At 49.8% G+C, this 283,623-nt stretch overlaps 4 protein-coding genes and 1 long non-coding RNA gene across 15 annotated transcripts in view; 3 read left to right on the forward strand and 2 right to left on the reverse strand.

Moving 5' to 3' along the window:
* The first annotated feature begins 42,853 nt into the window (after positions 1-42,853).
* On the forward strand, positions 42,854-74,127 carry Ubac1 (UBA domain containing 1). The gene is made up of 10 exons (XM_004654087.2): positions 42,854-43,028; positions 49,834-49,954; positions 51,369-51,442; positions 57,640-57,747; positions 59,264-59,366; positions 59,662-59,770; positions 60,338-60,557; positions 61,456-61,542; positions 63,342-63,480; positions 73,588-74,127. The coding sequence occupies exons 1-10, from the start codon at positions 42,891-42,893 to the stop codon at positions 73,701-73,703; spliced, it is 1,215 nt and encodes a 404-aa protein (XP_004654144.2). The 5' UTR covers positions 42,854-42,890; the 3' UTR covers positions 73,704-74,127.
* On the reverse strand, positions 66,841-88,543 carry LOC123457764. The gene is made up of 3 exons (XR_006635142.1): positions 88,332-88,543; positions 71,817-71,967; positions 66,841-67,173 (listed from the first exon to the last, which is right to left on the reverse strand). It is a non-coding gene; the product is annotated as an uncharacterized LOC123457764 (long non-coding RNA).
* A 586-nt stretch (positions 88,544-89,129) lies between these two features.
* On the forward strand, positions 89,130-180,712 carry Camsap1 (calmodulin regulated spectrin associated protein 1). Of its 4 annotated transcripts, XM_045150195.1 has the most exons (18): positions 89,130-89,286; positions 120,599-120,861; positions 121,641-121,802; positions 156,533-156,613; positions 157,403-157,435; positions 159,889-160,030; positions 166,554-166,693; positions 166,968-167,064; positions 167,674-167,851; positions 168,531-168,622; positions 169,084-169,168; positions 170,340-172,701; positions 173,269-173,405; positions 174,012-174,220; positions 174,714-174,816; positions 176,550-176,665; positions 177,194-177,312; positions 179,600-180,712. In XM_045150195.1, exons 1-18 carry the CDS (start codon positions 89,130-89,132, stop codon positions 179,900-179,902), a joined length of 4,779 nt encoding a protein of 1,592 aa, XP_045006130.1. In that variant the 3' UTR covers positions 179,903-180,712. The 4 variants fall into 4 exon arrangements, with proteins under 4 accessions (XP_045006130.1, XP_004654146.2, XP_045006141.1 ...); XM_004654089.2 differs by lacking the exon at positions 157,403-157,435; XM_045150206.1 differs by lacking the exons at positions 156,533-156,613; positions 157,403-157,435 and having other exon boundaries at positions 89,155-89,286.
* Positions 180,713-199,178: 18,466 nt separating this feature from the next.
* Kcnt1 (potassium sodium-activated channel subfamily T member 1) lies at positions 199,179-266,443 on the reverse strand. 8 transcript variants are annotated; one of them, XM_012947844.2, is made up of 32 exons: positions 266,319-266,416; positions 241,829-241,870; positions 235,133-235,212; positions 234,456-234,555; positions 231,952-232,008; positions 231,530-231,578; positions 230,687-230,746; positions 230,317-230,391; positions 230,169-230,252; positions 229,554-229,648; positions 228,581-228,761; positions 221,500-221,664; positions 221,066-221,202; positions 219,293-219,356; positions 219,095-219,203; positions 218,592-218,700; positions 218,247-218,396; positions 217,590-217,828; positions 217,090-217,345; positions 215,401-215,506; positions 213,580-213,752; positions 213,095-213,166; positions 212,778-212,912; positions 212,198-212,309; positions 208,006-208,107; positions 207,570-207,653; positions 207,344-207,469; positions 206,995-207,015; positions 205,827-206,157; positions 204,437-204,499; positions 201,253-201,340; positions 199,179-201,152 (listed from the first exon to the last, which is right to left on the reverse strand). In XM_012947844.2, exons 1-32 carry the CDS (start codon positions 266,414-266,416, stop codon positions 201,032-201,034), a joined length of 3,684 nt encoding a protein of 1,227 aa, XP_012803298.2. In that variant the 3' UTR covers positions 199,179-201,031. The 8 variants fall into 8 exon arrangements, with proteins under 8 accessions (XP_012803298.2, XP_044994785.1, XP_044994811.1 ...); XM_045138850.1 differs by lacking the exon at positions 266,319-266,416 and adding an exon at positions 247,476-247,630; XM_045138876.1 differs by lacking the exon at positions 241,829-241,870 and having other exon boundaries at positions 266,319-266,443.
* A 12,594-nt stretch (positions 266,444-279,037) lies between these two features.
* Sohlh1 (spermatogenesis and oogenesis specific basic helix-loop-helix 1) overlaps positions 279,038-283,623 on the forward strand; it is an 8,079-nt gene continuing 3,493 nt past the window's right edge. Inside the window, exons 1-3 of the mRNA XM_045134093.1 lie at positions 279,038-279,066; positions 282,805-282,957; positions 283,408-283,570. Of these exons, the coding sequence (XP_044990028.1) occupies positions 279,038-279,066; positions 282,805-282,957; positions 283,408-283,570 (345 nt within the window). The remainder of the gene's footprint in view (positions 279,067-282,804; positions 282,958-283,407; positions 283,571-283,623) is intronic.

The raw sequence follows: 283,623 nt of genomic DNA on the forward strand, positions 1-283,623 counted from the left end.
AAGAATAAATAGCACTGCATTATGGATGTATCCTAGAACCCTGGCAAGACCCATTGTGATCACTTTTTTGTTTTATTATTTTTTTTCAAGGCAAGGTCTCACTGTAGCCCAGTCTGACCTGAAGCTCTATGGCAACAGACTGGCCTTAAATACATGGTGATCCTCCTACCTCAGCCTCCCAAGTGCTGGGATTAAATATATATGCCACTGGCCATGGCCACTTTCTTTTTAAAGGGTGCCTGGCCATGGTTCCTACAAGGGACCTCTGTACTAAAGTGAGATAGTGGGTTTCGGTCACCCCAAGCCATTTCCTCCTGCTGGAGCCACATCACTACACTGACCCCATCAAAATGCCTAAGGATCCAGGAGGCAGGCAAAAGTGGGGAACAACACCCACATTCTACTGTCAAGCACAGATTCAGGTGGGCCCTGCGTGAGTGCTTCCATATCCACCTTCTGCAAGGGGATGCGTTCCTGTCTCACACCATGGTCCCCGCCTGCTAGCAGGCTCCAAGAGACCACCTGCTGCGGCAAGTGCCCCTGCTGCCACATCCACTCGGGACAGTAGATTCCCGATGCCCAGCTGTCAGGGGGCTCAACTGGGACATTTGGAGGGCGTCCATACAAGTAAGTCCTAAGCCCCCGATGGCCAAGATAGCTGAGGGCCTCTGTGAGATAGGTCTTAGCAAGGAGCCTGGTAATCAATCAGTCACCCAGCCCTTCTCGGGTGCCAGCGTCATCCCTGGCTTTCTGAGGATAGGGCAATCGCAGTTGCTACCATGGCTCAGCCCCTGCCCTGACCCTGTGCCCTTGAGGCCTCTGAATCTGCTTGAGCAGAGCCTTTGCAGCAGTCCAGTCCGACCCAGCCCCCTCTGCCCCTTTGTCCTGTGGCAGGGAGGTGGCTGCTGCATCAGCAGGACCCCGGGCCTTTGTCCCCGCCTTTGTGCTTCAGCAGGGAACTAGCTGTCTGCTGGCCAGGGAGGCCTGGGGAGGGTGTGTAATGCTCAACCGTAAGGAACTTGCCTGCATCACATAGGGGTTACATGGCACAAGGAGGGAGAGCCCACTCCCAGGAGGAGGCAGCTGGAGAGGAGCTGCCCTGCCCTGAGGAATTCAGCTTCCAAGACCAAAGGGAGGCCTGGGCAGGAGGCAGTGTGGGAAGGTATATTAGGAACCCACAGCTGATGTCTGAGGGAGGCCTGATGAGGCTGTATCCCTGCCATTGCATCGTCCCACTCACTGCCCTTGGACTTCACACCACCTGGGGCATCTGTGACCATCCTTGGGGACAGAGATGGTGAGTTCTGAAGAGACCAGGCGGCTTCTGTCGAAACAAAGCTGCCTAGGTAAAAATGGCATGGGCCTACAGGTCCTTTCCAGGGCTATGAGGCGTGGGGCTCCTGAAGGCCCTCCTGTACCCCAGACCTCTTGTCAGGTGGGAGGGGCTCAGTGGCAGGGTGATCTTGGGTCTTTTTCTTGGGGGGGGGGTGGTTCCCAGTGCAGAGCCAGCAGAGGCACTGGTGTCCCAGCCAGATCTCCCTCTCCTCCTTGGACTCAGACTTCTTTGAGCAGAGAAGCTGGTCCTAGCCTCCTGGGACCCATAATTGACTAATAGTTCCAGACAGATAGATGGGAGATAGACGGAGTTCCAGGAAAGCAGCTTGATTTCCCAGGGTGGCTGTCAGGGCGCAGAGCCGGGTGAGGAGTTGAGAGGCAGGACTTCTGTGTGGGGCTGGCTCTCAGATGGGACGGGGATGGGCTGCTGCTCCAGCCCACACCCCAGGGCCGTGAGCCTTATGGCCTGGGAGGCCCCTGTCACTTTCCCTTCCTATACTTCTCTGTTACAACTATCATCCTTAAAGAGAACTGTCCCCTCCCTCCACCCAGTGGGAAGTCTCTGCTGCCCATTTTCTCCCCCAAGTAACCCCAGTGCAGTAAAGTCATATCTACTGAACACCAGAACAACTGTCTGACCTACGCTGGTCAACCTGCAGGTCCGTGGGCCACTTGACCCTCCATCTCTGAAAAGTCCAGTGTCCTCTGCCTGTTTTCTGGTGGGATATTTGTCCCCATCTTTTTTCTTTTCTTCTTTCTTTCTTTTTTTTCGAGGTAGGGTCTCACTCTAGCCCAGGCTGACCTGGAATTCACTCTGTATTCTCAGGGTGACCTCGAACTCGTGGCGATCCTCCTACCTCCGCCCTCCCAAGTGCTGGGATTAAAGGCGTGCGCCACCATGCCCAGCTGTCCCCACTTTTATAGATCCATAGAACCCTTTGTTTTGAGGCCCCGGGGACTCATCCTCCAGATTGCTGTCTTTATGGCTCTTATTTTGCTATGGGGTTGGGCACTGACCAAATAAAAGTTAGACATTGGGGCTGGAGAGATGGCTTAGCAGTTAAATCATTTGCCTGCAAAGCCAAAGGACCTCAGTTTGAGTCCCCAGGGCCCACATTAACCAGATGCCCAAGGTGGTGCATGCGTCTGGAGTTCATTTGCAGAGGATGGAGACCCCAGCACACCCATTTTCTTCCTTTCTCCCCCCTCCCTCCCTCTGCATTTTTCTCTCAAATAAATAAATATAAATAAAGTATTGATGTTACCATTTGGAAAAAAAAAGTTCAAGATTTTTTTTTTTTCATTTGTTGAGGTAGGGTCTCACTTTAGCTCAGGCCAACCTGGAATTCAGTACGTAGTCTCAGGGTGGCATTGAACTCACGGCAATCCTCCTACCTCTGCCTCCCAAGTGCTGGGATTAAAGGCATGCGCCACCACGCCTGGCTTTCGAGATTTTTTTTTTTCTCTGCTCCAAAGGCAGAAACATGGGCCACATTTCTCTCATGCCTCAGCTGTAGGACTTACCCTACCTAGGGATGGGTCTGGAGGTTGAGCTAGCCTATCGATCCCTGCTGCCTGGCTGTAGCTATGAAGCAGCATTTGTTGCTGTGTTTGAATGGGGGGAAAGGTAGAGAAAAGAGGCCAGACCCATCTTAGTGCTGTAGAGGCCGAGTCACCAGTATAGGGGCATAGGCCATCTGTTCTCCCAGGACAGGCTGATCATGACCTAGGGTACCACCTGCTTCCAGCCTCAGTTTCAGGTTCTTGTGGCCATTGCCAGGCCATAGAGCCAGCGGAGACCACCTGGGATGGGGGCTGGCCTGTGAGCTGTGACCCTGAACCAGCTGACCCTAGGTACACTAACATAGAGGCAGGAGGCCCCAGCCGAAGCTTGTCTCCTCCATTGCATCCCACGGACTGGCGACTGCTCTACCTCGGTCTCCAAGTACAGGACTTGAGCTGCGGGGAAGCTGCATTTAGGACGAGCAGCCCGACAGTAGAGTCGGGACTTTGGGCTCCATGAGCTCCCTCCTCCTCTGTATTCTCTGAGTGCTGACTGCCCACTCTCGGGGAACTCCCAATCCACCAGGCACCCTCATTCGACCTCTTACGAGGAAGCCATCTCCCATTGTCACACTCCCACCATAGCGATACCACAGTTGAGGGCTGGGGAGGTTGGTGGCCCCTACAGCACCTAGCTGGTCAGTTCCAGGTGCAGGAAGGAAGCCTTTCCCGGCTCCAGCCCAGGACTCCTGGCTCTTCTGTCTGGAAGTGCCGCAGGACCAGACAGGGTCTGAGGAGGGGGTGGCAGGGTAGCCCTAGGGCCTTTTGATTGGCTGTCTTTCTCGCCTCCATCTGAGGAGGGAATGAAACGTGATGAGCATTGGCCCCAGTAGGGGATGAAGGGCCGAGAAGGATGTAGGATCCCTACTCTGAAGTCTCTTGGGGTGGCTTAGACACGCTTGGCTTGGCCCTGACTGAAGAGGCCCTGGGTCTTTCAGAGGGCACCAAACACAGGGTGTTAGGGACCTGACATCCATGCTCCATCCTCAGCACTGTGAAGTCACCTCTGGACCAGTGGGTCAAGGAGACCCGAAGCACCATGGGTTGACACAGAACCTCAGGCTTGCCCATACGAGGACTTCAGGAGAGTCCCCGGCCTAGCGGCACACATAGATCCATGCAGGGCTACTGCCGAGGGTAGTCTGGACTGTGGGTGTGGAAGGGGACTGGGTGGCTTCCCAGGGTGGGAGAGGGAAGAGACTAGGCTGGGAAGGAAGTGAGACGCACAGCCCCCTGCAGATAGCACAAAACCCTCTCTTCACTCTGATGGCTGATTGGCCGGCACATGACCCTTCCTGAGTGGGAAACAAATTATTAGGCCTAAAAGCTCCGGCCATTTAGCTTTCACTGGATTGGCAGAGGCCCACGGTGCCCTCTGCTACTTGCTCTTGGGTTATACATCTGTACCAAGCACCGACGGCTCAAAATACCATTCCTGGAACGGAGGCTGGTGGCAGGACTCTCTGGAATGAAAATCAATTTGATTAGAGAGCAGTCAATTACTGGGGAGACCATGGCTGTGATCCGGGCAGAGAACCAGCTCTGAAAAAAAAAATGTGTAAAACTTTCAGAGGAATTGCTTGCCTGGGGGAGGGGTGCCAGGCCCTCAGCTATCAGAGATCAGTTTCAGCCCTAACTCAGAGTCCTGGCGTCAGGCTGAGAGGCACAGGGGGCTCCTAATTGCTCACCCCTTCCTTAGGTGGCACCTCTGATCTGGCTTCTCCGGTCACTTGAGGTCACCCTGATACCCACTGCACGAGAGGCTTAAGTGACAATTTTTAAAAATATATTTTACTTTTTTATTTTACTTTTTTTCTTTTCAAATTCTTTTTTTATTAACAACTTCCATGATTATAAAAAATATTCCATGGTAATGCCCTCCCTCCCCCCACTTTCCCCTTTGAAACTCCACTTTCCATAATATCCCCTCCTCCTCTCAATCAGTCTCTCTTTTATTTTGATGTCATCATCTTTATCTCCTATTATGATGATCTTGTGTAGGTAGTGTCAGGCACTGTGAGGTCATGGATATCCAGGCCATTTTGTGTCTGGGGGGAGCACATTGTAAGGAGTCCTACCCTTCCTTTTTTATTTTTTTATTTTTATTTTTATTTTTTTATTTTTTATTTTTTTTTAAATTTTTTATTTATTTATTTTTTTATTATTTGAGAGCATCAGACACAGAGAGAAAGACAGATAGAGGGAGAGAGAGAGAATGGGCGCGCCAGGGCTTCCAGCCTCTGCAAACGAACTCCAGACGCGTGCGCCCCCTTGTGCATCTGGCTAATGTGGGACCTGGGGAACCGAGCCTCGAACCAGGGTCCTTAGGCTTCATAGGCAAGCGCTTAACCGCTAAGCCATCTCTCCAGCCCTTATTTTTATTTTTATTCATTTTTATTTATTTATTTGAGAGTGACAGAGAAAGAGGCAGATATATACAGAGAGAGAGAAAAAAAAAATGGACGTGACAGGGCCTCCAAACGAACTCCAGATGCATGTGCCCCCTTGTGCATCTGGCTAACGTGGGTCCTGGGAAGTCAAGCCTCGATCCAGGGTCCTTGTGCTTCACAGGCAAGTGTTTAACCACTAAGCCATCTCCCCAGCCCCCCTTTTTTTGAGGTAGGGTCTTGCTGTAGCCCAGGCTGACCTGGAATTCACTATATAGTCTCAGGCTGGCCTCAAACTCACAGTGATCCTCTCCCTCTGCCTCCCGAGTGCTGAGATTAAAGGTATATGGCACCACGCCCAGCAAGGTCAACTTTTGAGAAAAGCCTATCAACACTTGGAGAATGGTATGCACCTGATGAATGCCTGGTTGGGGATTCCGAGCCAGAGGTCAGCTGCTAATCAAGGCCCACTAGGGCCTGAAGAATCTCAGCACGCCTTCGATCCCAGCACTCAGGAGACAGAGGGAGGAAGATCACCGGGAGCTCGAGGCCTGCCTGAGACTACAGAGTGAATTCCAGGTCAGCCTGGGCCAGAGCGAGACTGTACCTTGAAAAATGAAAAATGAAAGAAAGGGAGGGGGAGAAGGAAGAAGGAAGGAAGGGGGGAGAGGGAGGTACTGCCACCTTGACTCTCAGTCTTGCCCTCCCCAAAGAGAGCAAAACATTGAAGAGTGGGAGGCCAAGGACGGAGTGACACTATGAAGGACTAGGGTCTCCGAGGCCTCTGCTGTTCCCCCTTTGCTGACAGGTGGACTAGACCAGATCAGGACCTTCGCCCCTTACTCCCGCAGCGGCTGGCACCACTGTATGCAGCCTTCTCCCTCCCAGGCTCCGGCCTTCAACTTTGTCCTCCAGGAAGGACAGCAATGCCCATGTGACTCTGTGGGCAGTGGACACTAGTGTGGCACCACACGCTCATGACAGTGTATGGGGGAAGAGGTCAGTTCCCTGTGGCCACCCCAAGGGAGGGTCCACCTGAAGCATCAGATGGGTTCAGGCCCTGCGGGAATGATTGGGACTGAAGTCCCACTGAGGTCAGTGCAGCTCTCTGGAGCAGTGACCACACCCCTCCTTCAGAAACTCCCATGATCTGAAGGCAGCTCAGCCAGCCCCCTGGTGCTGCCAACACTGCCCTTTATAACCCAGGTCCCAAGGACACTGGGTTATTATAACAGGTGGGGCATGTGTTCCACCCACCAGCCCAGTGGTTCCCACAGTCACACAGGGCTCCCTTTGCGTGGTGGACTCCGTCCCCCACTTCTTGGCTCTTCCTCCCATGCCAGGGAGCCATCTGCAGGATGAGATCATTCCCACTCATCAGACAGGAAAGTCGAGGATCCAAGATGCCTGCTCCATGCATGTGTCAGGGCCAGTGAGCATGTGCGATGGTGGGTCTGACAGCCCCTCAAACGGTGACGCAGGGTCACCATGTACTCTGGTAGCTGTACTGTAAGTACAGACACGGGAGATCCACAGGCAGTCCGTGAGTAGTGATACAGTTCACAAGAGCCAAGCACTTTTGACAAGACGGACACACGGGCTAGCCTGACCAGTGTGACCAGGTAGCCTGACCGGAGTCCTTACAGGAAGCGTAACCACGCTGACGAGCCTTGGGAATGCAAGGCTGAGTGAAGGAAGCTGATCTCCCGCACACGTAATGCAATTCCATTTTCTGGAAAAGTCTACAACAAGCAAAGCCATAGCAAGACAGCAGAGGAGTGGTGCAGGGCGCTGGAGGAAGGCAGGAGGAACGGGAGTGGGGCAGCGTAGCGTGAGAGACCCACACTAACGCCACCGAACTCTGCAGCAGACATGGGTGAGATGGTTTGGTGTATTTTACCACACACGCGCATGCATACACACACACACGCACATGCATACACACACAACAACCACCTCATAGCTAGTGGGCCATGCAGTGTGATGGAAAACTTGAGTCTGGCCTGTCCTTACTCTCCACCCTGCACTGGTGAGAGTTGCTGTGGTTTAAATGGGAAATGTGCCCAATAGACTCATTTCTGAACACTTGGTCCCTGACTGGTGACGCTCTCTGGGAAGGTTGTGAAACCTTTAGGAGGTAGAGCCTTGCTGGAGGAAGTGGGTCACTGAGGGTGTGGCCCAGCCCCACTTCCTATTCTTTCTCTGATTTTTGGCTCATTGAAGAAGTGAGTGGTTCTGCTCCTGCTCCCACCACCATGTCTTCCCCACCGTGAAGCTTCCCCCCCCAAAAACTGTAAGCCAAGCTAGGCTTGGTGGCACAAGCTTTTAATCTCAGCACTTGGGAGGCAGAGGTAGGAGGATTGCCGTGAGTTTGAGGCCAGCCTGAGACTACATAGTGAGTTCCAGATAGCCTGGGATAAAGCAAGACCCTACCTCAAAAAAAAAAAAAAAAAAAAGAAAAGAAAAGAAAAAAATATATACATAAGCCAAATAAAGCACTTTTCCTTCCTTAAGTTGCTTCTGCTTCTGGTTGGGTATTTGTTCACAGCAATTAGAAAATAATTGTAACGAGCCGGGTGTGGTGGCGCACACCTTTAATCCCAGCACTTGGGAGGCAGAGGTAGAAGGATCACTGTGAGTTCAAGGCCACCCTGAGACTACATAGTGAATTCCAGGTCAGCCTGGGCTAGAGTGAGACCCTATCTTGAAAAACGAACAAAAAAATAACTGTAATATATACATATTTAACTGATACAGTGGAGCCTAGTGCTTGTAAACCGGTGCACCCCGCTCTTCTGGCTTGTGCAAGGAAGGGTAATCTGCTGGCCTGCTGGGCATTGTGGGTAGGAAGGTGTGAGTCCCTGGATGCCTTCCAAACTCATCCCTATGCAGGGGTGTGATGCAGCTTTGTTGGCTGGGGTCTCCATGCAGGAAAGAATAGCTGGATGGAATGCCAGCAGTTCATCAGGGTGGTGGTGAAGAAGGTGGCATGGAGTGTGTGCCCAGGGGAGCCCCAGGGGGCCAGGACTCCTCTGGTCCTAGCCAGACCACTTGCTCCCACTCTGCAAGGACAAGGATTATGCCAGCTAGGGCAATTTCTAGAAAGCCTAGGGGGCAGGGAGTAGGTCATAGAATATAATGGGCCATTGGCCAGCCAATCAAGGGCCCCACCCAATCGATCTTGCCCCTTCCAAGCTGGAAACGCTGAGTCCCCTGCATATCCTTCCCAGCCTTTCTCCCACCCAAGGGTCTTGTCCCCTTCATATGGATAATGTGAGCTACTTCAAGTCACGTGGATGCCCAGAAAAGCTACATTCTGGGGTGGAGAGATGGCTTAGCAGTTAAGGCACTTGCCTGTAAAGCCTCGGGACCCAGGTTCAATTCCCCACATAAGCCAGATACACAAGGTGGCACATGCATTTAGAGTCCATTTGCAGTGGCTGAAGGTCCTGGCATGCCCATTTGCTCTTTCTCTGTCTGCCTCTCTTGTCTCTCTTTCTTGCTCATAAATAAATAAATAAGATATATTTTTAAAAAAAAAGAAAAGAAAAAGAAAGAAGAAAAGCATACTCTAACCTAGGGCTCACAGCTCTGAGTTGAGTTTGACTAACACTGGCCATGGCAGCCAGGCCTTCAGGTAGCCAGAATGGACTTCCAAAGAAGGGATACCTGAAGTCACCTGGCATGCATCTAAGGAGGAAGATAGCCTAGGGTCACAGCCAGAGAAGGCCTGACACTGCCCACGCAGGTCCTGAGGGTGGTATGAGCAGGCAGAGATGAAGCCGGAGGACAAAGGACGGAGCTCCAGTGTGGTCTGGTGGTCTCAGCCCCGGATGAGTCTGGGCAGAGCAGACAGCTCCAGCTGCCTTGAGTGCCAGGCCCAAGGCAGCCTCTTTTCTGCTAGGCCTCACAAGGGCGATATCTACAGAGCCAGCCTGAACCTAGAGAAGCTGGGGTGGGCGCTGACCCAGGCACTGTGGTTGACTGAGCTGTTGTGAGTGACATGCTTGCTGCATTTGTATTTAGAGCAGACCAGCTGAGCAGATGGCTGTGTGGGGACACTAAATTCAGGATTCCACATGCACATTAAATTTAGATTTAATGAGACGGTTATTGTATGGGAACTAAAGACTCATCGATTATTTTTGAATATTGACGTCCAGCAGGCAGTGGAAAGGCCGATGCCTGTTGCGGCAACAGAATCCACAGGAGAGGGTTGGAGAGATGTCTCAGCAGTTAAAGGCTCTTGCCTGTGAAGCCTGATGGTCTGGGTTCGATTCCCCAGTATCCACATAAAGCCAGATGCACAAAGTGGCACATGTATCTGGAGTTCCTTCACAGTGGCAAGAGGCTCTTGTAGGCTCATTCTCTCTCTCCATCCCTCCCTCCTTCCCTCTCTTTCTGTCTCTCCCTCTGCTTGCAAATACATAAAATTATATTTTAAAAAATTAAAAGAAAGGGCTGGAGAAATGGCTTAATGGTTAAGGCGTTTGCCTGTGAAGCCAAAGGACTCAGGTTCAATTCCCCAAGACCCATGTAAGCCAGGTGCACAAGGAGCATGTGTGTCTGGAATTTGTTTGCAGTGGCTGGAGGCCCTAGTGTGCCCTTTTTCTCTCCCTGTTTGTCTCTCTTCTCTTCTCTCTCTCTCCTTACAAGTAAATAAATAAAAAATAAATAAATAAAAGAAAGCCAGGTGTGGTGGCACACACCTTTAATCCCAGCACTTGGGAGGCAGCAGTAGGAGGATCGCCGTGAGTTTGAGGCCACTCTGAGACTACATAGTGAATTCCAGGTCCCCAGCTCATAGAGGGGCTCCTTGGGTCCTTCCCTGGAGCAAAGCTTTGCTGAGGGGTGCAGGAGGAGGGACTTTCCCATTTCTTTCCACCCCCTGTGCTGGCTTCTGTGTGTCCCCTCTCCCCACAGACCTGCTTACCCCATGGGGGAAGGTATGATTCCTGGAGCCCTACAGACCAACCCACCCCAGCCTCCCCTCCACTTCCCCTCAGAGCCAGCCCAGAGGCTGCTAAGTGCTTACTGATCTTGTGCCCACAATACATTTGATCATCTTGTCCCTCCAGGAAAAGGAGAGGGGGCCATAGGCAGCCTCCAGGCTAGAAGAAACATCATCTCTCCTCATAGGGTGCACTGCTCAGGCTTCCCGTAAGTAGCACATGCACTGTTAATAATAGATCTGATTGGTGGACACTTATCACCTGTTTTGGGGGAATCCAGTGGCCTCTGTGCGGGGTGGTCAGGTGGCAGTGCTGGATGGCCCGAGGGCCGACTAGCTCTCTGCTCATGCCAGCAAGACAGCCATATCTTGGGCCTGGTTGGAAGCCTGGCCGGGAGCGGAGTAAAGGCTCGATTTCCTGTGGGTAATGAGCGGCTCTGAGTGGGGCCAGGCTTAGCACTTTCCTACTTCGCTGGGACCCAGGAGCCCAGAACCAGGAGAGAGGGGCCGCAGCAGTGCGATGTGCACAGGAGTCTATCCTGTGACTAGGTGAGTGTTCTCAAACCAGTCACCCCAGGAAGGGGAGCAAGCTATCACAAATTAAGATGCAGAACGTAGGACCAGGGGATATCCCAGTGGGTAGAGCACCTGCCTGGCATGCATGAAGCCCTAGGTTGGATCACAGCACTAAGAAGGTGGAGGCAGAAGGATCAACAGCCCAAGGCTGGGGGCTGGAGAGATGGTCTGGTGGAAAAGGCACTTGCCTGTGAAGCCTAAGATTCAGATTCGATTCCCCAGTACTCACATAAGCCAAATGCACAAGGTGGTGCCTGCATCTGGAGTTCTCTGCCGTGGCCTGAGGCCCTGGCATGTCCCTTCTCTCCCTGCTCTCCTCTCCTTCTCTCTGCCATTTTCTCTATCCAATAAACAAATAAATATTATATTTTTTAAAGCTCAAGGAAGCCAGGTATGATAGTGCATGCCTTTAATCCCAGCACTCGGGAGGCAGAGGTAGAAGGATCACTGTGAGTTCAAGGACAGCCTGAGACCACATAGGGAGTTCTAGGTCAGCCTGGGCTACAACAAGACCGTACATCAAAAAACAAAAAAAAAAAACAAAAAAGAAAAAGAAAGAAAAATCAAAGAAAAATAGAAAAGAAAAGCTCAAGGGCTAGAAAGATTAGTTAGTAGTTAAGGCAATTGCCTACAAAGCCAAAGGATCCAAGTTCGATTTCCCAGGACTCACATAAGCCAGATGCACAAGGTGATGCATACATATGGAGTTTGTTTGCAGTCTGAAGGCCTTGGTATGTCCTCTCTCTCTATCTGCTTCTTTCTCTCTTTCTCTTAAATGAATAAAAAATAAAACAAAAAATCCTGGGCCAACCTTGAGCTACATGAGACTCCATCCCAAAACAAAACAACCAGAACATAATATAAATTTGCATATCATACAAATAAAATTTTAGTTCAAGTATGGACCACACAATTTTAGAATATGCTTGTATTAATTCTTTTATTAGCTGGGCACAGGGTACACCTCTGTAGTCCCAGCTACTCAACAGGCTGGGGCAGGAAGAACACTGGGAACCCCGGAATCCGAAGCCAGCCTAGTGAGACCATGTCTCAAAAAAACAAACACAGGGGCTGGAAAGATGGCTTAGCGGTTAAGGCACTTGTCTGCGAAGCCTAAGGACCCAGGTTTGATTCCCAAGTACCCACATGAGCCAGATGCACAAGGGGGCACATGTGTTGGGAGTCTGTGTGCAGTGGCTGGAGGCCCTGGCACACCCATTCTCTCTCTATCTGACTCTTCCTCTCTCTCTCTCTCTCTCACACACACATACTCTCTCAAATAAATAAAATACATTTAAAAAATTAAAGAAGGGCTGGAGAGATGGCTTAGCGGTTAAGCGCTTGCCTGTGAAGCCTAAGGACCCCGGTTCGAGGCTCGGTTCCCCAGGTCCCACGTTAGCCAGATGCACAGGGGTCACACGCGTCTGGAGTTCATTTTCAGGGGCTGGAAGCCCTGGCGCGCCCATTCTCTCTCTCTCCCTCTATCTGTCTTTCTCTCTGTGTCTGTCGCTCTCAAATAAATAGGTAAATAAAATTTAAAAATAAATTAAAGAAACCACAAAACAAACACAGGAGTAGAGACATGGTTTAGCAGTTAAAGGCACTTGCTTGCCAAGCCTGAAGGCCTAGGTTTGATTCCCTGGTGCCCACGTAAAACCAGAGCACAAAGTAGCACACGTGCCTGGAATTCATTTGCAGTGGCACTAGGCCCTGGCGTGCCCATTTTTCGTCTCTCTCTCTCCTTGCAAATAAATAAATAAACAAACAAACACATAACTTGTTATTTAAAATTCACACGTGGGCTGGAGAGATGGCTTAGCGGTTAAGGCGGTTAAGGCGCTTGCCTGCAAAGCCAAAGGACCTCAATTCGGTTCCCCAGGACCCACAAAAGCCAGATGCACAAGGAAACACATGCACCTGGAGTTCGTTTGCAGTGGCTGGAAACCCTGTCACACCCATTCTTTCTCTCTCTCTGCCTCTTTCCCTCTCTCAAATAAATAAAAATTTTAAAATTTAAAATTCACACCTAACTGGGTATTTTATGTTTTCTCTGCCAATCCTCCTGTAGCAGTTAGCTTCTGGTTGCTGGGACAAATACCCCATCAGAAGCAGCTGGTAGAAGGAAACAATTTATGTCCAGCTTACAGTTTGCAGGGGAACTTTAACGAAGGTAGGTATGGCAGCAGCTGACAGCCAGGCACCGCATCTTTTTCTTCAGCAGGGAGGAAGAAGTAAACGTGCCGAGCAAGTGAGGATGGTCGTAACAACCCAAGACCTCCGCAGCCACACACCTCTCGCAGGGACCCACCTCCCAAAGGCTCACACCAGCTGTGGATCGAGTATGAGGCTTAATCACAATCACACAAGTCTATGGGGGACATTGCACGTTCCAACCACCACACCTCCCTTTCCTCCATGCTGGTGCTGGCGTCACACCCTCACCCAGCTCTGTCCCCTCTCCAGTCCCTCTGCTCCTCTTCGCTGGTCTCCTTCTCTTTGTCCTTGCCACAGGGCCTTTGTTCCTGCTAGTCCCTCTGCCAGCCAGGACCACCTTCCTTCTTGCTCTGGCTGCTCTACCACAGTCTGAAATGCAGGTTTAACATCTCACGTGGGGGTGTCTCCTTGATCCGGGCCACAACCTAGCGTGATGACAGACTTGAATATGTTCCTTCTTCTCAGCTCTCACTGTGGTTTTATAGGCACCTGTATTTTTTTTTTCAAATGCTATATTGTTACTTTTCACAACAATTTGTATATTTAGGTCAGTCTTTCCGGGACTGGAGAGATGGATCAGCAGATAAGGGCACTTGCCTGCAAAGCCTCACGACCCAGGTTTGATTCCCCAGTACTCACATAAAGCCAGATGCAAAAGTGGTGGGGTTCATTTGCAGTGGCAAGAGGTCCTGGTATGCCCATTCATTCTCCCTCTGTGTCACTGTCTGTCTGTCTGTCTGTCTGTCTCTCTCTCTCTCTCTCTCTCTCTCTCTCTCCTTGCAGATAAATAAATATCTTTTTAAAAATATGTCAGAAGGGTTGGGCATGTTGGAACATTGCTTTAATCCCAGCACTCCGGAGGGAGAGGTAGGAGGATCACTGTATGTTCAAGGTCACCCTGAAACTACATAGTGAATTCCAGGTCAGCCTAGACTAGAGTGAAACCTTAGCTCAAAAAACCAATATATATCTACATATATGTGTGTGTGTGTGTGTGTGTGTGTATTAAATCAAAGCTGGATGTGGTGGCACATGCCTTTAATCCCCAGCACTCAGGAGGCAGAGGCAGGAAGATCTCCAAGACTTCAAGACCGGTCTGAGACTATAGAGGGAGTGAGACCCTGCCTCAAAGAAAACAAAAAGATTAGTATTCCCACAAAGTTGGGGCTTGGTGAGCTCAAGGCCTTGCTTGCCCTGTTGTCCCCTGGGTTAGGCAAAATGATGTTCTTGGGGGCACTTACCCATTATGATTCAAGGGCTGGACACCATTGGCCTTCCCGAGCCTCATTGTACTCCTTTGTAAAGGGGACGCTGGTGCCGGGGACAGCGGCAGAAACCACTTCAGTCTGCTTTTCTCAGAGACGGAGCCAAGCCCACAGGGGAACAGGCCCAGGAGAGTCCAGAGGGAGGGACATGCCCAGCCCCAGCAAAGACCTGCATCGTGCCCCTCACTGGCCACCACACTCAACCCCCACGTGGAAATTCATGCCAAGTGTGTTGGGACCAGGCTGACCCTCAGGTGTGCATTCTGATGTGGGGACCTTGGGAAAGCTGATAGGGCCTCAGCCTCCAGCCGCATATGCATAGCAGAGATACCCCACCATCCAGGGCACACCAAAACTGACATAAGGAACAAGGCAGGGGTCAGCATGAGCTGTCTCTGGGACTGGGATGAGATGGGATGGCCTGACCTGAAGGCTGGGGAGGGTCCCAAGGAGGGCCCGCAGTGGTCAGAGCTCACCTACACACGGTACTGGTACTGTCCTTGACATCTTGCTCGAGATTGTCACATTGAACATAGGAGTATGGGACTAAGGAGACGCTCAGCGGTTAAGAGCACTTACGGAGCAAGCATGAAAGCGTCTTGGTTAGAGACTGCCAAGTTCAACTCCGCAGAACTCATGTGAAATGTTGGGCATAAAAAAAATAAAGTTGGTGTAGCTGGTGTGGTGGAAAATGCCTTTAATCCCAGTACTTGGGAGGCGGAGGTAGGAGGATCTTCGTGAGTTCGAGGCCACCCTAAGACTACATAGTGAGTTCCAAGTCAGCCTGGGTTAGTGTGAAACCCTACCTTGAGAAACCAAACCAAAACAAACAAACAAAAAAAAAAAAAATTGGGCGTGGCCCCGTGTGGCCAAGCTTGTCTGTAACCACAGTTCATGGGAACAAAGAAACCTTGGGACTTGCTAACAGGAGCTCCAGGTTGAGGCAGAGGCCCTCTCTCAAGGAAATACACAAATGAGGGACAAGAGAAAGACACCTAATGTTCTCCTCTGGCTTCTGCACATATACCCATGGGGTGGAAGCATCTGCACACAGGTGTGCATACACCATGAATCACACACACCATACCACACATAGACACACACACACATACACACTATAGACAGGTGAAGATGGAGATAGATACAGCTCAGTGGCAGAACCCTTGCCTAGCACACATGAAGCCCTGGGTTTGATCCCCAGCACTGTAGGAAAACCATACAAACAACAATGAATTCTGGTGATCTCTGCCATTACAGTAACCTGCCCCACCTGTGTGCACCCAGTCCACCTTGCAGAAGTTCTGCCAGTTGGCCTGAGGTGTTTGCAGCAGCCTCTGGGGGTATGTCGGGCCCTAGAGGTTGGGATGCAGACTGGGGAGGAGAACCCCAACCTATGGGCACCTCCAGGCAGCCTGTGCAGGAGTTGGGACTTTGGGTCACAGACAGGGGAGAGTCTATTCAGAAGGACAGCTTGTAGAACAGGACCCTGAGAGCCAGACAAGAAGCCCAGGGCACTCTCATCTTCTCCTAGCTTTCTTTTCTTTTTTAATGTATTTATTTATTTATTTGAGAGAGAAAGAAAGAGGAGGAGGAAAGAGAGGGAGAGAATGCTCCAGGGCCTCCAGCCACTTCAAACAAACTCCAGAAATACATGCCGCTTTGTGCATCTGGCTTACGTGGGTCCTGGGGACTCAAACCTGGGTCCTTCAGCTTTGCAGGCCAGCGCCTTAACCACTGAGCAATCTCTCTAACCCGCCTCCTGCCTTTCGTGTCGCCCACATCAGGACTCCCCATTTCCGCTTGCTGTAGAGTTCCACAGATGGGAAGCTGGGAGCCAGCCTTGAAGCCAGAGCCCAAGTTGAGCCTAGGCAGGGAGTCGGGGTGTGGGGGGGGGAGTGGCAGCAAATGCTTGGGAGGTTCCAGACTCCCCAGAACAGCTCTCTTTGCCTCTAGCTCCCCACAAGTGCCTGTGGGCACGGCGTACTCCTGTGTTTACCCAGGGCAGTTTCAGCTGCGAAGCTGTCGGCGGCAGTCTGCAAACACCCCCGCCGCCGCCTGCCAAGCGCCGCCAGCCGCCAGCTTGCTTCGCAGGCAGTTCACACAAGCTGCCCGGCCTGGCACCAGGCTGCTTGCCGGCCTCCCTCCAGAGCTGACTGCACCCTCAGGGTGCCATCCCTCCGTGTCTCCATCTATAAAGAGCTATAGCCCTCCTGCCACTTCTGTAGTCCCTGAGTCCCCTTAGACTGTAAGAACTGAGGGGACCCCAGGGCTCAATGACACCTTAGGAGCTATGAAGGAACTCTGGGGAGCTGGTAACTTTGAAACCACGCAGGACACTGGCCGTGGGAGGAGACATGAAACATCACTGAGTCCTGAGGACTCAGGTACCTGTGTAGGCCTGTAAGCGGAAGCTGGTGTCCCTCTGAGTCTACTCCATGGATCTGGCCGGGGTCTTACTGCCCTTAGGGTCCTCTACACTGGACCCTGGAAGCTGCTTTGGTCACAAGTACCTCCAGCTCCTCTGCGATGTCCCTTTCCACACCTGGCTAATGCTGCCCGTCAACACCTGCTCTGGCTGGACGAGTGGCTACAGACATGGACCCTCCTCAGCCCAAGCTCCTTGGCCCTGAGCACACACAGGGCAGTGGACCCCCATTCTTGGGAGTGGTATTGGCAGTTGTGTGAGCTCTGATTGGCCCCAGTCCTCAGCCAGAGTTGACCCTTATGGACATAGAGGTTGCTAGGGTCACACCTCAGTAACATGCCACCTCTGGGGATCCAAGAGCTTTGGCCTTCTAGTTCCCTGTGAGCCCAGACCCATCTTCCTGGGCCTCCCATTGAAGAAGAGAGATGTTGGAGCCCCCAGTAGCTCCTAGGTCCTGGGACTCTTGGAAGTCCCCCAGCCTCAGTGTGCTATGCCCCTCCCCCACCCATCTTTGAGCTTGGCCAGTTCAGTTTTTTTTTTTTTTTTCCTTCCTGGTTCGCTGGAGCTGACACGGCAGTTCCTGGGCCCCATGAGCCTGGGATATTCCAAACACGGTCTCAGGACGGGGCTGTGCCTTTTAAGATTAATAATTGTGCTGTCTCCTGGCCTTGTAATTAAGTGCTTGTTCATCCCCATTATGGTAGGAAAGTGATTTGCTGTTCTCTGGGCAATAAAAGTCCACCTGCTGAGGGAGGGGCCTGCAGGCAGCTCTGGTAGAACTTCTGAGGGTTGCTGTTACCCTCACGGGGAAGGCTGGGAAGGAAAGAGCCTGGCTCCGCCTCTCAGACTGGGCTCCTGGACCTCAGGTTTCTTTCCAAAGGCCCTGGAGCTTGGAAGAGGCCCTGGGACATTTTATTTTTTTCCCAGAGTTAGGGTCTCACTCTAGCCCAGGCTGACCTAGAACTCATTCTGTAGCCCAAGCTGACCTGGAACTCACAATAATTCTCCTACCTCAGCATTCCAAGTGCTGGGATTAAAGGCCATTAGCACCATGCTTGGAATGGCCCTGGGATTTTTTTTTTCTCAATTTTTATTAACATTTTCCATGATTGTAAAAAATGTCCCATGGTAGTACTCCCCTCCCCCCACTTTCCCCTTTAAAACTCCACTCCCCATCATATCCCCTCCCCCTCTCAATCAGTCTCTCTTTTATTTTGATGTCATGATCTTTTCTTCCTCTTATAATGGTCTTGTGTAGGTAGTGTCAGGCACTATGAGGTCATGGATATCCAGGTCAGTTTATGTCTGGAGGGAGCACATTGTAAGGAGTCCTACCCTTCCTTTGGCTCTTACATTCTTTCTGCCACCTCTTCCGCATTAGACCCTGAGCCTTGGAAGGTGTGACTGAGATGTACTCAGTATTCCAGTCACTTCTTTCCAGCACTATAATACCTTCTGAGTCGTCCCAAGGTCACTGCCATCTGAAAAGAGAAGATTCTCTACCCAAAGTGAGAGTAGCATTAATATAAGGGTATGAATATTAAGAGAAGTGCTTACTGGGCAGTTTGTTAAGCATAGTATATACATTTATCCAGACATCAGCAGATGTTACATGCCTAGGGCTCATGACTACCCCTGTTTTAAGCTTTCAGTATCAGGGATGTATTCCTTCCCATGGAGCGGGCCTCCAGTCCAATTGGAGGGCACTTGGTTTCCACCATGATAGATGTGCCACTATTGCACCCGTTGGCTCATTTTTCCTGGCTGGCCAAATATAAGGCTTACACTGTCCACTGTTGAGTATCATTACTGGTGGTATCTCTCTCCCATTGAACTGCATGTAGAATGGCTTCTTTCAGCTTTCTGTCAGCTGGTCTACATGGAGGAGGTTATCAGCTCGGTTCCAGCAGGGTTTCTCAGTGGCCTTGCAGCCCAAGTATGTGGAGTCCTCAGCAATAGGGTCTTACAATCTATTCCTGGTGGGAAACCAAGGGCCTTAGCAATGGCCTATAATGTTTTGGAGGCATCAGGAACCTCCCTGACCAACAACTCACTGGATGGTATGGGATTTTTTTTAATGAATTTATTTATTAGCAGGAAGAAATAGAGCCCTGGCACGCCAGTTGTCTCTCTTCTCCCTTCTCCCCTCCCCCGCATCAAAAAAAAAGGCAGTCTGTTGGGCTTGCCTCAAAAAAAAAAAAAAAAAAAAAAAAGAAGAAGAAATAGAGAGGGGGAAGGGGAAGGGGGAAGAATGGGTGTGCCAGGGCCCCTAGCCACTGCAAACAACCTCCAGATGCAAGCACCACTTTGTGCATCGGGCTTTACATGTGCGCTGAGGAATAGAATCCGGGTGGTTAGGCTTTACAGGCAAGCTCCTGAACCCCTACACCACTTCTCCAGACCTGCCCTGGGATTTTCTTACTGCACTTGGGCTGCCAGCTGTGCTGGGGCTACAGACAACTTGACCTTGAGCTTACCATACAGCAGGCCCTGCTGGATGGTCTTAGGAACCAGATACCCCGTGAGGGAATATGGACAGCTCTGGGGGCCCGTGACATTGCTGTGCCCTGCACATGCACGCGCGTGTGCGTGCGCGCACACACACACACACAGGAGCTATCTCTTTCCAGGGCTAGGTTTCTTTCCTGGTTTAGTCTTAGCACTTCCCTCGTGTGCCTCAGTTTCTACACACAGAAAAGAAAACCGATCCCATGTTTTCCTCCACCTCTGAGGAGTGAGGCTCTACTCAGAGGTGGTGGAGTTGGTAGTGGCCTATCTCCAGGAACTCCCAGTCCAGTGGACCCTGCAGCACTCCGGGCCAGGGCCCCCTCCCCAACCAGGCCCTTGCTCCATCACTGAGAGCAGGTGGTGGCCTTGTGTCCAGGGAACCTGATCTGTGAACCAGGTCCCTGGGAGTAGTCCCAGAGGCTCAGGGACTTCAGGACCAGGGTCCCCACCTGGTCCAAGGCCCTGTGGTCCACCCAGCCATAGAGACTAGAGGGATGATGGCAGGAGGTATAACGGCTGTTTTGGTCCATGAGCTGGGTAGGGCTGCTGGACACAGAAGTCACCCCTGCTGCTGGACACAGCAGTCATACCTCTCCATCCCTCATAGCCCCCAGGGAGATCTGCTCTGGCTGACTGATCCCAACACTGGAAGAGAGGTGCCCACCTTCCACACCCCTGAGCTCTCCCTGTGACTCAGAAGAGGGCTGTCCACCTGATCCCTATAGTGGCCTGTGCTGATGGGTGTTCACAGTCCTCTGGGGTCTAGAAATACCTACATCCCACAGTGGCCCAAGTCATCTCCTCAACCATGCACGCATCTGCAAACATCATTAATTATGGATGCACGAAAGGACTGATTTATCTTCCTTTGGGCATGTTTCAAATTAGGGCTAAAACATACACTGAGAATTTTTTTCCCCCGAGGGAAGAAATAAAAAATGTGAAATCATGAACTAACAGAAGAAATTTGGTCAAATATAACCTCTTAACAAGAGATGACATTAAAATTATGGTTATTAGCCATATTTCCTTTCAGGAGCAGTTAAAGACGCTTTGGAAGGTGAGACAATTAATTTTTAAGTTTATATTACACATTATAACACAGCAGGCCATTAGTGAGCCAGTGACATTAACCTTAATGTACTTGGCAAAGGCAGCTGTGGACACTGCTGGACAGGCTCACAGGTTGCATGGACACAGGACCCTCAACAGGTCGGGTCTTGGACTGCACCTCAGTGTCCCTAGGCAGGGAACAGACAGGTACCCTAGTGACAGGGGCTGATGATGAAGATGGTGCCCACCCTAGGGAGAGGGCAGAGCTGAGCTGGCCACTGGTAGTAATGGACTACTTAGACCCTCCCATGTGGCCAGACTCTTGATGGACACTGGTGAGGGTCCAGTGGGTTATGAAGGATAAATGTGGGTTGGGGTCAGAAGTCAGAGCTCGGGGTTGGAGAGATGGCTTAGCGGTTAAGGGCTTGCCTGTGAAGCCTGAGGACCCCGGTGCAAGGCTCGATTCCTCAGGACCCATGTTAGCCAGATGCACAAGGGGGTGCACACATCTGGAGTTTGTTTTCAGTGGCTGGAGGGCCTGGCGCACCCATTCTCTCCCTCCCTCTCTCTCTCTCTCTCTCTCTCTCTCTCTCTCTCTCTCTCTGCCTCTTTCTCTGAGGCTCTCAAATAAATAAATAAAAATAAACAAAAAAATTTTTTAAATAAGTCAGAGCTCAAGTGAGAGATAGTCAGAGATGAGGCTGGGGCCTCTGTCACGGGGCTGTGTTAAGTATGGACTTAAAATAGAGCTCTGGAGAACTCCTGGCTTCTCCAGTGACTGGATGCTATTGGCTTCCCCCCTGCCTCCACCCCTACACACACCACTGTGATCAGTCCAGGCCCGCTGGCTTCCTGGTCATCTACTACAAGCCCTCAGCTGACCTGGGTGCTTTCTCTCAGAAGTCCTTCAGAGTGGGTGCTGTGGACACCCCAGTATCAGGCAAAGATGCAACAGTCCAGAGGGAATCTGTTTTGCTCAAGGTCACACAGGCAGAGCTGGCATTTCAATCTTGTCTGACTCCAGAACTTGAACTCCTACCTGCCTCTATCTCTAGCTGCCTTCAGTCCTCCCTTCCTGCCCCTCCCTAGTCCTCCCCACCCGCCCACCCCCAGCTCTCTCTTGCCCTCCCTTGCCTTCCCCTGTGGCTGGGGCCTGCTGCTGCAGCCAACTCTGAGGTCTGGGGCTAGAGGCAGAATAGCTCTCGTTTCCCGGCATTCCCTCCGCAGACTGTGCACCAGCAGACAGACCCTCCTTGAAGAGTCTGGGTGACTGAGGAGAAGGGCACCAGCGAGTGAGCTCTGGCCAGCTTTGAACAAAGTGTCCCAGGGAGCCGAGGTAGACCATTTGTCTAGCATACGCACTTGGTAAGCCATGAGTTCATCTCAGCACAAGTGAGGGGGATGGGAAGAGAAGGTGAAGAGGTGGGAGGGGGGAAGATAAGGGAAAGGAGAAGGTGCGGGGGGAATCAGTGGCCAAGTCACCAGTGCCTGAGCAGAGAGACTGTATCTCGGTTCATACCAGCCTGAGGAGCACAGGATGAGGACAGCTGGGGGTTTGGCTGGACAAGGGACACACCTGCTGCTGCTCTATCCAGACCTCACGGGCTCTCAGTTGCCTCTCTGGACCAGCAGGGGGAATGCATGGTGTCTGCAATGACTGGTGTGGGGTGTGAACTGTGGTTGGCTCTGGAGTAACTGGGAGAGTCTGGGCAGGTGCCAAAGTTCAGGAGCTGGTGTAGGACGGGCTTACCTTGGGGGGACAAGCTAGAAAAAATGGGCTCAACGTGGGTCCTGCCCTGCCTGTCCTCCACTGTGGTCTCCCCCCACCCCCCGCCCCAGGTCTCAATTCAAATGTCCACCAGACTTTTTGAGAAGGGGGAGGAGCTTAGAGCACGGAGCCTGTTGCAGTCAGCTCCAAGCTGCTGGGACGGACATCCAAACCAGACATAGGTTATGGGAGGAAGGGATTTATTTCAAGCTTACAGATCCAGGGGAAGTCCCATCCATGGAGGGTTCCCGTTCGCAGATCCCAGCAGAGAGACACCGCCACCAAAGAGCAGCAGACAGGAACTCTGCCAGGGCTCACACTATTACCTTTGGGCTGGAATCAGACCCTCCCCCAAAACACACCTATGGGAAATACCCCAGCATCCACTCCTCTTCCAGCCAAGTGGCTGAAGACCCAAGTTACCAGCTTAATAAAACACCGGAGTCAGATGGGCATGGTGGTACACACAGGGGACAGAGGTAGGAGGATCGCTGTGAGTTCAAGGCCACCCTGAGACTACAGGGTGAATTCCAGGGTAGAGCAAGACCCGACCTCAAAACAAAACAAAACAAAAAAAAACAAAACAAAACCCCACCTGAGTCTATGGAGCCCACCACAGAGATTAACCACACCTATGCCCCATAGGTGCGGGGAAGTGACAGCTTTGGAAGAAATGGGGACCCAAGGCCTTGGAGGTGCGCAGAACAGAGAGGCTGGCCAGGTTGGGCCAGAGAGGGGCCAATGACTGGGGCAGCTGGTGGAAGGGCTGGTTGCCACCTCTAGGAGGCTCTCCTAGCCTGGCCACTCCCAGGGCCTGCCTGACTCTTTGTGGCTTTAGAGACAGAAAAGCAGGAGGTACCATGGGTTTGGAGGCCACACGGATAGCCTTGCCCTGGAATTCCTCTAGGGAGCCTGTGGGCTACCTTACCTCTAGAGAAAGCAGTAGGGGCCACAACCCGCCAGGGAACTACCTACAGACTCTGACTTCCAGAGCCAGTTCCCAGCTGGGCTAAGCCTTGCCCTTGACTCTGTTGCCTGACCCAGGTGGGATAGGTGTCCATATACCTTGTGGGTTATGACGCAGTGGGAGGGGGCTTTCTAGAGGAGGTGAGAGGAAGGGTGGAAAAGAACAGATTCATTCATTCACTCATTCACTAACTCACGCACCCACCCATTCACTGAACACTGATGTTTTTCAGGCTCTGGCCAGGCCTGGCCAACAGCATAGGTTGTCAGTGTTGGCTGGAATGAGGCTCCCATGAGCTTCCTTGGCTCTATGCCAAACCTCAATGCTGAGAGCCCCCTCACACTTTAGTATATGTACTGTCGAAGCGAGCACCCCCTCACAGCTTAGAGGCCAGCTGTCCTGAGTTCCTGTGTGGGCAGAAGGTGCCAGGCGAGGTTCTTCCTTTTGAGGCTTCTAGTGGTCTGGGGAGCCCTGCAGTCTTGGGCTCTGGTCTATGTCTCTGCAGTCCTGCCATGGTTTCCCTGTCCCTGCATGGTGGTCTCCTTCTAAGGACACTGGATTTGAGACCACTCTACTCAATGTGGCCTAGCCCTAAGTAGTTGCATGTAAAAACAACCCCACACTAGAACATGGCAGACTGTTAAGACCTGGGGGTTAAGACGTGCACCTTTCTTCTGGGGTTCCCATCACTTGGGTCTCACCCAACACTGTGAGGCTGGAGACAGGCAGGCCATATTGTGGGGTGGGGTTTCAGCATATTTCCTCAAACTTGACCCCTTTGAACACTAATCTTTTGAACTATTCTTGTTGGAAACTCTTCTAAAACTCACCTACCAAATGCTCTGTACCTTTTCAGAGAGAACACCAGACCAGGATAGAAGCCACCAAGACCACCGGGGTGAGACTGAGGAAACCTGGGGGTGCCCATCTTATGCTCTGAACCTTCACTGTGCTGTTCTGACAATGTTCCACACTGGCAATTCACACCCACCACTGCTTTGGCGCTGTCCTGGGGAAGTGAGCCTCCTCTCCATCCCGTAGGGTCAGCTAGCACCAATGTCCAGTGCTGAGGGTCTGAGGTGCCCATATCCCTCCCTAGCCTCCTTCAGAGGGCAGAACAGGAGCTGAGGAGGCTGGGGGACCTGGACAGTAGCCCCACCACTCACCAGGGGCCTCTGCCGACAAGACTCAGATGGATCTCAGACGAGCCTGCACAGTCTCACACCTATAACTTTAAATTTAAAAAGCCACGTGCCGCTTTCTGGGCACCTCTCAGCAGCTCAGTGCGACAACCCCATAAAGATCATGTTATAGTACAAGCCATTAGGCGCCGAGTTTACTGTACACACATTTCTAAATGGTTCGGCAAACAGCAGCCTGCTCACGGGCAGGGAAGGAGAACGGCCTCATTTGGAGTAACAAATGATCCTTGATTTGATTTTAAATGCAATGACAGCCAAATTTATTTCTTATTTAATCACTTCCCGCACCGTGGAGAGTGGGGCGATATTAACTCCACAGTGCTGAGCAAGTCTCCATCTCCGGGATCCATGGAAAGAGGGAGGCGATAGATTATGTTTACAGGGCAGCGAGACTGCGGGGCGAAGCACGCCACCAGAATGGGGATTTTTGTCATTTACATGGTCGCTTATATCATTATTTCTTCCTGCTTCCAATTTTCCAGTAATAAAAATACAGGCAGTGTGATTCTCTTTGCATTACAGATAAACCATCTTGATTCTTTATTAAATATTTTTATTAATCTGAAGTACTGCAAAGTGTCAAAGCAGATAAATCAGGCTGGGAGCCGTCGTTTCCCTCTGCCGGCTCCATAAAGCGGCTTCGGGTGGCCGCGCCGTGCCACGCGGGGGCAGGTCTCCTCTGTCCTGTAAGCACAGTCGTGGGGACTCACAGAAGTGACGCTAACAGGATGTTTGTTCTTCGAGATCCAACTGGTCTGGGAAATCACTGCATAATCCCCTGGTTCTCACTCTATCTAATTAGGACTCACTCTTGGTTTCAACTCCCTAAAACAGTGGGGAAATGTGGCCCCTCTGGACCAGGCTGGGCAGAGAGAGTTTACCCTCCGCCACCCAGAGCCCGGAGAGAGGCAGCCATCGGACAGGGCCCAGGTATATTTAGGGGACCATGCCCAGGGGCAGCCTGCAGCAGGGTCCCTGGTCTTGGCAGGGAGGGGGACAGGAGTGATGACAGCGTCCCAGTTCTGACAGGTTCCTTGTCCCCAGGTGACAGGTGGCCTTCAGCAAGCCTGCTTAGCTTCCTCCCTGTGGTGGGGCATGCAGTGAGGGAGAGACAGGTCAGAGGGTACTGTCTGCCTTGCTGAAACATGCCCTTTGAAAACTTGCTATAGAACATCTCAGAGCCAGTCACGGCCACTTCCCCAGCCACCGCCAGGAGCTACAAGCATGGTGGTTTCTTTCTCTACCCAGTTGTGCCCCAATCCTCCCTTCTTCTCCCCTAACTTTCTTGCTCCCTGGGAAGTGAGGGAGTGCTGCTTAGCTCTGAGTTGGCAGCACTGTAGCAAGGATTCCTCTGAGGTTCCTTCTTCTGGGGTGTTGGGATTGTCCCTGCCTAAGGACCTTGGGCTGTCTGCTCTTGGGTGTGATACACCAGCTCTGAAGAGGTCCGAGGGGCTCCTTGGCCTCCATTGGGGATGGCATGCTTGTCTTGCTGCTGAGACCTCATGACACTCTGGAGAAGCCAGCCTCCCATTATTCATGGGGCCCCGTGGCCTTGATACCCATCCTATCCCAGCCTGCTCCCCTGAATAACAAGATCCCACAGATTGCCCACTTTGGGGTGTTCTCTTCCTGCTCTTTGAATCTTCCCCATAGAGGGCAGGGCTACAACCCCACAATGCACTCCTATCAAGACTTGACTCAGCTCCTGACTGCCATCCGGTGCCTGGTGACCCAGAAATCTCTGACCTGCCACCAACAGTTTCCCAGTTAAGAGAGGGTGGTCCGTTTCTACCATGCTGGTTTTGGCCTCCCCCCCCCCTCCCCCCGGCTCTCCTCCTGAGCCTGAAGGACTCCCTGGATGTCCTTTCCCCAGACAATGTTGGAGGCTGGACCTGGCACTCTGAAGTGTCCATTAAAAGGACACAAGAGCCAGGGCCCAGCGGGGATGGGCTAGGCCGGGGGTGGGTGGGTGGGGTGGGGGTTGCAAGGCTGACAGGAGAACACGGTGGAGAAAGGTGAAGAAAGCCTGGGAGAAATGGCAGAACTGCCCAGGGTCCTCAGAAGGAGGGCACATGCCTGCAGCTGCACGGGCCCTGTGTTGGAGGTGGTGGCCGGGGGAGGGGGGCACTCCCAGGGAAGCCTTGGGCACAGATCACATCTGTTTTCAGTGCCAGGCATTCAAATGTGGAGTGTCCCTATGACAACCTGCGGGGGTGGGGAGTGTGCATGTCCTGATTCGCCACTGCTGGGGCCACAGTATACCGGTGGCCTAGCTCCCCTTCGTGGGGTCCTGGAGCTCTCGCATAGGAAGGTGGGCTTCCCATCCTTTTGCATCGTCTCCCTCCCCAGACGGAGTTATCCATGGGGCCTCAGCTGTGTGCTATGTGTGTCTGGGGGTGGGGGTAGGCAGGGCCTGAAATTCAGCCGAAAGTGCTGCTGGAAGTGCCTGAGTGGAGGAGGGATGGGGACGCCGTCTGGCTGGGCACCAGGAGAACTCTGTGTTCCCTCCACTTCCTCAGCAGGGACCAGATCTGAATGCAACTCACGTGCCCAGGCTGCCCAAGGAGCGAAGGCCAGTGATGTTTTCCAGGCTCAGTGGCCAGTGAAGATGGGAGTGTCAACTGGGCAGAGCCAGCTGACTAAAAGTTCTGGTCTTTCATTTTTACTTTTTATATCTTTTTATTTATTCATTTATTATATATATATATATATATATATATATATATATATATATATATATATATATATGCTAGCCATTGCAAATACACTCCAGACACATGCGTCCCCGTGTACACCTGGCTTACATGGGTTCTGGGGAATAGAACCTGGATCCTTAGGCTTCACAGACAAGTGTCCCTTAACTGCTAAGTCACCTCTCCAGCCCAGTTCTGGTTCTTCTGAAAGGATGAAGTGGCTAGGGGTGAGATGGCTAGGGGTAAAGGGAAGGAATGAATTTTGGGGAACTAGTCAAGCAATCAATCCATCCCCCTCTCTGCCTCAGTTTCCTATCTCACTAGTGGGAGTGTGATCATACAGGGCAACCATACTTCTGCTGCCCAAGCCGGAGATGACTGCAAAGGGACCAGGCCTATTGCAGCCACTGTGGGAAGCAAGGCCCTGGGCACTTGCTGGCACCCCTCCTGCCTGGTTCAGCTGCCCCTCAAGCTAAGGGCACCCAGGGTATAGAATGCCCATGTGGTACCTGAGAGGTGGAAACCCCACCCCCAACACCTGCATGAACCATCCATACGCACCTTACTGTGGGAGACCGTGAGGAAGGTAGAGATGGTAATATCTCATCCCCAGTAGGGCTTTGGGTCCAGGATGGAGAGGTTCAGGCACCTGAAGGGCATTGGTTCCTCTAGTGCCCAGTGAGAGACCTGACCTCTGGCCTAGCAGAAGCATTCCCTGAGACCCAGCTTCTGGGTGTCCCAGGAGGACACACGTGTTCATGAAGTCTGTAGGTTGGGACACACCACTGGCACTTGTAGCTGGGCACAGATCCCTGCCACCCTCCATGGTCCAGGCCCTCCCAGACCCACCAACAAGAGGCTTTAGCTGCTGCTGGCTGTTGACGCTAAATTTAAGCCCAGAGATGGGGCTGGGGGGACGGGTCAGTGGATGAAGCATTTGCCACACAAGTACGGGTGCTTGGGTTTGGCTCCGCATATCCCATGTGTGGCCAGACACTGTAGTGCTGTTGTCTGTTATCCCAGTGTGCCTAGGCAAGAGGGCAGGTGGAAACAGGAGCGTTCCCCTCAAGCTAACAGGCCAGCTAGCTTGGCGTAATGAATATATTAAACAAGGCGGAAGATGGTACCAACACCCAAAGTTGTCCTCCTCTGATCTCCACGCACGACCCATGGCATGCACATGCCTGCACTCATCTACGTGAACACACATGCCCTCCTTGTAATATGTACACAAACACAGTTAAAACATAGAAGTCAAAAACAATATATTCAGGAAATGATCTTTAAAAATATACTTGGAGGGGGGCTGGAGATATGGCTTAGCCCGTTAAAGGTGCTTGCTTACAAAACCTGACGGCCTGTGCTGGAGGAATGGCTTAGTGGTTAAGGCACTTGCCTGCAAAGCCAAAGGACCTAGATTGGAGTCCCCAGGACCCATGTAAACCAGATGCACAACGTAACACGTGTGTCTGAAGTTCATTTGCAGTGGCTGGAGGCCCTGGTGCACCCATTCTCTCTTTCTCAAGTAAATTCATAAAAATAGAATATTAAAGAAATAAAGAAACCTGATGGCCCAGGTTTGATTTCCCAGGACTCACATAAAGCCAGATACACAAGGTGGCACATGTGTCTGAAATTCATTTGCAGCAGCAGGAGGCTCTGGTGTGCCCATTTTCTCTCTGACTCTCAAATAAGTAAATAGATATTGTAAAAATAAGCAATCTATTTAGGAAATGATCAGGGGGAAGAGAAGTACAGCTATTTCAAAGGGGGCACTGGCTGCCCAGCAGGCAAAGCGGGAGGCATCTGAGCAACGCTGATGAAGAACTGGGTTATAACCAGAGTCCCTCAGTACTCATGGGGGTCCACACGGAAAGAGATCAATGAGTGAACGAAAAAGTGAGCCAGAGACCGAAGGCAGACATCTCACCCTGAAGAGCAATTCCAAGTAACTTAGCAGGTTGAGTTCTTACTCTGCTTACATGAGGATGTGTGATAACTTCCTCCCTGCAGGGATGAGAGGGGCAGGGGCTGGCCTACATTACCAGGTTGTCAAGGCCAATGCCAACAGTGACAGACTATCACCAGGGTCCCCTGACACAGCGGGATGAGGGCAGTGTCTTCTCTGGAGCTCTTCCCAGGCCCTCTACAAGCCCGGCACAAGAGTCATAGCAGACTGCAAAACACCTGCCCAGCTTGTCTCTGATATGGAATATCTAAGATGCTGCCACGGTCAAGGAGAGCCCAAAGGGGACACAGAATGAAGTGCAATGTGCATCCCCGGACAGAGGCAGGACATCAGGTGAATCATGGGAGCCTGGCTGAAGCATGGGCTTGTGATTTAAAAGACCACATTCCCAGGGAAGTGGAAGGAACCTGGCAGTTCTGGGATGAAGTGTGACCTTGGATAAATCACACCCCCGCCCCCATAGGCTGTGATACATGGGTCATTGCTTATCTGGATCCTCCATCCCAGGCCACTTTACAAGCCCACCCAAGGCAGCTCCCTGGCCCTGGCCATCCATGTCACAGCTAACCCACATCCTGTGTCGGAGCCCCAGCTGTGTGCAGGCTCCCGTTGTACAACCAAGTAAGCGGCACCATCTCTGGGAGGGGAGCCTCAGGGAAGAGCCCCAGCAGAGGGGCAAGGGGCACTGCTGTTCTCCCGGGGAGAGATTTCAGAGCAAGAGTGACCGGAATAACCACATTTAACCCATCATCATGTAGAGAGTTTTGTTATGAAAAAATACCAGAAAGCCATTAATGTAAATCATGAAATATTCATCAAGGAAGTCACTTAAACGTCTTGTGTTCCCAGAAGTAGTGCTGGGAGCTTCCTGCACCCGGGCGCCAAATACCAGCTCCCGAGCGTCATTGGAGGCATTAGTTCTAAACTGGAAGCCTTAGCTCATGCTGCGGGTGTCAGCTTCTTTGCTGCCTAAACAGGGGAAAGAGGCTCTGTGGGGGCCATGACCACTGCCTCCTCTCATGTGTCACCAAGAGGTTACAGTCGGGCTGCAGAGATGGCTTAGTGGTTAAGGCGCTTGCCTGGGAAGCCTAAGGACCCAGGTTCTACTCTCCAGATCCCACGTAAATCAGACACACAAAGGTGAGGCAAGTGCAAGGTTGCACATGCCCACTAGGTGGCGCAGGCATCTGGAGTTCCATTGCAGTGACTGAGGCCCTGGTGCAAAAATTCTCTGTCTCTCTCTCTGTGTGTGAGAGAGAGATTACAGTCACCTCCCCAGCAAATCCCTGCATCATTCTTTTTTTTTTTTAATTTTTATTTATTTATTTATTTGAGAGCGACCATCACAGAGAGAGAGATAGAGGGAGAGAGAGAGAGAGAATGGGCACGCCAGGGCTTCCAGCCTCTGCAAATGAGCTCCAGACGCGTGCGCCCCCTTGTGCATCTGGCTAACGTGGGACCTGGGGAACCGAGTCTTGAACCGGGGTCCTTAGGCTTCACAGGCAAGCACTTAACCACTAAGCCATCTCTCCAGCCCCCTGCATCATTCTTGACACAGCCCTGCCTGAAATCCCAGTAAGGGAAACAACTGCCATGGTTTCACAACTCACAGGCATTCCTGACCACTGCTGGGTTATGTGGTTTGTGAGCCACGAGGCTAGGATTTGGGTCCACATTATGCTGTAAGCCACCCATCTTTAACTAACTGCTACTGCAGAAGCCCTGAAGGAAGCAAAACCGAAAACACCCATCAGAGGAGAACAGAACAACACACCACCCAGGACGGCTGCCACCAGAGGAGAGAAGTGAGGAGGCAGAGGGACTGGCTCCCTGGAGTGCTTACGGGGGAGGGGCAAAGCAGTACAGCTGCAAGAGGGGCGGCCCAGCGGCTCCCGAGGACACTCAAGACAGAACGTCCAGGAGACCCAGCGATCCCTCTTCTTGGTCTGCACTTGAAAGAAGTGTAAGCAGGGCCTTGAAGAGCACTTGTGCACCCCTCATTCAGAGCAGCTCCAGTCAATAGCCAAGAGGTTAAAAAAAAAAAAAAAAGTAAGTGAGCCGGGCATGGTGGTGCACGCCTTTAATGTCAGCACTCGGGAGGCAGAGGTAGGAGTATGGCTGTGAGTTCAAGACCAGCCTGAGACTACATAGTGAATTCCAGGTCAGCCTGGGCTAGAGCGAGACTCTACCTCAAAAAAAGAAAAAAGAAACAGTGGAGTGTCCAGCTCCAGGTGACAGGGTCAGCCTGTCCATGCAGTGGACTACCACTCAGAAAGAAAGTCTGCACCTGCTACACCAGGGATGGACCTCAAGAATGTCACATGGAGCCGTATGTGTTGGTACATGCCCTTAATTCCAGCGCTCAGGAGGCAGAAGTAGGAGGATGGCTGTGAGTTCGAGGCCACCCTGAGACTACATAGTGAATTCCAGGTCAGCCTGGGGCTAGAGTGAAACTCTACCCCAAAAGAAATACATAAAACAGGGCTGGAGAGATTGCTTAGTGGTTAAGGCGTTTGCCTGCAAAAGCCAAAGGATCCCGGTTCAATTTTCCGGGACCAATGTAAGCCAGATGCACAAGGGGCGCAGGCATCTGGAGTTCGTTTGCAGTTACTGGAGGCCCTCATGTGCCCATTCTCTCTCTTTCTCTCTCTCAAATAAATAAATAATATATTTTTTAAAACTACATAAAATAGTGCTGAAGGGATGACTTAGTGGCTAAGCTGCTTGCTTGAAAAGCCAAAGGACCAAAGGACCCAGGTTCAATTCCCCAGGATCCACGTAAACCAGATGCACAAGATGGGACATGCATCTGGAGTTCGTTTGCAGCTGCTGGAGGCCCTGGTATGCCCATTCTCTCTGTCTCTATTTCTGTCACTCTCAAATAAATAAATTAAAAATTAAAAATATGTAAAATAGTCAGGTATGGTGTTGCATGCCCTTAATCCCAACCCTCAGGAGGTAGGAGGATCATCATGAGTTTGAGGTCACTCTGAGACAACGTAGTGAATTCAAGGTCAGCCAGGGCTAGAGCGAGACCCTTCCTCGAGCCCACCCCCCAATACCTAAAATAGAAACTTTAAAAGATACTATGTGTAATTACTACAGTTAAAAGATGGAGATGGTGCCGGGCGTGGTGGCGCATGCCTTTAATCCCAGCACTCGGGAGGCAGAGGTAGGAGGATTGCCATGAGTTCGAGGCCACCCTGAGACTACAGAGTGAATTCCAGGTCAGCCTGGACCAGAGTGAGACCCTACCTCAAAAAACAAAACAAAACAAACAACAACAAAAAAAAGATGGAGATGGTGATGAGTGTTGGCGAAGAGTCTATATATGCCCAGGGAGCATTGGTGCCAAAATAGTACAAGGCAGAAATAGGAGGGCAACTCCACTGGGGCCCTTTCAGCACCCTGCAGAGAGGCATGGTGCCCCTAGCACTGGCACTGGGCCTGAAGAGGGAGAAGGGGGAAGCAGGAAAGATGCTTCATGCAACTTTTCAGGTCTTCGCCCCACCAGCCAGGCACTCCCAGGACTGCTCTGGTGAGGAGGAGGATCCTCCCAGGACCGTGCACAGCGAGAACCCTGGTCTACCAGAGAAAAGGGGCCCGCTGGGCGGTCTGGCATCGCCGTGTGGGGCGGGTAGTGCCTGGTGAAGCCCCAGGAGGCATGGATGCCACCCTCCTCTGTACCTCCATTCCCTCAAGAATGCTACCACCCTTCTGCTGGGCCTCTTGACTTCCTCTGGGGTCTTGAGGACTTCCTGGGATCCGGGGCTTCCTAGCCTGGCTAGGGAAGGAAGGGCCAGACAAGGCTGGTGCCAGAGTGGAAGAAATCTGGCTCCTGTTTTTGTATGCACCTGGCCCCAGGCCTCCCTCCTGGGGTGGTAGGACCCATAGCAGAGCTTGTCATCCTTCTTGTCACAGGGAGCTCAGGAATGTACCCAGGAGCCTGTCTGCTGGACAGCTCCACCTCCTAAGGATCCTTCACCCGTAATGCCACTGTTACAGATTGCTACAAGTCCCACAAACATCCTTTTAGGAATAGCATATAGCTTTCCAGAAACCAAGCCTCAGGAGGCCCTGGCCACTTAGTGTCTCTGTGACATAATTCCTGGGGGTGCTTAAAGACACTAGTTACAGTAAAACCCTGGTCTCACTTCAATAGCTTCCACAGAAGCGGGTGGAGGGCCGCTACTAATGGCTGCACAAGAGATGTCTGCTGTTGGGTTGACTCGCTGCCTGGAGCCCCAGGTTGGCTGGACCAAACTGATTGCCAGCAGGGGGCGATGTGAATCTAGGGAGAGATAAAAATCAATCATTTTCTTTTCTTTTCCTTTCGTTTCTTTTTTCTTTTTCTTTTCTTTTTTTTTTTCTTTTTTGAGGTACAGTCTCACTCTAGCTCAGGCTGACCTGGAATTCACTATGTAGTCTCAGGGTGGCCTCGAACTCACAGCGATCTTCCTACCTCTGCCTCCCAAGTGCTAGGATTAAAGGCGTGTGCCACCACGCCCGGCTCCTTTCGTTTCTCTTTGAGACAGGGTCTGGCTATGAAGCCCTGACTAGCCTGAAATTCATTATGTGGACCAGGTTGATATACTGCAGCGATCCTCCTGCCTCTGCCTCCCAAGGGCTGGGAGTATAGTTGTGCATCACTATGCCTGGGTCAATTCATCCTTCTTTACATATCCTCTGTGCCAGCATTCTGACATACTCCACAGGGAGCCATTCTTTTTTTTTTTTTAATTAATTAATTTATTTATTGGAGAGCGACAGACACAGAGAGAAAGACAGATAGAGGGAGAGGGAGAGAATGGGCGCGCCAGGGCTTCCAGCCTCTGCAAACGAACTCCAGACGCGTGCGCCCCCTTGTGCATCTGGCTAACGTGGGACCTGGGGAACCGAGCCTCGAACCGGGGTCCTTAGGCTTCACAGGCAAGTGCTTAACCGCTAAGCCATCTCTCCAGCCCGCCATTCTTTTTTTTGTTGTTGTTCATTTTTATTTATTTATTTGAGAGCGGCAGACAGAGAAAGAGACAGATAGAGAATGGGCGCGCCAGGGCTTCCAGCCACTGCAAACGAACTCCAGACTCGTGCGCCCCCTTGTGCATCTGGCTTACGTGGGTCCTGGGGAATGGAGCCTCGAACCGGGTCCTTAGGCTTCCCAGGAAAGCACTTAACCGCTTAACCAGCCTGGGAGCCATTCTTTTTGACCCCTCATCCTCAGGCTTGGCCCGTGTCTCGACCTCCATTAGGATTCATCCATCCTTCCTAAACAGCCAAAAGCAAATGTGGTGGCTGCCTGCTGATACAGGCACGCTGTTGGTGGGGAAAGCGACAGTCGTGGGTGGGGCCGGACACAGATCCCAGAGGACCAGAGTCTGGAGAGGTGGAGAGGAGCCTACCTTGAGCCTACCTACAGACACTTCCTGGGTAAGTCACAGGCTGAGGCAAGGGAGAAATGTTGGGGTGTAGAGGAGGGAGCCCAGTGTGTCATCTGACCTCCCAGGAGGCTGACCCTTAAAGAGGGAGCCTCTGGATGGGCTGGGGCGAGGCAGCAGCCTAGGAGATGGTACCAGATTCTAAGAGGAGGAGGGGCAGGGTCTGGGCGGCCCTCCAACTGCCCATCACCCTCTCTGAAAGCAGGTGTCTTGGAAAAAGCTCCTTCCCATAAGAACAATCATGGGAGGGCATCATGAAATCTGATTTTCCACTTACAGTTAATTTAATGACTTGCTACGGTTTATTGGGCACTTGGACTGGCCTGTAATTGCCTTAAACAGCAGAAATGGCCCCAGGAAGCAGTTCTGGGGAGGCTGCAAGAGGCTTAGTTCCGCATTCAGTTCTAGAGTGCCATCATTTCTGCCACAGCAAAACAGAAGATCCAAAACCATGATGGACACCCCTGTCCCGCAGTTCTTTCTTTCCCCCTAGATCAGAATCATAAAGGGGGCACAGGAAGACCATCTCGGAGTCCAATCCTGGTTCCCCCATGTCACAGAAAAGGACACGGAGGCCCAGAGAGGTTAAAAGCACACTGCACCAGCCCGCACCAATATCAGGAATTGAAACTCAATGTCTGACTCTGAGGTCATGATTCCCATCCCGTTACCCCAATCACAGGTGGCAACACACAGCATGGCTGCCAAGACTTGGGGACCAAAAGGCTATCAGCTTCTCCTCTGTCATGTGCAAAGGGAGGGGTGGGCAGAGTGTTTTTGGCTCAGGTGGCCACTCTTCCTCTAAGCTGAGGACAAGACAGCAGGATGACCTCGCATCCTCCTGACCCCACATAAAAGGGACTGGCCCCGCTTCACAGTCAAGGGCTGAACTCCCCTGCTGACCGGAACAGTGCCTGCCACCTCATTATTTTGGGAGCTGGAAAATTATTATTCATGACAGTAAACTTAAAAATGAAATAATAAGTCTGTCCTTTTAAAAAGCAAATTGCCATGTCGGAATATTCATGAGCTGTGACTTCATGGGAGATGGCAGCCGCCGCTGGGAGATTATCATTTGGTTAAGTCAGCAGCGGAGGAACTTAGGGAAATGTGCTTGTCAGTCTGAGGAGACGGTGATTAATACTTCCTGTTTGCAGCCCCTCAATGGGTGCATTTTAATGTAATAATTAATTAACCTTGGAGATCACTCACATTTCATGGCTCCTGGTGCCATGGCTCCTGGAGAGGGGTGGGCATGTCCTCTGTCTGTCCTGTACCCTGCCCATCCTGAATATGTCCATCCTGGGCACCGACCCTTTGGGAATGACCTTGGCAGAGCCCAAATCTCATTGTGTGTGTGTGGGGGGGGTTGTATGAGGAGGATGGGGTGGCACAGGTAGGGCAGCAGGATACACAGACATAACCCTGCGTGGGCACATGCTCATGACCTCTTGGTTAGTTCAGTCAGTTTACGAGCCCCCCCCCACCCAAACTCACATCTACCTGGAACCCGAGGATGTGGCTTTGTAGGAGAGTGTCTTCTCGCATGCTTTGGTCTCGGATCTCAGATCAACTTGTAACAGGAGTGTTGGGGTTCCGTACCAATACACCAAGATGCCAACACAGCAATAAGTTCAGGGTATCCCCAGATCCTTGGCTTATGAATTTAAAGAAATAAATCTACAGACCAGAGGGCAAGACTTAGAGAGACTGTATTTGATTAAGAGAAAGAAAGAAAACAAAGTGCAGAGAGCTCCTGCCATGTGGAAGGCAGGAGGGAGTAAAAGAGAGCCCCGGTAGGAGTAGGGGTTCCCCCAAATATCATCCTAGCCAGGCTGAGATGAGGAGAGCTTACCAGAGCAGAGACCTAGAGGTTCAGACAAGACGAACAGCCAAAAATAGGCTAGGCCCACCTGGTAAGATCTTTTTTAAAGTGTTTTTTTGTTCATTTTTATTTACTTATTTGAGAGTGACAGAGAGAGAGAAAGAGGCAGATAGAGAGAGAGAATGGGCACGCCAGGGCTTCCAGCCTCTGCAAACGAACTCCAGACGCGTGCGCCCCCTTGTGCATCTGGCTAACATGGGTCCTGGGGAATCGAGCCTTGAACCAGGGTCCTTAGGCTTCACAGGCAAGTGCTTAACTGCTAAGCCATCTCTCCAGCCCAGGGTCTATTTTTAATATTATTGTGGTGGGCCTTACCCTCAGATCAAGGTGAGCCTGAGAGAGAGCTGACTGGTCTGGACTCAGGGGGCTGACTCAAGAAGAGGTCAGCATACCTGAATATGGACAGAGAGAGAGAGAGAGAGAGAGAGAGAGAGAGAGAGAGAGAGAGAGGGAGGGGTATGGAGAGAGAGAAAGGGAGGAAGTTGATTGGATAGGCTGGATCAGATGCTGAACTCCAGTTCTGCTGAAGCAGCCAGGTGTTGCATGACATCACTTTTTTTTCCCTTGAGGCAAGCCCAACAGACTGTCCTTTTTTTTTTTCTTTTTTTTTTCTGTTTTCAAGGTAGTGTTTCACTGTAGTCCAGGCTGACCTGGATGGAATTCACTACGTAGTCTCAGGATGGCCTTGAACGCACAATGACCCTCCTACCTCTGCCTCCCAAATGCTGGGATTAAAGGTGTACACCACCATGCCTGGCTTTTTTTTTTTTTTAAATAAAGATATTTTATTTATTTGAGAGAGAGGCAGACAGAGACAGGAAAAGAATGGGCAAGTCAGGACCTTCAGCCACTGCAAACTCCAGACACATGCACCCCCTGTTCAGCTGGCTACGTGGGTCCTGGGGAATCGAACCGGGATCCTTTGGCTTTGCAGGCAAATGCCTTAACTGCTAAGCCATCCTTCCAGTCCTGGTGTTTTTTTTTTTTTTTATTTTTTATGCAAGAGAGTGAGAGAGAGTATGTATGAGAGAGAAAGGGAATTAGCATGTCAGGGCTTTCAGGCACTGCAATTGAACTCCAGATGCCTGCACCCCGTTGTGAGACCTTGTGCGCTTATGTCACAGTGTGTCTGGCTTATGTGGGAGCCGAAGATTGGAACATGGGTCCTTAGGCTTCGCAGGCAAGTGCCTTAACCACTTAGCAATTTCTCCATCTCATAACATTACTTTTTGGTTCTCTCTTTGGGCCATCTAACTGACTACCTGAAACTAAAGCTACCTGACTAGTTCTCCCTCCAGCTTGTCCTGAAGTTTGGGTGGCACTAGATCCAATGACAGGATTTTATAAGAAGAGAGGACAGCAGGACGTGGTGGTGCCCACCTTTAATCCCAGCACTTGGTTGGGAGGCAGAGGTAGGAGGATCGCAGTGAGTTTGAGGCCACCCTGAGACTACATAGTGAATTCCAGGTTGGTTTCAGCTACAGTGAGACCCTACCTTGAAAAACCAGAAAAAGAAAGAAAGGACAGAAAGAGGCAGAGAGAAGAGGTCAGTAGTAGAGAAGCAGAGCCTGCAGGGATGCCACCAAGGCCAAGGGCACCCCCAGGACTGAGAGAGCCATGGGAAGCTGGGAAGGGCCAAGGCATGCTTTGCCCTTCTGGGACCTTTGTGTTGACTGCTGGTCTCCAGAAAAAGATATTTCTGATCTTTTGAGAAACAGACCTCCTCTTTGAACTGTGGCACGAGACGATGGCCATCCCACGGCATTGATAGGGGGTGACCACAGAGGGAGGTACTGGAGCCAGTTGAAGGTATGGCATTGGGGTTAGATGGGGAACTCTCCTATACCCAAAGCATGGGCCTGGTGCCGGCTTTTGCAGTGGGCAAGACAAGTGACCAGAAGCCAGACTGCTGGACCTCAGGTCTCCCACTGCATCTTTGACCAGAAATATGCTGATAGAACTGGATTCCCCAATGCTCTCTTAGGGAGCACTGAAACCATGAAGTCTGTCCTTCCCAAATCCATGTTGACACACTTGTCCACAGACACAAACATACACTCACAAATATACTCATACACATGTACACACACGTATGTGTGCACATACATACTTCCACAGGTGCACATACATCCACAATCCCCACCACAGTCAACACACAAACATCCTTTCCATGCCTAGTGTGGTGGCGCACGTCTTTAATCCCAGCACTTGGGAGGCAGAGGTAGGAGAATCGCTGCGAGTTCGAGGCCACCCTGAGCCCACAGAGTGAATTCTAGGCCAGCCTGAACTAGAGTGATACTCTTACTTTGAAAAACCAAAAAAAAAAAAAAAAAAAAAAAAAAAAAATCCTCTCTGGGTCACACAGCAGCTTGTCTTCGCCCTCTAGTGGCGTGCTCAAAGCACTACAGAATCTCTTGGCCAAGGAACTCTTCAGGATATGCCCAGCCTGGTTGATGCCCACCCATCTTGTACACTGGTACCACAAAGGTCTCAGAGGGTCTTGGGCTGGGAAGCTGGTCAGGGCAGGGGAAAGAGAGGGAAAGGGAAGGATAGCCATGTCCCTGGCAGCCTCCACCCCAGGCCTCTTGGCTTCTATAGGGAGCTCTAGGTGTCGGGGCTGCACTGGGGCAGACAGCTCACCCCAAGCCTCTGGGTAGGGCTCGCTCTTTCCTGCTCACAGCCCTCACTAGCTCCCCACTAGGCCTGGGCCTGCCACATTCACAGCATCTGAGCTGGGGAGCCGAAAGGCCAGGGAGCACTCACCTGTCCCGTTCCTGAAAACCTCAGAAAAGGAAGGTGTGCCTGAGGGATGGGGGCAGGGCTAGGAGCCGCAGGCTTCCCGCCTCTACCCATCAAGCTTAATGGCCTAAGGGCTTGGGGTAGCAGTTCCACTGTGGAGGTGGCAGTAGGCTCTCCTGCGGAAATCCTAGTAGCGTGACATTGGAACTCCACCCTGGTTCTTATGGACAAGGGAGGTCCTGGGAGTGCCCCCAGAAGACCCTCTGTGAATTCCTTCTCTGACTGAAGTGGCCAAAGTTGGTTTCAGTTGCTGCACTTAAGAGCTGCTTAAAGGGCTGGAGAGGTGGCTTAGCGGTTAAGCGCTTGCCTGTGAAGCCTAAGGACCCCGGTTCAAGGCTCGGTTCCCCAGGTCCCATGTTAGCCAGATGCACAAGGGGGCGCATTCGTTTGCAGAGGCTGGAAGTCCTGGCACACCCATTCTCTCTCTCCCTCTATCTGTCTTTCTCTCTGTGTCTGTCGCTCTCAAATAAATAAATAAAATATTTTTAAAAACCACACACAAAAATTTTTAAAAAAAAGAGCTGCTTAAAGCTTTGCCACACAGGCTCTCTGTCCACCAGCTGGGGCGGGAGCTGTGCATGCCCTTTCCCCCTGCTGCACCCTGGGCCTAGATAGTAGGTGCTCAACAAACACACGCTGGGCCCATGGGCCAAAGTAGCCAGCGTGTTTTCTGAAACAAATGCCAAAATTGGGATCAGGGGTGTGGTGGGCATTGGGGACCTGCACCTGTGGGAGGAGAGCACCAGGTAGGGGAGAGACTGGGTCTTCACTCAGGCCCCACAAGGCCCTAGCCAGGTGGGCAGATACTCACTTGAATACCCCACGAGGTGTTGGTATCAGATCTCTTATGTTGCTAGTCAGGACCGGGGGCGGGCCCTTCCTCAGAAGGCTCTGGGTGGTATCTCTGTGTCCACATAAAGACCTCGCCCTGTTGTCTCTCTCTGGGAAGGGACAGAGCATGGCCACCACGAGGACCGCCGGGCAACACGATCCCCTCGCCTTCTGTCCCTCTTCACAGGGATAGCATGGGAAGACCCTTGTGCCAGCCCCCTCTGGGCATTTCTTGCTCTCTGATATTCCCAGGGTAATGGCCCTCATAGGGAGAGTGCTCATTTTGACTTGTAGGCGCTTCAGGAATACTCTGCCAACACTCTCAGTGTGTGAACTGGTGGTGGCCCAGGGAGGCAGCTGGGGATGACTCCCTGGAGGAAGAGGAGGCCCCAAGCACTGGAGAACAGGCTGAGTTTGCACAGGCATCAGGCAGGGAGTTGGCTGGAGAGAAAGGTCTGCACAGTGTGTGGTGGCAGCATCCTGGGCTGGGGGAGGAAAGAGGAGTTTATTGCTGACTAGGGGATGACGTCAGAGCACTAGAGGTCCATGTCTGACAGGAGGCGGGGTGAGGTATGGCTGAAGAGCCCTTCCAGGCTGCCCTATCTATCATCTGAGGGTTGGTAGGAAGGCTTGGAGTGGCCTCCATGTCAACCTTAAGGACATTCAAATCCCAACTCTGTAGTGTACACGGGAAAGGATTTTGGAGCTATCATGAAGGGCCAGGAGATAAGATCATTTTAGGATAGCGGGCCTAAATCCAATGACAGCTGTCTCTTAAAGAAGATATAGGAGGGCTGGAGAGATAGCTTAGCGGTTAAGGCACATGTCTGCAAAACCTGAGGACCCTGGTTCGATTCTCCAGGTCCCACGTAAGCCAGATGTATATGGTGGTGCATGCGTCTGGAGTTCGTTTGCAGTGGCTAGAGGCCCTGGCGTGCCCATTCTCACTCTCTCTCTCTCTCCCTCTCTTTGTCTCTAATAAATAAATAAAAATAAAATCTTTAAAAAAAGATATAGGAAAGAGAGTGCAAAGGAGAGAAGCCCGGTGGAGGCGAGGTGAATGCTGGACTGACCCAGGAGTACCTGGGCTCCGCTGGAGGGACAGAGAGAGCCTCCTGGAGCTATGGGAGGAAGCCAGCCTGCCCACCTGCGCTTTCGGTCTGCTGATTTCTAGGATGGGAGGTGAGTATTTTATATGCTACTTCCAGCCACCCTGAGTTTGTGATGCTTTGCTGCAAGAAAAGTGTACAGATACCACAGGACATGGCAGGTGGTGAGAACCGACCCATGGCTGCCTCCCTGGGGGACAAGAAAGGTCGGTAGGAAGGGCCTCAGAACCACTCCTTACACCCATTGCTCAATTCTAGGATGGTCTGCCAAGACTCATATCTATGGCAGAAGCCTTTGCCTGTGTGGCCTTGTGTACATGACGGTCCCGGGGCGGGAGGGGAGGGAGGGGCCCCTCTATGCTGAGCTGAACATGGCTAGAAGTAGGAAGACTGTGGGCTTTGGTGGCAAGATGGGGATCCAGGTGCCTCCTGCCACACAATAGGGTGCTCTTGAGGCCCAGTCCTGGCTCCTCTCCAGCTGTACCTTCTGCTTGTATCCCTCCTGGGACTTGCTTGTGTTCATTGCAGCAAGGTGCTCAGTATCTCCTTGCAATAAACCATGAGGCCCTCTCCATGGGGTGCCCTCACTGTCTCTTTGGTGGCCAACTTCTCATGAAGAGTCAAGAAGTGGCTCTGAGCTACACAGAGAGGGTGCGTTTACAGCCTTGCTATGTTTTTTTTTTTTTCTGTGCCCTTTTCCTGTCACTTAGATATTGGACTCCAGCGCACGATGCTTTGGTTGAGAGGAGGTCCATAGAGAGTGGACCCTAGGGACTCCTGTTTCGGGTATGCATCACTATGCTTTGTTTGTTTGAGACAGGGTGGTTGTTTGTTTTGCTTGGGGTTTTGGAGGTAGGATTTCGCTCTAGCCCAGGCTGACCTGGAATTCACTATGTAGTTTCAGGGTGGCCTTGAACTCAAGGTGATCCTCCTACCTCTACCTCCTGAGTGCTGGGATTGAAGGCATGCTTTAAAACACACACACACACACACACACTCTGGATTTTAATTTTTAAAATGTTATTCCTTTTTATGAGCGAGAGAAAGAAGCAGAGAGAGAGAGAAATCACAGGGCTGTGCCACCAGGCCAGCTTTATGTGGTGCTGGGTATTGAACCCAGGGCTTTGTGTATGCTAGGCAAGCACTCTTGTCAAATGAGCTACATCCCAAGCCCCATGATATTATAGAGATATTTCATATCCCTCCCTTGCTCTTCTCCCTCTTTTTCACATCCTTTTTTTTTTAATTATCTTATTTATTTGAGAGATAGAGAGAGCACACGCCAGGGCCTCCTGCCACTGCAAAGGAACTCCAGATGCATGTACCGTCTTGCGCAGCTGACTTATGTGGGTATTGGGGAATTGAACCTGGGTCCTTAAGCTTCACAGGGAAGTGCTGTCTCTTCTGATTACTCTTTGAAGTTGCTGTATATTTGACTCCGTGCCCCTCCCCAGCTCCGGAGCTTCCACGTCCCATACGGCTAGAGGTGTGGGAAGCAACGCAAGGCCGAAGAACTACAACTCCACGCGAGCAGGTAGCGTGCCCACGGGCACTTCCGGCACAGCGGCCCGGAGTCCACGAGGGAACTACAACTCCCGGCGTACCGCTGGGCTCTCCGTCACGTACTTCCTGCGCGGCCACGGAAGCGGAGCTCCTACCAGAGAACCACATTTCCCGGCATGCCCCTTGGGCGCCCGTTACGCACTTCCTGAGCGGCGACGACAGCGCGCCCCCGGCGGCGGTGGCGGCAGCTAGGTTGGGGGAGGGCGGGGGAGAACCGCTCAAGCCGCGGGCGAGTGACGGGCGGTCGGGTCGACCGGAGCCGGGGCGGGGCGGCGGCGGCGGCCCAGCGAAGGAGCGCGCGGCGACCCAGCCCCGCCCCGCCCCGCCCGCCGCGGTGACCTTCACGGGTTCGGGCGGCGGGCGCAGGCCCGGGCGGCGGCGGCGGCGGCGCGATGTTCGTGCAGGAGGAGAAGATCTTCGCGGGCAAGGTGCTTCGGCTACACATCTGCGCGGCCGATGGCACCGAGTGGCTGGAGGAGACGACCGAGGACACCTCGGTGGAGAAGCTCAAGGAGCGCTGCCTCAAGCACGTAAGGCCGTGGGGCCCCTTCCCTCCCACCACCGAGAGCCCCCGCTTAGGACCCCGGCTTCCATTCCGGACCTCTGCCTGGGATCCACCGTCCCAATCTCCGTCCCAGTCCTCGACTCCCGTCGTGATCCACACCCCTGCCTGACCCCTTCGTGTCTTCGCCCTGGGAAGCCCGGTGCCCGCCGTGCTGCCCGCAGCCCCCTTCCCCCAAGGGCCTCTCTCTGCCCAGAGGCAGCGCCTCAGACCCCTTTATTATTACTTTTTTTTTTTTTTTTTTTACAATACCCCCTCCGACCCGCAAACTTACGCAGCCTTCTGTGAGCCCAGCTTGCCAGCCGCCCTCATTTAATTTCTACAGCTACCTTGGGAGATGGGAACATGGGGAAACGGAGGCTGGGAGAGGCGAAGGTAAAGGCTCATAGTGTTCCAGCATTTGAGATTGTTTGCTGTTGGCATGAAGTTTTTTTGTTTTTCAGTCGTTTGCCCCAAGAGCTGAGAAGTAAATTACAGGTCCCTTGGTTAAGAGGCGTCTTTGCCCCTTTTCTGCAGAAGGGCTTGGCTCTTAGCTGGAGTCACTTAAAATAGTGCCACGGTGAGACAACTCCTCGGGCCTCTCTGCTTTTCTGATGGGACAACAGTTGATTGAGTGGGAAGGACGAGGGTCTCCTCCCTGAGAGAGTGAAACTTGTTGAAGTTTATTAGCATGAAATGCACCTTGTATAATTAGTTCTGGGCCAGTATTTCTTGAAGCCAGTTCTTGACGCCCTCTACTCAGGTCAGGTGGGAAAGATATATCTGTCAGACTGGGTGGCTTAGGGAAGCACTGAACTTGACATGATGTCATGTTTTCCTGTCAGAATTTGGGTTACAGATAGCCACAGCTTTATGGTGGGGACTGCTTGTGAAAACTTAAGGTATCTATAGGGTTCAGACTGTTAAGATGAGACATGTTGCCTCTAAAGACACACATCTAGTTATTGTTGCAACTGTTTGTAGAGGGTACTTTTCCTTTCCCCCAAGGGTTGCTTCTGTGGAGTCACTCTGTAACTGGCAGACAGGCGTGGGAGACGGTGCAAGCCCCTTTCTGCAACACGCTGGACACGCGTAATTGAGGCTTTGGCCTCTGGTTCTTCTCAAGGATACTCAAGGACGGGTGTGTTTTTGACCATGTTTTCTCTTCTGAACCAGTCCATGGGATCTTGCTATATGTGGAAAAGCACTGGGCAGCACACACTGAAAGGCTGGGGTCTCTGTGGGCATTCAGACTGTTAGAGTCAGGCATTGGCGTTTGTTTGATCACGGACTGTGTCCCTAACTCCTGAGCTGGGCTCCTCTGGCTCAGAGTGGTTCCCAAAATCAGCCTGAGGATTAAGGGAATAAATGAAAATGTGTTGTCAGCCCCAAAACCGCATTGACACAGGATGTCCCCTGCATCTGTGTGGCATTCTGTTTGACTCGGTAATATATTGATTTACATAATCATCTTGGTATTTATGGTGGGAGCAGGAAATAATCCACAGATGCTTACTAATAAATTTCAGAAGCAGTGAGGTTAATTAGGCAGGCAACTGTGATATGATGCTAATTACTTTTTCCAGTCAGTATTGCGGTTGTATCATATGGGATATATACATGGTTTTTGTCATTATCCTTCTTTAAGTTGAGATTTTATTCCACTCTGCAGTCTCTTTAGGTGTGGAGGATCTAATCAGCAGGGCAATTTCACGGTATAAGAACTGACATAAATTATGGAATGGAGGGCTGAGAGATGCCTCTGCAGTTAAGGCGCTTGCCTGCAAAGCCAAAGGACCCAGGTCTCCAGTACCCATGTAAAGCCAGATGCGCTAGGCGGTACATGCATCTGGAGTTTGTTGCAGTGGCTAGAGGCCCTGGTGCACCAGTTTTCTCCCCCCATCCCTCCCCCTCTTTCTCTCAAATGAATAAATAAATAAATAATTTTAAAAAGTATGGGATGGAGAACTGAGCCATCAGAAAAGGTCCTCACTTTCATGACCGTTGGTCTCTCAGGCAGTTAGAATGCATTAGTTAGAAAAAAGCATTTTCAAGCTGTACCTGACCGTCTCCCTGGAAACCCGTCCCCTTATACTGCATTGCTGTGTGCCTTGGCTTGAGTCCTCCTTCCCCATTACTCCCATGCACACTTGAGCTGGGGTTATTTATTTATTTTTCTTTCTCTTTCCCCTCTACCTTGAGAGGAGTGGATGATGTGGGCATTTTTTTTTCCCTGGGAGCATACTACTATGTTAAGAAGGAGTTGACTGTTACAATTCTTAAGGAAATGGGTTTCTGTTTTTGCTTTTCCCTTTATTGTTTTATCCAAGGAGGGCTCACCATGGCGCTCTCCAGTCTCCATTGCCCGGCCAGGACTGAGAAGGGGACACAGTAAACTCTCGAAATGGTATTAGTGGTGATGAGCAAATTAGACCCGTGCTATGGTAGCATTTTTCTGTAGTGTAAAGTGCCAGGATGGAACACAGGACTTGCTGATGTGGCTGCTAAAATGTTCCAGGTCCTGTCGTCTTCACCTGACAGATGGTGTCAGGCATGAGCAGAAGTTGAGGTCTTGCTCTTCTCGGGTGTGCATGAGGTGCAGCTTGTGTGGACACAGCCGTTGTGATGCATGGTATGAGGGCTTGTGTTGCAGGTACAGGTTTTTTGAGGATTTTTTTTTTTAAATTGTGTTTCATAAACTATACTCTGAGCTTGACAAATCTTCTAGGATTAGTTGAATATCTTAGACTTACATAGCAGCCCACTCAACATTTTTGGAAGCTGAATTTTGGGAACTATGGCTAAATACCAGACAAAAGCAACTTAAGGGAAGAAAGCTTGGTTTTGGTTCATGGTTTGACAGGACACAGTCCATTATGGCTGGAAAGGCATGGTAGCAGGTGGCTCCAGTTTGAGGCTGCATGCTCACATCTCATTGGATCAGGAGGGTTAATGCTGGTTCTCAGCTCACTTTCTCCTTTGTACTCAGTCTGAATTCCCTGCTCATGGGATGGTGCCACCAACATTCAGGGTGGGTCTTCTTTTCTGAATTAATTTTCCCTGGAAAAGCCCTCACAGATACACCCAAAGATGTGTCTTATTAATGCCCTAGGTCTTTATTTCTTTTTTTAAAAAGAATTTATTGGGGAGCCAGGCATGGTGATGCATGCCTTTAATCCCAGCACACAGGGAGGTAGAGGTAGGAGGATCCCCTTGTGTTTGAGGCCACTGTGAGACTATATAGTGAATTCCAAGTCAGCTTGGGCAACAGAGAGACCTTAACATTGAAAAACAAAAACAAAAACAAAAATTGTTAGGGCTTGGGCTAGAGAGATGGCTTAGCGGTTAAGCGCTCACCTGTGAAGCCTAAGGACCCCAGTTCGAGGCTTGATTCCCCAGGACCCACGTTAGCCAGATGCACAAGGGGGCACATGTGTCTGGAGTTCGTCTGCAGTGGCTGGAGGCCCTGGTGCGCCCATTCTCTCTCTCTCTGCCTCTTTCTCTCTGTCTGTTGCTCTCAAATTGATAAAATATAAATTAAAAATTAAAAAAAATTGTTAGGGCTGGAGAGTTGGCTCATCAACTAAAGGCTCTTATTTGCAATGCCTCGTGGACCGGGTTTGATTCTCCAGTTCCATCTAAAGCCAGATGCACAAATTGACACACACATATATAGTTTGTTTGTAGTGGCAAGAAGCCCTGGCATGCCCATTCTCTTTCTCTTTATCTTTGCTTGCATGTGTGTGTGTTTATGTATGTATGAATGAATGGCCTAGGGTCTTTTGCCCCTGCAAATGAATGTCCATCTGGCTTTGCATGGGTGGCTAACATAGGGAATTAAACCTAGATCAGTAGGCTTGGCAGGCTTTAAAAGCAAATGCCTTTAACCACACTGAGCTTTCATCCCAGCTTCCCTGGGTCTTTTTTTTTAAAAAAAATTTATTTGCAAGGAGAGAGAAAGAATATGAATGTGAATATGAATAGGCACCTCAGGGCCTCTTATTGCTCCAAATGAACTCCAGATGCATGTACCACTTTGTACATCTGGATTTACATGGGTATTAGGGAATTTAACCAAGGTTGTTAGGCTTTGCAAATACGCACCTTTAGCAGTTGAACCATCTCTCCAGCCTCCACGTCCTGGGTCTTTCTTAATCCAAATAAATTGACATTTAAGGGACTAGGGAGGTGCCTCAGCATTTAAAGACACTTGCTTGCAAAGCCTATCTAGGTTGGCCAAGGTTTGATTTACTACTATCCATGTAAAACCAGATGCCCAAAGTGGTGCATGTGGCTGGAGTTTGTTTGCAGTGGCAAGAGGCCCTGGCATGCTCATTCTGTTTCTCTAGTCATAAGTAAATAAAAATATTTTAAAAATAATTTTATTTTTATTTATTTATTTGAGAGAAAGAGGCGGGGGGGGGGGTTAGATAGAAAGAATGGACATGCCAGGGCCTCCAGTCACTGCAGACAAACTCTGTATGCATGTGTCACCTTATGCATCTGGCTTATGTGCATCCTGGGAAATTGAACCTGGGTCCTTTGGCTTTGCAGGCAAGTACCTTAACTGCTAAGCCATCTCTCCAGCCCCAATAAGAATATTTTTTAAAATAAATTGACATTTGATATTAACAGTCACATAGACCTGTTGCCAGCTTCAAGGAAAGTTTTGGTTCTCTGCTCGGTCACAGTAATGAGAGTAGCTTGTTATGAGCTGGAGTCCACCTTACATGCCCCTTGGCCTTGACAGTTTTATCTGAATGTATGTTGACTTCTGAAGTCTTCATGGTCTCTTTTTAAAAAGCTGTTTGCAATCTGAGACAGATGGAAAATTCTAGTTGCTCTTAAATGCCAGTGTCCAGAGGGAAGCACATGCTACAGTTTCTTCTTCTTGGCTGGTCATCAGCTATTGTTTCAGAGCCTTGGTGAGAAAGTTTGCCTTCCAACATACCCAGGAAGGCCTGGAGGACCCTGGGCCCCGAGTGTCCATCCTGTGCCCTAAGCATCCTGGAATGGAGACACAGCCTTCCAAGCCAGCTGTGTCCCAGCCCCTATCAGGTTCTAGAACATACCAGGGAGCTGTCTCACCTGGTTTCTGGGCTTCTTCCTTTTCTGATCTGTAGATAATTCTGCCATCTAACTCCAGGGAACTTGTAGGAATAAGAAAATAGTTGTGGGCTGGGGAGATGGATCAGTGGTTAAGGATGGTTGTTTGCACAGCCTGATGGCTTGGGTTTGATTTCCTAGTATCCATGTAGAGCCATATAGAGCCAAATGCACAAAATTTAGAGTTCGTTTACAGTGGCAGGAGGCCCTGGCATGCCCATTCATGCATTCTTTCTCTCTCATGAGTAAATAAATATAAAAGGAAAAAAAAATAATTGTACTGTCTGACCCTGTTCTGAGTGGGGGGGGGGGGTTCTGACCCTGTTTGTCTTTTCTGAAGTGAACACCTTCCACCCACTCTTCCTACCCAAAGTTCTGGCTGTGGGGAGAGGCCATAACTCACTAGGTGACCCTTGTGTGATGGTGGCTTGTGGGACTGTGTGGTGCTGGAGGACAGACTCAGGTGAGCATGTGTGACGCACAAACACAGGCACAAGTTTCTGTCCTCACTGTGTGGCACCGTCAGCACTGTCTTGCTGTCTGTCTATTTGGCAGTCAGGTGATAGGTGCGGTCCAGAGGCAAGCAGGACTTCTGTCATCTGGAGATGTGTGTGTGTGTGCTCTGGATGTCTGTGTGCTGTTTGCAGCGTGAGGAGCCTGGCTGAGATAATAAGTGATGCCTGCTGGGCCCCTGCCCACAGCCTGTGGTGGGTGGGGTCTCTAGGTGATAAGTACAAGATTGGAGGGACCGTCCACTTATGGTTCCTCTTGCTGTGTGAAGCCCATAGCCATCCCAGTGGCTTGGCTGGCCACCTAGTGCCTGTTGCTGGGGTTGCGCTCAGTGCCTCGGGTGGGCTGCCTTCCAGTCCCCTCCTCCCTGCCCTGATACTGGGTTTCCAGGGCCCTGTGGACTTGGACACTGCTGTGTGTCCCTGGATCTCCTGTAAGCTATACCTGGAGTGTGGTTGTCTCTTGGGCTGGGGTAGAGGTAAGCTGAGGCTATCTGTGTTCAGTGCTCTTCTGGGGACTCTGGTTGCCCAGTGAACTCCTCAGCACCAGGAATTGGTCCTCTTTCTTTGCTGCCTCTGCTTCCTTCTGTGTGTGTGTGGAAGGAGGAAAATCGTATGCACAAAACACCTGGGTCTCCGTGTGATCAAGAGACCAGGGACCTGTTTTTTTTTTTTTTTTTTTTTTTTTGGTTTTTCGAGGTAGGGTCTCACTCTAGCCCAGGCTGACCTGGAGACCTGGAATTAACTATGTAGTCTCAGGGTGGTCTCGAACTCACGGCAATCCTCCTACCTCTGCCTCCCAAGTGCTGGGATTAAAGGCGTGCACCACCACGCCCGGCATCAGGGACCTGTTTTTATCCGAAGTCACTCTCCCTCTTTCTAAGCGTAAGCAGCTTGAGTTGCAGCTGCTGTATCGGCAGGTCCCGTGCGCTCCAGCTCTGAGCCACTTCAGCAATCCACAGTGGGCAAGTGATAAGCTCGATGGCTTGGGGGATCAGGCTTGGTGACATTGCACTGGGCTTCTGTCACTTGAGGGGATTTTTTGGTGTTGCCTGTGCTTTAACACCTTGGCTACTGAGAAAGCCCAGTGAGTCCAGACATGTCTTGGAATATTGGGTTCTGTGTTACCACCACAGCTTTCTTTCTACCTAGAGATTTATGGCTTGATTCTTCCCCTAGTGTGCCCATGGGAACTTAGAAGACCCCAAGAGTGTGACCCACCATAAGTTAATACATGCTGCTTCAGAGAGGGTGCTGACTGACACCAAAACCATCTTGGATGAGAACATTCAGGACCAAGGTAAGGTGAGCTTTGGGGGCAGTGTCCACAGGGACATTGGACCCCGGTACCACTGGTATGGTGCCTGTCGACTAGACATGTGTAGGAGAGCCAGGTTGACTGTTCTGTTTTTCCTGTATTAAGTGTGTATCGCACAGTCCTGTGAACAATAGTAGAAACACAAACTGAGCAGGCAGCAGACATCTGAGAAGCCAAATGTATACTTTATTTTTTAAAATTTTTTATTTGAGATGGGGGGTTGGGGGCGAGAGAATGAATGGGTGTGCCAGGGCCTCTAGTCTCTGAATTCTAGACACATGCACCACCTTGTGCATTTGGCTTATGTGGGACCTAGAGAATTGAACCTGGGTCCTTAGGCTTTGCAGGCGAGCAGCTATCTCTCCAGCCCACGGGTGTGTGTGTGTGTGTGTGTGTGTGTGTGTGTGTGTGTGTGTATAATTTATTTATTAGACACAGAGAAAGAGAGAGAATGGGCATGCCAGGGCCTCCAGCCACTGCAAATGAACTCCAGATGCATGCACCCCTTGTGCATCTGGCTTACATGGGACCTGGAAAATCGAACCGAGGTCCTTGGCTTTGCAGGCAAGTACCTGAACTGCTAAGAGGTCCTAGACTTTATTTTTAATCCTGTTTCAAAGCAAAACTAGATCCTGGAGCTTGAGTGGGTTTTAGGTGGGATTGGAAGTGATCATTGGAGGTACTTTTTCAGGCACTGAGCGAGATGTTTTTGTTAGTTCACATCCACTTTTATCGCTTATAGTTTTATGTCTGGAGGCACTGGTTGGACCTCAGTTGTTTTTTTTCTGAGGTAGGGTCTCACTCTAGTCCAGGCTGCCCTGGAATTCACTCTGTAGTCTCAGGGTGGCCTTGAACTCACAGCGATCCTCCTACCTCTGCCTCCCAAGTGCTGGGATTAAAGGCATGCATCACCACACCCTGCTCAGGGCCTCAGTTTTTCATATGTCATTTAAATGATGACTTCAAGTTGGACTCCTTACATTGAGAATAAGGAAGTATTGCTCACAGACTTCCACTGAGTATGATCAAAGTCCAAAACTGGGTGGGAGGTGATCCCCCAGCTTGAATTGTGGATGGGCCATGCCTCGGGTTGCTGTCTCTGAGGCTCTGCTGACCAAGCTCTCCAGCTTCACAGGTGGTTAGAACTGAGCCTTGAAAACAGAATTTACAAGATGTTCACCAGTGCTCTTGTGTGGCTTTCAGGGCTGAGCTGTGCCAGCCTCTGGTCACTGGTTACCCATGGCAACCCACAGCTACCCCAAAGCTGAGGAGAGTGGGTCTGGTTTGGTGGGGCCCAAATGGAACCTATGCTTTTCTGTCTTGAGTATTAAGCATTTATGTCATTAATGGCTATGAATTTGTCACTGGCTTCCTAGATACAACTTATTTTTTCTAGATGTCCTTTTGTTGATAAAAAAGCGTGCTCCGTCTCCACTGCCTAAGATGGCTGAGGTCTCAGCAGAAGAAAAGGTAAGTTTCAGTTTGTAGTCAGGACTCTTAACCAGTAGAGTCTCCTATACTTGGAATTGAAGAAGTGCTCTGTATTAGTCTTTCCCCAGCCCAACCCTATCCCGCCACAGTATACATGCTGGAAGGAACTTTCATCATGGCTGAGTCTGTTTGGCCACTCTTGAAGGTAGGGTTTTGCTCTAGCCTAAACTGACCTGGAATCGCTATGTAGTCTCAGGGTGGCCTCGAACTCATGGCGATCCTCCTACCTCTTTCTCTCAGGTGCTGGGATTAAAGGCGTCTGCCACCACACCTGGCCTTATTCTTTATTTATATATTTTTTAATTTATTTATAAACAGGGGGGAGAGAACAGGTGCAAATGAACACCAGATGCATGTACCACTTTGTGCATCTGGCTTACATGAGTACTGGGGAATTGAACCTGGGTCCTTAGGCTTTGCAGGCAAGTGCCTTAACCGCTAAGCCATCTCTGTAGCCCTCAGTCTATTCTTTTTATTTTATTTTATTTTTATATATTTATTTGACAGAGGAAGAGGGAGGAAAACAGGGAGGGAGAATGGTGCTCCAGGGCTTCAGCCACTGCAAACAAACTCCAGATGTGTGTGCCCCATGTGCATCTGGCTTATGTGGGTCCTGGGGAATTGAACTTGGGTCCTTTGGCTTTGCAGACCAATGCCTTAACTGCTAAGCCATCCCTTCAGCCCTCAGTCTACTCTTGATTGGTTATCAGCCCTGGAACAGCTGCCATTGGTGATGATTGAGAAGCAGAGGAGCACAAGGGCTCAGTCTTCAGTGAGAACATCTCCCTGTGCGATGTCCAGCCTGACTTCTGTGCTGTCCTGTCCTTTCTCTTCTCTTGACAGAGCAGTGTAGGAAAGTTTCCATATGACCTCCTCAGAAACTCAGGAGAAGGCATACAGAATGTTTGGCAAGCTCAGCCATGTGCCGCTCTGCTTGGGCTGGGTTTTACCTGTTTCTTGTAAAGCGGGGATGGACATCTTGGAATCTATGTTAGGGGTTGGTTTGTGACCTGAATCTTCTCTGTCTTTGGGGCCTTAGGAAAACTGCACAGTTTGTTCTTTGTCTGGTGCCCCTGGAACTCATCTTTTGAGAAGTTCTCACACATTTCAAGTGGTGCTCTGCAGTGACCTTTCTCTGCTCTTACACCAGAGTGCCTGTTCCTCCTCTAGGGAAGCACTGTTTTAAAGGGCGGACACCTTTGTTTCACTGCTTCTCCTGTGTCAAGGGACTGGAGTTTCTTGCCTGTCCCTTGAAATGTCAGGAATTGTGTTTATCTCAAGGAAAGAGCAGGCCGACTCTTGGGCTGGACTCATGGCCTAATAGCAGATGAGCTATTTTAGGGTCTCCTCTGGGACTGAGTATCTTGCTCAGGCTTTGCACCCTCTTTATCTTCAGCCACCTGGCCATGGTATGGGTGTGGGCATGGGTGCAAGCAGGCAAGTACATGGGCAGGGTGCCTCACCCATTTCCAGCAGACAGATCTGGGCCTACCTCCACTGTCCTGAGTCAGGCTGATCAGAGCTCAGATTACAGTTCTAACTGTGGGCAATCAGACTTAAAGGCCCTGTAACTAGTACAGACACTAGGTCTGACCACAACCCTGCAGCTGGTCAGGTAGCTGGCAGGAAGCTTGACTTTTCTTTACCATATGATCACAAAGCCGAACATTGTAAGGTGTTACTTCATGGTCTCATGAATTATATTTGAAGTCAAAATAACATATCTATTAAGAGTTAAAGCCAGCTGTGGTGGTGCATGCCTTTAATCCCAGCACTCAGGAGGCAGAGGTAGTTGGATTGCTGTTAGTTAGAGGACACCCTGAGACTACATAGTGAATTCCAGGTCAGCCTGGGCTAGAGTGAGACCCTACCTTGAAAAACAAACAAACAAACAAACAAAGCCAGTAATGATGGTACATTCCTTTAATCCCAACACTTGGGAGGATGAGTGTGAGTTCAAGGCCAGCCTGGAATTGCAGTGTGAGTTCCAGGTCAGCCTGGACTACAGTGAGACTCTACACTAAAACAAAAAGTTAGAGAATTCCACAATTTTTAATTTTTTTTTTTTTCTATTTGAGAGAGAGGTGGGCAGAGAGATAGAAGAGAGAGAGGGAGGGAGAGAGCAAATGGGCATGCTAAGACCTTCAGCCACTGCAAATGAACTCCAGACACATGAACCTCCTGTGCAGCTGGCTTACGTGGGTCTTGGGGAATTGAACCTGAGTCCTTTGGCTTTGCAGGCAAGTGCCTGAACCACTAAGCTATCTCTCCAACCCAAGAATTCTACACTCTTACTAAAAATGATTGGCTTCTGGCCTGGAGGACTCTGCCACTGAGCCATACCCAGCCTGTTCATAACTCTCTTAGCTGCCATCATTAGCAGTTCTCTTTCTGCTTTCCAAATACCCTGCACACATTGCTGTTTCATGAATCACCAACTTGAGATTGTGGCTTCTTAGTGATAAGGATATGTCTGCCCCTCCCAGCCTTCTTTCCTCAATGATAAATACAAATGGTGGGTGAATTTCAGTGGTTCCATTACTGTTATTACTAAGTGTTGTTTTCTGCCATGAGCAAAGCATATTAAAATTACTATGTCAGGACTGGCTGCTGAGCTCAGCGGTAGAACACATGTCTTGTATATCCAAGGCCTTGGGCTTGATTCCCAACACTAAAAAAAAAATTATCTTTTCATCCATGCTTATTTCTCCTGAGGTTAATAATCACCTTGTAATTTTATTTATTTATTTATTTTTTGTATGGGTTTATCAGTAGCTTTTCCCTTTCTTCAACAAAATTAGCCCTGTGACAATGGTCACATGTATTAAATTGCCTATAGTGTCCATTCTGGGCAGTTTTCTTCCCTATTCTTCTGGCCTCCCCATCTGTCTGTATTGTCACCTCCTGTGAAGACAGGCTTCCCTACCTCTCTCTCTGGGTTGAAGTTCTGTGTTAGGTCCCAGTTGCCTCCGAACAATCCTGCAGGCTACCTCCCAGACATAGCACTTGTCCCTTACTCAAGTTTGTTTGTTTGTGAGCTCAGGTGCAGCTGGCTCTGTGCCCAGGCTCCTAAGTATTCCTTTTTGGAGGCTCTGGGAACAATTTGTTACTGCATTCTTTTAGACAGTTGACAGGATACAATCATGTGGCGGCGGGACTGATCCCCTGCAGTAATGCTTTTAGCCCTGGGCCAGCCTCAGCTCCTAGAGTTCCATCTTTACCTCAGCAACAGAATTTTGTAGGGGTTGATCCCCATTTACTGGAAGGAATCCTATCTTTTGTAAGGATGTGTTCCTCTGTGTGTGTGTGTTTGTTTGTTTTTTATTTTTTAAAATTATTTATTTATTTTTAATTTATTTGAGAGCGACAGACACAGAGAGAAAGACAGATAGAGGGAGAGAGAGAGAATGGGCGCGCCAGGGCTTCCAGCCTCTGCAAACGAACCCCAGACGCGTGCACCCCCTTGTGCATCTGGCTAACGTGGGACCTGGGGAACCGAGCCTCGAACCAGGGTCCTTAGGCTTCACAGGCAAGCACTTAACCGCTAAGCCATCTCTCCAGCCCTGTGTGTTTGTTTTTATTGTTTATTTATTTGAGAGAGAGAAATAGGCACAGAGAGAGAAAGAGAATGGGCACGCTAGGGCCTCCAGCCACTGCAAATGAACTCCAGATGCGTGTGCCCCCTTGTGCATCTGGTTTACGTGGGTCCTGGAGAATTGAACCTGGGTCCTTTGGCTTTTCAGGCAAGTGCCTTAACTGCTAAGCCATCTCTCCAGCCCTGGTTTATTTTTTTATTTTATTTTATTTTATTTTATTATTTTATTATTTTTTTAATAAATTTTATTTATTTATTTATTTGAGAGCGACAGACACAGAGAGAAAGACAGATAGAGGGAGAGAGAGAGAGAGAATGGGCGCGCCAGGGCTTCCAGCCTCTGCAAACGAACTCCAGACGTGTGCGCCCCCTTGTGCATCTGGCTAACGTGGGACCTGGGGAACCAAGCCTCGAACCGGGGTCCTTAGGCTTCACAGGCAAGCGCTTAACCGCTAAGCCATCTCTCCAGCCCTTATTTTATTTTTTTAAGTAGAGTGTCATCTATCCCAGACTGGCCTCAAATTCATAGTGTCCCTCCTACCTCTGCCTCCCAAGTGCTGGTATTAAAGGCGTGCACCACCATGAGTTCAAGGCCACCCTGAGACTACATAGTGAATTCCAGGTCAGCCTGGGCTAGAGCCGAGACCCTACCTCGAAAAACCAAAAAAAAGTGAAAAAAAAAAGCATATACCACCATATCCACCTTTTTCTTTTCCCCTTCCTTCCTTCCTTCCTTCCTTCCTTCCTTCCTTCCTTCCTTCCTTCCTTCCTTCCCTCCCTCCCTCCCTCCCTCCCTCCCTCCCTCCCTCCCTCCCTCCTTCCTTCCTTCCTTCCTTCCTTCCTTCCTTCCTCTTTCTTAGAGGTAGGGTCTTACTCTAGCCTAGGCTGACGTGGAATTCACTATATAATCTCAGGGTGGCCTTGAACTCATGGTGATCCTCCTACTTCTGCCTCTCAAGTGCTGGGATTAAAGGCATATGTCACCATGCCCAGTTTTTTTAATGCTTTTATTTATTTATTTGAGAGAGAGAGAATGAGAATGAATGGGCATGCCAGGACCTCCTTCTACTACAAAGGAACTTCAGATGAATGTGCCACTTTGTGAATCTGGCTTTACATGGGTAGTGGGGAATTAAACCTGGGCTGGCAGACTTTGCAAGCAAGCAAGCACCTTTAACTTTTAACTGCTGAGCCATCTCCCTGGCTCCACTTTTTATTTATTTTTAAAATATTTTATTTATTTATTTGTTTATTTGCAAGGAGGGAGAGAGAGAATGCGAGTGAGTGAGCATGGGGGAGAATGGGCATGCCAGGGCCTCTAGTCACCACAAACAAAACTTTAAATACATATACCACCTTACGTATCTACCTCCCCATGTGGTTACTAGAGAATTGGATGTGGGTTGTTTGCAGGCAAGTGTCTTAACTGCTGAGCCCTATCTGCAGCCCCCCAGTTTTTTTGCAGCTCTGGCTGGTAGGCCTGCCCCTTCAGTTTCCTTGACCATCTTTCTAGCCAGTTTGCAGCCCTTTTACTTGGCTGCTTTAGCTCAAGCCCATATCACTATGGCTCATTTCTGCTGGGTATAGCTCCTGGCTGCTTCTGCTGGGGTATTCTCTTATTGGCTTTGTCTTCATCCTGCTTTTGTGTTTTTCTCTTCTTTTGTTTTTTTGTCATTTATTGTGAAAACTTTTCTTACACCCTCAGCTGTCCTTAACTCTCAGTGGCCTTTAGCTTTCTGGCGCACTGTGCTTGGATGGCCAGCAGCTAGGCTTACTGTGGGGCCGAGGCACGTCTGTCTTGTCTCTTTCCCACCCTGCAGCCCCATCTGTCCTGCCAGTGTGCTGATGTGAAGAGCTGGAGCTGGGTCTCCTGACCCTCTTCCCTCCTTCCTTTGCTGGCCTGTAGTTCCCCACTCTGGACCCTCAGGTTCCATTTCTCTGGGCAGCTGCTAGCCAAGGCCAGTGCAGGAGGAGTGTCTCTCTGTCTCCCAGAGTTTGTGCCTGCCTTCTGTGGTACTGGTGTCCTCTGTCTCTATGAGGGTTGGTGTGACCTTTGTCCTGGTGGGTTCTGCAGGTACTTGACATTAACCTGTCACTGTCCCTCCCTGTGTCTTCTGTGCTTTCTGTTGTCCTGGAGTCTGCTCTGGCCTCTGCCTATTTGTTTTTTTCTCTCCTGTCCCCGTACTCAGTCTCTGCTGTTCTTGTCCTTCACTTGTGCTCATGAAGCCCCAGAAGGTGCGCAGGCAGCATGCATTGGCCCTCTAGGCCCCATGGCAGGTGCTTCCTCTGGAAGTCTCTCTCCCAGCCCACTGGAGCCCCGCAGGACTGTTGCTCTGTGCCACGGTTCCCTCAGAAGGTCCTCATTACATGATTTATAGCAGGCAGGATCATGCCCTGAGTGTCTTGTTGGGCTTTTGCTTCTGAGGCTGTGCACAGAGTTTTTCCAGAATCCTCCCTGTCCAGGGGAACACGGTTACAGTTGGAAGGCTACTGCTTTTTCCCCAGCCAAGGCGTGTTCAGTTTTGTAGTCTTGCCCCTTGTGTTCCTGTGTTCCTTGCTGACTTAGTCACTTTCTTTGCAGAAGAAACAGGAGCAAAAGGCTCCAGACAAAGATGCCATCCTCCGGGCAACAGCCAACCTGCCTGCCTGCAGCACAGATAGAGCCGCCGTCCAGACTACTATGCGAGATGTGAGTTCCTGCCCGGCATAGGGTTGGGGCATGCTGAATACTTGGAGGATGGCAGAGAGGCTTTGTGAATGCACTTGGGGCTGTGTGATGACTGGTACATGCCTGTGGTCCTAGCAGCGTGGGAACCTGAAGCAGGAGGATGGCTTGAGCCAGGGGTTTGAGGCCATCTTGGGTACCGTATTAAGATCTTGTCTCCAAACAAAACAGGATCAGGAGTGGAATATTCAGGGCTTCTCTGCTCCTTTTGCACATGTTCACAAATGGACAAATTTTTGAAAGTATGAAATTTAAAAAACGTTTGAGCACAGAACTGGGCTAGTAAGTAGATGGCTGTGGGCAAGTGAGGGCATGGTGAATTCAGGTTTGATGGAAGAGTCTCATCTACATGTTATTTTGGACAGGAAAGTGCTAAGTTAGAAGACAAATGGGCACCATGCTCTCATGGGCAGGCTCAGGATAAATTATGCTTGGATGTAAAGGAATAGGTGAGAGGCCAGCTTTAGACTTCATGATTTTGGCTCTGCTAGGAGCCAGATTTCTCTTGAGGTCGCTTTGGAGAGTTTCATGTTGATCAGGGCATCTTATTTCTGTGCATTGGCTGACACATCTCTCCCTGATCGCTATGTGTCTCGCCCTGTACGGGTTCTCAGGAAGGCTTAGGCTTGTGGCGGGAGAGGTGCTTGTCCCCCAACTCCGGGCCCTGTACCTGGCAGGGAGCTGGTGCGGGGAAGGTGTCTGATCACATTGTGCTTTCTTGTTGGCACTGCCACCAATTTGTGATCAGGGCCCTCCTGGCAGTACACTGGCTTTTTCTTTGAAGGCCAGAGAGGGGCTTGAGTTTCCATAGCCCCAGCTGGCCAGACGCCCTCCTCATTGGCCATAGGCTGAGCACCATTCTTGGCTCGGGGATCACCTGAGGTAGCTCTGACCACGTGCTGGCTGCAAAGCCCCTTCTCTAGCCCATCTACACGGAGCCCGCCCTTCCTGCTCTAGTGCTGCTGAGGAGCCTGCTATTCCTAGCTGGTCTCGACTCTGTTGAAGGAAGGCAGTGCCCTCACAGTTTTAGAGGGCTAGGTCAGGGGTGGGGTACAGATCCAACAATGTTTGCTGTCTATTCAGAGAAAAAAAAAAAAACTTCCTTTTCTTCTTCTGCTTAAAAATATTTTTTATTATTTGCAAGGAGAGAGAAAAAGAATGAATATGAATGAGTGTACCAGGGCCTAGTACCATTGCAAATGAACTTGTGCCACTCTGTTCATCTGCCTTTATGTAGGTGCTGGGGCACCAAATCCAGGTTGTTAGGCTTTGTACACAAAGAAAGTGCCTTTAGCCTCCGAGCCATCTTTCCAGTCCCTGCTTTTTTTTTTTTTTTTTTTTTTTTTAGATAAGAGTTTCACTGTATAACCCAGGCTGGTCTCAAGCTTCCAGTGATCCTCCTGCCTCTACCTCCCAAGGGTTGGGATTACAGGTGTGTGCCACCATGCCTGACATTATCACTTTCACTGTTCCACTGCAGTTCCAGACAGAACTCCGGAAAATCTTGGTGTCTCTCATTGAGGTGGCCCAGAAGCTGTTAGCCCTGAACCCTGACGCAGTTGAATTGTTTAAGAAGGCAAATGGTATGAGCTGAGCCCAGACTGCTTTCCCACCAGCTCTTTGCCCATGCCTTGTGGGGCGTGTCCCCAGACCTCACATCAAAACTAGGAGTTCACAGTACTCTGTTCTGCTTTCAGCAGACATGGGGCTTATGGCCTGCTGTGCCATCATTCCTTTTGTATGTGGGAGAGCTGGGGTTAGGGCTCAGGTTTTCTGAGGCTTCAGTAATTCTAGAAACGTTGAGTACACAGATGAGACTGTGGTCCTCAGAGAAGCTTGGGCTCAGGAAGCTCCCTTATAGCAAATCTCTCTCCTCAGCTATGCTGGATGAAGATGAGGATGAGCGGGTGGACGAGGCTGCCCTGCGGCAGCTCACAGAGATGGGCTTTCCCGAAAGCAGAGCTTCAAAGGCCCTTCGGCTCAACCAGTATGTGGTGCTGGCTTCCCTCCTCTCCCCCTCCTTTCCCTCTGCTTAGCAGGACGAGTGGCTCAGTCTGCAGATATGTGTGCTGTGCTGTTCATTAGGAGAGCTGGGAGTCACACACTGCTCCTCCAGGGAGCTGTGTGTATGTGTGTGTGATGCCATGCCTGCATCATTTTATATCCAGCTTTACATGGGTGTTGGGGAATCAAATTTGGGCCGAAAGACTTTGCAGGCAAGCACCTTTAACCACCGAGCCATCTCCCCTGCCCTGGGTACTCTGGTATACTTCTTGAGCTCACGTTTTCATTTACTTGCTCAGGTCCCTCATGAAGACCAGACCAGGGGTGGTTAGGGGATGTGCCCTTTGTGCTGTGTGCCCTGTGCCCCTTGTGGTTTTGGTGCATCTGTGCTTGTCCTGGGTCTTGAGGCAAAGGCTTTTTGGAGGTTCCAATTCAAAAGGGTCACCTGCTGCTGCTGGCACATCTTCCAAAAGGGCAGATCTCTTTTCAGGGTGGGAAAGGCCCTATCACCTGCTTGGGAGAGCTGAGAAGAGTCCTTTGTACCTTTCAGCATGTCGGTGCCTCAGGCCATGGAGTGGTTAATTGAGCATGCAGAAGACCCAACCATTGACACACCTCTTCCAGGCCAGGTCCCACCCAGGGCAGGTGCTGCAACTGATGCCCCTGAGGCTGCTGTGGGGACTAGTGCTGGTGAGGAGGAGGCCCGCGATGAACTGACGGAGATCTTCAAGAAAATCCGCAGGAAAAGGGAATTCCGCGCTGATGCAAGGGTACGCTGGGCCTCAAGGGATAGAGTTGGCTTCTTGGCTTATAGTTATGTTGGACAAGGAGGCTAGGTACTTGGAATTGGGATGGTAGGTTCTAGGCAGACCTAGTTCCCAAGCTCATAGAAGTTGTCCTTGCTTGAGTCCAGGTTGCTTCTTTCTGTTCAACTAATAGATACATGCCATCCCCTGAAAAGCTCAGTGTGAAGTTTCCATCTGAACTGCCAGTGTGGGCTAACTGTACCTGTGAATGCAGTCATTGGGCTGGGTGGGACATTATGTCGGGTGGTGGGTTAGTGTGGGAGTGGGCCAGGCTGACCGGTCACTGGGTATGCACATAGGACAATGGGATAAGTGACTATCTCCTCCAGCTGCCACAGTACATTTTCCAGTCTCTCGTCTGCACCTCCTGTTGATATGGTGATACTCCTTTTTCTTTCTTCACTCTCCTGTTTTTGCTGGGGTTTGCTCAGGTTACAGAGTATGGGTTTAGGGCTCTCATGCTGCCTGCCCTGCAGATTCTCTCCTATGATCTAAATTGTTTTCTCAGGGCCTCACCTGTGCTGTGTGTGTACTGTGGGAATACCATGTGGTCAGGTTGCAGGTGTCCACTCACTGATCAGTAGTGTTTGCTTCTGCAGGGCTGTGCAAAACTGTCAGCCAAGGCGCTGTGTGCTCCTGCAGTACCAACTACACTGTGAGGTTCTGGCCTGTCTGCATGGGCCACAGAGACCAGGGCATTGCGTGTCTTGTCCTGGCTTGAAGCAAGGGTCCCAGCGTCCTTTCCTGCCTCACCTGGGCCGAGGGCCCCTCACTGTTCACACTGACGCCTGTCATGATGCCGCAACTGAGGGGAGCTGGGCGCTCGCAGCAGTGGCTCTGACTGGCTGTGGTTCTTGTCTAGGCTGTCGTCTCATTGATGGAGATGGGCTTTGATGAGAAGGAAGTGATTGATGCCCTCCGCGTGAACAACAACCAGCAGAATGCCGCTGTGAGTATGGAGCAGATCTCACGGAGTCTGCAGTGTCCGCTTACCTGACGTGTCACGCGTCAGGACCGCCCTGTGGGTCACACTCCCACACAGTTGGCTTTTTAAGTGAAATGCTAGGAAAGATGGCTCAGATACTGAGAAGTTTATTTAAAAGCAATCTTTCATCATGTCTTTCCTGTGGGTAATTAATTTTATTAGCAGACTGTTAAGATTGAGTCCTGGGCTGTGACAGATGTTCTGTGCGGGGTCCTGTAGGGGACACTGGTGGGCACGTGGTCTCCTCACTGGTAGATGGAGTGGAGGTGACGATCCACATTCTCTAGCTTCTTTGGCTGTAGAGAGATGTCATGTTGGGGTTCCCTCAAATAAAGCCACATTTTGTGGGGGAGGGTGTTGTGACCAGGGCCATAGTAGTTGTCAAGTTGAACTACAGTACTAGGTTTGCTAAGAAAGCCATACTGGGAGGGGGACATGTGTCTCTCTTTATGAGTATAATGCCATTTTCATCCTACCAGGGCCCAGGCCCATTCTCTTCAGCAAGGAATCACTGTTACACCTCCAATGCCATGGCAGTTGACATGGTAACAACATAATAAGAGCAAAAAGCGCCTTTGCCCAGGCAATTCTTAAAAAATCTCCAATCAATTCTGTAAAAGACACAAGTACCCCTCCCTTTTTATTGGCTGTCCCTCTCTTTTACTTTATTTACTATGTATCTATAGCTTCCTGTCCCAAAGATTGAAAAGCTGATTTGTGAATTTATCTCTCATTATATTCTTGGACAAGAATAATAATCTCCCATACTGTTCTAAAATAAATAAGTAAAAAACAGAGGGCTGGGGCTGGAGAGAACCACAAGCCAGTCAGTGCCACGGCTGCGAGCATCAGCGTTTGCTGTGCGCCCAGCTTCCCTCGGTTGTAGCATCATGACAGGGCTGGGGGCTGGTTTAGTGGTTAAGCTCTTGCCTGTGAAGCCTAAGGACCCCTGGTTAAAGGCTCTATTCCCCAGGACCCATGTAAGCCAGATGCACAAGGTGGCACATGCATCTGGAGTTCATCTGCAGTAGCTGGAGGCCCTGGCATGCCCACATTCTCTCTCTCTCTTTCTCTTGCGCTCTCTGCCTCTTTGTCTGTCTGTCACTCTCAAATAACTTAACTAAATAAATAAAATAAATAAAAAAGAGGGCTGGAGAGATGGCTTAGCCTAAGGACCCTCCCTCCACCTTGGTGTTTTTTTTTTTTGTTTTTTGGTTTTCTGAGGTAGGGTCTCCCTCTAGCCCATAATGACCTGGAATTCACTATGTAGTCTCAGGGTGGCCTCAAACTCACCGTGATCCTCCTACCTCTGCCTCCCCAGTGCTGGGATTAAAGGCATGAACCACCACATCTGGCCTAAGGATCCATTTTTGACTCTGTACCAGGTACACAAGAATGAGGCAAATGTAAGGTCACACATGCTCACTAGGTGGTACGGATGTCTGGAGTTCAGTTACAGTATCTGAGGCCTTGGTGCACAATTCTCTCCCTCTTTGTCTCTCTCGCTTGCACTCTCTAAAATAGTTTTTTTTTTTTTTTTTTAAAGAAAAGAAAGAGCCAGATTGGTGTTTATTTCTCTCTGCAGCCTGGGCAAATATGCATGGTACTGAATATGCCATGGGCTAGTTGGTGTCAGGGTCTGTTCCAGGCAGAACAGCCCTGAGATCTCACGTGGAAGCACAGAAAGGGACAGGATGTGCCTCAGTACCTGATGTCATTGGTGTCTCTAGAAGGAACTAACCACTGCTTTGATATTCTTGCAGTGTGAGTGGCTGCTGGGAGACCGGAAGCCATCCCCCGAGGAGCTGGACCAGGGCATCGACCCCAATAGCCCTCTCTTTCAGGCCATTCTGGACAACCCCGTGGTGCAGCTAGGTCTGACCAACCCTAAGACATTGCTAGGTATGTGTACCTCCTTTAGACTAGCTCTGGTGAGGGACACAGGGTTGTACATAGGTGCTACTGAGATGGATTGAGGATAACTATACCATGGAGGTGGGTTCCCACAAGATACTTCTGCTTAAGCTGCTGAAGGGCCTGGGAGTTAGGTTCTACCTATGGTGGGATGGATCCCCTACAGGGGTGGCTTGAGAAGAGCAGGGCAGTGGCCTGCATAGGAGTAGGCAGAAGAGAACGTATGGTTTGAATTTTGTTTATTATTTGTTAGGGACTTCTTTGATAAATTATTTCTATTGACACATGTTTATATATAAAGAAGTATATAATGTTTGTTTATATATAAAGAAGTATATAATGTTTGTTACTTTAAATTATACACACACACACACACACACACATTAGTATTTTTTTTAATATTTTTTATTTATTTATTTGAGAGCGACAGACACAGAGGAAAGACAGATAGAGGGAGAGAGAGAATGGGCGTGCCAGGGCTTCCAGCCTCTGCAAATGAACTCCAGACACGTGTGCCCCTTTGTGCATCTGGCTAACATGGGACCTGGGGAACCGAGCCTCGAACCGGGGTCCTTAGGCTTCACAGGCAAGCGCTTAACCGCTAAGCCATCTCTCCAGCCCCACACATTAGTATTTTTATTTATTTGTTTGCAAGCAGAGAGAGAGAGAAGAGAGACAGAGAAAGTAGGCACACCAGGGCCCCCAACTGCTGCAAATGAACTCCAGATACATGTGCCACTATGTGCATCTGGATTACATGGGTACTGGGAAATTGAACACGGGTTGTTGGGCTTTGCAGGCATGTTCCTTAACCATGAAGCAATCTCTCCAGCCCATATTTGTTACTTTTAAGAGTAATAAGCCCAGCGTAGTGGCATACATGTAATCCTAGCACTCCTGAGGCAAAGGGTAGAATTCCTGTGGATTCAAGGCTACCCTGAAACTACAAAGTGAATTCCATGACAGCTAAAACAGTAGAGGACCCTGGCAGCATACCTTTAGTCCCAGCACTCAGGAGGCAGATGCAGGAGAATCTCTGTGAGTTTGAGGTCAGCCCTAGACTACATAGTGAATGCCAGGTCAGCTTGGTCTAGAGCAAGACCTTACCTTGAAAAAGCAAACACCAAAACAAAACAGTAGGGAGCTGGAGAGATAGTTCAGTGGTTAAGTCGCTTTCCTGCAAAGCCTAATGACCTGGGTTTGATTCTGTAGTATCCATGTAAAGCCAGATACACAAAGAGGCATATACAATCTGGAGTTTGTTTGCAGTGGTTGGAGGCCCTGGTGGGCCCATTCTGTCTATCTCTCTCTGCTTGCAAATAAGTAAATAAAAATATTATAAACAAAAATAGTATAGCCAGCCAGATGTACCATTCATTTAAAGCAGTACAGCCAGCCACATGTATCATTTATATAAAACAATATAATCAGCCTTGTTTATCTTTCATTTAAAAGTAGTATAGCAGCAGCTGGACATGGCAGTGCACACCTTTAATCCCAGTACTTGGGAGGCAGAGGTGGTAGGATCACCGTGAGTTCAAGACCACCCTAGACTACACAGTGAATTCCAGGTCAGCCTGGGCTAGAGTGAGACCCTGCCTCGAAAAACAAACAAACAAAAGTATTATAGTGGCACTAAGGATATGGTTCAGTGGTTAAAGGTGCTTGCTTGCAAAATCTGCTGGCCTGGGTTCAGTTCCCTAGTACTCACATAAAGCCATGTGTAAAAAGTTGTACAAGCATTTGGCATTCGTTTGTAGTCACAAGAGACCTCACCCAGATATGTACAAATGAATTAAATTAAAAAAATAAAAACAGGTAGTCAGCAAGGCATACCATTCAGTAAAGCAGTATACTCAGCCATGGTGGTGGTACACACCTATAAACTTGTACTTAGAAGGCAGAGGAAGGAGAATTTCAAGGTCAAGGCCAGTCTTAGGTATATAGTGAGACCCTATGTCCCTCCCTTCTGTAAAACCTCCAGGTCAGCACAGTCATCCTTCGACCACTGTCTAGGGAGGTTGTTTCCAGGATTCATGGGTGTTCAAATCTGCAGATGCTCAGGTATCATGAAATAATACAGTTTGCTGTGGTGGCACACATCTGTAATCTGAGCAGTTAAGAGGCAAAGGCAGAATAATCTAAGTTCCAGGCTTGCCTGGGCCACATAGTGAGTCTGGGGAGGTGGCACAGTCATTAAAGTGCTGGCTGCACAAGCCTGAAGATCTGAGTTTGGATCCCCAGCACCTGTGTAAAAGCTGGGTGCTGCAGCACATACCTGTAATCCCAGCCCTGGGGAGGTGGAGACAGGAGGATCCTTGAGGCTGCTGGCTGGCTAGTCTAACCAAATCAAGTAAGCTCCAGGTTGAGTGAGAAATGCTGTCTCAAAAAATAAGGTAGAGGGCTGGAGAGATGGCTTAGCGGTTAAGCGCTTGCCTGTGAAGCCTAAGGACCCCGGTTCGAGGCTCGGTTCCCCAGGTCCCACGTTAGCCAGATGCACAAGGGGGCGCACACGTCTGGAGTTCATTTGCAGAGGCTGGAAGCCCTGGCGCGCCCATTCTCTCTCTCTCCCTCTATCTGTCTTTCTCTCTGTGTCTGTCGCTCTCAAATAAATAAATAAAAAATTAAAAAAAAAAAAAAAAGGTAGAGCTGGGCGTAGTGGTGCATACCTTTAGTCCTGGCACTTGGGAGGCAGAAGTAGGAGTATTTGCTGTGAGTTCAAGGTGAGCCTGGGACTACAGAATGAGTTCCATGTAAGCCTTGAGTATGGTGAGACCCTGTCTTGAAAAAAACAAACCAAAAAGATACATAGAGAGCAGTTGAGGAAGATACCCAGCGCAGGCCTTTGGCCTCAGTGCACACATGTACACACACATGAACACCCATACACATATACCACACTCACAAAAAAGGCACAATATATGCTTATGATCTCGAGATTTCTTATAACCCTGTGTACGGTGTGAATGTGTGGATTTGAATTGTTTAGGGAATAATGACAGGAAAAAAGTGTAGGTGCTAAGTGAATATGCACATTTTTCCCCCCTGAATTTGTTTTTTTTTTTTTGAGATGGGGCTGTGTAGCCCAAGCTGGCCTTGAGCTCATGGTCTTCTGGCCTCAGCCTCCTGAAGGGTGGAGTCACAGGCTTATATCTCTGCTTGTACCCGGCCTTTCACAAGTGGTTTGGTTCTCTGTTGTGAGTATGGAAGGCTGGCAGTCCAGTGCTTCTGAAGACCTGTCATTCCTTGGCTTTTCTGTAGAGTTTTCCACATTTATGTCTGATTAGTCTGTCACTTGCCCCTGTCATATTTATAGAATCACTTTCAACAGCTTCTGTGACTCAGCATTGTGTCTTCTGTGACCTGTGCCATCCAGTGGGGCTTGGGTTGTTTCCTGTACAGAGAAGTCTCTCGTCCCTGTCTCGGTGCTGCACACAGATGTCGGTTCCTGTGGTCTGCACATCTAGGACTCTGGGTGGGCATTAGGGAAAGGCTCACTACCTGGAGGCTCAAGAGTCCCTGTGGCTTCCTGGTCTTAGGATGCTTTTCTCAGAAGCAGCCCTCAGGCTCTGCAGGGCCTTGCACCGAGCTTCAGGTCTCTTCCTTCTGGCTGTGCTTCCTTCTCATTTGCTCACTCTGAGCTTTATTGTCTCTCGTTGCATGTGCTCTTCCAGTGCGGACCTTTGGAAGAGAAAGAAATGTTGAAAGTTGTAAAGTTTCTCCTATCTTCTGTAAGTTTGTTATCCTTCTGGAAGTGTAAGTGTGGTACATGTGGTATGTGTGGTATAAAGGAGGGAGTTTTGGGCTGGAGAGATGGCTTAGCGGTTAAGGCACTTGTCTGCGAAGCCTAAGCACCCATGTTTGGTATTGTTCCAGATGCACAAGGGTGAGGCAAGCACAAGGTCGCACATGCCCACTAGGTGGTGCAAGCATCTGGAGTTCAAGTGCAGTGGCTGAGGCACCAGTTCTCTCTCTTTCTCTAAAAACAAACAAGCAAAAACAAAACCAAAAAACAGTGTTTCCCCTTTGCCTTCTGTGGTACTTTGCATGCATGCCCCCATAGACTCAGGTGTTCATTAAAATTGAGTCTGCAGGGGCTGGAGAGATGGCTTATGGGTTAAGGCGCATGCCTGTGAAGCCTAAGGATCTAGGTTAGATTCTCTAGGTCCCACGTAAGCCAGATGCACAAGGTGTCACATGCGTCTGGAGTTTGTTTGCAGTGGTTAGAGGCCCTGGGGCACTCATTCTCTTTTTCTCTTCCTCCCCTTCTGCCTCTTTCTCTCTCTGAAATAAAAAAAGTAAATAAAGTATTTTAAAAACTTGAGTTTGTGGCTTCAGCGCCTGGCAGGCAAACTCTTGCTACAGAGGGTCGTGTCACTGGGGCAGACCTGAGCTGCAACCCAGAGTATGCACAGAGGTTTGAGCTCTGGCGTGGGCCCTGCTTGCTACTTTTTGGTGTTTGCTGGCTGGTGGTAGTTTCTCTCTCTGCTTGAACTTATGAATGGGAGTCAGCGTCTTCCTCCATGGATGGAACTTCCCCTGAATTCTGTAAGCTTGAAGTAAATCCTTTCCTGCCATAAAATGGTGTTAGCTTTGGTTGGATGCTTGTACCAGTGTCATAAAGTTGGCTGCTACTCACTCTGGGCTAACAATTGAGGCTGTGTTTTTAGTGAGTTTGTTCAAGCACCCACCTCCCACGCCCCCATTCTGTTTGTAGACTAGGAAATTAATAGTGCTGTCTTAAGGTCTTCGTAGGGGCCTTTTTCTTTGGTGTTGGCCATGGAATTCAGGGTCTCACATGCTAAGCGTACACTCATCACCGAGGTATATCCCGGCCTCAGAGGCCTGTTCTCATGGATTTTCTTTTGGAATTTTGCTGTGGACATTGTTGCTTGTGGGTTCATTTGTTTTAAGATACATTTGGTCAGGTGAAAGATGCTCTCCTTTCCCTTTAGTTCAATTTGTGTCTTTTTTTTTTTTCTAGGTAGGGTCTTGCTCTAGCTCAGGCTAACTTGGAACTCACTATGGAGTCTCAGGGTGGCCTTGAACTCATGGTGATGCTCCTACCTCTTGCCTCCCGAGTGCGGGGATTAAAGGTGTGTGCCACCACGCCTGGCTCCAATTTTTGTCTTTTAAACTTGTGTGGTTGAGTGATGTCACATTAACTTTTCCTAGGAAGACATGAGCAAACTTCTATAACCCCAAATAGGGCACCAACAATAGAACAAAGAAACGGTTCCACTCAATGTAGCTTAGTGAACCAGTGAATTTATTGGGGTTTCTTGTAGAGCACAGGTAAGAACTTACTTAAAGGACTCAAAGCAGCTGCATTCCCAGAAAAGCCCACCTGGGTGTAGGTGACAGCTCAGCAGTCTGCATCCCTGGTACTCACTGCACAATCTGTAGGCAGTTTTTCTGGTCAGAGAATCTTCTTTCTTCCCCAGCAGTTGTTTTCTGCTTCTATAACCTGTGACTCATTCACAGAGCAGAGCATCCCATGTGCACTCAGTGTACTGACAGACTGAGCTGGCTTCAGCAGTTGAGGGCCCGAGCTCTGAACAAGACAGCTGGAGTCATTTTACCAGCTGTGAAGGCTTCATGGCCACCAGGTGGCCTGGCTGTCCTGGGCTGCTTCGCCTTGCTCAAGCTTGAGCCAAACATTTCTAATTGGGATTTTTTCCCCCCCTGAGGTAGGGTCTCACTCTAGCCCAGGCTGACTTACAGTTCACTGTGTAGTCTCAGGGTGGCCTCGAACTCATGGCGATCTTTCCTACCTCTGGCTCCCAAAGTGCTGAGATTAAAGGCATGCATCACTATACCTGGCTAGTTGTGATAATTTTGAATATTTTTATTTATTTATTTGCAAGGAGAGAGAGAGAGAAATAAAGACTGAGAATGGTTGCATTAGGGTCTCTAGCCACACAAATTAATTCCAGACGTACTTTGTACATCTGGCTATATGTGGGTGCTGGGGAATCGAAACTCAGGCCATCAGGCTTTGTAATCAAGCACCTTTAGCCACTGAGCCATTTCTCCAGTTCCTCTAATTACAATTTGAAAAACAATTTAATTTGTTTGCATGTATGTTTATGGGTGTACTAGAGCCTCTTGCCTCTGTAAATGAATGCCAGGTGCCAGCACTACTTTTTGTATCTAGCTTTATGTAGGTGGCTGGGGAATGAAACTCAGGCCTGCAGACTTTGCAAGCAAGTGCTTTTAACTGCTGATCTATCTCCCTAGCTTGTTGTTTTCCTGAGACAATTGTTTTCCTGAGGGAGCTAACCTCAAGCTCCCAGCATAGGTGAGGATGATCTTGAACTTCTGCATACTCCATGTCCTTAGTGCTGGGGTTATAGGCTTGTACTGCCACATCTCTTTTTGTTCATGTGTGTGTGTATTATGGGCACACATGTGTGTATGCAGGCAGGCATGCATGTATGTCTATATTTAGAGGCTACAGGTTGATATTGAGTGTCTTCCTTTCGCATTCTACCTTGTGTATTGAGATAGGGTCTCTCACTCAACCTGGAGATCACCAGTTTGGCTAGACTGGCTGGCCCACAAGCCCTAGTGATACCTTGTGTCTACCTCCCCAGCTCTAAGATCATAGGTGCACGCTCCATCCCAGCATTTTTGTGTGTGCTGGAGATCTGAATTGAGATCCCCATGATTGCCTGACGAGCACTTGACCTGCTGAGCCATCTCTCCGATCCCACACCCAGTTGGATGCAGTGCTAGGGACTGAAACCTGGGGCGTGGGCATGCTAGGCAAGCACTCTACTAACTGTGCCTCTGATAACAATTTTTTAAAAATGACTTATGTTTTAGCAGAAATCTGTTCATTACAGAAAATTTGGAAAATGACAAAAGCATGAAGAAGCAAGTAGAAGTCACCTTGAACCATGAGTGCCCTTGCTGTGTCCCCTGCTCTCTGTTCTGAGATGTTCTCTGTAGCATGGTTGGCCTCACACTCACAGCAGTCCTCCTGCCTTAGCCTCCCAGTGTGGGCCCTACAGGTGTGTGCCACTGGACCTGGATACTGCTGCCGCTTTTTTCTTTCTTTTTTTTTTTTTGGTTTTCTGAGGTAGGGTCTGACTGTAGTCCAGGCTGACCTGGAAATTCACTATGTAGTCTCAGGATGGCCTTAAACTCATGGCCAGTTCTCCCTCCTCTGCCTCCTGAGTGCTGGGATTAAAGGTGTGCACCACCACGCCCAGCTTCTGTGCTTCTCAGCTGAGTAGTACTGAAATACAGTGTGTAGGACCTTCAGAAGAAAGTCCTTGCTCAGATGTCTACTCATCCATGCAGTTTTTCTTGGTTTTGTTAAGCGTTCTGTTCCTCTGGAATTTATTTTCTGTTTGCTAAGTGATGGGAAGTTGGATGTCTAGCTTGTGTCTGGAACAGTTTATTTTAAAAAAAATTTTATTTGAGAAAAATAATGAATGAATGAATATGGGTGTGCCAGGCCCTCTAGTCATTGCAAACAAACTGCAGACACATGTGCCACCATGTACATCTGGCCTTATGTAGGTACTGGGGAATTGAACCTCAGTCCTTAGGCTTTGCAGGCAAGCACTCCAACTGCTAAGCTATCTATCTCTTCAGCCCCTGGAATAGTTCATTTTTTTATTCTTACTCTACAGTTTTTTTCTTACAGATACCAAGTTGGCAATCTAGAGGTTCTTTTTTTTTTTCTTTTTTCTATTTTTTGAGCCAGTGTCTTTAGTCTAGGCTGACCTGGAACTCTGTAGACTGGGCTGACCTCAAACTCACAGCAGTCCTTCTGCTTCAACCTCATGAGTGCTGGGATTATAGGTGTGAGCCACTACGCCTACCTTTCCGCAGATTCTCTTCTGAGGTCTTGCACAGGTGTCTAGAGGATGTTGATCTGAAGAGCAGTCACCTAAAACGGAATGCTTTAGGGCCTGGCGGAGTGTCACAACACGCACAGCACAAACTCAGCTTCATAGCCAGGGGTGGTGGCGCACGCCTTTAATCCCAGCCCTCGGGAGGCAGAGGTGGTAGGATTGCCATGAGTTCAAGGCTACTCTGAAGCTACATAGTGTATTCCAGGTCAGCCTGGGTTAGGAGACCCTACCTCGAAAAAATAAATCCCCTTCCTCCCCCCCATTAGCTTCATGCAGAGCTCTGTGTGACCTACTCAACCCTGACTAGCAGTAGCTCCTGAGGCACTAAGGGTAAGCACCCTAACCCAAACGTTTGCAATGCCAAAGGTTCTGATTTTGTTTTGACCCATGAAGTCTCTGGGAATATTCCGAATTCTGCTAAGCCTCAGCGGAACCACTCTTGTAGGGACTACTCACCAGGAAGCTTTTTCTCATGGCCTGCAGACTGGGTCAGTATGTCTTGATATGGCTAGGCAAAGGCATCTGACCTGTCAGAGACAGATGTCATCCTGCAGAAGACTCCCTCTTTTGGTGGTTGGGTGACAGGGCTTCTTTCCAGGAGGCACTTCTGGGTTTTGGGAATAATTTTGTAAAACTGTTTAGAAAATCAGTTTTCATTTTGACGAAGTGCTTCATTCTCTTTTTTTTTTTTTTTCCCCGAGGTAGGGTCTCACTCTAGTCCAGGCTGACCTGAAATTCACTATGAAGTCTCAGGATGGCCTCTAAATCATGGTGATCCTCCTACCTCTGCCTCCCGAGTGCTAGGATTAAAGGCTTACGCCACCACACCCAGCTTCCTTTTTTTTTTTATTGTGTGTGACATTAGCAATGGAACTCAGCCTCACACATGCCAGGCTCTACCACTGAGCTTTTTCCTTGGCCCACCATGATATTTTGTTTTCTTCCATGGTATTTTTTTTTTTTTTTTTCAGTATTTCAGGGTAGGGTCTCACTCTGGTCCAGGCTGACCTGGAATTCACTATGTAGTCTCAGGCTGGCCTCGAACTCACGGTAATCCTCCTACCTCTGCCTCCCAAGTGCTGGGATTAAAGGTGTGTGCCACCATGCCCAGCAATAATAAAAAATATTTTATTTTTATTTATTTGACAGAGAGAAAGGGCGGGGGGGGGGGGAGAAAGGGAGAGAATGGGCGCACCAGGGCCTCCAGCCACTACAAATAAACTATAGACATATGCTCCACCTTATGCATCTGCCTAATGTGGGTCCTGAGAAATCAAACCTGGGTCCTTTGGCTTTGCAGGCAAATGCCTTAACTGCTAAGCCATCCCTCCAACCCGTCCATGGTAATTTTTAAAATATTTTATTTATTTATTTATTTATTTATTTATTTGAGAGAGAGGAAGAGGGGGGCGGAGAGAGAGAGAATGCATCAGGGCCTCTACCCACTGGAAACAAACTCCAGATGTGTATTCCACCTTGTGCATCTGGCTTATGTGGGTACTGGGGAATTTGAACCTAGGTCCTTAGATTTCACAGGCAAATATCTTAACCACTAAGCCCTCTCTCCAGATATATTTAATGTGGTGTTTAAAATAATCTTTGGGGCTGGAGAGATGGGTTAGTGGTTAAGGCACTTGCCTGCGAAGCCTATGGACTCATGTTTGACTCTCCAGGTCCCATGTAAGCCACACACCCAGTCACACAAGGTTGCACATGCATACAAGATGGCACTTGCATCTGGAATTTGATTGTAGTGGCTGGAGGCCCTGGCTTACCAATTTTCTCTCTTTCACTCTCACTTTATTGCACAAAAAAAATAAAAGGCCAATCTGTAGGGTTTGCTTCAAAAAAAAATCTGTTTCGTGGTATTAGATCTGCAGGAGAACTTTTGCACCCGTGTCCATTCTGCATGTGGCCATTGCCTTAGTGTGGGTGAGTGGGAAAGAGGGTTGCTGGCTGATGATTTTCAGCCCTAATGTTGCTGCTGGGAGGCTTTCCAGAGTAAGGGTGCTGTGAGCACAGATGGACACCCCTTCCCCTCCCCGTCAGATGGGCCATGTGATTTGTTATCATGGGTCAGGTACTTTGTGGTCTTCAGGCTGAGCACTAGAGTCAGCAGTAGCTCTGTGTGGCCCTGCTCCCTTTCATTACAACGCCACTGAGGAAGGTCACCCTAGGCTTGCGTGAGTGTTGGGTTCTGGTGTGCAACTCTGCTGTCTCCCTACAGCATTTGAAGACATGTTGGAGAACCCACTTAATAGCACCCAGTGGATGAATGACCCAGAGACCGGTCCAGTCATGCTGCAGATCTCTAGAATCTTCCAGACGCTGAACCGCACGTAGGCCGTGCCTCCATTTCCCTTGGCTGTGCAGCTATAGCGGCCTCCCCAGCGCTGGGCAGAGGCCTAGCCGAGATCTGCCCAGAAGCCACCTTCAGCACTGGGCTGGATTGCAGCTGCAACGGCTTGCCCTCCCCGACCTTACTGCTTATCAGCTTTTGCAACAGTGGTAAGGCCGCAGTCCTAGCTTCTGACAGGTGTTTACAGAAAGTGGCTGTTGCACTGGGAAGGTGAGAGATCACCACCCCTTTCCCTCCAGATGCTCGCTGGCTCCTGAAGTGCTACTTGAATTGACCTTTAGGCATTGCTTGTGGAGCCCAGTGTTATTTGAAAGAAGGCATGTTCCAATCCAAAGTGTTATGTCAAGTGTGCTAATTTAACCAGAGTGACTCACAAATGACTTCTTTAATAAACAAACCCTTTTCCTATTTTTTGTCTTCGTGTTACTGAGTGGCAATAAGGGCATCATGTGCTCTCTGAATTCTCTTGGGTTAAACGCCTCTGCCTGTGGGAGCTATCTGCTACTCCGACACTGTGTGGCCGCTGAAACCACCCTGGTGCTGATCTCAGGTTTGACTTTGGGGCTGTATGTCACTGGAACCAAGCCTTTATTACCAGGTACAGCTTGTGGAACTGGACAGGTACCTCTTGTCTCTGGCAGCTTTACTTTTCTTATTTTCCTTAAATGTTTTAAAATGAGAACACGAGTTTTCCATTCTGTGAACTCTGCTCAGTATTATTGCGTAAAGCCTTCAGGTTGTGTTTCAGCTTCTCTTCTGTAGCAGTCATGTTTGTTTACCCTCTCAGCTCAGCCATAGCCTTCACTGTTACTTACTCTATTTCAGCTGACTCTGAATGCTTTAAGACCATGATTCTGAAAAAAACTGGGCGTGGTGGCACATATCTTTAGTACCAGCACTCGGGAGGCAGAGGTAGGAGAATCACCATAAGTTTGAGGCCACCTTGAGACTACATAGTGAAATCCAGGTCAGCCTGGGCTAAAGTGAAACCCTACCTCAAAAAACCAAAAAAGAAAAAGAGCTTACATTGCTGCTGGTCCCACAACAGGATCTGACAGGTTGAAGAGTCATGGCTAAAAAGTCCTGAGGAACCCTAAGGGCTCTAAGAATGCTCCTGATGCTGTGGACCATGTACTCTTTGCCCAGGATCTGTTTGGGGACTGTCCTCTTACCGTGACATGAATACCCATGGGGTGGCCAAAATGATGCTGCCTCATGTGGTAGTTTGCCCTGAGAAATTAGCAGGAGCTGGTTCTGGAAATGCCATCTTCAGAGAAACTGGACTTCCTGCTTGCGTTGACTGGGTCTGAAAATGTGTTGCTTCCCTGATGGCCCGTGCCTTCCCCTGCACCCTTCAGTCCCAGACTTGGTGCAGTAGGATCTGATTCCCCCAAATTCTGACTTCTGGTAAGTGTGGGTCAGTGGTTTAATTAAGTGTGGCTTTTTATACACTGGAGTTCTGGCAGGAGCCACAGTGGTTGGTAAACATGTATGTAAACCACACCAAGCCTGCTTGCTGCACTGGGGGTTCAGCAAAGTGACTGTCCTGGGGCCACATGTCCACATCTGCTGTGTCCACAGGGGGGCGCCAAAGGCCTTGCTGTAGTGACACTTAGGCACAAGCGCCTTATGAAGGTTCAGGAGACAACTGTCCATCCTGTAGGCTTTGTTTAGGGCCAGATTGCCTGGAAGATGTAGCACGGATTTCTTCATTCTGTATATGGACTTGAGTTGGGAGCTGTGATCTAGAGAGAGGAACATCTCTCTACTGGGTCTCTAGGGGACTGGGTATAGGGAGAGCTTTGGGAGTCTGTGGCCCACAGCCTTCAGGGCAGGTCTGTGCTGGTTCAGGACTAGCCAGGCTTGGTGGTGTGAGAAACACTCAGTGTAATGGGTGGCTAGGAGCTTGTTGGTGTTAGGGACTGCAGGATCTGTGTCTTCCAGGGCTGAGACTGTTGTCCAGAGGGCAGTTGGATCTCACCATCTGGGATCAGGTTGGATGGGCTCAGGTTAGCCTCTTGACTAGTGTAGATCCTGTGCCAGAATTTACTTTAAAATTTTCTGTAGTGGGCCTGAAGTTCTGTGATCACAGAGTTAGTTAAAGAATACCTGTGTGAGCCGGGCGTGGTGGCACACGCCTTTAATCCCAGCACTCGGGAGGCAGAGGTAGGAGGATCGCTGTGAGTTCGAGGCCACCCTGAGACTACATAGTTAATTCCAGGTCAGCCTGAGCTAGAGTGAGACTCTACCTTGAAAAACCAAAAAAAAAAAAAAAAAAAAGAATACTAGTGTGAGCTGAGCATGGTAGCACACACCTTTAATCCCAGCACTCAGGAGGCCAAGGAAGATCACTGTGAGCTCAAAGTCAGCCTGAGACTACACAGTGAATTCTGGGGCAGCCTGGGCTAGAGAAAGATTCTGCTTCAGAAAAAAAAAAAAAAAGCAATTAAAAACTCCCAGTATGCTCTATCATAAGGTGGTGGTGTCCTCAAAGTGACAGGTTTCTAACTGGCTCTTGAAGATAGGCATATTAACAGTGGCCCTTTAAGATGTGGGTAGGGATCTTAATAATGGAGGACACAGAGACTACTTTGGATGGTCCAGGCTGAGGGCTGAACCACAGGACTGCTCCTGAGACTGGTATGACCATCCTCAGGCATGGATTTGAAGGGCAGTCCCCAGGAATTACAAGGCCATGCGCTGCTTCTGCTGGCTTGGCCATCTAAGGGTTGCTGAAGAGGTGAAGGGCAGCTCTGTCTCCTCCAGGGGTGGCCATATTGTCCAAGGGACCTGGCCAGATATAGGGATTTCCCTTGGGAGTCATGGAGCAAGGATAAGGGGTGGGTGGAAAGGAATGCATGAGGCCCTGGAGCATGAACCATACCCCTCCTGTTCCAACTAGTCTGCGGGCTTTATGTCCTTGTTAGGGCCTTGCTGTACCTGCCCTGTGTGGCCCTGGCCTGGGGTTCAGAAAGTAACTGTCCTTGTACCCTCTGAGGCCAGCATGGCAGTGATGAAGCTGCTCCTGGGGCCCGGTCCCGTTTGGTTGTACACGGGCCTCAGTGTGCCATGGGGATCCAGATGGAAGGTGCCTGACGCCTGCAGAGCTGCCTAGGTATACGAGTAGGTGTTAGAGGGCAAAGGTTGTGTGTGTGTGTGTACACACACCCTGGCAGGCAGGTAAGCCTGAGTGGAAGAGGAGAACAGAAGGACTTAGGGAGAGATGGACTTCAGGTGAGGGAGGTTCCTGGAGTTCTGTGTCCAGAGTAACCCTGACAGCAGAAAGGGTTCTCTTCATGACCAGAAAGCTTGGGCTGTAGTATAGGACTGCCCTGCAGGGTAGTGCACCCCACCTGTGGCCACTGCACATTTCCTTCGCTCCATCAGTGTGGCTGATCAAAATGCAGAACACAGCTGGCAGACGATGCAGAATACTGTCTCTGGGCAGATACCCAAGAGAAGTGGAAGCAGGCTCTCAGTTACTGGCATACTCCATGTTCACAGCAGGAGTGTTCTCAACAGCCCAGAGGTGGAACAACTCAGGTCCACGATCGGATGATGCTCAGCCTTCATTCAGCAGGAAGGAATGGCTCAGCTGCTGTGAGGACCCAACCCGGAAGAGCCAGTCACAGGATAAGTCCTCTACAAGTCCACTTCTGAGGTTGCTACAGCTCACAGAACCAGGCGGGAAGTAGAGGAATCCTTGTTTCCAGTTTCAGTTGGGATGGGAAGTTGTGGAGAAGGACCTGGAGAGAAGTCTGAGAGCTGCGGATGGATTCCTACTCAGATGTGGATCCACACTGGCCTACTGACACCTATTTCAAGTCCAGTGTGGGTCCCACAGAAGTTTGGATGTATCTGTAGTCCATGGGGACCTGATTTCCTTGGGGCTGCCCAAAGCCAAGCCCTCAGTCAATTCTGCAGCATTTATCCTTCTCCCACACCCAGAAGGTCCTGAGGAGGTGGTGTGAGCAGTGCCGTCATACTTGTGTCCCAGGGGCAGATGGAGTGGTGTGGCCAGAGCGCCTGTGTAGCTGAGAGACCTTAGACTTGGACTTGGGGTGACAGGGACTTGGTTTTCCCGCCACTGTCCGTATTAAGGCATATCCACCCAGCCCCTAACATAAGGCTAGAACCCAGGGCTGGTGAGGGCGATCATACTGCTATGTCCTTGGCTTGGGCTGTGTGGGTCACAGCATCCTAAGGAGAGTATCCAGGGCACTCAGCCTATTCTGCAGTTGTTGGTAGCCCAGTGCCTGTGCAGGAGGGGGTTCCTGGAGGCTGGACATGCCAGCCACTGGACAGTGGGTCCAGAGCTAGGGTAGGGCCATAGATATCTTCAGGGAGCCATGACCTCACATGCAGGGCTGCACAGAAGCTTGGGCACGATACCTTGTCTCCTAAGCACCCGATGGCCAGGCAAGCAGATGTGGGAGAAGTTCAAGCAGAGGATGGGAGCAGGTCACGCGGGACAGGGCTTGCAGGGCTGATCCTGCAAGGTGCAGTAGCAGGTCACTACCGTGGAAAGGTCAGGCTAGACACAAGGTGGAACTCGGGTTGCCTATTGAGTCCTGGGTGACTCAGAAATCTCCTAACTGTCATTGTTGGTTTATGACCATGCATACCCAACTAACTCACATGTAATTTTCTGTCAAGGGACAACCTGAACTTAATTAGTTCATTGAGTTGAAATTAAGGTAGCATTTTCTCCTTGGGGGAGTGGTGAGGCAGCCTTGTGCCTTGTTCTTACTTGGCAGTGCCAGTCTAGGTGGGTGGCCAGGGCTCTGCTAGAGTTGCTCTGGATCTTTAAATTCACCTCTAGTGAGTTTACCCCTTAATGCCCCAATAAGGGCTCCCAAGCTGGGACAGTCTGCACTTTGAATGGGACTGTCGGTAGGGTGCCAGTTTTTAAAAATTAATTAATTAATTAATTTGCAAGCAGAGAGGTAGAATGGGCACACCAGGGCCTCTAGCCACTGCAGACAAACTCCATATGCATGTGCTAGTTTGTGCATCTGGCTTTACATGGTACTGGGGAATCAAACCCTGGTCATTAGGTTTTTCAGGCAAGTGTCTTGACCACTAAGTCATCTCTCCAGCCCCAGTTTTTAACTTTTAAAAGTTGTTCATATACCTGAATCCCAGCACTACAGCTTAAAGGAAGTGAGGCAGGAGGATCATTAGGTCCAGGCCTTCCTGGAATATTCATAGTGAGACCATATCTCAAAACAAAAACAATCAAACAAACAGAAACCCCAAACCAAAATGGGCTAGAGAGATGGCTCAGCTGTTAAGAATGTTTCCTGCTCAAACATGAGAGCAGGAGGGGACCTGAAGCCTCGGAGTCCAGTTCCCCAGAACCATGTAAGTGGCTGAGCATGGCCATGCATGTGTGTAACCCCAGTCCTGCAAGGAACAGAGACCTGAGAATCACTGGAGATTTTGAAATCACCAAAAAGCTTCAAAATCAGTGAAGAGATACTGTCTCAAGAAAACAAGTGAAAAAGCAGTGGAGGGAAACACCCAGCATTCTTCTCTGGCCTTGGCACATGCACAGTGTGCTGTATCTTACACACACACACCATACCCACCACACATGCAAAAAAGCCACAAAAATAATTTTAAAAGTTCATGTTCTCTCTCCCTCCTTCCCCCCTCCCCTCTTTCTATATAGTTAAAATGAAAAGTGGGGGCTTGAGAGACGGCTTAGCAGTTAAGGCACTTTCCTGTGAAGCCTAAGAACCCAGGTTTGACTCCCCAGGACTCACATAAACCAGATGCATATAGTGGTGCATACATCTGGAGTTCGTTTGCAGTGGCTAGAGGCCCTGGTGTGCTCATTCTCACTTTCTCTCAATAAAGTTAAAATAAAAAGAAAGTTTGTGAGCTGGGGAGATGGCTTAGAAGTTAAAGCACTTGCCTGCAAAGCCTAAGGATTCAGGTTCGACTCTCCAGGTCCTAGGTAAGCCAGACGCACAAAGTGATGCAAGCGCAGGCGGTCACACATGTACATAAGATGGCACACATGTCTGGAGTTTGACTGCAGTGGCTGGAGGCCCTGGCATTGCCAATTCTCTCTCTCATAAAAAATTTTAAAAAGTTTGTGTTGAGGAAATGATTTCCTTAACTTTTTGTAGAGGTCAGAGAAGAACTTCAGGTGCCCTTCTCTGATGTTCATTTATGCTTGTGCTGTTTTTCTTACTTATTTGCAAGGAGAGAGAGGGAGGGAGGGAGAGAGAATGGGTATCCTCGAGGCTCTCGCTGCTGTAAATGAACTCCAGATGTATGTATCACTTTGTGCATCTGGTATTATGTAAGTACTGGGGGATTGAACCTGGACTTGCAGGCGTTAGAAGCAAGTGCCTTCACTGCTGAGCCAGCCTAGAGGTGCTGGTTTTGGTTAGGAAGCTATAGTGATTCTCTGGTCTCTGCATCCCACTCGTCTCACTGTGGGCTGGGGTTATAGATGTGTGTGGCCATATCCAAATTTTTTAAAAAAATATTTTACTTATTTGAGAGAGAAAGAATGGGTGTGCCAGGATCTCCAGCCACTGCAAATAAGCTCCAGACACATGTGCCGCCTTAACCGCTAAGCCATCTCTCCATCTCACACCCAGCTTTTTATAGAGGGTCTGGGGAGTCAATTTGTGAGGTGTTAGGCCCTTCTCAGTCCTTATGCTTAAGTGGCAAGCACTCTTAAGCCCTGAACCATCTCCCTAGTCCTCTTCCTTAACCTTTTTAAAAAATACTTTATTAGGGCTGGAGAGATGGCTTAGCGATTAAGCACTAGCCTGTGAAGCCTAAGGACACTGGTTCAAGGCTCCATTCCCCAAGACCCACGTTAGCTCCAGATGAACAAGGGGTGCACACATCTGGAGTTTGTTTGCAGTGGCTGGAGGCCCTGGTGCACCCATTCTCTGTCTATATATAGCTGCCTTTCTGTCTGTCGCTCTCAAATAAATAAACAAAAACAATTTTTAAAAATACTTTATTAGCCGGGCGTGGTGGTGCACACCTTTAATCCCAGCACTCGGGAGGCAGAGGTAGGAGGATCGCCGTGAGTTTGAGGCCATCCTGAGACTACATAGTGAATTCCAAGTCAGCCTGAATTAGAGTGAGACCCTGCCTTAAAAAACAAACAAAACCCCCCACACTTATTTATTTATTTGCAAGCAGAGAGGGAGAAAAGGACAAGGGGCAGTAGAGGCACGAGCCATAGCCTCCAGCCACTGGAAATGACAAAAGTGAGTGGGTGTGAGAGCAGTGGAGTGTTCTTCTGTCACCCAGTGTTCTGCTCTGGAAGCCATCACAGATGGACATACCCTGCCACAGGCTGAGAAATGGCATTCTGACAGTCACCTGAGTTATTTCTTCAAGCTGTGTGTGCAGGGGGTGCGACCAGAGCTGTAAACAGGACAGAGTCTATGTTCCTAGATGACAAGTGAGGTCAGATTTGTGTTACGCTGAAGCCATATGCTCTAGGAACCAATTCTGAGGGGTCCACTCTGGTTTTGGGGGAGTCAATGGAGGGTCAGAAAACTGTACAACTTTGATATCAAGTATGTTGTGGCTGAAACAACCTGAGTTTGCCTCCAAGGTTTGTTTTATTTACTGGCCGGATTTGTCACTGCAGTTGTGGCCTAGCAGTTAATTTTGAGCTGTAGCTCCACCCTCTGCTGTCTACCCAGTGCCTCTTCTCCCCTGACTGGCACCCAAAGCAGCTGTACCTGTGTGTACTGTAGGTGTAGTGCAGTGTGTGCATGTGTGGCATATGCACATGTCTACGCAGATGCATTTTCCTTGTGTGCAAGGGCCAGAGTAGAACATTAGGTGTCTTCCTCTATTGCCCATCTGCCTATTTCCTTAAGACGGCGTCTCTCAACCCAGAGCTGCTGTTTTTGGTCATCAAGCCCCAGTGATTCTCTGATTTCTGGCTCCTGGAGGCCTGGGGTTACAGATGTGCATGGCCACTCCCAGTTTTATGTGGATCTGGGGAATTTAACTTGGGCCGCCTCAGGCAAATGCTCTTACTTGCTGAGCCATCTCTCCAACCTAGCTGTCTATGCCTTAAAACAAAATCCAACAAACAAAAAAACCAGCAAAAAATAACTTTTGAGAAATAACCTCTAGTGCCATAAAACTTATCCTTTCAAAGGGTACGATTCTAGTATTTAGCACGCTTACTACCTCTGTTTAATTTTTTTTTTTTAAGAGAGAGATTATTTATTTATTTATTTATTTGAGAGTGACAGACACAGAGAGAAAGACAGATAGAGGGAGAGAGAGAGAATGGGCGCGCCAGGGCTTCCAGCCTCTGCAAATGAACTCCAGACGCGTGCGCCCCCTTATGCATCTGGCTAACGTGGGACCTGGGGAACCGAGCCTCGAACCGGGGTCCTTAGGCTTCACAGGCAAGCGCTTAGCCGCTAAGCCATCTCTCCAGCCCCTGTTTAATATTTTTAAAAACATGTTTTATTTACTTATTTATTAGAGAGCACAGGAGGGAGAGAATGGGCATGTGAGGGCCTCCTGCCACTGCAAATGAACTCCAGATGCATGCACCACCTTGTACATCTGGCTTTATGTGGGTACTGGGGAATCGAACCTGGGTCCTTAAGCTTTGCAGGCAAGTGCGTTAACCATTAAGCAATCTCTCCTGCCCTAGTTCGTAAGTTTTCATCACCCAAGCACCCTGTGCCCACTAGCCTGTCAACCCCAGCCTGCACTGGCCCTACTTCCTCTGGCAAGTCACATAGATGGACTTAGCAGTGTGTGGAGTTGTGTGTCTGCCTTTTGCTCAGTGCCAAGCTATGGAGGCTTATCCACAATAGCATGGGAAGGCTTTGTTCTACAGAAATTCAGTACTCCACCACTGACCTAATTCCTTCAAATCCTATTCCTTCAGGTGGGTGGACCCCAGTGGTTATCCTCATCTCTCAGTGGGCACTTGGCTGTTTCTGTCTGGTGGCTGGTGTGAGTAAGGGATGAAGATGCTGTTCGATGCTCCTTCCCCTGCAGGATGCAGGTGACCAGCACCAAATCACTCAGCCTTTTCTATGACATACACCTTTTGGGTCATCTGGTAAAACCACAGACAACACCCTTTTTGAGATAGGGTCTTAGTATAGGACATAGGCTGGCTTTGAACTTTCAATCCTCCCCAGTGCTTGGATTACAAGGAATATGCCATCCCACTCAGCAAATTAAAAGCCAATTTAGGGCTGGAGAGATGTCTTAGTGGTTAAGGCATTTGCCTGCAAAGCCAAAGGACCCAGGTTCGATTCCCCAGGACCCACGTTAATCAGATGCACAAGGGGGCACAAGCATCTGGAGTTCGTTTGCAGTGGCTGAAGGCCCTGGCACGCCCATTCTCTCTCTCTCTCTCTTTCTCTGTGTGTCAAATAAATAAATCTAAAATATTTTAAAAGCCAATTTATTTTTTTATAATTTCTGTGGTGCTGGGGATGGAACCCAGGGCTTTCTGAATGCTAGACAAGTGTTCTACCACTGAGACACATCCCCAGTCCTATTTTTTTGATTGTGTTAAAATGCATATTAAAATGTTACCATCTTAACTATTTTTTGGAAAGGGGGGTGGGGGACAAATGAAAATAATGGGAGTGTACTGGATTGTGATCAAAATATATTAGGTGCATGTACTGCCAGTAAAAGTTGTTTTTTTTTTTTTTTTTTTTTTTTTAAATACTAGTTCTGGAATCCAGGCATGGACAAGCCTTTAATCCCAGCACTTGAGAGGCAGAGGTAGGATTGTTGTGAGTCCAAGGCCAGCCTGAGACTACACAATGAATTCCAGGTCAGCCTGGGCTAGAGTAAGACACTACCTTGAAAGACAAAACAAATTCAGAAACAAAAGCACTGGAGAGACACTCAGTGGTTAAGGGTGCTTGTTTGCAATGCCTGATGGGCCAGGTTCAATTCTCCAGTATCCATATAAAGCCAGATGCACACAGTGGCACATGTGTCTGGAATTTGCAGTGGCAGAGGCCCTAGCATGCCCATCCCCTCTCTCAAATAAATAAATGAATAAATAATAAAAAATTTAACAAATAGTAAAAGGTTGACCGTGCCTAAGGAATTACACCTAAGGTAGCACGTGTGGATATGTACACATGAGGATGCATACACGCAGAGATGATCTCTAACAACAAAAACAAGCCTAACACCTAGACACGTCTGGATCTCTCCAGCATGTCAGAAGCTGACTTAGCGTGCGGCTCTTGCAACCCTCTACTCTCCGACTCTGTTCATTCTCTGTGCAGTCTACTATTGGACCTCAGGCCAGGGTCTCCCACCTGCTTCTCACCCATGTGGCCCAGTGTTGCAACTGACCCCCACACGTTCCTTAATGGTTTTGCCCTGGTCAAACCCAGTGGCTGCCGAGTCTTCTCCCAGGTTCTGGCCTCCTGTACACTTACAGGATGTCTTAAGAGGCAGGGAATGCTGCCAGCATCATGTTCTCCATAAGCCCACACAAGAGGCTCAGGCCTCTTCTGTTCAACCTAAAGTACTTCTTACTTCTATCTGCACAGAGCCAGTTGGTGCCCACCCCAGCTCACTGCTGCCACCAAGGAGGCCTAGCCTCCCCACTAAGCTCCTGCCCAATGATCTAATGTCAGAGCTCTCCCTTCTGTGCCACCAAAACTTCCCTCTGCTGCCTGCCCTGGTGGGTGCCCCCATGTGGTAATCTTGTCCATCTTAAAACAGGCTCAGTTCTCTACATCATCTGGCTCTCCTCAGTCACAGCCCTCCAGTCCTCTGTTCTCCTGCACAGCAATTGTACTCCCTGCCTCTCCTTGGGCACAGCCTTGGTTCTCTGCTCTTCTCTACCTCAAAACTTCTGGAAGGTGTGCATAATGGTTACTCTGGTCAACTTTATGGGATTAAGAATGGCCTAGGAGAGAAACTTCTAGATGTATTTGTGGGAGCATTTCCAGAGACGTTTAACTGAGAAAACCCACCCTGAAGGTGAGTGGCACCATCCCATGGTTTGAGGTCCCAGACTAAATAAAAAGGATGAGTAAATTGATCATCAGAATTCATCGCTCTGCTTTCTGATTGTGGGCACCATGTGACCAATTGCTGTGCCATCCTACTACTATGCCTTTTCCACACAATGGACTGTTACTCCCTCAAACTGCAAGCCAAAATAACTCCACCATCCCTTAACTTGCTTCTTGTCAGGTATTTGGTCACAGCAATAAGAAAAATTGTGAATGGTTTCTCAGAAATCCAATCTCAGACAATCAGCAATTAGTAAATGAGTGACCTCGCAGGAGAAACTCCAACCAGAGATTCATACAGCTGAAAGGGGTAAGGAGTACTTGCTGTTTATTGTCAAGGTTATAGGTAAAAAGTTCAAGTAGTAGATAACTAAGTAACTTTTAAAGAGAGCAAGCATATCTGGGGATTGTTCTTAAAGGCTAATAATCACGGGGGTTTAAACATTCAAGAGAGCAGTGTGCTTATCCTATCTAGAGAAAAGGCAAGGGGGAATCAAAAAGGAATTTTTGTTGACACCTGGCTGGACAGGCAACTGGCATGTAAACTTAAAGCAAAACAGCAGAGAATGTATGGAGAACAGCATACATAAAATGAATAAAGCCTATCTACTGCTGGAGACTAGCATCACGTCAGTAAGGCATGGACAGAGTGGGTTAAAAGTTCTACGTTAAACCCCAACAAAAAGTAATACAGAATGTGGATCCTCTTTGGGAGGATTCCTGTCCCATGCTGTCCCCACTGTTCCATAAAACATCACCAGATCCGAATCTCTCCCCAATCTACTCAACTCCCCTGCTCTGAATTTCCCCCTCCGATTGAGGATAACATAAAACTGCTTATGTCCATGGACTTAGATAAAATGGTCAAATTCTCAAAAGACACAAAGCACTGAACCTAAAGAAGAAACAGACATCTGAACAGACCTACAGCAAGGGAGAGAGTGAATGAGCTATTAACAGCCACTCACTAAGCCCAGACCTAGGAGCTTCAACACAGGATTCTATCAGAGTTCCTATCAATTCTTCCAAAGAATCCCAGAGGAGCTAGGCATGGTGGCTCATGCCTATAATCTCATTATTTTGGGATGTTGAGATAGGAAGAATGAGATCCTGTCCCAAAAATCCATACCCAACAAAAATTAAAGAGGAGGGCTGAGCTGGGTATGGTGGCACACGCCCTTAATCCCAGCACTCAGGAGGCAGAGGTAGGAGGATCACCATGAATTCGAGGCCACACTGAGACTACATAGTTAATTTCAGTTCAGTATGGGCCAGAGTGAGACCCTACCTCAAAAAAAAAAAAAAAAAAAAAGAGGAGGGAACCCTTTGAATTTACTCTATGAAGCCACTAATAACCTGATACCAAAACCAGACTCAGATGACACAAGAAAATGTCAGCCCAGTATCTTACTTTATTTATTCTTTTCTTTCTTTTTTTTTGGTGGGGGGGGGGGGTTTGAGACAGGAACTCACTGTAGCCCAGGATGAACTGTAACTCACTCTGTAGCCCCAGGTTGCCTCGAACTCATGGTGATCCTACCTCAATCTTCCAAGTGCTGGGATTAAAAGCATGAGCCACCATGCCCATCCAGAGCAGTATCTTAAGAACCTACAACAAGGGCTGGAGAGATGGCTTAGCGGTTAAGCACTTGCCTGTGAAGCCTAAGGACCCTGGTTCGAGGCTCGGTTCCCCAGGACCCACGTTAGCCAGATGCACAAGGGGGCGCATGCGTCTGGAGTTCGTTTGCAGAGGCTGGAAGCCCTGGTGCGCCCATTCTCTCTCTCTCCCTCTGTCTTTCTCTCTGTGTCTGTCTCTCTCAAATAAATAAATAAAAAATTAAAAAAAAGAACCTACAACAAAACAGCCATAAAGTAATATAGGTATGCATAAAAAGATTATATACTGTGACCTTATATCAGAATGCAAGGTGGATCAGCATCTGAAAATAGGCTAATATGATAAGCCATACACGGAATGAAAACCTTATATGATCAACAGGTACAGAAAAAGCCTGGGCAGAAATGCCACACTAGCATGATAAAAACAGTCTACAAACCATGACTAATGGATTTCCTCAGCCTGATAATTACAGAGCACCTATGAAGAAACAGTATCCAGCATCAGTCAGTGGGAACTGGATGCTTCCTTCAGATCAAGGACATCTCTCTCCTCCACAGGCACTGGAGGCTCTAGCCAGCACAGCCAGGAAGCAAGAAATAAGAGGGCAGGCTCTCGACTCACAGAGGACATGTCTGTATTTAGGAGTCCACAGGGGATCCACTGAGAAACGATCTGAACCAGTGAATAGGTTCCATAGGGCTGCAAGACACAAGCTTGTACACCAGTCCCTACCCCTCTCCCCTCTTTCTAACCCACCTGGCCTGTCTGCCATGGCCTTTCCTCTGGCTTCTCACCCTCTTGTCCCACAGACTCCCTTGCTCCAGGGCTTTTAGACTCTGGTTTCACTGTTTCTTACACAGTAGCGCTTGGGTCTGCCTTCTAGCACACCGCTTCCCAGACAGATTCACCATGTCCTTCCTCTCTCTGCACAAATGTCCTCATTTTAGGCTTTCTCTGGCTGCCCCGTTCTACCCACCTCTTAGTGTGTGTTTTTTGTTTGTTTGTTTTTAATTTTTTGAGACAGGCTCTCCTGTAGTCCAATTTGGCCTCCAACTCCCTATGCAGTTGAGGATGACCTTGAATATCTGAGCCTGCCTCCAACTGGGCTTACCAATTTGCACCACACCTGGTTTTAGGAGGCACTAGGGATTGAACCCAGGGCCTGTGCATCTTCAGCACTCTACAACTAAAGCAAAATCCCCAACCCTTGTTTATTTTGAGACAGGGTCTCATGATGCTAAACCTGGCCTTGAACTCCTAATCCTCTAGTTTCTACCTCCTAAATTCTAATTACATGCCTATGCACCATACTCAGCCTTATCTACCTCCCCCCCCCCCCCCCCCCGCCTGCCCCAAGGTAGGGTCTCGCTCTAGCCCAGGCTGTCCTGGAACTCAGATCAATCCTCCTACCTCTGCCTCCTGCTAGAATTAAAGGCGTGCGCCACCACCCCAGCCTCTTATCCACCTCCTTTTTTGTTCTTGGTTTTTCGAGGTAGGGTCTCACTCTAGCTCAGGCTGACCTGGAATTCACTTTGTATTCTCAGGGTGGTCTCAAACTCACGGCAATTCTCCTACCTCTGCCTCCGGAGTGCTGGGATTAAAGGCGTGAGCCACCACGCTCGGCTTCTTATCCACCTCTTGATGTGGGCTGCACACATACTTTCCCCATCTGAAGGACGGGTCCACTCCAAAAAAGGCCTTCCCCCCCCCCCCCCCCGGGTAGACTGGCTGTTAAGCACCCTACAGCCGGGGGCTGGTGTGTCCCCTCTCGAGGCGCTCAATTCTTGCTGGCCTCCTGGGGCAGGTGCATGCACTCCTGCAATGCCCCAGGCCACACGCCTAGAGCGTGAGAGGTTTTCCAAGATACTCTCAGCCGGCCCTAAAAATTACGGACTGGCCCCAAGCTGCGTTGGTCTTGGGCATCCACGCTCCTCCTCCAAACCTAGGCTGACGAGCAAGCTAGTGCCCACCTGGAGGGCTCCCAGTGCGGCTGGGGTGTCCCCCGGTTGCTCCCCGGACGCGGTTCCCGATTCCCTTGCGCTTCGACCTCCCGGGGCAGCGGGGTTCAGAGGTCGCTGTCGGCAGACGCAGGGCCTGGCTTCTCTGGATTTGGGGGTCCCGCGTGGGGCAGCTGGGGACCTACGGGGCACGCCGAGCCAGCTGCACAGCTGACCGGGAACGTCGGTCAGTGGCTCTCGCCAAGCAGAAAGAGGCAAGGGCGTGGAGCAAACCTAGCGCGCCCGGGAAGGATGCCACCAACCCCCGGGGAGCCGGCCGAGGACCGGCCCGCCGCGTCGGGGGAGGGGGCGGGGCGACGCGGGGAGGCGTGTCCACCGCGCCTGCGGAAAAGGGCGGGGGCCGCGGGAGGCGCCAAGTGCGCTTGCGTGACGCAGCGGCGGTGCGTTCGCTCCCCACCCGTTGGCCGCCGCCTCGGCCGCCGCGTCTCCCGGGCTGCGCACGCGCCGCCGCCGCCGCCTCCTCCCTCCTCCTCCTCCTCCGCCGCCGCCCCCGGCCCGCTCGTGTCCCGGCCCGCCCGCCTTGCCCACCCGCCCGTCCGTCCGTCCGTCCGTCCGCCGCCGCCTGCTCTCGGCCCGCTCGGCGCCTTCTCGGCCTCGGCTCGGCGCCCGCGGCATGCAGCAGCAGCAGCAGCAGCCTGGGCGGCGGCGGCGGCCGTGAGACGAGAACCGTGCGCCCGGGCGGGCTGGCGCGGGAGGGCGGCGGCGGCGTCGTCTTTGTTGCGGCCGGGCCGCCGCGGCCTTTGTCTGCAGATGGTGGACGCCGGCGGCCGCGCGGCCGCTGAAGGCTGGCGGAGGATGGAGGCGCCGCCGGAGGGCGCCGACCTAGTGCCGCTGGACCGCTACGACGCGGCACGGGCCAAGATCGCCGCCAACCTGCAGTGGATCTGCGCGAAGGCCTACGGCCTAGGTGGGCGGGCGCGGCGGGGCCGGGGGATGGGAGAAGGGAGGAGGATGGAGGATGGAGGATGGAGGCCGGGGACGGACGGGGACTGGAGCCCGGCCGGGGCGCGCTGCGCCGTCGCGCGGTGTCCATTCACGTCTTGCCGTCTTGGCAGTGTCCGGGGTCGCTGCGCTCGGTCCTGGCGGGGTCTGTGCGCTCAGGTGTCAGCTGTGCTCCGAGGCTGCGGTGGGGCGCAAGGTGGATGCCTGGTGCAGTGTCCGCCCCCTGCCCTCCCCCTTTCCCCCCTCCCCCCCCCCCCACCGTCCTCTGGCTCAAGAGTTCAAGAAGGACCGGGTTACCTCCCTAGAATCTTCTCTCCTGCATAGGGGGTGGCTGTAAAGCCGGATGGTTTGAGGCTTTCGATCAAGGGAACGACCCTTGAATCCCAGCCATTCTCATTATTAGGAATTGTAGTCCTTAACAAGAACATGAGCTATTGAGTCGTCCGAGTAGATGCATTTCATATTACACAGATTGAGCAGTTCATCATGACCCTCCTTGGTTAATTCCTGGTGTGGAAGAACTAGGTAACCTTGTTGTGATGGAGTCCCTTTCGTGAGCCCTAATATGCTTAGTGGATTAAGATGCTCTGGTTTCATGCTCTGGGAGCTTTGCAGACCAAGTGGTGCTGGTAATGGGTTGACATTAACATCAAATGCTCTTGTTTCAGGTACAAACAGAGTTAAGTAGTTGCGGAGTACCTTAATTTGGAGCCTAAATTGCCTTTGTTCTGGTGAGAATATAACCAGCACACTGGGGTGCAAAGATAACCCTTTCAGAAAGGGGTTAGTTGACCAGTTTGGAAAACTTGCTGAGCAGGTGTTCCTGTGTGACAGCGGCCTGCGCCTCAGCTGGCCTACACTTAGTCATAAGGACAAACACGTTTTGTGAGTCTCACGGATTAAATGCACGGCTTTATCCTAAACTAGACCTTTGTGGAGTAAGAGGAGCACGAGGGAAGGGTCTTTTCCTTTACAATTTTCAGTTTGCATGCCTTGGTCACTTTTCTGTTGTGTTTTGTTCCGGCTCTTATGTAGTGGTTGAGAAACACTGCCCCATCGGGACCTGACTTAAGACAGGCAGAGTAAATGAAATGTGTGCCTAACACCGGCTAATGCTAGAATGGGTAGTGTCTTCCTGGCCGTCAGTTACGTCCACCTTTGCCAGCTCCTTGTGCCCCTGCCCTCACACTGACTACACCCTTAAGGTCCGTATCATGTTGCTTTCCTTTGTATTTCACCGCGTATCCTTGTCGCTGTTGTATTATATAGCTTTGCAGGTTTCTGCATCTCTCTCTCAGTGCTGGTCTCTGTGATTTCCTTTTTTGCTCCTCATCCGGCTCTTGGGTTCCTCCTGCTTCATCCTGACTTTCAGCATTCTTTTCCCTGCTGTGTAGTGTTTCATTGGGACCTGTCCACCATGTCATTGCACACTCCCCGCAGGTGTGGCTTGTTTCAGATTTTTTTTTTTTTTTCTGTTGAACATGTTGCGTTCTTGAGCATGGCCCCTGGACCTGCTTACCAGCTTTCTGTGGTATGTGTATCCCGGCCCCTTTCAGGGGATGGAGCTCCAGGCCTTGGAAGGCAAGTGCTCTGCTGCTGAACCTCTTCCCCCAGCTCCGTGTGGACTTTCAGGGCCGACCGTGGAGAAATGCCTTAGGCTCCGCTGATGACTCTGGTTCTTCCGACACGCACCTCCATTGCTCGCTTCCCAGTTTCTTCAGCAGGATGAGCATGTATTTAGTAGTGTTTAGCCTTAGCATTTTTCAGCTTGGAATTAGTCGGCTGTCTAGAGAAAAGGACTCCTTTCTCAGCATTTGGCTTTGCGTTAGTCTAGCTTTATTCTAGTCCCAGTCTGGTTGTCTGACCAGATGATGGATCAAACATCCGATACTAACTCGGGCTTTCAAGTTTCGGAATTAGTTAGAGTGGGCATTTGAAGACTGGAAGGAGACTAGGGACTGAAGGTCAGCTGCCATCACAGGGTCTGGGCTTGAGGCAAGGCCTCTGCCAGCTGACCGCGCCTCCTGTGGGTTTTGGAAGTCCACTTTCCTTCCGTCGTTGTCCTAAATGAGATTTCTGTTCTAGACCAAGCTTCAGAAGGGGAGCACATTTCTAAAAATTGTGTCTGTCTTTAACTGTGCAGATGTGGGTGGTGTTAATTTTGATGACCAAGAATTCTCGGCTCAGCTGGAGAAATCTCATTTATGTTGTGCTCTTGGGTTCACATCCTCGTGTGACTTCATTGCTAGGAGCCTGGGTTGTATCTTTCATAATCTGGGTGATGAGGGAGAACAAGTTTTGACAGGATATATAGATTTCTCCCCTCCCCCCCAAAACCCTTGTCCTAATCCAGGGGCGCATCTCCCTTTGGCAGCCTGCCTATGCCTCTTCAACTTAGGTTGCTGTTCCTGTGGTGCTCTCAGGTGGGGTGGTTCATGGGGAGACGTCGCAGATGTTTTGTGTGTTACGTTCCTGTTAGATCATGAAGTAAAACCAGTTTTCCTTTCATGTAGGAATTGAAAGAAATGAAACTCTGGGGCGGCTGCTGGGAGTGCCTTCTTCTTCACGGCCTTGGATTCTGTGTGTCTGGCACAAGGCTGCCATCCATACTGAGTGGCAGGCCCCAGGCCTCGCCCTGGCAGGGTCGGGCATATGGTTGCAAAAACATTTTCTCCAGCTTTGTTGGGCTCTGGTGCCACAGCTGTCCTGTAACTCTTTATTTTTAGGTACTCCCCCCGCCCCCCGCCTTTTTTGGTAACTTACATTTCATTGGAGTCTTTTTAGTTTTTTAGGAATAACTTATTAGGTATGTGGAAAATGGCTCACTGAATCCTGTTTGCATGCAGGAGAGGAGTCTGTCTAGCTGTATGAGTATGGTGACTCTTGCAGTAAGTTGATTCATTTTATGGAATGGGGTGCTGGATGGGGCGCAGCAGTCCTGGCTTTTGCGTCTAGTCCATCACCTTTGCTTTTAGCAAAGCCAGAGGCATCGAGACCTTTGTTTCAGGGGATAGAGGGAGACACTGGCTTTTATCAAGGGCAGTGAGCTACATCCAGGAACCATCTAAGAAGGATCACAACTGTTTGTCAGGAGGTTGCTGTGTGGCTCACGGCAACTGACTTGTCCCCTTGCCACAGAGCCGAGTTGAGCTGAGCTGCCCTGAATCCTAGCTTTGGCAGCAGTGCAGCCTTCTCACTTTCCCCACAGCAGGCTGAGCTGGAAGGGGCTGTGGCCTAGCTCTAGGCTTAGGGCTGCTGGTGGCGAATGCTGTGCCCCATCTTCCTCCTCCTTGCCATCCTGTTCTCCCACTTTCCTTCAGACGACTCACCTGAAAAGCATGTCACAGTAAGAAGGCACATGGGGACGTGTGGCCTGTGTAGCCCAGTTCCCAGGAAATCCGTGTTTGAGCCACTACTGGACTGGCAGCAGAGTGGTTTGAATTCTGGTTTGTCAAGTGGGCAGTAGGGCTCACTTTATCGTTTGGTTATAGTGGCATTTGATCAAAGGGGTTCCCTACTGGGAGCCCCTTCCCAGAGCTGGCTGGAACCCCTTGTTGCTTCTCTCCCTTGAAGGTGTGGCTGTCACCCTTGTCAAGTTGTTCTAGGTAGCCGTTTGTTCATATTACTGGTTTGAGTTTAGATTGTGTTTCTTTTTAATATTTGACAGCGAGAGAATGAATATGAATGGGTGTGCCAGGGCTGTCTGTCTCTGCGAATAACCTCCAGATGCAGTGTGCCACTTTGTGCAGCTGCCTTTATGTGGGTACTGGGGAATTGAACCTCGGCCATCAGACTTTGCAAGCCAGCACCTTTAACTGCTGAGCTATCTGCGCAGCCCTAGATGTGTTTTAAATAGCCTTTTGTTGTGTTTGGCAAGTGAGTTGGGTGTTTCTGGGTTGGCGGGTCCAGCGGCCTCAGGTGTTCATTGAAGGCTAGGTGGAACCAGTGCTGTGTGGGCTGCTGGCTGGCCACATGGTACCATGTGCTGAGATGTCCTGAGAGCCCCGTCTTCTGGTTGCGGGCATCTGCATGAGGCGTGGGGTCCCAGCTCTCAGGTGCAGTGCTGTGCTGTGTTCCAAGTGCTCAGCTGCCTGTCGAATGCAGGGATGGGAGGATGTGCTTACAGTTCTGTCCTGGTGGCCAGAAGTGGGAAAACTTGTGTTTTTAGAGTTGTCAGTTTGTACATCATCTCCTTCCTGTTCTGGTGCCATGGATCAAATGTGAACAAGAGAACGTAAATCTTTCAATTCAGTCTTTTAGCTAATCCTTTGCTAGAGTGACCCTTGAAAAGGCCAGCTCCTGTCATGCCTAAGAATGTTCACTTTGGGGCTGGGGAAGTTAAGTGGCTTGGTAGTTAAGTATACTTGCCGCTTAAAGTATGAGGGCCTCTTGGTCCAGAGACCACCAAATTCATCTCCTCATAACCCATGTGAAAAGCTGGGCATGAGTGGGTGTGGCGGTGCACGCCTTTAATCGCAGCACTTGGGAGGCAGAGGTAGAAGAATCACTGTGAGTTTGAGGATAGCCTGAGACCACTGAGTGAGTTCCAGGTCAGCCTGGGCTAGAGGAAGACCCTGCCTCAAAAAACAAACAACAACAACAAAAAACAAATAACAAGCTGGGCATGGCCACACACGACTGTAATTCCAGTCTTGGGGAGAGGAGGGAGACTAGAGACTTGCTGGGGCTTGCTGATGGCCGGCAGCTCTGTTCTGTGGGAGGAGACCCCGTCTCAGTGAAAGAAATACGTAGATGAGAAATGAGAGAACACCTGACATTCTCCTGGCTTCCATACACATGTGAGTAGGATATACATCTGTGCACATACCTGTAAAAACATGTTCATTTTGGGCCTTCATTCTGTAGAGGACCCTTAATTTTTTTTGAGGGGTAGGGAAGTGTTGAGGCTGTTCTCAAACACATGGCAGTCCTCCTGCCTTGGCCTTCTGGGTATTGGGATTACAGGTGTGAGCACCCACACCCATTGTCCCTTAAGTTCTTGTGGCTGCATGTGTCCTGTAGTGCACAGGCGGATGTCTCCTGCTGCTTTTGATCTGTTTTGTGCTTGTAGTAGCCCATACCAACTTGTGTGTAAATGCAGTCATTTTTCTTTTTCTTTTTCTTTCCTTTTCTTTTGTTTTTTAGAGGTAGGGTTTCACTCTAGCCCAGACTGACCTGGAATTCCCTATGTAGTCTCAAGGTGGCCTGGAATTTACAGCAGTCCTCCTACCTCTGCCTCCCAAGTGCTGGGATTAAAGGCGTTGCATTCTGTCATTTTTCATCCCATCTGAGGAGGACCAGGATAGAAGCAGAATTACTTTCGTAACTGATGATAATCCAGTGCATCATAGGAAATATAAAGGGGAGAGTTATTTGGTGGCATCTGCTTTGTTGATTAAAATTCTCATAAGTCTGGACATCTGTAGAGGAAACAGGGTAACACAAGGGTTGAAGATGACTCTGCACAGCCCAGTGCTTTTCCAGAGCTCTTGGGGGGGAGTTGCAGAGGAGAGTCTGTGAGGCATAGAACAGGGTGCTGGGGAGGCTGAGGTTGGCCAGGGTAACCCCAAGAGTAGACAGGAGTAGAGTGGTGCAGTGGCTGTACCACTGGGCAGCTGCCAAGTGCTGTTGGGCACTGAGTCGATTAACCTTGTAGAGGCAGAGGTGTGGTGGACTGCAGTGTAGGTGATGAATTTGGAAATAATTTGGTGTCAGATTGTTTATGTTCATGGTACCTGGGGATTTATTTGTGCCTGGAAAGTAAAGAGCGGTGTTTTGAGAGGTTGAGAAGGTGCTTTGAGCAGGTGGGAGTGGTGGACACTGTAGACCAGTGGGACATCTGGTCACTGATGTTGAGGCCGAAGAGTGAAAGTCTTGCTTCTTTGGTGGCAGAGGCAGTGGGAATAAGACTAGATTAAGCCAAGAGGTTAATAGAGTAAACAGAATTGAGAGGAGTGAATGAGTCTACAGGAGCATGGGAAGTGGGCAAGGGGGAGTTGGCCTGCAGTGTTGATTGAACACGGGCACCATGGTGCCCTTGATGGAATGGTTACCATCTTCAGTTATCACATACAGATAATCTTTGAAAGCCACTCATGGTGGCTCATGCCCATAATCCCAGCATTTAGGAGGCCAAGGCAAGAGGTTGCCATGAATTGGAGGCCATCCTGGGCTACAGAGTGAGACCCTGTGTAAACCAATAAGATAATTAAAAACATTTTTTATTTTTAATCGAGGTAGGGTTTTGCTGTAGCCCAGGCTAACCTGGAATTCACTATGTAGTTTCAGGGTGGCCTCAAACTCATGGCAATCCTACCTCTGCTCCCGAGTGCTGGGATTAAAGGTACGTGCCACCACGCCTGGCATAAGATAAATTTTGGGTTTTTTTTTTTCCTTTCTATTTCTGACTTTCCTGAGCTCCCGCCTTGCTATTCTCTCCCTCCCTCCCTCTTCTCTGTCTTTCCTTTGTCTCCCTCCTTACTCCTCTCTCTCTGTCTCAGCGTTGTGCATGCTTAGCTTAGTTTTCTCATAGAGCTGCTGCTTGTCTTACAATAGTGTTTAGGGTTGCTTTATCAGATAAAGCCTAGAGTAAATTGAAAATATCACAAGCCAGAAACACATTTAGTAAAACTCACCAAACATCATAGCATGGTGTCTAGGTTACCTTCTCATTGCTAGGACAAACAGGTTTAGGGAAGGAAGAGGTTTTTTGTTTTTTGTTTTTTGTTTTTTCCAGCTCTGGTTTCCAGTTCATTGTGGCAGGGAAGGCAGGGAGGCGGCATCTTGAAACAAAACAAAGTTAGTTGGTCACATTCTGCCCACAGTGAGGAAGTAGAGAGCGATGAGTATTGGTTCTCAGGCAGCTCTTCTTCTTTTTTAAATATATATTTATTTATTTGGGCGGGGGGGAGAGAAAGAGGCAGATAGAAAGAATGGGTGCACCAGGACCTTCAACCACTGTAAACGAACTCCAGACACATGCACCACCTTGCACATCTGGCTTATGTGGGTCCTGGGAAATCAAATCCTGGGTCCTTTGGCTTTGCAAGTAAGTGCCTTAACCACTAAGTCATCCCTTTAGCTCCCAGCTATTTATTTATTTATTTATTTTTGGTTTTTTCAAGGTAGGGTCTCACTCTCTCTAGTCCAGGCTGACCTGGAATTCACTATGTAGTCTTAGGGTGGGCTTGAACTCACAGCGATCCTTCTACCTCTGTCTCCCAAGTGCTGAGATTAAAGGCGTGCACCACCATGCCAGCTCTTGTTATTTTTTATTTTATTATTTATATGTTTATTTTTCCAGCTCTTTTTTTATACAGTCTAGGACCCTGGCCCATGAAATGAAGCCATCTACAGTTCAGGTGGGTCTTCCCACCTCAATTAACCTAATCCAGATGATCCCTCACAGTTATGCCTGGAGGCTAACCTAAAGTAGATGATCCCTCAGGGGTGATTTGGGTCCGGTCACATGGACTATATAAACTATCACACACAACACACCACACAAGTCAAAGAAGAGTGTTTGCCCTCCTGATCCCAGCAACGAGAGAGTATCCTTTGGCATACTACTGGTCCCCAAAGAGGTTAAGATTTAAACTTCAAAGCATTAATTTCTTCTGACTGCATCATTTGAAAGCAGAAGGGTTCTGTTGGCAATGAATGTGCTAGTCTGAAGAAGTACTCCCCAGTTGCTGAAGACTCAGCCTGTGAGCATTAAAGGTACCAGTTTGGGCGAGGACGGCCACCTGGGAGCTCCGCATGGAGCATCTCTGGCTGTGTATGCAAAGACCTCTAAGGAGAGCCTGCTGTAGTGCCTTGCTTAGAGAGGAGCAAATGTGGGCCAGGTGAGAAGGGGGAGGGAGGTGTTCTTTTGAGGGGCTCTGGAGCCTTCCATAGTGTGTTGGCCAGGCAGGGAGTGGAGGTATGAGTGGATATGTCTTGCCTGGCACTGGCTCAGGCTGGTGGTGTACAGAAGCTGAGTTAGAGTGGACAGAGGTCTTGGGATAATTTCATCCTTATGAATTGATAAACTGAGTTGGCTCTGTGCTGATTGGGAAGCTGTTGATGATTCCTGGGAAGGAAAGAGATATCTGAAATCTGGGCTTTTTTGTTTTTGCTAGGGTGCAGTAGTTACTGACCAATGTTTATGGAGTGGGGACTTATTTTGGACTTTGAGAAAACCACCTTTATTGAAGTATATTTAGGTACAATGAAACCCACACATTTAAGCATATAGTTAAATGAGTTTAAAGGTAAGTACATATTGCTGTGGCCATGGTCATGGCCACAGTGGAGAGAGACTGTTTTGTTCCTTTCTGAGGTCCTTATGAATCCCATCCAGTGCTTTTCTGCTCCTGCTTCCTGTTGGTGCAGAGTAGTCCTGTCTTTGTGGAGCTTCCTGTTATCTAAGCACTGCAAGGACTCTGCATCTAGCTTCCTTCATTCAGCATGATGTCTTTGAGATTCATCTATATGAATAGGTCTTTGCTCAGTAGTAGAATTTCATTATATGGCTAACCCATTCTTCTGTCATTGACTGGTTGGGTGCTTTCTAGTTTTGTTGACATTCATTTATGTGGACAGATATTTTCAGTTATGTTAAATAGCTAGGTGTGGGTTATTGGGTCATGAGATAAATGCATGCTTAATTTATAAGAAAGTGTCCCATTGTTTTCCATAGTGGCTGAGTTATTATTTCCCACCTGCAGTGTATGAAGGCTGAATTTGCTCTGTCTCCTTGTCAGCACTTAGTGTAGTCAGTCTTGATGGTTTTGCCATTCAGCTGGATGGATTGGGCCATCCCTCTGTGGCTTAGTATGCTTTCTGACTGATGAGGAACCTTCTGTCCACTGCAGTTTTTTCTTATGAAATTGATTTTCAAATCTTGGGCAACTTAAAATTATTTTTGAGGTAGTTGTATATTAACATGCAACTAACTACAAGATGCAACTACAAGTCCTTAACTATAGAAGTCCTGGGTATCTGTACTCAGTTTCCCAGTGGTAACTTCTTGTAAAACTAGTAGGATATGGATGTGGATCTGGCAATAATCCCGGTGTAGTCATCTCTTCCCTTAGTGCCTCTTCTGCTGCCCTTGTACAGCCATGCCTGTGTGGTGGTCTGCTGTAGGCCAGGTGTTTGCAGGTTCTTGGCATCTTACTGAAATTATTGAGAAAATATAAGCAAATGGCAAAGCTGTAAGAAGCTTATTTAAAGAGACAGCACAGAGCATGCTGCTCAAGTTGGAGTACTCAAGAGCTGGGGGTTACTGCCCAAGGCTTTCTTTGGTGGGGTGTGGGGGGAGGGGGATATTATAGGTAGTTTTCTACTTTGATTGACAGCTTTAGGTAACACTTATTCACCATACTTTCCATGATGCATCTGATTTTAATGGAATGCACACCCCATCATGCATAGACCCACGATGGTAAATAGGGGATCTTCCCTGAGCGTTCACTCAGTTTGCCTTACTGTGTGGATACCTCCAAAACCAGTTGAGGCTGGATTGACCCCCTCACACACACTTGTACTTCCCCCATATGTTCCAGGCTCTTGGATGCAGTGGGGTCCCAGGTTACTGGGTTATCTATCCTTACGCTGCCTGCCTCCCCTGTCTGCTTGCTTTGGGTGTACTTTGTCCTTTTCTAGATTTTTTTTTTAAACTGAAGGTTTAGTTTTTCTTTTCTTTTTTTTTTCTTTATTATTTGAGAGAGATACAGAAATAAGCAGGTAGAGAGAGCGAGACAATGGGCTTGCTAGGGCCTCCAGCCACTGCAAATGAACTCCAGACACATGCACCCCCTTGTGCATCTGGCTTGTGTGGGTCCTGGGAAGTCGAACCTGGGTCCTTTGGCTTCTGCAGGCAAGCGCCTGGACTGCTAAGCCATTTCTCCAGCCCTACGTTAAAAATTTTTATTTATGTGCATGTGTATATGAGGGAAGGGTTGCCTGGGTCTCCTGTTGCTACAGATGAACACCAGACACATGTGCTCCTTGGGGTCCAGCTTTATGTTTGTGCTGGGGATCAAACTCAGACTGGCAGGTCTTGTAAGCAAGCATCTTTAGCCACTGCCCATCTTCTCAGTCCTTTTCTAGTTTTCTTTTTTAAAATGCAAATATTTTTATTTATTGGGAGAGAGAGAGGGAGGGAGAGAGAGAATATGAATGGGTGCACCAGGGCCTCTTGTCAATGTAAACAAACTCCAGATGCACGTGCTACTTGTTGATTCTGGCTTTACATGGGTACTGGGAAATTGAACCAGGGTCATTTGACTTTGCAAGCAAGTGCCTTTAACCACTGAGCCATCTCTTCAGCCCCTTTTTCTAGTTTGACTAGTTAAAGCCTGACTTAAGACTAGCCCTCTTTTCTGATGCAAGCAGTTAATTGCCAGCATGCCGCCTTTACTACAGCCCTCATGTGTTGATAGCTTATGTTTTCTTTAGCTTCACATATAATTTTACCATTTATTAAAAATAAAAGTAGGGCTGGAGAGATGGCTTAGCAGTTAAATGCTTGCCTGTGAAGCCTAAGGACCCTGGTTCAAGGTTCAGTTCCCCAGGACCCACGAAAACCAGATGCACAAGGGGGCGCACGCCTCTGGAGTTCGTTTGCAGTGGCTGGAGGCCCTGGCAAGCCCATTCTGTCTGCCTCTTTCTCTCTGTTGCTGTCAAACAAAATAAACAAAAAAGCAGATTTGTATGGATTTATTAAAAATGCAAGCAGATTTGCATACTGAGATGTGCTTGTTGATTTTCCCATAAAGAAATCTTGGAGCTGAGGCCATGGCTCAGCTGTTAAAGGTACTGTTTGCAGTGCCTACTGGCCACTTCCCCACTACCCAGGTAAAGCTTCCTGCACAGTGTGGTATATGAGTCTGGTGATTGTTTCCAGTGGCACGAGGGCCTGACATTCCCATTCTCTTTCTCTCCCCAAAATAAATTTGTGTGTGTGTGTGTGTGTACATACATACATACACACACACACACACACACACATATGTGTATATATATGTATATATTATCCCAAGGTAGGGTCTCACTCTAGCTCAGGCTGACCTGGAACGAATTCTGTACTCCAGGCTGGCCTTGAACTCATAGTGATTCTCCTGCCTCTGCCTTCCTAGTGCTGGAATTAAACACGTGCACCACCATAGCCAGGTTAAAATATCTATTTAAAAAAATAAATCTTAGGAGCTGGAGAAATGGCTTAATGGTTAAGGCACTTGCTTGCAAAGCCTAAGGGCCCAGGTTTGATTCCCCAGTACCCACATAAGCAGATAAACAAGGTGGTGTATGTGTCTGGGGTTTATTTGCAGTGGCTAGAGGCTCTGGTGCACCCATTCTCTATCTGCCTCTTTCTGTCTCTCAAATAAATAAATAAAATATTATAAAAATAATAAAAATGTTAGTTTAATGTTTCATACTGCAGGAGGTAGAGCATATTCAATATTTTCCAGTTGATTGAGTTTTAAAGTAAATAGTTATGGGAGAAAGAGGATGAGAATGAAGATGGGCATGCCAGGGCCTCCTATTGCTGCCAACAATAAACTGCAGACACATGCGCTACTTTGTGCATCTGGCTTTACATGGGTACAGGAGAATTGAACCCTGGGCTATCAAGCTTTGCAAACAAGAGCCTCGTAACTGCTGAGCCACCTCTCCAGCCCTGATATTTTGATTGTATAATCATCAATGATGAGAGCTCCACTTTGCATTAAAAATATAGTATAAAATGACAGAAATACGTTGCATGGACTCTTTCTAGGGAAACTTAAGCAAATGTCTTCTCCTCCCAGATTGGTTACCAGTAACAGATGAGAGTCGTATTCCTCCAGAGTCAAACTTGGTGAACCAATGAGCTTAATGGGCTTACTTACAGAGTATGGATAAGGGGTTACTTACAGGAACATGAATGACCCCAAAGCAGCTGTATGAAGGTCTCATCCCATAGCCACTTCGGTTAACTTCCACACACAGCACTTTAGTGTACCTCCTGATATCACAGGCCCGTGTGCAGCTGGGGCAGAACTACGTACAGCTGGTAGAGAGGTGCAGGAGGGGACGCTGAGATACCAGGTGGGGGTCTAGTGAGCTTCCTATGACAGAATGTAAACAGGCGCACTCCTTTTTTTGTCGTGTGCATTGTTTGTGTGGTGTGTATATGTGCTGATGTGGCCCATGGGCTTTCCTGCTGGGGCTGGAGAACATTATGTGTCCCTCCCTCACTAATGTGCCTGTTCCTTGACACAGTCCGTTACTGATTCCACAGCTTGCTGTTTGCAAGCCCCAGCGATTCTCCAGTCTCTCCTCTCTCAGGACCGAAGTTACAAACCTGCATGGCCATGCCCGGCTATTTACGTGAGTCCTGGAGACTCGCAGGCCTCCTCAGGATCTCCTCAGGCTTGTGAAGGAAGTGCTTCAAAACGGAGCCATCTGTCCATCCAGCAGGCCCAGTCTTTAGGGCTCTTGCTAATCATTATAGCTGCTTCTGAGAGGAGATAGCATTGGTGGTTATGCTTGGAGGACAGTGTTCTATGGCATGCTTAGGGCCAATTCGGAAATGATTGAAAATTCTGTTCTAATCCAAAGCCAAAACTTATGAAACAATTTTTTGTTTTGTTTTTGAAGTAGAAACTTATTCTAGCCCAGGACGACCTGGAACTCGGTAACATCAGGCTGACCTGAGGGTGTGCACCACCACACCTGGCTCTAGAACCAGTTTTTTTTTTTTTTTTCTTTTGAAGACTTTTTTGGGGGTTTTCAAGGTAGGGTTTCACTCTAGCTCAGGTTGACCTGGAATTCACTATGAAGTCTCAGGGTGGCCTTGAACTTAGGGTGGTCGTCCTATTTCTGCCTCTCGAGTGCTGGAATTAAAGGCACATCTGCTACCACATGTAGCTTTTAAAAGATTAGAAAAAATTATATTTTATTTATTAGAAAGAATGGGTGCATCAGAGCCTGTAGCCACTGCAAACTGGAGAAATTGCTGAGAGTTCAAGGCCACTCTGAGACTACATAGTGAATTCCAGGTCAGCTGGGGCTAAAGTGAGACCCCACCTCAACACCCCCCCCCCAAAAAAAAATCTTTTAAGGGCCGGAGAGATGGCTGAGCAATTAAGGCACTTGCCTACAAAACCTAAGGACCCACGTTTGACTCCCCAGAACTCACGTAAGTCAGATGAAAAGGTGAGGCATGTGCACAATGTGGTGTATGTATATGGAATTCATTTGCAGTGGCTAAGGCCCTGTCACACCCATTCTCTCCCTCCCTCCCTCTCTCATAAATAAAATATTTTTATTTATTTGTAGACAGAGAAAGAGAATGGGCATGCTAGAGCCTCCTGCCACTGTAAATGAATTCCAGACGCATGCATCATTTTGTGCATCTGGCTTTACGTGGGTACTGGGGAATCAAATCCAGGTTGTTAGGCTTTGGAGGCAAGCACTTTAACCACTGAGACATTGCTCCAGCCCAGAACTAGTTTTTATGAAGTTCAACAACTCAAGCAGCAAACTTTACAGTCATACATTCCAGGGTTGGGGAATGCAGCTCAGTAGGAACAGTGCTTATCTAGCATTCCTGAAGCTCTGCTTCCATCTCCAGCACTGCAAACGGTGGAGTACACCTATTATCTCAGCCCTTCAGAGGCTGGCGGGTCAGGAGTTCAAGTTTATCTTTGGCAAGTTAGAGGCCTGCCTGGGCTACATGAGACCCTGTCTCAAAACTACATACCCACAGAGCCCATTGTATCATAATCTAATTTAAAGGTAAACCAACCAACCTACTTGTATGTTAAGAAGTGATAGTAGGGAAATTGTAAAAGTCTGTTTTCTGTAATTAAACCATTATGTTTCCCTGTGGGTAGATAACTTTGTTGGAAACGTGTGTGTTTGTGTGTGTGTAAATAAAATTATATACATATAAATTATATATATATATAATTATATATATAATATATAATTTCTTTTTCCTTCAAGGTTGGGTCTCTCCAGTCCAGGCTTACTTGAAATTCACTATGTAGTCTCAGGGTGGCCTCTAGCTCCTTTGATCCTCCTACCTCTGCCTTCTGAGTACGGGGATTAAATGCATGATCCACCACCCCTGGCTTTGTTGTTGTTGTTGTTTTATTTAAACTTCTTTTTATTGACAACTTCCATAATTATAGACTATAAGCCATGATAATTTTCTCTCTCTCCCCACTTTCCCCTTCGCAAATCCACTCTTCATCATATCCCCTCTTCCTCTAAAGTAGTCTCTTTTATTTTGATGTCATCATCTTTTCCTCCTACTGTGAGGGTCCTTTGTAGGTAGTAGCAGGCATTGTGGGGTCATGGATATTCAGGCCATTTTGTGTCTGGACAACTGCTTTGTAAGCAGTCCTGCCTTTCCTTTGGTTCTTACAGTTTTTCAGTTCCATCTGCCGCAATGGACCCTGAGCCTTGGAGGGTGTGATAGAGATGTTTTAGCACTGGACATTCCTCTGCCACTTCTTCTCAGCACTGTGGTGCCTTTTGAGTCACCCCAGGGTCACTACCATCTGCAAAGGAAGCTTCTCTAACGCAAAAGTGAGACTAGTACTAATATGAGTATGAACATTAAGAGAATTGCTTAACAGGCAGTTTGGTGAGCATAATATATGCATTTAGCCAGATGCCAGCAGGCCTTACATCCCGAGGCTCATGACCTCCCCCTCCATGGGTTTTCAGTACCAGGCATGTGAAGCAGGCCTCCGTTGCACCCGTTGGCTCATTTGGCTTGGCTGGTCCAACTTAAGGCTTGCAGTATCCACTGTTGTTTATCTCCACTGGTGACTTCTGTCTCTCCCATGGAGGTGCATGCAGCATAGCTTTTCCAGCTTTCTGTCAGCTGGTCTACAGGGAGGAACTTTTCAGCTCAGCTCCAGTTTGCTTTCTCAATTACCTTGCAGCTCAAATATGTGGGGTCTTCAGCAACAGGGTCTTACCATCTATTCCTGGTGGGAAACCAGAGCCTTGGCAATGGCCTGTAATGTTTTGGGGGCATCAGGGACCTCCCTGGCCAACAACTCACTGAAAAGTATCCCATCTCTAGCACTGAAATTTTTCTAGTAACAATCTATGGCTTCTGGGTTCACCATTGTCCAAAGGTTTCCATATGACTTATTCATATCCTCTTAAATTTTGATTAACCCTCCCCTCACTCTTCCTTTTGGGGGCATAATGGCCTAAGTGAGGTCAAGGGAAGAGAGTTTTTTTTTTGGTTGTAACATTTTTAAAAATTATTTTTTATTAACAACTTCCATGATTGTAAACAATATCCCATGGTAATGCCCTCACTCCCCCCACTTTGCTCTTTGAAGCTCCATTCTCCATCATATCCCCTCCCCCTCTCAATCAGTCTCTCTTTTATTTTGAGGTCATGATCTTTTATCTCCTATTATTATGGTCTTCTGTAGGTATGTCAAGCACTGTGGGGTCATGGATATCCAGGCCATTTTGTGTCTGGAGGAGCATGTTGTAAGGAATCCTACCCTTCCTTTGGCTCTTACATTCTTTCTGCCACCTCTTCCACAATGGACCCTGAGCCTTGGAAGGTGTGATAGAGATAATGTAGTGCTCAGCACTCCTGTCACTTCCAGCACCATGATGCCTTCTGAGTCATCCCAAGGTCACTACCATCTGAAAAGAGAAGGTTCCCTACCAAAAGGGAGAGTAGCATTAATATATGGGTATGAACAGTAGTCTGGAATCTGAGGCAGAGTGTTCATTTGTGTTGTACGGAGAGATGCCTAAGCATTGTGCATGTTGTGTGTTCAGAACCAATGCAACAGTGATGTTGCATGATACAGGCAGGCACTGCTAGAAATATCTTTGATTCATGATATATTTGATGTTGAATAGGTTTTTAGCTGTACATTCAGAAACCTTTTACTGTTTACTGTTGCCGAATGTTTTGTGACCCCTAAATTCCACTTGGTCTCATGTGGGATCATGACCATACAGTTTAAGAAGATAGTTCCTGGAATGGTTTGTTTTGGTGCGTGTTCTGTGAGCACACACATAATGGGATCATTTGAAATTAGGCCGTTGCTCCCTCCCTCCCTGTTGCCTTTCTTTTGGCTGAAGAGAAGCCCTTCCTTAACGCTCAGTTTACCAGCTGCAGGAGGTTCAAGCTCTTGGTGCATTTCCCACCTACCTGGACCTACACATATCGCATTGTGGCAAGATCTCCCAAACCCTCAGCTCTGACCTCACTCAGCAAGAAGCAGCTAGAACAGAGATTTAGCAGTGGTTTTTTATTTATTTATTTTTTTAATTTTTATTAACATTTTCCATGTTTATAAAATATATCCCATGGTAATTCCCTCCCTCCCCACCCCCACACTTTCCCATTTGAAATTCCATTCTCCATCATATTACCTCCCCATTACAATCATTGTAATTACATATATACAATATCAACCTATTAAGTATCCTCCTCCCTTCCTTTCTCTACCCTTTATGTCTCCTTTTTACCTTACTGGCCTCTGCTACTAAGTATTTTCATTCTCACGCAGAAGCCCAATCATCTAGCAGTGTTTTTATACTGTAAATGTGAAGAGCTAAAAAAAAAAAAATCCAGAATAGCAAAGTAATTAGGCCTAAGATGGTTATTTTGGAAGAGGAGAACCGGGGTGTGAGGTGATGAATTGGTGTTGCAGTTACCTTTTCATTGCTGGGAAAAAGCACCCAACCAAAGCAGCTGGTGGGAGGAAAGTTTTTATTTATTTGCAAGCAGAGAGATAGGCAGACAGAATAAGCATGCCATGGCCTCCAGCAGCTGCAAACAAACTCCAGATGCATGCTGCTTTGTGTATCTGGTTTTACATAGGTACTGGAATCAAACCCAGGTTGTTAGGCTTTGCAAGCAAGCATCTTAACTGCTGAGCATCTCTAGACCTTGGAATGTTTTTATTTTGGCTTGCAGTCTGGGGAGCAGTGACTTCATGGTGGCAGGGATCAGCATAGTATCACCTTAAGACTGGACATCACAATCTGCCACAGCAGGTGGAAAACAGCCGCAGCAGAGTGAGCCAAGCTTTGGCTATGACAGCCCAAAGTCTGCCCAGAAACACACCTCTTCCAACAAGGCTCCATCTCCCGAATAGTGGTTAGCTGGAAACCAGGCATTCAGCACACATAAGTCACCAGAACTGGGGATCTCAGTTTTGCCTTCCCTCTTAGTCCTATGCCTATTTTTTTTTTTAACCTCTGCTTGTGAGCATGTGTGTGGAGGCCAGAGGTCAATTATGTCTTATTTAATTGCACTGTCCCTTATTTGCATATATGTGTCTGTGTACATGCACCAGGGCCTCTTACTACAAACAAATGCCTGAAGCTTGCATGTTTTAAACCTGGGCTGGCAGGCTTCGCAAGCAAGTGCCTTTAAACATTGAGCAAGCTTCCCAGCCCCCTCCACCATATTCTTTGAGACAGTCTCTTACTGAGCCTGGAGCTCAGTGCTTATGCTGGGCTAGGTGCCCAGTGAGCTCCTGTACCACCATTGTTGGGCATTTTACATGCAGCCAGCACTTTACCTACTGAGTTATTTTCCCAAGTCCCCTTTTGAATACAACCCTGCAACCCCCCACCCCAGGTAGGGTCTCACTCTAGCCCAGGCTGACCTGGCAATCACTATGGAGTCTCAGAGGGGTGGCCTCGAATTCACGGTGACCCTCCTACCTCTGCCTCCCAAGTGCTGGGATTAAAGTCGTGCGCCACCACGCCCAGCCCCTTTTATGTCTTTTAACATACACGCTTTTTTCAGTGGTATTCCCCTTCTTTCCATGCTTATAGCATTTGGTTTATCTAAACACATTCTTACCAGGAGATCCAAGATTAAGATGGGCTTTCAAGAAGAGAAAGAGTCCCTCCTTCAAGACCAGAGATTGTCACAATAAACCCCTTGTGTCCCATAAAAACCCTCTGCACTCCCTGAACCCTGGAAAATGTAAACGGTGGAGATTTGAGCTGGGAAGGTGTCCACCTTCATCTTCCCTAGGGCCAGCCTTCATTGAACTTCGTAGCATCCACGTGGAAAGATCAGTGTGGACCAGCTTCTAGCATCAGGCATTTGGGCGCGAGCGTTGTGTGCCTTGCGTGCAACGAGTCCACTGGCTATCGGTGTCCCTGCTGGGTTATGAGTAGCAGTCCTGCCCGTCGCCGATAAGCAGGTGTGAGAGCCTTGGTGCTAGTGGATTTGTCTGCTTGCTCTGAGCTCTCTTGGGTCATGTGTTTGGAGTCTGTAGTTTAGTGTGCATGTACTTAGGGTTTTAAGGGCTTACTGATGGATTATTCTTATAAATGTAACCCCCTCTTTGTCTGTGATAGGGTTCTTTCTGCTTTATCAGGTGTCGTACTGTAGATCCCAGTTACCTGTGGGTTTTTTTTTTTTTTCCCCACTATTTTGCAGTTTCAGGTACTCGTGGCCAACTATCGGCTGAAAACATTAAATGGAAAATTCCAGAAATAATTCCCAAGTTTTAAATTATGTACCATTTTGAGTAGCATGATGAAATTGTACACGATCCTGCCTGGGATGTTATAACTGGCTTTTGAAAATAACAGGTTGAACTTTATCATAGCTGTGTCTTTGTAGGTAAAACAGCATAGCGCTGCTCCCAGTTTCAGACATCCATGGGCTTCTGGGAATGTGCCTTGCCAGTAAGGGTTTGGGGTCTTGTAATTCTCTGTAACCATATTAATAGGGACCCTAAAGAATTGAAATTCCTCTCGGAAATCCCATGGGGGGCTGGTAAGAATGTCCTAAAGTCCTTGCTGCCAGGGGAAGAACTTTTGGAGGCGGGGCTGTCAAAGCTGGCATCTCCCCCAGGAAACATAATGTCACAGTGCTTGTAGCTTGTCTGACAGCCAGCTCTACAAGGGTGTAGTCCCTGGCTTCTGTTTCATCTTTTCTATAAACTGTAACTCTGTTACAAGGAAGGTGGAGCGAATCGGAGACATTTTTCTCTCCCTAGTTCTGCCTAAAACTGTAAATAAGCTTGTTTGCTGTCATCAATTTATATATACCAGCCAGAAGTGGACCTCATTCTGGCAGCTTTTTTTCCTGCTTATATTGAATATTGTTTGCAAGATATAGTGAGTGAGTGATGTGTGTGTGTTTTGAGAGACAATCTTGCTGTCACCAGACTGGCTTACCTCACTGAATCTGAAGTGAGTTTCTTGTAAATAGCATAGTTATGGTCTTATAATCTACTCTGCTGATTTCTTTTAATTGGTATGTTTTGATTTAATTTATTGTTGGTGTACTAGGAATTGCACCTGACATTACTTTCTGTTTTAGACTGCTTGCTTCTTATTCCTTTTTAAAATTTTTATTTATTTGAGAGATAGAAAGAGGCAGAGAGAGAGAGAGACACGGAGGGAGGGAGGGAGGGAGAGAGGGAGAGAAGGAATGGGTAACCAGAGCCTCTAGCCACTGCAAATGAACTCCAGATGCATGTGCCACCTTATGCATCTGGCTTGCATGGTTCTGGGGTATTGAGCCTGGGTCCTTTGGCTTTGTAGACAAATACCTTAACCACTTAGTCATCTCTCCAGGCCCTCCTTTTTTATTTTATTTTTTTTTTTTTGGGTTTTCGAGGTAGGGTCTCACTCTGGTCCAGGCTGACCTGAAATTAACTCTGCAGTCTCAGGGTGGCCTTGAACTCATCTTCCTACCTCTGCCTCCCGAATGCTGGGATTAAAGGTGTGCGCCACCACGCCTGGCCAGGCCCCATTTTTAAAAATTAATTATTTATGAAAGAGAAACAGAGTGGAGGGGGAGAATGGGCTCACCATGACCTCTAGCTACGTAAATGAATTCCAGACACATGCATCGCCTTGTAAATCTGGCTTTCATATGTACTGGGAAATGAACCTGGGTCCTTAGGCTTTCCAGGCAAGTGCCTTAACTGCTAAGCCACCTCTCTCTATGCTTTTTTCTCTTTGTATCCCTGTCTGTAGTTGCTTGGTTCTAGAGTTACGCTCATAATGACCTGCAATGGGTTACTGTGCTGCTGTTTCACCTTTTGAGTGAGGTGTGGAAGGAAGCCTTCCTGCCATATAGGTCTCTGTACCCTCCCCACTTTTAAATACCACTGTTCTGAATGTCTGATGTGATCTCAGTGTTCACTTTGAACACTCAAACACTCTTGTGTTTATCATATTGCTTCCATTACTTTTTCTTTTTGATGCTCCAAGATCCCTTCATTTATCACTTTTTTCTTTGGGGAACTAATTTTGGTGATTCTTCTAGGTTTGTTGGAGGTAAAGTCCTTCATGTGAGAAGGAAACAAACTCTTAAGGACAGTTTTTCTGAGTGGTATTTGTGGTGACATTTTGGATTTCCCCCAGCATGTGAGGGTGGCTGCCACTTCCCTTGGCCACCACAGTGCCAGTGGAGGGACCTCCCACTGTCATTGCTCTGGGCATTCCTCTCCACAGTGCACCCTTTCTATCTGCTACTTCAAAATGTTTTCTTTGTCCTTAGCCTTAAAAGTTTGAGTATTATGTAATTTCTTTTTGTTAAATGGGAAAGAACTTTTTAAAAAAATAGTTCATTTATTTGAGAGTGAGAGAGTATGGGTGTGCCAGGGCCTCAAGCAACTGCAAATGAGCTGCAGATGCTTGTGCCACCTTGTGCATCTGGCTTACATGGGTACTGGAGAATCGAATTTGTTCCTTAGGCTTCACAGGCAAGCGCCGTAACCACTAAGCCATCGCTCCAGCCTGATTTCTTTTTTCGCGTATGTATTTGTGTATGTGTGTTCTGATGTATGTGGGTGCATATGTGTGGAAGCCAGAAATTGATAATCAGGTATCAACCTCAGTTTCTCTCCACTTTATTTTTTTTTTGTGTGTGTGTCAGGTTTCTTTCTTTCTTTCTTTATTTATTTTTGGTTTATTTTTATTTATTTATTTGAGAGCAACAGACAGAGAACGAGGCAGAGAGAGAGAGAGAGAGAGAGAGAATGAGAATGTGCGCGCCAGGGCCACCAGCCACTGCAAACGAACTCCAGACGTGTGCGCCCCCTTGTGCATCTGGCTAACTTGGGACCTGGGGAACCGAGCCTCGAACCGGGGTCCTTAGGCTTCACAGGCAAGCGCTTAACCGCTAAGCCATCTCTCCAGCCCAGGTCTCTTTTTTTAAAAACAAATATATTTTATTTAGTTATTTGAGAGGGAGAAAAAGGCGGGGGGGGGGGGAGCGTGCGAGCGCCAGAGAGAATGGGCATGCCAGGGCCTCCAACCACTGCAAAAGAACTCCAGATGTATACGCCCTCTTGTGCATCTGGTTTATGTGGGTCCTGGAGAGTCGAATTGAGATCCTTTGGCTTCGCAGGCAAACGTCTTAACTGCTAAGCCATCCCTCCAGAACTGTGACCCATCTCTTACTGAACCTAGAACTCACCAATTCAGCCAGACTAGCTAGCCAGCAAGCCACAGGGATTACAGGCACGTGCCATCACACCCAGCTTTTACAAAGCTTCTGGGGATCAAACTCAGGTCTTTCTACCTGTGTGGCAAGCACTTTACCACTGAGCCATCTCCCTAGCCCTTGGCACAGATTTCTTTGGGTTTATCCAATTTTGTGGTTTGCTCAGTATCTTAAAATGGGAGGGTTGCTATCTTTCATTGTATTTGGAAAGCTTTTAGCTATTGTTTTGCCAAGTGCCTCCTGCCCCAGCTGCCCTCTTCTGTTCTCCTGAGGCTCTGGTGTGCAGTGCTGAGTCTTCTTTTTTTTTTGAGGTAGGCTGAGCTGGAATTAACTATGTAGTCTCAGGGTGGCCTTGAACTCATGGTGATACCTCCTATCTCTGCCTCCCAAGTGCTGGGATTAAAGACATGTGCCACCACCCCAAGGTTCTGTCTCTCCCAATTCCTCTTTCCTTTTTCTGCTGGTGTCCAGATTGGGTAGATGCTATTGATTTGACCTAAATCCCACAATTCTGTTCTCTTTGTTCCCTGCTGTTGAGCCCATCCAGTGAGTTTTTAAATGCCTGTAACTCTTTTTCATTTCTATATTTAGTACTTTTGAACTTTCAGAATAGGAACTAGTTGGAAAGAAGAAAGGGTTCAGTGGAGGGCATTTGGGGAGGAGAATCAAGAGGAGGGTGGTAGGAGGGTATTATGATCGGGATACATAATTTATATTATATGTATGCAGGTTATCAATAAAAAAGTAAAAAGCTGGGCGTGGTGGCACACACGTTTAGTCCCTGCACTCAGGAGGCTGAGGTAGGTGATCACCCACTGTGAGGGCAAGGCCAGCCTGGGGCTACAGAAAGAGTCCCAGATCATCCTGGGCTAGAGTGAGACGACCCTGCCTCATTGTCTCCCCACTCCCCCAAAAAAGTTATTTAAAAAATGAAAACATGTCTTTGATTAAACATTTGTATTCTATATGCACAAAACCCTCTTTTTTGGCTGAAATTATATAGACTTTAAAGTTTGTGATTTCTTCTGGGGTCATTTTGTGATAGTTACTTTAAAGTCCTTCAACGCTTGATTTATTGGGGTTTGTATCACGTGGTCCTTTTTCTTAAGCAAAAACGTCTGATAATGTCCTGATTGTCTGAGCTATTATGTTAGGAGATAGGGCCACTGTCTTTTTTAAAAAAAAATTTTTTTTTATTAGTTTTCTATTCAGCAAATACAGGCAGTTTGGTACCATTATTAGGCTCATCCGTGACCTACCCCCTCCCCAATGGCCCCTCCTTGTTGATGTATATGGGTCGTGCATGTACGATAAATGTCTCTGCATATCATGACCCAACATAGGCCACTGTCTTTTTAAAAAAATTTTAGTAGTCATCCCCTTGGGGCTCGTTGTTGGCTGTGCTGGCTTGGCCAGTTCCTGGCTAGTGTGTCTTGGGAGCAGGTGGTGCTTGCCCACCTGGCAGAAGCTTCCCAGGTCGGGTTCCTGGTCTGCTAGTTGTGGTTGTTCCCTTGCCTCCCAGCAGACAGGAAGAGATTTCACAGAGGTGTTACTTTTCAGGAGAGACCTGAGCCAAGATATGGGTCAGTGATGAATAGACTACACCTTGACCTGGACAGCTTAGTCAGACACACCTTTGGCCCTCTATTTAAATCTGCACCTCTTGTCAGTTCCCTAAAGATGGACTGGGGGTATGGTCATTGGACCCTTTTGTTTGTTCTTCCCAGTATGGCCACATGGAATAAATCTCTGGTTCCACTATTTGTCTTTGTAGTTGGTTGTGCTAAGGACGAGTGGATGAGCTAGCTTGTTGGGACCACTAGGGCTCAGGCCTGTATTCCAAAACAGCATGCTAACCAGGCTTTTCTCTCTATTGGCGCCCTCGGCATTGTGGGAGAGTAGCCTCGTAACCAACGGGAAGGACTGTATCCCCTAGGCTGGGTGGTTGAGCTGAGCCTCATTTGCTGAGTTGGCCTGCACGAGGAGGCCCTGGTTTTAGGGAGAGGTGTCTCAGGACAGTGGGGAAAGAGAGTGCCTCCATCATTGTTCTGTTGATGGGGTGTCTTCCCAGGCTGATCCTCTCCCCTCTCATCAGGGCAGGATCAGCTGCCTGGGCTGTTTTCCCTGCTGACAGCACACCTGGTGAGATAGGATGCCTTCCTGTGTCCTCTAGGGCAAGCCGAGGTGGTCTGCTGTGGTGACAGCTCCTGGCCACTTGAAACAATACCTTCACCTTTGGATCCATCAGTATTATGGTGGGTTCTTTGCATGTGGGCTTCCTTCTTTGGTCCTGCTGATGTTTTGTAGTGGTTTCATGGATTTTACAAGTATCAGACAGTTCTCATGCAGTGTCTGTTTAAACACTGTTTCTGCCCCATGTGCTGTGTCTCTGGGCTTGCACTGATAGCATCTGCACCTGCCCTCTCTGTCCTCCCCATCCTTGGCCTTCGTTATGGACACGTTCTGCCTCTCGTCTTTATCTCTCACATGCCTAACCCATCTGCCATTCAACAATTCATTGCTATTTTGTCCTTTTTCTAATCTCTCATTCTTTTCACTTTTTACTAAAACTCTTGTTCTTTTTTTTTTTTTTTTTCTTAACACACATCCCTCCAAAGACTGTGGCTGAGAGCTTTCGGTAGCTCTGTGCCCTTGACTGTGTGCAGTCTGCTTGTGAGGAGCCTGCTTTTAGCTCTCCTTGAGCTTGCTGTTTCGGGTCTGCTAGGATTGCTGAAGCTGTGAATTCTGTGAATTTGTGTGTTTCTCCAGGTTTTGCTCATATTTATTTCAACACTCAGCCCTACCATTTTCTCTCCTCCACTGATGCTTGTGAGAATGTTTGGTGTGCTCACATGGCTCCTCAAAGCCATCAGTTCTTTCTATTTTTTTTTTTTTTTTTTTTCCTGTGTGATGGGCACTGCTACTCAGTTTGCAAGACCTGGCCTCTCCTTGTCATTTCTAGGTTCTGTTGAGTCCATCTAGTGGAGTTTATATTGATAGTGTGGTGTTTTCATTCTGTAATTTTAGCCTCTGTCACCTTTGTCTGCTGAGAACTTTTTCAAGAGTTTTACCTTCACAGCTAGCTCGTCGCTCTGGAGCCTTGATGCCTGAGTCACCTAGGGCTGGCCTCTGCATTCTCTCTTCCCTTGAGGAAGGCTCACATCTTCCTTGTTCTTTATGTGCTGAGTACTTGTGATCGGGTCCTGGACTTTTAACATTTATTTTATTTTACTCTGCTTTGAAGCACTCTCACTTCTAGCTCAGGCTACCCTTGAACTCATGGTTATTCTCTTACCTCAGCCTCCCAACTGCTGGGATTACAGATGTGTGTGTACTACCACGCCCACCTCTGGACATTGTGAACATTGTATAGTGAGACCATGTCTCTTCTGGGCCCTTTTCAAGCCTCCTGTAATGATTTGCTTGCTCTGCAGCGGGGTTGAAATGACCCCCTGAGGTCCAGAACGCAAGCCTGCTGTGCTGTGTGTGGGTGGTGGTTTGGTTTGGATGCCACTTGAGCTGCCAGACTCCTGCTGTGTGCTGGGGCCTATGTCATGTCATGTGCAGCAGAGGAGCCAACCCAGGGCGGTGCAGGACCCCACGCCTGGCCAGAGGACCTTCCCCTTCCTGGACGCCCCAGCACTTTCTAACTCTAGACCCCTTCTCCTAGCCCTGTGGTTGGAAAAGCCGTGTAAACTGCTTACACTACCAGTTATGCAATTCTGTGACTAGAGGCAGTGGGGACAGATAGTCCAACCCCACCCTCCAGCTTGCAGGGACCCCTTTCCTTGTCGTTGGTCGGAAGGACAGTTTCAGGATTGGCTGCCTGTGCTGTGTCATTCTCAGGTCAAGTAGTAGAGAATGGGAAAGCAAAATGGATTTGTCCTGAGTTTCTGTACCCAATATACCTGCTGTTGCCTGCTTTTCCGGAACCTTCAGGTCATTGTATTTTATGTTTTGTGCAGAGATTTTAGTTACATACCATGATAGGGGACTTTGCATCCACTGACTTGGTCTTGAGTGACAGGCACCGTACGTCAGAGCCTGCTTCTGTTCATTGCTCCTGCTGGCTTTTGTTCACTGTGTCTTCCTCGGTGATGCTGTCTGTCTGCCTTTGTGTGCCTAGCATTGAAGGGGCTGAGGAAGACTGAGGCCCAGGATGCTATCTTTCTTCAGAGAGGGTTGGTTCCTTCCAGCAGCCGCTTGGAGACAGCAGCCTTGCTCCTTGTCTCAGAGGGAGGCCTCCAGAGTCTGCTGTGGGACTCCTCTACTTCATTTTGCCTCAATCCAGAGGGCGTGGGAGGGTCTACTTGGAAGGTCCTGAGGTCCCAAATTTTGTCAGTAAAAGCTTGTAAGGTGCCAGAAATAATACTGCTAAGCTTCCTGGTGTGACTTCTGGAATGGACATGCCCTTCTAGGAGTCAGGGCAAGGGCCTGATGTAAATTGGCCTTCCAAACTGGTCTATGTGAGGCCACTGCAGCCTCCACATACAGTATATATGTCTACAGTCCTTTGGTTGTCCACAGTAGAGGGTTGATCTGAGTTGTGTGTCTTCTATTATTCCTGGAAGGAGACCTCCTCCCCATGTGGTCTAGAGAAATTTACCACATCTGTGGGCTCTTCGTTGGCTCTTGCTTTCCATGGCTAGGATTGGGGATTCAGTTTGTGTCTCATTCCAGGGCTGGGTTCCTTAACTGTTTGCTGTGTGTTGACATCAGAAACTTAGGGGAACTTGCTGAGTATGGGGTTGGGTACTATAGGTGGCGCCCTTCCTTGTGAACTATGACTTGTGCACCAAGAAGACCCTGCCTTGGGAAGGGACTCTGTCTGCCATAGCAGTTTCCCTCCACTGTCTCCACTTGTCTGTCTTTGTGAGGTCTCCTGTTCTTTCCCTGTCCTTGCGCTGTGGCCTCCCCCACCCCACTTGGGGATGCTGATGAGGGTGTCAGGTCAGTCATGCAGTAGTGATCTCAGTTATCTGGGTGTGGTCCCTGTGTCACTGTGGGGTTCTAGTGCCAGACACCTTGACCGGTAGTCATGCCAATGCAGCCTGTTTTTTTTTTTAATTTTTTAAATTTATTATTTGAGAGAGAGGCAGATGGAGATAGAGGGAAAGAGAATGGGTGTGTCAGGGCCTCTAGCCACTGTAAACAAACTCCAGACACATGTGTCACCTGGCCTATGTGGGTCCTGGGGAATCGATCCTGGCTCCTTTGGCTTGGCAGACAAGTGCCTTAACCACTAAGCCATGTATCTCTTCAGCTCCCTACCATCTTTTTGTTCCTGAAACCTGGCTACCTTCTACTCTGGCTTTTTGGTTCCTTCATACTGAGTTCTCTTTCTCAGAGTTTTCTAATAGCTGCATGCTGATTTTTTTTTTTCTGAAGTGTTTATTCAACTTATTTATACTTCTGGGAACAATTGAAGTGTTTTGGGCAAGTCCAACACTTGGGTTGTATCAATTAATTTTCCTTTTCTCTTGGGAGTTGCAAGTTTCTCCCCTTCATTTTCTTCCTTGTTGAGTAATGTTGGGTTATGGTTTGATGTTTGGGACATCATGTCTTGTGACTGGGGCCTGTTAGAAAGCTTGGGGGTATCAGTGTTGGATTTTAGTTTGGTTAAGATGGGTGGTCCTGGTTTGTTCCTGGTGGGCTGCAGCTAATTGTCTGCATAGCCTGTGGCCCTTTTGACTTTATGGTTGCCAGTGTAAAGCCTGGGCCATGGTGTGGCTCAGTGGTTCCACACTGTGGTATGTTCCAGTGCGGCACAGTGGCTGACATTATGATTGGCCCCCTTCCCTCTCCACGCCTACCCTGTCTCTCACTGTCGTACGATGTAGCCCAGGCTGACCTTGAACTCACCATAATCTTCTTGGCTCAACCTTTGGATTGCTGGGTATACAGGTGTATGGCACAACACCCAGTATATCACCCTGGTCTGGTGCCATAGTTTTACATGTGCCACTCTCATAGTTCTTTGCCATGTGGTTGTGGTGGGTGTAACACGTGGGTCAGTTGGGATGTACAAGACATTGCACACAGACCTGAAAATCCCGCCTTGTGCTGCCGTGCCTGGGATCCTTCCCCACTCTCTGAGGGGCTCCCCTCCTGCCTCTGGCGAGGATCCCAGCCTGTGTGGGAGGCTGCACCAAGGAGAGTTGGAGGGCCATCTTCCCTTTAGTGTGCTTGTCCCTTCTACTGCTGGACTGTTTTGGTTTTGCTGCCTCCCCTGGTGTGTGTGTGTGGGGGGGCAGAGTGGGTGTGTCCTGCAGTTGCCACCTTCTGGCTGCCACTCAATTCCTTTGGCTTCTCTTCTGTGCCTGCCTAGCACTGGATGTGCAGCCAGTCTGCCCTGCCCTGCCCTGCCCTGCCCAGCCCAGCCTCTCTTCTCACTGTGCCCTCCTTCTGGGTGACTCAGCTCCACAGGCACTGGTATTTCATATTTGTGTATTGGGTACTGGTGTTGTCTCTCTCTCTCTCTTTCTCTTTTTTGTGCTCAGCTCCATGTGAGAAGCCTCGCTTGGGTCCACGGGCGCCTTTGAGCTGTGTGCCTGGTGGTGTCCAGGGCTGCTCACCATTTCATGTGCAGGAAACAGGAGCAGATATGTCTCCTTGTCTTCCACCTTCTCCATCTTCCATCCGCAACCTGGCCTAGTCTGCCCCCTTGTTCTTTGCCCCCAGAGCATGTAAGCCAAGGGTAGACATGTGACATGTGCTTGGTTAAGGGCCAGTTGAATTTATCAATCAAATCTCAAGTTGCTCTCTTCTGGGCACTTCTGAACTGTGTTGTTTCTTAATGTCCATGTAATGTAAGAGCCATTCTCATGTTTTCCTCTCACCTGGACTGTCCGTGCCACCCCAAGTGCTGTGCCATGCTGTGCACTGCACCCAAGTGCCCATCCCTGTATGGTGCTCCTTGGCATGTAGAAGTTGCCTGCTGGAGTTTTGCTCTCTTGAGAGGGTCAGACCCCCTTCTCAGGGCAGCTGCTCCCACCTCCTTTGGCCCCAGTGTTCTCATGCGTTTCCTGGCTAGTGCAGGTGCTCAGTTGTTGGTGAGTGAACCAGTGAGTGAAAGTGATTATAACCAACTGTCTCAGTGGTTTGCAGAAGAAATGAAAAACAAACCACCTGAAATAGACCCAGAAGGCACTTACAAAGCTGTGTTTTAACAGTAGCTGTTGATGGATGGACTTTAGAAACACTGAACCATGCACACACAGCTGACACGGGTTGAGTTGGACATCCAAGAACAGTCGATATCCTTGTGGGTTGGGAGGAGTTGGGCCTCCATTACTGAGTGGCCGTGGCAGACACTGGCTGGAAGGGATCTGCAGGCTAGTGGACTGCAGACTGTGTCTGGGCTGTTCTCTAGCCTCCATTGTCCTCTAGCTCTCTGCTGTCAATCTGAAGTACATGGGAATTGCTTATATAATTTTGGTTTGTACAGGATCCAAAATAAGGATGAAATGAACCATTTCATGCTGACTCTTTGAAAATGGCTCAGGGAACCATTTTTACCCCACCTTGCCTCGGGGCCTGATTGCTTTTTCCTGTCTTGCCAGCTTCTGCATCTTTACATTATGGCTGTGGGCTCCAACATCCCTCCTAGGACAGCTCCACCTCTAACAAAAGCCCACTCTTGCTTGTGCCTGTGTTGTGTCCCACTTCTTTGTTTCCTCCAGGACTCTGTAGGGTCTCTCCTGAGTTGTGCTGTTTCTTCTCTCAGGAGCCCTCCCACTCATCCACGTGAGAGAGTGGCTTGGATCCACCAGTGTGGCTCCAGGTTCCTCAGACACCACATGGAGATGTCACATAGGTGGGTCAGGGAGGTGGCTGACTAGGGCTAGAATGTACATTTGGGGATAACCACACATGCATGGTCTCTGAAGCCCAAGGCAGGGTAAGGCAGGATGGGCCCTTGCAATTTTTGGTCAAGCAAGAAAAATGTGGCCTGAGGTGTAAGTTAGCTGACTTGGAAATCAGGTAAAGAGCGGCTCTTTCCAGGAGATCCATCTGAGTGCAGGGCTGCTGCCACTGGCCACTTGATTAAGGTGAGGGCTGAAGTTGACTTTTGCTCCCCCTACCCCTGCATGAGTTTGGATTATGGGCTCCCTAGATCAGAGCCCTTCTCCAGCCTCAGCTGATCAGAACCAGTCCCCAACGTCTGTAGACGTGCTCTGTGGCTCCGAGCTCAGTTCCCTGGGACTTCTCACTCCTACATGTGATTTGGCTGTCCCCTCTTTTTGTCCTGTTCACGTGACACTACAGAGGTCTTTTCTTAGCTAGCTGACCAGGCAAGCAGAGGCCTTCCCATATGCAGCACACAAGAATCTCACTTTGGTCCACACTTACCTGGAACTCACTTTGTAGCCTCAGGCTGGCCTTCAACTCACAGGGCTCCTCCTACCTCTCTGTATTTTTGCCCCCAAGTGCTGAGATTAAAGGCATGCACCACCACGCCCAGCCTGTTTAGTTTTAAAAAATGTCGATGTCTTCAGAATATGAGACTACCCAGTGTGGTAATCATGTGGATTTGACATGCACTAAGCCTGAGCAGAGGCCTTCCAGAGCTGGAGCTGATCCTTAGCCCTATCCACCAGTGGGTTGCTGTGGTGACTGAATTCTGTGCACACAACAGTGCTTCAAACTGAAGTGCTATGTAAACTCTGGCTGTTCTGTTTAGAAAGAAGAAACCAAGCTGGGCGTGGTGGTGCACGCCTTTAGTCCCAGCACTTGGGAGGCAGAGGTAGGAGGATTGCTGTGAGTTCGAGGCCAGACTGGAACTGTAGGTGCCAGGTCAGCCTGGACTAGAGTGAGACCCTACCTCAAAAAAAAAAGGAGGAAACTGAGGTGAAGTGTTGTGACAAGTATCCAGAGGCTTGTAATTAGACTCAGGTTTCAAAAATAGTTCCTGCTGTAAGTAACAAAAGTGGAAGAGCAAAGGAAACGAGGATGCTGCTGAGGGTTCCCAAATACCTGGCTGTTACTCTCAGTGGCCTCTGGAGCTGGCCCAGGGTGAGGGACTTGGGTGTCCATTGGTGGTGGGGAGAGTAGCTCTCCTGTGTGTTTCCCTTGTCTCAACGCACGATACTGGTGTGTTCTCTTTGGCAGCCCTCCTTGGACTTTCTGAACTGTTCTGGACTTGGGGATAGTTCCAGAAGGCTGTATCCTGTGCTGTTCTGTAGTTGCACATACTGAGCATCTGAAGGTCTAGGGATCTAGGTACTAGAGCAGGGTTCCTCAGAGGGGCTTCATGGTTCCCACAAAGGACGGCTGTTGGTATCTTGTACAGCCGGGGTGTTGTAACTAGAGGACAGAACCAGTAGCCATGCATTTGCCTAGTGGCTCTGTGTATTGGACTTCCTGGTGGGGTGCAGAGATCAGCGCATAAGAGGCCAGAGTGCATGGCTCAGAGTTGGTTCCTGCTTCCTGTGACACTGAACATGTCACATTCTCTTTCTATGCCCCAGTTTTCTGTCTAACATGGGCACAGTAGTGCTGAATTGAGTTATGATTGAGTAGCATGGTTTGGGTAGAGAGTTTAATGCTGGGGCATCCTGGCTTTCACAAGTTCCTCGGGACTTTGATGCCTGTGTTGTAAGTTTGGTGGTGGAGGCAGTTGTGAAGTGCCACATACTGCCCCTCCTAGTCGAGATGGAGAGGAGGCTCAAGTGGCCTGGCTCTTTGTGTCTGGTGGCCGCCTGGCTGACTGAGTGCACCTTTGCTGAAAGGTGCTTCTCAGTGTGTTCTGGTCGGGTTTGGCTATGCTCAAAACTGGGAGTGTGTGTCCAGCTCACCCCATGCTCTCTCCTTGTCTTAGACAACATCCCTGAGGATCTCAGAGACCCTTTTTACATCGACCAGTATGAACAGGAGCACATTAAGCCACCCGTTATCAAGCTTCTCCTGTCCAGTGAGCTGTATTGCCGTGTTTGCAGCCTCATCCTGAAAGGGGACCAGGTGGCCACCTTACAAGGGCATCAGTCTGTCATCCAGGCCCTGTCTCGGAAAGGCATCTATGTGATGGAGAGCGATGACACCCCTGTGACTGATGCTGACCTCGGCCAAGCGCCCATTAAGATGGTGAGTATCCGGCGGGCATGCTGGCTGTTACAGCTTGACCGAGCAGGCGAAGCACAGTGCCCTGTGGCCTGATAACGGACGGGTGGCGAGGTCTGCATGTGTGCGGTGACAGCGCTAGTAACCCGCCTCTACTTTAAGGAGGCCATCCTTCTGGAAATGAGCTTGCTTTCTGCTCTTCTTCCACTGTGAACACAGTAAAGCCAAGCGTCTGTGAGGGTACAGATGTAAGTGTGTTGGGGCATTCCTCCAAGGAGCCCATCACACTGGATGGCTGCATTTAGAGGCAGTGGGTCACTTCCTGCCAGAATAAGTCACCCCGTCCTGCTCTGAGGCTGTGCCACTGCACCTCTGCAGACCTGCTGGCACCTAGACCACCATGCTGAAGGCCTTTTGTTAGCTTGTTACCTGGTGTCTTGAATGATGTGGGGTTTTCATGCAGCGTTTAAGGGTGACGTGTTACAGGTGAAGAGAAAGTTCCTCACTTTGAAGAAATGCTGTGAAGGCAGGTGTGATACTAGGGAGGGCGCTGGGGACAGCCCAAGGCCTTTGAAGGCAGAGAGTGGGTGGTCTCTTCCCATAGCTTTCCCTGGGGCAACAGAGGAAGCTCACGGGCTGCTTAGGAGATGAGGCCAGGACCTGGGCCACTACTGCAGGCTACAGGCAGTGCCAGGCAGGATGGGCAGTTCTGAGCTGTTGCTTTTCCTCTGGGGGAAAGCTTGGCTGCATCGGGACCTGGCAGGAGAGGAGGTTTGGGTACTGATTGCTGTCTCTGCTCCCAGAGTGCCCACATGGCAATGGTGGATGCCCTGATGATGGCTTACACTGTGGAGATGATCAGCATTGAGAAGGTGGTGGCCAGCGTCAAACGCTTCTCCACATTCAGTGCCTCCAAAGAACTTCCCTATGACCTCGAGGATGCCATGGTGTTTTGGATCAACAAGGTGAGTGCCTCCCCAGGAGATCTGTCTGCTTCCTGTCTCTCATGCTAGGGCCCAGCTACTGGGGCTTGTCATTTGGGACCATGTTGTACTGTGTCCGTCAGGTGGCCCTGGGTCTATGGTAGTCAAGCAGACAGACCTTACTTCTGAGCACCAAGGGTGAAGCAAGATGGGTTTGTAGTGGAAGCAGCACGCGTGTGCAGGTCATGACGCGTTCTGTTTGTATCTCAGTACCTGTGTGCAGCAAAGAAGTGCGTGCTGATTGCTGTTTTGATCCTGAGGAGATGTGTTCCTAAGCTCTGCTTTCTCCTTTTATCTTTAGAGTTTACAGTGAAGTGTTTCATAGACTTATGTTGACTAGTTCATACTTATGTGTAAGCTTGCCTTACAAAACCTTCTTATTTGTAAGCCTGTTTAAATCATGTGAAAGACTTGTCAGATTTAAGCTCAGATAGCTGCCATGTTCTTGAGTTGTTTTTTTTTTTTTTCACCTCAAATCTGGGCTTGGGGGCTGGGCAGATCTCTTACAGCTGTGGTCCATCGGGGGAGTGGGCAGAAAGCTGGTGGCTTTTCTAGTTTCTCTGTGGAGCATCCGGGTCTGGTTGAACCTAGTGCTGGCCAGTGATATTTATGTCCTGGTTTACTGTCTATAGGCCACCTCTGGGGTGTGAGCACCCTGTCTCAAACGATAAGAAATGACATGGTTTTTACAGAAACTTCAGAAACTATGGATGGGCAAAGAAGACAAAATATAAATTACCATCAGACATGGTGGCGCACACCTTTAATCCCAGCACTCAGGAGGCTGAGGTAGGAGGATTGCTGTGAGTTTGAGGCCAACCTGGAACCACAGAGTGAGTTCCAGGTCAGCCTGGCCTATAGTAAGACCCTACCTTGAAAAGAATTCTAGAAGAAAAAATATATGTTACCCATAATCTAGCTACTTGTGAACATGTCTGACATTTGATAGTCCTTATAGTGTTTGCTTGTTTGCATGTAATATGTAGACGTAGTAACTCAGCTGGAGCTGATCTAAGCACAGCCTTGAAGTTGTACGGCCAGATGTACCAAGTGTTCCCCTTGCTGTAGTCCCTGGCCTTGACCTTGCCAGAGGATGCCTTCTCTGATTGGGGCAGTTCCTGCTGGACAGTTGCTTGATCCCCTCACACCATGACTGGGCTCAAGGAATGTTGCAATAAAGATGTTCTTTTTTAAAGACTTGATTTTGGCCAGATCTAACTATATCTTTCTTCTTGGTAATGAATCTGTGTGGTGTTGGGTGGGGATTTTTTTCCTACTTGTAAACTGGATTATTATTAAATGACACTTGCTACTTTGAAAGGTAAAACATATTGTCTTTCAGGGATCAAGTTAAGTTTAAAATATAGTATATATCTAGGGTTGGGGAGATAACTCAGTGGTTAAAGGCTCTTGCCTACAAAGCCAGCTGGCCTGAGTTCAGTTCTTCAGTACCCACATAGTCAGATACACAAAGTGGCGTATACTTCTGGAGTTTATCGCTGCAAGAGGCCCTGATATGCAAATTCTTTCCCCTACCTCAAATTAGTAAAAATAAAATAGTGTATCTGGCTGGTTTTTTTTTGTTGTTGTTGTTTTTTTTTAAATTTTTATTAACATTTTCCATGATTATAAAATATATCCCATGGTAATTCCCTCCCTCCCCACCCCCACACTTTCCCATTTGAAATTCCATTCTCCATCATATTACCTCCCCATTACAATCATTGTAATTACATATATACAATATCAACCTATTAAGTATCCTCCTCCCTTCCTTTCTCCACCCTTTATGTCTCCTTTTCAACTTACTGGCCTCTGCTACTAAGTATTTTCATTCTCACACAGCAGCCCAGTCATCTGTAGCTAGGATCCACATATGAGAGAGAACATGTGGCGCTTGGCTTTCTGGGCCTGGGTTACCTGACTTAGTATAATACTTTCCAGGTCTTTCCAGGTCCATCCATTTTTCTGCAAATTTCATAACTTCATTTTTCTTTACCGCTGAGTAGAACTACATTGTATAAATGTGCCACATCTTCATTATCCACTCATCTGTTGAGGGACATCTAGGCTGGTTCCATTTCCCAGCTATTATAAATTGAGCAGCAATAAACATGGTTGAGCACGTACTTCTAAGGAAATGAGATGAGTCCTTTGGATATATGCCTAGGAGTGCTATAGCTGGGTCATATGGTAGATCAATCTCTAGCTGTTTTAGGAACCTCCACACTGTTTTCCACAATGGCTGGACCAGATTGCATTCCCACCAGCAGTGCAGAAGGGTTCCTTTTTTTCCACATCCCCGCCAACATTTATGATCATTTGTTTTCATGATGGTAGCCAATCTGACAGGAGTGAGATGGAATCTCAATGTAGTTTTAATCTGCATTTCCCTGATGACTAGTGACGTAGAACATTTTTTTAGATGCTTATATGCCATTCGTATTTCTTCCTTTGAGAACTCTCTATTTCACTCCATAGCCCATTTTTTGATTGGCTTGTTTGATTCCTTATTATTTAACTTTTTGAGTTCTTTGTATATCCTAGATATTAATCCTCTATCAGATATATAGCTGGCGAAGATTTTTTCCCATTCTGTAAGTTGCCTCTTTGCTTTTTTCACTGTGTCCTTTGCAGTGCAAAATCTTTGTAATTTCATTAGGTCCCAGTGGTTAATCTGTGGTTTTATTGCCTGAGCAATTGGGGTTGTATTCAGAAAGTCTTTGCCAAGACCAATATGTTGAAGGGTTTCCCCTACTTTTTCCTCTAGCAGTTTCAAAGTTTCCGGTCTGATGTTAAGGTCTTTAATCCATTTGGACTTAATTAATTCTTGTGCATGGCGAGAGAGAAGAATCTATTTTCATCTTTCTGCAGATATATATCCAGTTTTCAAAACACCATTTGCTGAAGAGGCTGTCTCTTCTCCAATGAGTATTTTTGGCATTTTTATCGAATATCAGGTGGCTATAGCTACTTGGGCTTACATCTGGGTCCTCTATTCTGTTCCACTGATCTACACGTCTGTTTTTGTGCCAGTACCATGCTGTTTTTGTTACTATGGCTCTGTAGTATAGGTTAAAATCAGGTATGGTGATACCACCAGACTCTTTTTTGTTGCTCAGTATTATTTTAGATATTCAAGGTTTTTTGTGATTCCAAATGAATTTTTGGATTGTTTTTTTCTATTTCCATGAAGAAAGCCTTTGGAATTTTGATAGGGATTGCATTAAATGTGTAGATTGCTTTAGGTAAGATTGCCATTTTCACGATATTGATTCTTCCAATCCAGGAACAAGGGATGTTTCTCCACTTTCTAGTGTCTTCTGCAATTTCTCGCTTGAGTGTTTTAAAGTTCTCATTGTATAGATTCTTTACTTCCTTGGTTAGGTTTATTCCAAGGTATTTTATTTTTTTTTGATGCAATTGTGAATGGGAGTGATTCTCTGATTTCATCCTCTGTGTGTTTGTTGTTAGCATATATGAAGGCTACTGATTTCTGTGTATTTATTTTGTATCCTGCTACATTGCTGTAGGTTTTGATCAGCTCTAACAGCTTGCTAGTAGAGTCTTTAGGGTCCTTTATGTATAGAATCATGTCATCTGCAAATAATGATAACTTGATTTCTTCCTTTCCAATTTGTATCCCTTTTATGTGTGTCTCTTGCCTTATTGCTATGGCTAAGACTTCCAAAACTATATTAAATAGAAGTGGGGACAGTGGACACCCTTGTCTTGTTCCTAATTTTAGTGGAAAAGCTTCCAGTTTTTCCCCATTTTAGTAATATGTTGGCTGTAGGCTTGTCATAAATAGCCTTTATTATATTGAGATATGTTCCTTCTATTCCCAGTCTCTGTAGGACTTTTATCATGAAGGGATGTTGGATTTTGTCAAATGCTTTCTCTGCATCTAATGAGATGATCATGTGATTTTTGTCCTTCAACCCGTTTATGTAATGTATTACATTTATAGATTTGCGTATGTTGAACCATCCCTGCATCTCTGGGATAAAGCCTACTTGGTCAGGGTGAATGATCTTTTTGATATACTCTTGTATTCTGTTTGCCAATATTTTGTTGAGAATTTTTGCATCTATGTTCATGAGGGAGATTGGTCTGTAATTTTCTTTTTTTGTTCTATCTTTGCCTGGTTTTGGTATCAGGGTGATGCTGGCCTCATAGAAGGAGTTTGGTAGAATTCCTTCTTTTTCTATTTCCTGGAAAAGCTTAAGAAGCAATGGTGTTAGCTCTTCCTTAAAAGTCTGGTAAAATTCAGCAGTGAATCCATCCGGGCCTGGGCTTTTTTTAGTTGGGAGATTATTGATAACTGTTCGGATCTCCATGTTTGTTATAGGTCTGTTTAAGTGATTAATCTCATTTTGATTTAATTTAGGTAGGTCATATAGATCAAGGAAATCATCCATTTCTTTCAGATTTTCATACTTTGTGGAGTATATGCTTTTATAGTATGTCCCTATGATTTTTTGAATTTCTTTGGAATCTTTTGTGATGTTACCTTGTTCATCTCTGATTTTATTAATTTGTGTCTCTTCTCTCTTTCTTTTGGTCAGATTTGCTAAGGGTTTATCAATCTTGTTTATCCTTTCAAAGAACCAACTCTTTGTTTCATTAATTCTTTGGATTGTTCTTTTTGTTTCTATTTCATTAATTTCTGCCCTAATCTTTATTATTTCTTCCCGTCTACTGATTTTTGGTTTGCCTTGTTCTTCTTTTTCCAAGGCTTTAAGGCGAAGCATTAGGTCGTTTACTTGCGACCTTTCTAATTTCTTAATATAGGCACTTAAGGCTATAAATTTACCTCTTAGAACTGCCTTCATTGTGTCCCAGAGATTTTGGTATGTTGTGTTCTCATTATCATTTGACTCTATAAATTTTTTGATTTCCTTTTTGATTTCTTCATTGACCCATTCATCATTTAGTAGTGTATTGTTTAGTTTCCATGATTTTGTGTATGCTCTATAGCCTTTCTTGCTACTGATTTGTAGTTTAATTCCATTGTGGTCAGATAGAATGCAAGGAATTATTTCAATTTTCCTGAAAGTGTTAAGATTTGCTTTGTGTCCTAATATATGGTCTATTTTAGAGAATGTTCCATGTGCTGCTGAAAAGAACGTATATTTTGCAGCCTTTGGATGAAATGTCCTGTATATATCTGTTAGGTCCATTCCTTCTATGACCTCATTTATTCCAGATGCCTCTCTGTTTATTCTTTCCCTGGATGACCTGTCAATTGATGAGAGTGGGGTGTTAAAGTCACCCACCACCACTGTGTTTGGTGTTATCTGTGACCTTAGTTCTAATAGTGTTTGTTTGACGAATTTGGGAGCCCCCATGTTAGGTGCATATATGTTTAGGATTGTAATGTCCTCCTGTTGGAGTGTGCCCTTAATCAATATAACGTGACCTTCCTTATCTTTCTTGACTAACGTCAGACTAAAGTCTACCCTGTCTGATATTAGGATAGCAACCCCTGCTTGTTTTCTAGGCCCATTTGCTTGAAACACCGTCTTCCAACCTTTCACCCTAAGATAATGTCTATCCTTTGTAGAAAGGTGAGTTTCTTGGAGACAACAAATTGTAGGATCCTGCTTTTTAACCCAGTCTGCAAATCTATGTCTTTTCGTTGGGGCATTGAGACCGTTGATATTAAGAGATATTATTGAAAGGTGTGTATTTATGTTTGCCATTTTTTTGTGTGTGTGTGTTTCTGGTTCTGCCTGTGCTCTCTTCTGTTAACTGGTATTTGAGTATAGCTTGTTTTTTCTAGGTTCCTTATATGTGTGCTTTTCCTTTTGTTCAGCATGGAGGATTCTATCAAGTATTTTCTGTAGAGCTGGTTTTGTCTTCAAATACTCCTTTAACCTGCTTTTGTCATGGAATGTCTTTATTTCTCCATCTATTTGAATGGATAACTTTGTAGGATAAAGTAACCTTGGTTGACAGTTGTTATCTTTCAGAACTTGGACTATATCACTCTAAGCCCTTCTGGCTTTAAAAGTTTGTGTTGAATAATCTGCTGTAATCCTGATGGGCTTGCTTTTGTAGGTAACTTGATTTTTCTCTCTAACTGCTTTCAATATTTTTTCTTTGGTGTGTGTGTTTGGAAGTTTGATTATAATATGGCGAGGAGAGGTTCTTTCTGGGTTTTGTCTGGCTGGGGTTCTAAAGGCTTCCTGTATCTGTATTGGCACCTCTTTCCCAATTTGGGGGAAATTTTCCTGTATGATTTTGTTGAAGATGCCTACTATGCCTCTGGAGTGGAGTTCTTCTCCTTCTACTATGCCCTGAATTCTTATATTGGATCTTTTCATAGTGTCCCGAATATCTTGAAATTCCCACTCATACTTTTCTATAAGTTTCTCTTTCTCTTTGTTGGACTGCATTAGGTCTGCCACCTGGTCTTCTAGCTTAGATATTCTGTCCTCTCCCTCATCCATCCTACTGGTGAGATTTTCTACAGAGTTTTTTATTTCATTAACTGTGTTCTTCATTGCTAGTAATTCTGACTGGTTTTTCTTTATTATTTCTATTTCCCTATTTATGTCTTGTATTACCTTCTTTATTTCATTAAATTGGTGTCCTGCCTCTTCTTTGATTTCCTCTTTGATTTCCTCTTTGATTTCTTCTTTGATTGTTTTCATGTGTTCTTTGACCTCTTTGAACATATTTATAATTATTCTTTTGAACTCTTTCTCAGGCATTTCCTCTAACTCTTTCTCACTGGAGGACATTTCTGATGCATTAATACTTTTAGGTGGATTTATATCGTCTTGCTTTTTAGTGTTTCTTGTGTTATAATGTATATATTTTTGCATCTTGGATTAAGTTAATGCTTGGATTTTCTAGCTAGCTGTGTATTCTTAGCTGTATCAATTGATTTGATGAAATATATTTTCAGGGTAGGACCTTAAGGTATTAGGTGTGGCTCTTAAGACTCTCAGAGTATCTACAAAGATGGTCTTAGGGGTTGAGTTTCCCTGCTATAGGAGTATTCAAGCAGGCTGAGTGGAATAAAATACAGGTAGATTCTAAAATTTAACTAAACACTGTACACATTCAATCAAAAACAGCCCCGAGTATGTATGCAAGAGTAGTTATTATAATGACCAGATCCTCTATCAACAAAGAGGTTTAGATTTCTGATCTGTTGAGGGATCCAAGTCAGCTTGTGACCAAGTGAGACCCTTCCCTGGTGCAATCCCAGTTACCGTGGGTGATTTTGGTCTCAGTCAAGTTGCTGCCTGGGTGGTTGGGCTGCTGTTCTGATTTCTGGAGCTGGGCACTTGCTTTTCCTATGGGGAAAACTGAGCCGCTGCTGCTGCCTCTGCTGCTGCTGTAGCTGCCACTGCCGGAGCCACCACTGCTGCTGAAGCTGCTGCTGCTGTGTCCACTGCCGCTGCTCCCCCCGAAGCCACTGCTGCGGGATCTGCCGCTGCTGCCGCTCCTGGGTCTGCTGCTGCTGGGGCCGCTGGTACCAGTGCTGGAGCCGCTGATGTTGCTCCCGAACTCTGCTCCTGCTTGGGTCCCGTTGTCAGCCTAAGTTGGCGTGGCCGGATCCCGGGCCGCTGCTCTGTTCGCTGGAGCTGGGTTCAGGCGGTGGGGGAGGGGAGGGAGCCACGGCTGCTCTGGTTCTCTCACTGCTCCATGTGTTCTTCTACCTCGCGGTCTGCTCCTCCGCTGCTCGCTGCCGCTCTCCCCTCACGTTTCCCGAGTTGCGGAGAGCGCGGTGTGAGGGGAAAATCCCACACCTGGCTTTTCCTGCGGCTCGAGCTGGTCTGGCGGTTTTCTGCTGCGCCGAGGCCGTGGCGGTTGGCTGAGCTGCCGGAGCTGCTTTTCCCGCCTGTGCAGGCTCTGGATGCTCTATAACTCTTCTACTTCTCTGCTGCCGCTTCAATTTCCTATACACCTCACTTTTTAGTAAAAGTGTGTATTTTGCTGAGTTTTTTTGGTCTTTTTCCCCCCTAGGCTGCTTTGGCGTGGTACCTACGCCGCCATCTTAACCGGAAGTCCCTATCTGGCTGTTTAATCTGCTGTGGTCAAGTGCCTGTTCATGAACTTTGCCCCTAGTTCTATGGGGAGGAGTCAGGATCAAGTACCTTCTGTGTGTCTCATGTGTTTTTAAATGGTCTTCCTATGCCTATGGATATGATCTTTGTGTATTTCAGGTACATTCCATTCTTTACATGTTATTGTGGTTTCTACCCATATATATGTGTATGTATGTGTATGTGTGTGTATGTGTATATACATATACATATACACATACATATACATATACATACACACATACATATACATACACATATATATGTATGTGTATATATAATGTGTATATATATATATACACATATATATATATGTATGTGTGTGTGTGTATGTATGTATGTGTATGTGTATATATATATATATGTATATATATATATATATATACACACACACACACACACACACACATATATATTCCTATTAACTTTTGAAATGAGGCCTTATAATGTTGCCCAAATGGGCCTTGAACTCCTGGGCTCAATTTTCTTGCTTTTGCCTCTAAAGTTGATGGGACCACTGAAATGTGCCATGACACCCAGCTATATCCTCATTTTACTTATATTTGTTATGTGGGTGTGGTGCGTGTATGTATGTACTTGTGTACATGGGTGTATGTGCATGTGTGTCGGGTGTGCAGGTTAGAGGTCACCGTTACCACTCTCTGCCTTATTGGTTTGTCTCTGAACTCCCCTGATTATGCTAAACTAGCTATGCAGCAAGGCCCAGAGAGCCTTCTGTCTCTGCCTCCCCAGTTCTAAAACTATAGGTGCACATTGCACCTGTGATTTTTATAGAATTTTATTTATTTTTTTTTTTTTGAGAGAGAGAGAGAAAGGCAGAGAGAGAGAATGGGCGTGCCAGGTCCTTCAGCCAGTGAAAATGAACTCCAGACGCATGCACTACCATGTGCATCTGGCTTACATGGGTCCTGGGGCATTGAACTTGGGTCCCTTGGCTTTGCAGGCAAGTGCCTTAACCGGTAAGCCATCTCTCCAGGCCTGCACCTATAATTTTTACAAGGGAACTGGCGATCTGAACATGTTTATATGGCAAGCTCTTTACCAACTATGCCATCTCCCTAGCTTCCTTCTTTATTTTTTGTATATGTGTATTTGTGGGGGTGCACACATCTGTGGTTTATAAGTTTATGTATATATCATAATTTATCATTTTACCTGTTGGACAGTTGGGTTGTTTCCAATTTTTGCCTTTTTTTTCTGGGTTTTGCCTATAAGACTAAAGTTTTCAATAAAGCTGCTTGGATGAGAATCTTGGGTACTGATATACCCTCATTTCTTTGAGTAAGTACTTAGGAGTAGACTCACTAGGTTACATGAATGGTTTAGTATACTTAGGTTAAGTCTTTAGAAGAAGCTTCTAGAATATTTCCAAAATGAGGGTGCCATATCTATTAAACTCCTATTGTCAAGGTGGGATTCTTGTAGCTCTAGTGGTTGTCAGCTCTTGGTTAGTTGGTCTTTGGTTCTGGCCATTTGTGTAGATGTATAGTGGAATCTCATAATGGATTTTTTTTTGTTTTTTTTCGAGGTAGGGTCTTGCTCTATTCCAGGTTGACCTGGAACTCACTCTGTCGTCTTAGAGTATTCTCAAACTCACGGCATTCCTCCTATTTCTGCCTCCCAAGTGCTAGGATTACAAAGCCTGGCTACCATGCCCGGCTTCATAGTGTTTATTTTATTTTATTTTGAGGCAAACTCAACAGACTGCCCCCCCCCTTTTAATGCAGAGCAGGAGGGAGAGAGAGAGAATTGGGCCTCCAGCCACTGTAATTGAACTCAACTTTGTGTGTATGCATGTATGTATTTTTGAGCTATGTTGCCAAGGCTAGCCTGAAACTCTGTGTGTAGCCCAGGCTGGCCTGGAACATTTGGTTTTCCTGCCCCAGGCCCCTTAGTGCAGGTGGGCAATGCCATGCCAAGCCTGTTTGTGAATATGCTTATTGTGTGAGTACAGGCACCCAATGCCATGAGTGCATGTGTGGAGGTCAGAGGTCTCCCTCAGGTCCTGATCCTTGCTTTCACCTTGTTAGGTGAGGTCTCTTCTTTCCTTTGCATTTGCCGGACTAGCTGCTCCTTGAACTTCTGAGGGATTCTCCTGTCTCTGTCTTCCATCTTGCCATTCACAAGCTGAGATCCCAGGCATTCATGCTATGTGTGGCTTTATGTAGTTTCTGGGTCTCTGAACTCAGATACTCATGCTTTGGTGGCTGGTGCTTTATATACTAAGCCATCTCTCCAAACCTGTGTCAGGCTTTTAACCCAATTTTTATCATTCATTTATTTGTTATGTGTGTAGTATATGTGGTGTGGTGTATGCACTTGTGTATGTGTGGCTGTGTGCAGTGTGCAGGGGCTGAAGGAGAGCATCTGCTGTCCTCCTCGATTGCTCATCTGTGCTCCTTCCTTGGGACAGTCCCACTGAGCACAGAGCTGCCTATTGTGTCAGGGGAGGGGTCAGACTGGCTGGTCAGTGAGCCCCAGCGATTTTTAGTGTCTGTCTCTTACAGGGTTGAGTTTTCCGGCATGCATGGGCACTCGCAGCTGTTTATGTTGCTGGATGCTGGGAATTAAACTCAGATGGTCCCAGGCCCTCATGCTTGTATAGTAAGTGCTTTTACCTACTGAGCCAACTTCTCAGACCGCAGCCCAACTTGTTTTTAAATTTATTTTTTATTTATTTATTTGTGGGGAGGGAAAATGGACATGCCAGCACCTCTAGCCACTGAAAACAAACTCCTGGAATGCATGTGCTACCATGTGCATCTAGCTTACATGGGTTCTGGAGAGTCAAACCTAGATCCATAGGCTTCACAGACAAGTGCCTCAATCACTAAGCCATCTCTCCAGTCCTTTAGCCCAACTTTTAATTAGATTGTTGTCTTCTCAAGTTACAAGAATTTAAAAGAATATCTGTATTTAGAACTCAAGTGCTTTGTTAAGGATGCATGTTGTGATTTTCTTCTAGTCTGTTAATTGCCATTTTATAGTAATGTCTACCAAAAAGCAAAGATTTCTGGGATCTTGCATCCTAGTTTTTTACCTGTTTCTAGCTAGACATCTGTGTCTTGGTCTAACACTGTGAGGATTTGCTTCTCTGTCTCTAGAGGTTTGGTGGTCTTAGCTCTTTGATGCACCCTAAGTCCATTCACTGTGCTTCGGGCAAAGGGGGAAATGGCAGATACCTGCTCTTTGCAGAGTGCAGTCAGAAGCAGTCCTTGGAGAGGTTTCTTCTTGTGTTACCATGGCAGCTCTGCTGGGAGTCAGCTGAAGCACACAGGAGCCTGTCTCTGGGTGCTTCGCCTCCACTGACCTGTGTGACTAGCTCTGTGGTAACACTAGGCAACCTGTAGTATATACAAACTGAAGTCTGTAGTATACTTGAATTTTTGAACTAGATCCTGTTTATTAAGAAATTATTTTTGGCTCTAGTAGATTCTCTGCTTGTCTTCATGGATTTAAGAATTAGGTTATTAGGGATCTGTAGAGATGGTTCAGCAGATAAGGTGCTTGCCTGCAAAGCCTGATGACCCAGGTTTGATTCCCCAGTACCCATATGTAGCTGGATGCACAAAGTGGTGGATGCATCTGGAGTTCATTTGCAGAGGCTCGTGTACACCTTTTTTTCTGTCTCTGTGATTGCAAATATATCAGGCTGACCTGGAATTCACTATGTAGTCTCAGAGTGGCCTCAAACTGATGGTGAACCTCCTACCTGTCTCCTGAGTGCTGGGATTGAAGATGTGTGCCACCACGCCTGGCTAAAATTTTTTAACTTTATTTATATTTATGTATTTGAGAGAGAGAAGCAGAGTAGATACACCAGGGCCTCCAGCCACTGCAAACCAACTCCAGACACATGCACCCCCTTGTGCATCTGGCTTATGTGGGTTCTGGAGAGTTGAATTGGGATCCTTTGGCTTTGCAGGCAAACACTTTAACCAGTAAGCCATCTCTCCAGCCCTAAAAAACAATTTTTTTTTTTTATCAGAACAATTAGCTTGTTGGTCTCAGCAAACAGCACTTGCTGTGGTTGTGATGGGGAAGGCACTCAGTCTAGATGACTTGGAGGAGCAGTGCTGTGCTGCAGTGCTGAACGCTACAGCTCCTCAGCACAGTACCCCAGCAGGCTCACAGGTGTTCAAGGAGTAATGTTTTCTTTATAGTTTATTAAATTTATCCACGGACTTTCGGTGATTGTGATTATTATAAGCAGTGTTTTCCTAATTCCATTTGTCTGTTGCCAGACTACAAATATACGGTTAGCAATTTTGTTTTCTTTGGGGGGGGGGTTCTGTGTGTGTTTGCATTCATGTGTGTGTAGAAGAGAGAAGAATGCTCAGGTACTGTCTGTCCACCTTCTTCTGCCTTATTTCCCTGAAGAAGTCTCTCACTGAACCGGAGCTTGCTGTTTTTTTGTCAAAATAGCTTAACAGCAAACCCAAGCGATCTTTCTGCTGCTTGTCCTCCGCAGCACTGGGGTTACAGGCCTTGTGCAGTCATGACCAGTTTTTTAAGTAGGGGCTGTGGATTAAATTCAGGTCCTCGTGCTTGCATAACAAATGTTTCTACCTGCCCGTTGAGCCATCTCCCTAGTCCATGAATTTGTATAATGAATATATGCTGTGACCTTGCTAAACTTATTCTTTCTAGTGACATTCTAAAACAAATGCTTTAGACTTTTACTGACAAGATTTTTTTGTTTGTTTGTTTTTCAAGGTAGGGTCTCACTGTAGCTCAGGCTAACCTGGAATTCACTATGTAGTATCAGGGTGGCCTCAAAACTCACAGCAATCCTCCTACTTCTGCCTCCCGAGTGCTGGAATTGAAGGCGTGTGCCACCATGCCCAGCCTATTTTTTAAAAAAGATTTATTTATTTATTTATAAACCAGTATACCTATGTGTAATCAGTAGGCTTATTATTTATATATTTTTCTTAATTTTATTTTATTATTTATTTAGGTTTGTTTGTTTGTTTTGTTTTGTTTTTCAAGGTAGGGTCTCTGTAGCCCAGGCTGACCTGGAATTCACTATGTAGTCTCAGGGTGACCTTGAAGTCATGGTGATCCTCCTACCTCTGCCTCCCAAGTGCTAGAATTAAAGGCGTGTCTCACCATGCCCAACCTATTTTAAACAAATATTTATTTATTTATTTATTTATTTATTTATTAGAGACAGAGGGAGGGAGAGAAAGAATGGGCACACCAGGGCCTGTAGCCACTGCAAATGAATTCCAGATGCATGTGTCACTGTTGTGCACCTGGCTTACGTGGGACCTGGAGAATTGAACCTGGATCCTTAGGCTTCATAGGCAAGTGCCTTAACCTCTAAGCCATCTTCCAGCCCTAGTTTGGGTTTTTTAAGGTAGGGTCTTGGCTCTAAACCTGGCTGACCTAGAATTCACTATGTAGTCTCAGGGTGACTTTGAACTCATGGCAATAATCCTCCCACCTCTGCCTCCGTAATGCTGGGATTAAAGGTGTGTACTACCACACCTGGCTTTATTTTATTATTTTTATTTTTGAGAGAGAGAGAATATGAGCGCAACAAGACCTTCAGCCTGCTGCAAACAAACTCCAGATGTGAACACCCCTTGTGGCTCATTTGCAACATTGTGTGCTTCCATCACTGTGCAACTGGCTGCATGGGACCTGGAGATTTGAACATGAGTTCTTGGATTTCTCAGGCAAGCAACTTAACCGCTAAGCTGTCTCTCCAGCACTTTATTTTATTTTTGGAGACAGTGTGTCCTGTAGCCTAAGCTGGCTTTGAATTCACTTATATAGCTGAGAATGACCCTAACTCTTGATCTCATGATTTTTTTCTTCATTTTTTTCCCTTTATGACATTGCCTAGGACTGCCTGTGGAATAGAGTGAAAGTGGTAAAGTAAGACATTTTGTTTGTACCTAATCTTAAGCATCCAGTCCATGTTGGATATCCACTGGAAGTTTTACATAGGTATTCTTCATTAGGAGCTTGCTTCTGTGTTGTTTGGGTAATTTTATTTTTATTTTTTATAATTAATAACTTACATGATTGTAAAAAATATCCCATGGAAATTCCTTCCCTCACCCCCCTTTCTCCTTTGAAACTCCATTCTTCATCATATCACCTTCCCCTCTCAATCAGTCTCTTTTATTTTGATGTCATCATCTTTTCCTCCTATTATGATGGTTTTGTGTAGGCAGTGTCAGGCACTGTGAGGTCATGGATATCCAGGCCATTTTGTGTCTGGAGGAGCACATTGTAAGGAGTCCTATCCTTCCTTTGGGTTTTACATTCTTTCCACCACCTCTTCCATAATAGACCCTGAGCCTTGGAAGGTGTGATAGAGATATTGCAGTGCTGAGTACTCCTCTGTCACTTCTTCTTAGCAGCATGATGCTTCTGAGTCATCCCAAGGTCACTGCCATCTGAAAAGAGAAGATTCTCTACCCAACGTGAGAGTGGCATTAATATAAGGGTATGAATTTTAAGAGAAGTGCTTGCTGGGCAGTTTGATAAGCATAGTATATACATTTAGCCAGACAGCAGCAGATGCCACACCCTTAGGGCTCATGACTACTCCTGTTACAGGGTTTCAGTATCAGGGATGTATTCCTTCCCATGGAGCGGGTCTCCAGTCCAATTAGAGAGCGGTTTGTTTCCCCCATAACAGACATGTCACTATTGCACCCATTGGCTCATTTGGCCTGTTTGGCCAAATATAAGGCTTGCAGTGTCCTCTGTGGAGTATCTTCACTGGTAATTTCTGTCTCTCCTATTGAGCTGCATGCAGTGTGGCTTTTTCCAGCTTTTTGCCAGTTGGTCTACGTAGAGGTTTTCAGCTCAGTTCCAGTAGGATTTCTCAGTGATCTTGTAACCTAAATATGTGAAGACTTCAGCAATAGGGTCTTACCATCTATTCCTGGTGGGAAACCAATGGCCTGTAATGTTTTGGGGGCATCAGGAACCTCATAGGTTGAGGGACATCTAGGCTGGTTCTGTTTTCCAGCTGTTGTTAATAGAGCAGCAATAAACATGGTTGAGCAAGTATCTTAGGGTGAGATGAGTCTTTAGGATATATGCATAGGAGTGCTATTGCATTCTCTCTCAGGAACCTCCACACTGCTTTCCACAATGGCTGCACCAGATTGCATTCCTACCAACAGTGTAGAAGGGTTCCTTTTTTCCCATAACCTCACCAGCATTTATGGTCATTTGTTTTCATGATGGTAGCCAATCTGACAGAAGTGAGATGAAATCTCAACGTAGTTTTGATCTCCATTTACCTGATGAATAGGGATGTAGAACATTTTGTAGATGTTTAAATACCATCTGTATTTCTTCTTTTGGGAACTCTCTATTTAGTTCCATAGCCCATTTTTTTTTCTCAATTTTTATTAACATTTTCCATGATTATAAAAAAAAAATCCCATGGTAATACCCCCCCCCCACTTTCCCCTTTGAAATTCCATTCTCCATCATATCCCCTCCCCATCTCAATCAATCTCTCTTTTATTTTGATGTCATGAGCTTTTCCTCCTCTTATGATGGTCTTGTGTAGGTAGTGTCAGGCACTGTGAGGTCATGGATATCCAGGCCATTTTATGTCTGGAGGGAGCACGTTGTAAGGAGTCCTACCCTTCCTTTGGCTCTTACATCCTTTCTGCCACCTCTTCCACATTAGACCTTGAGCCTTGGAAGGTGTGATCGAGATGTTACTCAGTACTCCAGTCACTACTTTCCAGCACTCTGATACCTTCTGAATCATCCCAAGGTCACTGCCATCTGAAAAGAGAAGATTCTCTACCAAAAGTGAGAGTAGCATTAATATATGTGTATGAATAGTAAGAGAAGTGCTTACTGCATAGCCCATTTTTTAATTGGGTTGTTTGATTTCTTATTTAACTTTTTGAGTTATTTGTATACTCTAGATATTAATCCTCTATCAAATGTATAGCTGGAAAAGATTTTCTTCCATTCTGTAGGTTGCCTCTTTGCTGTATTTACAGTGTTCTTTGCCATACCAAAGCTTTGTAATTTCATGAGGTCCCAGTGGTTAATCTGTGGTTTTATTGCCTGAGCAATCGGTGTTACCAGAAACTCTTTTTTCAAGACCAATATGTTGAAGGGTTTCCCCTACTTTTTCCTCTAGCAGTTTCATAGTTTCAGGTCTGATATTAAGGTCTTTGATCCATTTGGATTTAATTCTTGTGCATGGAGAGAGATAAGGATCTATTTTCATTCTTTTACAGATACATATCCAGTTTCCCAGCACAATTTGCTGAAGAGGCTCTTTTCTCCAATTAGTATTTTTGGCAATTTTGCCAAATGCCACGTGCCTATAGCTACCCGGACTTACATCTGGGTCCTCTATTCTGTTCCATTCATCTACATGTCTGCTTTTGTGTCAGTACCATGCTGTTTTTGTTACTATGGCTCTGTAGTATAAGTTAAAATCAGGTATGGTGATTCCACCAGGATTGTTTTTTTTTTTCCATATCAGAATGCAAGTGATCTCTGAAAAGGACACACTTGTGGGCAAGCAGTAGTGTACATTTCATACTGATGTATTCTAGATAGTCTAGGGAAACACCACACATGACAATGCATTCACAATACATAGCACTGATGATAAACTATAAGCCCTTAAATTAGGCAGAAATTGAATTGATAATTTCTTTGCCTAGAGTATAAGAAATGTATGAACACCAAGAAACAATGGCTCCATTACATAATGAACATTCTCGCCTGAGTGTTTTAAAGTTTTCATTGTAGAGATCCTTCACTTCCTTGGCTAGGTTTATTCCAAGGTATTTTTATTTATCTTTTTAAATTTTGTCTCAATTTTTATTAACATTTTCCATGATTATAAAAAATATCCCATGGTAATAACCCCCCCCCACTTTCCCCTTTGAAATTCCATTCTCTATCATATCTCCTCCCCATCTCAATCAGTCTCTCTTTTATTTTCATGTCATGATCTTTTCCTCCTCTTATGATGGTCTTGTGTGGGTAGTGTCAGGCACTGTGAGATCATGGATATCCAGGCCAGTTTATGTCTTGAGGGAGCACGTTGTAAGGAGTCCTACCCTTCCTTTGGCTCTTACATTCTTTTGCCACCTCTTCCACATTAGACCCTGAGCCTTGGAAGGTGTGACCGAGATGTTACTCAGTATTCCAGTCACTTCTTTCCAGCATTATGATACCTTCTGAGTCATCCCAAGGTCACTGCCATTTGAAAAGAGAAGATTCTCTACCCAACGTGAGAGTAGCATTAATATAAGTGTATGAATATTAAGAGAAGTGCTTACTGGGCAGTTTGATAAGCATAGTATATACATTTATCCAGACATCAGCAGATGTTACATCCCTAGGGCTCATGACTACCCCTGAGGTTTTCAGTACCAGGGATGTATTCCCTTCCATGGAGCGGCCTCAAGTCCAATTGGAGGGCAGTTGGTTTCCACCATGACAGGTGTACCACTATTGTACCCATTGGCTCATTTGGCCTGGCTGGCCAATTATGGCTTGCAGTGTCCACTGTTGAGTATCTACACTGGTGATTTCTCTCTCTCCCAATGAACTGCATCTAGAATGGCTTCTTCCAGCTTTTTGTTAGCTGGTCTACATGAGGGAGATTATCATCTCAGTTCTAGCAGGATTTCTCAGTGGCCTTGCAGCCCAAGTATGTGGAGTCTTCAGCAATAGGGTCTTACCATCTATTCCTGGTGGGAAACGAGGGGCTCTGGCAGTGGCCTATAATGTTTTGGGGGCATCAAGGACCTCTCTGGCTAACAACTCACTGGAAGGTATCCCATCCCTGGCACTGAAAATCTTCTAGAAATGATCTACGGCTTCTGAGTGTTCCATTGTCCAAAACTGGAGGATTCCATATGATTTATTTATATCCTCTTAGATTTTTGATTAGCCCTCCCTCCACCTTTCCTTTACTCAATCTCTTCCCTGACCTCTCTTTGGGCCTTTTCACCTCTGTTAATCTATTCTTCTACTTACATATAGACAATACCAACCTATTAAGTACCCCCCTCCCTTCCTTTCTCTTCCCTTTTTATCTCGTTTTTTAGCTTACTGGCCTCTGCTACTGAGTTTTTTCCTTCTCACACAGAAGCCCAATCATCTGTAGCTAGGATCTACATATGAGGGAGAACATGTGGCGCTTGGCTTACCTCACTTAGTATAATCCTTTCCAGATCCATCCATTTTCCTGCAAATTTCATAACTTCATTTTTCTTTACCGCTGAGTAGAACTCCATTGTATAAATGTGCCACATCTTCATTATTCACTCATCTGTTGAGGGACATCTAGGCTGGTTCCGTTTCCCAGCTATTAGGAATTGAGCAGCAATAAACATGGTTGAGCACGTACTTCTAAGGAAATGAGATGAGTCCTTAGGATATATGCCTAGGAGTGCTATAGCTGGGTCATATGGTAGATCAATTTTTAGCTGCTTAGGAACTTCCACACTGATTTCCGCAATGGCTGGACAGAGTGCATTCCCACCAGCAGTGTAGGAGGGTTCCTCTATTTCCACATCCCCGCTAGCATTTATGGTCAATAGTTTTCATGATGGTAGCCAATCTGACAGGAGTGAGATGGAATCTCACTATAGTTTTAATCTGCATTTCCCTGATGACTAGGGATGTAGAACATTTTTTTAGATGCTTATATGCCATCTCTATTTCTTCTTTTGAGAACACTCTATTTAGCTCCATAGCCCAGTTTTTAATTGGCTTGTTTGATTTCTTATTATTTAACTTTTTGAGTTCTTTGTATAGCCTAGATTTTAATCCTCTATCAGATATATACCTGGCAAAGATTTTTTTTCCCATTCTGTAGGTTGCCACTTTGCTTTATTCAGTGTCCTTTGGAGTACAAAATTTTTGTAATTTCATGAGGTCCCAGTGGTTAATCTGTGATTTTATTGCCTGAGCAATTGGGATTATATTCAGAAAGTCTTTGCCAAGACCAATATGTTGAAGGGTTCCCCTACTTTTTCTTCTAGCAGTTTCAGAGTTTCAGGTCTGATGTTAAGGTCTTTAATCTATTTGGACTTAATTCTTGTGCATGGAGAGAGAGAGAGAAGAATCTATTTTCATCCTTCTACAGATACATTTCCAGTTTTCCCAGCACCATTTGCTGAAGAGGCTGTATTTTCTCCAATGAGTATTTTTGGCATTTTCATCAAATATCAGGTGGCTGTAGCTACCTGGACTGACATCTGGGTCCTCTATTTTGTTCCATTGATCTACATGTCTGCTTTTGTGCCAGTACCACGCTGTTTTTGTTACTGTGGCTCTGTAGTATAGGTTAAAAACATGTATGGTGATACCACCAGCCTTATTTTTGTTGCTCAGTATTATTGTAGATATTCGAGTTTTTTTGTGATTCTAAATGAATTTTTTGATATTTTTTTTATTTCTGCGAAGAATGCCATTGGAATTTTGATGGGGATAGCATTAAATGTGTAGATTGCTTTTGGAAAGATTGCCATTTTCACAATATTGATTCTTCCAATCCAGGAACAAGGGATGTTTCTCCACTTTCTAGTGTCTTCTGCAATTTCTCGCTTGAGTGTTTTAAAGTTCTCATTGTAGAGATTCTTTACTTCCTTGATTAGGTTCATTCCAAGGTACTTTATTTTCTTTGATGCAATTGTGAATGGGAATGATTCTCTGATTTCATTTTCTGTGTGTTTGTTGTTAGCATATATGAAGGCTACTGATTTCTGTGTATTTATTTTGTATCCTGCTACATGGCTGTAGGTTTTTATCAACTCTAACAGTTTGCTGGTAGAGTCTTTAGGGTCCTTTATATATAGAATCATGTCATCTGCAAATAATAACTTGATTTCTTCCTTTCCAATTTGTATCCCTTTTATGTGTGTCTCTTGCCTTATTGCTATGGCTAAGACTTCCAGTACTATATTAAATAAAAGTGGGGACAGTGGACACTCTTGTCTTGTTCCTGATTTTAGTGGAAAAGCTTCCAGTTTTTCCCCATTTAGTAATATGTTGGGTGTAGGCTTATCATAAACAGCCTTTATTATATCGAGATATGTTCCTTCTATTCCCAGTCTCTGTAGGACTTTTATCATGAAGGGATGTTGGATTTTTGTCAAACGCTTTCTCTGCATCTAATGAGATGTTCATGTGATTTTTGTCCTTCAGTCCATTTATATAATTATTACATTTATCGATTTGCGTATGTTGAACCATCCCTGCATCTCTGCGATAAAGGTACTTGGTCAGCGTGAGTGATCTTTGTGATATATTCTTGTATTCTGTTTGCCAATATTTTGTTGGGAATTTTTGCATCTATGTTTATGAGGGAGATTGGTCTGTAATTTTCTGGTTTTGTTCTATCTTTGCCTGGTTTTGGTGTCAGGGTGATGCCACCAGCATTATTTTTGCTGCTCAAAATTGTTTTAGATATTTGAGATTTTTTTGTATTTCCAAATGAATTTTTGGATTGTTTTTTCTATTTGTGTGAAGAATGCTATTGGAATTTTGATGGAGATTGCATTAAATATGTAGATTGCTTTTGGTAAGATGGCCATTTTCACAATTTGATTATTTCTATCCAAGAACAAGGGATGTTTTTCCATTCGCTAGTGTCTTCTGCAGTTTCTCACTTGAGTGTTTTAAAGTTTGCATTGTGAAGAGCCTTTATTTCCTTAGTTAGGTTTATTCCAAGGTACTTTATTTATTTATTTTTTGATGCAATTGTGAATGGGAGTGATTCTCTGATTTCATCCTCTGTGTGTTTGTTGTTAGCATTCAGGAAGGCTACTGACTACTGTGTGTTTATTCTGTAACCTGCTATATGGCTATAGGTGTTTATCAGCTCTAACAGTTTCTAACAGATGATAGTCTTTAGGGTCCCTTATGTACAAAATCATATCATCTGCAAATAATGATAACTTGACCTCTTCCTTTCCAATTTGAATCCCTTTTATGTGTGTCTCTTGCCAGACTTCCAGAATTATGTTAAATAAAAGTGGGGACAGTGGACACCCTTGTCTTGTTCCTGATTTTAGTGGAAAAGCTTCCAGTTTTTCTCCATTTAGTAATATGTTGGCTGTAGGCTTGTCAAAAATAGCCTTTATTAAGCCAGGCTTGGTGGCACACGCCTTTAATCCCAGTACTCAGGAGGCAGAGGTAGGAGGATCAGTGTGAGTTCGAGGCTACCCTGAGACTACATAGGGAATTCCAGGTCAGCCTGAGCTAGACTGAGACCCTACCTCAAAAAAAAAAACAAAAAAAAACCAAAAAAAAACCAAAACATATATAGCCTTTATTATGTTGAGATAAGTTCCTTCTATTCTCAGTGTCTGTAGGACTTTTATCATGAAGGGATATTGGATTTTGTCAAATGCTTTTTCTGCATCTAATGAGATGATCATGTGATTTTTGTCCTTCAGTCCATTTATATAATGCATTGCATTTATCGATTTGTTTATGTTGAACCATCCCTGCATCTCTGGGATAAAGCCTACTCGGTCAAGGTGAATGATCTTTCTGATATATTCTTGTATTCTGTTTGCCAATATTTTGCTGAGAAATTTTGCATCTATGTTCATGAGGGAGATTGGTCTGTAATTTTCTTTTTTTGTTCTAACTTTGTCTGGTTTTGATATCAGGGTGATGCTGGCTTCATAGAAGGAGTTTGGTAGGATTCCTTCTTTTTCTATTTTATGGAAAAGTTTATGAAGCACTGTTGTTAGATCTTCCCTGAAGGTCTGGTATAATTCAGCACTGAATCCATCTGGGCCTGGACTTTTTTTAGTTGGGATTTTTTTCCTAACTGCTTGGATCTTCATACTTGTTATAGGTCTATTTAAGTGGTTAATCTCATCTTGATTTAATTTAGGTAGGTCATATAAATCAAGGAAATCATCCATTTCTTTAAGATTTTCAAACTTAGTGAAACAGATGTTACTATTGGATGTCCCTATGATTTTTTTGAATTTCTCTGGTATCTGTTGTGATGGTGCCTTTTTCATCTCTAATTTTATTAATTTGTATCTCTTCTCTCTTTCTTTTGGTCAGATTTGCTAAAGGTTTATCAGTCTTGTGTATCCTTTCAAAGAACCAACTCTTTTGTTTCATTGATTCTTTTGGTTTTTTTTTTTTTGTTTCTATTTCATTAATTTCTGCCCTAATCTTTTATTATTTCTTCCTGTCTACTGATTTTCAGTTTGCCTTGTTCTTCTTTTTCCAAGGCTTTAAGGTGAAGCATTAAGTTGTTTACTTGCAACTTTTCTAAATTCTTAATATAGGCACTTAAAGCTATAAATTCCCTCTTAGGACTGCTTTCATTGTGTCCCAAAAATTTTGGTATGTTGTGTTCTCATTATCGTTTGACTCTAGAAATTTTTTGATTTCCTTCTTGATTTCTTCATTGACCCATTCATCATTTAGTAGTGTATTGTTTAATTTCCATGATTTTTTGTATGCTCTATAGCTTTTCTTGCTATTGATTTATAGTTTGATCCTATTGTGATCAGATAGAATGCAAGGAATTATTTCAGTTTTTCTGTATTTGTTAAGATTTGCTTTGTGTCCTAACATATAGTCTATTTTAGAGAATATTCCATGTGCTGCTGAAAAGAATGTGTATTCTGCAGCTTTTGGAGAAATGTCCTGAATATATCTGTTAGGTTCATTTGTTCTATGACCTCATTTAATCCAGATGCCTCTCTGTTTATTTTTTGCCGTGATGACCTGTCAATTGATGAGAGTGGGGTGTTAAAGTCCCCCTCTACCACTGTGTTTGGTTTATCTGTGACCTTAGTTCTAATAGTGTTTGTTTGATGAATTTGGGAGCTCCTGTGTTAGGTACATATATGTTTAGGATTATAATATCCTCCTGTTGGAGTGTGCCTTTACTCAATATAAAGTGACCTTCCTTATCTTTCCTAACTAATGTTGGAGTGAAGTGTACCTTCTCAGATATTAGGATAGCAACCCCTGCTTGTTTTCTAGGCCCATTAACTTGAAACACCATTTTCCACCCTTTCACCCTAAGATACTGTCCATCCTTTGTAGAAAGGTAAGTTTCTTGGAGGCAACAAATTGAAGGATCCTTCTGTTTAACCCAGTCCACAAAACTATGTCTTTTGGTTGTGGCATTGAGGCTGTTGATATTAAGAGATATTATTGAAAGGTGTGTATTTATTTTTTCCTTTTTTTTTTTTTTTTGGCTGGTTCTTCCCATTTTGCCTTTGCTTTCTTGTATTAACTACTATTTGAATACAGTTTGTTTTTTCCAGGTTCCTTATATGTGTGGTTTTTTTTCTCTTCAGCATGTAGGATCCTTTCAAGTATTTTCTGTAGAGCTGATTTTGTCTTCAAATATTCCTTTAGCCTGCTTTTGTTGTGGAATGTCCTTATTTCTCCATCTATTTGAGTGGATAACTTTGCAGGATAAAGTAACCTTGGTTGACAGTTGTTATCTTTCAGAACTTGAAATACATCACTCTAAGCCCTTCTGGCTTTTAAAGTTTGTGTTGAGTAATCTGCTGTGATCCTGATGGGCTTGCCTTTGTAGGTAACTTGATTTTTCTCTCTAACTGCTTTCAATATATTTTCTTTGGTTTGTATGTTTGGTAGTTTAATGCGGCGAGAAGAGATTCTTTCCAGGTTTTGTCTGTTTGGTGTTCTAAAGGATTCCTATATCTGCACTGGCATCTCATTCCCAATTTGGGGGATGTTTTCTTCTGTGATTTTGTTGAAAATGCCTATTATGCTGTTGGAGTGAAATTCATCTCCTTCTACTGTACCCTGAATTTCTTATTTTAGATCTTTTCATAGTGTTCTGAGTATCTTGAAATTCCCATTCATACCTTCCTATCAGCTTGTCTTTCTCTTTGTTGGAATGTATTAGATCTGTCACCTGGTCCTCTAGTTTAGATTTTCTGTTCTCTCCTTCATTCATTCTACTGGTGAGATTTTCTATAGAGTTTTTTATTTCATTGACTGTGTTCTTCCTTGCTAATATTTCTGTTGTTTCTTTATTATTTCCATCTCCTTATTTATGTCTTGAATTGACCTTCTCATTTCATTACATCTGTTTGCTCTGTCTTCCTTGATTCCTTTGATTTCCTTGAACATATTTATAATCATTCTTTTGAAATCTTTCCTCAGGCATTTCTTATAACTCATTATCACTAGAGGTCATTTCTGATGCATCAATACTTTTTGGTGGATTTATATTGTCTTGATTTTTTTTGTGTTATGAAGTATATATTTTTGCATCTTGTATTAATTTAATCCTTGGATTTTTTAATTAACTGAAGTATCATTAGATGTATCAATCAATGTGATGTTATATATCTTCAGGGTAGGAGCTTAAGGTGCTAGGTGTGGCTCTTAAGGCTCTCAGAGTATCTCTAAATGTGACCCTAGATGTTGGGTTTCCCTGTTATGAGAGTATTCACGTAGGCTGAGTGGAGCAAAATACAGGCAGATTCTAAAATTTAACTAAATAATGTACACATTCAATGATAAATCCTGCCAGAATATTTATGCAGGAATAGGTATTATGATGACCAGATTCTCTAACAAAGTCACAGTCCCTTTGGGGGTGTGGTGCCCCACACTCTTAACCCTGTCAATTAGGAAGATAAGATTTATGGTCTGTTGAGGGTTCCCAGTCAGCTTGTGACCAAGTGAGTCCCTTCCCTACTGAACAACAGAGGAGGAAACAAAGGCACTATAAATCAGGAAGCAACAAATTACAAGCCCCAGATACAGTTTATTTAAGAATGGCAAATCCAGGGCTGGAGAAATGGCTTGGTGGTTAAGCACTTGCCTGTGAAGCCTACGGACCCTGGTTCGAGGTTTGACTCCCTAGGACCCATGTTAGGAGATGTGTAAGGTAGCTCATGTACCTGGAGTTTGTTTGCAGTGTCTGGAGGCCCTGGTGTGCCCATTCTCTTATCTACCTCTCTGCCTCTTCTCTCTGTCTGGCTGTCCATCTCAAATAAATAATTAGATAAATGGTAAACAACAAAAAAAAAAAACTTAAAAAAAAGAATGGCAAATCCGACCATCCATCAGATTTAACATAATCCCAGGTACCTTTTGGGATTGTTTTGATCTCAGTTATGCCACGCACCCACTTGGCTCCCTCTTTGCTGCACCGTGGGCTTGGGTAGGCTAGCTGGATCGCTGGACCACTACTCTGGTCACCTGTGCCTGGTGCTGTGTAGGTGAGCTCCTTTCCCTAGGTCTCTGGTACTCCTTGGTGCTTGTGGTGGGGGAGGGGAGGCTGTGGTTAGTGGCTCTAATTCTCTGCTGGTCCAAGTGATCTTCTTCCTCATTAGCCACTCCCCCATCCTTCCCTGCCATCCACCCTTCACATATTTTGAGTTTGCGAGCGGGCTGGCGTGACTGGAGAATCCCCTCACCTGGCTTTTCCTGTGGCTCAGGCTGGGCCTAGCGGCTGTGGCCCCCATGGACCTGGTGCTGCTGGTGCTGGAGCCGCTTCTGCCTGCCTGTGTGGGCTCTAGACGCTCTGGATCTCTCCTACTTCTCTGCTGCCGTTGGTATTTTCTTATACACCTCAGTTTTTAGTAGAAGAGTATATTTTGCTGTATTTTTGTTGTTGTTGTTGTTTTGGCTTTTTCTCCCCTGGGTTACTTTGGCTTGGTTCCTACACCACCATCTTAACCGGAAGTCTGGGTAATGTTTGCATGAGTATATGTTGAATGCTGTCATTTGCTTCTTCCGTGTCTGTAGAGCTGAACGTGTTTGGAATGCTGACCTGTCCTTCAGGGCCAACACCCATGAGTGGTGTGAGTATTGCTCTTGCATAGATTTATAGGCTGGAGTTTGATAGATTGATGATTTTATATATGTTTAATTTAAAAATATTGGGGTCTCATGCTGTAGTCCAGGCTTGCCTCAGATGTGACAAGTCTTTGGTATAAGCCTCCTCAGTGCGGGGTTGCACGCACAAGCCCCATGCTCAGCGTGCCAGTGATTTTTACAGTAGTGTTCCTGAGAGATAGCGGTCTACATTTTTGTTCTTGTAATGAATTTGTCTTGTTTTGGTGGTGCAGGCCTCAGAAGAAGAGCTCAGAAGTCTTCCTTTCTCTGTTCTATGCAGTAGTTTGTGATTGGTTTTATTTCATCCTCAGATCTTTGGGAGAACTTGCCTGTGATGCTGTCTGGGCTTGGAGCAATGAAGGGAAAGGAAGTTCTGTTGGAAATTTAAGTTCTATATATATTTGAAGTTATTTGGATATTTTGTCTAGTTTTGTTTCAGCTTTGGCAATTTGTGGCTTGTAAGTAGATCATCAATTGTAGGTGGTTAAAAATATTGGCATAAAGTTCTTTTGGGGGGGGTGGTTTGAGGTATAGTCCCACTCTAGCTCAGGCTGACCTGGAATTCACTATGTAGTCTCAGGGTGGCCTTGAACTCATGGTGATCCTCCTACCTCTGCCTCCCAAGTGCTGGGATTAAAGGTGTGCGCCACCACGCCCGGCTAAAGTTCTTTTTTTAAAGTAAAACAGATTTTTTAAAAATATATTTTATCTGTTTATTTGAGAAAGAGGTAGAGAGAGAGAGAGAAAATGGGTGTGCCAGGGCCTACAGCCACTGCAAAGGAACTCCAGATGCATGTGCCCCCTTGTGCACCTGGCTTATGTGGGTCCTAGAGAATTGAACTGGGATTCTTTGGCTTTACAGGCAGAAGCCTTAACTGCTAATTCATCTTTCCAGCCCAAAAGTTAATTTTTTAAATTCTTTGATGTCTATAGTGAGATCCTATTGTTTCTGGATACTGGTAATGTCTTTTCTTATTTCCTTCTTGTTGTCAGCTTTTTAGCTTTCCTTGTCATCTTCAAATACCTGCTTCTTGTTTTTATTTTCCTGCTGTTTAATCTCTACTTTCTCCTTTCACTTTTAGTTTTTCTATTCATTTTTAATTCAATTTGCTCTCTTTTTGTATTTATTATTTACAGGATCTTGCTCTAAGCCCAAGTTAGCCTTGACCTCACAGTAGTTCTCCTGCCTTAGCCTCCTGAGTGCTGGGATTACAAGCATGAGCCACCATGTCCAGTTCTTAAATTTTGCTATTGGTACATGGTAATTGAACATATTTGTAGAGCTCAGTGTGAAGTTTCCATACATGTATGTACTGCATAAGGTCAAATCAGGGCAGTCAGCATATTTATTTTATTAATTCATCTTTTTTGTGATGAGAGCATACAAAACCTCTCTTCTAGGGCCTGGGCATGTAGCACAGTGGCAGAATATTTGCCACGTGTACATGAGACTGTGAGTTCAACCCCTGCACTGTAAAACAAACAAAAAACAAAACAAAGCTGAACTTGTTAGCACATGCCTTTAATCCCAGCACTTGGGAGGCTGGGGTAGGAAGATCACCATGAGTTCAAGGCTCAAGGCCACCTTGAGACTACGTAGTGAATTCCAGGTCAGCCTGGGCTAGAGTGAGATCCTACCTTGAAAAAAGCAAACAGAAAAGCGCTCAATCTTCTAGTTGTAGGAGATGTAATTTCATGCTCTCTGTCATAAATTGCTAGATTTCAAATTTTCATATTTCGTTTCTTGGGCTGGAGAGATGGCTTAGTGGTTCAGGTGCTTGCCTGCATAGCCAAAGGATCCAGGTTCGATTCCCCAGGACCCATGTAAACCAGATGCACAAGGTGCCATGTGGGTCTATAACCAGGAAATTGGTGTTCTGGAATACTTTCTGAAACCACAATCCCTGAGTTCATATCTGCAAAGTAATGAAAGAATTGGCAATTTCAGATTTAAGAGAATGATTTTTAAAAAAACATGTGTTATTTAGATTTTACAAAGGAGTGCAGAATGGGAAGGCTGGGAGGTAAGGGGAAATAAAGTGGGGAAAAGAGAAGTACACCACATGGAACCCAAAAGCCCATGTGGGCCACATGTGGCTCAGGAGTCCACATGACCAAATGCTGATCTGGGGAGAAAAGTGTGGAAAGAAAAGAGAAAAGAAAGTTCAAGGAGCTCCTGCCATGTGGGGAGCTGGAGCGGATAAAGAACCCATGCGGAGAGTAAGGGTTGGAGTAGGGTTCTCCCCGGCCCCTAGGCTAAGCCCCTACTGGCTAGCCCAGGCCCACAGCTAAAAGTTTCCAAGTGATCAGAGAGCAAGAGAGCCTGTCCTCCCTTTGCAAAGGTATTTATAACCTTAGGTGGCAGGCTGTCTTTTGGTCCAGGTGTGCCAGAGGGCCAGCTGGTTGGTTTGGGCTAGGAGCTGTCTCAGAAAGAGATTAGCTGAACTTGACCAACCACAGTGTTTAACTCCTATAAAAGACCTCCTTCCCCAGGAGGGGTCCTGACTGTTTGTGGAAAAAGAGTTCTTTAGAACTAGATACGGAGAGAGTTAAAAAACAAAACAAAACAACTTTTCTGTCCTTTTTATCTACAGGGTCCAGTCACCCTAACTCTACCCCCTGCCCCCAGGTTTGGAGTTCGTTTGCAGTGGCTGGCTGCCCTGGCTTACCCATTCTCAGATCTCTCTCCCTCTTTCTCAAATAAATAAATAAAAATAAAATATTTTTAAAAAATTTTGTTTTTGTTTTTGCTTTGTGTCCTACATCTTAGTGTGTTGAACTTTTCATAATTCCTTTTTTAAAAACATCTTATTTATTTATTTGAGAGAGAGAGAGAGAGAGAGACAGAGTGAGAATGGGCACACCAGGCCCTCCAGCCACTGCAGACAAACTCCAGACGCGTGTGCCACCACTTGCATCTGGCTTATGAGGGCCCTGGAGAATTGAACCTGAGTCCGCTGAACCATCTCTCTAGACCTCATCATTCTTTTTAAATGTTGTATTTTCACTGGTAGATTCCTGTTTTATCAGTGGATTATCTAGGAAGGATTTTGCTTGGTTTTTGATGATTTGGCAGGGGTTTCATTCCAGACATATTTTTTGTGTTTTGTTTTCTAGCTTAGTTCTGTGGTTAGAGAGAGAGCTGTGTGCTTGGAATCCTGAGGTGACCAAGTCCCACTGGTGGCTGGTGGCACTTCCATCCAACTGCAGCCTTTTGGTTCTGTCTTCTGGTCCAGCTGTTGGTCCTCTGAGAGGACAAGAGTGTGGTGCCTCCTCCAGCTGTGGCATTGTCTCTTTCATGCTTCAGTTCTGTCAGCTGGGCTCTGTATTTTCAGAGTTTGTTATCCGGGATTTTCTATTTTGATGAATTTAACCCTTTGTCATTAGCAGTATCTGTCAGCAAGGGGTAGCTTCCCCAGCTCTCTGGCCAGCAGTGTTGGTCACCCCATCTCTCCCCTGCTTCCTGTCCTGAATGGTTTCTTGTGCATGCTGTGTAGTTGCCTTTTCCCACTTGCACAGTCACTCGCCAGACAGCCCCGCCTTGTTGGAGAGTCAGGACAGTTGACATAAGTGCAGCTGCCCTGCAGCTCAGTTTTACCACATCTTGTCTGAGGTCTGATTGTCTGTCTTCACTGTCCTTCTTACTTTGGGTATTTGTGGCTCTCCAGTGGTTCTTAGGGATTGCTGCGGGGTTATGCTCTGCGTTGTTAGGTTGTCATGGGCTGCTGCCTTCACAGCGATATATTCCATGGTAGCAGGAGGCTCATCTTTTCTCCTGGGGTCTTGATGTTACTGTCTCCATTCATTGTGTGGCAGCTCCACCCAGATACGTTCTTTCTTCTTCCAACAGTCAGTCATTTATTTGTTTATGTTGTGTTATTTTGCACCTGTGTTGATTGTTGCTGTGGAGGCTGGTGCTGGCAAGTGCCTTCTGGTGCCAACACCCTAGTTGTGTGAAGTTGTGGCGCAGTTCACCACCAAGACCCGGTACTGCCAGTGCAGGTGTCTGCACTGCACACAGGCACAGGGCTTCTTGGTATTCCAGGGGCATAGCCCCTTCTTCCTGCCCCTCCCTTCTTTTTTTTGAGGTAGGGTCTCACTCTGGTCCAGGCTGACCTGCAATTCACTATGTAGTCTCAAGGGTGGCCTCAAACTCACTGTGCTCCTATCTCTGTTTCCCAAGTGCTAGGATTAAAGGTGTGTGCCACCACGCCCAGCTAATATTTTTATTTTTATTTGTTTGAGAGAAAGAGTAAAAGAGGCAGAGAAAGAGCGATTTTTTTTATTTTTTTATTTTTTGAGGTGGTGGTTTACTCTAGGCCGGGTTGACCTGGCACACACTCTGTAGTCCCAAGTTGGCCTAAACTCACGATGACTCCTACTTCTTCCTCCTGAGTGCTGGCTTCTCAGGTTTTGCTGAATACCCAAGGCTAGCTTGGAACTCACTGCCTTAGACTCCCAAGTTCTGCACCACCAAACCTGGCTTGGTTTTGCTCTTGTGTAGTTGCTGCCAATGTCTCAAGTTTCTAAGGGTCTCCGGTCCCCATTTGGAGAATTGACTGGGCACCCATATTTCTAGCTATGTCATTTTCTCCTGCACAGTAGCTCCTTGTAGCTTTTTAAACAGGTTGTTTGCATGGCCATGCACTTATTTAGCTTTGCCTTTTCTAGAAAAGACTGGTGGTGTTCTTTTCAGAGGTACCACAGCTGGATATAGACCCCTGGATGACAGTCTTTCTCTTTGGGTGAAATGTGGACCCAGCCCCTGCTGCCAGGGCTTCTTGGTGAGGCAGGACTGGGCTGACAGTTATTGCCCCAACTGTGTTTTGTAGAATTCACTACTGACTGTGATGGCCTCATCTCCACTTGGAAAACGGTGGCTTTTCAGGTCTTCCTCCCGCCCTTGGCCTTGCTCTACTTCTTGGACCTCCACTTTGGGCTTTTTACATGTTGGAGTCTAGAGCCCTTTGTTTTCTTGCCCATGTGATTGGATGGGTTCGAGGTGTTTGGTTTGCAGGCTAGAGACATTGGCAGGCTAGAGAGATTGCACAGTAGGTACGACTACTTGCTCTGCAAGCCTGGGACTAGAGTTCAGATCCTCAACCTATATTAACCTAGCTGACATGCCTATGACAATGGGAGGCAAGTGCAAGAGAAACCCAAGGCTCGGAGGCCAGCTTGTCTGGTATCATTTGCAGAGGCAATTAAGAGAGACCCAGTCAACTACAAGATGGAAGGATGGAAGGTGAAGATCAACATACCAAGGTTGTCCTTCGACCTTCACATGTTTACGCATATGTACATCTGCCCCCTGCCAATAATCTTTCCTTGATTTTTTTTTTTTTTTTTTAGTTTTTCAAGGTAGGGTCTCACTGTGGCCCAGGCTGACCTGGAATTCTCTATGTAGTCTCAGGGTGTCCTCAAACTCATGGTGATCCTTCTACCTCTGCCTCTCGAGTGCTGGGATTAAAGGCATGAGCCACCATGCCTAGCTCTTCCTTCATTTTTTTAGTTGCCTTTATTTGTAAGCACAGAGAGAGAAAGGGGGACAAAGAGGGAATGAGGGAACAAATGAGTATGCCAGGGCCTTTAGCCATTGTGAACAAACTCCAGATGCCACTTTGTACATCTGGCTTTACATGGGTACTAGGGAATTGAACCTGGGCCATAAGGCCTTGCTGGCAAGCTTGTTTAAGTGCTGAGCCATCTCTTTAGCCCTAAATTTTTAACAAAATAATTTATATTTTTCTTTAAAATAGCCATCCTGGTAATGATTGCTAGAGTGACTCAAAGCCTATCACAAAGTACTGAGAAATGCCTGTGGAGAGCTTAGCATTAAAGGAGACATCTCTATCATATCCTCCTCGGCTTAGGAACCATTGCAGAAGAGGTGGTAGAAAGAATATAAGAGCCAGAGAAAGGAGAGAAGTGCTTATAGTGCTGTCTTCCAGACACAAAGTAGCCTTGATATTTGACTTCACAGTGGCTGAAGCTACCTGCACAAAGAGGAAAAAATGATGATATCAGGGATTAGAGAGATGGCTTATCAGTTAAGGTTCTTGCCTGAGAAGCCTAAGGACCCAGGTTCAATTCCCCAGTACCCATGTAAGCATAAGGTGGCACATACATCTGGGGTTCATTTGCAGTGGCTAGAGGCCCTGAAATGCCCATTCTCTCTCTTTTTAAAGGTTATATTTTTATTTATTTATTAGAGACACACATACACAGAATTCTCTCTTCATCTGCCTCTCTCTCTTTCAGATAAATAAATTATTTATATTTGTGGAAGTTGTCAATAAAAAAGGGAAAAAATAAAAACACCCTTTATTATTTTTTATTGACAACTTCCAAGATTGCAAACAGTATCCCATGGTAATTTTACTCCCTCCCCCCACTTTCCCCTTTACAACTCCACTCTCTATCATATCTCTTCTCCCTCTCAATCAGTCTGTCTTTTATTTATTTTAGTTTAGTTTTGGGTTTTCGAGATAGGGTCTCACCGTAGCCCAGGCTGACCTGGAATTCACTATATAGTCTCAGGCTGGCCTCAAACTCACAGTGATCCTCCTACCTCAGCCTCCCAAGTGCTGGGATTAAAGGCATGCACCACCATGCCTGGCTCCATTTTTTTCTTTCTTTCTTTCTTTTCTTTGTTTTGTTTTGTTAGACTGGCTGGTCAGGAAGTGATCACTCCTGTCCCTGCCCTCTCCTTGTTGGTTATAGGCATGTGTGCCCACCCCTGGATTTTGATGTATAATAGGGACCAAACTCAGGTCCTCATGCACTGACCTACTGAGCCATCTCTGTAGCCCCCATTAGCTTTCAAAAATATTTATTTGAGGAGGGAAGGAACAGAGAGAGAGGAAGAGGCAGATAGAATAGGTGTACCAGAGCCTCCAGGCACTGCAAATGAACTCCAGACATATGCACCACTTTGTGCATCTGGCATCTGTGGGTATTGGGGAATCAAACCTGGGTCCTTAAGTTTTGCAGGCAAGCGCCTTAACTGCTTTGAATGGAAATTTTCTGCCTTTTTTTTTTTCCAGTTTCAGTTCAAGTTTTTGTTTTTTATTTTATTTTATTATTATTTGTTTTAATTTTTATTAACATTTTCCATGATTATAAAATATATCCCATGGTAATTCTCTCCCTCCCCACCCCCACACTTTCCCATTTGAAATTCCATTCTCCATCATATTACCTCCCCATTACAATCATTGTAATTACATATATACAATATCAACCTATTAAGTATCCTCCTCCCTTCCTTTCTCTACCCTTTATGTCTCCTTTTTAACTTACTGACCTCTGCTTCTAAGTATTTCCATTCTCACGCAGAAGCCCAGTCATCTGTAGCTAGGATCCACATATGAGAGAGAACATGTGGCGCTTGGCTTTCTGGGCCTGGGTTACCTGACTTAGTATAATACTTTCCAGGTCCATCCATTTTTCTGCAAATTTCATAACTTCGTTTTTCTTTACCGCTGAGTAGAACTCCATTGTATAAATGTGCCACATCTTCATTTTCCACTCATCAGTTGAGGGACATCTAGGCTGGTTCCATTTCCCAGCTATTATAAATTGAGCAGCAATAAACATGGTTGAGCACGTACTTCTAAGGAAATGAGATGAGTCCTTTGGATATATGCCTAGGAGTGCTATAGCTGGGTCATATGGTAGATCAATCTCTAGCTGTTTTAGGAACCTCCACACTGTTTTCCACAATGGCTGGACCAGATTGCATTCCCACCAGCAGTGCAGAAGGGTTCCTTTTTTTCCACATCCCCGCCAACATTTATGATCATTTGTTTTCATGATGGTGGCCAATCTGACAGGAGTGAGATGGAATCTCAATGTAGTTTTAATCTGCATTTCCCTGATGACTAGTGACGTAGAACATTTTTTTAGATGCTTATATGCCATTCGTATTTCTTCCTTTGAGAACTCTCTATTTAGCTCCATTTTTCTGCCTTCTTGATGTGAGTTCACATAATATATTTCTGTTTCATGACAAATCATTCAGTCATGTGCCCTTTTACCTGTCTATAACTTTGACTATAGATCTGTGAGGACTGATAAGTATTTTTACCTATTTATAAATTTTATAATTATAAAATTAAAATTATATAATTTTAATATTATCTTGAATTACTGATTTCAGGAAAGGATACTTAAATTTCCAAGTTTATTGTTGGTTATTTCAAAGTCTCCCTCTACCCCAGGTTGACCTGGAACTCATTCTGTAGTCGCAGGTTGGCCTCAAACTCACAGCAATCCTCCTACCTCTGCCTCCTGAGTGCTGGGATTATAAAGGCATGCACCCCCTCACCTGACTTAAATTTCCAATTTTTAAAGGGTGTACAGCTCAGGTTTTATAACTTTATTTTGTGTCAGGGGAGGTGTGGCCCAAGACAAGGTAGGTCCTTTAGTGGGGTGTCAGCCAGACTGCTGTATACGTGCTTGTTGATGGCATTGGCAAAATGTGTGCCTTGTGCATAGGGTCCTCTGGCAAGTGTCTACTGCTGGTCTTTTGTGATTCTGCTGTACTGTGAGGAAGGAGCTTTGCACTGGTACTCGTGAGACATGCTGGCTTTCTGACAGCCAGGCTGTCTGTCATCCGTGACACAGGCTCCCCTTATTTCTGCATCTGTGTAGCACGCCTGATGACCCTCTATCTCAGAGCTGGAGTTTATAGCTGGTGAGGTGGGGGCAGTTCTCCTGGTGAAGTGCAAATGGCGGGGGGCTGTCATGGGAGAGCAATGTCCTTAATGCGTATTTCTTTTACTTTAGGTAAACCTTAAAATGAGAGAGATAACAGAGAAAGAAGTTAAATTAAAACAACAGTTACTGGAAAGTCCAGCTCAGCAAAAGGTAAAGAGTACATTTAATTTCTCTGGAGTGCCCTGAGCTAATACTGTCCATAGTTTTAAAGAAGGGTATCTTACTATTGCTCATTCTATATTTTTATTCACCAAAAACAAAGCCAGCTTCTTAGATTAAAGTCAGCTCTTTGGGTTCTACTAGATGATTCTTGCTGCTTAAGTGAGGTGTGATCATGGGCAGCCTCTTTTCCATCCCCCCAGAAGGGCTTGTGGTGTGTTGAACTGGAGGGGCTGAGGGCCGTTCCGACAGGATCAGTACAGCCCAAGCGGAGAGTGAGCTTGTGCAAGTCAGGACGCAAGCAGAAGATTCCTGTGCTGGTGGTCGTGAGGATCCCTGAACTGGCCTATGAGGGGCAGTAGGGCCGGTGCGTGCCTGAAGCCTAGCATGGGAGCGGGGCCAGTGGAAAGTGTGCGTCTTAGGAAGGGTGCAGATGGGGCGTGTTCCACGGTCGGTCAGTCTTTGGCCTTTCCTGGCTCGTTTTCTCTTTTAACAAGCCTGGGCATTTTAACAAGTGGGCAAGTCAGAGTATACTTCCAGCCTCGGTCCCCCGACTTTGCTGAGTTTAGAACTATTCTTTGCTACCAAGAAGGTTGGAATTGTGGAGGGGATGGGGTCACCTTCCAATCGAATCTCGTAATTATGTGGTGGTCACGCTCACTGGAAAGCCATTGCTGACCAGAGGCCGTCCCCACCTCTGGCATGTGAGCGTGTGTCACGCCACCCCTGGACCTGCTGTGCTGATGTTCCTCTCCACCTTCCTTCCCGCTTCCTGAGCAGTCTCCCTCCAAGTGGTATTGGAAGTTAGTGCCCGTAAGTGACCCAGGCCACCAGCCGCCACCTGCAGAGCCATCCTGTTGCCATCATGCGCTTCCATAAAATTGCTTGCACCCAAGACTGTTTTTATTTTTTTTTTGTTGTTGTTTGTTTAAATGTCTACCTGGGGATTTTGTTACACTCTGTCTGGCATGAGCTATGCTGGCCACACTTAACGGGCTTTGTAATGTAGTCTTTGGAATGCCGTGTTCCTTTTTGCCTAGGTTCCTAGTGATTTCTGTAAGTGACCAGTGTAGCACAGCTGATAGGACCCTCTAGGAGACACCAGGACTGCTGGTGACCTAGTGGCCTGTACCCCCTGCCCCATGCCGTGTTCCTTCTACTGTTACTTTGCCTGAGGGTGAACCTCCATGACCTTCCCTTAGTACCCGCATGTTGGGCTGTCAGGTTGGGAAGATGCTACCTGTTGAGGTGCAGGTAGACTGTTCTTGCTGCTGTTTCCAGTTCATGTGTCTTCCTTGTGGCCCTCCCTCTGGTGCCTGCACAGAGTGGGTAAGGACGTGCCCATGTTTCCAGGTAGGGTCTGAATCAGGCTAGCTGAGATGCAGGGTTTCTATAGATTATGTGTTAATTTTCACAAAGAAAATTTAAAAGCAAGGATTTGGTTCCACAGTTTCAGCAGTGCTCCACCTGGTGGCCCTGTGGAAGTGGACCAGTTTGTCACTGTCCCTACAAGAAATGCCTGGTACTGGGTGGTGCCTTTTCTTGTGACTGTTTGGGCACAGATCTCTCACAGATGGGTTTGTGTGTGGCCTTTTGATTGTCTGGGCCCTGTAGCTTCATTATTTAACCGATTGTTCTTGGGTTCCCTCCTGAGGGCCCACTTAAACTCTGCCGTGCTTCCACCTGGCAGGCCACCTTCGCCTGAGGCATTAGCAGGAACACTGAGGAAACATGCTTAATTAGTGTTTGACTCTTAATCTCTCAAGTCTTGAGTGTGACCAAGGCCATGGCTTACAAACACAGCTGTCCTACAGAAGCTATGGCTTCAGGTGAGCTTTATGGCAGCTGAAATGTGACCCCTAAATTCCCTTTATTGGAAAGTTGGTGGCTTTCCTACCGTGGGATTCAGTAAATAAACTAACAAGAAAAAGTGGTAAAGATTGACAGGTCATGAGTCAGTCTCACCTGAACATTTTTTAGCTAGAGATTTGAAGTCCTGGGGTGAGCAAGACAGTCACACGAGCCCTCTGGGCCCCAGTAGTTCATTATCAGTCTGGTTAACCTACCCACGCCATCCATCTTTACTCAAGAAACCATTTGCTTTACTGCATGCCTGCTCACTCCCTGTCTGTCGTCTCTGTGGAAGCCTGGCCTGGCGCATGCTGTGCTGCACTGCATGCTGGAACCTGTGGACTTTGCACGCGTGGTACAGTATATGGCGGGCCACCTGTGGTAGCACGTGCCATGGGTTTTGAGAAACAAGTTAAAGTGTGTTGGAACATACCATTGACATGAAATAAGCCTTGTTGCTGAATCTGAAAGGGTTTGTTACAAGCATATTAAGCATCGTGATTGGTGATTCTGTGCCATGTACTGAGATACTGAAATACCAACCTGCAGTTTTAGATTGCTGAGACGGTTCTTCGAGTTGGTCTCACCTGGGGAACTCTCAGAAACCTGTATTTCTCATCGTAGGCCACACTGGCTTTCTTCTCTAGTTTCTATTACTTATCTTCCCCTTCTGGAGAAAATGTAGCTGGTGGGCATGCTTTCCTGGGGGCAGCAATACAGCAAAGAGCAGTGGCCTGCAGCTCTCTGGGCCCTGTGCCTGTGCGGAGCAGCCCCTCCAGTAAGCTGGTGGCCCCTGTGAGGGCAGGGCTGGGGCCCTGGTGCTGCGCTCAGGGCTCAGGTGGACAGAGGCACTGGCCTAGGCATTGTTTCCTGAGCACCATGCAGCTGTGCTTTCCCCATGCTTCACTTGCTCTTCTTAGTGGCTGGTGGTAGCACTACGAGAAATTGTGTCTCTCCTGGTTTCCAAAATTTCTCCCAACTATCTATTAATATGCTCTTTTGTATTTTCTTCATGGCCCCTGTTAATGCTGATTATGTAGAAAGTAACAAGCTTGGTTTTTCCAAGCATCAGGATGCTCACCACTTAACTTGTTTCTCATTAGTTTGTAGTGTGTCAGCTTGTGGTAGCGTAGATGAATGTCCTGCCTCTTTCCCATATGTACCCACTGCCCGCGTCAATTTAGAATTAGACTGGCCCTGTTGGCGTTGGGTCTCTGCTATCTAGTGTAGCTATAGAGCCTGGTCCCTGGATCTGACGTGAGTGCTATGGGCAGAGGATGTCATCCAGGTGACTGCAGTTGTTCTCCGTGTGGCTGTAGGCTTTGTGTGAATTCTTGTTCCAGCAATATACCTGTACCATACACGGGGTGAAGCAACCTCACACGCAGAGACCATTTTCCTTTTATCAACTGCAGGTCCGCTATCGGCGAGAGCAGCTTTCCTCTAGGCAGTCACCCTACTTCCCGTTGTTGGAGGACTTGATGAGAGACGGCAGTGATGGCGCTGCTCTCTTAGCGGTGGTTCACTATTATTGCCCAGAGCAGATGAAACTGGATGGTGAGTGGAGAACGTCTCCCCTGAACAGACCCAAAAGGCAACCATGTGCATCTGATATGCAGATAAGAAAAGCCAAACAAGGACGTAGCTCGGAATCCTTGTGGCAGTTGGGATAGTAGCACACAGATGGGAACGCTGGGAGTCTGCACGCTTACATGTAGCTCACGTTTTATTGATGCAGAAATTGCCCATTGAAGGTATTTGGGTAACTTATCAGAATATTTGTGACTTTACCTATGTTTCAGAGTGGGCAGATTTGAAAATCTTAACTCAGTGACTTAAAACATTGCCTTGAACTTAAGCTAGACTCAGTGGCACACTTGCATAATCTCAGCATTTGGGAAGCTGAGTTAGGAGACCAGGTTGGGGAACATGTGCTGCCTAGTGAGACCCTGCCTTAGACATAGAAAGAAGAAATGGCTGTGTCATGTCCCACAGCACTTCTGAACCTCTTTTGCATGTTTGCTGTAGAGCTGTTCTGATAGCAGCGCTCCCTCTGGTTGCTCATGACCTGCAAGGAGAAGTGAATGACTGAGGGGCATAGCTCAGACACATGCCGGGGTTCTTGAGGACCTTGCTGTCTGGAGTGGGCAGGTAGAAGCCTGGGACCTGACTGATGCCCACAGTGGAGCATTTACTGTCTCACACTTTAGTCCTGCATGGCTCTGCTCAATGTTGCTCCTAGTCCAGGGACAGCCACGTAAGATTAATGAGGACAAATGGTCTCACAGACCAGATGTGACTGTAAAGCTGAGGAGAGCCTCAGGCACCAGGAAGGGAAAGCTTGTGAATGGTGTGCTAGGGCCGTTGAGCCTGAATCTTCACATTCAGCTGACATTGGATTATTAGGACCTTCTGGGGAAAGGGGTAAGAAAAGCCCCACCTTGCATCCAAGAAGATGCTGGAGAGGCTTCTCAGGCCCTTATGTCCCTTGAGGACAGGAGGAAATGGGGCTAGGCGCCACCTCATCTATTTGGCCGAGAAATCCTGGGGAAAAGGCCAGTGCCAAAAGCAGTCACAAATGCTAAAATATGTCTGGAGACAAAGCTCGGTGGCGGAGTGCTTTTCTAGCTTGCGTGAGGCCCTAGGTTCTGTCCCAGCACCACAACAGAGCTAAGTAAAATGGTTTAGTGCTACTGGTGGCCCTGTAGGAGCTCCCAGTGCAGCTGTGCTGGTGGGAACACCTCCCCAACCATACTTTTCAAAGGAATGATTTGGAGCCAAGGCGTACATGGAAGCGTGGACAAGAATGCAGAACTACTGAAAGACATGAAGGAAGAAGTAGGGACTGTAAGGAAGGTGGGGCAGGCAGTCATCTTAGAGCTGCTGTGGTTTTCCGTTAACCCTCCAAATTGTAGCAGCTATTTTTATTTTGACATCCTCCCCTGATTTTGTTTCTATCTGTTTTTGTTCCTTTTGAGGTAGGGTCTTACTCTATCCCAGGCTGACCTGGAAGTCACTATGTAGTCTCAGGGTGGCCTTGAACCCATAGCCATCCTCCTACCTCTGCCTCCTGAGTGCTGGGATTAAAGGCATGCGCCACCACCTCTGGCTGTTTTTGTCTCGGAGGCAGGTTTTGCTATGTAGTTCCAGAGGATCTGGAACCTGGCTAGCCTTGAGCCTACAGCCCTCCTGCCTTAGCCTCCTAGATAGGTGTGTGCCACTGTGCCCTGCACATTTCTACCTTTTGTACTCCTGCCTGCTATGGTCTCTCTTTAGCTCTGTTAGCCTGCTTTTAAACTTGGCCTACAAAAGGGGATTTTTTTTTAATTTTTTATTTATTTGAGAGCGACAGACACAGAGAGAAAGACAGATAGAGGGAGAGAGAGAGAGAATGGGCGCGCCAGGGCTTCCAGCCTCTGCAAACGAACTCCAGACGCGTGCGCCCCCTTGTGCATCTGGCTAACGTGGGACCTGGGGAACCGAGCCTCGAACCGGGGTCCTTAGGCTTCACAGGCAAGCGCTTAACCGCTACGCCATCTCTCCAGCCCCAAAAGGGGATTTTAAGGCAGAAAGTAATACTAGACCTAGAGTCCTTTATTAAGATAAGGGGGCAACCTACAGGACATTAAGTAGATTTGATAAAATGACTACAGGGGAAAGTTGACAGCCACACCCATAACAACTGAAACTGACAAATAGGAATTTAGTTAAGGCCATAGAAGACTTCCATACAGGATTGGCTGATTTCATCCAGTGTACCTGCCATTATGAAATTTGTTCTGAAAAACGGATGGTCAAAATAGCATTTACAAATGAAAAATGAACTTGGCCAAGGCAACAAAAAACAGAATTGCACCAGATAAAGCCAAGCATTAGAAATTGGTAACAAATGGTTGGGTTCTTATCTTATCTTCCCCCAAATCTGTAATACTTAAAGGGACCAGAGACAGTGCTTATACATGCTTTATGGGTGGAACGAGAACCCAGAGTTGGCATGTAAGTCTTCAGAGGTGGGCAATTTTTATCAGTTTTGTTCCCTGACATGCCTCAGCCATTAAAATAATATCTGGGACAAACTGATATGGACTACATACTTGTTGAACAAGTGAACATACCGTGCATGACTTGTTAGCACTTGCAGGATGTAGCCTGAAGGGAGATTTGTTGCCTCAAGTGTGTGTGTATGTGTGTGTCAGAAAGTAAGGTACCTGGCAATTAGGAACAAGGTTCACTACAATGTCTTAGATCAAAGATGTAGGGACTTGGAAGGATGGTTTCAGTGCTTGCTGTACAAGCATGAGTACATGAATCGAGATCCCCAGAGCCCGTGCAAAAGCCAATGCTCTGGAAGGTATCTGTGATCCCAGTGGGCATATATAAGAGGGGTGGCAGAAGCAAGCAAGTTTCCCAGAAGCTTGCCAGCCAGCTAGCGTACACGAAAGACCCTGCCTCAAACAAGGTGGAAAGTGAGGACTGATACCCAAAGTTGTCCTCTAGTCTCCACACATGTGCTGTGGCACACATACCCATATCCACACGCACGAACATGCATGTAACACTCAAAAAAAGAAAAAGGACATAGAAATAATCCTAAAGAATACTGAAGGAGGGAAAAATGAGTAGTTTTCTGACTCTCTCGTCAAAATTACTCCAAATCAAGGAGAATAAATTCCTGAATTGCAAATTCCATCTTGAATGAAACTAGTGTGTATATATAGACTTGAAACATGTTGGCTCACCAAGAAGTAAAAGAGAGGGGCAGAAGAGGTCTAGCCAGGGGAGCAAGATAGTTTATCTGCATTCCTTGGAACTGCCTCAGGAAATGCCAAGGACTATGGCCAGCATTGATACCTAAGTGGTCTTTGAAAGTAAGTCTGAAGAGCAGTGTGAGCCTAGGTCCCTATTCTGAGAATTTATTCTTGCCCAGGAGATGGGCACACTTTGGGGAGACTGAGCCAGATAGGCCATGGGTCTCAGACTCCAGCACAGGGCAGGCAGGTGACAGGGAAGTTGCTAGAATCAGGGCTTTTGGTGAACTGCTTCGTCAAAGTCACCAGCTGCAGTAAGCCTCCATGAGACTGATCTACTCCATGTGCAAAATAGGAAGGGACTCTTCTCTACGGGAACTAGCCTCAAGGACAAATTCCAAAGCAGCTGAGGTCTGATTGTCCTTTGTGAAGCAGCTGGTCCCCGCCTTACCACCTGCAGCAAAGCCTTCTTCTCAGTGCCTCCCATGTAACTGATTGCTTCACATTTGAAGAAGTCCCCTGACATAGAAAAGAGCAAATAGGAAATCTAGATGTCTGTAACTGTAAGGCAGGTAGGTAGGCTCAGTAGTCAAGAAATTGATCCATGTGGACTCTATTTTTGCTGGGGTGTTTTATCAAACTTTAAAGCAGTTTGATAGTTTTTATGTTTTATAAACTGTCCTAGAGAAGAGGGAAGGTGAGATGCTCCTGTATGTAATGAGAGGATTTTCCCTGACCCACCTGGAAGAGACCACCATAGGGTATTTAGAGCTGGCTGCCTTGTTAACAGACAGGAAGTCGTATGTAAAGTATTAGGAGCCAAGAGTCTAATAGTCATATGTAGTCTACACAATCATCTCAGTGGGTACAGTACCTGCCCTGCCAGTGCCATGACCTACCCTGGTGTTGGCTGTGGATCCCATGCTGCTGCAGTCATAGGTCTGACAGAAGACCAGAAGCAGTACATCGTGTCCTGCTGGCACAATGGGGTAAGAGGTTGGGAGCTCTGACCAGGGCTGCTTGCAGATTCAGTATGTGTGGGGTCCCATCTGGTCTGTGGTACAGAGAAATGTTCAGCTAACCTGGGAACGAAGTCAGAAAAAGGAGGAAAAAAAGAAAAACATGAAAGTGTAAATGTAAAAATAGATTGAAACTAAGACAAAATCCTCAACTTTTCTATAGTGCTTGAAAGAGACTTAGACTGAACATTCTTAGAGTCAGCATCCTGAAAATTGTAATTTCGCAATTGTTCTGTAAATTTTTGCCAGCCTAGTAAATACTTTTGTTTTCATAGAAATTGATAAGGCAACCAAAAATTCTTGTAGATGAATAAAGACCTAAGGACAAAGTTGTAACATTTTATCTTGGTATAAATTTAATTTTCAGTAGAGTGTTCAAGGAATTTCTGCATGTTTTTAATCCAGACTACCAGGACTGGCACTTTCTAACACTGGCATTCTGAACCACTTAGGAAGTAGAGGCTTTCTCCAGCAACATACACACACACACACACACACACGCCACAGCAGGGAAGACACCCCACCCTCTGCTTAGACTGGGCCACTTGTTTCTGTGATGTCCTTTTAGCTCACACCCAGTGTTATTACTTGCTAGGTCTCCTTGGAGCTTCCCTCAGTCCAGTCATTGCCCAGCCTTTGCCTTTCTTGAGTTTGGTGCATTGAGTTGGGCCAGTGTCCCTCGGTTGATTTGTCTGGTCTTTCTTGTGATGTGCCCTCCTCAGCATGTCACCTTCGCATATCCCATACTCGCTGTGCTGTTGATCAGGTGGTGTGTGCTGGTCTCCACTTCAGATGACAAGTTTGCTTATAATCAGCTAATTCCTTTGTGGGAAGAGCTTTGAAGTCAGAATCCCCCATTTCTCATCTGTCTTCTCATCCGACTTTCACACCAGGTTGACTGCCCATGCTGTTTCCAGCCTCATCCTCCTTGGTGTTTTCTACTTGGCATCCAGCAGCAGGGGAGAGCCTTGTCTTCTCCCTGCTAACTTGTGTGTTGATTCATGGGTTGAACGCTCGTTATGACCTCATTGACTCATAGTCTATTCGGTGGGTTTAAAATCCATTGCCTTCATCATGTTTTGTAGTTTGAGTTTTTCCAGATGTTAGAATTGGTTCTGGGGAATGAGAATATAGGACACTGAGTCTACATCTATTAAGTTGTGTTTAACCTTACAGTAGCTAAAACAGTGTGGCTTTGGCTCAGGGATAGTCACATGGAGCTTCACATAGAACTCAGAAAAGAGACGTTGAATATGGAGCTGTGTGTGTTGTGTGTGTGTGCTGGGGTGGGGGAGCTCACAGCTCAGAGGGCAAAGATAAGAGTGGTAACAAATAATACTTTGTGACCAGATGGCACTCCACCCCATAGAGTCAGAAGCACCCTTTCCTTGAACTAAAGACCTACACTTGAAAAGCAACATTTGAGATCTTTGGAAAGAATATCTAATTTGTACATACTTCTAAGATATAAAACCTTGAAGGAGGTTTTTGGGGAGGGGTGGAAATAAAGTTTAAGTTACTTTTCCAATTTTATTTATTCTTTTATGGTATGGATGGAACCATGGCCTTGTGCATGCTAGATAAGTCTCTGCCTCCTCCTTTTAAAGGCAGACATTCCCAGGCAAAGCAGATGAGAGTCCTTGGTGCAGTTGCCTCCTTACCTCACTCCTGTTTCTGCCAGAGAGTAGCTGGGCAGACACTGGAAGCTCCTCTTCAGGGCAAGGGCTCATTGCCTGGGTTGCGTTAGCCAGTGGAGGGTCTGTCTTCTTGAGCTAATCTGTGGGAGAGGGTGGAAAAATCCCCACCTCTTCATGGCGGAGGCTTGTGCTTTGCATCGTCTCCTGATTTGGGGAGATTGGAGACTTGACGTATGTAATCTTGTGCCTTTTTTTTTTTTTCCTTTCTCTTTGCAAATATGGAAGCAACTTTAGGCAAAGGGTTTCTCCTGAAGGAAGGTGATTGCCCCTGTTCATTTTGCTCACCCTGCCCCTGTGCTAGGATGAAGTAGTGCCTTGTGCTTGCTAGGCAAGTGCTGAACTGCTGAGATGCAACTCTAGCCTACCAATTTTAATTTAGGAGCCCATTCTTGAAACTTCATGTGATTCAGCTATTAACCTTTAAATGTGCAACCCATGTTTTCCTTCTACATTTAATGTCCCTTGATGCAAAGTATATTTTGAAATCTCAACATTGTTTATTTTATCACTATTACTTCCACATAAAATGGTTTCAGTTCAGAGTTACATATTTACGTAGACTCTCATATAAAGCAGTGTGCACACGTGACAGATTCCAATCATCTGTGTCTACCAGATATATGCCTGAAGGAGGTGCCGTCAATGGCAGACAGCCTGTATAACATCCGGCTTCTGCGGGAGTTCTCCAACGAGCATCTGAACAAGTGCTTCTTTCTCACCCTGGAGGACATGCTCTATGCCCCCCTGGTGTTAAAGGTAAGGCCACGGCCCAACACGCGCTGAAGACCAGCTGCCTGCGAGCGAGCGAGCGTGTGTGAGCGCCTGCTGTGCTGGGGTCAGGTTTTCCTCTGTGCGAGCGGGCGTGCGGACCAGGGTTTCTTGCTGCTGCAAACAAGCATGGATGCTTGTGGCACTTTTTGTACCTGGCTTTACGTGGGTACTGGGGAATTGAACGCAGGACGACAGGCTTTGCAAGCCAGCGCCTTTAACCTCTGAGCCTTCTCCTCAGCCCATTGTGTTTTTCTTTTAGCCGAATGTTATGGTTTTTATCGCTGAGCTCTTCTGGTGGTTTGAGAATGTCAAACCAGATTTCGTTCAGCCCCGGGATGTTCAGGAGCTGAAGGATGGTGAGTGGCTGATTGCATGATCACAGCTGTTGCCTGGGGAAAACAAAGGGATTGAGGCATCCCACCTACCCATGCAGCCCAGGGAAGGACTGCTTGTTGGTGCCCATGACAGACCTGGCACCCAGTGTGCCTATTCTGTAGTCTGTGCTGTGTTTTAAAATTTTGTATGGTATTTTCAGAGTACTTGGTTTTTTATTTTTACTTATTTTTTTGAGGAGGGAATATGGGTATGCTAGGGTCTCCAGCTACTGCAAATTAACTCCAGGTACATGAGCCACCTTTTGCATGTGGCTTACATGGATTCTGGGCAGTTGAACCCGAGTCCTTAGGCTTTGCAGGCAAGTACCTAACCACTAAGCCATCTCTCCAGCCCCGGAGTACCTTTTAAAAACTTGCACACGCATGGTGCTGGGTGCCAGACTTAAGGCTGTATCTGTTAAACTTGAAATCAGTTTTTAAGAGAATCTTGGGTTCAAGTATGAAAGTTTGTGTTTATAGAAGCTATAAGTTCTCTGGTTCTTGCTGATATTGTAACTATATTATGTATATATTATAATATACATAATTATATATAATAGCAATATTTCTATAAAATTACTATTTCTGCAGCCAAAACAGTGTTACAGCAGAAGAGCTGCCGGCCTCCTGTTCCCATCTCCAATGCCACCAAGCGCAGCTTCCTGGGTAGCCCCGCTGCTATGAGCCCTGCCGACGCACCACCACCCACCCAGCTGCTGGCTGAAGGTGGGCACCGGTACCACCTCCACTCAGAAGAGCCCGAATATCTGTAAGTCTGTGGTTCTGCCTTCAGAATTAATTCACTATCTTGTTTCCCTTTTTGTGGTTACTTGAGGTGCTAATTGACCTTCTCTTTATAAATATAGAAAGTGCACAGGGTAGGTTGCAGCAGCTATCCTGCAACCTTGTCCCTCAGCCAGTCTCCTCTCCATAGGCCAGGAATGCTACATGCCTTTAGGGCTGCTGTGCAAGGGCTTTCAAGCAGACACGTCACATTCTAGTACTGCTTGCAGAAGAGGTGCTTCTTCACTGCCTTTCACAGCAGTTGTACTGTTTAGAAAGCTATATAATGAGTAGGAAAAGTAACAGTTCAGTTTTCTATGAAATACAGCCTGCTAAGACATAAAGAATGAAGTGCTCTTGCGTGTCAAGTACTGGGGTCCCTTTCTTAGAGCCCACCCATTCAGAGATGGCTGGTGAGCTCGCTTTGTTCATGTCATGAGCACGGAATTTGGTTCTAATGCAGCAAGAGTCCCTAGTGTGCATGCACACACAAACACACATGCAAATAAACGAATAAATACATTTTTTAAAAAGTATTTCTCCAGAGAACCTGTCCATTGATTTTAGCTTGTAGGAATTCATAATGGACTCTGATGTCTCATATGCCTTTGCTTTTGAATTTGAAGTTTGACAGCTCATGATTCTCTAATTCCTTTTCCATCTAGTGGGAAAGGAACTTCCACCTTTAGCCCATCCCATCCTTTGTTGCCGCTGAGGCAGAAACAGCAAAAAGCGGCACAGGCAGAGGAGACCCCCGGTGAGTTGCCTTCTGTCTTCTCTTTCACAGTGTTTTCTTCCCATGGTTGAGTAGAGTAACATTTCTCAAAGTTGAATGATCTTACTCTAATGTGGTAATTCTAGTGAAGAATGGTAGACTTAAGTTGTAATGCGTTGATATAGCTTAGGATTTATAGTCTTGTGGTGAAAATGCCATTCAAATCTGATAACATCTATATAGCATTCACAGAACTGTGGGGTTGTTCGCAAGCAAGAGCTGATGTAATGAGACTTGCTGAGCCTGGCTCTCATGTCATGTTCTGTACTAGTTACACCACACTTAAACTTATCATTAGAATCACTGATTTTATGCTTTCTTGGGTAGCTTGGTAGACTGAGTTACAGTTCATTACCTGAATAAATGGTTATTACATTGAAAGAACTTCAAATGGTACAAAATTGGTTACTTAATACTGAATATTCTTTTTCCTTCAACTACAGATCAGAGACATCGATCTAATTCTTTAACCCGAATGGATGGTCAGCCACGAGGTGCAGCAATAGCGTGGTCAGATAAAAAAAGCAGGTGAGTCACTTGAATGGTCTTCTGTTTGGGTGCTGAGACTAGAGCAGCAGTTCTCCAGATGTATTTCAATGAACCCTGAAAAGTCACCGAGCCCTTATGGGGGTTCATGGAGTCAGTTACGTTCACAGCAGTTCCAGCACATTAGCTGCTCTCTTCTGTGCTTATTCTGTCCCATGAGCACGGTGCACTTCCCCAGTGGTTATGTGATTTGTCCCAGCAAGTAGTCAGATGTGAAGGTCCCATCAGGCAACACAGAAATAATGTGGAAGCCACTCTACACTATGAGCTTTTCTGTTCTAGAAAATAATAGTCGTTTTTCATGTGATGGATTGTTAATGTAACTTTTTTAAAAAAATGTAAAATCATTTTTAATTTATTTATTTATGAAAGGGAGGGAGGGAGGAAGGAAGGAGAGAGAGAGGGGGAGGGAGTGCCACCATGTGCATCTGGTTCACATGGGTTGTGGGAATTGAACCTGGGTCCTTAGGATTTTAAGTGCCTTAACTGCTAAGCCATCTCTCCAGCTCCATTAATGTAACTTTTATTCATTATTTTAAAAGTATTGAGGGCTGGAGAGATGGCTTAGCAGTTAAGGCACTTGCTTGCAAAGCCTACCTATCCAAGTTTGGTTCCCCAGTACCCACATAAAGCCAGATGCACAAGGTGGCTCATGCAGCTGGAGTGTGTTTGCAGCAGCTGAATGCCCTGGTGTGCCCTCTCTCTCTCTCTTTTCTCTCTCTGCTTGAACAAAATTTTTTTTAAAAAAATGAACTTTTATTAGAAATATGTAAACAAGCCGGGCGTGGTGGCGCACACCTTTAATCCCAGCACTCGGGAGGCAGAGGTAGGAGGATCGCCGTGAGTTCAAGGCCACCCTGAGACTACAGAGTTAATTCCAGGTCAGCCTGGACCAGAGTGAGACCCTACCTCGAAAAACCAAAAAAAAAAAAAAAAAAAAAAAGGAAATATGTAAACAAAAGCTCTTTGGGTCATTGATCACTTTTAAGTATAGTAAAAGGGTGCTCTAGGAGCCGTGTGTTTGAGAACCACTTACCTGAAGCCCCTTCTGGAGCAGTTCCGTAAGTTTCCTGCATGGGGTGGGTTCTCTGTATTCAGTTCATAACCAGAAGCCCCTCTGCCAGTCGGTGTTCAGTGCTTTCTTCTGTTTTAGGCCTATGTCCCAGCCAACACCCTTTGCTCTCCATCATGCTGCAAGTGATGTGGACCCTGGCTCTGGTGATAGTGTCAGTTTGGCCCGCTCCATCAGCAAAGACAGCTTGGCGTCCAACATTGTCCACCTGACCCCACAGAACCAGCCCCACCCCATAGCCGGAAAGACCAATGGGAAAAGCCTCCTAAGCAATGTCAACATTGAAGATGAGGAGGAAGAGCTTGTAGCCATCATCAGAACAGATGTATCTCCCCGCTCTAGTGACCCAGAGGTCCTTAGGGCCTCTCCTCGAGCCCCAGGTATGCTGGCAAATGTGAGGTCTCCCCAGAGACAGGTGGATGCCTTAGAGAAGAAGCCTGACAGCTTTTATTTGGAGCCCCTGATGCCAGCAGTACTTCGGCCAGCCAAAGAGAAGCAGATTATTACTAAGGAGGATGAGCGTGGCGAAGGGAGACCAAGGTGCATCATATCCAAGAGGCCCAGCGAGGTCCCCCAGCCTCTCATACGGAAGAAGGTGACTGGCAGCCATGGCAATCGGGACTTGAACAGGACTTTCACCCCAATTCCTAGTTCAGAATTTACTGCAAGCATTGACCCTGCAGAGATGGGATCGCTGTCAGCAGAAGCTATGGGGGAAGTGCCAGAGACCCCTCTGGCTGTGGGCAGGTTCGATCCGTTACCTCAGGGGCAGGCTGCTGATGGCTTCTTCCTTCACATGGGCAGGGCTGATGAAGATGCTGAGGGGAGGTGGTATGTCAGCTCACAGAGCCCCAGCTCCCACGACTCAGAGCCCTGGACCATCCTGAGGCAGGACTCTGACTCTGATGTGGTGGATGTTGAGGATGTGGAACAGGATTTTGTTGGTGAAGACCATTCTGTGGTTATCCACCCCCAGTATGCTGGTGAAGAAGAATCGGCCAAACTTCAAGAAGATATGAAGGTGAAGGAGCACGAGGACAAGGATGATGCCAGTGGCCGCTCAAGCCCGTGTCTGAGCACAGCCTCTCAGCTCAGCAGCATGTCCATGGCAAGTGGAAGTGTGAAGATGACCAGTTTTGCGGAAAGGAAGCTCCAGAGGCTCAACAGCTGTGAGACCAAGTCCAGCACCAGCAGCTCTCAGAAGACCACCCCGGATGCATCTGAGAGCTGCCCAGCCCCTCTGACCACTTGGCGGCAGAAGAGAGAGCAGAGCCCTGGCAGGTATAGCAAGGACCCCGCCAGCCTGCTAGCGTCCGAGTTGGTGCAGCTGCACATGCAGCTGGAGGAAAAGCGCCGAGCCATCGAGGCTCAGAAAAAGAAGATGGAGGCACTGTCTGCACGGCAGCGTCTGAAGCTGGGCAAGGCCGCCTTTCTGCACGTGGTGAAGAAGGGTAAGGCTGATGGCCCCCCACAGCCACTGAGGCCAGAACACTTGACGAAGGAGTACACACAGCACAACGGGGAGGAGTTGGATGAAGGAGTTTGTAAAACTGAAGGCTTTCTTGTCAAGGAAGAGCAGAGAGAGCTCAGTGAGTCTCAAGATGTGGCATTTGTCCAGTCACATAAGCTCAGGGACCCGGCTGCTCTGCATGATGGGGAGAAGCACAGGGTGATCTCCGCAGCTCTCTTGGAGGATAGCATTGGCGAGGTGGACATGAACGAGTGTGACCTGTCCATTGAGAAGCTGAATGAGACCATCAGCACCCTGCAGCAAGCTATCCTGAAGATTTCCCAGCAGCAGGAGCAGCTTCTCATGAAGTCCCCAACAGTGCCAACGCCAGGCGCTAAAAATAACTGCCAGGACCAAAAGGTAAAGGCCCCCGTCCACTTTGTTGAGCCGATCTCTCCAACTGGGGTGTCTGGACACCGTAAACCCCTGCGGCTTGGTCAGGGCCGCAGCTCCCGTCCAGGAAGACCAGCTGAGCTGAAGGTTCCAAAAGAGAGGCAGCAGGTCTGCTCACGGAGCAAAACCCCAACACCCAGTACCGAGACCCTCCCACATCCACGGTCTTTGACCGCAAACACCCACCCACGGACACCTTCTGACCCAGGAGGTGAACCCCCCGAGAAATGTCTCTTTGACAGTTTCAGGCTCCACGATGAGAGCAACCAGCGGACATTGGTTCTGTCCTCCAAAGATGCAAATGTTGTATCAGAGCAGATGAGCTTCAAAGAGGGTCTGGACACCAGTGTCCAAGAGTCCGTCACAGGCCAAGAGCACATCTCAGTGGAAGAGCCGCTGAGGATCAAGGCCAGCCTCATTGAGGTAGACCTTTCCGACCTGAAGGCCCCTGAGGAGGATGGAGAGGTAGCTGGTCATGACAACTCAGCAGAACTTGGTGGCGATGGAGACCAGAAGTCTGGAGTTGGTTTCTTCTTCAAGGTGAGTGAGTTGCTAGTATGTGTCTGTCAAGTGGTCATGAAGTGTTCTTGGCTTCACCTTGACTGTGGGGGTGTTTCAGAACTTCATCACTGAGAACTTCCGTAAAACATCAAGGTAGAAATAAGCCTGACTTTATGGGCCACAGAAGACTCTATCCTAAGGACTCATTCTAGATGGAAGCAGCCACAGGCAGCACATCCTGGTGTGTCATGTGATTATCCTGTATCACAAGATAGGCTTTTCAACCATTTAAAAATGTAAAAAGTGCTTTCAGGCTGTGCAGAAGTACTGGGCCAGCTGTGGTCTGTGGGGAGAGGAATGGTTTGGGAGGGAAACCGAATTTGGTGTGAGGCCTGTGGAAGGTCAGTCCATAGAGGCTGTTTTGATGACATGGGCTCTTTTCCATTTGTGTCAGAGTACTTCAATGTGATGCACTCATTCATTGAATGGTTTAAAGTCAGGTTTTCCAGGTATACACTAAAGTATGTGCTGGCTACAGTAAGCCTAGGTTAGATAGTTGAAGGGGCTCCCAGCCCTGTCATTGAGTACACAATGCTGGTTTTGTAGGATGAACAGAAGGCAGAAGATGAGCTTGCCAAGAGGAGAGCGGCCTTCCTTCTGAAGCAGCAGCGCAAGGCTGAGGAGGCCCGCGCTCGCAAGCAGCAGCTCGAGGCCGAAGTGGAGCTCAAGCGTGATGAAGCCAGGTAGCCACTCCGCCATTCTCCCTCTGCATCCAGGAGGGCAGCCTGGCCATATGGACCCTGCCTGCTATCAGCACTTATTATACACTGGCCACAAAAGTACCTATCTTTTACAAAGCTTTTCTGCAAAGCACTTTTCTTTGTGTGATCTTTAATTATCATAACTGCTCCATGAACTGTGTACATTCTGTCCCCATTGTAATCATGAGGCCACCAATATGCAGCATAGGAAATAAGTTATCTGTGGTCACAGCACTTTTTCGGAACATAAGTTTAACAGATGGTTCAGCTCATGGCCTGCCCTTTTTTTTAAAAAAAAAAAGTTTTTTTTTGTATTTATGTATTGGAGAGACAGAGAGAATGGGTGTGCCAGGTCCTCCAGCCACTGCAAACAAACTCCAGACACGTGCGCCCACCTTGTGCATCTGGCTTACATGGGTAGTGGGGAATTGAACCTGGGTCCTTAGGCCTCACAGGAAAATGTCTTGGCCTCTGAGCCATCTCTCCAGCCCTAGGGCCTTCCCTTTTAACTACTGCCTCCTGCTCCTCAAACTCCCTCAGCTTCAGTGGTTTACAGAGAGAACCCCAAAGAGCCCCTTTCTCCCTCAGGCGTAAAGCTGAAGAAGACCGCGTGCGGAAGGAGGAGGAGAAGGCACGGCGAGAGCTCATCAAGCAGGAGTACCTGCGAAGGAAGCAGCAGCAGATCTTAGAGGAGCAAGGACTTGGCAAGCCTAAATCAAAGCCGAAAAAGCCCCGGCCAAAGTCAGTGCATCGGGAAGAATCGTGCAGTGACTCTGGAACCAAGTGCTCCTCCACTCGTAAGCCTCATCCATCACGCATGCGAATGCTGCACTTGGTTTACAGTGCTCACATGCCTGCCTGCCTGCCTTCTTTCCTTCCTTCCTTCCTTCCTTCCTTTCTTCCTTCTATTGTTGTTTTTCAAGATAAGGTCTCGCTCTAGCCCAGGCTGACCTGGATTCACTATGTAGTCTCAGGGTGGCCTTGAACTCACAGTGATCCTCCTACCTCTGCCTCCTGAGAGCTGAGATTAAAGGCATGCGCCACCATGCCCAGCTCAGCTTCTTTTCTAATTGTGATTTTCTCAAGACCTATGCGAAGCAGGCAGGATGCGAGGGATTATCCCTCAGACAAACTTGAGAAAACAGGCCACATGTGATATTCTGAGGTGGCAAGATTTATCCAGCAGTGGGCCAGAGGGATGGCAGAAAGCAGTCCTGTGCCATGGGTCTGAGCAAGCCAGATGGGTCCAAGGAAAGCTCTACACATTTTGCCCTTTTTTTCCCCCTGCAGCTGATAATTTGAGCCGGACTCATTCTGGCTCCAGCCTGTCCTTGGCTTCTGCAGCAACAACCGAACCCGAGAGCGTTCATTCAGGGGGCACACCTTCTCACCGGTAAGGAGGTCAGAGAGCTGACTTGAGGGGCTGGGGAGATTGCTCCGTGGACAAAGGGCCTGCTGTGCAAGCATGAGGATCTAGATTCAGATCCCCAGCGCCCATGTCGTTGTCAGGTGGGCATGGTGGCCCAGCTACAATCCCAGAACTCAAGAGGTGGTGATGGGGATTCCCAGGGTGATTTGGACAGCTACATTTGAGAGTTGGCAAGATCTGGGTTCCAGTGAGAGATCCGGCCTCAGTCAAATAAAGACAAGGCACCCAAGCTCAACTTCCGGCCTTTACATCTCCACATAATGCACATACATATGAACATGCATGCATAGAAACAGCGGGCACAAGAGTGTTAGTTGTGCAGCATGCCTTTTCAGCAGTAAGAGGCCAGGAAGCTCCAGGGCAGCGGCAGCTCCCCATTGTGCGAGCAGAGGGACTTCTGGTCAAAGCCCGGTTCGAGATGCAAGAGACGCTTTTGTGACTTTATTTTGTAGTGCTCATAGAAGGAGCCTCGACTTGCCCCTCACTCAGGTTCACCAGATTCTGTGACCTTCTCCCTGTCCCACGTGTGCTTGCAGGTTTTCTTGTCATGTAGGAATAAACGGACAGCCCCTGGCCATTCTCCCACGCACTTCAGTGTTTCTCGGCACATTTGTCTGATCTCGAGTCTGTGTCCAGTTGTCACCCACTGCCCCATAACAGCCTGGATCTATTGAAATGCCGTTTTTCTGGGACCATCAATCACCTTTCTTGACAGTTTTCCAGCCTGCCCATCAGCTGGCTCCCTATATCACATGGAGTTATGTGCTCTTGACTGAAATAATGTGAAGTGTAGGTATCTTTCTCAGGCTGCAAGTCAGGAAGGGACAGTTAACTTGGATCATGTAAAGGGGTGTTTGCTATCTTTCCACCAGCTGTTAAAACTTCCCCTTTGTGTTACAGAGTGATGAGTGACTTTCCAGTTGCTAGGAGGATTCGACTAGCCAGCCCTCTTCTTCACTATAGGCTTTAGGAACTCCTGCTAAGCCCCTCCTTCCTCACTGCCCTTTGCATGTTGTTAGCTTCCAGTTGTAGCCCAGATTTTTCCCTGCCCACATGTCCCTGTACTTGTGTGTGCCTTGTGTGGCTGACATTGTGTGGGAAAGTGCATTTTCTTGCCTCCAAATGTGTCTGTTGGCTTTTTATGGAAGACTTTTGAGGGACCTGAATTCTTCTGTAGTTTCGTCCCACCCCCCAGCCTTGTCTGCCTGTCTTAGAGAACAGCAGCCTGCTGTCTGTCATTTGTGCAAGTTTATCCTTCCAGTGGTGCCTGCCGTGTGTCGTGAGGATGTCCCTGAAGTTCAGCCCAAACCCTCCAGACGTGCCAGTGGCTGAAGTGAAGTGTGGGTTTTCAGACTGGCCCCAAGGTGTGGCCCCTTCTTGCACGGGCATCATCGCTTGCTTGGCAGCTATAAAATTGCCCTTATTTATCCTCTGGCTTCTTGAGCCCACAGCAGTCCTGCCTTGCAGTGGTGCCTGCAGGCCAAGGCTGGTAAAAGCCTCTGAAGGGACAGCTCCCCTCCACTTCCATCACTCCGTGGCCTGCAGGATGTGCCTTGTTCGTTTTACAGAGCAAGCCCTTCACCTTCATGGGCAGGCCCTACTGCAGCAGCAGGCTGTCAGCTTCAAGCACGACAGCACGAGTGGCCAGGGAGGTGTTGTGGGCCGTGGCTATGCCCCTTGTCCTTTTCTGCCCACAGCGTTGAGTCGTTGGAAGCCTTACCCATCCTCAGCCGCAACCCAAGCAGGAGCACAGACAGAGACTGGGAAACGGCATCAGCAGCTTCCTCTTTGGCCTCTGTGGCTGAGTACACAGGTCAGTACCTACCCTCCCTAGAGTGTGTTGTGCATGGAGCTGTACCTTGTGTGGTGCTCTTGACAAGATGCACCGAAGCGTATCTAACAGGTTAGTGTTTATCTAATGACAGAAAGCTGTGTCCCACTGCTAGATGTCCACAGCAGGTGCACATCAGAACCCTAGAAACCCTGGCCTGTCTGTGCTTCTGTCCTGTCCGTCCTGTCCTGCAGACAGTGGGTAGTGCCAACTCCCAGCTACCTTCAGGGCAGGGGTAAGGCAAGGCAGCCACACATCTTGGGTACTTGGAACCTTAGCCTTTAGAAAAAGAAATTGAAACTGTGGAGCAAATAAATTTACTTGTCCATTAAAAAAAAAAATTTATAACTGAACTCTCTTGTAGACCTGAAGAAGTGTGTATGGCCAATTTCAAAAAGGTGTGACTGCCTAAGATTGCATCTGTCTATAACTTGTTTCTGAGAAATTGCTTTTCTTTTGTGTGTTTATGCTTTATACTACTAATTTTGCACCTCAATCTGACTTTCTTAGGTCCTAAGCTCTTTAAGGAGCCCAGTAGTAAATCTAACAAACCAATTATTCACAATGCCATCTCCCACTGCTGCCTGGCTGGGAAAGTAAATGAACCTCACAAGAACTCAATATTGGAGGCAAGTACCACGTTTTCTGGTGCTTTTACATGGAAGAAAAGGGGCTTAACAGGGTACAAGTTTTTGTTGAAGAGGGCAGCCCTTGTATTTGCGTGGAGGTGTGTTCTCATTTTGGGGGGTACTCTACCAAGAGCTGCCATGCCTGGCCCTGAATTTTAGGGGTAGGTTCCAGCCTAGTCCTTTAGCCTGGCAGGAATGAACTTCCAGGAAGAGGCAGCCCCGGGAAGCTCATGTCCTACACCTCAGGTGTGTCGTGACCTTGTCGGATTGCTGATCTTGGTGGCACCATGGCTTCTTAATGGAGAATATACATCTGTCTTGCATCATAAATCATGTTTCAGTAATTGGACCAAGACCTGGTCCTCATTTGCTTGTTTTTATTATTAACATTTGTGACAACATGAGGAATTTGTTACTCACTTCAGGAGGGGTACATTCCTTTCTTTATAATACAGACAGTGTACACACTAAGTGTCCATGTGCCCCACTGGTCCAGTCTCTTAGATTTGTTTGGGGACAGAGTGTGGCCTATGATTATAGACTTCTGTCCCTGAGTAGATTTCCATGATGGAGAGGCTGTTCAGAGATGCTGTAGGATTCCTGGGTCTCAGTTTTTATTGTGGCCGATGCTGAGAAGGAAGACACAGGTGGGGTCTGCACATCCATGCCCAGCTGCTATGTCCTGCTTCCCCCGAGAGCATGTACTGCACAGCAGTCGAGTGCCGTGGTATTTTTTCACGGGGAAGCACTTTTAGGTTTCTGGAGAGATGGCTCAGCAGTTTAGGCACTTTCCAGCAAAGCCCCAGCTTCCTGAAAGCTCTGCGCACCACCATTCCCAGCTCAGGGGCTAGTGCTCTTTCCTCCTGCATGAGCCTTGCTCCCGGGGCAGATGTGCTGCCTGCCGTCCACTCCTACCAACGGGGCTCTTCCTCCCGCCTGGCCGTGGCTACTTCAGATTTAAGCAGCGTTTATGTAGTTGAAATCAGTATTGTGTGTGTAGTGTTGGATTCTGTTTTTCCTCTTAATCTTTAATAGCATTAAAATAAGTCCAAACTATCTTTTCTAAAGCAACAAAACAAGTAAGTCATTATTTTGTATTTTCACAAATCTTTGTTTAATTCCTAGCATATAGAACTGGGTCTTTTCTAAAATATATATATATATATATATATATATATATATATATATATATATATTTGCATGCCAGGGCCTCTAACCACTGCAATCAAACTCTAGACGCGTGCGCCACCTTGTGTGCATGCATCGCCTTATGTTTTTGGCTTATATGTGGGTTCTGGGGAGTTGAACCCAAGTGCTTAGGCTTCTCAGACAAGCACCTTAACTGCTAATTATCTCTCTAGCCCTAAAAAATATTTTATTTATTCATTTGTAAGGGGGGGGGGGAGAGAGAGAGAGAGAGAGAGAGAGAGAGAGAGAGAGAGAGAGAGAGAGAGAGAGAGAGGGAGAGAATGAGTGCACCAGGGCCTCTATCCACTGCAAGCAAACTCCAGATGCATGTGCCATTTTGTCCATCTGGCTTTATGTGGGTACTTGGGACTTAAACCCGGGTTATGAAGCTTTGCAGGCAAGCACCTTAACCACTGAGCCATCTCTCCCAGCCCAAAACTAGGCTCTTCTAGTCTGTTGCCCTGTCATATCACATGGAAATCTCCACTGTGATTGGGCCAAGAAAGCATGGTGGGATATAGGGGCTGTGGCTGAGGTTGCAGTGTTCTTGAAGAGAACACAAGAACTCAAAGCCACGCTTTGAGAACTGTTGGCATAGTAGGTGTACTCCTGTCTCAGGTGTGAAGAGGACCCACTTTAGACATTGTGACCTGCACTGGCTGAGAGCCCTGAACAAGGTGGGCTCAAGTATCAGCAGTTAGGACTAGACGTAGGGTCTTTTGTTGGCAACAGCTTTATTGAAGTAGAGTTCATAAGCCACATCATCCATCCTGTACAAGTTATAATCGAGTGATTGTTTTTTCTTTTTTTTTTTTTTAAGTCTTTTTAACCGAATAGTGCAATTACTGCATTTGATTTATTTGAATTTCCTATTCTGGGCTTTGCTTATAACTGGAGCCTCAAGATCATGCCCCATTAAATGGTTAATCCATAATTTGCTGAAGTAGGAAGGCTAGTCTGAATGTACAGTAGCTATCCATACAAGTGGGTGCTTGCTGGATATTCACTTGCCTTGGTGTGGCAACCATTAGGCTACTGTGGGGACCTGGGATGCTAGAGTGGCATTCAAGTGTGTCCCATCTCTTCCCCCCACCCCAAGGAGTTGGAGAAGTGTGATGCCAACCACTACATCATTCTGTTTCGTGATGCTGGCTGCCAGTTCAGGGCACTTTACTGCTACTATCCTGATACTGAGGAAATCTACAAACTCACTGGCACAGGGCCAAAGAGTATCACCAAGAAGATGATTGACAAATTGTACAAATACAGCTCGGACCGAAAGCAGTTTAACCTGATCCCAGCCAAGACCATGTCGGTCAGTGTGGACGCACTGACGATCCATAACCACTTGTGGCAGCCCAAGCGGCCCGCAGTGCCAAAGAAGACCCAGACCCGCAAGTGACCCATGGCAGCCAGAACTCAGAGGAGGTGCTGGCGGGATCCTATTTATTATTTTCATCCATTTGGGTACGAAGTATGTAGAGCCACAGACCTTTTCTCCTGCGGCTTCTAGAGAACAAAAGAAGATCCCTCCTACCTCCCCCCCACCCCCGGCCCAGGATGCTGGGCAGGCAAGAACGGAGGAGTGAACATGTGGTTTCAGGGGGATAGCTGCGGTGGGCCCAGCTGACTGCCAAGGCCCTCAGAGCAGGGGACGTGACAGAGCAAGGTCCTGGGCTGTGTCCCCTCACTTGGAGCTCTTCGGGATGAGTTAAATGTGATCTCTCTGCCCTCCCCCCCTTTGCACATTGCCTGACACCCTGTGTTGGCCAGCTGTAATCACATGATTATAGGGCCGAGTCTTGCTCTCGGGCCAGGGTGTTTGAATGTCTTCATAAAAAGAGTTCATATGGGAAATCTTTTTCATTTGAGAAATTGTATGATATTTATTGACTGTGTCTACTGCCAACCTTTATATCCAGTTCTAAGATTTCTGAAAAAAAAAAAAAAATCCTGTTCCTTGCTGCTCAGAAAAAGTTTACTGAAAATGCCAGTTCACTGAAAGCACTGAAATCAGCAAAGTCTGTCTTCTGCTAAAGTGACGTTTACACATTTGGAGATATTGTTGCTGCCACGCGGTGGGGAGGGTGGCGGGGTGCTGCTGGCTACTGCCGGCTGTGTGGGATGCAGGTGCCAAGCCAGCCTCAGCCACCGCTTGTTGGGAGGGTGCTGATGACTTGTTCACTTAATAAAGGCAGATTTTGGTACAGTAGTGCAGTTTTCACTCTGAGCATGTTTGTCTTGAGAGATGCCATACTTTGGCTGACAGTTCCTTCGTGGTGGTGTGACGTCCTGACATGCTGTTGCAGTTCTTGCTTCTGGAGAAGCAGTGTGCTCCGTGGGGTGTGCAGTCTCAGGTGAGGTTGGTAATTTTGTTTTGTTGCCTCTTTACAAATAGTTACATGCTTACTTGCAGTTATTCTAGAGCTCCATTTGTGAAAGGACTTGGGGTTCTTTCCCCATTAGTCCCAGTAGTGGCTGATTGTTTGCCAGCAGACATTCCTAGGGAGCGGGCACATCCTAACCCTGACCACAGTGTGTCCACATAGTGGGGTGCCCCTGTGATGGCCCAACTGCTGAAGACCCTGGAGCAACTTATCTTGGTTTTGCATATTTCATCTTGAGAGTGTTACTTGAATCTATCTGAACTGCAGAAAATATTGACGATAATAGAAAAAAATTAGACAAGTGTAAGCTGTTGGTGTTATGTAGACAAAAGGAAAAGGGAACATGGTACAAAAACACTAGAGAGCTGAGAAGGCCTTCCTTCCGTCTCCTCTGTGAAGAAAGTCTGTGGAGACTTTGTACAGTGTGTCAGGTGTTGCCCTGCACCATAAGGAGCGCTGCTGTGAGCATTAAAGCCAGCGACCCCCTCTGCCTCCCCACGCGTGCTTCATTTCTCACCGGGCGCCTGATACTCTGTTACCATGTTTGTTTCAAGAAAGCACTAAAATGTAATAAAGGAATTGGCTGGCTGGCTTTATATTAACCTGTGAGTTCATCACCATTCATTCTGCTGATAGTGTGAGAGGCTCCTGGCTCTGAGGCCACCGTTGCACATGCAGAGAGAAGTCAGTGGGATTTGATTATTTTTCATAAACTTTCTGGTCGAGCCAGGTACTATTGAAAAGTGATACAATGCAAATAGAAATTGCATTCCTACCAAACTTCTGTTTTAACAAATCAGCACATGGCTCCTCCCAAAGATTGTTCCAGTGTGCAGGATCTGGACACACGAGCACAGTACCTGCTGCCTGAGATGCTACTGTCCGGGCTGTGTGGCTTGGCGGCTAAGGACCATGCCTTTTTAAAAAAAATTATTTATTTTTTAATTTTTTTGTTCATTTTTATTTATTTAGTTGAGAGTGACAGAGAGAGAAAGAAGCAGATAGAGAATGGGTGCACCAGGGCCTTCAGCCACTGCAAATGAACTCTAGACGCATACGCCCCCTTGTGCATCTGGCTAACATGGGTCCTCGGGAATCGAGCTTTGATCCGGGGTCCTTAGGCTTCACAGGCAAGTGCTTAACCGCTAAGCCATCTCTCCAGCCCTCTTTATTTATTTTAGAGTGAGAAAGCATGCCAGGGCTGCCTTGTACAACAGCTGAACTCCAAATGCATATATGTGCCACTTTGTGTGTCTGGCTTTATATGGATATTGGGGAATTGAACCTGGGCTGTCAGGCTTTGTAAGCACATGGTTTTAACTGCTGAGCCATCTCCACAGCCCTCTGCCTTCTTTATGCCTTGGCACAACAGCTGCTTTTATTAGTAGGAAGCTTCAGGTACAAGACTTGTTTTTGTGGTGGCGATTTTAGATCCTCCTGATTGGAACATGGAGAGGTATCGCTTACGTATGTGATCCGGAGTGATGCCTCCGTTTACAACGGTTGTGTGTTCCGAGCCCTTCCCCGCCTCGGTGCTGTGCCGCAGTTTTCCTCTGGTGGGAGGGCTGCTTGTCTTTCACTACCTCTCAGGTTCCCAGCGGGATTAAGACACGCTGTTCTGCCCATTTAGGATGTGACTTGGTATAGTGTTGGCGTAGAACAAAGCATGTGACTAAGTTCTTGGTAATGACAGGCTCTGAGGAGCCCAGAAGAGTTGGGATTTCTGATAAAAGAAGCTTCTTAGAACTACATGTGCAGACACAGCCTTACATAGTGTGTAGATAAGGGCGTGTGTAAATGTATATGCATAGACAAGTGCACGTGTATATGTTTGTGCTTGTATATAGATACAGCGATGTGCATATGTATATGTAGATTCAGGGTGTTTACACATGAACGTGTGTAGATGGAGGCCTGTATACATGCATGGCTGCCAAAGATGGACCCCTTCCAGTGTGACCTTCTGATCAGAGGTTCTAAGCATTTTCCTTCAGTGCAGTCACTAATCAGATTTTTCAGATCCAAATTACTTCACTCAGGCAATATTAAAAACGTAACAAAATTTACTTTGAGATTGCTCTTTGACACCCTGAATGAAACTGGCTGTTTTTTGGAAGAAAAATATCGTAATAAAATTTTGTGTTAACGTGGCTAAACTTTCACAGGTTAATTCTGATGCATTTTGTGAAATGGATTGGACTGGATGACATGACACTTGACATCTTAAAGCAATTTCATTTCACTGTCATCTCATTGCATTCTATGTGAAGAGACCTGGTGGTGTGGCTGTGGCCAAGTTGCTGGCTCGAACAGGGACGTAGGCATGCCCAGGCACCCTCTAGCTTCTTGCCACACCTTTTCCCCTAGTACACTTAGCAGGTTCCTTGCTAGTCAGGGAGTCATTCTTGGTATTGGTGGTGAGCTTGCCTGTCCTGGATCACCCACAAAGCTGTTTTTAAAAAAAAAGTGCTCTCGTTCACTGTCTCCAGGTGCTGTGCTGTGGTCCATTTGAAGTCCTGTGCTGTGGGCACTGTTGGGGACTTCAGAGGACAGGAGCTTCAACAACAAAAAAAAAAAAACTTGGGCTCCCTAAAGTGACTTGGTACGTGGCCCCTTTATTTCTCCTTCAACTGTAGCAGTCAGTGTCCTCATCCACCCAGAAGAGGCCCAGCCTCCATCAGCCAGGGTCTCTGTGAGTGCGTCGTGTCGTGTTTACTTTCCATAGACCTTCCCCAGGGAGTAAGGGGGCCACCAATGACAGGGACAAGTACCTGAGCCCAGTGTATGACCTGTGAAAGCTTCATGTTAGGCTAAGGCACTTCCTGCTCTGAAGACTGGATTGGCGCTATCACAAACTCAGCAGCATTATGGAACTTGCTTTCCGTGAGAGCGAAGGCTGGCCAGCTTTGCACTTAGGCCCGCCGCTGAGGAGCGAGTGGCTGTTCTGGTAAGCAGGGCCTGGCTGGGAACAAGTTGGCCTGCAGCCTGCCTTTCTGGTGTCTGCACTGTGAGCTTCATCTGTGCACATGCGAATGTGGGGGCCATACTTGCTGGGGTCCCAGAGCTGGCATGCTGCTGTGCCTATGGCTAGGTCACAGGGTTCTCAGGGTGATGGCGTCACCACTTCAAGACAAGGGTTCATGGGATTCCATGCTTGTGTCCCAGGTAGAAATGATGCTGCCCTCTCCCCTGTCGTGACTAGGGATTGAACCTAGAGTCTTGGGCATTGTGTCATCTAGTTTCTCATTTCTGTGAAGAAATACGTGACCACACAGTTCCAGAGGGTAGAATCCCACTCATGCAGGGGGAGGGGATGTGGCATAGCAGAAGCAGGAAATCAGTGTCAGACCGACTAGGACGAAGCAGCGAGCCAAGCAGGGCTAGACTACAAAGTCTCAAGGCTCACTCCCAGCAACCTACTTCCAGCAAAGCCCCACCTCCAAAAGGTTCTACAACCTTCTAGAATCCCACCAGCGGGGGATTAAGCATTCAGAACACATGAGTCTATGAGAGGGGCGCATTTTACATTCAAACCATCACTGGCATGCCAGGCAAGTGCTCTACCCCTTGGCTATGTGCCTAGCTCTTTCTCTTGAAACAGAAGGACACAAAATCTCCCTCAGCTTTGTGCTGTCGGCAGGAGCAAAGTCCAATATGCTTGTGGTGGTTCCTGGCACCTGGATTACATGAACGTGCCCCATCTGTGCAGCCTCCAAGCCATGGAGCTGGGTGACCTGAAAGGGCAGCCTTGTGCTTGCTGCTGTGTGTTTGGCACTCAGATGGTATTGCAGGCTGGTCAGGGATGTCTACAGCATGGTCTGAGCCTAAAGAGTTAGGCATCTAAGTGGTTATTTCCAGTTAACAGATGTGTGGTGGTTTGAATTATATGTTCCCCACAGGCTCATGTGTTTTGAATACTTGATCCCTAGCTGGTAGAAATGCAGTCAAGTTGTAGGGCCTTTGGCAAGTGGAGCCTTGCTGGAGGAGGTGTGTCATGGAGGGTGAGCCTTGAAATGTACTGTCATCTATCCCCGCCGTGTGTTTAGAGTTAGCTTACTGGGACTACTCCCTTCTTGCAGATATGTGATGATGTGAGCCAGCTTCTTTCTTATGCCATGCTTTCTTGCCATGATGAAATTTCTTCTCGAAACTATAAGCAGAAATTAACCCTTTATTTCCACGAGCTCCTTCTCACTGGATATTTTGTTGTTGCAGCAGTGAGAAGATAACTATAACATCATGTTTTCAAAAAGCAGCTTGGCCTTGGTCTTTTTGTTGTTGTTTTTTTCTAAAATATTTTATTTTTATTTATATGAGAGAATGAGGCAGAGGGGGACAGAAGGGGCATGCCAGAACCTCCAGATGCATGCGCCCCCTTGTGCATCTGGCTTATGTGGGTCCTGGGGAATCAAACTGGGGTCCTTAGGCTTTACATGCAAGTGCCTTAACCACTAAGCTATTTCTCCAGCCCGGTTTTTGGGGTTTTGTTTTTTTTTTTTTTTTTTTTTTTTTTTTTTTTTGGAGACAAGGTCTCACTCTGGTCCAGGCTGACCTGGAATTCACTATGTAGTCTCAGGGTGGCCCTGAACTCACAGCAATCCTCCTACCTCTGCCTCCTGAGTGCTGGGATTAAAGGTGTGTGCCACCACACCCAGCCAGGCCTTGGTCTTTATTCTGGGTCTCGATTCTAAGTCAGTCCTTCTAAGTGGAAGAATACACAACGCCAAGGTATGCAGCCTAGTGAGTGTCCACCAAGTCCTTGCTAGGATTTTTTGTTTCACTTTATTTGCATGTGTGTGGTGTATGTGTATACATGTTTGGGGGGTTGCACGTGCATATGTGTGGAGACCAGAGGACAATCCCAAGTTTATCTTCAAGCACATCATTTTTTTTATTTTTATTTACTTATTTGAGACAAAGAGGAAAGAGAGACTAGGCACACCAGGGCCTCCAGCCACTGCAAACAAACTCCAGACACATGTGCCACCATGTGCACCTGGCCTACGTGGGTCCTAGGGAATCAAACCTGGGTCCTTAGGCTTTGCAGACAAGTGCCTTAAGCACTAAGCCATCTCTCCAGCCCCTAAATTATATTTAGTAGTAAAAGTTTTATCCAGTCTTAGGTACCTTACTGCTGATTCAGGGTGGCCCACTGACCCGCTCACCTGCACTGCTGTTCCGAGCTAGTGGTTTGCAGTGTTGGGAATGTGCCAGGCACTGCTGTTTCATAGTGACACTTCAGCTATTTTGTGTGCCAGTTCTTCAAATCAAAATCTTGTTCAGCTCACAAGCACCAGAGAGCGCAAGGGAAAGAAGATAAGGGCACTTTCAGGGAAGGGCTGCACCCTGGGGATGCTGTACAGAATCAGGCTATCTTTAAGTAAACTGTATGGGTCCATCCATTAGGGGAATCAAGAAAACAGATAATATGTGCAGCCCATGTGGCCACCTAGGATTGTCAGCCACACCACACGTCAGTCATCTGGGTGGTCTGACTGCTGAGCCCAGGTCTCAGGGCTGCCCTCAAGGGGCATGGGGCAAACCCACAGCAGCATTAGCCATCAGGCATGTTGGGGACAGCATGGCCACAGAGCAAGCACCTTACTGTTGCTGTCTGTGGGCCTGACGTGGGCTCTGTCCGGGTTAGTGGGCCTGTACCATGATGCTGATGGTCATGTCCCTGCCGAGCCTGTAGAGAAGACACTGGGACAAAACACGACCTCCCGTCCCAGATCACCGGCAGTATGTCTGCAGTGAAGGCGGAGGCGCCCTTTGGGGAGGGCTTGCTCTGTTTGAGCTCATGCGAGGCTCAGTTCTCGGCATCTCCTATGCAGCCTCACCACAGCTGCAGCCTGACTCGTGTACCCTGCACATCCTGCCTAGAGATGCAGAGGTAGATAGAGCGTTGATCTCCGCATCCAGGGACACCAGAGAGGGTGGGCACCAGCAGGTGGAACACACACGAGGGTGTGCTCAGGTTGGCTCACCGTGTTCCCACCCAGTCTGTGGGCTGCCACCAACTCTGAGTACTTGGTTCTTAACACTGACCACGGTTGTATCCATTGAATAAACAGACCTAGTTTTAGAAGACTAAGGCGTAATTATTTTTACTTTACAAATGAGAAGAGGGCTGAGGAGATGGCTCAGCAGTTAAAGTGCTTGTTTGCAAAGCCTAGCAGCCTGGGTTTAATTTCCCAGTACCCATGTAAAGCAGATGTACAAAGTGGTGCATGCATCTGGAGCTCGTTTGCAGTGGCTGGAGGCCCTGGCATGTTCATTCTTCGTCAGTCTCTTTTCCTCTCTCTCTGCTTGCAAATCAACAATAAAATATATTTTTTAAATGAGAAGATAGTTTAGTTGGTAAAGAGTTTTCCATGTAAGAATATGAGAACCTGAATTGCATCCCTAGAATCCATGAGAGAAAAAATAAACAGGTTTAGTGGTACATACCTATAATCTCAGAGCTGGGCAGGCAGAAACTGGAGGATTCCTAGGGCTTGCTGGCCAATCAGTCTACCCTAGTGGATGGACTCCGGTCCATGGGAGATGGGAGACCCTGTCTCAAAAAGTGCACAGCTTTCCTGGGGAATGTAATCCAAAGTTGTTCCCTGGCCTCCAGACACATGCACATAGGTGCATAGGTAAATGCGTGTGGGTGCGTGGGCACACACACTGTCATTTATTGGCACTGGCCACAGCATGCAAGTGTGAGCAGAGCACAGCCCACCTTGCCTTCCTTGGTGCTGTGTTGGACCCATGGCATTCATCCCCACACTGTCCCTGCTGTTCACAGGATGCCACATGAGTGTGCCTTCCACCTGTGCCACCATGCACCAAGCACTCAGCATATCACAGCCAAACCCTGCCTGTGGGCACAGTTTGGATGTAAGGAGCAAATGTTACAGCCTGGGAGACAGTGTGCAAGGCTCCTCCAGTTCTAAGACAGAAATGCTGTCCACAGCTTACACCAGGCTGTGGACCTTGTGACCTGATTTCAAAGTTGTTCAGATGAGTAGGATGGAGGAAGAGCATACCTCAGACCCATTGAGGCAACTAAGAGCAATAGGGGAGCCACTGCTCACCTGGGTGACATTCAAGGCCTAGTAATGGCTTGGGACCTCCCTGGTTTAAAAAAGCCCATGGGAGGCCCAGCGTAGTGGCACACGCTTTTAATCCCAACCCTCGGGAGGCAGAGGTAGGAGGATCCCTGAGAGTTCAAGGCCACCCTGAGACTACATAGTGAATTCCAGGTCAGCCTGAGCTAGAGTGAGACCCTACCTCAAAACCAAAAGAAGAAGCCCATGGGGCGAGGCGTGGTAGCACACGCCTTTAATCCCAGCACTCAGGAGGCTGAGGTAGAAGGATTGCTGGGGCAATCTGATCCAGGCCAGCCTAGGGCATTCTGTGCTCATGGGAGTTGTTGAGGGCCCAGGAGGAATGGTCACCTTTTGGCAGCACAATGTGGTTGTGATTCGTTTCACTGCGTTTCTTCAAGCTCTTGAACAGGTGGCTCTGAGGAATGTCTCCTACGATTTCTGTTTCTAGGCTTATTTTTACTCGGGTTTTATTGGATGGCTTGTACATGACTCATAAGAGTTCTTTAAATTCTGGAGGTAGGAGCCCTCCCATTGTGTGGACAGCAGACATGCCAAGCTGTGATTTGCTTTTGTTTTTAGCATTTCACATATAGCACCTATCTCAGTGTTTTGATGGGCATTTTTCTGGTTATATAAAGTTAGGCCTATTTCCATCTCCATCGGTTATGTGTATTTTTTTTCCTTGAAAGATGTCTACAAAGTTTCCTCCATCCCTCCCCACCCCCTTTTTTTTACTATCTTGTGATCAGTTGGCTTTTCACTCTTAACGCATTATCAGTATTTTTATTTTATTGGTTTTTCTAGGTAGGGTCTTACTCTAGCCCAGGAATTAGTCTCAGGCTGGCCTCAAACTCACGACTATCATCCCTCCTCAGCCTCCTGAGTCTTGGGATTAAAGGCATGCACCACCACGCCCGGCTGTCGTCATCAGTGTTTTTTAAACTTTATTTTTATTTGCTTTTTGAGAGAGAATGAGCATTCCAGGGCCTTTCAGTCACTGGGAACGAACTCCAGATGTGTGTACCCCCTTTGTGCGGCATTAAATGCTTGCACCACTTTACATCTGCCTATGTGGGACCTGGAGATTGGAACATGCATTCTTAGGCTTTGCAGGCAAGTGCCTTAACTGCTAAGTCATCTCTCCAGTCCCATTATCAATATTTTAAACTATTTTTTATTTCTTTGCAAGCTTAGATGAGAGAGATGTGTGCACTAGAACCTCTTGCCACTGGAAACAAACTCCAAATGCATCTGTCACTTTGTGCATCTGGCTTTAATGTAGGATCTAGGGAATTGAACCAGAGCTGTTAGGCTTTGCAAGCAAGCACCTTGTAACTACTAACCCATCTCCGTAGCCCTAAATACAAGTTTAACTTTTCTGTTCCTTTTTTTTTAAAAAAAATTTTTTTATTTATTTGAGAGAGGAAGTATGGGCATGCCAGGGCCTCTGGCCATTGCAAATGAACTCCAGATATGTGCACCACTTTGTGCATCTAGTTTTATGTGGGTGTTGGGAAATCAAACCAGTAGCATCAAGATTTATAAGCAAGCTCCTTTAACCACTGAGCCATCTCCAGCCCTCATTATCAATATTTAAAATGCATATATTTATTTATTTATTTATTTATTTATTTTGTCGAGGTACGGTCTCACTCAAACTCACTGCAATTCTCCTACCTCTGCCTCTGGAATGCTGATATTAAAGGCATGTACCACAATGCTGGGCCAATAAAAATACTTTTTAAAGCTGTGTGTGGTAGCACACACCTTTAGTCCCAGTACATGGGAGGCAAAGGTAGGAGGATTGCAGTGAGTATGAGGCCAGCCTGGGAATACAGAGTGAATTCCACATCAGCCTAGGCTAGAGTGAAACCCTACCTTGAAGAAAATTATTTCTTTGAGAGAGAGAGAAAGTATGGGTGTGCCAGAGCTTCTTGCCACTGCAAAGAAACACCAGATGCATGCACCACATAAGTGCATCTGGCTTTACATGGCTACTGGGGAATCAAACCCTGGCAGACAAGCTTTGCAAGCAAGTGTCTTTAACCGCTGAGCCATCTTCCTAGCCCTTGTTATCAATATTTTTATTATTGGGGTTGAAAAATCTTTCTCACAGGATCATACAGATCCTTATTAAATGTAACCTCTAGCCTGGGGAGATGGCTCAGTGGGTAAAGTGCTTGCCACATGAGCATGAGAACCTGAGGTCAGATCCCCAGCACCCATGTAAAATGCCAAGCATGGTGGTGCATACCTGTAGTCCCAGCGCTTGGGAGGCTGGGGCATGAGGCTCCCTGGGGCTTGCTGGCTAGCTTGACTCACTGAATCAGTGAGTGTCAGGTTCAGTGAGAGACCTTGTTTCATAGCAGTAAGGTGAAGAAGCAAGAGGAGAGCGCCTGATGTCAGCCTTTGGCCTCAACACACAGGCATGCATACAACCCCCCCCACATGCACAGACACACACAGGAGGCTCCAGGTGTTCATGGTTTCAGCCCTCGTGTGTGGGCACGCAGTGCTTCTGAAGCTGGCTTTTTGCTATAAGAAGTACCCACATGTCACCTGCTGGTTGGACGTGCAGTGACCTTGAGCCACATCTTGGCTGTTACCTCCATTCCTGACCACTGGTGGTGGTGATAGCCATGCTGTTCTGGTTCTGGTCCGTGGGTCTGAGTGAGGGGCAGCACAAGGCAGGGCCCCACTCAAGCCATGTTGGTTTGGATGGTAGCAGGGCAAAGCTCACTCAGGAAGCCATGTTGGTCTGTGTAGGGGCCAGAGCAGGGCTCACCCCGGAAGCCATCTGGGCAGCAGGCAGTTGAAGCTTCATGTTAGAGTCTTGAGATGAGCACCCATCAGTCCACTACCAGGGAACCAGGCAGATCTGGTACCCTGAGCAGGATTTGCTGTCTTGCTTTTAAAAGCATGTTCTCACTGCTTGCAGGGAGCATGTGCTCACAGCCATTCTTGCCAGCCTGTCTCCAGCCATCTTGCTAAACTTACTGATTCTAACAGTTTGTAGAGTCACTTTGGCTGTTTGTTAACATTCATTGTCCTTGCTGCCTCCTTGCCCTGGTGAGGTCTTCAGCCCCACAACTACATGGAGGTGATGCGTAGTCCTCCCAGCCCTGTCCTGGGGTGCTGCCCACATTCCACCAGCTGTTTTCGTCCTCTGCTGTGGATCCCTTCCTTTTCCGTGTGCTAGATGTTACGTTGGATTTTATTGGGTGCTTTTGATGTCTATTGAAATGAAGGTGTGATGGTTTTTTTTTTCCTTATTCTGTTAATATGGTAAACTCACTGATTGATTTTTCCAGCATACAAACAACACTGTATTCCCAGAATGAGTGAACCCAGATTGACTGCAGAGTGCAATTCTTTGTGTATGCTGGATTTGGCTTGATAATGTTTTTTGTTTTGTTTTGTTTCTCAAGGTAGGGTCTCACTCTAGCTCAGGCTGACCTGGAATTCACTATGTAGTCTCAGGGTGGCCTTGAACTCAGGGCAATCCTCCTGTCTTTGCCTCCCAAATGCTGGGATTGAAGTGTGCATCACCATGTCCAACTTTGTTTGTTTGTTTTTACTTATTTGAGAGCAACAGACAAAGAGGCAGAGAGAGAGAGAGAGAATGGGCACCCCAGGGCCTCCAACCATTGCATACGAACTCCAGACACGTGCATCCCCTTGTGCATCTGGCTAACATGGGTCCTGGGGAATCTAGCCTCGAACCCGGGGTCTTTAGGCTTCACAGGCAAGTGCTTAACCACCAAGCCATCTCTCTAGCCCCATGCCCAGCTTTTTGACGTGATGATATTTTTTAACGTTTATGCCATAAGAAAAAAAATGCCTTGTACTTTTTTGTTTGCTTGTTTGTTTGTTGTTTTTCAACGAAGGGTCCCGCTCTAGCCCAGGCTGACCTGGAATTCACTCGATAGTCTCAGGGTGGCTTTGAACTCATGACGATCCTCCTACCTTTGCCTCCCAAGTGCTGGGATTAAAGGCATGCGCCACCAAACCCGGCTGCCTTGTACTTTTTAAAAATATTTATTTATTTACTTACTTAGTTGAGAGAATTGGCATGGTAGGGCCTCTAGCTACTACAAGCAAACTCCAGATGCCTGTGCCACTGTGTGCATCTGGCTTTACATGGGTACAGGGAAATCGAACCTGTGTCCTTTAGCTTTGCCAGCAAGCGCCTTAACCACTAAGCCATCTCTCCAGCCTGTGCTTTTTGTTTTTAATATGTTCTTTTGGGGTTCAAGATCAGCGTTGTGATGGTACCAAAACAACCTGGGGAGTAAGTAGATGTCACTTTTCCTTCTAAGGTTCAGTTGCAGTTCAGAGTTATTTATGCCTGGACTTGGGGTACAGTTCTGTGGGATGCTGTGTTTGTCTGCTCCAAAGTGGCGCCTTCAGCAAGCAGCTCCACATAGTCCTGGAAGCTAGGCACTTAGCATCAAAGAGTGCCATTTGGTTCCTGCGGCCACTGTCCTTGGCTTGGAGGCACTGTCTCCTTCCTGTGTGCTCACACGGTTGTCCCTCTGTGCCTTGTGTCCTAATCTCTTATAAGGACACCAGTCTATGGGCTTGGGTCCCACAATCTCCTTTCTTCTCAGTTCCCTCTTTACAAACCTTATCACCATCCCAAGTCTCACTCTGAAGTACTGGGGAATAGGGCCGGATTATAAGAATTTGGAACACACTTAGCCAGAGCAGATGTCAGCACAGCAAGCTATCTACTTGGAGAGCTGACATTTCTCTGGACATGCTGACTTACTATAATTTCCCCCCATTTTTATATTATGAAACTATTAGAAGCTGTTGAAAGAATACAGCACCATATGTTAGATATAAAAGACAGCTTCATAACTTGATTTCTAGAGGTGGATCCAGGTAGTGCATGGCTATAACATCAGCACCCGAGAGGCTGAGGCAAGAGGGTCATAAGTTCAAGATCAGCCTGGGCTACATAGTGAGAACCTGCCACAAAAATAACAGAGAGGGCTGAGCATTTAGCTCAGGGATGGAATAGATTGCCTAGCAAGTGCAAAGCCCTCACTCAGTTCAGTTACCAGCATTGAAGAAAAAAACAAAAACAGGACAGGGGCAGGTAATGAACTCCAGTGGAGTCTGAAGAACGCTGGCCTTGCTTTGACAGTCTTCAGAGGCTCAGCCTCCTACGAGGGGTGGTGTTAGGCATACACTGCACTGTGGCTCTGCGAGTTTGGGTTCAAGGCCCTGGCTGTGGTCCTGGGTGGTGGTGGGGCTGGATCAGGTCTGCTTATAATGACACCATGGTGAGACAGGAAGGCAGGGTGTTGAGTTACTCACCTGCTTGTAGACTGAGGTCTGCCAAGTTCGTAGGCATCCCTTTTAGCAATGTGAACTTATCGTGAACCCAGAACAGTGTTTGGCTCAGGGCAAGTGAATGTTACTCTCGGGCTTGTTGATATGAGAGCTTACTTCCTGTGTCTTGGCTCAGTACCCTTTCCAGAGCATCTGTGTGTGCTGCATACCTTCCAGGCTTTATTGTTTGGAAGCCAACGAGGTGACAGTGTGCGAGAGGACTGGAAGGGAAGCATGCTGGTTTGCAGATACTGAAGGTTACTTTGTTGCTTGTCCAGTGAGTGAGTCCATCTGGGGCGAGTATTTTTTAACTTTTTTTTTGTTTATTTTTATTTGAGAGTGGCAGAGGAAGAGAGTGGGCACATCAGGGCCTCCAGCCACTGCAGACAAACTCCAGATGCATGCACCACCTTATGCATCTGGATGACTTGGGTACTGGGGAATTGAGCCTTGAATCGGGGTCCTTAGGCTTCACAGGCAAGCACTTAACCACTAAGCCATCTCTCCAACCCTTGACTCTTTTTTTTAATAGTTCTATTTTTATTTCTTTATTTGCAAGAAAGAGAGAGAGACAGAGACTGAGGGTGCACCAGGGCCTCCAGCCACTGCAAATGAACTCCAGATGCATGTGCCCCTTGTGGATTCTGGGGAATTGAATTGAGGTCCTTTGGCTTTGCAGGCAAGTTCCTTAACTATAAAAGCACCCCTCCAGCCCCCTCTGTGGTGAATTTTGAATGGCCTTCTTGCGTGTTCCCATGCAGTCTCATGAAGAAACTTTCCCCAAAGGTGCAGGTTCAGTTATACAGAGGTTTGGCAGCTTCCATTAAACCATGCGTCAAAAGCAAAGTTGCCTTGCATCTCATACCCTACTGCTAGAGGACAAGAGAGTCCACTGCTGGAAGCTGGGTTCAGAGGGTAGCCACAACTCAAGTGGCAAAAACAAATAAAGGCCTTTGGGAGGCTGGGGAGATGGGTCAATAGGTAAAGCACCTGCTATGCAAACATGAGGACCTGAGTCCAGGTCCCCAGAACCCACATAAAGCCAGATGCAGTAATCCCAGTGCGCCTGTGTGAGACGAGAAGTGGAGACAGAGGTCTCCCCAGAAGCTCAAGGACCGGCCTGCCTGCTGTGCGCAGTGGTGAGCAGGAGACCCTTCCTCCAGCAAGGTGGAGGGCAAGCACCAACGCCGGAGCTTGTCCTGGTCCTCCATGGGGTGCCATGGCACATGCATGCTTGCATGCGAACACAAGCAGCGTGTAAACACATAGATTTTAAAGATTGGCCTTTTGTTGGTCTTTCTACAAATCTGTCACATCATGGAAATACTTCAGACGTAGGTTGTTGCTGTTGTTAATATTTAGTCTTCAATTTCTGGACTTTCACCTTACTCCTTGCCACGGTGCTCCCCAGTAATGGTGGAGCTAGGTTCACCTTCTCTAAACTGTTAGCTAGAATTAAGCTGTGGAGCTACGGGACTGGTAAGCGGGCCAGCATCTAAAAGACCGTGCTGGGAGAGTCTGTAGGCTCCATGTGGTCCCTCTGGGCAGCCCTGTTCTGGGCTGGTTGTACTGCTGAGATTAAGAGAACTGTTGAGAAGAATGGGAGAGACCAGCATTCTTCAGGTTTGTGGGTCTGGTTCATTTACTATTCTCCCAGCCAGGTTGCTTTTAACTTCATTACACTGGATTTGAGTTTCCTAGTACAGCAGAAGTAATGTACATTATTACGAACAGTCTTGGTGGAACTGTCCCCTTAGAGTCCTGTGTTGTGATGTGAGAACATGTATTTTTTTCTGGGTCTGACTTAATCTTGCTTGGCATCCTGATCTGTTTGATCATTTTCTTGCAAATGACATAATTTTGTGCTTTATGGCTGAAAAAAATCTGCATTGTTTATAAACAAACCCAAGGCCGATACATAAAGACATACATACATACAGGCATGCATGCATGCATGCATACCTACCTACCTAGAGAGGGAAGGAATCATGAGGATCCAGAGTGTTCCCTCACCCCCATGCCCTTACTGAGTTTTCCCTGGTCATCTGGGCCCTGTTAGATGTCTGCATACAGTGCGTGGACTGGTCCCAGGGTGAGCACACGTCCTGCCTGTAGTCAGCTAGAGGAATGCAGCAGCAGCTGGCCGTGGACTGAGCCGAGCCTTGGCCAGTCCCACAGCCTGCATCACGATGGATTGTGTGTTACTGAGAAGACTGACTGTGGGGATGGGAAGTCTGAGATGCTGAGGAGGGTAGGCTGGGAGCAACCAGGGAGGAAGTGCTGGAGGGTGGGCATAGCAGGCGTTGGCAGGGTGTTGGCTCTTGCAGGGAGAGCCTGGACTGAGGCCAAGTGCCTGGGGCCTCCCTCTGCTCATCATTAAAGTGGGGAAATCACCAAGCAGGTTGGCTGTGCTCTGGTTACCACCTGGCCTGGGTGTAACAAGACAGAACCCCTGGACAAGACAGATGACATGAAGTGGACTCACCAGCTGCACGAGGGCAGCAAGAGCCGGATCCTTTCCTGGCCTTAAGGAAGCTATCTGGGGAAGACAGTCTCACCTGTGTGCCCTACTTGCCCCTCAGCCCAAGGGGCCTGTCGGGAAGCCTCAAGGGGCACGTGGACACACACAACACAAAACTCGACGGAGGAAAGTGCTAGAAGACAACCTGTGTGTAGGAGCAGGATCCACGCTGGCCTTCCCGGCTTCCGTCCCCCCGCCCCCCCCCCCCCCAGCGTGCTGCTCTGCCAGGATTTTTCTTTTTCCTTTGACATGGCATCATACTGTGTGGCCCAGGCTGGCCTGGAACTTGTGATCCTCCTACCTCTGCCTGAGTGCTGGGATCATGGCAGGTGGACCACGACGCTCGGCTCCACAGTGGTTCATGAGAACCGTGAGGGAGGGGGCTGCCTGCATCTGTGCTGACTCAAGCGCCATGCTCAGAGGACCAGGTGGCCGGTGTCTGTAAGGTGCCTGAAGCACAGCTGACCCATGGGAGCACTGTTGTGGAAGCTGCTGCCGAGGAAGTAAGATGAGATGGGAAAGAAAGAGCCTTGTTATCAACCGGGTTTTATGGCTTAATAAGTTGGAAGTGTTGTCAGCTCAATAAGCGGAGGTGTGGGTGAGAACACAGCCTCCCATCCGCTCCGTGTGTTCCAGCGGGGGCTGAGACGCGCTCCTCATGGACCAGGCTCAGAGTGGCAGTGCCTGGCTGACGTCTTGTCCTTTGTCTCCATCACGGACAGTCACTGCGGGTCTGGACCTGACTGGAAAAAGACTCAGGAGTTGGAGGTTCTCAGTCTGATGGTCAGGGCAGTGGAGCCCAGTGGGCCCTAGAGGAAGGACAAGCCCTTGATTCTGAATATCTGGTCATCCCCATTGGCCCCACAAGTATGATCTGCTGAGGCCTGGCCAACACTGTGGTCCAGTAGTTACATGACAGTGGATGAGCATGAGAGTCCAACTCCGCCCACAATCCAAGCCTTGGCCAGCACTTGTGGCTCAATCCCTCAACTCACTCATCTGCTCCCAAACTGGGACCTGGTCCCTTGCTGGCTGTAGGGGAGGGGCTAGAGACCAGGAGGCATGCAAGTCTCCCAGCCAGGGGCCACTTGCTTTGATCTAGGGTGTCCAGAGGATAATGAAGTGCATAGGCCCTGGGGCTGAGAGGGCATGTGGAAAGGAGAGAGACCATGCCCACGGGGGGCTGCAAGTATAGTCCCAAGAGAAATGCCAGGAAGTGGTCTTTGGGGCTTGAGCCCATGGATCTGATCAGGTGTGTATCACTGGGGGAGAGGTCAGAAGAGGTCAAGGCCAAACAAGGTTTTGTGTCCCCAACAGGGCCTGCACAACACAGGTGATGGGCCTGGCAGGTCAAGGAGGGGACACTGAGGGTCTGCAAGCTCAACAGGACCAAGGAGTGAGAGAGCAGAAAAGTCTAGTACCGAATGTTCCTGAGCCTGGCGTTGGGATGTGGACTTGAAATGGGAGAGCAAGGAAATATGGGGGCTATTCTGGCCCTGCGCCCACACCCCATCTCTGCTGTGGCCACTTCAGCTGATGGATAGCTGCCCTATTTTGTATCCTGGTTAGTAAAGTGATGTGCTTCAGAGCACGGCTGGTGGGGGCAGTGCGAGAACCTTACTGCTTCTTGGGACAGCGGTAGGTGTTTAGGACATGTCCATAGGTCCCTGTGCCATGTGTTGGCCTGGGTACTTCCGCCTGAAAGAAGTGTGGGTTCGAGACACTGAATGTGCCAGGGAGGTGCTTGGATGTACCTAGCTGCAAAGGGTCCAAGGAGGCTTGGTTTCTGATGGCCAGGTGGAGACCCCAGAGCCCAGGAATCTGCAAATGGCCAGGCAGGCAACCTTTAAGGGTACCCAGAGGTGCCATGCAGGGCTCCACAGGCATGGACAGTGACTCCCCCAAGGGTCCTGGGCTTGGGGCTAGGCTAGGGCTGCTGTTGGGCACTTCCTCATTGCAGGGCTAGAACACTGTGGGCTCTCCTGTGGCATAGAGCCATGCAGCCTGGGGCAGGCAGGTTCTTCTGCAAGTGGAGAGGCCTTTCTCTGAGTGACAGAGACCACCCATTGCACCCCTAAGCCCAGGACCCCACAGTTCCCTGCCAACATCAGAGGGGCTGAGGGTGGGTATGTGCCATTAGCACCCAAGAGCATATGAGTCCAGGCTGTGGCTCTCCCAGGCCTAGGAGTGACATGGGGGATGGCGAGCTGAGACCCTGGACTGAGCAGGACCCAACCTGCACTTCAGTTGAGTCTGCCCAGGCGTGCCACAGAACCTTCCAGGAAGCTGCCCCGAGAGCTGCCACTCCTCCATGTCCCACTGGCTTCCCCCCCCCCTTTTTTTTTAATAAGATACTGAGACTCTTAAAGATGCACACATGAAAACACCGGTTTAAAACCCGAAAGGAAAAGCAACCCATTGAGGGCATCAAGACATAACACAACGGGGCCCACATGAGGTCAAAGACTGCCAGGGTGGAGAACAAGATGGGGTGAAATGTTCTGGCGGGGGTTTTCTCAAGTCCTCCGGCCTCTGGCATCTGCCTTGAAACCCTCCAGCCAGATCTGGTCCTGTGTGACGCATGTGGGATGGGAAGAGACGGAGGGTCTTGTAAACTCATTCCTTAGAGTCTTGCTTTCTGTCGTGAGTCTGCCTGGTCATTGACCAACTGAAGCTACCTACCGTCAGGGTGCATTCATACAGATTGGTGTCCCCTGTATCCAACTGGTTTCTAGTCCTTACCCTTGGTCTTTGTCTAATCTGCCTTTGAGCACTTTATGGGATTCCATATCCCTTCCCCTCTACCTATCACACTGCACTTTGCAGGGGCTGCCTGGAACCTGGGACAGACGCTCACAGTTTGTCCAAGTGCTCTGCTCAGCCTCCCAGCTGTGCACTGCCATCCAGCCCCTCGGTCCCCATTATGACCATCACCGTTTCACGGACGCACACGCTTCAGCACCCAAGGCACTGTTGGTTAGTATTATTGTTTTGAGAAGTTTTCTGTTCAATCACTTAGAAATAAAGACAATAAAAGGCTTCTCACTAATTTTGTATGTTTTGAAAATTCTGTTGCAAAGAATTCAAATTCTTCTAGCTCCTCCAGGGCAGGAATGGTTGCTGATGGTCAGTGCACGCCCCCCACTCCTTTGAGTTGAAGCAAGTAGCTCATGAAAGCCCTTAAGGCCCAGTAGGGTAGAAGGCCGGGGAGAACTAATGTTTGGTGCCCAGACTGTATCAGCTAGGGCAAGTGAGTAGATCCAGGATGACCAGAGAGGCCCGGATGTTCCCCAAGTCTGGAGATAAAGGAAATGGAGGCTCCACTAGAGCATGGAAGGTTCCAGGTGTGCAAGCTGCTTTTATTGTGCTTGCAGGTGACATCTCGGCACACAGGCCCTCTCAGCCCCAGTGGCAGCCATGCCCAGAGCCTGGCATCCACATCACTAGTGAAGTTAAACCCTAAGTGGCTGCTGCCCTCCTTCCTCACTGCCAGAGGCTGTGCTGTAGGTGAGGAAGAGGCGACAGTCCCCAAGAGGCTTCTTAAGAGGTGGTGGCTCTTCCTGGGGTCAACTTGAGGGCTGTAGCCCCATCCAGACATAGCCTAGGGGGCTCTCCCATCCTTCTGGGTCCAGTAGCCAGTGGGGAACCTGGGGCATGGGTGCAGGGGAGGTGCCAAGGGAAAGGCAAGGCAGGCTTAGACTCCTGCTATAAGGCAGTGGCCACTGATGGGCCCAATGTCAACCAGCTGCCACTGCACCCAGGCCCTAGGACTTTGCATCAGAGTCCTCAGCCTCTCCCTGCTTTGGACCTTCCTCTTCCAGCCAATATCTCAGGGTACTCAATGTGTACATAGTGAGGTTCACACAGCCCACCCAGGGCACCCATCCGCCCCCTGTGAATGGGGTCCCCATCAACTGGCAGGTATAGGTGACCTGTGCCCACCAGTAGAGCATACTGGGCTACAGAAGCTGTTGGACAGCAGGCAGAGGAGCCTTCTGGGTATTTCCTGGTTGCCCTGCACCCAAAGCTTCCTGGCTGTCCAGACTCCACCACCCACAGCCACATAGGATTTGACTCCCGTGTTTTGGGAAGTCTATGCCGGAGGCTTGCAGGTTAGCATGTGGGGCAGGGGCTAGGAGCCACATTAGCTGAGTCTGACCCTCAACCAGAGCCCCAGACGTCCTCTAGCCCAGAGCCTCGGCAGGCTGCCTTACATCACACATGCCTACAGAATGCATCCATTTAATAGAAGGTTCCAGCGCTGACAGTACAAACCTCAAACAGGACCAAAGGCCGGCTGCCTGGAACAGTCTCTGGAGACCCAAGGCATGGCCAGAGCCCAGAGCTAATTGTGCTTCTCAGATCGGGTGTTGACAAGGCTTTGCTTTGAAAACCATCAGTGGAGACGCGCCGTCTGCTAGCCCCATGCCCCCAAACACCATGGCCAGGGAAGCACAGTGTTATAACTGGAAACAGCTTCTGACCTCCCAGCCATGGGATCTGCAAGCACCTCTTCATCTTGACCCCCACGCCCACATGCAGGGGACTCGGGCCCAGGTAGTGATGGGGGCTGGCCAGGCATCCAAGATCTGGCTCTGCCTTTGACCTCCCAGAGGGTAGAGCACCCCCACTGGCACCTTGCCTGGTTCCAGTGGGCACATGCCCCACAGGTCCTGGTGCAGCCCCAGAGCCATGCAGAAGCTGTGGTCAGAACTAGTGTTGGTGGGTAGCTGGAGAACACAGCTGGTTTCCATGTAAAGGGACGTGTGTGGGACCCTTTGTTCCAGGTGTGAGCCCTGCCCCTCCCTGATGCACCCGAGCTCCACGGCAGCAACGCCAAGGCATGGCCATGCGGGGGCAGTGGGACCCAGAGCGCATCAACTCCATGCTCTGCCCTTCCTGGTCGCCTGCCCTCAGCCTCGGCCAGGCCCCAGTCACGAGTTACGGTGTATCTGTGTAAAAGAGACACGGCTCGTACAGATTTGTAAAAATAGGTTAAAAAAAAAAATCCTTCCTGCTAGCTTCCAGGGTGGCTGGGTGCGCTTGCCCCGTCCACTGTGAGAACGTCATCTGGGGTCAAGTCTCAGAGCCACTGTGAGGAATGCAGCCTCTCCTGGGCCAAGCCAGCTTGCCAGTGTGTCGGCACCGCTTCCTCCTGCGTCCGCCCTGGCGGGGTCGCCTCGGCCTCAGAGCTGGGTCTCGTCCCGTGTCTCGGGGTTGCAGGATGATAACTTGTTGCTGCAGCTGCTCTTCCGGCTCTGACTGCCGCTGGCCACGTGGGCCAAGGGATCGGAGCGAATGAGATACCTGCGGAGGGTACCTGGGTGGGCCCCTCGCAGGCAGCCACCCCCACACGCTGCGCCCACCCCCCAGTGCCCAGTGCTGGGAGGGGGTAGCGCATACTCACACGATATCGTTGGGCTCAAGCCTCGTGTCGGGCGGAGGGTTGATGAGGACGTAGGAGAGGGTGCTCTGGTGGTGATCGTTCATCTCATCTACAAAAGACACAGCCCAGGCGTCGCCACAGACCCCCCCATGCTGCCCTGAGAAGCCAGGGGAGCTCGTCCCCCCCGATCTTTCTAGCCATTCTACTGATTGGTCTTCCCTGACACCTGTCCCCGGCCCCTGCTGGCATTGGTCACCGCTCAGCCACGCAGGATGGCAAAGCACTGGCCCTATCCCACCTGGGTACCTTGCTCAGCTGGGCAGCCAGCCTCAGGGCACGTCCCACCGGTGTGGGCACCCCGAGCAGATGCCCAGAGCACACCTGCCCGTGCCCGCCGCCTAACAAAGCTGTGTGTACAGGTGCGTGTGCCTGCACAGTCTTCCGCACACCCACACCTACGTGCTTCTGCACACAAGGGTATGTGGGCACACACCCACTTGCACACACTACATACCCACTCCTGTTGCTACACACCTGCCCGTAGCCCTCCAGAAACTAGTTGGGCCTTCCTCCCATCCTCCTCAAAGTGACTGCAGATGCCACCATTCTTGGGGGCTGGGCAGACCATCCCCACTCCCTGTGCTTTGGATCTGTGAGAACAGGGTTCCTTCCTCCTGCTCATGCCTGTGCTATGGCCCTTCCTGGGAGACAGCCCAGTCCAGCCCCTAGGACGGTTGTGGGATGTGGTTGCAGGAGTATGGAGGGCCCTGGAGGAGCAGCCAGTCATCTCGCTGATGTCTGTCTGGCCAGGACACCACAGTCACATACATTACTGGTACTGACTCTGAGCTCTGAGGTTTCCATGGCTACCCACAGCCATCCTTGCATCCCTGGAACTTTAAGGACAGAATAAAGGTGACCTGGAACTGGACATCATATGCCTGACCCCTCCCACTGCGCCCTGCCCCCAGGGCCCCAGAAGAAGCCAAGCCCTCTGTGAAGCTGAGGACACTGCCAGTTAGCCATCCAGGGAGAGGGTGGGGGGCACCTTGGCCCTTGGAGCTGGTGGTGTCACAGTGGTACAGGACTATGACCGGAGGTCCCTCGTGATATACCATGCTAGAGCTGGCGGTGTGACCTCCAGAGATCAAATGCCACCTGTAACTCTGGGACAGGCAGGAATGGGGGACACAGGCATACTTGCAGCACTCCGGGCCATAGCCACCGTCAGTGTATCACACCGTGACACACATCATCAGTCAGGGCCATCATGCATTCACCCTACAGATAGGGGCCAGCTCGGCTAGGCTTTGTCCTTCAGCCAGGGACAGACCTTACTAAGCATGCCTCAGATTTCCAAGTACATGACCGGCTGAGGCTAGGCCTGGCTCTGTGTTTCCGGGATCCTGGGCTGAAGTTGGGGGGGGGGGCAGCTACAGTGCCAGGGCCAGGTTGTGTTCAGTCTATTGTTCAATGCCTGGCCAGGCAGAACAGGCTCAACAGTCCTGAGGTGGCTTCGGTGACCACGTGCTTGGTGAAGGTGGGCAGCAGACGTAGAGCAGGACCTGGCTTGGACTCTCCTCGGGAATGGCCAAGCCCCCTGGGGCGCCCAACAGGCCAGACCTCTCTATTGGCTCTGCTGCACTAGCCCCTCGGATCTGTGCCACCCACGCCTCTACACCTATTCTGCCTGCTTCCCCTGTGCCAGCTACAGCTTCCCTATCTATGACTTGGGAGAAACTTCAGTGTTAGGAGGAAGGAGTAGAAAGGAGTGAGGCCAGGGACTACTCTCTCTCTGCCCAGGAAGACATGACTTCTATCTGGGCGTGGTGGCTCACGCCTTTAATCCCAGCACTCGGGAGGCAGAGGTAGGACTGCTGTGAGTTCAAGGCCACCCTGAGACTACATGGTGAATTCCAGGTCAGCCTGGACTAGAGCAAGCCCTGGAAAAGGAAAAAAGGGCATGACTTCCCAGCCCAACATACTGGCAGCACTCCACATGGCACACATAGGTGCTCCGAGTCTCCTCTCCTGAGCCGCAGTACAGTAGCCCCAATAAGCGTGCAGGTGACGCTCAGTGAACACCTGAGGGCAAGTCTCATGACCCTGAAGACAGTGTGTATCTGCGCAAGCTTACACCTGCACAGCCCTGCCCAGGAAGCAAGTGTGTAGCCTGGTCCTGGTCCAGTTGGTTCATGGAAGCAGCCAGCTCGCCCAGCTGGGGGGCCTGAGTGCCTGGTGGAGGACTCGCCCTCCATGAATGCTGCCACGGATTGCAGGGCAAGGCAAAACACGAGAGCCTGGAAGATGCCAACACTTAGGTTTCCATGGCTACCCACAGCCATCCTTGCAAAAGCAGAGCCCAGCTAAGCGGGTGTGCACTGTGCCTGGACGCCCCTAAAGCTTCATAGTCTGGCTTCTGTTCTGTTCCAAGCTCTCACTGAGGGATTTAGGCGGGGTGGGGAGTCTTGGAGGAGATGGGGGGAGGTGACCAGCAGCTCTTAAAAGGCCCAGAGGCGCTGGAGGGATGGCTTAGCGGCTAAGGCGTTTGCCTACAAAAACCAAAGGACCCAGGTTCGATTCCCCAGGACGCACATCAGCCAGATGCACAAGGGGGCGCATGCATCTGGAGTTCGTTTGCAGTGGCTGGAGGCCCTGGTGCACCCATTCTCTCTCTCTCTCCCTCTTTATCTGTCAAATAAATAAAAGTTTTTTAAAGGCCCAGAGGAGAAATGGAGTGTGATTAGCTTTGTCTCAAACTAAACAGAAAGAATCTGGAAGCCCCAAGTCCTCCTGGCTTGAGTAATCCAGCACCTGCCTGCTTGGAGCGCCACTGGGCAGTGTGTTAATTCCTAAGTCTCTGCCCTCATGCTGCTCAGGCCCCAGTCAGGGACTCACGGACCTTGAGCATCTCTCTGGCTGGGACGGCCTCTCTGCCCAGCAGAGCTAGATGGCATGGCACATTCAAACAACAGAGCCAGGTGAAAGTACTTGGGGGTTCCATGTTCCTCAGCTAGCACAAACCAGGACCCCAGCAGACTAAGGAGGAGGATGGAATGCTTAGCAGGGGACCTACTATGGGCATGTGACACCTGCTGACGGGGAGGGGTCTGACCCTCTCTCTGACTTCCTGGCCACTACCTGGCCCACCTGAGGATTGGCATGTCCCCTGAATCATAGCCGGTATCCACCAGTGCAGAATTACCTTGCAAATATCCCAGGTTTACCCGATTCATGACATCACTGGCTGTTAAATTTGCTACGTCCTCTATGGAACACACAGGAGAGGCACAGACAGAAACAGAGAGAGAGACAGGTCAGCAAGCAGTGGCAGCGTGGGCGGTGCTGGCACAGCGGAGTGGGCACAGGAGAGCAGCCAGCTGCACGCAGACACCGTCCATGTCAGAATGGCAGTGGCCAGCACCGGGCACCTCAGAAGCAAGTTGATCACCAAAGGGAGAATGGTCCTTCTCTGCCAAGCTCTGGTGGACGGGAGGGTACTGCAGAGGCCACCAGGCACACAGATCCAGTACTAGCTGGCCAGACCAGATTCTGCGTCTACTGGTATTTGCGATGAACTGAATACTGGACCCCTTTGAGCCTTGGTGGCCAGTCCCTGGAACAAGGTGACAAGCGGGGCACCCCGTGTAGAAGTGCTGAGGGGCTACTGGACCTGGGGGTGCACTCCACACTATTCACAAGGCTGGCAAAGGCCTTGATCACCCTGTTCCACCAAACCTTGGCCTAAATCTTTCCTGAGTTCACTGCCAGTATAGTGTGGCACTGCCCTGTGAGTCGGCCCAGCATGCCTGTTTGTGTGCGGCCAGCACATGGCCCTGCCCTAGTGGCCCAGGGCAGCTCCCCCAGGCCAGGTGACGATGGAGAGCAGGAAGCAGGGTGAGTCTAGGAAATGGGGGGGTCAGGTCACACACATCACCCCAAAACAAGCCACGGTGGGGGAAGAGGGCTACAGAAATCTGTCCGTATAGATAGACACTGGGAGGTGACTCTGAAGTAGCAGAAATGGGGTGGCCATGTCCTGGGAAGAACAGTGGGATGGAAGAATGTTCTGGTGTGAAGCACTCCTGTCCCTGACAAAGCCACCATCCAGAGGCCACAGCAGGGGTGGCCTGAGGCCCTAGGGTCTCCTTGTCCCCTTCCAAGTCTTTTCATGACAACATGGAGGTCGCTGCACTCCTGCCTCCCATATGATGGGAGGAGCTGGCCTATGTCCCTAACAAAGACCACAAGCTTGTGAGGATCTGTCCTGGATCCCATCCCAGTCCTCCAGGTCTAGTCCCTGACTTTACAGGTGGGGGCAACTGACACCCCAGGGCAGCAGAAATAAACCAGTTCTTGGGAGCTGCTGAGAACTTCCTCACACCAACCCTCTACGGGTCACTGAATCTGGCCCAGGTGGCCACTGTGGGGCTGGAGCTAGCTCTGCAGTGAGGGACAGGCAGAGTGGCCCTCCAGAAAGGTACCCTGAAATGGTCAAAAGGGAACCGTCATCAGCTACTCCACTGTGACCCACCTGCCCCCCCCATGCCTGTCCACCCCTACTGCCATATCACCCATGCTCGTCCCGCCCTCACCATAGCCAGTGGTGGGCAGCCCCAGGTGCTTCATGCGGTTCTTGACCAGCTCGGAGAGCTCCTGGCGCTCGGAGCGCCGGTACAGGCTGAGCCTCTGCTGGCTGATCCACTCGGCTGCCACAGGTGCCTTCCCTGCGTGCTTGGCGCCCTTGCGACTCAGCTTCCGGGCCCACTGTAGGCTCTTGCGGCGCAGCAGAGGGTGCTCTGCTGGGTCAGCGCTGTCCGTGTGGCGGCCGTGGGTGCTGCCACTTCCAGAGCTGGCCCGTGCGCCCCAGGGCCCCTTGGTTTCCCGCGTATCCTCACAGTCCTCCATGTTCACCGAGATCTGGGACTGGGCAGGCAAGTGGCTGTCAGCTGGACCCTAGTGGCACTATCTGGGGGTGCCAGAGGACTGTGGACTGGGGTTCCTCCTGGGACTACTTGGGGTGCTAGAGAAGGAGATGGGCTCTGGGCTTGAAGTGTGAGCCATTGCCTTCTCCAGGGCAGAAGGACTGCTGTAGGGCAGGGCGGGGTGTATGTGTGTGTGTGTGTGTGGGGGGGGTCCCTGGTTCCCTCCTGAGCCCAGTCTTCCAGGTCTCCCAGTCCTGTTCAAGCTCTGGCCCAGAGTGGGACCAATCCTGTCCCCGGGTCCCAAGGACTAAGGGCAGCAACTCAGGCCATCACTTCTGTAGACCTGGCTGGTCCCTTTGGGGGCCGAATGGGGACCCTGTCTGTGCGCCAGTTTCCCCATCTGCAGATGAGGCAGCAGCCCCTCTCAATAACGTCCTGGGGGGGGGGGTCAGTGGGAAGAGGGTGTGTGGCAGGCTGTGCATGACTCAGAGGGCATATGGGGTGCTGGGGAATATGTGGGGACTTCCCCAGGCAGAAAGCACACTGGGAGAAGCCAGCAAAGGAGATCATGGGAAGGGGGGGGGAACAGGCCAGGCCATGGGGGTACCCGCACTGCAGGGTGACATGCTGACAGCGATGGAGCTGGGCCAGGACAGGGAGCATGACTCTCCCCACTTCCATTAACTCCCCTGTTCAAGAGGACGGCAGCTGCGGAAAGTGCCCCTGAGCCACCCTGTTGCCAACACATCCTCAGTCCCTGCTGGCTTCGTGGGGCTCCACGAAGCAAGGGTGTCTGGAGATGGAATCAGAAACTGTGTGGGCTCCGGGAGGTGCTCACCTGGACTTTGAGGTCATGGGGCTGCAAAGAAAATCCGGGGTCATCTGGGCCCTTCTCCCAGTGCAGCCTCAGCCCCTCCGGGTCTGACCAGAGCATGCAGAGGGAGGGCCAGGGTGCCCAAGTTGCCTCCTGGTGGCAGCAGGCACCCCCACCCTGGTTCTCCCACAGCTTCCCAACACTTTCCAAGCTCACTGACACTAACCCCCTCCCCTGCACGCAGTGGCGGCTGTCCTTGCTGGAGGCACATGTGTGGGCCATGGACGCTTGGCCTGGATGGGACCCCTGGCAAACCCTGGTCCCCAGAGTTGGACTGGGAGGATGGGGAATCACACCGCTGCTTGCCCTGTACCTCGGAGGAGAAGACGTGGCACTCAGTTCTGTAGATGCCAATGGGAATCTCGGCACTTGACGAGCAGAGCTTCTGGAAGAGGCGTCCGTAGGTGCGGATCCAGAGGTCGTCCTCAGTGATCTTCATCTGCAACGTGAGGGAACCTTCGAGCCACCAGGCCACAGTGACCCAGAGAGGGCACCCAGCCCACCCCGTTTGGCACCACGCAAGCCCTGCCTGCACTTACAGCGCAGAGATAACCGGAGCCTGGCGTGGTGTCAAGACCCAGCAACAGCCTGGTGATGGTGATCATGTAGTCCTTCACGAAGGACTGTGGGGTGGGCAGGGCCGCATGAGATAGGTGGCACCACCTTGGCACGCACGGACGCTCATGCCACCGGCACAGAGCGGCACAGGAGTTGCTAGAGGGGGGCATGCTCTGGGTTTGGAAATCCATATGGCCGGGCACATTAGGTTGAAAGAGGACCAGAACCCACAGTGGAGGGAGGGTGGCGCCGGGAAGGACGGGCCCTCAGGATGAGCAGCGAGGCCCGTAGGTCTGGGGGACCTAGGGGAGTGCTGCTCAAAGGGCAACTCGGACCAGATGCCAGCCGGGGAGGAGCTGGGGGCTCTGGCCAGGCACTACAGGACCTCTGACGGCCTCCCTCCACATCCCGGCTGACCTGGTAGAGCAGCGTGTCCAGCATGCTGATGCTGAACACACGGCCGGCAGCGAAGGGCAGGCGGAACATGAAGGCCAGGTTGGAGCCGTTCTCCCGCTCATGCTGCAAGAGAGGGCATCCTCAGAGGGCCCACCACCGCAGGGGGGCAGTTGCTGGAGGGCACGCACACGCTCATGAGCATGTGATGCACGTGCACAGTGAATGCACGGACACGTGTGTATGTATGTCCATCTGTCCATGCGCCGACAGACTTCTGGCCAGTGGGCCTGGATACTCGGTTACTTCTCCCCAGACACACAGGGCTGGAGGCTGGGAGAAACAATTTGGGGCTCCGAGGAGAACGTGGGGCCCAAGGCCTGCCGCCGAAGGTGTGTGGTTGATATTCTACCCTACCATTCTAAGATTCTCTCTCTCTTTTTTTGTGGGGGTGGGTAGACTCAGGGTCTCTTGCATACTAGACACTACCACTGAGCCACACCTCCAACCCAAGAGTCTCAACAACCTTAAGTGTGGTTTGTGGCACTGGGGAGATGGGGACTGGGCCGTGGGCAGCAGGCACGCTGAGCTCATGTTGTGGCAGCTTCCTTCTTCCTGCCGTGTCCTGGAAGTCCACGGCTCTGGTCTCTCCCGTGAGTTTCCTAGGCTCCTGGGACAAATGACTGCAGCCTCAGTGGCTTAGAGCAAGCGCGATCTGAAGGCTCTGGAAGTCGGAAATCTGGAGTGGGCTTCCCGAGGCTGCAGTCCAGCGCCAGTGGGGCCCTGCTGCCTCTGGAGACTCCCTCCATGGGAACTTTTTCCTACCCTCCTCTGCTCTTGGAAATGCCCACAGTTCTGTTTTTGTTTTATGAGGTAGGGTCTTGCTCCAGCCCAGGCTGACCTGGAATTCACTATGGAGTCTCAGGGTGGCCTTGAACTCACAGCGAGCCTCCTACCTCTGCCTCCCGAGTGCTGGGATCAAAGGCGTGCGCCACCACGCCCGGCTGTGCACGGCTCTGGACTTCTGGCCTCTTCCGGCAGCACAACCCCTTCCCCTCTCTGACCTCTGTTGCTGAAGCTTCTGATGGTGTAGGGCCAACATGGGCGCTGAGGACCACCTCCCGTCACAAGGTCCATACTCACGGGCTTGGGGAACTAGGACAAGCAAGTCTTTCAGGCCATTCTTCGGCCAGTGGCACCTTCGGGGGAGTTCGGGTGAGTCCATGGCCGAGGTAGCAGACACTGGCACCGGAGGGCACACTTCCCATAGCAGCTGGACTTGCTTCAAGCATACAGGTGGCACTGGTATCCCGGTGCCGCGGGATGGTAGTGCAGCTGTTCGGAACGCCAGCAGCGTGGTCGTACACGGCCTCTCCTCTGGCGAGCTCTCTTAGCACACCGTCGCCCGGTACCAATAGTGTCCTCCCGGGGGTGTCACAGAAAGCACAGTGGACAATTTAGCAAAACTGACTTCATTTAGCTCCTCCTTGCACACCAGTTATGAAAGGGGAAGAGTGTCACAGGAGGTACGGTGTCAGTGTGCCACACTGGTACTGGAACGTGTGGGCTTCACTGAGGAAGGTGGGGAAAGGATCTGGAAAAAGCCAAGTGTGTCTGAGCCACAAGATGTGGGCCATGCTACATGCAGACTTCCCATCCCCAGTCACCACCCAAGTTCTGTGCCTTGTCAAGGTGACTCATGCAACTGCCACTGGACAGGAAGTAAAGCCTGGACGGGTCCAGCAAGACTGGCAAGAAAGGAAGGTCTTTGGATGTCATCTCCTTTCCAGAACTTTCTCTTGCTTTCTGGACAAAGAGCACCCCTTTTCTCTTCTACAGAGTCTTTATAAAGCTGAGTCGTGAAGGCAAACACGGGCTTCAACAGAAGCGATGGGTCTTTATCTGTGATGATGAGAGTGTGGGGACGTGTGGGATGAGCCCCGAGCACAGCCAGCCAGGGGCAGCAGGGTGGGGTGATGCTGGGACACAGAACCTTCCAGTGAGTGCTTGGACGGGAAGGTCGTGCGGGCCAAAGCTGACCACAGGCGTCTGGGGCGTGCTGGAGCTGAGAAGTGGGTATAGGATAGACTACACGCGCCTTCCTTCCAGGGAAGCATGATTATACTTGGACGGGGCCCTGAGTGCAGAAGATACCGCTCCAATGATTTGGAAACTTCTTTTGTTGTTTTTATCTTCCTTCTGCTTTTGAGTACTACTTGGCATGGAATCCACATTACTATTATTATTAATTTTACAGAGAGAGAGGGAGGGAGAAGTGGCGCACCAGGCCTCAAACACTGCAATTGAACTCCAGACTCTTGCGCCACCTAGTGGGCATGTGCGACCTTGCACTTGCCTCATCTTTGTGCATCTGGCTTACTTGGGATCTGGAGAGTTGAACACAGGTCCTTAGGCTTCCACAGGCAAGCGCCTTAGCCTCTGAGCCATCTCTCTGGCCTGGAGTCCACATTATAATAAAAAATGAATGTTCCTATGACAGTAAGTTGTCACTAGATTCTTTTTAGACTCTCTGAAGTGTCAGGGATCCAAGGCCAACAAGTCTGTCCAAGTGCAGGCCTGGCACTCACAGGCTTTAGCTATGACTGGGTCCCATATTCTCAGAGATTGATGGCACCAGCAGCCTACCACACCTTCCTCCTTAGCCTGCTTGTCCAAGGCCCGGGACATGAGCCTGACTGCTCAATAGTGTATAGTCCAGGGTGGCATCCTGAGGGCTTCTCACAGCCCTGAGGCCATACAGGTGATGTCCCAATCTCCCCACTTCATCCTTGTCACCACTATTGTCACAGAGCCACAGGACAATGAACCCAGGGCTATTCAGTGCCCTGAGGTGGAGAGTAGCTAGGGGTTGAGATGGCCCTACCCAGGGCAGGAAGTGACCATCCGCTGATGCTATATGCCTTGGAGGGCAAGGCCATATGACCAGCTATGTGTTTGTAGCCTCACCTACTTTTAGCCCGCCTCAAAGGCCCATGAGGTGCAGGTTCGAAGCAGGGCTGTGAGTGAAGCACATGCACTCACTGTGACTCCATGCCTGGAGTCCTGGAGTCCACACTTGGTCAGACCTGAGTCAGTGGCATGAACAGAGGGCCCAGACACACCTGGGGCTGTTTAAGCAAAGCCTCAGTCCCTCCCGGGGGGCCTCCTCCTGAGATGTGTGGGGACAACTCTTCACCCTGGCAATAGGGGAAGGGTCCTGGGGCTGTTTAGGGGCCCAAGTGCCAGCAGGCCAGAGTCCAGAGTCTGGGCGAACCAGGTGACAGGCGCTGTGCTGTCCACTTGGCCGCTGTCCGCCTGGCCTCTTCATCCTTCTCTGAGGCACCCCTGGGCTCCATGAGCTGACGGGACCCACTTGCACTGTCCTTCCGGCTTCAGGACCAAAGCATGTCCATGTACAACAAGGAGCCCTGGTGCTTGTTCCTTCTGCCTGGTGGCCCAGGAGGGGGACAGCTATATGGGATTTCCCTGGTCAGCCATGCTGGTCTCCAGCAGCTTTCCACAAGGACTTGTAACCCAGGCTGTCAATCTTGGAGCTCATGTGGCACAACGAGCATCAGTGGCTGTGGCCTCCTCTGCGGCCAGTTTGCCCACATCCTGACCTCTACTGCCCTCTTCTTAACAGCTGGCCATTCCTTGTAAGGACAGCTGGTGGGGCCAGAGTCCCTGAGAGTGACCTGCTCTTTGCATTTTTGAGGCTTCCCATGTTCCTAGTGGGTCCTGTGTCCTTGGTGTATCCCCACGCCTTGCTGGGCTGCTGTGTCCCTGAGTTCCACACCCCACCCCAGCCAGCCCCCTCCATGGAGCCCTGAGGTACAGAAGGGTGGAAACTGGGTCCGCCTCTGCCACGTGTCCCATCTTCTGTGTGACCGAGGCAGGTGCGTCCCCTTCTCTGAGCCTCAACTCCTTACCTCCACCGCAGGTGGGAAGGGTGCAGTTGTGACAGGGGCTGTGTCTGAGGTACAGTAGACAGTATTTGTTAACAGTTCCTGGCTCATGCAGAGAGCCACCACTCCCCACTGAACATCTGACTGTCCAGGAAAGACAGCCTTGGCCTCTGGATATGTCCAGTCTTTGTTCCTGCTACTGATCAGTAACTCACAGGTGCTCAGGAAAACAGCCCTGCCGAGTATCCTGGCTCCCACTCCCTCCCTCAGGGGTTCTGCTCTCTTTGGGCTCCCAGTGAGGGACCACTCACCTTTTCCAGTTTGGAAAGAGCCAGAGAGTAGCTGTCCTTGGCGCGGAACTGCATGAAGCGCATGTTGGAAGGGTGAGTGAGCTCTGTGGTGATGCTGAGGCTGGGAAAGAGCCTGGGGAGGAAGGGAAGGCACCAAGGTCAGGGCAGGTGGTGGGTCCGATGGCTGTGCTCATGGCTTCAGGGCCCCTGGTGTGTCCTGTCGCTGTGGTCAGGGCTGCAGGGTCTCACAATAGGTGCTGGGTCAGGGGGGAGTCTGGTGGGTCCTATGGCCAGGGTTTGAGTGGATCTCTGATGTGTCTTGTGGTCAGGACTATGGGGGGAAGTGTCTCAGGTTGGGTCCATGGTCAGGGTGTGGGGGGCTCTGGTGGGTACCATGGTCAGGGCTATGAGGAGTCTCGGAGGGGGCCATGGTTGTGGGGGGTTTCTGGTAGGTCTCGTGGTCAGGGCTGTGAGAAGTCTCAGGGTGGACTCATGGTCAAGGTTGTGGGGGTCTCTGGCAGGTCTCATGATCAGGGCTGTAGTGTCACACAGTGGCCCCACAGTCAGCTCTGTGAGTGTGGCTGCCACGGTGGGTGCTCACCGGAACATGGTCTGCACGTTGACGATGGTCTTGGCGTCGGCCATGTAGTCCTCCTCGGCACTCATGGTACTCTCCTTGTCCACCACCACCAGGTTGTCGGCGTAGATGATGCCGCATTGCAGCAGACTGTCCAAGCTGCACAGAGCGAGGAGTGTGGCCACAGGAAACCCCCCCCCCTGCACCCCCACTTCTCTGCCTCTTCCTCCCCTCCGCTCCTCCCCTCCTCTGGGTCTAGGCTTGACTATGCCCTTGGGGAGTCTGAGGGAGGAGGGCCGAGGGAGGGCAGGGGCCCTGGCTACAGCTGCTCGGCGTCTTACTTGTCCACGGAGCCCTCCATGTAGTAGACCATCGGGAAGCAGCAGATGGCCTCCAGGAAGTGGTGATCAGGCCTGCAGGGACAGTGGGGCCTTCTCTATGGTCTGCTGCTCCCCACACCCTTGGGATCTCAAAACCATGGGACCTGACGGGTCCTTAGGGCTGGTATTTATTTCACTCAAGGATAAACTGAGGTTCCGGGGCAGGATAGCCAAGTCTGGACCCTGGGCTCCAGCTGTCAAATCTCTGGGGTCCCCCCCAGGAAAAGGGCTGTGTGGAAGGTAGAGCCCTTGTGGCCCTGCTACCCTGGGACCCACAGTTGTGGAGACAGGAGGTACAGAGGGACATGAAACTGGAGGGGAAGAGCTGGAAGAAGGGGGAGCTGCTGAGGGCCAGGAGAGGAGGGGCCCCTGCGGGAGGTGTGGCTGTGGAGGCGGCAAGTGGGACTAGCCCGAGGTCCCCTGCAGAAGGTCGGGTGTGGCCTCACTTGTTATCCAGCAGCAGGACTATGGGGTTGAGCTCTCGGCGGGACCGGTAGTAAGCGCGCAGGGGCACGATGAAGTTGTACAGCCCATTGCCAGCTGTCTCTGCGGAGACGATGATCAACTTGTTCTTGAATCCATAGGCTTTGGCATCCTCATAGCTGTTGTGTTTGCAGCCCTGGGGTTTGTGCAGAGTTTGCACTGACCACCATCCATAGGGCCAGCAACCATAGGAACACCAAACACACGACCCGCCCAAGCCCTAGGGGCCCACGGTGCCATCAGCCATCAGGGCTGCCTGTACCTGCCGCCAGCTGCTAAAGTCAGCGCCCCTTGGCGCAGAGCAGGAGCCCCGGCCAAGGCAGCAGGATCCACAAGAGCGCATGGTTTTGGCACTTAGCTACAGAAATACAGATGGCCATGCTGTGCGCGTGTGAGGGTGCATGTGAGCGGACGAGCTCTGACTCTGCCTGCTGGTGGGCCCAGGGGCTCATCCTGTTTCCTAAGTGCCCTTTACCCACAAGTCAGGCTTCAGTGGGAGGCACCCACACAGGGAAGAAGTGTGACAAGCTGGTGGGTATCGAAGGGCCCTGATCTCATAAGGGTATGTAACAGGGTGTGGCCCCCGGGTGAAACAAGAGGCAGGCCGTGTGCTACTCTTCCACTGGGGTGCAGGGCACGCCCCGCTTCTAGGGAGCATGCTAACAAGAGCCATGAGAGGGGTTCGGGAGGTAGTAAAACTAAAGCCGATGGGGGTGGTGGGGAGCAAGTGACTTGTTTTCCTGTCCCTCCCACTGTGTCTCCCACTGTGGCTGAACCACAGAGGGGCCAGAGATGTGGCCAGCTAAGGCCTCACACTGCCTCTGGACACTCAACCCTGCCACACAGACCACAGCCCATCACGGAATGAGGCCTGTCCTACCAACCACAGAGGTCAAGTTCTTCACAGGTCCACTCGTGGGGCCCGAGAGAGGATGTTCTGGATGGAGGGCAACAGGGAGGGGAGCGACAGGAACACCCTGCCTCGCAGGGTGACAGTGACCACTGGGGCAGGAGGGAGGACACCACCGGAATGTGGCTGGATTAGATGCCAATACTTGGTTCCTGACCCTGCCCGACTGCCAACCAGGCCCTGTGAGGAGACAGCCAATCCTTATTCTGAGGAAACACAGGACGTTGTGTTTGGGGTGAGGGATATGGAGCCCCAACTTGTTCTCAGCCTGTCCAGAAACAGCTGACTGGGGCAAAGCAGGGAAGGGTCCATTCCCACAGCTTGATCAAAACACAAAGTTGGGACTGGAGAGATGGCTTAGTGGTTAAGTGCTTGCCTGTCAAGCCTAAGGACCGTGGTTCGAGGCTTGACTCCCCAGGACCCACATTAGCCAGATGCACAAGGGGGCGCACGTGTCTGGAGTTCGTTTGCAGTGGCTGGAGGCGCTGGTGGGGCCATTCTCTCTCTCTGCCTTTCTCTCTGTGTCTGTTACTCTCAAATAAATAAATAATAATAAAAATAAAAGTCATGGGCTGGAGAGATGGCTTAACGGTTAAAGCGCTTGCCTATGAAGTCTAAGGATCCAGGATCATTTCTCCAGGACCCATGTAGGTCAGATGCACCAGGTGGCACATGTGTCTGGAGTTCATTTGCAGTGGCAAAAGGCCCTGGCATGCCCATTCTTTCTCTCTCCTTTTGTCCTTACCTCCCTCCCTCTCTCAAAAAAAAAAAAAAATTAATTAATTAATTAATTAAAAAAAATACAAAGTCACCAAAGTACGGTGGCACAGACTGTGGCTTGAGTCAAGGTACCAAGATGACAGGGTGGCCTTACCTTGTCCAGCCGCAGGCAGCAGAAGGGCGCCTTCACGGGCAGAAGATGGCACAGAGTCGGGGAGCTGCCGATGTAGGGTGAGTTGGGTGGGTAGCCTTTCACATACCTGGGGGGAGATGGGCCTTCAGTGTGGCTCCGCAGCAGGGTGACCTCCCCACCCTGGAGCTACCCTTTGCCTGTGGAACTCAAGGAGTCACTCATGGCTAGCTGAGATGGCCTGCTCTGCCCACAGTGTCCTGCACCTGTCCAAGACAGCCCCATGAAACGACACCTCAAGGTCAGGAGCAGCCTCAGGCCAGGACTGGGAACCATGCACTTGGCCCCCATAGAGATTCTGGGGAGATGGCTCAGCAGTTAAAGGTGCTCACTTGCAAAACCACGCTGGCCTGGCTTTAATCCCTCAGTATCCACAGAAAACCAGATGCACAAAGCGGTGTGTGCAGTGGCAAGAGATCTTGATATGTTGCCCCCCCCCACGCCCTCTCATAAATAAATTAAAATCTAAAATATTATTTAAAAAAAGGTCCTGGCATGGCCAAGGGAGTACAGAAGAGCCACACACTGCTGCTCCATGACCTGCCCCCATGGTGGCTCCAGGACCCTCCCAACCCCAGTGATCAGCTTGCACCTACTCAGGGTGGCTCAGGAGGATTAAATACACCTTGGGACCCCCTCATGTCCCTAAAGAAAGACTTCACATATAGAACATAGTACAGACATTCGCATACATCCACATGTGTGGTCATGGACAGACAAAAGAAGACAGGCATGCATGTGCGCACACGCACACACACACACACACACACACACACACACACACAGAAGTGGACAGACTCACACACACCAACACACTACCTGGAAGCCAGGCAGAACCCAAGGGCTACAACCACCCAGTCCCTTCCCTGGTCACCCTCAGCACCCCAGGTGATAAGAGAGGCGCTCTTGCCTTGAGTCCTTCCCTGTGCTTCCCCTGGGCCAGGCTGGCCTTCCAGCAGGTCACCTCCTCTCCTTCCTATCCCTTCACTGGCCAGCACCCACCATGCCATGCTTTGACACGATGACCTTGGCCGCAGCGCTCTAGCTCTGCCTCCAGGTGCCTTAAGACGCACGGCCTCAGAAGCCCACCTACCTTCTGCCCCTCAGCCACAAAGTGGGTCACGGCAGTCATGAGGTAGGTCTATGGCCTCCAGTTATGAGTAGGGCTTTGTCAGTAATCACCTATTACCTCTGCAGACCTTGCTCAGAAGTGAACCTCCAGCAATGCCCACCCCATGTGTGGCGGGCCACACCCTGCGGTACCAAGTAGGGTTGACCCCGCTGTGGGTCTCTGCACCAGTCCTTAGAACGACTGATGACAGACACCTCAGCCGGCTGAGCTGGCTCAGAGCTGCCAATATGGGTAAGTTCGGGGTGTGTACCCACTCTGCTGATGTGTGCCCCTGTTCAGGGTCTGTGAGCCCCATCGGATCTTGACTACAGCCTGGAAACCCCCAGTCAGTGCAGTCCACCAGCTACCAGGAATGAGGCCCAGGATGGAGCCGAGGCGAAGCACCCCAGTTCTGACACCTGTACGTTTCAGGGTCCCGGCCCCCACTCCACTTGTCAAGTAGAAATTTCCAAGAGGCTCTGTGCCTGGCACTAGGGGCCTTTCCCTCCTCACTAAACGCTGGGCTCTGCGTCAGCACTCACTCCACCACAGAGAGCCCCTCGTCGTCTGAGGGTGTCACCTCATCCTCTGACTGGTCACTCAGCAGGTCACAGGGTAGCAGGGCAGAGCTGTCTGCCAGCTCCAGGACGGGTGCGATGCTGGGGCGCCGGCTACCAGAACCATTCTCCGTGGGCAGCATCAGCTTGTTGCCGCCGCCGCCGCCGCCGCCGCCGCCGCCGCCACCGCCAGCCTGGGAGGGCCGACACTCTGTATTCTGCAGGTCCATCGCCACTGTCCCTGGAGAGGCGGGTTGAGCTCAACTAGCGGCCCCGCCCGTCTTACCCTCCAGGGCCAGTGGCTGAGGAGGAAGACGAAACGAGCCTTGGTGGCCCTGGCTCATGTTCCTTCTCCTATTCTCCAGCTGCGTGGCCCCGGGGAGTCTCAGCACCTCTGTGAGCCTCAGTTTCCCCCTCAGGGCAGTGGGGATGGTGAGCAGACCCCCCGGGGGGGTTACCCATGTGCGCCCTTGGGTGTGGCTCACCCATGGAGGCGATGATGCTGTGCACGGGCAGCCGCGACGGCCCCTCGTAGAGCGTCTGTCCCGCGAGGCCCCGCCTCTTCTGTTTCTCCTCCTGCTTGAAGATGAAGGCCGAGTTCTCCTCCTTGGTGATGTTGATGTAGAAGCCCGTGTCAGAAGCGGCCAGGATGTGGCGTGGCCCGGGGTTCAGCAGGATGCTCTTGCTCTCCTCGCGCTTCAGCCCAATGAGGCACACGCCGTACCTACACAGGTGTGGCAGGGGGCTCAGGGTCCGCCCCGGCACCTGCTGCCCCCCTGCCTCATCTTCCAGTCCAGTTCACACTGTCCTCTTGGGTTTCTCAGAAAGGGAGGCGCTGGGGGACCAGGATCCCTGGACAAAACCCTCCCCTGTGCGTCAGCACCCAAGGACTCCAGGTAAGCTTTATGAGATCCTCTGAGAGGAGTGGCCACGTGGTGGGTTCTCATATGAAGACCCCCTCCCCAGATGGCTGTCCTCACGAGGTGGGCAGCGGTAGGTTACCCCGTCCTCGGCTAGGCCTCTGCGGCCTCGTGCTCCAGGTCCCCACCCATCCTGACCTGACCCTGGGTGGAGAGGCCAGCCCAGTGTGTGCAGGGGGTGGGCAGCAGGCTCCACCCCACGCAGCCCCCATCCCTGCGTACTTCTTATGGGCATGGAAGGCTGCATAGGTGAAGCTCTTGCCCTCGTACTCCCGGAAGAACTTGCTGTCGCCCAGGCGGATGTGGTACACCTCGTTGCCCGAGCAGCGTCCGTACATGCGCTGCCACTGCTCTGGAGACTCCTGTCCTTCCCTGCGGGTAGAGCGGGGCGGAGGGACCGTCACACTCGGCCAGGGCTGCCACCCCTGCCCCGTGTGTCAAATGTGCCCTGCCTCTGCCCACTGCATGCCCTCCACCTTGGGGAAGCCCACCCCCACACGGGCCCTGCCTTGTGGGGTTGGTCGGGATGGCCCGGGCACGGCAGTCAGTCTGGCGCAGGGCACTCACTGGCCGCGGGATGTGTGCACCAGCAGGGTAATGAGGGTGGACGTGGCCGGGCAGATGCAGTTCAGTGCCAGCATGGCATACTTGCATTCCTCCTCACACACCACGTGGTCTGTGGGGACAGCCAGGATCAGGCTCCGCCAGCCCTGCCCCCCCTTAACTCCCCTCCCCTACAGGATCCCCCTTCATGAATGCGTAGGCAGGTGGGAGCCTAGCGGAGGCTGCGCCCCTCTGGTACCAGCACTCTGGAACGCCTCCCTTTCTGGGCATGCCCCTGTTCTGCCCGGACTGCCACACACCTGTGCTAACGTGTGCCCTGCCCACAGAAGTGTTGACCAGACAATACTCCTGTCCCTTTGCCACCTCTGGCTCCTGCCTCCCCGATCCCTGGAGCTCCCTATGCTTGAGTGCAGTCATCTGGATGCGCATACCTCCCTGTGCCCGCGTGGGCACTGCTCTAGCCTGCGTGCTACATACCCACTGTGCCCGCACGGCCCCGGACCCACCAGCAAACTTCACGTGAAACTTGTTCTCAGGCTTGAGGATCTGAACGTACAGGGGGCAGTTGGGGGCAAAGTCCTTCACAGCCCAGGCCCGCAGGATGGTCTGATGGTCCTGCGGAGAAGCGCGGTTGGTCCTGGAGCACTCGCCTCAGAGGGGGAGCGGGCGGAAAGGGCCAGGGGCAGGGCTCCACCTGAACTCACCGCAGCTGTGCGGTCCACCTCATTCCTGCTGCTGAGGATAAAGCAGGCCTCCCCGTTGTCCATCCTGCAGAGTACCAGTTGCTGAGTGTGGCCGAGGAGGGACCGGGTCTCCGAGGAAAAGGCGACGAGAGGCAGGAGCATGTGAGGGGACGGAGGGCGGGGAGGACGGGGCCAGGCGGGGGGCCCCCCCCACTCAGGCAGTCAGGCCCGGCCTCAGCATTATGTCCCAGGGCCAAATCCCAACAGAACATCCTGGGTCTCCCAGTCTCCCTGGCCTCTCCTGGCACATTCTAGAAAGGTCAAGATGCCTAGACACTCTCAACCGGGTCCAATCTCAGATTCTGTCCAAGGAACACAAATCAAGAGTGTCCCACTCCTTACAACGTGCTCCCCCCAGTCACAAAATGGCCTGGATATCCATGACCTCACAGTGTCTGACATGACCTACCAAGACCATCAGAAGAGGAGGAAAAGATGATGATGTCAAAATAAAGGAGAGACTGATTGAGAGGGGGAGGGGATATGATGGAGAATGGAGTTTCAAAGGGGAAAGGGGGGGCGGGAGTGTATTACCATGAGATATGTTTTATAATCGTGGAAGTTGTTAATAAAAAAAATGAAAAGAAAAAAAAAGAGTGTCCCAGAGACATCAGCTGGCAGCAGGGACTATACAGCTTTTCCAGGCATGGCCTGATAGGGTCTGAAAGGGGCTCTGAGCCATGTTCTATCATGTTTGTCTATAACACGGCCTCAGTTTCAGCTGTTAATGGCTTGGAATCAGAGCCTGGAAGGAGAGGTCCCCTTAAGACCTCATCTCAGTACATGCCAATGACCTGGGCCCTGGGACAGCTGACATAACCTGAGGCCTTGTCCAGCTTCTGGGGTCTCCCACCAGCCCTGAGCTGAGCCACCCTGTGGCCTCCTCCGCCTGGCCATGCGACAGCCTGGACCTGGATGGCCACTTCTAGCTCCCTCCCTGGGTTCTCGGGAGCCCAATGCAGAACTCGCTCATCTATACTGAAAGTCATTCTGAGAACACTTTGCACAATGCAGGGCAATAAATCTCCATGCCACCACCCACAGTGTGAGAGCCCAGGGTGCCTCCCTGCCTGGCTGGCACTACCTCTCCTCTGCCTACCAGCCCAGAGCTGGACACAGGCGGGAACATTTCCATATAATTTGGACAGGGCTGCAAAACAGGCTGTGTCCATTGGGGGGGGGGGTGTCCCACCTCAAGATTCTGAGGATCAGGGGCCCTGGGGTGGTGTCCTGCTTGCCCTTGGCCCTGCATGATCTGGAATGAAAACATGGCAACTTCGGGGGAAGAAGCCCAGATGGTGCACTCGTGCATTTTGGAAAGTTCCACGGAGGAGCAGCATGCGTTCGTCACCTCACTTCACTCTGTCAACTTGTCTTTAAAGCAAAATCCACCCTCAGCCCTTGTGACTTCCCCCCACTGCAGCCGGCTTTGCCACCCCAAGTCTATTTTGAGCTCCTTGAAACTCAACAGAAAAATGTTCCCAGACTTGGAACCGGAGAAGGGAAGGTTCCCAGAGGCAGAGCCCACGGCAGAAGGGAGGCCAAGGCCGAGCTAGAGGGAGTTGCCAGGCTGCCTCACAGTGGGTGGGCATGCAGGGATAGAGAGGCTCCAGGGTTATGCACTGACCTGCCTAACCGTGTGTGCCCCATCCCTGCCTCTCCTCTACCCCGGGGACCTCTGCCCGCCCTCAGGCCTGCACCTGGCCGCACCCACTGACCCTGGCCTGCACTCACTTGGCTCGCATGAGGTCCTGGTCCTTGAGGGCAGAGCCCTGGAGGTAGATGACCCGCTGGGACCACAGCGGGATCTGCAGCACCCTGCGCACCTGGACATCCATCTCGGTGGGACACAGGATGACCACGTAGTAATCCTGCTGGCCAGGCTGAGAGTCAGCACCTCCCAGCAAGTTCCTATCCCCCAGCCTGCCCTGTCTTCCTTATGTGACCATCACAGCTCCTCTACCAGACAAGGTGACTGAGGTTTACAGTGCTCAGGGGCCTTGCCCGGGGCTGGTGGTAGTCCTGGGGGAGGGGGAGGGTGGATGCTTTGGGAGCCAGGAAGAAATCAAAGGTCCCATGAGTGCATATGTATGTATATATGTATGTATGTGTGTGATGGGGCTGGAGCCTCATTGGGAGCCTGGGGTGGGGGAGGGCTGCAGCCTCACCTGAAGCCTGGGGTGAGCGTAGAACTCGTTCAGGAAGTCCATGAGGAGGTCGATCTTGAGAGAACTCACACAGAGGACCACGTGTTTCTCTGTCTGTGCCCTGTGGCGGCTGTAGTTGCCCCCTGACTTCTGCCGCTCCATCCAGAGGTAGACAAGCTCCTCGAACTGCAGGAAGCACAGGTGGTCAGGCCGGGAAGGCGGGGGCAGGGCAGGCTCTGGAGTGGTGGCGACCCAAGGGAGGGGCCTATCCTAGCTGGAAGTGACACGTGCTGAGGACGGACTGCACCAAGCAGGCCTGGCTAGCTGGCAAGATGGGGGCTTGATAGGGACGGTGGCCTGAGCAGAGGCCGGAGCAGGACCAGAGAAGAATGCACATGGGACCGTGTATGCAGCGCAGGTGACGTTCAGGAGCCATGCGGGCATCCCCTCTGGCAAGCATGAGGCATGGAAAGTTCAGCCCACGGCTTCAGAGGTCTCATGGCTGGGAGTGAGCACCAGAGCCTGCCTGGCCAGCTCAGTGGTCACAAGAGCATTGACTCGCACCCCGTTCCCCCCACACCCCCACCAGTTCCTCAGACAGATTCTGCGCTAAGTCCACAGTATCAGGAAACCGTCACCTCTTAGGGACTGCTCTCTTGACAGTTTGGTAGCCGAAGGAGACATCAGGTTCCTGAGGCCATCACTGTTCTCATCACTGGGAAACCCTCGGGCAAGGTGGAAGGAGTTGGCATAGGCGTGAGGACTGCCAGGTGTCAGACCTGCCTGGGCCATGCGAGCTGTCCACAGTGCCGACCCTGCCCAAGGCCTCACTTTACCCGCGGTTCTGAGGTTCAGTGTCCACGGCCCATTTCACCTCGAGCATTGAGTCCACATGTGGACTTAGCACATTTCTGAATGGGCCGTGGCAGCAGGCCCTGACCACTGTGTCCACTTGTACAGGCGATGTGAGGTCACCTTGCTTACATAGGATTGAGTGGCTAGGAGATGCCCGTGACTATAGGGTGTGGGGGGGGACACCATGCAGATGACACAGGATGGGTGTCGCTCCTGGCCACCCCTGGGCTTGCACCTGACTTCTCTCAGACCTCAGTTTCCTCTATGCATCCAGTCTTAGGAAAGAAAATACACGAGCTGACTGACCATAGCTGGCTGAAGGGCCCATAGTGGACACAGAGCCTTACTGTGGAGGAACCTGGATGTGAGTCCTTTGCTACCTCTTAGGCCGTTTCCTCCCATCACCACACACCCCGATAATGGTGAGGCCTTTGCACTTCTAAAGTTCCTTCACCTCCACAGTGGCCCCTGTAGTGGTCATAGCTCATCCCTGGTCTCCCCTCACTTCTCTGCCAGCCCCCGGGCAGCCCTGGGGACGTTAAAAGAGCGCAGATCAGACTGCCTTTCTCACCTTTCCACCCCGGTGCTCAGGCTCCACGGGTTCACCAACTCTTCCTGTGCCCTCCTGCCCTCTACCGGCCAAGCTCCACCTCCATGTCTTGGAGAGCTTTTGGTTGAATCCCAAGGGACTTCCCTCTCCTGGCACCCAGACCCATTGGTGCCCTCAAAGGAGCCTCATCTCTCCTCTGAGCAACCCTGCTGGCCACCCCCATCTGCCCACCTCACATAGAAGTCCCTTTTACAGACACAATCACCCAATGGCTTGTGGTATATTACCAATCAACTGGGTACTGGGAACCAGAGATACCTTAGCACCCAATACTACCCATGGTGTTCCTCAGAGAATGACTGAATGGGGACATGGGCAGATAGGGAAGGAGTCAGCCCCCATGTCACACGAACTCCCCAAGGTCAGGGAGAAAGAACATTCCAGTTCTATGGCAGCTGCAAATATGAGCAGACATGGGAGAGGAACTGTACAGCCAGCTCAGCTACCAGGGCAAGAGCCTCAAGTATTAACTAACAGAATCCAGCATAACCCATCAGAATACAGCATAACTCAACAACGGAATCCAACATAGTATTTTAAGAAGTCCCATTTCCCTCCTATCAGAACGGCTATTAAAGGAAATCAAATGGTGGCTGGAGAGATGGTTTAGTTGTTAATGCATTTGCTTGTGAAGCCCAAGGACCCAGGTTTGATTCCCCAGTACACACGTAAGCCAGATGCACAAAGGGGCGCATGCAACTGGAATCTGTTTGCAGGGGTAGGAGGCCCTGGTGTGCCCATGCTATCTGCTCGCTCTCTCTCAAACAAACAAACGAAAAACAAGTGACAATAAATGCTGGTGAGAGTATGGAAACAGAGCCCTTCTGTATTGTGGAGGGAATATAAACTGGTACATCAGTGTGGAGGTTGCAGAGATAGCTAACATACCATCCATGCTACCCAGCTATTCCATTCCTTGGCACATACCTTAAGGACACTGCTACCTTAGAGATACTTGCACGACCGTGTTCACTGCTGCTTTATTCACAATACCTAGGAAATAGAACCAGCCTAGAGGCCCCTCAACTGATGAATGGATAATGAAGATGTGGTACATTTACACACTGGAGTTTTATTCAGTGCCAAAGAAAAATGAGATTTCGAAATTTGCAGGGAAATGGATGGAGCTGGAAAGGATTGTATTAAGTGAGGTAATCCAGGCCCAGAAAATCAAATGTCACATGTTCTCTCTCATATATGGATCTTAGCTACAAAAATGTTTACACTTGTATGCGAGTTGGAGTAAAAGTCAGTAGTAGAGGCCAGGAGGTGAGACATGGGTTATAAGGGAGGGAGGAGAGAGTAGGGTTTAAGGGGAGGGTGTTGTAGGTATGTAAGTAGAGGGGCAGATTACTGGGGATGCAATGGCCTAAGTGGGATTGGGGGAAGGAGTGGAGGAAAGGGAGTGGGAAGGGAGGTTAATCAAAATTTAACATGTTATGAATAAGCCATATAGAAACCTACTTCTTTGCTAGCCAAAAGTATGTATGTTTAAAGATAGAGAAAGAGAGTACGCACAAAAGTATCCTATGGATAATGGTACACCTAGAAGCCATAGGTTGTTATTAGAAAAATTTCAGTGTCAAGGGTGGGATACCTTCTGGTAAGTTATTGGCCAAGGAGGTCCCTGATGCCCCCAAAACATTGCAGGCCGTTGCTAAAGCTCTTGGTTGCCCACCAGAGCTAGATGGTAAAACCCCGTTGGCTGAAGATTCCACATGCTTGGACTGCAAATCACTGAGAAATCAAGCTGGAGCTGAGCTGGAGACCTCCTCCCTGCTGACTAGCTGTCAGAAAGCTGGAAAAAGCTTTGCAGCATGCAGCACATTGGGAAAGAGAAGTTATTAATGGTGTCAAGCAGCAAAGGACCCAGCAAGCCTTAAGTTTGGCTAGACAGGCCAAATGTGCCAACTGGTGTAATAGTGGCATGTCTGTTATGAGGGAAAACAACAGCTCTCTAATTGGACTAGAGGTCTGCTCCATGGCAGGATATACATGCCTGGCACCAAAAACCTAGTCAAAAGTCTTTGGCCAGGGAGACAATGAGCCCTAGGGGTGTAATGTCTGCTGGTGTCTGGCTAAATGCAAATATTATGCCCACCAAAATGCCCTCTAAGCACTTTTCGTGTTTATTCCCATATATTAAGGCTACGCTCGCTTTTGGTTAGAGAAGCTTCTTTTTTCAGATGGTGGTGACCACTGGAGTAACTCAAAGGTCACCATATTGCTGTGAAGAAGTGACAGTGGAGTATTCGGCATCTAGGCATCTCTATCACACCCTCCAAGCCTCGGGGTCCATTGTGGAAGAGGGGCCAGAAAGAACGTAAGAGCCAAAGGAAGGGTAGGACTGCTTCAAATGCACTCTTCTAGACACAAAATGGCCTGGATATCCATGACCTCACAGTGCCTGACATTACCTACACAAGACCATTATAATAGGAGAAGATGATGACATCAAAATAAAAGAGACACAGGCTGGAGAAATGGCTTAGTGGTTAAGCACTTGCCTGTGAAGCCTAAGGACCCCGGTTTGAGGCTCGATTCCCCAGGACCCACGTTAGCCAGATGCACAAGAGGGCGCATGTGTCTGGAGTTGTTTGCAGTGGCTAGAGGCCCTGGCACGCCCATTCTCTCTCTCTCTCTCTCTGCCTCTTTCTCTGTCTGTCACTCTCAAAGAAGTAAACAAAACAAAAATAAATAAATAAAAGAGAGACTATTTGGGAAGAAGAAGGTATTTGATGGAGAGTGGATTTCAGAAGGGGGAGAATGAGGTGGGGGAAGGAATTATCATGGTTTTTTTGTCTATGCTTATGGAAGCTGTCAATAAAATGTTAAAACATGAAAAAAAAGTCACAAGTCAGATTTATGTCAGGAATGCATGGATGGCTTAACACTGAATATATACATATATGTGTGTGTGTGTGTGTGTGTGTATTTTAAATGTGTAAAAAGCCAGGCTGGAGACATGGCTTAGTGGTTAAGGCACTTGCCTGTGAAGCCTAAGGATCCAGGTTCGACTCCCCAGAACCCACGTAAGCCAGATGCATATGGTACACATGCATCTGGAGTTCATTTGTTGTAGCTAGAGGCCATAGCATGACCATTCTCTCTCTCTAATAAAGAGATAAATAAATAATTTTAAAATGTGTAAAAATGTCTATAAATATAACTTACACAACAGTAACAATTTAAAGGGAAAAAACTCTCAATTGACTGCTTAAAAATGGTTAAGGGCTAGAGAGATGGCTTAGTGATTAAGGTGCTTGCCTGAGAAGCCTAAGGACCCAGGTTCGACTTCCCAGAACCCATGTAAGCCAGATGCACAAGGTGAAGCATGTACACAAGGTGGCACATGCGTCTGGAGTTCATTCACCAAGGCTAAGGCCCTAGCGTGTCAATTCTCTCACTCTCTCCCTCTCTTTTAAATACAAAAAAAAAAAAAATTGATTAAAAACCTCCTCGGGGCTGGAGAGACGGCTTAGTGGCTTTCCTGCAAAGCCTGACTGCCCATGTTTGAGTCCCAGCGCCCTCATAAAGCCAGATGCACAAAGTGGCATATACATCTGGACTTTGTTTGCAGCAGCCAGAAATCCTATCATGCGCTCTCTGTCTTGCTGTCTCTCTTGCAAATAAATCAATAAAACATTTAAAAAATACTCTCAGAGAACTGGGGTGAGAAGAGAGGTAGTGCGTCTATGAGTGATGAAAATGCATGTGGTCAGTAAGACACGATAACCCACGGAAGGCTGGACCCTTTTGCTGAGAAACATTAAAGGCCTGAATGAACGACAACCTGGTCTTGCTACTCAAGCCGTCTGTGTCAATGTGATTCTGAAAAATCCCAACATGGGGCTTGTTGGGGGGGGGGGGCAGAGTAGGCAGGGCTTGATAAGTAAATTAAATTTTTGTGTGTGTTTGTATGAGTGATAAGAACTCACTATCTAGGCCAGGCTGGTCTTGAACTCAAAGTCTGAGTTCTGATTCAACCTCCCAAGGGCTGGGATTACAGGCATATACCACCACACCTGGCCTGTGAATTAGAAATTTTACACAGAAAAGCAAAGAGCCAAGAAACGGAGTGCCACTTTCAAGGGCAGAGTTTGGGGAATGGAAGTGCTACTGGAGAGATTGGCACAGGGCCAGGGCAGGACCATCCTGGCTCCACTGCATGTGTCCATGCTGGGTAGGCTAAAACCCTCTTTGTGAGAAGCAAACTTCAGACTTTAGAAGAAAACACATTGGTGGTCAAAGAGAGAACCATCCTTTGAGGGAAGATGGGAACCATGAGGTTGGTGCATTTAGTCACATGAACTGTGACTACCCATGGAAGAGAAGAGCTCCAAGAAAAATGTTTCAGGGGCTGGAGAGATGGCTTAGCAGTTAAAGCACTTGCCTGTGAAGCCCAAGGACTAAGGTTTGATTCCCAGTACCCATGTAAGCCAGATGCACAAGGTGGCACATGCATCTGGAGTTTGTTTGCAGTGGCTAGAGGCCCTGGTGTATCCATTCTCTCCCCCATTCTTCTTCCTCTCCCTCTCTCTCAAATAAATAAAACATTTTTAAAAAATATTTTTACTTATTTGAGAGAAAGAGAGAGAGAGGCAGATAGAATGAGAGAGAATGGGTGTACTTGGGCCTCCAGCCATTACAAACGAACTCCAGATGCATGTGCCACCTTGTGCATCTGGCTTTCGTGGGTCCTGGGGAAGTGAACCTGAGTCCTTTGGCTTTGTAGGCAAGCGCCTTAACTGCTAGGCCATCCCCTCCGGTCCAAATGAAACATTATTATAAATGCTTCAGGCCTGGCTTCGGAACATAGAGACTGAACAAGTGAATCAGTGAGAAAAATGGTTTGAGGAGGAAAGTGGCAGACGAGAGGGACGGGCGGGGGGAGGGGAGTCTCAGTACAAGTAACCCAAATGGCCAATAATCAGATGCCCAGGCGTGACATCCCTGGAGGAAGCCAGGCTGGCATAAATGAAGAAAGTGGCCATTGCTGCGAGTTGCCTTACATGAGCTGGACGGAGGACCTGGTGTGCAGCTGCTGTGACTCAGATGACAGGACAGCCATGTGCCTGGGGCCACCCAGGCCTGTGACCCACCATCACCCTAGATGTCCCTGGCACATTGCAGGCCTTCAGCATAGCCCACTGTTGATGAGGGGCAGCGGGGAGACGGACAACTCTTTCTATGAGACGTAGAGGGTCACTGGCTGCGCTGGGGGCTTGGGCATTGCAAGGTCAGAGACGGGGTTGGCCTGAGGGTTGAGAACAGGGTCAGTAGTGGCCCATATGGGTGACCCTTGTGGCCCAGACGGCAGCTTGGCTACAGCTGGGACTTGGCGATGCCCTTCCTACAGTCCTCTGCCCCTGCACAGATGCTGGAGTTCACTCCAGCCCCTAGGAGACTGACCATGTCCCTGGAAGAAAGAGGGTGTGATCCTCTGGGGTTCACCAGCTGAGCCCCACCTTGGGCTCAAAAGAGAGCCTCTATGCTAGCCTACCACAGAGAAAGGGGTCACCCACACTGCCTTTGAGGCCCTCCTGGGACATGCACAGCCCCACGGCTCCCTCCTGTGCCTTTGTCCGCGGTCGGGGTGTGCACCCAGCTGGCCACGCGCTGGGCGTGGGGCTGCACCTGCAGAGGGAGCACCACGAGGGTGACACAGATCAGGATGACCACCAGGAGCTGGGACGGCCAGATTCTAGGTGTCACGTCTCCAAAGCCCACGGTGGAGAAGGTGACGATGCAGAAGTAGAAGGAGGTCAGCAGGTTCAGGTTCCCACCGGCTCGCTCCAGGTGCTGGATCCCGCAGGTCCTAGAAGAGCAGGGCGCGCGCTGCCACCCTCAGGGGGCCAAGGCCGCCGTGGGGAGGGGGAACGGCGACAGCTGTGCCTACAGTACCCCGGGGAGGCTCTGCCAGCTCTAGGAATGCTGTCACTCAGGGCAGAGTGACACATTCCCGTTCCCAGGTTAGGGCATGGGGCTGAGCCCAGATGCTCTTCAGCTCCAGGTGGACCCTGTCCTCCCGACACTGAATCTGAATCCAAGTCTGGGGAAACGGCTCATCTGATTCGGGCTCAAGCGGTTCCCAGCTCCTAGACTGCCCCGGTCTCCTGGGAGAACAAGTTATCTCCCAGTCTGGCTGACACCCATGGACTCCAGGCCACGGAGGGCCCCTGAACCAGCCCACCTTCGCCTTGGGGCATAGTAAGCGGTGACTGGATGCCCCAAGGACATACTACAGGGCCACCGCACAGGCAGACACAAGAGGCTGGCAGATCTGCTCAAGTGGCCAGAGACTCCCTGCTCCCGGTGACCCTCCATATTGTCCTGGCTGCTTCTAAACTGCTCTAAGTTGGATCTCAAACCACAGGACCCCCACTCAGGGGTCAGTTCCTTCAGAGTTTCAGGCACAGCCAACCAGGCCGGACACCTGCAGCCCGGATGCCTCACTGTCCTGGCCCGAGCCCCAGGCACCTGAACGACCAAAGCGAGGTTTTGCAGTTAGCTCCGTTCTCTCCAATCTGGTCTCCCGGCTTGATGCCTACCCAAGAAGCAGACTGTCCCTGGCTGCCCGGTAGGACCACATCGTGTCCAGGACACTCACCCCGTGAAGACGAGGCACAGCAGGGTGCAGAAGAGAATGAGCACCTGGTTGAACATGGCTGACTGGGTGCGCAGGATGGCCCGGTGGAAGTCGTTCTGCAGAGGATGGAGCCGTCACAGGACAGGGCCCACTAAGAGCAGCAGGCCTGGCCATAGCTTCTTCCCAGAGGAAGGCCACGGTCAACCTTGCCCTGGGCAGTTCACCCTGACCTCAGCTTCATCTCAGGATGGGGTCCACCTGCCCATGCCTTGGGGTGAGGGCTAAGTGCATACCAGCCATGACCCCAGGTCTTCAACATCACTATGCAATTAGGACAGGCCTGAAAGCTAAGGGGCCAGGCTGGGAAGGGACAGGCCACCAAGGGAAGACAGATGGGTCCCCGGGCTCTCGTGGGTCTGGTTTTGCAGCCTGGTTCTCGTGGCTGGGTTTGTTCACACCTGAACTTTGTGCTGCCCCCTCCCCTGTCATGGTCAGGAAAAGCTCTCATAGGAAGAGGACTGGTGTGGGTCATTGTGGCAGGGACAAGACCTCTGCAGCTTCCTGGCTTCTGCCCGGTCCCACCAGCAGATGGCTAAGCTGTCCTTGTGGGATGGGCAGAAGCCAAGCCTCACTTACAATCATGTTCTCCAGAGCGTGCTTGGCCAGCCAGCAGTTGAGGAACACAGGGATGAACAGGTTCCGCAGAGGTGGCCAGAAGACCTGTGGAGGAGGACGGGTCAGGCGGGGGCTCGGGCAGCAGGACTCGAGGCTGAGGCGCACCCACCGTGATGATGAAGGGCAGTGTGTTGATCATCTCCAGGATGAAGGACACTTGGAAGATCTGCTCCCAGATGTTGCCCTGGTTGGGGGGGGGGGGGATCAGAGAGACTTCAGAGCTGGTGACAGGGTGGGGGACAAGGCCACAGGGCAGCCCCCAGGGTCAGGGAAAGGTGCTGTGGGTTCGGAGCTGGGGAAGGCTAAGGGCAGAGGGAGGGGGCCTGGAAGGTGAGGAGAAGTAGGAATTGGGAAACTGGGAGAGGGTGGGTTTTCAGGGGGACTTAAGAACTTGGGAAGAGTGAGGGCTGGGAGCTGGGGGAGGGGGGAGGAAGGGAGGGAGTGGGCGGCAGCTGGGGCAGGTACAGGCAGGGCCTTACTTTGTAGCTGAGGTAAATAAGGAGCATGGTCTCCAAGAAGCTTATTGTGGCCACAATGACCTGAGTAGAGAAAGCAAAGAGCCTTGGAACAGACACGGGGCTGAGGGCAGAGGGTCTCATCAGGGTTCACATGAAGCTGGGTGCATGTGTGCATGCACGTGTGGTGCGTGTGTGTTTGTACAGGGTTGCCTGGACCATCGTGCCCACATCAGGATGTTCTTGACCAGACAAATCTACAGGCAGCTGCCCTAGATCCCGGGGTGGGGTGGGGTGGAGGGCACAGACTCTTTTCCCTGGCCTGCCAAGGCCCCCTGTGGAAAGGCAGGTTGGGATAAGACAGGAGGAGCAGGGAAGCCCTAGAAAGCGTCACTCCGCTAAGCTCTTCCAGGAGGTGGAGGTGAGATTCCATTAGTGGTGCTCCTGGGGCCCTGGGCTTGGTGAGAACTTCCTTCCACCACAGGCTTCATGTCTCCTGTGGGATTCTCCAGAGTCGGGGAGCTGGTACCGAGTCAGGCCTCAGAGCCAGCACCACTCACCGAGGCAGAAGGGGTGGCAGGGCCAAGGAAGAATCCTCAGGGGCTAGCCTGGGTCACTCACCCCCACTTCTACCCCTCAGAAAGACAGCATGGACAGAGACTCAGACCAAGAAACAGAAGATGGGGACCGGGTGCCCTCAGCAGACTCTGGGGAGCTTGTAACAAAAACTGCAAGGCTGGGGTCCCTTCCTTGTAGAGCCTTGTTCCTCTGCTTACTGAACCTGCCCCCCTTCCTGAGCTTGTGTCCGACGTACCCCCTGGGCTTGGCCTCCACTGTGGGGGAAGGAGAGGGGGGTGGGACACTCACCTGGATCACCCACAGTGTCATCTTCCTCTCCACCCACAGGATGGGGCCCCTGGGAAAAGAAGGAAGGAGAACCTTGAGCAGTTCCACAGCTGCCTGGGCACCCCGTATGCAAGGGTCAGCCTAACTAGGCTCAGGAAAAACATGAGTGGGTGCTTCATGGCCAGATGTGGGAACTTGCGGACATTTGTTTTTATCTCCACCTTGCTTCTCCCCCTAACCGCCTGCCAAAGGGGACATCCTCAGCACTGACCCAAGACAGGGTCCAGGGGTGCAGCGGAATGTGTCTCAGGGAATTCACCAGCTTTCGGGCCGAGGCTGGGCATCTAGGGCTGGGTCACATACTCCCCACCCACTGCCAGCCATCCAACCCACGTGCCGCGGCCCCAGGCCATCTGGTAAATGGGAGACAAGCGTGAACTCACCAATGGAACTCTGAGGACGAGCCATTGAAGGTATAGTTATACTTTGTGCAGCCCCAGCTGTGAACACACATAAGAGATGGCCCACCACAGGCCATTAAATGAAGACCAAGGACCCATTCTGGGGGTGCCATGGGCACTCACTCGCTCACCAGGGGCCCACCCCCACATCCCAAGTTGGTGCCTGTGTTCTCACACTTTAGCACAAGGGGCCTGTCCACTTTCCAGCGAACACTCAGTGAAGGTCTCTAACTGAGGAGCGTGGTGGTGGCGGGGTGGGGGAGGACACATTACTGTCTGGGGGAATCTGGGTCACACAGCGAGACAAGTGAGGTGTTGCTTTGGAGAAGGCGGGAACTTGGCCTGGGCAGACAAGCTCCAAAGAGGGGCAGTGTGCAGCCACAGATGACCTGGGCACGGACATTCAGGGCCTCCGGAGGTGAGGACTGCCTGAACAACGCTCGGGAGACAGAGAAAGCTCCTGTCCTGAGGTGCTCCCTGGATGATGCTCATCCCCCAAACACTTGGAGACATGCATCTGCAGGCCATCTGGAACTAGCTGCCAGTAGGTGGCAGAGTGTAGGATAATACGCTAGCTCTGTCACAGACCATAAGTGACGCCACAGTCACACACCAAAAGAACCTGATGCTTACAGAGCCCACAAAATAGCAGCTCCTGTCCCCTCCTCTGTAATTCAACTACTTCCCTCCTGAACCTTCTTGAGGTTGTTGCACTCAATACCATCAGAAGTTTCTGGATAACTCATCCTCCCATTCACCTACCCTCCCTCCCATCCTCTTACCTGATATATATCCATTCACCTCTCATCGACACCCACTCATCTAGCCTCCACCTATGACCTCATCTATGGCCCATGCACCTTTCTCTCCATCGTTATTGGATTCTATGATTCATGCATGCTTCCATCCAATGCAACCTCTTATCCAACATCTACTCACCCACCCACCTACCCATCCATCTACTTTTCCATTTATCCATCCATCCACCTACCCATCCACACATCCATACATCACTTCTAACCACCCTCCTACACCCAACCATACATCAAATCTGCCCACCCTCCCACCATCCATGTGCCAGGCACTGGATGACAATTAAATACAACAGACTTCGGCTCTCTGGGAAGATGAAATTGGAAGTCTTGGAAACTATGGAACTTGGAGAGGATGACATGGACTCAAGAAACTGGTTTGAGAGTCAGTTACAGCCCCTGTAACTGTGGAGGCCTCTGATCTCCTCTGGCCTAGATATTGATGGTCTCAATAGCAGGTAAGAGTTTCTTGTCTGGGGACCCTAGCATCCCTAGAAGTCACAGAGAACAGGAATTAAATGAAAGCTTTCACACAAGCTCCATGATCTGGCCTCCTGCCTGGCGGTTTCCAGAATCCCAGCAATCAGAAAAGAGCCTGTTCTGAGGAGACTGGATCCCAGCAGATGGCCCCATGTCCTGACTGTAGAGCATCCTGGGATCTGAACCAACTCCTAAGTGCAGACATGAGGAAGTTCACTGGTATGCAAACTAGGGACTTATGTAAGCTCAGGAGAAATAAACCAAGCAGAAGAGCTAACTGCAAAAGGGGGGAAGAGTCAGGGGCAGCATCCTCAAGGGGATGCAGGAAGCCAGAGCCCAACAGATGCAAACACTCAGACCTCAGAGAAGAGTCTCAACTCAGAGCAGGACTGAGAGAGCAAATGCATGTGAAGGGAGACTAGAGTTATGGACATGCAGGTTCTAAACCCCAGGGAGCCCGGAGAGTCTCCAAAGACACCATTCAAGACAGTCCTGGCACCAAGGGCTGCTGAACCATCCACGAGATGAACCAGAATCACACCAAGGCATCCTTGGGTACAGACATCCCAGCAACTTCCAGGGAAGGTAACAGCTTCCCACCAGGATCCAGGCTAGAAAATGACACCGACTTTTCAAAGCAACCCAGGCAGTAGGCCACAAGGCAGACTTCAGATGAGTTCCCAGCCCTTCCTTAGTGGGCACCTCCAAGAACACATGACGGCAGGGCCCTTTCCCTCAAAGTGGCTAGAGCACGCATACTCTGGTGTGAGTGAGGAAGAGGGCCAGAGGGGCAGGTAACAACCCTATAAACATGTATGGCCCAGCAGGCCTGCACCCCGCTGCAGGGGCCCGATGATCCTGTCTGGACTCTGCAGGTGCCACATGGACCCTCCAGCTTCGCCCTGGACACCCCAGGTCCACAGGCTGCTGCGGGTGCAACTCCATGCTGGAGACACCTCTCCCAACATCGAACAGTCAGCAGGAGCTTAGGCATGGCCCTGAGATAAGAGGGTCCCACTGGGAAAGGAAGGACACCCCGAAGCTCTGAACACAGGGCTTCATGGAGGCCTAGCTAGGCACTACTGGACGTAGTCCCCCCATAATGGACCCATGTCATGACAGTGGCGTTTGGTGGTGGGAAATCTCTACCCCAGGACCCCAGACTGCTTGGTCCCAGCCTCACAGGCCACCCACCATCCGATGCCCTCATCCGGGTTATCCAGCAGGACGCGGACGATGTAGAGCAGGCAGGTGAGGAGCTTGAGGGAGAAGTTGAACAGCCGGATGCGCAGGCCTGCAGAAAGGGTGGCATCAGGGTGCAGTGGGGGGGGGTAATCTCATTCTGGACACCCATACCTCCCAGGGAGAGGATGGATGCACCAGCCCCAGTCCTACCACCACCCAGATGCAGCACTGAGGTTCGGGGCACAGGGACCCAGGATGCACAGGCTTTGGATGGAAGGGGGGTGTCCTGAGGCTACTTCACTTGTGGGAATAGTCTGAGATGAGACTACCACAGCCTAACCTCCGCGCCCCTTCCTGCACCAGATGGGTCCAGAATGGCCAAACTTGAAGCTGGGGAGGAATGTGCAGGGGGGCTGCATGGAGGAGGGAACACCCAGAGCAGGGTCTGGGGCCATGTTGGTGAGGAGATCCAGCTGGCCCCTGGGGATGGCCTGGCCCAACCAGGTGTCGAGCAGGGGGTGCAGCGTCTCCACAAGGCTGAGCCTCCTTGCTTGGACAGTGGGAAGCTGAGATGCCCAGTCTCCATGGTCACCACTTAGGACACAGCCCCAGCTGGGTGGCTAGGACATCTCCCTGGGCTTCCCCCTGGCCCTGTCTGCCTGGAGTGCCCCAGACTCCCCACTCACTGGATCTTTGGTTTTTGATGAAGAAAAGCTTGAGCCGCTCTTTGAAGGTATTCTCGTTGACATAGAACTCCACCTGGACCCTGGGGGAGGAAAGCAGGCTGGGGTTCAGACCAGAGGCAGGGCTGGAGCCACAGGGCCTACCGAGTTCTTCTGAGTCGTAGGAGCGGAGAGGTCAAAGAGACTCGGAAGGCCAATGTACAAACCTCAGACCTGGGAGACCTGTGTCCAAATAGGCCTTCCCACATCCATCCCTCAGGACACCTGGAGGACACTGGCTGCCACCTGCTCAGTGTCCAGATCCCTCCAGGCTTCAAGGAGGCCAGGGCTGTAGCATAAATCTCATTCTGGACACCCAGTGCTCAAAACCTCCTAGGACCCGTATAACGCCCAGAAGGTGGTGCTCAGACATTACAACTGCCTAATGGCTGTGTCCTGAGGCCACCCCTCACTAAAGCCTGGAGGACAGTCAGGCCAGATGGGCCAGCAGGAGCTAGCCTGAGCCACACTGCAAGGCAGCAGTGGAGCCCCTCTAGCACAGACCCCCTTCCTCTCGCCTCTCCTGTGGCCATCAGTTCCCAGGCCTCCATCACTGCCCCCTCACACCAATCCCACTGCTGCTGCTCATCATGGGGCCAGCTTCTGAGGCTCTGCTTTTGTTCCCTGAGGTGGCGAGACCAGACCACAGTGAAGCCTGCAGGAGTCACCCAGCTGGGTGAGCACCTGGCTACTCATTGTGGCCCCATCACCACACCTAGAAGGGGCCATGTGGGCTGGGAAACACTCGGCATCTAGGGGAAGACAGGTCATTGCCCTTCTGCCTTGACCTCAGACACAGTCCTGCACCTCTCTGGGGAGGTGAGATGGAAACACCAGTGCTAACATAGAGGACAGACAGGGATCTGCCCCTGGAGCTGAGACTCTGACGTCTCCCAAACGGTCCATGCCTTGTCCATCTCCCCCCGCCCCCACTGTGATAGACACAGGCTTCCAGGCTTCCTACACCATATCTCAGCATCCTCCCAACAGACTGTGACGCCCTCAGGATGGAGTGGGTGGGACACAGTTCGGGCAGTGCAGGGTGGCAGCACAGGAAGACAGAGGGGTGGCATGTCGGCAGGCAGAGCCCTGCTGTGCACGTAGGGGTGGGGGGGCAATTCTGGAGGACTGCATGGGAGAAGCTGCCACCTGCCTGCAGGTGAGGAGGCAAACGTTAGCCTGAACCCCCGTTCCCACCCCCCACCCCTGCTCACGCTCCTAATCCTCTGGGACACGTGACTCCGAGCCCAGTTGGACTGTGAACACGGTTACCCTCTGACCTGGCTGCCGCAGGCTCTGTTAAGGCAGCTGGAGAGTCTAGCCTACCTTTCCAGGACTGACCACCCCAGTATTCCAAAAGGCATTTAAAATATTGATGTAGGCCATGCAGATTGCTGTCTACATAGAAGCCTTTAGGCCAGAGGAAGGACCTTAGGGCACTCTACTGGTCACAAAATGCCCTAAGGGACTGTGTGGCTTTGGCCACCCTGCCTGGGACAAGGCTCAGCTGGGGGCCTGATGCAAAGCCATCCGTGGGTTCGGTTCACCCTGGACTGCTCAGTCGGGCAGGTCAAAGTCCACATAGGCCAACAGTGGCCAACTCGGCACTAGTTCCCTAGCGCACTCCACTGCACCCCAGTAGATCTCTGCACCTCACCTGACCTGTTTTATCCACTGTGCCCCAATATACCCCTCTGGGCCCAGCACATACCACTGGCAACACTATGTCCCCACCAGTGCATACTAGCCTACTTTGCCCAGCACATCCACTGTGTCCCAGCACATCCCTGTACTCCTTTATCCAGAAAACCCCACTATACCCCCACAGTAGCTCCTTAGACCACCACACTGTGCCCCAGCACAGCGCTGTACCCCATTGTGCCCTAGCATGATCTATCTGTGTTTCCAGAAGCCCCAGATGAAGAGCCACCCCCATCCCCTACGTGATGGGCTCAGGGAGTCTCCAGGCTGCCTTCTTCTGGGGGAAGCTGAGGTTGACCAGATGGGATGGAGGTTAAAGACAGACTGGATAGGGCAGGGTAGGGGCAGGGAAGTACCCTCTGGCTTGGGCCCAGGGCCTCCCCAGAACCCACCATCCCCTCACTACCATGGGACACAAGGGACCACCTGGGTCTTAAAAGCTTGAGTACACCCCCCCCCCCAATCTGCCTGCATCCTCCAAAGAGAAGGCCTCACAGAGGGGTCTCCTCTCTTGTTCACTTCTCACACACACCACATTCAAGCTTCATTCCCATGGGCCCCCTGGCAGGTGCCCAAGGGCCTAGCCAATGCAATGTGGGGGCCAAGCCTCCCTCCTTCCCCATCAGAGCACTGCTACACTGCTCACACAGCCTCCCTGCCCCTTTGGGGTTCTCTCTCACTCTTGGCTCCATTCCCCAACCCTAAATGTGGGCCCTGGGTCTGGGCACAGAAACCTCTTGCAACCTGCCAGCTCCAGGCATTAAAAATTCCAGTTGTCTCCCTCTTTTTCTCCCTCTGTCAAATAAATAAATAAAAATAAAATATTGTTTAAAAAAATCCAGTTGCCACCAGTGAGTCCTGAGTGGCTGGGCTGGCTACTTTCTGCCCACTGGCATTTCCTACCAGTTTGGACATGGCTGCAGTGTCCCCAAAGCATTCTGTGCTGAAGTTTAATCTTCTATGAGGTAAGAAGAGCAGGGGAAGTTAACTGGGCTGTGAGGTGTGTGTGTGTGTATGTGTGTGTGTGTTGTGTGTGTTGTGTGTAGCTGTGGGTGAGGGTTAGGATCAGGTAAGGTCACAACAGTACAGCCGCACAGTCACATACATGACCTTAAAGGTAGAGAGGGGACCAAGGAGAGACAGACAAGCATGATCCAGTTCTCGTCATGTGGTGCCCAATACCACTACAGACAGGCCTTTGCCAGCAGGATGGCCATCACCAGGCATGAGCCCTTGATCTTGGATTTGACCTAAGCCAGATAAACCCCTTGTCTTTTATTTTTCCCTTGGTTTTTCGAGGCAGGATCTCACTGTGGCTCAGGCTGACCTGGAATTCACTATGGAGTCTCAGGGTGGCCTCAAACTCACAGCAATCCTCCTACCTCTGCCTCCCGAGTGCTGGGGTTAAAGGCGCACGCCACCACGGCCAGCCCCCTTGTCATTTGTATTTGCAGTTTGTGGTCTGGTGCACTTCCCTTGAGCAGAACTGCTCATCGCTGTCCACACTAGTGCCTCCTCTCCCTGACCAGAGCCTGCTATCCCAGGGAAACACTTCCATGCTTTTCCTGTAGCTTAAGGTTCTAGCCACTGGCTCCAGGAGGGGCTCCATTTGGGTCAGGATGGATCCAGGTCCTCTCTCTGCCCCTGAGCCCCCACCCTGCTTCGCTGGACAGCTAGATACTTTACGGGACATTCCTGCTGGGAACTTGTCCCGCTTTCTTCTTCCTCACTCTCTGACTGCCCCCACTGCACCTGGGTCCTCTGAGCTCCCAGCCTCCTATCCCGTGGCCACACTCACTTCCGGCCCCATGCCCCACTCCAGGGTCCTGGGCCCTCGGGGCTGGCTCCTGCCCCTCTCTCGGTTCACAGCCAGGAACCTGTGAAACTCTATCATGACCCGTGTTGATGCCCTCCCCCGGGGCTCGGTGCCATGACCACGCTGACCCAGACTAATGGCACCCCAGAAACAAAACACAGAGCCACCTCTCAGTGGGGCGAGGCCCAGCTAGCTGCTGACACCCATCAGCCTTAGCACTTGGGCACTTGGCGGGCACTGCTCACCTACAGGGGAAGGTGCTCTCCACACAGTACTGCCAGGCTTGGCAGCTCTGCTCCCCTTGAAGTCAGTGCCCTGCAATGCCAGAGAGATCAATGAAGCCTCTTTGCTCTCAATTTTTAATGGACTGTGGCCGCCCACTTCCTCTAGCACGGCACAAATAGGAAATTATTTTACCCTGACCTGTATTTAAGACAGCAGGTGTGATTCTTGCTTCCCCTGAAGAATGAGGAAGGCGCAGGGCAGAGCTCTGGCAGCCCTGCAGGAGCAGGGGGAGCCCATGAGCTACCTATGCCTCCTGCAGCCTGGCTCACAGGCACGTTGGGGGGCCTGTGTGAAGCTTGTGGGGAAGGGTCATGGAACCGGGTCGGCCTGATAGGCAGAGGCTATGGACTAAGCTTTGGTGCCCACTGGAAAGTCAGACATGGGCCCTGCCCCTTACTGGGAATGAGAACTGTGACAGGAGCTGCCTCCCACTGGCGTCATGAGGGAGCCTGGCAGGCAGCAGTATTTCAGCGACGGTAAAGTCAGGAGGGTCCTGGGCATCTCCTGGCCTGCGCACTGCGAAGGGAGGACGCGGTGAGTCACGGTGGGTGTGAGGCCGCACTGAGCCCAGGATGGCGCTACCAATGTCAGCACTGCGAGGAAAGCCGGCGCAGGCCTACACTGCTCAGGACCCCACACTGTAAACCCATAGCCTGACTGCGCGCACACACACACACACACACACACACACACACACACACACGTGTGGCCATATCCACTGACCCCAGGTCAGTCTGAGCCTGAGCAGAATGGATGACCCACTAGGGGAGCAAAGGGTAGAGAGCCCCATGGCCCTGGCAGCTGGCTACTAGGGGTGGGGCAGGTGAAGAAAGCCCTGGTGGGGAAGGAGTCTGGCTGCCTCGATTAGCTCAGCCTTACCAGTGGTGCCCGCATCTATGGGAGGTCAACCGGGAGGGGACAAAGCTGCTGTCCCCTAAGCTGCAAACCTTCACGTTTCCCCAGGGGGGCTTCAGCAGAGACCCCCCCTGACCTGTGATGGCCCTCCTAAGACTTTCCAGTGGCCCTGGATCCAACCTGAACGACCCAGGTGGAGGCCAAGACTCTCCTAGCTCCTCCCCCTGCCCTAGGCTAGCTACCCTGGTGGGCCTGCTGGCCCAGGCTAACCCATAGGAGACTACCACACACCAATCCTATGGTGCCCCAAGGCAGGTAGGGGTGTTGCCGTTGACCGTCCTGGGCCCTCCAGACCCAGCTGGGAAACTGAGGGAAGGGAGTTTAAAGTGACTTGGGAGGGTAGGCAGTGACTTACCAAACTATCAGGGGACCCTGGCCTGGCTCTCCTCTGACATGGCAACCCTACTGGGGCCCAATGGGTTCTTGTTCCAGCCTTGGGCCTCCAAGGTTCCAAGGTTATCTCCTCTGTCCAGTGGTGGCCCCAGGGCATCATGGGCATAGCCTTAGCTTTGGGGCAGCCCCAGGTTGGTCTGTGCTCCTCCTAGGTCTGAGGCCCAGCTCCTCAGGCTCCCAGAGTAGGAAGAGAACCCTTCATGTTGTGGTATTAATCAATAGAACCAATACAGTTCAGGCCCCACTTAGAGACCACCATGGACCCCAGGAGTGGCTTGTCACATGGCCACACTGAGGGAGCTCTGACTCCCCCGGCCTTGGCTCCTGGACCTATCTTAGCTGAAGCAGGCAAGAGGCAGAGCCCCCGGCCCTGGAGACGTCAACCTGTCTGTACGCAGCTGGAGGGGCTGAGGCTGAGGGTCCAGGGTCACCCGTGTGATGATTCATATTGACTGTCAACTTGACAGCATCTAAAATCACCTATGAAGGATTATCTAGACTGGTTTAATTCAAGTAGGAAGATCTGCCTTAACTCTGGGTGGATCAATCTGTGGGCCAGGGCTTCTGTACTATATAAAAAGCACAATGGGGCTGGAGAGATGGCTTAGTGTTGTTAAAGTGCTTGGCAGTAAAGCCTAAAGACCCAGGTTCGATTCCCCAGTACCTACATAAGCCAGATGCACAAAGTGGCGCATGTGTCTGGAGGTTCTGGCACACCCATTCTATCCACCTACCTCTTTCTCTCTCCACCTCCCCTCTCTCGCCAATAAATAAATAAATAAATAAACATATATATGTTTTTAAGGCACAATGCTCGTCTGGAGAGATGGCTTAGTGGTTAAGGCTCTTGCCTTCTAAACCTAAGGATCCAAGTTTAATTCTCCAGTACCCACTTAAGCCGGATGCACAAGGTGGTACATGCGTCTGGAATTCGTAGTAGCTAGAGACCGTAGCGTACCCATTTCCTCTCTCTCAAATAAGTAATTAAATTACATTAAATTAATTCTTTAAAGCCCAATGCTTGCTGAGCATCAACAATCATCACTCTGCCTCCTCACTGTGGACTGGATGTGACCTGCCTCACGTTCCTGCCACCATGCCACAGCCCCTGCCATGATGTGGAACTATAAGCTGAAATAAATCCTTCCTCCCTTACACTGAGTCTTGACTCAGCAAACGGGAAGGTTCCAGCAATGAGAAGGTCATTAACACAATCTGTGTGCCCGTCCCCATACGGGCACGATGGCAGGTCCCTGTGCTGTCACCTGCCTGCTCCTGAGGTCCGGGCTACCACCGCAGGGGGCGCCTGGAACACCTGCTTCTGGTGAGCCCATTTCTTGTCGCCAGGCTCCTCACCACAGACTACTCACCATCTTGTCCCCAGAAGGGCCTGTTGGTGCTGGGAGGTTCCTAGCCAGCAGTGCCACATCCCTGCCTGGTTGCAGGTCCACTGTGCCCTGCAGACTCTCCTCTCCCACGGGGCCTAGTGCCCCCGGATGTGTGAGGACACATCTGTCCCCCAGAAGGTTCATCCCCTGTGAAACACTTACTGAGAGAGGGAGGAGTCCAGGCTGAAATCTTCCACATGAAGCCTGGGGACACAGAGCGGACACATCAGCACTGAAGGCGAGCAGGGCTCTGTGACCAGGTGGGGGCTTTGGGCAGGGTTGGCATGCCTGCCCCTCCTGCCACCTGCAGAGCCCTGGGCGCGGTGAGGGGAGTCGGGGCAGGGAGCTAAAGCGTGCGAGGTGAACAGAGGCTCATTTGACTGCCAGGTGTCGGAGAAAGCAGTGTAGCAGCCCACAGTCCGGGCACATGCAGGCCCCTGTGCCTCTGCCAGATGGGAGTGGCATCCACAGTAAACACAAGCCTTGAATTCAGCCAAGGGAGGGTGAAGCCCATCTGGGGAGCAGCTCCACCGACCTGCTCAGGGCCGAGTCTGTCCAGGCTGGTTTGTGACCTGCGTCCAGCACTGGCCCTGCCAGCCGCACTTCACACGGGGAAGCCCAGGACCCGCTGACAGACCCCCGCACAGCGTCTTGCAGCAGTGCCACGGCGCATCGGAGGCCGCTGGTGTGCCACCTGGCTTCGCCCAGACACCAGGGGCTCGAGCCTGCCACCGCGAGGGCGCAGCATTCCCTCCCTGGCCCCAGTACTGCCCCATACGCTCGAGCTGGACTCTAGAGGAGGCTGGTAGGATTATGGCTTGTCACATGTCAACAAAGACATATGCCACCGAGCCTGGGCAACCCATCTCTGCTCCCGGGGACAGGTCCGACCCATGCGCATGGAGGACACGCGTTCCTGTTCTCCAGAGCCTCGGTGTGTGTATGGGGCCTGTGTTCCGCAGAGGCCATGTCTCAACTGTCCAGACAATTCCCTCCCCTGCAGTGTCACCTGGCTCAGGCTCACACTCACGCGTTGGGGGGAGGGCCAACAGGCAAACGGGTGCTCCCCTTGAATGACAATGGCCTGTGGGCAAAGTGACGCGGGACTTCACTGGCCAATGAGCCTGCCACAGACTGGAGCTGAGGAATGGGGGCTCCCACCTGGACTGGTCTGCCAAGGGAGTGGTGGTACAGAGGACCCCAAGGGGATGGGAAAGGGAGCTGGTTCTTGGTCCCAATAATCAAACCCCAGAAGATCCAGCAGGACCTGGCCCAGCAACTACTTAAGATCCCAAAGTTTCCCAGCTGAGCCACACTGTAGCCCCAAGGAGCTGGGGACACAGGATAGGCAGGGCCCCAAACTGTATTCCTCTCACCGGGCTGGGGCCTGTCGCATGGGGAAGAGCCTGGCTGCTGGGGCCCACGAGGAGCCAGCGAGCAGGTGCAGATACCCCTGGCTTGTGTCTGGAAGGCACAGGCTAGGTCAGACCTGAGATGGCTTCTCTAGGAGCAATCTGGTTAGTGGGGGTCATGGTGTCTGGGTGACAACCCCCTTCCCTCTTATGCGTGAGCCCTGAGTCCCAGGAGGTACTTCAAAGAGGGGTTCTGTGTTTGGCTAAGTTTGGGAATGTCCATGTTCTGGGCCCTGGGGGTGCAGAATACACATCAAATTATTAATTTTAGGCATGTGTTTCCCACCAGCAAATAAGGAGTCCACTTATTTTGGGTCAGGTTATGTTGTCTCTAATTCACATGCTGCAACTCTGACCGACCCCCTCCCCCACCAAGCTCAGGATGTGACTGTAGTAGGATAAAGGTCTTTGCAGTGGCCGTTAAGTTTAAATGGGGGCCTATGAGTGGCCTCCCATTCAGACTGGCTAGTGTGTTGGTAGGAAAAGCTCAGGACCCACACCCACAGGGCAGAGAGTCTACAAGTGAGGAGACCCCAGCCCCTTCCTGGTCTCATACTTCCAGCCACAAAACGACGAGAAAATAAATTCCTACGATCTGTTTCTGACCCCAGTCAGTGGCAGCCCCCACCAGCCCATGCCACTTAACAAAGAAGCCACCATCCCTCAGAGGAAGCAGGCGTGCAAGCCCATACCGGAGGAGCGCGGCCACCCGAGCGTGTTGTGGGGTTAGGATAAGCAGCTTGGCGTGCTGCGTGGGGGAGGGTCAGCAGCGACACTGCAACTGCTGAAGCCGAGCAGAACGCGAGGGGGTGGCCCCAGCGCGACGGCCACTGGGGTGAGCTCCAGAGAGCCGCTCGCGACGCAGTGTGCAAAGCTGGGGCGGCTGAAAACCAGGAGGAAGGCCAGCGGGGTGGGGTGGCAAGTGGGGCGCGAGAGAGCTGAGAGGTGCACTGGGGACAGGTTAAGAGCTGGGCCCCTAGAGGGCTGTGGGGCCCGGACCACAGGGCAAACAGATCCCTGCAAAGGGGTCGCTTCCTGAGCCCAATAATGCCGGGGTCTGGGGCAGGGGAGACATTCTGCTCACAGTACTGAACCAATGGGCCAGGGACTTTGGGGGAGGACAGCAGGGCCACACTGAAGTCTGAGAAACTGCCCTGGGGAGGCCTTAGCCTTTGGGGAAGAGGTGGCAGATGACAGCAGGGAACGGAGGGGAAGATAGAGTCTAGCTGGCTTTGAACGAGGCTATGCCACAACACGTGAGGCCAGGTCCCTCATGAGGTAGTGGGCAGTAAGGAAGTGGATGGTGTCCAGAGATGTCAAGGTCCGGAGGGCTCTCAGAAGGCAGGCTCTGGGAAGGCACGGGCTGGCTGGTAGGAACAGAGGAGGGTCAATAGCTAAGGAAGTCCTGAGTGGGAGAATGGGGGGCGTACAAAGCCACAGAGCCTTTGTCCTCAGAACACTCTGGGGCAACTATAGTGGGTGAACAAGTTGGAGCAGACTTGTCTTAGGAGAAAAGTGAACACTTGCTCCTAGGCTGACCCCCACAGAGAGTGGGCTCGTGGGTCCTGGGGTGCCACCAGGGAAGGGGTTTCCTGACACTCTTGCTCCTGGCCATTATCCCAGGCACTACTCTGAGAGCTGGTCCTATCAGACAGCTGCTCTAAGCGAGGTTTAGAGGGGGTGGCATCAGTGAAGGCCTCGTGGGGACAGGGCAGTGGGAACAGCCACTGTCTGCAGACTTCACCAGGGACGGTTCAGAAAGGCCTTAGCCCCAACCTGGCCTCTGTAATACCACCAAACCCTACCCCAAGTCCACACTAGGCTCCACCCATCTGTAGACCTTTGTACTAGACCTCAGGGATGGTTAGGGTCCTGGGTCACATGACTCCTGCCCTTGCAACTCCCCTTGGCTGTGCCCGTTAGGACTTCCCAATCCCTCCCTCTGTCCAGGAGCTGGAGACCCTGAGGGTCCAGCTCCCTTTAACTCTGAGCCCATGGGCCCACCTCCTAGGTCTTTCTGCAGCCTTACCCTGCTCAGGGGGTGGCCTCTGCACTCTCCAGGAGACCCGCTCCCTCAGCTCAGTCTACACACTCTGCAATACACCAGTGACTGGTCATTTTCGACCTCCAGAGCTCCAGCCCTTTTCCACCGGCGACGACTTCCAGGACCTTGCGTCCCCATGCAGCTGCCCTCCCTTCCAGGCCCCATGGGCACAACTTAGGCCTTGGAAGCCTGGCCTCCCTGCGTAGAGGCTCTGCTCTTCCAGAATCCCCCAGCTCCCCCTTCTTGGGGGTGCCTCCTTCCCTGAACTCCTCACTGCCTTTGGCCAGTCCCAGAGAAAGCAAGCTGGGTTAGAGGGCAGAGAAAGGACAGGGGTGGGGGCCTCAAGTCAGTTGGGCTCAGGGGTGTTGGTTGGGGGAGGGGTGCTAGAAAGATGCCCCAGTGCCTGAACTGGGAGTTCATTCCCCACTGGGTCCAAAGACCTGGGGATTCAAATATTTAAGAAAAAAATATATATATACATATATTGAAAACTTCTATGCTTACAGACAACAAACCAGGATATTTCCCTCCCCTCCCCCACTTTCCCCTTCATTACTCTGCTCTCCATCAGGGTTCAGATCTTTTTTGGCCATCCCAGCCTTACCGAGAGACAGAGAAGAAAGAAGCAGACCTTAAGAGTCAGGCTGAGGCACCCACGAGACAGTGCAGAGATTCAGGGGTGTTGTGGGCAGGACCACAAACCCCATTATACACATGCACGGGGCCACAGAGAGCCCTCCCTCTACCATTCTATCTTCCCTGCAGTAGGCAGGGCCCGAGCCCTGACCCTGGCTGGCGCTGGCTGGCAGCCTAGGCATGCAGCAGCACGGCCTGTCATCTCACCTGGAAATGCCACCAAACTCAAGTTCTTAGAGCTCCAGGAAAACCTGTCCTCAGGTGCGGCTTGCCTTGGCTCCCTACTGCTTGTCAAAGTGAGCGAACCCTCAGCTTCAGGCCCAGGTGCTGCCGGGTGCAGCTACACAGACAGGTCCCTTCTCTCTGCCCTGCAGGAGGAGGCTGGCAAGAGCCCTGCACATGGACTGCTCCGTTGGAGAGAGGACACCCGTGTGAAAGGACCTGTGGCCCTCAGGGCCATGGGCAGCCTCGGAACAAAGGGGAACATGGGCGAGGGCTTCCTGGAGGAGGAGGCCACAGCTCCCAGCTGTGGCCTCAGATGTAACTTGTGCAGAACTGCTGTCCCCTGTAGTGAAACCCCTTGCAGGCACAGGCTGGCCACTAGCGGAGCTTCTGGATCCACTGGCCCACAGTGTCCAGAAAGAAAGAGAGTAAAGGAATGGTCCCCAGGGCCTTGGGCAGCACCCACTGCTCTCCTGCCCTGGAGAGTCGCTTCTGGCAAATGGGAACGTGGTGCAGTAGATTTCCCCGGGGAGAAGTAGAAATCATGTAGAAGGATGGGAGAGGCCTGGGGGGGAGGGATGGGGAAAAGTGCCCTCCAGCCATCTGCCAGGTACAGCCACTGCCAACCCTCCAGACTTGACAGGCACCCCACCGTGGCCCTCACTGTCCCTCTGTCCAGAATACCCTGCCAACTCCATGCTCATCCTGAAGGGCCAGTACCCAGAAAGCTCCACTCGCCAGGCCCAGCCTGCACCTCTATCTGCACAGGCTTGGTGCCCACGATGTGCCCACAGCAGGCCAGGTCTGATTCATCTCATTCCCCCGCAGCAGCCAGCAGGGCTCCCGGCACAAGCAGGTGCTGGCTAGAGATTCTCTCTGCAGAGACCTCAGTGTCTTCATCCATGAAATGGGGTGTCACATCCTGCCTGGAGCTTGCAGGATTCAAGAGGAGTTGTGGGCTCTACGTGCTGGGTGGGCCCCCTCCCAGGATGGCCTCCTGCACTCTGAATGCCTACCTATGCTGGTCCTGGGCATGCCAGAGATCTCGCTGTGTCCCAGTCCAGCTATGTAACCTTTCTGAGCTCCAAAACTCTCTGGGCCCCAGCTGCTCACCTCTGAGGTGTCTGCCTCCCCACAAATGTCTCTGGCTGAACCCACTTGAGTGGGGCTTCCTGAGACAAAGTGGGGTCTAGCTACCTGGCTTAGGGCCCGGGTCTACTTCACTCCTTTTACCTGCAGGGCCCCTGGGCTGGGCCTCTAAGCAGGGGCTGGGGGTGTCTCACAGGCTCCCCAGGGTAAGCTGCAGGCGCGGGGTTCTGGTCGGGTACCTAGGTGAGGTGAGCGAGGGCACAGCCCGGCTGCCCCTCCCAGGCTGCAGGCAACGGCGGCAGGCGCGGTGAACAGAGCCCAAGCGAAAAATAAGATGCCCGCGGCGAAGCAAAGCCCCTCCCGCGCCGCCGCGGGGTCCCAGCCTCCCCCTCCTGCGTGCCCCTACCTTTGGCCCACGTCGCTGCCCACGGAACCCCCGCCGCGGGCCGGCAGCAGCGGGCTGAGCCCGTGGGGCTCCTCGGGGGCCGCGGTGCCGGCAGGAGCGCCCCCCGGGCCCGCCTTGCCCTCGGATGGCGAGCGCGGCAGCTTGGCCCGCGCCATCCTGCGGGAGCGCTCTGCGCGGGAGGCGGCGGCGGGGGCGGCGCCGGGCGCAACCACCGCGCTCCGCAGCCCGCTCCTGCTCCCCGCGCGCGCGCCGCAGTGGAACGGTCCGGGTGGGGTGGGGTGGGTTAGGGAGGACTCCCGTTAGGCTCCCCGGTCCCCACTAGGACGCCCCAAGGAGGATGCGGTCGCAGAGCCTAGCCAGCTGTCCTGCCCACCTGCCCCGAAAAGTAGTAGTAATGGTGATTGTGGTCATTGTTCTGGGGGAGAGGGAGGAGCTGCGCAGGTGACAGCTGGGGGCCCTGGGGGTTCGCCTCCAGAGCAAGTTGCTGCGGAGGGGGAGAAGCCATTCCTTGTCTGTCCATTTCACAGCCCTCCTGCGGATCCTGGGGACCTTAGTGTGTTAAATGACGGGAGGTTTAGAGCCCCGTCCATCTTCCAATCCCCTGCTTCCAGGCCTGCCCAGATGGGACATGAGCAGTGTGTGCCCAACCTCCCTGCTGCAGGTACATACGGTCCTATCCTTCCACTTCTCAACCAAAAATTAAAAACAAAAGAAATAATAATTGTCAGGGTTCAACCCATAAGAATTTCTGGTGCCCCAATGCCAGGCCAGATAGCGAGCACCTGGATCCCATCTTGTATGCAGCAGCTCCAGGTGTGGGACTTTGGTCTGTGCCTGGACCTGCACAGGTGTCACTTCACAAACAACCTGAGCAGGCCACACAGAGTTTTGCCCACTTCTTGAAATGGGGAAACAGGAAGACAGCTGAAGGAAGCTGGAGGTGGCGGACCCGGAGCCTTCCCGCAGCCACAGTGTGACTTTTCTAGCCTAGCTAGTCCATTTCATAGCTGTGGCTCCAGGCGACTCACCCAGGAAACAGGCAAGTACCAGCCTTATAGGTGCTTATGCTGGGAGGTCCAGCCGCTCTGAAGTCCACCTGGGTACAGGGGCTCTCAGTGCACACTTGTCCTGAACAGCTTCTGCAATTCCAAGGGTCCTCCTGGCCCACCGAGACCTGGACTCTGGGCTCATCCCACTTCCCCAGTCTTTCCCCACTATGACCCTCCAACAGTCAGGGCACTTACAGGTGGTTTGCGGGAGGAAGGTGGACCTTAGCACTGCTGGGAAGTACCAGCTCTAGCTGGGGGGAGGGGGGGGTGTCCTGGCCCACTTCAAACTTACATCAAGTCTTCAGGACCCACATTAGCCAGATGCACATTGTGGTGCATGCATCTGGAGTTCGTTTCCAGTGGCTAGAGGCCCTGGCATGCCCATTTTCTCTCTCTGTCAAATAAATAAATTAAATTTTTTAAAAAGGGGAGGGTCTTCTACCCTTCCTGGGAAGCAAAGTTTCTGCCAGCAGTCCCCCAGCCTGGGGTGTGCTGCCCACATGGACTGGAGTGCACAGAAAACACTGGCAGGATGCGAGGAAACTAATTCATGGTCATTCCAGGAGTGGAGGGGGCAGGGGTAGGCAAATGTCAAGGCTGCACAGCTCGGCGTTCATGGAGAGGGCGTGCTTGCGCCTCTGAGCAACGGCCATGAATCGCACGTGAGCTGCTTGCAGTTGCCATGTCCACAGAGCACAGGAGGGCAGAGGCCCGAGTGCCCATGCCTCGTGCAATGGGCCCCTCCATGGTGGAGTGCTGTGTCACTTTGATTCCTCAAAGCACAATAGGTCTTCGAGTTTGTCTCAAATACCCAGTTATGGGCTGGGAAAACAGCTTGCCTTTAAGGTACGAGAACCCGAGGTTGACTCCCAATACACGCATACAAATGCTGGGTGCAGCGGTGCATGCCTATCATCCCAGCACTGAGGAGGTGGAGACGTGCAAGATCCCTGGAGCTCGCTGGCCTAATTGGTGAGCTCCAGGACAGTGACAGACCCCCTTTCTCAAAAAGAGGTGGACAGGCCAGGCATGGTGGTGCACATCTTTAGTCCCAGCACTCAGGAGGCAGAGGTAGGAGGATTGCTGTGAGTTCGAGGCCACCCTGAGACTACGCAGTCAATTTCCAGATCAGCCTGAGCTAGAGTGAGGCCCTACCTTGAAAAAAAAAATTATTAAAAAAAAAAAAAGCCAGGCATGGTGACACACACCTTTAATCCCAGCACTTGGGAGGCAGAGGTAGGAGGAGGATCACCATGAGTTCAAGGCCAGCCTGAGACTCCATAGTGAATTCCAGGTCAGCCTGGACTAGAGTGACATGTGACACCCCACCTCGAAAAACAAAACAAAACAAAAAAAGTGGACAGCATTCTGAGGACAACATCCGAGGTTGTCCTCTTACCTCTACATGCACATATATGCACCCTTACCCACACACATTTAAAAAGAAATAAGGGGCTGGAGCTATATCTCATCAGTTAAAGTGCTTGCTTACAAAGCCTGACAGCCTGGATTTGATTTCTCGGTACCCATATATAATGCCAGATGCACAAAGTGGTACATGCATCTGGAATTCATTTGCAGTGGCTAGAGGGCCTGGTGCATTCAAACTCTCTGCCTGTCTGTGTCTCAAATAAACATTTTGGAAGAAATAAATAAAATGTCCCCAGTTAGGGTCAGATAACAAACAGAAGTGAGAGGCCAACATTTTGCGTGACATGAGTTAGCGCTGCTGTGTGTGGAAGACCCCTTGGTGGCAGCCCTGAGTCACTGGGACTTCCCCCGTGGGTAAGGGCTGTAGGAGTGGCCAGTGTGAGGAACAGGTGAGGGAGACCTGCTGCCCAGTCACATGGATGAGGACAGGCTTATTTTAAACATGACGATTCCCTTTCATCATAGAATCTACTGCTGTTTCCTGCACCTCAAGCAGTGGCCCTAGGCTCCTAACATCTGGGCACTGCCTAGTGGGCAGGATACCCAACCTGCAGCATGAAGAGGGAAAGAGGGTGGGTGCTGAGCCTCAGGCTCAGGGACCACGGAACTTGGACAGTCTAGTCCTGAGGCTCCATAGAGCACATGTCATGGAAACCTAGGGATACATGATGATCACAGGGTCTCTCATTGGCCTGGAACTCACTAGTTGGGCTAGACTGGCTGGCTTCTGAGTCCCAAAGATTTCCTGCCTCTCTGTCTTCCAAGCATTAGTAGTATAGTCTGGCTGCCCCATTTAGCATTTTATGTGGATACTTGGGACCCAAACTCAGGCCTTCACACTTGAGAGGCAAGCACTTTACCAACTGATCCACCTCCCCAGTCCATGATCATTAGGGCATGGAATCTCAGGGCATCCTCAGCTGGATAGCCTGGACTTTGAGCAAGAATATTCTACTAGATCCCAGAAGACAGTGCAGATCCAGAGCCTAGGACATATGGCCTTTCTTCAGGCCCTGGGGTCTGGGAAGGCTGTGAGGTCACGCATAGGCTAAGGTGAAGGAATGGGAATGGGGCTGGTCCACAGCCTAGAGGTGAATGAACCCCTTTGTCTGTGCATGATGAAGGATAAGCCACAAGTCAGTCTCATGCTAGAACACCACTTAGCCTCAGCTGAGAGGAAGTCTGCCCCCCCCCCCCGCCACCACCAGGATGGACCTCAAGGACATCATGACAAGAAATGAACCAGTCATAGAAGGACACTTCCTGTGGGGCTCCATTTAACTGAGTTCTCCAGAGGTCTCAGATTCATAGAGACAGGGTTAGAAGGTGGGTGTCAGGGGCTGGGGTGGGGTGCCAGTGTTAACAGAGTGTTTGGGAGATTCTAGAAAGTTCTGTGGGAAGACAGTGCTGATGACTGCACAGAAGTGGGACTGTGCTTAGTGCAGAGTGAAAGAGAGTGAACTTCAGGGAGCCTGGCTGCCAGTAAAACCTAACCCCAGAGAAGAAGAAAACTGGCTGCCAGGGCTGGAAGCACCATATCAGCTACTGGGCACAAACTCTATTAAAAGAGCACTCAGAGTCCAGATTAGGGCCCTTATCTCCACGGACTGAGGTAGAGAGAGATTTCAGAACCCTGGCCCAGTGGGAGCTCAGGCATCATTCTGCTATTACAGAGTGGATCCAAACCAATTGAACCCAAGGAGATGGCTGGAAATGGAATTAATGATAGACAGATGTCTCTGACCACACAGCAGAGGCAGATATTGATCCAGTACCAGAGAGTAGAGAACACTGCTCCCAAAGGGTACTTTGGATCTCTTAAGTAGAGGCCTCAACTGGCTTCAAGTATTTAAAATATACTTATTATTTAAAATATTATTTATCAGCAAGCAAGAGAGAAAGAGAGGGGGGAAAGAATGGGCTCCCCAGGGTCTCTTGTCACTGAAAACAAACTCCAGACACATGTGCCACTTTTTGTATCTGGCTTTATGTGGGTTCTGGGGAATGGAACCCAGGCTGGTAGGTTTTGTAAGCAAGTACCTTTTATTGCTGAGCCATCTCCCAGCCTTAAAATAACATATAGAATGCATTTTGAAACATAAGCAAAGGATGAACTCTTACTGAGTTCTAGAAAAATAAGCTGCAGGGCACAGAATGCCCAGATATTGACCTTCCTTAATCGACTGAGCTTGACAAAGAAAGAAAGAGCTCTCTGGGGACACAAGACAGGAAAAGGCATCACCTGTGAGGGGCAGAGGGAGGCAGTTTTGGGATTTCTGCAAGGAACTGAGCCTGATGGAATAACGGCCATGGGCAGATGAAGTGCTGAGGAAAACGGGACATAGGATTATTATACCCTGCTAAAATGCCACCCAAGTCCCAGACATAAAGATATGCTTCAAGGATGGGACAGCACGCGAGAACATGACATCACTCGGATGTCCTTCCTGTGGGAAAATAACCTTCAAAGTTATTTGCGGCCGGCTCAAAGTAAGGCTGGACCAAGCACAACAAATGCCTGTGGTCAGCAGGAGCCCATGTGAGTAGATTAACAGCAAGTGTTAGCTAATTATGCAAAGTCTGGTTGAAGGACAGACTGTAATGACTTTAAATCTGATGAGTAAAAAGAACAACATAATTAGCAAACACTAGGGGGGTGTGTGGCATTCGGCGATCCAAAAATAAAGGTGCTTTGAACTGGTATTGCGAACCTAATGCCATCCCCACTAGGACATAGAAATAGATCTGTTAGTAGAGTGGTGTTATAGCATGAGACTGACTTGTGGCTTATCCTTCATCATGCACAGTCACAGGGGTTCATTCACCTCTAGGCTGTGTACCAGCCCCATTCCCATTCCTTCACCTTAGTCTATGCGTGACCTCACAGCCTTCCCAGACCCCAGGGCCTGAAGAAAGGCTGTATGTCCCAGGCTCTGGATCTGCACTGTCCTAGTGATGTCCACCATCTCTCATGCCACCATTTCCCCCTACCATCATGAACCTTCCCTTTGAGTCTGTAAGCCAAAGTAAATCCTTTCTTTCCCCACAAGCTGCTCTTGGTCAGGTGTTTTCTGCCAGCAATGCAAACCTGACTACAACAGTAAAGTTGACACCAAGAAGGACTGATCCTAGGGCAGGCATTGTCCTGGGGTACTTCCAGAAAGCAAGGAAGTGAAACAAAGGGAACAAGATCAAGTTGAAGAGTGAAGCGGCCTGCTGGAAGGGTCCTCAGCTTACCAAGGTTAGGACATCTGAGCATCATAGGAGACAATGGCTCATATAGGATGCATGGACTTCCATTGACTGCTCTAACTTATTACAACAAACCTAGTCTCTGAAAATACACATGAGAGGCTTGAAGATAGATCTGTTAGTAGAGCGCTTGCCTTGCAAGCATGAGGACCTGAGTCCAACTCCCAGAACCCACACTTAAAAAGTCAGACAGGGCTAGAGAGATGACTTCGTGCTTAAGGCACTTGCCTGTGAAGCTCAAGGACCCACGTTTGACTCTCTAGATCCCATGTAAGCCAGACACACAAGGTGATGCAAGTGCAAGGTTGCACATTCACACTAAGTGGTGCATGCATCTGGAGTTTGGTTGCAGGGGCTGGAAGCCCTGGCACACCAATTCTCCCCCTCTCTCCCTCTCTCTCTCATTACAAAAAGTCAAGGATTGGACAGATGGCTTAGCAGTTAAGGCACATGCCTGCAAAACCTAAGGACCCATGTTTGTCTCTTCAGATCCCACGTAAGCCAGATATACAAGTTGACACAAGCACACAAGGTCAATGCATCTGGAGTTTGAATAGAGTGGCTGAGGCACCAGTATGCTAATATTCTCTCTCTCTCATTCCCTTACATTTTAAAAAAGGCTTAGTCTGTTGGGTTTGGCTCAAAAAAATTTTTTTTAATGTCAAACATAGTGGTGTGTGTCTGTAATCCTAATGCTGGGGAGGTGGAAACAAGTGGATCCCTGAGGATTACTGGCCAGCTAGTCTATCCTACTTGGTGAGTTTCACACCAGTGAGAGACCCATCTATGGTGGTTTGATTTAGATGTCCCCCATAAACTTCTGTATTCTGAATGCTAGGTCCCCAGCTGGTGGCAATTTGGGAATTAAAGCCTCAAGGAGGTGGTGTATTGCCGGGGACAGGCTTATGGGTGTTATAGCCAGCTTCCCCTTGCCAGTATTCAGCACATTCTCCTGTTGTTGTTGTCCATCTGATGTTGGCCAGGAGGTGATATCCACCCTCTTCTCATTTCATTGGTTTCCCCTGTCATTACGAAACTTCCCCTTGATTCTGTAAGCCAAAATAAACCTCATTTCCCCCACAAGCTTATGGATGTTATAGCCAGCTTCCCCTTGCCAGTGTTTGGCACACTCTCCTGCTGCTGTTGTCCATCTGACATTGGCTAGAAGGTGATGTCCACCATCTGCTCATGCCACCATTTTCCCCTACCATCATGAACCTTCCCTTTGAGTCTGTAAGCCAAAGTAAATCCTTTCTTTCCCCACAAGCTGCTCTTGGTCAGGTGTTTTCTGCCAGCAATGCAAACCTGACTACAACAGTAAAGTTGGCACCAAGAAGAGAAATTATTGCTGCTAAAAACCTGACTGTGTGGCTTTTGGCTATTTGGAACTGATTTTCAAGAGGAATGTGGAAGTATTTGACACCTTGGTCTAAGAGATGCCTTGCAGTGCAATAAGTACAACCTAATGGACCATTATTGTCAGAGTGGTAAGGCCTGAATGCAGTAAGAACTATAGACTGTAAGGTTTGGCTTATGAGGGTGAGAAAGAGCTTTGCCTGGACTGGGCTAGAAGTAGTTTGTGTGAGAGGCTTGCTGTTATGCCCATGTCCTAAGAACTTGTGCAGGTTTGCATTGCATAGATATGCTCTGGTGTGTGCAGAGGAATATGGCACAAAAAAAAAAAATGAAATCTTTGGGCTGAAAATGCTGCCCATTAAGCTGCAATTGTTGGAGAGATTACAACCATTGATATTGGGCCAGCTGGCCTGCATTGGGACAACAGGAAGAATAAAGAGTCTTTGGAAGGCGTCTGAATCCTGAAGGAATGTCCCATTCTTCAATGTCTGCTTTATTCCCCCATGGATTAACAAGTTGGCAGCCCACCTGGTGTTATGGAGTGTAACAAATGCTGGAAAGAGAGGATCATTGAATTTGCAACAGTTTTGTATTTTGGAAATGGCCATGGGCCATGTGAAGAAGGCTTGTATATTTTCCTGTGTGGAGACCCTATGGAGCCATGAGGATGAACTGTGGGTTGCAGTAGAGACCCAGTGGAGATGCCAGGACTATGGGATGGCTGTCAAGGAGAGCTTCTGGCACCAGATAAGGTTTTCTGGGACTGTGAGAAGCCTAGCTGGAGGGGCGGAATTAGAACTATAGAGACTTGTCAGTGGTTAGAATTATCAGATTTGGAGATTTGTCACTGACTAGAGTTGTTGGACTTAGAGCTACAGAATTTGATGTTTGCCCTGTTTAAATGTTGTATTGGTTGACTATTTCTTTGCTATGCCCAATGCTATATTTTGCACTGTGAATGTTTATTCTGTGTCATTATGTTTGTTTGTTTGTTTGTTTGTTTTTGTATTATGGCTGTTAAAAGACCTTGGACTACAGGGATGTTTGAATATCATTGGGTTTGATAAAAACTATGGGGACTTTTAAAGTTGGACTGAATGGGCTGGAGAGATGGCTCAGCGGTTAAGCGCTTGCCTGTGAAGCCTAAGGACCCCGGTTCGAGGCTCGGTTCCCCAGGTCCCACGTTAGCCAGATGCACAAGGGGGCGCATGCGTCTGGAGTTCGTTTGCAGTGGCTGGAAGCCCTGGCGCGCCCATTCTCTCTCTCTCACTCTATCTGTCTTTCTCTCTGTGTCTGTCGCTCTCAAATAAAAAAAAAAAAATTAAAAAAAAGTTGGACTGAATGCATTATATTTTACATTATGTATGGTTATCAGTTTATGCAGGCCAGGGGTGGAATGTGGTGGTTTAATTCAGGTATCCTCCATAAACTTAGGTGTTCTAAATGTTAGGTCCCCAGCTGATGGCAATTTTGGAATTAAAGCCTCCTGGAGGCAGTGTATTGTTGGGAGTGGGCTTATGAGTGTTATAGCCAGTTTCCCCTTGCCAGTGTTTGGCACACTCTCCTGTGCTGGTGTCCACCTAATGTTGACCAGGAGGTGATATCCACCCTTTGCTCATGCCATCATTTTCCCCTGCCATTATGGAGCCTCCCTTTGAGTCTGTAAGCCAAAATAAACCCTTTCTTTCCCCACAAGCTGCTATTGGTCAGGTGTTTTCTGCCAGCAATGCGAACTTGACTACAACACTATCTCATAAAAAGATGGTGGTCAGTGCCTGAGAAACAACATTCACCATTATCTTCTGCTCTCCACGTGCACACGCTCACACTCATGCTCACATTCATACACATACATACACAAATGCACAACCCACACAGCTCCATGGTCAGAAGTCCTATGACCACAGTGTCTGTCAGCAGAGCTGGCTTCCACAAGGGATTCTTAGGGAGAAACTTTCTTGCTTCTAGCAGACACCTGGGTTCTTAATCTTGGGGCCCTGTGGGGAGCCCCTCAGACCGCATGGCCAAGGCCTATGGGGAGAGTACCCCTGGCCAAGCCCTAAAGATGGCGCCTGACGGAAGTTCAGTGCTTGGGACAAACAAGTCCATATTTGGAGGAGTTTGCCATCTCTGCCGCTCATTGGTTTCTGATGCTCGTCTGGAGGGGTTGCGTGGCCTGGAGTGATTGGGCGGAGTGAGTGTGCGAGTGAGTGCGCTTATAAGGAATCCCCGCCCGAGGCTCGGGGGAGATGAAGCTAGAAGTTGCCTGAATAAACTGCTGTAAGAAGAACTGGTGGTTGTGTCTTCCTTGCTGGTCGAGGCGGACGCGACAGGGCTCCAGCTTCCCCTCATTTCTGTCACTGCATCTCCCCTATGACTCTACTCTGGCCCTCTTACCTCCCTGTGATGAAGCCCTGATAGCACCGAGGAACCTAGAACATCCAAGGTATCACCTCATCACCACAATGCCCTTAATCTCACATGCAGAGTGTCCTCTGCCATGTATGGCCACAGGCTCAGCACAGAGACACTGGCACGAGGATATCATACGAGAGCACATGTGAGTCTAGGTAACCCCAGGGTCACTCAGAGAAAGGATTGCACACGATCTCTTGTCCTCATCTGAGACCACCATGTTCCTTTGAGAGCTACTGGTTAGAACAGGTGAGGCATGTCTTCAGAAGGAATTATATTTCGGGGTGTACCACCAGCCCACTCTGGTGAAGCTGAAGCATTCCTTTCCAATGAAGGTTGGTTCATGGAGGGAGAGACAGCAGAGATACCAAATCCAGACTCAGCACAGATGTTCACAGGGGCCAGTAGTCCTCAGAGGCTCAGCAGAGAAGGAGATGGGTGCTTTGTAGTAACTGGTCACCTGGAGGTGACAATGAAGAAGTGCACCTGCCTGTTGTGGTTTAAACGTGTGGTCCTATAGACTCAGGCTTGAATTTTGAGTCTCCAGTGGGCAGAGCCCTACCAGGGAAGGGGTATGTCGTTGGACGTGGATCTTGAAGTCCAGCCGTAAGGTGTGATTAGGGGGTGGATTTCGAGTCTAGCCTTTAGGTGTGTGGCGGGCAGTTGGAGTTCCGGCAGTTGTGTTGTGTTGGCTGCTGGTGGTGTCTCTCTGCTTGGATCTAAGAAAGTGAGCCAGCTTCTTCCATTATTCAAGTTGTTCCCTGGAATTTATAAGGCTGAACTAAACCCTTTTGTTCTAGAAGCTGCTTTCAGTTGGGTGTTGGTGCCAGCAACAAGGAGCTGACTCAAACACTGCCCAATGGGCCCATCTGATCATCTGTAATTGGCCACCTCTCAGGCAAACACACAGGTTACAATGGTGCCTGCACCAGGCAAGTCTGGTTCAGCCTGCTTCAGATACAGCTTACAACAGGGATGGAGCCAGAAGAGAAACTGAGCCTCTATGAAGGCCACACCAAGTAGGCGCAACCAGGGTACATCCTGCAAGGCTGGGGGCTGCCAACGAGCTCCTGCATGTGGGATAAACCCCTTCCAGTCTGAAGCTCATTACCTCCATTCCGTGGGGCAGAGCTGGAGGTGGCAAGCTTAGGGTCTCACAAGGCTGCAACTTGAGTGTCAGCAGGCTAAATGCTCACCAGGAGCTTGAGAACAAAAGCACTTCCGTGTTGGACCAAAATTCCCAAAGGGCAGAGCCAACAGAATGCATATACAATACACAAGAGAAGGTTTGTTGGGAACTGGTTCACACAATGACATAGGCTATGGTCCTCTACAGGTCTTCCACAGGTAGCGTCCTCGAGTGCCCCAGTTGTGCCCAGTCCACGTCCAAAGGCTTCTGACCTTCCAACATCTCATATTCTCTGTGCTGGGTTTAGGGTTGGGGAGATAGCTCGGTGAGCAAAAGCACTTGCAGCAAATGTGTAAGGACCTGAGTTTGGATTCCCATCACCCACGGGAATGCCACGTAAAGGCCGGGTGTGCACGTCTGTAATCCCAGCATGCTGGTAGGGATGGAGCCATGAGATCTGAGAGTTTTGGTGGCCAGCTAGTCAGGCTAAAATCAGTAGTTGTAGCCGGGCGTGGTGGCGCACGCCTTTAATCCCAGCACTCGGGAGGCAGAGATAGGAGGATCGCTGTGAGTTCGGGGCCACTCTGAGACTCCACAGTGAATTCCTGGTCAGCCTGGGCTAGAGTGAGACCCTATCTCGAAAAACCAAAAACTAAATAAATGAATAAATCAGTAGTTCTAGGTTCAGCAAGAGATCCTAGCTCAAAGAAGCGATAGAGGAAGACACTCAATATTGCTCTCTGGCCTTCACATGCTTGTACACACACATGTACCTACACACGTGTGCATGCACATCACACACAAATATGCAAAAAGGGCTTCTGTTTTGAGGCTTTCTTACTCCTTTTTTTTTTTAGTAAAATACATATAACTTAAGATTTACCATTGTTACCATCTTTTGCCTCTTTTTTGGAGGGGGGGTGATGGAAGCAGAATTCAGGCCCTTGTGTATGTGAGGAACAGGCTACAGTACTGAGCCACAGCTACCCCCCTTACAGGGACACACGTGACTGCACTCCAGGATTTTATTTCACTGTAACCTTTCGTTCTGAAAATTCTTTAATGCATCACACGTTTTGAGAATATTTGTTCAGTGACCTTGGAAGGGTCCTAGGCAGATCCCCAGCCTACTGGGTAGCCACTGGTCCTCACCTCCTGCCCAGAGGAACTAGCTCGTTGGATATGTGGGGACTGGGTGTCTGATTGGGGCAGGCATCTCACAACTCTCTACCTGGAAGCTGGGAGGCCAGGGACATCTTCGGCACCAGTAGTGGGAAGGGGTGTGGCACTTCCTGGCCCCATGTCATACTTCCTCCAAAGGCATCACAACCACCGGCAGGCTTAGTGGAGTATACAGAATGGACTTCCCTCCTCATGCTGAGCTTCTGTCTGTCTGGGTCCCTGTCACCATTCTGGATCTAGAAGAAGCCCAATATAACACTGGGCTCATGAGGAGAAGGAGCTAATTAGCAAATGAATCAAGTTGGTAGTGGGCTGGAATGAGGCCTCCATCTGCCAAGGCTTGGAAGGGTCTAGCTGGTAGGACAGCTTCACCATTCTAGGGCAGCAAGGTGGCACCTGCCAAGTAGCCACCTGGGGTTAGGAGGGTCGAGAGAAGTGCTATGGGGTTGAAAAGGTAGCCTGGGACCTGAGGGTGTGGCCCTGCCCACAGCTGGGTGGGGGAACTCCTGGGTTTAGTCAGACTCCACAGCTTTCTACACTGGCTCTGCTCCCAGGCAGACCCTGTCCCTTGGTGTCCAGCTCTTCCTGGGGGTTGAGAGCTAGGGACAACCTCAAAGCCCTGCCCGGCTAGCATCTGCCTACACCTGCTGGATAGTGGCTGCCCAGCAGAGAGCGACAGAGACCAGAGTCCCACGGCTTCCCCTAGCCTCCCCTGCCGCACCTCCACCTACCCCACCTAGCCCAGCGCAGCCAGGTCACAGCTCACTCCTCATGAGCGACCCCTGGATGTCCAGCTTCTTCGCGCTGCCCCTCATGACACACCTGTACATTCTGGTCATGGTAACCATGTCTCCATCCCAGTGTGACAGCGTAGGAGGGGATTAGGGCGAGATGCGATCCTGAGCTGGGGCCTCACCATCAGATGGCGCCCTTGTAAGGACAGAGCGCACTCCCATGAGCACAGCCAGCAGGCATGTGAAGCCCCCTCTGCTGGCACCTGCTGGGCACTTGCGGCCTCCAGAACTGATAGCACAGGTGTCTGTGGCAGAAGCTGCCTCTGTGGTTCCTGCCACGATCGTCACAGAGACTAAGCAGAAACAGGGTTCCCTCCTGGCTGCACTCAGATGAAGCTCAGAATGGCAGGTTGTAGGAGGTGCATGGGAATCGCAGGCAGTTATGTCTTGACACCCAAACCAGTCATGCTTTCCCATGTGACTTTGCAGAGAGGTTTGTTCCCCCATACTGGGCCTTTGGGCTGGTTTCTGCTAATTCAGGAGGAACCTGGAGTCATGTGAGGGAGTCACTGGGGTGTGGGCTTAGGGGGCCAAGCAGTGGATCTGGCTGTGGCAGCCTACGGGATGAGATGGGGGACTCAGCACTTGGGGGCACCAGATTTGTCCTCTCAAGGTGTCTCTGAACATCACTAGCCTGGGCACAGGGGAGCCAGGCTAGTCCATTGATGGTGCAGGGCCTGGGTTGTGGGGAAGGAGGTCAGCTGTCCTTCAGTATGGGTGAGGACACAGGGTCCCAGGGCAGTAGCACTCAGTACCTACAGTCCCAGAAAGTGATGGCCCACACTCCACAGCTCACACATGCGACCTGTGCTGACACTCTCTCATCGTCCCTCTGTCCCTCTACCTCCCAGCTGTTGACCCTGCCTGGTACTGGCCTCACAGGGCTGACTAGCAGGCAGGGACACCAGAAGGAAGGAGTGGCCTGTCTTGGGGCCACAATTCCACATCAAAGAGACAAGGCGTGGGGGCGGCTACGATGATAGAAGCAGACACTGATCCTGAGCTACAAGCAAGAGTGGGTGGGGAGGGCACTTAGTGGGCATCTGGCCATCGGAGGCACTTGGCCAGACCGGCGGGATGACTGTAACAGGGTTTCTTCCTTCCACACCCAGCCATACCCAACTCCATTGGCAGCACTTCCCAGCCCAGCTCCCTGGTTACTAGCAGTCTCTGAGTAGCTCTGAGGGTAGGGCTGTCCCTCGAGGCACCCCACCTCTCTCTGTGTGCAGGCTTAGTGGGGCCTGCAGTCTGTGAGGAGGCAGGCCAGGGCCCCTTGGGATGGCTTGACCCACTTCAATTCCTCTGGCAAGGCAGTGGAGAATGGACTGCTAGCAGAGTCATGCAAGGGTGGTTGAGCTACGGCCCACTTGCTACCCTGGCACCCGCATGGCTCTGTCTTCAAGCGGGGGTGCTCTTCTGGCTTGCAACGCCCTGCCTGTATTTCCACTTCTCTGGTTGGGAAAGAAAATATTCGGTGCTGGGATCTCCAGAGAGAGTTGAGGTCTGTTCTGTGCTCAGGGGAGTTGGGGACAGCCCATCTGGGGGCTTGCTCTCGCTGCCTCAGTGGATCCCTGAAGGCTACACCTGGGCTCTGACTGGGCAGTACATAGGCAAACCCAGGGATCAGCTATTTTTCTGACACATGTGAAGTCTTGCCAGTAGGCAGTGCCTGGCATGATGGGCCAGGAGGTGGCTATCTGCTATGTCCTGACTTCTAGCCAGTGGCTCTTCTCAGCCCTGCTTGGCCATCCTGCCCCTCTTGGGAGATTAGCAGCCTTACTGTCCCCTGCTCACCTAACAAAACCTCGGTTTCATGTTATGGGCCAGGGACAGATTCTGGGATCCAGCCAATCCTACAACGCAGTAGCCCGAGGCCTCTCCTAGGGGAGGAGGGTGTTACCCCCTGCAGAGGGAGGAGGGAGTCTCAGAGTGAGGAAACTCGGGAAGCTCTAGGCCTTGTAAGAGGAGAGTGGCTCCAGGCTGGGAGTCCACCTGACCCCTTTACACTGGCCATGGACTCCTGGGGCAAGGGTCAGTGAGGGGTCAGAAAAAGTGGGGACCCCACAGCCTCGCATGTGGTAAGGTCCACTGGACTTCCTGTGACTGTTGTTCTCCTGGTGGAGCCCTCAGGTCTCAGAGTGAGTGGGGGTCCACCACGCAGGGTGGCCTGGGCCTCCAAAGATGAGTTCTTGACTCTGCCCCTCATGGACTATGTGCAGCGTTTGGTCCCCTCGGGAGAGACCAGCCTGACAGCGTGGCCTCATTTGCCTATGTGGGTGGCTGAGCTCTTCCCTGCCAAGGCCGCTGAGACGGTGGTGACTCACCACCAGCGGCTTTATTACCCCGGAGAACAGGAAGCCAGCCCATGGCCCTTCCAACCTGCTCACAGCCTACCAGGAGTTGCGGTGGGGGGGGGGGGCAGGAAGGGGGCGCACGGGGAGCTCCCCTGCTTGCCCCACAGAGCCTTCAATCTGTACCTGTCTGGGGCTGGGAGTGGGGGAAACAAGCACAGCTCACACCTCTCCCAGATGCCTCCTTGGCTGAAAGCACTGCCTTGGGCTCTGCTGCACTATGTTTCCCTGGCACGCTGGGCCTGTCACCTGCAGGCCCAAGACCCCATTTCTGTGTCCCAGGCCAATCCCTCCCCCCCACTGAAGCCCCAGAGAGCTCTGGAGAGCAGGTGGGGCAGACAAATTTTCCTGGTCCCTTGGCTACCCCACCTGCTCTGACCCTGGGCAGCCCTTCTTCCGCACCACAGGCCAAGCATCCCCACACTCATGGCACAGCTGCCCACGTCATCAGCACCCTGTGGAAAGGTCCCAGCCATCCAGGCACAAGTACCTCAAGCCCCATTCATACTTTAGGAGATAGTCATAGCGTCGAGGATGAAAAAGAGGGATAAAGATGGGAGGGACAGGCCTCTCCAGTAGGAACGGTGTGGGGGATCGTGATCCACACAACAGTCATTCTGAGGGGGGAATTTAAAAGCCCTTACTCCCAAAGTTATGACCTATACTGCAGAGTCCCTTGTGCTGACTGACACTGTAGTTTTTGTACTGTTTCAAGGCCATGATCTGTACTGCAGCTCCTACTGCAAATCACCTTGTGCTCCTTTTTATCTCCACAGCACAGCTGCAGACATCTGGCCACACTAGTTAACTTTCTTATTTCTTCTGGTTTCTGTAAAACTTGTCTATCACATACTCAAGGTCTCTGCCATTAGGCCAGGGCTTGGAGCTCTGAGAACTAACAATAATGAATAGTCCAAGATGAGGTACATAAACTCCGAGCCATCACAGCTCAGGGTCCAGGCTTTGGAAGGGATTCCCCTGGGCCCATGCTGGCATGAAAATAAACCGATTCTCTGCTCAGTCTCTGGTGCCAGTTCTGTGAGCCTTGGTTTCCCATATCAATCCTCACACTTAGCCCCTCCACTGTCAGCTAAGGAGCTGGCGGGCGGGGGGTGTCTAATGCCCAGAGTGGACATGTGTAGATAGGGATCAGGTGCTATCAGGACCCAGCGAGGCAGGTCTTGCCCCTAGCATCATGCTTTCCTAGTCACCCAGCAGCTTAACTATTCCACAGTGTGGTGGTCATAAGAGGGGCGAGGACAAACTCGCTTGTCCTGTAGCTAATGCCAGCGTCCCCCATGAGACAGAGATGGGTGGAGACAAGAGGGGGGTGACTCAGAGGGGGCTGGGTTTCACTTCAGGGTGATGTTCCACTCTGGTGTGTACAGGTGAGGCTTCAATGTCACTATGGTAAATTTTCATGTTCCACAGATCTTAACCACAATTAAAAAGCCGTACACAGGTCACCAAGGACTCAATGGAAGCTTCCCATCCCCTAGGCCTGGGGACAAGTCTAATGGGGCAGACCATGGCTGCCACCCTATCGCTGGCAAAAAACCTTTGCCATCCACTCCTGGAAAGGGTGGGACATAGCATTCCAGTTACATCAACCACAGTCACTGGCATGTGGCCAATCCCAGGCCCCAGACACTGTTGGGGAGACAGATGCCATTTCCTGCCCAGCACTGGGAAAATCTTCCACAACTGCTGTTTTCCAGAATCCGTCTCAGCTGAGTAAGCACTGGGAGGAGGTAGGGAAAGTGCTGGTGCTGACATCATAAGGCCCATAGAAGTCCTGTGAGGGTCCCAGGAAAACAAGAGGATGTCCACTAAGGGACTCCAGGGTCAAGCTGACCATCTCCCCCACTGCCTGGACAGACTTTGTTAACTCTTCACAAAGATGCCATTCTTGTTTGTTACTATGGCACTTGATTAAAAACACAAACAAGAGAGCACCAAGTATAAAAGTACCACTAAACTGCATTGTGGTGCACACCTTTAATCCCAGCATTCAGGAGACACAGGTACGAGGATCACCATGAGTTTGAGGCCATCCTGAGACTACATAATGAATTCCAGGTCACCTTGGGCTAGAGTGAGACCCTACCTCAAAAAAAAATCAAAGGGGCTGGAAAGATGGCTTAGTGGTTAAGGTCCTAGCTTCCATCCCCCAGTATCCATGTAATCCAGATGCACATGGTGGCACATGCGTCTGGAGTTTGCAGTGGCTAGAGGCCCTGACATGCCCAATTATCTCTCTCTTTCTAAGAAATAAACAAATAAAAATATTTAAAAAAATAAAAACAGGGCTGGAGAGATGGCTTAGCAGTTAAGCGCTTGCCTGTGAAGACTAAGGACCCTGGTTCTGGGCTCAATTCCCCAGGACCCATGTTAGCCAGATGCACAAGGGGGCAAATGCATCTGGAGTTCATTCGCAGCAGCTGAAGGCCCTAGCACGCCCATATTCTCCCTCCCTCCCTCTCTCTCCCTCCCTCCCTCCCTCCCTCCCTCCCTCTCTCTCTCTCTCTCTCTCTGCCTCTTTCTCTCTGTGTCTGTTGCTCTCAAATAAATAAATAAACAAACAAAAAATTTAAAAAATAAAAACAAACAAACAAAAAGAACCTCTACACAGGGAGTGGTGACACAAGCCTATAATCTCAGCACGCGAGAGGCTGAGGCAGGAGAATAGTGACTTCAAGGCCGGCCTGGGCTACCCAGCATGACTCTGTCTCAGAAACAAACAAAGAAACACACCTCCCCAGGACCCACACTCATTGGAACACTGGGACCAATCTCCCCTCCCAGTTTTTGGTGGCTGACGCACTTGCATGCCTCAGGAGGTCCGCTAGGTCATTCGTGCACAGGAGGTGTGCCGCGTCACTTGTCACTCGGGTCTCCAGCATGCAAGGCAAGGCAACTGTCAAGACCATTGTCCGCTCCCCCAGCCCTCTGCACACGCAGTTCCCGTGCACACCGGTGCACACCGACCGTACGGACTGTACTCACAAACAGGATTTCTTCTCCAGCCACAGCTTGTGAGAGCTCAGTGTGTGTCCTGACAATGTGCAGGCGCATGTACTTACTGTGCTCACGTGAGTAATTACACTGTTGGGGGAAACTGCAGCCCAGTCCAGGGCTGGGGGAGACCAAGTCCTGCAGAGGTGACAGAGGTGGCCTCTCCACACTTGCAAGAAGATGGGGGGGGGGGCACCTGCTTCCAAACCCTTGCCTCACCAGCTTGCCTGAGTCCTTCACTTGCAGGTGTGGAAACACCTCCCCTGAGGCTGACAAGAGTGAGAACACTGGTGTTTACCAGAGACAGCTATTTGGAGAGACAAAGGCAACAATTCTTTCTTTGCTGCTTCCTGCCAATCCCTCTGGTGAGGGGCTCGTTCTGGTGATTTCTTTACGGAAACACTCAAGTTCACTTTGCTTTTTCAGGTGAAGGGAACGCGGGTCATTAAAAGTGTGACCATGCATGGGTTTGAAGGACGCTGTCGCCCCTGTGAATAATTAAACGACCATAGCGCCTGTCTCTGCCTGACCGTGGGACTCTGCTGCTCTGGTGCTTCCGGGCGCCCCTGGCTTGTCCCCAGATCAGCTGAGCAATGGAACTGGGGCTGGGAGCATGCGGACACGGAACCCCCCAGGCCGGCCCTGGAGACGCCCAGCACCACCGAGATGCGCACCCCGTTCCAGGTCCCTCCGGGGGTGAGGCGTCTTGGTCTCCAGCCCACCCCAAACTTCCAGCTCCAGAAAGCCAGGGAAGTTGAAGGGCTCCGAAGTGGGGTGGGGGTGTGTGTGCGCTCGCACCGGGGCTCAGCACCGCGGACAGCTCCGCGCGGCTCCGGGTATGTGTGGGGTGGGGGGGGGCGATGACCTACCTGTCGTCGTTCTGAAAAGGTTGATCTCCCAGCAGCAGCAAGTCCCGAAAGCGGTACCGCGGCGGCAAGGGCAGCACGTCCGAGTCCAGATCGTTCATCTTGAGGCCGGCGGTGTCCCAGAGCACGTCCCCGCAGCCGCCGTCCCCCGCGCTGGGCCGCCTGCGGGCACCCGGCAGCGGCCCCTCAATGCCCGCGCCCTCGCCGGACGCGCGCAGCCCCCCTGCGCCGCGCAGTCCGCCCTCCGCGACCCCCGCGAGGCGGGGCGGGCACCTGCGGGGGGGCGGGGGCGGGGCGCCTGCCGGAGGGCCCCGCGGACCCCGCGGGATGCTAAGGTTTGGGAGGTGAGAGTGGTCATAGCCAACTCCGGGACCGCGCTCTCAACCATCCCCCTGGGACTGGCGTGGGCGCCCCTCCCAGTTCCCTGGATCAAGGCCATGCAAGCCTCCCCTCCCCCACAGTCTGCTCCAAGGCCAGTTGCTCAGCCTTCCCTTAAGAATGGGAACTTCAGGCATCTCAGGCCTTCAAGGCCTCCTCCCAGCATCTCCCTGCCGGGTGGGCAGAGGTGGTGACAGACCAGTACAGTTAGGGAGAGGTCCTTGTTTGTCAACACTCCCCTCTCAGAACCAAGCAGCCCATGTCAGCCCAGATCCAGGACTCTGGGATTCCAGACACTCCTGCCCCAGTCACCTGAGTCACACACAGAGCACGTGTATGGGACAGCCCAGGTACACTAGGAGGGTTCCAGGTAAGCTGCACTCCTTCCAACTTCTGACCTTTCCTGTACCCCTCTCCTTCCATATCCAAGTCTGGCTGTAATCGCTACATGCAACACCTAGAGAAGGGACAGCAGAGCCACCCTAGGTCCTAGTTCCCAACCCTTTAGGGCAGTAGGTCCTGCTCATCTGCCCTGCAAGCCCAGAGATCACCAGACACCTGTGGTGCCCCTTTTCACTGCGCCAGATCCAGCAAGCAGCTCACCCACAAGGACAGCAGAGGTTTAGTCCCACTGCACTGATGGGCTAAGGAATCTGGGGGCCCGCGGGGGGGGACGGGACGGAGGGGACTCTGGTACAGGTGAGGGATGATGGCCTGATCCCTGGATTCTTGGCCCCACCAATAATATCATGTGCTCCTTGTCCCTTGGCATGGCTTCCAGGGGAGCCTCAGTCCCAAGCCATCCTCAGTTCTGCCTCTATGCAGGGAGTGGAACCCCTCTCCCCAAATGCCTGACTGAGCAATGCCCCTGTCTTGCTCCTCCAAAAGCAGACAGCCCACCAGCCTCCCAGGGTACATCTTAACTGTTCAAGGGAGGACAGAGGGGCAGGGGGTTCTCTAACTCGTGCCTATCTGAGTAGGTCATAGGCTGCGTGACCCACGGGAAGACAGAAGACAAGGAGAGTGGTTGGCTCAGGCAGATGCCGAAGTGTGCTGCTCCGACCATATGGCCTTAGGAATCTGGGCTCAGAGGCCGCTCACCTAGGCATCAGGTCCCTGGCAGGGGTTAGACGAACCCTCACTTTCAAGTTGGGAAGAATGGGGACATCCCCTTTACTAGGTGTCAATCTTGCTCCCCCCCCCAATACACCAGATAAGCAACAGTCAGGCAAGTGTGGGTACCCCTCCCTCCAGTGGCTGGAGCATGCTCAGTGGCCATCCCAGCCATGGTGACACCCTCGCTTGTTTCTCAGGTCACAGGTTCAACCTCCAAGATTTGGCAACCTCTGAAAAATAACATTTTCCTAATTGCATCAGCAGAGCCGCTTGTTTTTCCTTAGTCACAAGCTGACAGGGCCTGGGGAGGTGCTGGCAGTTGGGGAACCATGTGGCCAGGGGTCAGGAGTACATTTTCATGGTCAATCCCACCGAAAGCAAACCCTTAAGAGACCACTGGGTCCCCAGGAGCTGCTGCTCTTGAAGCCTCCACCTTTTAGGCACTTTGGGTTCTCCTAGCCTTGACATCCAGCCGAGGTGGGAGGGGGTTGGCTGGTGAGATTCCCACTTGCTTCAGGGGACACAGGAGAAGGAAGTATGCCAGGAACACAGAGACCTGGAGCCCTGCCTCTGCTCAGCTGTGGCTTGGGTTGAGTGACAAGGACAAGCTGCCCTTGGAACCCTAGTGCATTACCGGGACAGTTGAGCGAGCACACACCGTGAGCGGGCATCCCACAGACCTCCTGGCATCCTTCCTGGTTCACTCAGCAGAGCCAACCCCCTCACCCACATGAACTTGACTGTTTGTTGTGCGGGCCAAGGGCCAGGGGCTCCAGGGCCTCTTGGAAAGAGGCCCAAGGTAGAAGGGATGTGGCTAAAGGCTGCAGCCCATGTGGACTGAGCTTGGTAGACAGAGCAGGGTCCAGGCATGCTAAAGAGAGCCTTTGAGGACTCATGGTGAAGAAGAGGCACAGGGAAGCCTTAGAGGTGGGCTAGAACATCTCTGGCCCAGCTACCATGTCCCACTTGGCCCCCCAATCCTCTTCTACTCTAACCCCCTTCCCTGTGTGACTGTCGCCAGCCTTAGGGTGCAAGGGGGCAGCCTGGGATCCCTGAGATGGCCAGTTATCTTTCTGTCTTCTGTGAGAAAGACAAGCAGTTATGGGCTAGAGAGATGACTTAGCAGTTAAGGTGCTTGCCTGCAAAGACTAAGGACCTGTGTTTAATTCTCCAGATCCCACGGGAAGCAGATGCACAAAGGTGAGAGGCAAGCGCAAGATCGCACATGCCCACTAGGTGGCACAAGCGTCTGGAGTTGTATTGCAGTGGATGAGGCCCTGGGACCAATTCTCTCCCTCTCTCTAAATAAAAATAATAATAAATAACAACAACAACAAAATAATAAATAAACACAAGCAGGTCAGCTGGTAAAATTAGGAAGACTTTCCCAAATCTTGGAGATTGAACCAGTGACCTGAGAAACAAGTGAGGGTGTCACCATGACTGGGAAGGCCACTGAGCATGCCCAGGCCACTTGAGGGAGGGGTACCCACCCACATTTGCCTGGGTGCTTTGTAGCTTAAGGAAGGTGCTCAGCTCCCAGGCCCTCACTCCACCTTTGGGACAGGTGTGGAGTTTAACCCATGGGAACCACAGTCCCCTAGGGTCGGGGCCAGCAGGAGGGCATCACCCACCCAGGAGAGCCCAGCAGCCCAGGCAAAGAGCAACTGCTCCTGTCAGGGATGTTCTGGGACCCAATGATGGTTTAGGGTCCCAATGGCACAAGCATGGCTCAGCCCTAGTCCGTCAGTCCAGGTTTGGTAGCTCAGCCTTGTCCATTGGTCAAGGCCTCATCTGGAAATAAATATGTCCATGCTGTTTTTGCAGGACAAAACTGTAGAGCACTAAGGAGACAGCGAGCTTGAGTGGTGTTGCACAGTGCCTGGCGATCCTAGTTTTGGGTGGGTGAATCAGCCTCCAGGACCACCCTGTTCTAGGTCAGCTGGAAGACCCTTTGGAGAGCTCAGTCTTGGGCCACCAGCCTTTGGATCCAACCAGAGAGGCCAAGAGACAGGAGGACACAACCCAGCATACAGGTCAGGAAGGCTACCTCATATCCTGACCCCGCAACCTTCTCAGAAGCTGTGCCCAGTGCCAGGCACCTTGATGAGCCATGTGGTAGCACAGACTCCTGTGACCACCTCCAAGCAGGTGTCACCAGCTCTAGCCAGGTTGAGGACACCTGGATTCAGAGAGTGAAAGGAGCACCAGAAGGGTGGAGATCAGAGGGTGCTTATGCTACACTCGCCCCCTAACCCAGTGCTTCACTGCTCCTGGACTGGTGGCAGAACCTTTCTGAAGTCCAGGACAGACTCTTCTCTCTCCTCAACTGGTGCCCTTGGTGGCCAAAGGGTCACACATAGAACTGAAGAGAATAAGGGCACAGACATGTCTCATGCACACCAGGCATTCAACCTCTTTTTTTTTATGTTTTGGTTTTTCAAGGTAAGGTCTTACTCTGGCCCAGGCTAACCTGGAATTCACTATGTAATCGCAGGGTGGCCTCGAACTCACGGCGATCCTCCTACCTCTGCCTTCGAAGTGCTGGGATTAAAGGCATGCACCACCACACCTGGCTAACCTCTTTTGAAAGAGGAAAATGAAGAGGTCCCCGCTGCCCCCATTTTTGGGCAACGCAATACAAGAAGTAAGGGGAGTAATGACTGGAAAGGAAAAAGTGGTGATTGGGTTTGCATCTGGTATAACTATTTACACGGAAACCCAAGGGAATCAGGGGTGCCGCATCAAGCAGGAACCAAGCTTTGGGGCACTCATACACCAAGAGCTAAAGCAGTGAAGTCAGAGACCAATGCTGGGAACACAAGAATGGGAGGGGCAGAGGCTCTATCTGCCCCCACCCTCACCCATGGGCCACATGGTTTCCCATACATAGGTGGTCTGAAAACTATCTCTACTGGAAGTCAGCAGTCCAGTTCTAATGGCCTGTTCTCCAATGAATGGGCCCAGTTCATGAACTCCAATCAAAAGCACATTAATATTATCTTAGACTAGGGCAAACTCTTTAAAAAAAAATTCATACAAAGCCAGGCATGGTGGCACATGCTTTTCATCCCAGCACTCAGGAGGCAGAGGTAGAAGGATCATGGTGAGTTCAAGGCCACCCTGAGACTACATAGTGAATTCCAGGTCAGCCTGGGCTAGAGCAAGATCCTACCTCAAAAAAAAAACAAAACAAAACACAACAACAATACATTCACACTGAAGAGTCCATGTCCAGGAATAGGAACAGCCACAGGGGTTGTGAGAATGGACTCATCAGCTATCAACACAGACTTACAACCACAGTGGTGACACTTGGGGACCAGCACCAAAAAAGACAAATACCAGGTCTGGAGAGATGGCTTAGTGGTTAAGGCACTTGCCTGTGAAGCTTAAAGACCCAGGTTCAACTCTCCAGATCCCACATAAGTCAGATGTACAAAGGTGAGGCAAGGTCACACCTGCCCACTAGGTGGGGCAAGCGTCTGGAGTTCCATAGCAGTTGCTGAAGCCCTGGCATGCCAATTCTCTCTCTCTCTCTCTAAAATAAAGATAAATAAAAACAAACCAAATACCAGAGAGCCCTTGCAGGAGCTACATCTACATTAGGATCTGAGCCTGAGAAGGGAGTGGGGTTGGGATCAGTCGGCCTCTAGTGGAGTGATGAGCACTGGACCCATCACAAGGGTTGATGTAGGCAATGGACACAGCCCCACTGCCAGGTGGATGACAATCTCCTCATACGTGCGAGCATAGGTACTGAGGGTGAAGATATCTTACTGAGCCTTGCTGGTCCCTTGGCCTCATTCTGAATTTATCCTTGATGCTAGTCTCCCCACACTTAGCAGGATTAGCCCTGGAGCCCAGGGTCTTGGCTCCAGAGCCTATTCAGTGCCATTTGATAATAAAATAAAAGAAAATCAGATTACCCACATAGCCTTGAGCCAAGGACAAGATTAGAACACAAGGCAGGAAAAGATGGAACTGAGAAGATCTTTTATTTAATGCACAAAACCCCAAAGGCACAGGGGAGCTTGTTTGTAAACATTGCAGCTGGAACAACAGCGGCTGCTCAACCAGACACCTGGTCCACATCAGACAGGACAACAGATGAGCCAGGCGTGGTGGCGCACGCCTTTAATCCCAGCACTTGGGAGGCAGAGGTAGGAGGACAGCTGTGAGTTCAAGGCCACCCTGAGACTCCATAGTGAATTCCTCAAAAAGAAAGAAAGAAAAGAAGGAAGGAAGGAAGGACAGAAGACAGTAACAACAGCTGACACAAGGCTTTCCTGCATAGCTGTAGCGCAATCCCACACAGGGCGACACTCAGGCTGGGCAGGCGGCAGCCCAAAGATGAGAAAAGGATAAACCAGCAAGGAAGGGAGGGCAGACATCCCACCTCTGGAGAATGGGAAGCCATTCTTGAGTAAGCTTAGAAGGGAGGGAGGTTTGGAAAGCCATGGCGGCCTCCATCCAGTCAGCCAGGAGAGATGCACTGACTGTGATGTGGCAGACAACCCTCCGCACCTTGGAGCCCTCCTGGGGACATCTTCACCGTGTGCCAGAGGAGGTTTAGGCATGGATTTTCATCGTAGTTTATAAGGGCCAGTGCTGCACAGACCTGGGTGCCATGATTCAGGAAAGCTAGCAGCTATTCCCCAGGCCACTCTGAACTCCAGATCCCATGACAGCCCACAGGAGCCCACGTGGACCCATTGCTGCAAGCGAACAAGACCTCTTGATGGGATTCCATTTAAAAAAATAATAAAAACTAGGGCTGGAGAGATGGCTTAGTGGTTAAGGTGCTTGCCTACAAAGGCTGAGGACCCAGGTTCGATTTCCCAGTACCCACATAAGCCAGATGCACAAGGTGGCACGTGCATCTGGAGTTCATTTGCAGTGGCTGGAAGCCCTGGTGTGCCCTTTCTATCTACCTCTGTCTCTCCCCCCCCCCAAATAAATAAATAAAATTAAAAAAACTTAAATTAGACATGGCTCCTTTCCACAAGTAGGAAAGGTGTTTCCCTGGGTACTTGGCTCACATGCAATACAGAGATCACCCCATCGATCCCTGGATCCCTGGTTCAAGGGCAGCATCTGATCTCATGGTTAAACATCCCACCCCCACCCCCTGCCCCCACCACTTCACCAGCCGGATCAGCAGTCCCAGTCCTCCCTGACCTCAGTGGGAGATGGGCTTTGGTCTTCAGGACTAGCAAAGGAAGCCCAAGGGAAAAAAAAAAACAACAAAACAGTTCTCCCCCACAGCATTCCACTGGCCATCCTAAGGTCTTAGGTAGGAACATCTGCTGACAGTGGCGATCCTTTGGCTAAGAATCACTCCTCCAGGGCTCACACTCATGTCACAACTGTCAAGGAGCCTTGCAGAGTCATGTTTGACAATGAGGGATATGTGGGGCCTGGGCAAGGGATGTGTGCTATGCATACAGACACACAAATGTGTTCAAACATGTGCATGGTACATGCGTGCATGTTGTTTGTGCGACATACGTGTAACGTGTGCAAGCCATGTGTATACCTGAGGACCAGAATGCATATGTATGGATGTATGCACACCTGCACATGTGCTCACAAACGCACGCACAGGCAGTACAAAGCCACAGATAAACATGTATGTTTGTGTGAGCCTGCATAGGCATCTGCATGTGTGTGTACACGGGCACACTTGTGCTTGTGTGTACATGTGCATGACTGCACACTCTTAAGTGTTCCCCCCCAGCACCTAGGAGAGTCCCGCAGGTGACACTGCAGCGTCACTGTGGTGGGGACAGTTGAGCGCCGGGCACGGTGCCCGGAGAGTGGGAAGTGGCAGCCGCTCTGTGCTGACCACGGCAGAAAGGCTAGCTGCTTCCTGTGCACAGCAGTTAAACGTCAGAACTACTTGAGCTGAGAGGAGGTAGGCGTCTCTGGGGGAGTAGGGCTTTGTGTCCATGTCCAAGGCGGCTGCCCACCACCATCTCCTGAGGTGCACGTATCCCACCCCAGCGGGAAAGCTCAGAGCTCTCGGAGGAGCTGCACTGGGACTGCAGACTCATCTGAAGAAGCATTTTAGGCAGCTTTCTGTGTGCCGAACAGCCCAGAAGAGTGGAAGGCCTGATGGCAATAGGGACAGAGGGGCCCTGCTTGGACCTGCGGGCCATCGTCTCTGGACCCGCACCAATGACTGAGGTGGGGAAGAAAAAGTCACAGGGAAGTTCAATGGCAGGGGTGCCAGGTTAAGAAGGTCTGACGCTTTGGTAGATGAAAAGGGTCTGCACAGGTCCTTCCTCACCCTTAGTGGTTCCAACTGTGTTCAGGAGCTGGCTGCCCCAGGACACATGGCCTTGTCCATCCAGGTAAAAGAGGACTTGAGAAAGGCCAACAAACACAGATCTCACCATAATTAAAGGCAAACGAAAACAGTGAGATCTTGCCCCTTTACTGCTACTAAAAATTACAAGGTCAGAAGACTCCCCTATACAAGCTGCAGGGAGGGGGGCTTGGGCCAAGCCTTCCTGGCCAGGAGTTTCTCACACTGGATTTGGGGGTCTCAGGCCATTTTGCCCCTGGGAACTGGTGGGTTGGAGCTGGTCTTACCTCCAGGATGCTATGTGTCAAAATCCTTAAAAAGGGAAGAGAAAGGAAGGGAGGGGGTACTTAATAGGATGGTATTATGCATATATGTAAGTAAAAGAATAAGTTAATGGGAGTGAAAAGGCCCAAGTGAGGTCAGGGGAAGAGATTGAGTAAAGGGAAGGTGGAGTGAGTAAAGGGAAGGTGGAGGGAGGGCTAATCAAAATCTAAGAGGATATAAATATATCATATAAAAACCTACTTTTTTGGACAATATAACACTCAGGAGCCATAGATTGTTGCTAGAAAATTTTCAGTGCCAGGGATGGGATACGTTCCGGTGAGTTGTTGGCCAGGGAGGTCCCTGATGCCCCCAAAACATTATAGGCCATTGGTGAGGCCCTTGGCTTCCCACCAGGAATAGGTGGTAAGACCCTATTGCTGAAGACTCCACATACTTGGGCTGCAAGGCCACTGAGAAATCCTGCTGGAACTGTGCTGATAACCTCCTCCATGTAGACCAGCTGACAGAAAGCTGGAAGAAGCCATTCTGCATGCAGTTCAATGGGAGAGAGAGATATCACCAGTGAAGATACTAAATAGTGGACACTGCAAGCCTTATAATTGGCCAGCCAGGCCAAATGAGCCAACGGGTACAATAGTGGCATGTCTGTTATGGTGGGAACCAATGGGAGGAAATACATCCCTGATTCTGAAAACTTAAAACAGGGGTAGTTATGAGCCCTAGAGGTGTAACGTCTGCTGCTGTCTGGCTAAATGTATATACTATGCTTATCAAACTGCCCAGTAAGCCCTTCTCTTAATGTTCATACACTTATATTAATGCTACTCTCACTTTTGGTAGAGAATCTTCTCTTTTCAGATGGCAGTGGCCTTGGGATGACTCAGAAGGCATCATGGTGCTGGAAAGAAGTGACAGGAGTGCTCAGTACTGCAATATCTCTATCACACTTTCCAAGGCTCAGGGTCTAATGCAGAAGAGGTGGCGGAAAGAATGTAAGAGGCAAAGGAAGGGTAGGATTCCTTACAACGTGCTCCCTCCAGACACAAAATGGCCTCACAGTGCCTGACACTACCTGCATAAGAGGAAGAAAAGATCAAGACATCAAAAGTAAAAGAGAGGGCTGGAGAGATGGCTTAGCGGTTAAGCGCTTGCCTGTGAAGCCTAAGGACCCCGGCTCAAGGCTCGGTTCCCCAGGTCCCACATTAGCCAGATGCACAAGGGGGCGCATGCGTCTGGAGTTCATTTGCAGTGGCTGGAAGCCCTGAGGCGCCCATTCTATCTCTCTCCCTCTATCTGTCTTTCTCCCTGTGTCTGTCGCTCTCAAATAAATAAATAAAAAATGAACAAAAAAAATATTTAAAAGTAAAAGAGAGACTGATTGAGATGGGGAGGGAATATGATGGAAAGTGGAATTTCAAAGGGGTAAGTGGGGGGAGGGAGGGTATTAGCATGGGGTATTTTTTATAATCATGGAAGTTGTTAATAAAAAAATTTAAAAATTTTTTTTTTTTTTTTTTTTTTTTTTTTTTTTCTTTTCGAGGTAGGGTCTCACTCTGGTCCAGGCTGACCTGGAATTAACTCTGTAGTCTCAGGGTGGCCTTGAACTCATGGCGATCCTCCTACCTCTGCCTCCCGAGTGCTGGGATTAAAGGCGTGCGCCACCACGCCCGGCTTAAAAATTTTTAAAAAAGAAAAAAAAGTTTCTAGTTAAAAAAAAAAGAATGTAAGAACCAAAGGAAAGGTAGAACTCCTTACAACATGTTCCTCCAGACACAAAATGGCCTGGATACCCATGACCTCGCAGTGATGGATAATGGAATTTCAAAGGGGAAAGTGGAGGGGGGGGGGCATTACCATGGGTTATTTTTTATAATCATGGGAGTTATTAATAACAAAAATTTGAAAAGAAAAAATCCTCATTGGTGCTCAAATCTTCTGGCATGACAGTTCTCACCCTTCCTTTTTAAAGTTTTATTTTTTTTTAAGCAGGATCTCATTATAGCCCAAGTTGACCTGTAACTCACCCTGCCCTGTATCCCAGGCTGGCCCAACAATCCTCTTATCTCAGCCTCCCTGGTGCTGCAACTAAAGGCGTGCACCACAATGCCTGGGCTTGACAATTTCACTCTTAAGAATACAAGTCAGGGAAGTGGCTAAATGGTCAGTTCCAGAGAGGCACCTACACGGTCCTGTGAGCACTGCTGACCCAAGCGGTCACAATGGAGTCTCAAGACACATGCTGTGACTCCAGACTTACAGACGGGGAAATTAACACCCCAAGCTCTCCTGTTCCTGGTGATACACAAGGGGTCCCGTCCTAAGCCCAGACCTCTTCTGAAGTCACCTCTGAAGCTCTAGGCCTAAGGCAATGCTGAGGTCCCTCCGGCCCCAACTGTCCCTCTGCCAGCCAGAACTGCACCCTGAGCCCTCTAAGCTTTCCCAGGGAGGGTCCTGGGACACTTCCTGCCACACTAACACAGGCCTGGAGGGCTTGCCAGCCACAGGCACAGATTCTGGTAGGAAGCCAGGACTGAACTTTTGCCGTAGCCTTCAAGTCCTGCAGGATCCCACGGCTGGGAGGTGGCCTGTCGGGAATACACAGTTCCAGGAAAGGACCAGGGCTGTGGTGGGAAGTGGACTGGGGAGGAAGGAGGAGGACTCTCTGGATCTGGGACAGCACTACCATTCTCCCCCCCCCAACACCCCCCCACACACACCACAGTAGCTGTTACTTCCAAGATAGTGGGATCCAGAGGCAGGGAGGGGCAAGGTAGAGAAGGAGAAGGAGGCTAGGGCCATTGGCTGCACAGCAGGGGTCTTGGGGGTGGTGAGGCATGGAGGCCGGACAGAGGTCGGGGTCCCCTAAGGGGTATAGGGTATAGACGCCTGGAACTGGGAGGGCCAGAAGTTCCTTTCCGGACCTGCATTTTTCAGCCCTATAGTCTGAGTACCATTGGCACAGGACTGTAGGCTGTGGGCTGGCAGAGGTTGGGGGTGGAACGTCTTGTGACGCTGTCTCCTCTGACCACAGTGCTGCAGTTTATGTTTCTCACCATGTATAAAACACAGAGCTACCTTGAAGGAGGCCTGGTGCACGGCTCTTTCCTACCCTGCCAAGCTGCTCCAACTCCTGTTTTGCATCCCTCAGCTCTGCCCAAGAAGGGCAGCCGCACTCTCTCCTCTCCCGTGGGCCCTCCAGCCCCGGCAGTAGCTTGACTTGTAGGTGTGATCACTGCAGATACAGAGGCCAGCTCAAGCATGGGTTTTGGAAGGTGGGGCTGGGCAGTGCCAGGTAGATGGTACCACCAGGCCTGGGATGGAAGCCTAGACTCTGGACACAGTGCTCCTGCCTAGTCTGGGGAAGGTAATGAAATGAGACAGGCAATAGACTCAGGGTTGGATGCCCAGGGAGGGAGATACCAGGCCACGGAGGAAGAGACATCACCTATTTGATCCAGAGCAGCCAGGGGAGTGCCAGACATCATCGATTTCCCAAGGACACTACTAAGTGGACACTTGCTTTCCCGGCACATGTTCCTTGCCACATGCTGTCCCTGAGACCTCCAAGAATAGCCCTGACCCTCAAGGCCCCTGCTGAGAACATAGCTCCTTAGCCTGGTAACTTTCCAGGATGGCCCCTGAAGGCCACTTTGTGCCATCCCTCATTTTGCACAGGGGAAATGAGGCCCCAGAGGCGACATCAACAGCGGCACTGCCTGCCTTCAGGTTTGTTTGGCCTGAGACCAGCGAGACCAGCTGCACACACAGGAAAGGGACCTGCTCAGGTGGGCGGAAGCAGGCTCTGTACAGGGTTCCCAGAGTCTGGCTCCTGCCACACGGTGAAGGGACAGTCACACTGGGGGGTGGGGAGGGGCAGGAAGGACCAGGATAGGGGCACAGGCAAGGTCAGCACTGCCACTGCCCTGTCTACCTATGCCCCTCTATCTACACTAAGAAGCTGGGTGGGCAGCTGCCTTGGAAGGACTGTGTCCCAGCTCACCTGGAAGCCTGTCTCGGTCGACTGTGTCCTCTCAGGAATGGGCAGTCAGGAATCCCAAAGAAGTGACCACCCCCAGAAAGTCACCAAATAACTGGACCACAGAACTACTCACACTCTCTACCCAAAGGGGCTCTGCCTGAGAGGGGCTTCCGGGAAAATCTCCAGTGTGAGGTACCTCTGCCGGGGGGTGGGGGGGGTTTCCGCATACCGCACCCCGACCCCCTCGGAGTGGAGTGAGGAGAAGCGCCTCTGCAAGTCCTCACAGCACCTTGCCTGCGTGCCCCGAAAGGCTCAGAGCCTATAAATGTCTCCAGCCCCCTCCGCCCTGCTCCAGGAAGCACAGCCCTGCCCCAAGGGGCACCACTGCTCCCCAAGGAGGACAAGAGGCCTGGTGCATGAGGGTCTGCAGCCTGGGGTGCACGGGAGGAGTGTCCTGGAAGGCGCGGGGCGGGGAGGCCTGGGGGTTCCCACGGGGAGGTGTTAGCCCAGGGAAAGGGGGAGCGCAGCAGCCCGTACCTGGGGGCGCATCGGCAGTCGCTGTCGTCGAACTCGAAGGTCCGGTTGGTGTAGCCCCTGGCGCGCACCCCTTGGCTGGCACCCCCAGGGCTGTGCGCCCCGTCGGGTAGCGGCATGCAGACCCGTGCGGAGACAGAAACGAGGTGGGAGCCTCTGCTGCCTCTTTCCTGGCTTTGCTCCTGAAACACTTAAGTCTTTTTTTTTCCCAATCAAATTGTGGGTGAAAAAAAAAAAAAAAACAGCGGGTCCAACGCCGCGGTGCCGGAGCCTGTCTGCGCGCGACCCCTGCTGGCCGCATCGGGACCCTGATGGTGTGAGGCCCAGACTTGCCCGAAGTTGGAGGGTCTTCTATTACCCTGTCATGGGGCATGCTCCATTGCCATCTCTGGAAATCTTCCGTACCCGAACCCCCCTCCCCAAACCAGGAAGGAGGCGGTAATGGCTAGAAACCGCAAGCACGTTCTCACACTACATGCTACTGGGACTCTTAATCCCGCAAGTGCCCATGTGGGTCACAGTGGGTCCTGAGTTTAAAGTTGGCACGCACAGAAGGCATCGCGTTGCTGTGTCCCGACAACTCCCTGCTGCCTTGTGCTTCTAGACAAAGGTCACTTGGGCAGAGCCTACAAGTTAGACCCCATGGACAGCTGCCTCAGTGCGCTACACTGCTAGGAATCTGCCGGGCTAGGAGGCTAGACCCCAGGTTAAGCAGAAACTGCAGCGCTTCCTGCCTGGCTTCCCACCGAGCACAGCACCTTTTCTTTCTTTCTTCCTTCCTTCCTTCCTTTCTTTTTCCGAGGTAGGGTCTCACTCCAGCCCAGGCTGACCTGGAATTCACTATGAAGTTTCAAGCTAGCTTTGAACTCACAACAATCGCCATAATTCAGCCTCCCCAGTGCTGAGATCAAAGGTGTGCACTACCAGGCCCAACCAGAGCATCTTTTATTAAATAATGGCTGATGGGGGGGTGGTGCGTCCCCCACAACTATGCCCAACGAAACGACCCAAAGATGATGACCTAGAAAGGAGAGGGTCTCACTGCAGGCCCCTCCCTTCCGTGACAGATACCGCACCCTGCCTAACTCAAGTCTGTAACTTCCAGTTCTGCTTATTGAGACCCAAAACTCTCACTGAACCAGAACTATGGCAGTGCAGGAGGCAGATACTGAGACAAAGAGGTTGGGACTCAAAAGAATTGGGCGAGAGAGGGCTGAGCCAACTCCATCCGTTTTCTCCAGGCCTGGGACACCAACCCAGCTTCCCACTGGGGGCTGTAGTCCCCAGAAGAGATTCAGCCTGTTCCATCTCCCCTGGTTAGGTGTCATCTCCAGCAGGACTTGGCCTTTCTGCCAGGCCCCTCACCTGCCCAATACCTAGCTGTTACTCTTGCAGGTCTCCACCACCTGGGAAACTCAGATGGCCATGCCCAGGCGCCTTGCCTGGGTTTGACACCTCAACAGGAGTCCTGCAGGGAGATGGCCCTGTTGGGTTACCAGAGATAATTCCGAGTTGTCAGACCTGAGAGAACCTGGCAAATTTGGTGACATTTCTGAGGGTTTTAGGAAAACCAGCATTTGGTCCAACTCTGCTCGGGAGAGCCAAAGCTTAGAACTCCAGCTGCCCTTGCCCTCCAGCCAGAAAAGGAAGGTGAAATGGGCCTTTGTAATCTCTAGGCTGGCTCTGCTGGGGGATTCTCCAAGGGCAGGAGCGGCTTTGCCCCATCCCTATAAAGCCCAGCCCTGGCATACGCTAGCAAAAGTGAATGTTCCCAAGGATTTCTGGCTCCATTTCACAGCCCTCACCAATACCAGACACAGTGTGTCTGCGAGTGAGCCTGGCTTCATACCTACTTTCTACCTGCCCCATCTGGGGACTGGCCTGGCTCTGAGCCCCTAGTGCTGAGCCCCTCTACTTCTCACTCGCAGGCTCAGACCCACTCCCCTCCTCCTCTGAGTCTTCAGCAACTACCCCCCCCCCCCACCCGCCTGAGCTCACCTGAAATGCTGACATTCCTAGAGGACCCCCTTCACTGAACACTGCTCACCCTTGGAATCTCTCCTTGAAAGAGAACGACGCTCTTATTGTTTTCCCTCCCGTGAATATTTACTCAACAACTCCTGCAGCGAGCCAAGAGGTAGCGTGGTGCATCCAGAGGCCCGCTGGCAACTAGGGAAGTCCTGGGGCTGGGGCTCAGCAGGCCTTTCAGCGCATGGCCCCAGGACGCAAGTTCTCTTAGCCGCGTGCGACCTGAGCCAGATGCTTGGGGATAGGGGGAAGCGCGGCGGGAAGGTGCCGCCTCGCTCTGGTTGCCCTGTAGGGTAATGGCGAGCACGCCCTCCAGCGGGGGTATATGCCAGAGAGAACGGTATGGGAAGGGCGTGCATGCTTGGGCACCCTCTAGCACTCCTGGGACTGAACTGAGAATCCCATAGGTCCGCAGACCAGACTCTCACTCCCACTGAAGCCTGTGAACTCCTGAGGGCAGGGTGCCATTCCGAATGACCCTGAGCGCCATGGAAGAGATAGAGTGGGAAGGAACCAGCCGCCGCGCCAGGGCGGGGTGGACACTCCACTGGGGAGCCCTAACGACCTGCACGCTCTACTTTCTGGCAAGTTCTCCAGCACGAACTGTCCCGCTAGTAGTCAAGGGGACTGGAGGCGGGACGTGAGGAGCGGCAAGCGGAACACGTGATGGGGGTGGGGAAAATTGGGCAAGTCAAGCACGAGGCGGGGGCGGGGCAAGCTAGGCAAGTTACCACGAGGCGTGGGCAAATTAAGTGCTTGGTGAGCGCGCGCGCGCGAGGGCGAGCACGAGGTGGGGGGGGGTGGGACAAGCCACGTGGGCAAATCAAGCGCTTGGTGAGCACGAGGTGGGGGCGGGACAAGTTGCGTGGGCAAATCAAGTGCTTGGTGAGAACGCGAGGTGGGGGCGGGACAAGCTCCGTGGGCAAATCAAGTGCTTGCTGAGCGCGAGGGTGAGCGCGAGGCGGAGGCGGGACAAGCTTCGTGGGCAAATCAAGTGCTTGGTGAGCGCGAGGGTGAGCGCGAGGCAGGGGTGGCGCAAGCTTCGTGGGCAAATCAAGTGCTTGGTGTGCACGAGGGCGAAGGCGAGGTGCGGTGCAAGCTGCGTGGGCAAATCAAGTGCTTGGTGTGCACGAGGGGCAAAGCGACGTGGGGGCGGGGCAAGCTGCGTGGGCAAATCAAGGGCTTGGTGAGGGCGAGGGCGAGCACGAGGTGGGGGCGGGGCAAGCTGCGTGGGCAATTAAAGGGCTTGGTGAGGGCAAGGGCGAGGGCGAGGCAAGCACGAGGTGGGGGCGGGGCAAGCTGCGTGGGCAAATCAAGCGCTCGGTGTGCCCGGGACGGCGCAAGCCGGGCAAGTGGAACATGGACAGGGGGCGTGGTGCACGTAGTCTGCGCCTGGCTTTGGCGGGCTTGCGGACCAGGTGCAGGATGGAAAGAGAGCCCTTTGGGAGTGAGCAGAGCTCTGGTGGGAGGATGTAGCTAGCTAGTGGACCCAGTTCGGGGCTTCCTATCTTGCAGCTTCCTGCCTATGGAGGCCAGTGGTAGTGAGCAGGCTACTCGGAGTATGGGAGCCCAAGGCCAGGATGGATTCAGGTGAAGCGTGGTTTGGGAGATTCTGGAGTTGTCAGGTCCCAAGGCCTTTGTCCAGGGCTTAACATCCTCAACGCTGCCTGGTCCAACAGGGCCGAGCCCTCACGTTGGCCTGGAGGGAGAGGAGGAGGGGGTGCCGAGCTGCACAGAGGGTTTTCCTGGGCAACAGAAGCCTTGTCCACCACAACCCCCTAGATGCTCAAATCCGACATTTTGGCACCATAGTAGTGGGATTCATAGCATGGTGTTCTCGGCTCTGTTCTCTGTAGCAACTCTCCTCACCCTGAGGCTCTGATCGGCTCCCAGAAGCCCTCCCAGGTCTCGGGCCTGGCCTTGAGCCTGGCCCTGGCCCTGGCCCCTACAGTGACCAAGGAGCTGTACTGCTCCCTCCCAAGGAATGTGATCAGTGAGAGGGAACGCAGGTGCGTGCAGCTCCAGGGTGGGTGGTTTCTGAGAGAGGAGGGGAGTAAGTGTGGTTTGACCCAAGTTTCATGTAGATGGGGAGAGCTTTAAAAGGTTTCTAGGTAAACTCGCCCATGGGGGTGGGGATGGCCAGGACCCTCACGGCAGACCCCTCTTTGGTATGAAGCCCTGGTCATCCAGAAGCTAACGTATTTTAGCAAGGTCATCTAGACCACTGGCTTGGATTCATCCTTCCCTGCTGTACCCCAAAGCAGCGATGGTCCATTGCTGTGGGGCTCAGTCAGCACTGGGCAGCCTCATTGTGATGAGGGTCCCAAAGGCTCGGGCTGATCTTTTTACTGTCTGAGAGGCCCTCAGGTTGCCCCGGGTGGGTCTCAGGGTCTCAGGGTCTGTTGTCCTTTCTGGTGAAGGCCATGCAAAGTTACCAGACTTTCCTTGTCTGGAAGCAGGAGGCGGATCTCCAAGAGCTGTGATCGCCTGCGAGCCCTACTGCCCCATTTCGATGGTCGCCGGGAGGACATGGCCACCGTGCTAGAGATGGTTGTGCAGTTCCTCCAGCTTGCTCACGCCCTGACTCCTGACTCGGAGCAGCTGTCCATGAATTATAAGCAGGTGGGCGTCATCAGCACCTTGCAGTGTACCTCGTTGCGTGGTGGTCTTTTATT

Source organism: Jaculus jaculus, chromosome 1 (assembly GCF_020740685.1).
Source record: "Jaculus jaculus isolate mJacJac1 chromosome 1, mJacJac1.mat.Y.cur, whole genome shotgun sequence".
Lineage (NCBI taxonomy): Eukaryota > Metazoa > Chordata > Mammalia > Rodentia > Dipodidae > Jaculus > Jaculus jaculus.

What these genes read in the sequence shown, in the direction of transcription:
- Ubac1 (XM_004654087.2), top strand. Translation starts at nt 42,891, where the DNA reads ATGTTCGTGCAGGAGGAGAAGATCTTCGCGGGCAAGGTGCTTCGGCTA. An exon ending in AAGGCCCTTCGGCTCAACCA is followed by an intron (nt 59,771 to 60,337) that starts GTATGTGGTGCT and finishes TGTACCTTTCAG; the next exon opens with CATGTCGGTGCCTCAGGCCA. An exon ending in AATTCCGCGCTGATGCAAGG is followed by an intron (nt 60,558 to 61,455) that starts GTACGCTGGGCC and finishes GTTCTTGTCTAG; the next exon opens with GCTGTCGTCTCATTGATGGA.
- Camsap1 (XM_045150195.1), top strand. Translation starts at nt 89,130, where the DNA reads ATGGTGGACGCCGGCGGCCGCGCGGCCGCTGAAGGCTGGCGGAGGATG. An exon ending in GCCAAGCGCCCATTAAGATG is followed by an intron (nt 120,862 to 121,640) that starts GTGAGTATCCGG and finishes CTCTGCTCCCAG; the next exon opens with AGTGCCCACATGGCAATGGT. An exon ending in TGGTGTTTTGGATCAACAAG is followed by an intron (nt 121,803 to 156,532) that starts GTGAGTGCCTCC and finishes CTTTTACTTTAG; the next exon opens with GTAAACCTTAAAATGAGAGA.
- Kcnt1 (XM_045138850.1), bottom strand. Translation starts at nt 247,630, where the DNA reads ATGGCGCGGGCCAAGCTGCCGCGCTCGCCATCCGAGGGCAAGGCGGGC. An exon ending in CATCAAAAACCAAAGATCCA is followed by an intron (nt 234,556 to 235,132) that starts GTGAGTGGGGAG and finishes CCCTTTCTGCAG; the next exon opens with GCCTGCGCATCCGGCTGTTC. An exon ending in TCGTCCTCAGAGTTCCATTG is followed by an intron (nt 231,579 to 231,951) that starts GTGAGTTCACGC and finishes TTCTTTTCCCAG; the next exon opens with GGGCCCCATCCTGTGGGTGG.